Source organism: Sarcophilus harrisii, chromosome 4 (assembly GCF_902635505.1).
Source record: "Sarcophilus harrisii chromosome 4, mSarHar1.11, whole genome shotgun sequence".
Classification (NCBI taxonomy): Eukaryota; Metazoa; Chordata; class Mammalia; order Dasyuromorphia; family Dasyuridae; genus Sarcophilus; species Sarcophilus harrisii.
In genome coordinates, this window is record NC_045429.1 from 394,773,248 (window position 1) to 395,061,605 (window position 288,358).

Sequence of the window (288,358 nt, forward strand, 5' to 3'; positions counted from 1 at the left end):
ATGTGCTGGAGGCTTCTGGGACTTTAAGTTGGCAGTTTCTGCCAGGCTTTTAATGAAAAGGCATTTGCATGACTGCTGTTGCTAACAGGCTTGTTTACTGGTAGGCTTAGGAAGGGGGCCAGAGTTTGCAAATGTGCCTTAGTTCCTAAAGCTAAACTCTAGGAATATAGAAGACATTATTGCAGATGCTGGATAGAAGCATTATTGTGTTTTCCCTGTAAACTTTTTATCTTAGTCATTCTTATGGCAATTCAATTTCTTAAAAAAGAAAGAAAAAGAAAAGAAAGTTTTATTGATATCTTTGTTTTTTATATCAATGATTTCTGGAAATCCTGCCCTCTCAGATCAGACCTTTCTTTAGAACAGGAAAACAATTAAGGAAAAAGGAACACAATTAAGCACAAACATCCCCCACAATGATCTCATCTGATGATGTATGAAACATTTTCACCTCATAGTCTCTTTTCTTTTCTTTATCTCTTCCTGGAAGTAGAATTTCAGGGTTCAATGATTCTGCCAATTTCTCCAGTCTTCATTCTTTTTTCCTTTCTCCTTGTCCCTCCAAACTTCTTACCTCTTTAGACTGATCTTTATAAGAAGAAATTGAAAATTTAAAGCAATTTCTTTCATGCTTGTTTTTGTTATAACTATGTAAAGAACTTTATCCTATTAGTTCATTGATAAGTTTCCTATTGCAAATTTCAGAAAAGAAACTCCACTCATATTATTCATTGTCTAATTTGCTTTCCTTAGCCAGTAGGTTCAAATGGGCTCTTGGTTTTCCTACTTATCTGAAATCTTACTATGAATTTTCTGTTGAAATGTGGATATTTCTAATCAGCTGAAATTTCAAATAATTCCTTTGGCAGAGCTACGGTTGATACTTCTTACTGTTAGTCTGGAATTTAACTCTGCTTTTGTTAAGCTTAGACCCAGACAGAGTGGTCTTTGGGCTTATGGCCAGGAGGTTTATGGATTTTGGGATTTCCCCTTCTATTATCATAAAAACAACTGGATGGTGTGATGAGGCTAAGGGCAGGATTTATGATAGTATTTCCAAATTTTGAAATTCTTTGATACTATTTGGAATCCTCAGAATTTTAGGACTATAGGATAATTTGAGTAGCACATATGGAATCTACTTAGTTGTCATATTAATAAAAATAAGCTACTGTGTGTTAGTATTTATTTCGGAATTTTAATTTTTTATCTAGACTTTATCAATCTATTGTTTAATCTATACTAATCAACCATTGTGGAGGTACCTCAATCTTTGTGAGATATATAATCCTGAATTATATGTAAATAGAATTCATAGAGTAAGTTATATTTTAAATGGGGAGGAATTGATGTTTTATCTGCTTTTTAAAATTATTTATTTAATTATTTCCCAATTACATGTAAAAAAAATTTTAACAATCATTTGAAATTTTTTTGAATTCCAAAATTTCTCCCTTTTTCTTTCAGGCTGCTTGAAGTATTTTTTCTTCTTCTGAGTTTTGATTTTCTCTGTCATCATAGTTGCTTTTTTATGTCAGGTTCTTTTTAAGTTGTTCGCTTATTTCCCCTTCCTATTTCTTAATTTGGAACTTTGTTAATGTTGGCTTCCATTGCGGGGGGGGGGGGGGTAAGGCAGGGGCACTGTATCAGATTTTAAGCTACTTCATATTGCTATTTCACATCTCGTCTCAGGATTTAGAAGTTTTGGGTGTTTCCAACATGGTGTGGTCTGAGCAAGGTGTGATCACTGCTCTATTGGTCTGTTCTCTGGTCCTTACCCAGGAAGGGTCTCTGATCCCTTGGAATTACAATCAGTAATCCTCTTCACCATCCCTCCTTCCCTGGGACTGGAAACTATTATTCCTACAGGTTCCTTTGGAATAGCAGTGATGCTGTCTCTTAGGGCTTCCATTCCTTCTTAACCACACTGTGACTCAGAAGTGGTTATGGGCAATGTAGTTGCCAGATATTTCCCAGGCTTCTGTGGATGTTTAGCACAGAGTCCCCTGAAATCTCTTCCTGACTATTTGCCAGATCCTTTTACTGTTTTGGGCTTAATAGCTCTTGAAGCTACTGCTGCTTTAGTCACCACCATATAGTCCCACCATTACTGTTTCATTCATGAAGTTTCCAGACCAGCCTTCACCTTCTCTCCCACTCCATGTCAGAGATCTCTCTTTCTGACCTTCTGTATTGTCTGGGATAGAAGAATTTCTCTCTGACCTTTTACTAACTCTGCTACTCCAGAATTCAATTTGAGGCATTATTTTAAAAGTTGATTGGAGCTATATGTTGGGAGAGCTCTGTTGAGTGTTTTCTCTGCTTCCCCATCTTGGCTCTGCCCTGGAAATCTGAGGGGAAACTATTGTGAATCCTTTAGTAAAATAAATAATCTGTGAGTCTATATTAACTATATAAGTTCAACTCAGCATTGTAGTTGGAAGATACCAATGCTTTTCCTAGATTTTGACTGATTTACCCATTAGCAGCTGTTGAGCTGGTGGGGGTAGGATTTCTGTAATAATTGTATCTACCTTGTGTATATATCTGTATTTTTACATCTTGCACATATTGGTTTTGTTTAAAGTGAAGTGCAATAATTTGTCCTCCTATATGTACGTATTTTCTTTATATTGTGAGCTCTTTAAGAACAGAGATTATGCATTTACCTTTTGTTATGTCTTTAGAGTTTAGCATAATGCTTGGCATTTGTAAGTGTTTAATAAATGCTTGTTGACTTGACTTTGAGAATATCCAAACATATCAGTATAAGGAATTCAGAGAAGCATGGAAAGACTTATATAAAAAGATACAAAGCAAAGAAAGCAGAACCCAAGACAAAGATCTATAAGGCCTATAATTACAAAAATGAATACCACACTGAAAGTTAGCTGGACTCTATTAGAGAGGGAAGGAGAGAGGAAGGGAGAGAAGAAGAGAAAGAAGAAAGAAGGGAGGAAGGGAGGCAGAGTTTTTCAGCTTCTATTTATTGGGGGAAAAGAGTCTTTGGAATGCTTTCATTCTATAGGTTAGCAATGCTGTACAACAGACTATAATTTCTAAAGTTTAGCTTTTAATATTTTCCAAAATAGTAGTTTAAACATTGAAAGCCACAGAAATTTAATACAAACATTTTATTTGTCACTTGTTTAAAATATATAAAATAAAGCATTTTCAAATAATAGTACTGTTATATTGCCAGTTCCTTAAGCACTGGTGGAAATAGGACTATGTTGCTGAAATTGGAGGTGTAATTCTTGAGGACATTATGGTCAAGTTCTAGTAACATTGTAGAACAGTGGGAAAAAGGTTGGATTTGGAGTCAGAAAGTCTGGACTTAGATACCAGCCTTGCTGTTTACCATTACTTCTATGACCCTGGACAAATCATTTAGCCTTTCTGTGCTTATATTTCCTCATCAATAAAATTAGAGGATTGAATTAGATGACTTCTGAAATACCTTTCTGGTCAAATCCATTGAACTAAGATAAAAAGCTGTAAGCAACTCCTGAATAGCAAGTTCGCTTCCATGTAAATGATGTAACACAATACTTTCCTTCTCAGCCTTTACCTTGGTTTTTACCATAAACATATTTGTAGGACTTTCCCCCCTTTATTAGAGGGCTCAAGAGTTTGCAAGATGAAAATACTACCTAATTACTTTGTAGTGATATATAATTATCTAGAAAATATAGATATAGTACTGGATAATGACTATCCTCAATTATTTAAACTATAAAATTATTTCCTAATTCCAGATTATTTCAGAATTAGTAGAGAGAAAGAGGGAGAGACAGAGACAAGTTTATCAAGGAAGAACTATGATGTAAAACCAAAAAAAGCATCAGTACATTATTTAAAAATCAAAAAGCCATTTTAACACTCCTTTTTTTTTTTTTAACTGAGTGCCACAGATGGAATGTCAATTATAAGTCTACCTTTTAAGATTAAACAAATAAACAAATAGCTTCCAATTTCTGAAAGAGAGTTACAGTCTACACTGTTGATGGAACAGTAAATTAGTTTACCTTTTCCGGAGAGCAACTTGGAATTACACTAAAATATCCAGACCCATTGACTCAAAGATTCTTTTATTAGGCATATATTTAAAGAAGGCTCAAGGACAAAAAAGAAGATAATATATATATTAAATTATCCATAGGAAGGAAATGAGCATTTACTAATTATTTATTATGTTCCAGGTAATATGCAAAATGTTTTACAAATATTACCATATTTGACTTTTATAACAACCCTAGGAGTTAAGTGCCATTATTACCCCCATTTTGCCAATGAGCAAAGTAAGGCAAAGAGATGTATATGATTTGTCCTGTATCACACAGTAAGTGCCTGAGGCTGGATTTAAATTCAGGTCTTCTGGACCTCAGGCCCAGAACTCTACCTACTGTGCTACCATAACAGCATTTTTTGTAAGAGCAAAGGACTAGAAACAAAGTAAATGCCTACTGACTAGGAAATGGTTAAATAAATTTTAATATATTAATATAATGGCTATTTGGGTGCCATAAGAAATGCAGACTGAAAAATTCAGAGGTGCATGGGAAGACATATGCACTGATGCAGAGTGAAGTACCAAGGATCAAGAAAACAATATACACAATGGCTACAATTTTGGAAATGGAAAGAATAATTAAAATGAGAGAGAATGATATATAAGTATAATGACCAAGCTTGTCCCAAAGATGACAAATATACCTTGCTTTCTTCTTTGCAGGGATGAGGACATGTGTATAGAACTAGATAGATAGATAGAATCCAAGGTAGAATTTTGTATTGAGTAACATACATTGTCAGACTGTGTTGATTGGTTTGTTGAGTTTTTTTTTTCTTTTAAAAATTTTGCTCCAATGGATGGCTCATTAGGTAGAAGAGAGAAAAAATATATTTGGAAAAGGAAATGAGGATGATATTGGGAGAGCTCAGTTGAATGTTTTCTCTGCTCCCCTCTCTTGGCTCTGCCCTGGAAATCTGAGGAGAACCTATTGTGAATCCTTTAGTAAAATAATTAATCTGTGAGTCTATATTCACTATATAAGTTCACCTCAGTATTGTAGTTGGAAGATACCAATGCTTTTCCCAGATTTTGATTGATTTATCCCTTAGCAGCTATTGAGTTCGGGGTAGGATTCATTATTATTACCCCCATTTTAAAATGAAAAAAACTTATCCTTTCTTCAAAGTTAAATATACCAGTTATAATTACTGCTAATATCTCCTGAACTAGACTAAGTGTTTGGGAGGAGCACCTTCTTTCAGTTCCCAAACCCTGCCTAAAAAATTAAGGATCTATAGCAGAATGGCCAAAGTTGCTGTCAGCAAAAAGACTTAAACAACAAGGAACTTATGAGGTAATCTAGTCCAAAACCTTCATTTTATGGAAATTTTGGGGGAAATTTTATGGAAAATTGTGGTGAAAGTGTTAAAACTTTAACTTCAAAACTGAAATTTTTAAGTCAACTTGCATGTACCCTGAAACATCAAAGTATCTGGGTTTGTAAAGTTTTTTTTATGTCCTATTTTTCTTTGGAAATTCACTCTTGTCTCAAAGAGTTACCTGGATGGGATTCTCTCATTTGTGGAAAGTGATTGCTCTTACCTGCAGGGTAGGTGAGATTGGGAGAAAAGAGTTCTGAGCTTTTCTGGCTTCTACTTCAAAAGAGTTTTGCTAAAAGCAATATTAACTTCTCTTCAGGTCTCAAAAAAGAGAGACTCTGGGAAGAAGTAGATATGAGAGGAGCTGGAAGTCTCTAACATATTACTATTCACAGCTTGCTACAGTAGAGATTTAGGGAATTTTCCCTTGGGTGACATCTTAGACTCTCTCATGGTTGAGCTGAGTTACCTGGCTTCCAAGGGGAAAACTCCTTTAATCTGTACTGTTTGTTCTATAGTCTCCTTCATATACTTTCTGTGATTCTGTTTGCTATTGGCTTGAATAAATGGGTTTCTTTACAATTTGCTATTTGTGTGTTTCTTTTGGAACTGGCATCTGATGGGAATCTTTGGTTTAGAGCTTGAGGAGAGTTTAATTTCAACCTAAAAAGTTATATATATCCTTAGACTAATAATATTTAAAGGAGCAGACTGACATAATTCTAGTCTAATCTACCCAACCCCATGCTTCCTCTCCCAGCAAGAATCAGGAGATGCTAGAGATGTCTATTCTTGCCTCTCTATGAAACACACACACATATCCCTTGTTATATTAAAAAATGGCCAAAGAGGGGGAAAAAAAAGTATTTCTTAGCCGAATTTTGTTTTGCTTTCAGTTTCTTCTATTTCCGTGCTTGTGGGAATATGTCAAGGTGCCCTGAAATTCAAGGAACTCTGGGCAGCCAAGACTATCTTGAAATACTGCAGATAGGCTTTTATGCAGATAGCATTTATAAATACATGTTAACATAGTGTGTTCTAAGAGACTAATAGGAAGTAAGTAAAATATAACCTCAAATCTAGATGAAGTACGCTTTAATATTTTAACATGTATCAGGGAATTAAATAGGCTTGAGAAGCATGTGAGTATGTGTGAATTCCACTGCAGTTAACTAAAGCTTACAGGAAATTTAAGAAGAACAACTTTTGATTTGCTCTTGAAAAAACTACACCCAAAGGGACTGTGACTTTGATATACAAACCATGAAAAATTAAAAGCATCCTTTTGTAACTTTTAAAAACTTTGCTCCCTGCCCATTCCACATGTATGAATGGTGAGGAGAGCAGATCAGGTATGGTAGCTGAGAGACTCATGTAGAAAGTGACATGGAAAGCAAAAGCAAGGCAAAGAATCAGGAGTACTTTCTGGGTGTGGGGAACAGTCACTGAAAAGGAACCAAAATAAAAGATAGAGTGTGGAGAATGAGGAGCAATAATAAGGCCAAGCTTGGCTGGAGAGGAGTATTCATTAAAGGGAGTAATATAGATTAAAGCTGGAAGGGAAGGTTTGGGCCAGGTTGTGTAAGGCTTTAAAAGTAAATTGAGAAATTTGTATTTGATCCTAGTTAATTGGGAACCATTGAAATAAACTCAGTAGAAAACTTGGGGGAGAATTGGGAGGTCACAAAAATTTTTAACAAGAGGGTCATTGAATTTAAAAAAGTAGACAGAAGAGAAAAAAGATCAATAGGATGAATACAATTTTATTTAATTCAAGTATTTCATTATTATTAAATTAATTTAGGGAATTTTGACAATTAATATTGGCTTCATCACATTTGCTCTTCACAGCTCTTAAAGATCTGTTCTTTTGTTATCTTCCTATCCCATCTTCTTTCTCCTCCCTTCCAAACCCATTTTAAAGATCAGAAAATTAAAACTCAGAGAGCTTCTATGACTTGTTCATGGTTACTCATGCTCATGATTAAAGTCCTCTTGTTTATATGAATCATTTGTGTAACTCTATTAAAAAAGGGGGTTAATTGGGGAAGAGAAACATCCCGATTGTTTTCTGGTGCTCCATCACCCTTTGAGGGTTTTTTTCTCTTAGAGCCATCTTCCAAATTTGAAACTTCCACCTGCATGGCTTCCAAATATTTTTCCAATTGGGTTATTTTCTGACCTTGTTTTTCCACTTCAGCTATGTTCTTTGCTCTATTGCATTAATTCTGTTTTTTGGCCAGGCCCACTGAATTTTTCTAAATTCTCTTCATTATCCATCTTGAGAAGTTTTTCCATGAACTCTTCTAAAAATTCCTTTGTTACATTCTTCCTTTAATTCCTCCTGAGGTTTCTCTACTATATTCAGCTATTTTTTTTGGTAATGGGGGAAGGGATATGTGAATTTTATTTTTATCCTGTTACCCATTTGAGTTCATCTCTATTTATTACTTTGTTCCTCATGCAACTTTTGATGCTATTGTTGAACTTCTGATATTTCCCTCCCTTGTTCCTCTTACTCTGTAATTTTTTAAAAATATCAGTTTTCCTTTAGTTTGGTCATTGTCTTTTGGTAAATTTTAATTTTCTTGTAAGAATTCCTGATAATTTTGCTTTCAGCATTTCTGTTGCTATTTTTAAGGTAGATCATTAGGAATTTGGCTTCTTTGCAACCTCTCTCATTCCATTGTCTTCTTAGATATATCCCAAAAATTTTGCAGGCATTTTAACTCTTCATTATTCCTCAGAGAGGGCCCTAAAAAAAAAGAAACAAAAAATATGAAAATTGTTTGAATATGAGGCAATTTTTCTTTTTCTCTTTTTTCTTTTTAGTATTTAACATGTTTTAATCAGCTAAGATTTGCTTTCTTATCCTTCCAATCCAATTTTCTTCCATCCTAATTGAAAAAAAAAAAACCCAAAACTCATTGTAAACATGTAAATTAAAATAAATTTCTACATTGAAGGTGACAAAAAAATTGTCTCATTTTTGCATTTTCTGAGTCCTTTATTTCTTTATCAGGAAGTAGATGGCATGTTTCATCATTAGTCCAATGGAATCCTGATTGTCATTATGCTAGAAGGAGCTCAGCATAACAATATTCCATCACATTAATATGTTATAACTTAATACCATATTATACCATAATTAATATAATATCATTCCCCAAATTATAGGAACTCCCTCAAATTCCCATTCTCTGCCACCTCCAAATTAGCTATAAGTGTTTTTGTATATCCTAAGAGTTTCTTTTGCTTAGAACAATCCGTCCCTTCATCTACTTTCCCTCCACTTCTTCCCTTTTTCTTCTATTTTCTTGTTCAGTAAAACATATTTTATACCCAGTTCTATGTGTGTATATTTTTCCTTCTTTTGATAATTCACATCAAAGTGAGGTTCAAGTATCAGCTATTCCCCTTGTCCCGTGTTGTTTGTTCAGATGCCTACTTGTGCACCCTGATTAATGACATGATTTTTCTTAACTTTCTTTTTCCTTTCTCTCTCATTCTATTCTTTTCTTTAGATCATCAAGATAAAACAGATCCATTCTCAAGCCTTTTGTAATTGGACTCCTTTTGTGAATCCTGGTGATGATAGGGTTCAGTGGGACACATGCATCATTTCCCCCTATTATAATGTAAGTAGTTTATCTTTGATTAGTCTTTTTATCAGTGTTCATATTTTACCTTTTGCATGTTTCTCTTCACTTGTTTTTGAACTTTAGAATCTCTCTGCAGTCTTTTTATCAGGAATACCTGGAGATCCTTTACTTTACTAAAGGTCCAATTTTCTACTTGTAGTTTTCTACTTAGTTTTGTTGAGTAAATTACTTTGGCTATAAGCCCACGTCCTCTGTCTCTAGAATATCATATTCTAAGTTCTCTCTCCTTTACAATGGTTGCTGCTAAATCATGTGGGATTCTAACTATGGTTCCTCAGTTTTTGAATCATTTCTTTCTGACTGCTTAGAATATTTTTTTCTTTGACCGGAATTTCAAGATTTTTGCTTTCTGGAAGTTTTCAGTGGATGTTTTCTATTTCACTTTGCCTTCTGGTTCTGAGAGATTTGGGCAGTTTTCTTTTTCTTTCCTGAAATTTGTTGAATCTTTTTTTTTTTGGTCATGATGTTCAGATACTCAACTGATTCTTAAATTCTTACTTCTCAATTTGTTTTCCAGGTCAGTTGTATTTTATGACAGACCTTACACTTTGTTCCATTTTTTTTCAGTCTTTTGAATTTGTTTTAATATTTCTTGTTGCCTCATCAGGTCACTGACTTCTGATTCATTCTAATTTTCAGGGAATTTGTTCCTTCGATATTAAACTCCTTCCTATCTTTTACTTTTTCTTCTTCTATACCTCTCATTTCTTTTCTGAATGTTTCTTCAAGCACTTTCATTTCATTTATATATTTTCCAAAAATGTTTCTAAAACTTTGCTTCATCTCTTCCACGAATCTCAGTTTGTGCCTAAATTGAGTTCCCCCTCCGCCCAAGATTTTGCTTTATCATTTCCTAAGCGTCTCTAAATGTTGTGTTTGTGTCTAGAGAATCTTTGTCACCATAACAGCCCATCATGGTGGGGTTCTTTTTTTTGTCTATTCTTTTAACCTCCTTTTTGATTTTGGACTTTGGTGTTAGGGCTAAATTTTGTCATACTTCTGGAGGAAAAGTCTGGATTAGTACTGTTGTTTTCTTGGGGCATTGTTGTGTTACTTTAGGATCTCAGTGACAAGCTAGGAACCTGTAGGCTTGTAGTCTCCCAAAACAGTCTGTTCCAGAACAAAATTTGATTTCTGTCCCCTTGGCCTTAGCTCTACAAGTTCCTGACTTGGGTTTGGGTTTGTGTAAGAGTAGACTGCTGTTGAACTCAACCCCTATCAGCCAACTTGAAAGATCTGTTGTTTTAGTGGTTTGGGATTGCTATTTTTATTGTTATCTTCAGGCTAGACTAAATGCTGGAATGAAATCTTGCCCTGAGTTTAGGGTCTGAGCCAGAATTTCTTTTTTCTTGGAAGAGCCTCCTTGCCCAGGATTGTTATTATCTTGTATAGGTCTGCCCTGGAACTGGGCAATGTGTGATGAAGCTACTAGTTTGTATCAGTCCCCCTGGTTGTGCTCTGCTATGGGCCTGGGACTTGCTCTTGTCCTGACACATGGTCTTTCTGGCTCTGTGCTCTACTGTATGTACAATACTGATCCCACCTGTTCCCATTGTTGGCAGACCTTATCTGTTTCCCTTTGTTGATCTGGGCTGTTCAAAAGACTCACTGTGACTTCTGGGATTTCCCCATCATGATCGGGTCTGGTTTAGAGTTTGTGGATAGCAGCTCACAGCAGTTTCTTTTCACTCTGCCATTGCCACTTCACCTTTTTTTCTTTTGATCTCTAATACAATGACTTTATTTCCCCCTCCCATTCCTCTTTTATCCTTTTACAATGCTACCATTCTTACTCTCTCCTATTTGGTTTATTACAATAGCTTTCTAGTTTCATGCAGCCTCTAGTTTCTTGCCTATTCAATCCCAGTTTAGGAACTGCTGCCATATTGATCTTCCTAATGCAAAGTTCTAAACATGTTGCTCAAGTAATCAAAAACTTTCTATGGTTCACCATTATTTTGAACACCTAAAGTGGAATGCCTTGTACATATATTACCTATTAGTGGTTTAATAAATGTTTGCTGACTTGTTGAATTAAAGCTATGAAATGAACACTAAATTAGAAGAACTGACTTCAAGTCCCAGTGCCCTACTGGTTATCTGATCTTGAGTTTGCTTCCTCCCCTGTAAAGTGGGGATAACTATTGCATTACCTTGAGTTACTATTATGCATGTATCCTAAAGATTGTCTTGATGTTATGACACTAAAAATCAGCATGTTAAATGTATTTCTTGGTGTAACAATAATGGGAAATCCCTTAGTAGGCTCTGAAGAGATCTGTTGGTAACTGTACATAGAAGGTTGCTAAGCTAGTATCAATGATAATTGAGAAAGTAATTCTGGGTGCTTCCTAGGTGCATTTGAAGTATGTCCTGTAACTCTTCTTTTAGTATAGAGCAAACTGAGATCAGTTAAGGACTTTAGCTTAAAAAGGTCAAGGACTTCCACCTCACTTAAATCCAATTCACTTGCATGTTATGGCATTACCTCCCCAATGTCATGGTTGTCTTTGAGAATGAAAAACAAACAATTGTCAGAGATCAATGAGATCTTCTTTACAAAATCCTATATTAGTTATTTTCACAATCTGGCTTCAAACTTCATTATTCAACTGCAAATGTCATTTCTAAATTTAACAGAGTTCTTTTCACTGCAAGATTTAATGGTCTTTTCACAATCTTCCTCTTTTTTGACCTCTAGGAAGCATTTTAAAGGACTATCCATTACCTCCTTCTGCATCATCCTTACTCTTTGGGTTTTTGTAACACTTCTTTCTTGTAGTTAGTTCTCTCACCTGGCTGATTGTTTTCTTCTCAACCTCCTATACTCTAAGTCAAGTCCCCTAATAGTGGATGTCCCCCAAGGCTGTCTTGGATCCTGTTCTCTTCTCTCTCTACATTTTCTTTGATGTTCTTGTCAGCAGCAACCATGGGTTCAATGATAATTTCTGTGCACATGATTTCCAGATCTATATTCTCAGTCTTTAGATTCTCTGCCGATCTCTGGTTGTATTTAAATAGCCCATTATTGTTCAAACTAGTTATCCCATAGATATTGAAAGCTTGTTTCCAAAACAGAACCCACTGGCTTTCTATTCTAACCCCCTCTTTTTTCTGAACTTCCCTATTTCTGTGAAGTTACCATCATCAACTGTGAAGTTAAATCTAATCATTTAGATTCACAACCCTGACATTATCCTTGATTCCTTAATCTTCCTCATTCAATATATTCAATTTTCCAAAATCATATTGTTTCTTATTCCACAAGCCCTCTCACCTCCATTATCTTTTCCACCATCTTATTTAAGTCCTCATCATCATTTGGCTAGATTAGTATGAACACTTCCTAATTGATTTCCTTTGGCCTTTTCCTAGTCTAATCTATTCTGCATACAGGTATCAAAGTCATTTTCTTGAAGTATGTTTTTGTTATTCCCCTTCTTCATAACTCCAATGGCTCCCTACTGCCTTTGTGAATGGTTTTTTTTTTTTTAACATTAAATTTTGTTTTTTTTTCCAATTAACAAAAATCTATTTTCTCTTTTTCACCTGCTTCCACCATTATGTAAAAAAAGAAAGAAAAACAAAACTCTTGGGGACAGCTAGGTGGCACAGTGGATAGAGAACCAGCCCTGAAGTCAGGAGGACCTGAGTTCGACTTTGATCTCAGACATTTAACACTTCCTAGCTGTGTGATCCTGGGCAAGTCACTTAACCCCAATTGCCTTAGCAAAATAAATAAATAAAATAAAGAAAAAGAAAAAAAATTCTTGTGACAAATAAGCATGTAACAACTCCCCACACTTAACCAAGTCCAAAATATTTCTCTTTTTCTGTTTTGAGTCTATTACTTTTCCCTGTTATCTTTGTAATCAAGACATACTATCCTGTATGTTAAAGACGTTTACAATCTGACTAAACTTTCTCTATAGCCTTATTATATATGTTACTGTAATACTCTACAATCTAGTCACTGTAGCCATCTTCCTTTTCATTCAAGGCTATCCTCTGTTTCTGAAATACATTCACTTCTTTACCTCCCTTCTTATGCTACCTTGTTTCCTTCAAACCTCAGCTCAAGGTAAGGACTTTTCTGATTGTTGCAGTTGTCAGAGTGCAGTGTGGTAGGTAAAATACCAAGCCTGGAGTCAGGAAGGCCTGAGTTCTAATCCAGCTTCAGATACTTACTAGTTATGTGACCCTGGGCAAATCATTTAATCCAGTTTGCCTGGATTTCTTCATCTTTAAGAGGAGCTAGAGAAAGAAATGGCAAGAAAACCCTAAATGGGGCCACAAAGAGTCAGACACGATTTTAAAATGACAACACGCGATCTAGATTTATACATTGTGTGTGTGTGTGTGTGTGTGTGTGTATGTATGTGTGTGCATATGTTGTCTCCTCCAATAAAATATAAATTCACTGAGGGCAGGAATTGTTTATTTTTTTGTCTGTGTCTCTATCACATAAGTGCTTAATATATGCTTTTTGTTTGACTGATGATAGCCAGGTATTCAAGCTTCACAATCTGGATGTAATCAACTTGACCTGTTTTATATCATACTACTACTTTCTTTTACTAATCTACAGAAGAGATAAACTAAATTCTTTCTTGTCTATAAACTTATACCACCTTTTCCTCCTTACATGTATTTGCCCAGAATGTATCTTAGTTGCTAGCTTTACCAACAAAAATTCTTTCCCTCATTTCTGGTTCAAGAAAGTGCCATTTCCTTGATAAAGCCTTGATCTCCCAAGTAATAGCAGTCCCTCTTTTAGCTATCTTTAACATTGTGTGCCTTCTCCTATGCACTTTTAATACTTTAAATATTTAAATTATTAATCATAATTAATTTTGAGTGTGTCATCTCCAGATGAACAGATGAACTTCTTGTGGGCAAAGATTATGTGTTTTTTGTTTTTTTTTTTTTTTGTATTGTAAGAACTAGAATTGGATAAGCCTATAACATTCAGATGCTTAGGAGAAACTAGCTGGCTTTAAACAAGGCAGTCACAGAGGGATATTCAATCCCAAAATACATGAAAGCATCACCTGGGTGTTCAGGCTCACATCTAACTTATGAAAAGGTTCCTGATGAAGCTAATAAAAATCAATTAGATTTTTATCCTGAGAATTATGATGCCAAGGTTTAACTTATAATGCTGTGTTTTTTCAGCTGAGTTATAAACTCCATTCTCCCCGCCCCCCCCCCTTTTTTTTAATCCCAATGGGACTCACAAAGGAAGAATGATACAACCTTAGTAAACTAAACATTATATTGAAATTCCTGTTCTTTTGCTGACTACAAGTATAATTAGGCTATCTGTGTTCTGGCAAATTGCTCTTTCTATAGTTGAGTCTTTCATTTCTACCCTCAAAATGGTTTGTTTTATGTCCAAATATGATTTTCAAATGATTAAATTTGATTTATTTTGTATGTCGGCTTTGACCGCTAAGCATATGTCATCACCATTGCTTAATTCATAACAGAATATAAATTGTTTCATGTGCTCCCCTAAATTCTATTAGCTAAAATAAAATGTAGAATTTACTGTTCTCTACAATCCACAAGTGAGTTTATATTGAAGAATACTAAGCAACAATAAACAGTAAACCAAGAGAATAAGGGAAGAAATCAACCCAAGAGAAATTTTTACTAAAAGTGCTTTGAAAGCCATAAACACTGGCTATTCTTAGCTCCCCTTTAGGGAATTCATAACATCTTAGATGTCATCTTTTCAAGATGTCATCCTGCTTTTTTTTTTTTCTTTTAGATTTTCCATCTCTTGGATAAAAGTAGGAAAAAGGAAAGAGATAAGCATGGAAGGGAAGAAAGTCTACTCTTCCACCCACCCTTTATCATTAAAACATTGATTGTGGCTATAAGATTAGAAAATAAATAGGCCCTTTATATGATATCTTGCTAATAGCAACAAGCCAGACTTAGAAATCTAAGTATCAATAGATTTAGGAAGACAAATCTATATGGAACCATATCACTAGCAGCATCACATTACATGGTCACCTTTTTTATTTTTTTAACCACCAGAGAATGTAATCCACTTAAGCTTATACACTTGAGTATGCTCCCCAAATTGCAATTCACATGTAGGAGGGAAGTGACATTCACCCTTAGATAACTACCCTTTAGACTTGAAAACAGTAGCAGGATAAAAACTAAATGAGTGAAAATCTACTCACACTAAATCAGAATTTACCTAATTAACATAAAAAATTACCCTTAAAAGGAAGTTCTTAAAACTTAATACTCATTGGAGTATCCAGCCAATGGAATTGGACCTTTCACTTTGCCCCAGAGAGGAAGTTCTTCAAAGATACACTGCCACTTACCCAAATGACTTTGGGGCGAAGAAACAGAAACCTGCATTGACCCTTCAGAGATTCCTCCACTGGGACTCATGGAACACTAAGAAAAAAGCACTTTTAAGAAATACTCTTGTTTAAAAAAATCGTAACAGACAGTAGGAGTAACAGTGAGGCTTTCCAAGAATATTAATCCTGAACATAAAGGACATGAGGGGAGGGAACCAAAGTAAGTGAGAGAGACAGGAGATTCAATAAAGGGGCCAGGAGGAAAGGGAAACTTACTAAGCCCCAGACCTTAAATCATGCTGTGAGGCAGTCAAGTTACTACCCTAATCATCTTTGCAAATGGGACATTTTCCATTTTTAAAGACATCTGAACTTTTATTATATGTGCTTTGCCAGAAGATATAACAATCAATTCATATTAACTTCCTTTTCTTCTGTTTGTTCTTTGTCTTCTTAAGCCATGTGGAATAACTTTTTTTCCTTTTACCAGACATGCTCACATGTGCACTGATATGTTTTAAATTATGCCCTCTTTTGAGGAAGAAGATCCATTAGTGAGAGTTCCTCTTCCTCTTCACTTGAGTGACCTCCACTCTTGTTCAGGCCCCATCACCTCCTGTTTGACCCTTTACAACAGCTTCCAGTCTTTATCCTTTCTAACCCATTGTCCCCATCACTTCCATAATAATCTTAAGAGGACGTAAATGGCCCTATCATTCTCCTGCTCAGAAGCTTCCATGACTCCATATTGCCTGTAAGATAAAATCCAAATTCCTAAACTTGGAATTTAAAGCCCTGTGAAACCTCTCTCCAGCTTGTCTTTCCAGGTTTTCACAACTTTACTCCCATCACTCTCCCTTCCAATCAAATTGGCTATGGTAGATAGAGCCCTGAACATGAAGTCAGGAAACCGCTCTGTGACCCAGGGCAAGGGTCTACATCTCTTGGAGCCTGTTTTCTTCTCGGTAAAATGAGGTTGGACTTCGTGTCCCTTCTAGCTCTAATCCTACAATCCTATAATTTTGTTTCCCAGATTTTGTATTCTATTTCCTAACCTGACATAAACTGCTCCATGCAGGGAATGCTTTCTCACCTCCACCCAGCAGAAACTCTTAGTTTCATTCAAGACATAATTGCAAGAAGGTTCTCAGAGAAGAAAACAGGTCAGGTGTCAGACTGGCTTGGTGGTCAAGCAGCATAGCACCAAGAATGGGGGAATATGATTAATAGCCTCCTCCTTACTTTGGGTGCTCTTGCTGTCCCAGCATCTCCTCCTTCTGGTTGACTGATTTCTCTCATAGCCCCTTCATTTTAAGGAAAATATTGGGGGCCCTTCAAATCTTCAATCCTCTCCAGGACTCCAGACTTTTTCTGCCCAGTTTCTCCCCTGACTTTCACCCCTCCCAATACTTTCAGCTTTCTTTTATATGTAATCTCCTTCCATTAGAATATAAACTCCCTGGGAGCAAGGAATGGCTATCAAATAGTTTTGGGGTTCCCAAGGTTTAGCACCAGGTTAGACACAAAAGTGCCTGAGAAACACCAGTTGGATTGATTCTGTGTGCCTGCTACCTTTTACCAGAAGTTTTTCCTGAGGTCCCTACTTGGTAAGGGTTCCTCCTTCCTCAAATGATCATGAGTACATGTGTCTGTTTAATTATTATATCCTGCAGTAAAATGTAACCTCTTTAAAGCTGGAAGTGTTCATTTTTTCTTAGTACCTTCAATCCCTAGCACAAAATCTTGCTCATAGTAGATATTTAGTAAAAAAAAGTTTCTTGGATTGGACTGGAGAAGTCTGAAGTGATTACAAACATCAGGCATAATGTGACATTATGGTGCTTAATGGCAAATAAGCTCAACTATCTCTTTCTAGATCTTGTTCTCTGGATCTTCCTTCAGATATGTCAGTTGCTATCAGTAGGGTGAGATTTGGGTAAACATTACAGGCAGTTCCAGTATTGGGGGCTGTCATGTTAGGGAACATCCTACATTGATGAGGTCACAGGCCTAGACCAAACTAATAATAACAATGGCTATATTTATGTGGCACTTTTGAGATTCACGAGGTCTCTCATGAGAGCCTCAAAGTAAGCCATAGGGTGTGTATTATAGTTATTACTATTTTCACTTTATAGATGTGGAAGGATGAGGATACAAGAAGTCTGGTGATTTGCTTATTGTTGCTAAGTATCAGAGGTTGGATCTTGGAAATTCTAGATATTCACTAATCCTTTTAATACAACTTTGTCACTTTGCTAGGAATGGCAATGAAGTACACTGGACTTGAGTTTGCAGATAATTCCTCTAACGTATCCTCAGGTTACAAAAAAGTAAGTCTGTTTTTGCTTTGTGCTACCTTCCCAGATTGTTATCAGTTGCTCCTGAGAGGAAACTATATACAGGTAAGAGGTTCTCTTCCTCCAAAGGTCTGTTCTTTTGTGCTTAAGTTTTTTTTATCAAAAAAGGGAAAGAGAAGATGGAGAGAAAAGGAAGGGAAGAGGGAAAAAAAGGAGAGAGAAAAAGAGAAAGTGGCAGTGGAAGAGGGAGAGAAGTGAGAGATTAAGTTCTCCTTAGCCTCTCAGCAAGGTACCAGTGGGCATGCTACATTCCTTAGGGAGGTGCCTCTCAAGCCAAGCAGCACAGCCAAGAAACAAAAGCTCACATCCTGTATTCTCTTAAGTGGATTAGGGAATGCATGAAACGATTGAGAGACTTCTCTGATCAACCTTCTCACATATATCTTGTGTTGTCTTTTGATACAAAATGAAACTGGCTCTACCATTTCCCTTTTATGTGGTCTTGAGCAAGTCATAATCTGGACTGAAGTTTAATCTACATAATGTTCAGGTGCCATCTCCTTCATGAAGCCTCTCCTAATTCCCTCAGATCTTAGTAACACCTTTCTTAAAATTACTTTGTATTAATTGTGTATATATACATTGATTATAGTGATACAAAGGGAAAGAACAAAATAACTAAAAATGAATATTGGGAAATTAAAAAGAATAAGCTTGTAATCAAAGAAGAGATATGAGAAGTTACCTTGCCCAACTCCTTTGCACAGATTGGAAGGAGGAATTGCATATAACTTGGAACATTGCATGTAATTTAGATTTTTTTTTGAATGTATAAAATGTTTTGCTGAATTTTTTCCTTTTATTTTCTATCCTTTCCCTCTTTTCCCTCTTTCTTTCTTAAAAGAAATTCTTTGTTATAAGGGAGAATTCTCTGGGAGAGGAATACAGGTGAGTTGTTCCTGGTGGTGCATACCTGTAATCCCTGCTCATATTGAGGATAAGGCTGAGGCTGGTGGATTTCTTGAGTTTAGGAGTTCTGAACTATAGTTTCACAAGTCAACAGCAATAATATATTAAGTCCTGTGGAATAGAGGTTGACCATTTTTGATTGCGTAAATAGGACTGAAGTGATCCAGGTAAGGAAAAGAGAATAAAACTCTTGTGCCAATCAGAGGGGGACCAGGCCCATGAGTAGGTTCTGTACTTCCAGCCTAGGCAAAATAAAGAGACCTAGTATTAAGGGAGAAGGAGGGGATACAGGGGCAGTATAGGTCATGTAAAAATAAAAGCCATAACTACAAAAATCTATTAAAATCGTGCATATAGTATGTACACAATAGAAAATAAATTTGTGGGAAGGAACTGTCTTGCTTTTTTCTCTAGACAAAGAAAAAAAGTCTACCCAAGATTCATCCAGACAAGTACTTACCTGTTAAATTTCTATTTTGTTTCTCCTCTCCTTCCAAGCTTATAGTAATTTCTTTTTCCTCTAAACTTTTCTAGTATTTCCTTATAGATATCACTCACAGGCACTTATATGTGACCTGATATTGCTTGTTATCTTGTATTCCAAGTTAACAACTACATCATCAGCTACTTGAGAGCAGGGACTATGTGCCATATTGCTTTGTGCTCCACCATAATGTCTAGTGTTAACAATTCCTAATTCATTTTGGTATAAATCAGGCTACAGCCTGGAACATTCATGGCAAAGACAAAGTGGCAACTATATTACTGGAAACAGATTCAAATATTACACTAATTCTCCCAATATTATTATCCCCATGGAGAAGTATGCATATATATGTGTATATACATATACATATATATGTGTATATACATATACACACATACATATATATATAGAGAGAACTTCCCTTCCTGCTCTGTGGTTATAGGCATTATTTTTATTGAGACTAACTCCTTTCATTCTAGAGATGAGAATGCAGGTCCAGAGATTATGATCTCAGGACTGTAGATTTTGATTTTCAAGTTCCCTAGCTGAACCCCCTCATTTACAGATGAAGAAATAAAGATTGTAAGAAGCTAAGTGACTTGTCTGAGGTTATAAACAAGAAGCAAATTGTAGAGTAGGATTCTTTTGACTCCAAATCTTGCATTCTTGTCACTGAACCATCCTCAAGAATTTTGGCCAGGGCAATAGAACTAGTTAGTAGAATAGTTGGAGCCTACAACTCAGATTTCCAGATTTCTAATCCAATTCCTTCTACTGATTTGTTGGAAACTTCTTCCGTCCTCCTTAGACACACTCACATCCAATGGGTCATGTTAGAATTCTCACAGGACAGCAAATTACTTAGCACTAGCCTTGATCTGGAGACTTTTAAGTCCTCTGATGCTACTACTGGTCACAGATGGCATACAGTGACTACCTTTTACATGTCTTGAATGTTGTTATAATAGTGATTGGTCTCTTCATGTTTTCTTCCCATGCCCTGGCTCACTGAAATATTTTAAAAAGGTTCAATCTTTAAATTGAGCTATAAAATGTAGCTAAATGGGCCACTTGATATAATGTATACACCTTCTATTTCCTAAAGTGTTATAAGACTGTTTTTATAGCTTTTCACAGCTTTTATATGAAAACTACAGTGCAAACTACCTATAATTATACCTGTGTTTCATTCAATGACTTCTGTAAAATGTGTTGTGCTGCTTTTTTTTTTTTTTGTACCTTGGATGCCCTTGGGAGAAAAAAAATCTTGAACATATCAGAAGGAATTTCCTGACTTCAGAATATAAGGGAAATAAACAAAGAAGCACTGATTTTATTGGCTAAAAACTTGCTAAACAGGGTAAGATCTAGTTAATGTCCCTTCCTGATATTCATTGCTCACATTAGAAACTAAAGGTTAGAAGTTCAAGACCAAAAGTGAAAACCTAGGATTAACTTTGTCACACTTTAGTCCCAAATGCTTCTCTTTTGAATCAGCTGTTCATACTGATTTTTCTGGTTGAGTTTTGCTTCCATCAATATCTGCTCACATTTTCAGCTGGCACAAATGATATGCCAAATGGAAAAAAAAACAAACCAAACCATAATTTCCTGACTGGAGACAGTGTTTGCTCAGTGCTCTGTGTATCAACTACACTTTATGGGCATTTGTAGACTTTATAGATTTTAATGATGCATCTGAGTGAACAGAATAATAATATTACCTTCCATTTACTTTGTAGTTCACAAGTACTTTGATCCTCATAAGAACTTTGTGGAATAGGAGTAGTACAAGAAGTATTTCCTTTTTTAGAGATGACAACATGGAGACTTAGAAATGTCTTAGACAAAGATGACAGGAAAAAATAATGATGAATGTTGGAGGGGATGCGGGAAAGCTGGGACACTGATGATTGTTGGTGGAGTTGTGAACAGATCCAACCATTCTGGAGAGCAATCTGGAATTATGCCCCCAAAATTATCAAACTGTGCATACCCTTTGACCCAGCAGTGCTACTATTGGGCTTATACCCCAAAGAGATACTAAAGAAGGGAAAGAGACCTGTATGTGCCAAAATGTTTGTGGCAGCCCTGTTTGTAGTGGCTAGAAACTGGAAACTGAATGGATGCCCGTCAATTGGAGAATGGTTGGGTAAACTGTGTGTGTTATGGAATATTATTGTTCTGTAAGAAATGACCAGCAGGATGAATACAGAGAGGCTTGGAGAGACTTACATGAACTGATACTAAGTGAAATGAGCAGAACCAGGACATTATTATATACTTCAACAACGATACTGTATGAGGATGTATTCTTATGGAAGTGGATTTCTTCGACAAAGAGACCTAATTCAGTTTCAATTGATCAATGATGGACAGAAGCAGTTACACCCAAAGAAAGAACACTTGGAAATGAATGTAAACTGTTTGCATTTTTTTTTTCTTCCCGGGTTATTTATACCTTCTGAATCCAATTCTCCCTGAGCAACAAGAGAACTGTTCGGTTCTGCACACATATATTGTATCTAAGATATACTGTAACCTATTTAACATGTATAGGACTGCTTGCCATCTGGGGGAGGGGATGGAGGGAGGGAGGGGAAAAATCGGAACAGAAGTGAGTGCAAGGGATATAATGTTGTAAAAAATTACCCTGGCATGGGTTCTGTCAATAAAGTTATTAAAAAAAAAAAAGAAAGAAAGAAATGTCTTAGACACATTCAAGGTTACAGAGCTAGTGTTGTTGAATAATTTTTTAGTTGTGTGATCCCATTTGGGGTTTTCTTGACAAAAATACTATAGTGTAAAGTAGGCTTCTCCAGCTTACTTTATAGATAAGGAAACTGAAGCAACAGGGTTAAATGACTTACCGAGAGTCATAGCTAGTTAAATGTCTAAGACTAGATTTAAACTTGTTAAAAGGGGTCTTACCCAGTGCTCTCTCCATTGTGCCACCCAGCTGTCCTACAGGGCTGGTAGCAAGTTGTAAGATGCAGGACCTGAATTCCTGGTCCTTTGAGTTGAAATCCACCATTCCAGAACCTCAGCATTAGAAGAACCATGAGCACTCATGCAGTCCAACCCATATTCTCCAAAGAATCCCCACCGCATTATACCTACTCCATGACCATCAAACCTTTCCCTGAATACCCCTCATAAAGGGGAAGCTACTGTATCCTGAAGTGACACATTCCACTTTGGGATGACTCTGGTTGTTAAGAAGAGATTCCTTGCATCAATCCCAGATTTGCTTCTCTGTGATTTTTACCCACCACTTCTGCTCCTACTCTCTGAGTCTGAAAGAAACAAATTTGATTCCTCTTCCAAAGCCCTTCCAATATTTGAAGGTAATTATCAGAGCTAGAAGGAACTTAAAGGGTCTGATTCTATCCTCTCAATTTATAGAGAGGGAAACTAAAGCCCAGGGATTAAATGATTTGGTCAAAGTCCTAACTCCAAGGAGGTTGGAGGAGCCAAGAATAGCTCCCAAGTTCCTGATTCTCAGCCTAGAGTTCTTTTCATTACACCTCTGCTGTCACCTCTTTTTATCCTCAGTGTGTTGGGCCAGTAATTCATTTCAATTTATATACTATACATTCTCTCCCTACTTGATTAGTGATCTATCAGTCTTTTAATATGAATTAGGGATTGTGTGACCTTGAATTGTGCAGTCGTAGAACTTAAGCCACCTGGATGGGTTTTTTTAAGCTGTTGCTGGAACACCACAAATATTTACAGAACAATGAGAGAAACAGTCTTTAGAGGGACAGAGAATAAGGTGACATTTCATACAAAAAGAATGGCACTGGCAGGCAATGGAGCAAACCTTTTATGTTATGAGAACATATTTGGTTCAGAGGAACCAAATTTGAAATACTGTCTAATTTTATTCCCTAACCAAATATGAAACAGAAGACAATTATTTTTCTTTCCATTCTCATTTTTGTCTTTTCCCTTTATCTTTTTATTATTTTAATAGCAATCTATTCATAACTTGGTCTTTTGATTTCCCTAGGACTTTGTATATGATTTTGATAAAAGATATTTTATATTCTCCCTTTAGGGGCATAAGCAAGCTATCTTGCTACTTTTGCCACTGGACTCATGCTAGCTAGGAGAACAGTGGAACTGGAGATCCTTTTAGACATGCAGTAGGGTTTAAGGGTCAGAAACAGTTTGAAAACTGAGCTTCTAAGATTTGGCTGCCAGACTGGAGCTGAATAAGGGAACATTTTGGATACTTTTTTAGTCCCTCCTGAATCCCTGCCAATTCAGTATATGGTATTTCCATAAAAGTCCTGTTTTTCTTCCCTTTTCTTTGAAGAGTTCTCACTCTCCTTCTCCTTATCCCCAAGCAAAAAAACATATTTTTTTTTTTTGTTTCAATCATGAACTGAAAGGTTTAGAGTGAACACTGTCAATCTATGCCTCTTTCCCCATTTATGGCTGTTTGCTGTTCACGTTAGATTTATTCCAGGTAGATTGATGGTGAAGAAGACATCTATCTATCCTGGGGCTTTAGCCTGGGTCAGAGTAGTATTTAACTCAGTAAGCATTGATTAAGGACATACTGTGTTAAAGCCCTGTACTGGGTACTGCTGGATCAATCAATGACTTTGAATTTTTTTTTTTTATTTTAAGTTAGTATGTGTAAATTCCACAAGAATTCAAATAAAAGCTTCATTTTCTGTCTTCCCAAATTCTCAAATCTGAAATAATAATCACTTCCATAGGATCATGGATTTAGAATTGTGAGAGCCTTCAAAGTTCATCTAATGCAATCCCCTCTCCTTACAGCTGATGAAACTGAGATTCTGGGAGATAAGGTCACTTGCTCAAGGTCACTCAAGAAATCAGTAGTAGAAGTTGGATCTGAAGCCAGGTTGCCTCTGATTGCAGAATTCTTTCCAATATACTCTTCCATCTCATCAAAAGGGAGGCAAGAGATAATTCTAAACTCTGAGGTCCAATTATTTCATAAAATGCCTCCATTTCTTCAACTTTCCTACCAGAAATATTGTTTTTATTTTCACTTGAATAGCTTAACTTATAATTAGGGTTGGATGCTCAGTGACTAACTTTCTTCTTCTACATTCTTGCTGTAAACCATCATATTTGTCACATGATTTTGGTTCAAATGCTGAGTTTTATTAGAATGAAAAAAATTTACTCAATTATACAAGAAAGGAAAAGAGATTAGGAATCAAGTCAAATTATGTACTTACTCATCTGTGTATGGTTAAGTGATTGAAAAGAATCCACAGGTTTTCTGTTTTACTGCTACATGCAGAAAGAAGAGTAAAAAGAAACATACTCCCCTATGCCATGAGGCCAAAATGCATCTCTCTCTTCCCCTCTCCTTAGGAGAGTAGAAATATCTCCCTTTTGTCACATTAAAGAGGGGGGCAAATACTGAGTTTTAGAAATGGGACAAGGCACTGAATGACTACAACATTGGTTCTTTCAGCTCAGTCTTGCAGAAACATGAGGACGAAAGCATTTGTTCAATAATATCATTGGGCAATTTTGTATAGTTACCAGGCTCACTTAATAGATTCTCTTTAAAAAAAAGATAAAGGTATTTGAGTGTTACTTTTGCTAAGTATTGCTTCATTTTTTTCTCCTCCTGATCTGCCAATTCTGCCTATTTTTCTTTGCTCATTCAGCACTCATCTGGAGGCTTTTTGGGTCCAGTACTTTTGTTATTTACGCAGTGCATGTCTGGGAGCTACATATCTATCAAAAAACATTCTCAGGTGTTTTTCTGCACATTATGTCCTCCTTGCTATTGTACATAACTAAAAGATTTGCACCTTACCTCTGAAATAAAGAGGCAATGTAGGATAATGGAAGGATGATAAGATTTGGAATCAGGAGGCACTTGGTTTTGAATTCTGCCTCTGACACTATCTGAATGACCATGTTCAAATTAGTGCATCTCTCCTTACTTCAGTTTCCTCTTCTACAAAATAGAGATAATACATGGATACATGTACAAGGATAAAAATCTATAAATCAATCAAGCATGTATTAAGTTCTTCCTGTATGTCAGGAACGAGACTGAAGATACACACTTGATGGTCTCTAAGGTTCTCTCTGGTTCTAGATCAATGATCCTATTAGGCTTTAGGAATCGATCACATACTTAGTGCTTGCTCTGTGCACAGAACTGTGCTAGATACTGTAAAGGAAATAGAAAAGAAATATTTCTTTTCTATAAGACAAGACTATCAATACTCAAAGAGTATAATCCAGTGGGAAACTAAGCAAGCACCCATGTGCTTGTGAGTATATCAGCACATGATTAATTGCAGAATTATGTGGAGACTATAAATATCATAATAATTCAAAGAAAGGGTAGATCAAAGAAACCTACAACTTTAAGTCTTGAGCGGTCTCATGGATGAGTAAAGGCTTAAATGGGTCTTCAAATGATAGGTTAGATATAGAAAGACGGATGAGAAGACAGAAGGAATTCCTGTTATGAGGAAAAGCATAAACAAAAGCCTGAAAATAGGGAATGAGCATGGTGTGTTTGTTAAATAAATAGGAAACCCGCCTAACTAATCAGACTATTTATGTTTGGAAGCAGTAAGAAATATAGTTAGCTAGGTCAAGTTAGGCCAGACTCTGGAAGGCTCTGCAGTGTGGACAGGGGAGACTATACCTGATGCTGTAGGCAAGAGGAAGCTATGGTTAGTGTTTGAACAGAAGGATGACATGATGGAAGTAACACAGCAACATGAGTCCAGTAGTAGAATGCAGTTTAGGCTGGTAAGAATGAAGGCTGATGTGAATTAGGAAGGTAAATTAGGAAGGAATCTGTTTCAGTGATACAGACCTGAGATAGGACTTAGACTAAGATGGTGGTAGGTGGAATGGAAAAGAAGGAGCCAAAATGCTATATATCATAAAAGAAAGGGATGTCAAAGGAGACTTTAGCAGGCCAAGATTCAGGTAATGTTTTGAAGAAAAAGAAGTGACTGATGATAGACCAATGTACAGAAGAGTATGCAATGAGGAACAAAAAATGATTCCAAAGTTTTGCTTAGGAGACTGGAGAGAGAGTGGAAGCTGGATTTGGAGGGCCACTGTGGAGAAAAGATGAAGGAAACAAAACCATTCCAGGTTTAATCTGAGTTGGCCTATGTTGGAGAAATTGCTTAGCCAGGAAGGAATGAGGCAGGGAAGGTGAGCAGCAACTGAGGAAACTGGCATGTCATTTCCATGTTCATAGTAGGTAAAAATAAATGATTATAAAGAAATAAAATGTCTCAATTATGAATAGTATCTTTAGCAGTCTTAAAAGCAATGCATTTTTAGAATTTTTTTTTAAAGGTTGCTTATATCATCTCCTTAACTGTTAGCTTTTACTATTGTAATTAAATTGTCCAAGATCCTTATTGCTTACTGCTTCACTATTGCCTCCATGACTACACCAAGGTTTCGTATCATGACTCTTGGATGTCTCACTTGAAACAGCTGGACCCTCTAACCTGAAGGGAAGTAAGGACCTTTTAGGTCAGCTGAATCAAAGATAACAATCTTCCAAGGAAATAGGTGTGGACAGGAAATGTGGTTTTGAAGGGCAGGCTTTGCAGACTGATGTAATTAATTTTTTATGAACAGCCTCATACAGTAGAGAAGAAATTGCATTCCAGAGCCCCTTAACAGGAATTTAAAAGTACAAACATGCTATTGATTTTCTTAAGCTCAGGTGGAGATGAAAAGTGAAGGATGTCCTTCTCATTGCTATACTCTATGCAAATGCATTTTTCAAACACACATTAGAAACAACTGTGTCCCTACTGTAATCTAAAAGATTAGCTCTTCTATTCTGATCCAGAGAAAGAGAATTAGCCACAACAATAACACAGAATACAGCACTGTTCTTGTTTACCAAACATTGTGCTGGGGCAGGCAGTCTAACAGCACCAGTCTTAGTCCAGTTTTTCTAAAGAAAATGTATGCATAGAGGCCTTTGTAATTGAGTAAGGCTATCAGTCCCAAATCTTCCAAGAATCCATTATAATAAGCTAGCTACTGTGTAAGTTAAGGCTTACAAAACATCTGGAATATTTTTTTAAATTATGGAATCTTTTCTGCATCTGTTTCTTCATTAACATTGGTCTAAGAAAGCATTAAGAAGAGTGGTACCTGGGGAGGTCCCACCATTCCATTGGTGGAACACAGAAATTCCTTTTGTCCTTCAAATAATGATTTTCTCTCTAAAAAGAAAGTAGAGGCTAGTGTGGTCTTAGTCTTCCATGTAATTACAGTAATCACCTGTTTAATATTCCAGGCCTCTGTGGCCAGTGGAAACAAGACAACTGCTAGAATCTTTAGATTTTTCAAATTGTCACATGATTTGTTACTGCATATAAGTTGTAAAATATTCTCACTCTTTCACTACACTTCCTTCTCTAGCTAAAAAAAAGATATCCACATATGTATGTTCCAAAGACAGATGGGTTTGTATTGCTTTATGCCAGGATAATATTTTGCCAAAAGAATAAGAAAAGTGAAAACAGCCCAGAACGTACTTCTCTCTCTCTCAGATTCATTTTTAAATGGTCATGGGTAAGAAACTACTTTCACTGAAAAATCTATCCATTTCTTACTGATATATATATATATATATATATATATATATATATATATAATACATTTATGAAATGGAACAGTACTAAGTAGAAAGAAGATAGAAACTAAAATTCTGTGAGAAAGAAGTAATTTTCAACTTTTGGCTTTGTTAATGCTCATTTGAATCCTTTCACATGTATGGTTCAGTCTCGGTTTCTTAGAATACCATAGAGACAGCACAACCTTTGTAGTGTAAATTAGTACTTCTCTAATGTTTATTTGAGAACTGAAACTTTGGAATGCAAAATCAAGTTTGATTAGAGATATTAATTTTGGCATCTATGCATTTACATTCAAAAATAAACATTTTAAAGCTATGAAATGTTCATGATGTGAGCCAAGAAAAAAGATATTGGTATAGGCTTTAAAGATTCTGGAAGATTGTAGAAGGCACACTGTCATGAAGCCAACCTACTATAACTGTTTCCTTTATGCTCAAAAGATTCCCTGGGGACTTCACTGCTTACATACAGGAAATAAGGTCTATTCTGATACAACAAGAACTTGTTTTTCACAATGTAGACAACTACAGAATGTTACAGTGCAAGAAATGTTACAAATCATACAAATTCTATATTTAGTTGTAGACAAGTAATATTTCTAAAATAATTTTAAAAATCAGGAGATGATCTAGAATTAATTATAGGGAATCCAGAAAGAAGACCTCATGAATAATTCCATAAAAATTTCATAATGTTTTCACATTTAGTTTCTGGCTTAATTGAAGTCCACTTTGCAAAGAAGGGTTTTCTGTTTACTAATCATATACTTGCTTTACAAAGACTAGTAATTTTGACAATTGAGAAAGTCTGGGGGCGGAGCCAGGATGGCAGAATGAAGGTAGGAAGCTACTAGAGCTTTCCCAGTTTCCCTTGTAATCACATAAAACCAAGCCTTTGAACAGAGTCTGGAAAGACAGAGTCTGGAAAGACAGAGCCTACAAAGAGACAGAATGAAACAATTTCTTAGCTCAAGGCAAGTTGGAAGGACTTTAAGAAAAGTTAATGTCACTGGGGTGAAAGAGGGGTCTGGCCCATGGGAAAGCCAGTGGGAGGATCTCACACCCAGCAATTAGCATTTGAGACCCTCAGTCCTAGCTCAGTAAAACAGTAGCAGAGCAGACGAGAGGGGCAGCCTCCAGTTCCAGCACAGAAGGCAAATTGCCAACCTGGGAAACCAGGCATCAACAGGCAAGACTAGGTCAGGCTAACCTCCCTCTCCCTTTTCCCACCTCCCATGAGCAAGACACCAAACCCAAGAACCCCCTGTGCTCAAAGTCAAGACTCAGAGTTGCCCAAGAAGCTTGGAACAATACCTCCTGTACTCCAGGAGCAGAGCTCAAATTTGAAAGTATGAAATAGGAAAAAAAAAAAAGAAAATGAGCAAGAAACAGAAAGGAACCTTGGACACAGATACCTACTATGGTAACAGGGAAGATCAAAACACTAACTCAAAAGAGGACAAAATGCCCACATGCAAAATCTCAAAGCGGGATATGAATTAGTCTTAAGCTCAAAGAAGCTCTTGGAAGAGCTTATAAAGAATTTTAAAAATCAAATAAGAGAGATAAAAATTGGGGGAAAAATAGAGATATGCAAGAGAGTCAATAACTTGGAAAAGGAAAATAATTCCTTAAAAAATGCAATTGGTCAAATGCAAAAAAATCCATTGAAGAAATCAATTACTTAAAAAATACAATTGGCCAAATGTAAAATAAACCCACTGAAGAAAATAACACTTTTAAAATTAGAATGAATCAAATGGAAAAGGAGATAAAAAAGTTAATTGAAGAAAATAATACATTAAAAACTAGACCTGGGCAAATGGAAGCTAATGACTCTATGAGACATCAAGAATTAGTCAAACTAAAAAGAATGAAAAAAAAATAGAAGCAAATGTAAAATACCTCATTGAAAAAACAACTGATCTGGAAAATAAATCTAGTCGATACAATTTAAAAACCACTAGACTACCTGAAAGCCATGACTAAAAAAGAGCCTGGACAGCATTCAAGAAATCAAGGAAAACTGCCCGGATATGCTAGAACCAGAAGGCAAAATAGTCATTGAATCAATCAATCCATCAATCTCCTGAAAGAGATTCCCAAGGAAAACTCCAAGAAACATTGTTGCAGAACTCCAGAACTATAATCTCAAGATAAAAATACTGAAGGCTGCCAGAAAAAAAAAAAATTTTTTTAAGTATTGAAGAGCCAAAGTCAGAATTACCAAGATTTGGATGCTTTTACAATAAAGGATCAGAGAGCCTGAAATACCATATTCCAAAAGACAAAGAACCTAGGATTACAACCAAAAATCAACTACCCAGTGAGAATGAGCATCATCTTTCAGGGGAAAAGAAAGACCTTCAGTGAAGTAGGGGATTTTCAATCATTTCTATTGAAAAGAACAAAACTAAGCAGAAAATTTGATCTACAAATAGAAGTCAAGAGAAGCATAAAAAGAAGCAAAGAAAAAAACAACCGTTATTTAAAGGATAAATGGTTTATATCCTTACATAGGAAGATGGTACTTGTAATTCTTTAGAACTATATCTTTCATTAGGGCAGATAGAAGGGGCATACATAGACAGAGGATGTGGGTATAAATTGATTCTGATATTTTATTGATGATATATTTTTAAAAAAGACATTGAGGGAATAGAAAAAAGGATTGTACTTGGAAAAGAGGAAAGGAGAAGTAAAATGGGGTAAATTAGATCATTTGAAGAAGCACAAAAGACCTATTAGAGTAGAGGGAAAGAAGGGAGGAAGCTTAATCTCATCAGTTTTGGCTCAAAGAATTACATATACACTCAGTAGGGTATATAAATTTTCCTACCCTAAGTAGGAAGAGAAAGGGGAATGAAAAGAGAAAGGCTGGATTGAAGGGAGGGCAAAAACAAAAGGAGAAAGGTATAAGAGGAGGGAAGAAGGGTGATAAAAGGGAAGCAGATTGAAGAGGTTGGTCAGAAACAAAACACTAAAGAGGAGGGACAGGGTAGAAAGAAAGAAAAAAGTATAAATGGGAAAAATTAGGATAGAGAGAAATACATAGCTGGTAATCATAACTGTAAATATGAATGGGATGAAATCTTCCATAAAACAAAAGCAGATAGCAGAATGGATTAAAAACCAGAATCCTATAATACGTTGTTTACAAGAAGAATATTTGAAACAGAGAATTACACACATTAAGGTAAAAGGCTGGAAAAAAACATACTATGTTTTAGTGAAAGCAAAAACAAAACAAAACAAAAACAAAAACAAAAAAAACAGGTGGCAATTCTGATCTTAGATAAAGCAAAAGCAAAAATATATATAAAAGAGATAAGGAAAGAAGCTACATTTTGTTAAAAGGTACCATAGACAATGAAGTAATATCAGTAATAAACATAAATGCCCCGTAGTATAGCATCCAAATTCTTAGAGAAGTTAAGTCAGTTACAGAAAGAAGACATCAAAACTATATATATATATATATATATATATATATATATATATATATAAATCTATATATATATATATATATATATATATATATATATATATATATATATATGGGGGAACTTCAACCTCACCCTCTCAGAATTAGATATATCTAACCACGAAATAAACAAGGAAAAAATTAGGGAGGTTAATAGAATTTTAGAAAATTTATATATGATAGAACTTTGGAGTTCTCTGGAGTTCCCCAACTTGAATGGGGATAAAAAGCAATATACCTTTTTCTCAGTGGTACATGGTACCTACACAAAAATTGACCATGTATTAGGGCACAAAAACCTCACAATCAAATGCAGAAAGGCAGAAATAATGAATGCATCCTTTTCAAATCATGATGTGATGGAAATTACATTCAATAGGGAGCAGAGAAAATTAGGCTAACAAACCAATTGGAGCTAATCCTAAAGAATGAATGAGTCAAACAACAAATCATAGAAACAATAATTTCATACAAAAGAATGACAATAATGAGACAGCATATCACAATTTAGGGAACGCAGCCAAAGCATTCTTACGTGAAGTTTTGTATCTCTAAATGCTTACATGAATGAAATGGAGAAAGAGGAGATCAATGAATTGAGCTTGCAACTAAAAAATCTAGAAAAAGAACAAATTAAAATCCTCCAATTAAATACCAAGTTAGAAATTCTGAAAATCAAAAGAGAGATTAATAAAACTGAAAGAAAACTACTGAACTAGTAAATAAAACTAAGAGTTGGTTTTATGAAAAAGACAACAAAATAGATAAACCTTTGGCTAATTTGATTAGAAAAAGAAAAGAAAACCAAATTACCAATATCAAAAATGATACCACCAATGAAAAAGAAATTAAAGCAATAATTAGGAGTTATGTCCAACTGTATGCCGAGAAATCTGACAATCTAATTGAAATGGATGGTTATTTACAGAAATATAAATTGCCCACATTAACAGAAGAGGAAATAAAATACTTAATCCCATTTTAGAAAAAGAAATTGAACAAGCCATCAATGAACAAGCCACCAATCCCTAAGAAAAAAAATCTCCAGGCCCAGATGGATTTACAAGTAATTTCTGCCAAACATTTAAAGAACAATTAATTCCAATACTATATAAGCTATTTGGAAAAAATAGGCAAAGAATGAGTCCTGCCAAATTCCTTTTATGACATAAATATGGTGCTGATACTAAACCAGGAAGAGTCAAAACAGAGAAGAAAATATATAGACCAGTCTCCTTAATGAATATTGATTCAAAAATTTAAAATATTAGCAAAGAGATTACAACAACTTATCAGCAGGATCGTACACTATGACCAACTGGGATTTATGCCAGGAATGAAGAGCTGATTTAATATAAATGAAACTATTGACTATGTTAATAACAATTCAAAAAGAAATCATATGGTAATTTCAAGAGATGCAGAAAAAGCTTTTGACAAAATGCAAACCCCATTCCTATTAAAAATACTAAAGAGGAATAAATGAAGCGTGAATATGGATCAAGACATACTGTTTTTACTGTTTTTTTCTCATGGTATTTTCTCTTTTGTTCTTATTTTTCTTAACATGACTCATGTGGAAATATTTATAAAATGAATGTACATGTATAACCTAAAATAAGTAAATAAATAAAAAAAATTTTAAAAAGGAAATCTTTACTGATAATTCTTTTCTTACCCATTATAAAAAATACCATAGTTGACTGTGGAAATCTGAAAACACCATTTGTCCTCTGTCAAACTATTCGCCCAAGGTACACAGATTTGGGATATTTTTCCTTGAGGGCTGGCCACTGAACAAAGAAGTAATCTGAAAAGTGGTAAAGAATCTTTCCGGAAAGGGATAAAGTTTCCACTCTGCAGATACTCTCAACGTAGACAATGATCACTTTCTTTATTGCTAGTATCCCAAGAAGAAGGGCAGATGCACAGATAGGAACACATGTTCCTGGTCCATTACACAACACCTAAAAAAGAAGAGAAAGAGAAAACTTTAAAAGTAAAGTTCAAATGGATAGTATCAAACCAAATATTTGGTAAGTTTAGGTCTTTAATATCAGGAACAGTCAAATATTAGAGAAATTCAGTGGTTAGCCTGACTTTTACATTACATTCTTTGTCATGCATTAGGGCCAATTATACTACAAAATCAACTAAAACCTGTCCTCTTTTTGTATCAAGTAACCCAGGCAATAAGTTTCTGTTTGTTTTTATGACAAAGTAAGTCAAACACTCTCATCTGGTTGCAGGAAAAATATTTTAAATTGGAGTTTAACATACTGGAGAAAGTAATTCTTAAAACAATAAAATCTGTCCATTATTGGTAAAAATACATTTTTTTTAAAGGGGAATTTTGAAAAGATTGTTGGAACCCACCTGGCCTTAATCCAAGATTTCCTTTTCAACAAATTGGGATTGAAAAGGACTACCTAGTTAATGTTATTCAAGCCTTTCTTTAAAAGTGTAGGACTTGCCTATCTCCTGAAAATGGAAAGGTTTTAATGTTTCTTTAAGTTCTATTATCTTTTACAGAAGAGTGTGGATTGATGCAACAATAAATTTTTTGGCTATCTTACCCAGCTGAAGAATAAACATATTCAGATGTATTTAATGGAAATTTCTTTTATAATTCTCTTAAGAAAATGAAAAGTATATTTATTTCATAGGACTGCTGTGAGATAAGATAATTTGATTTTTCTATGGAAAGAAAAGATATTAAGTACTGTGTATTAACTAATTATTAGCTTACATAGTAAAAATGAATGTGTTTGATCACATAAAGCATTTTGTCACATGATGCCTCTATGATACTATCTGTATGTCATGCTACTTGAAACTACAAGTTTCTACTTCTTCTTGTAGGTCAAACTTCAACCCCTATTACCCTGGGGCTCTGACTGGTAAGCATTCTCTTTATTTTTTTCCCCTGGTCTTTGGAAATCACCTGTCATTACAGAAGGTGAGAGTCGAGTTGTGCCTTGAAGGAAGCCAAGAAGAAGAATATTCCAGATATAGGGGCAGCCAGTGAAAAGCCATGGACTAAGGAGAAGGAAAGGAAAAGAAATTCCTAGGAAAGGAATAGAAAATCAACTAATGTAGCTGGAACATGGAGTTTATAAAAGAGAATAAAGTACAAGAAAACTGGAAAAGTAGATAGAGGCCAAGGTCTGAAGAAATTTAAGTGATAAAGTATTGGCTTGGAGTCAGGAAGTTCAAATATGGCTCAGATACTTACTAGCTGGGTGACCCTGGGCAAGTTACTTACCTCTATTTGCCTTAGTTCCCCATCTGTAAAATGAGCTAGAGAAGGAAATGGCAAACCACTACAATATCTTTGCCCACAAAATGCCAAGTGGGGTCACAGGAAGTTGGACAGGACTGAAATGACTAAACAATAACAATAAAACTCACTATTTAGATATTTCCTAATTGATAGGTATCTACTCTGCTTCTAATCAATAAACATTTATTACTGTGCTAAGTGCTGAAGATACATAAAATAGCAAAAAACAATCCCTGTCCTCAAGGAGCTAAGAATCTAATGGGGGAGACAAGATGTTAATAAATATATACAAAACAAGCCATATACAGGATAAACAGGAAAAAACAGAGAAGACACTGGAATTAAAAGCAGTTGAGAAATGCTTCCTGTAGAAGGGTGGGATTTCCAATGAGGTATTTTACATTTTCTTCTATTTTCTTTTTTTTTTTTTTTTGGTTTTGTTGGACTGATTCTTGATGCCTCATTGAGTCATTCACTTTCATTTATCCAATTCTAATCTTTAGCCAATTATTTTCTTCAGTTAGTTTTTTTTAAACATCCTTTTATATTTGGCCAATTGTACTTTTAAAATACTTTTAAATTGTACTTTTGTTTTGTTCACTGATTTTTTTTTCCATTTCACAAACTCTGTTTTTCAAGTAGTGATTTTCTTTTTCTATTTCACTAAACCAAATTTAAGAAGTTGTTTTCTTCAGTATATTTTTTCCCATTTCACCAAATGTATTTTTTAAGAACTGTTTTCTTCAATTTCTTTGTTTCCTTTTCCAAACTCTCCTGCAAAACTCTCATTTCATTTCCCCATTTTTCTTGTGACTCTTTTAAGATTCTTTTTGAATTCTTTCAAGAAAGCCTTTTGAGTTGGAGACCAGTTCATATCTCCTTTTGAGGCTTCATCTGGGCATTTTGTCTTTAGTGTCCTCAAGATTTGGATTCTGTTTCCCTGTTTCCATGGCTGCTATATATGGTCAGAATCTTTTTTGCTTATTTTTAAAGGTTGAGATCTGCTCCTAGGGCACAGAAGAAATCGTGTCAGGCTTCCTTTACAGGGCAACAGAGGTGCTTCTCACTGCACTGGGGCTGGTAGTGCCGCAGGCTTTCTCACTGCACTGGGTGGGCCTGGCCAAGTCCCACTTATTATGTTGGAGTTCAGGAGCTCACCATTTGCCTTCTGTAGTTGTATAGGAAGTCTTACAGCTAGTCTCCTGATCCACTGGCCTGAACGAGGATAGAGTAGCCAGCGATGTCGTATTTAGGCTAGAGCCTCCCATTAGATACCTATGGGAAACAGGGGGATGGGGAAGAGGGGCCTTTCCCCCCTTCCTTCCCCCCTCCCCCCACCTCCTGTACTGGGCTGCATCCTCCCCTGCCCAATTGAAACAGACCTTTTTTGAAGTCTTTCCAAGATAACTTATGCTGGATATTTGTTACACTCCAAATATTTATGGGTTCTCTCACTAAACAAAATCCATTTAGAGGCTTGATCTAACATTGGTTCTGAGGAAAGCCAGGAAGAGCTCAGACAAAATCCTGTCTACTCTCTGCCATTTTGGCTCCCCAGCGCAATTTTAGTTGGTATTTAAAGGAAGACAGGGAGATCATTAGTCAGAGCTGGGTAGGGATTGTGTTCTGGGCATGGAGGATAGCCAGGAAAAATGCTCAGAGTTGGGAAAGAGAGTGACTTGTTTGTGGAACAATCAGGAGGCCAGTGTCACTAATTGAGGAGTAATTAAATATGAAGAGCTTTGAATATCAAAATAATAATTTTGTATTTGATCCTGGAGGAAGGAGGACGCCAAAGGAATTTTTTAACTAGGAGAAGGATTAGATCTCTGCTTTAGGAAAATCACTTTAATGTTTAAATGGAGAATGGATTGGAGTGGAGACAGACTTGAGGTAGGCAGATCCACCAGCACTATTTATAATAGTCTGAACATGAGGTGATAAGGGCCTGTGTCAGGGTGGTGACAGTGGCAGAGAAGAGGAGTAATATTTGAGAGATGTTGCAGAGATGAAATGGCAGACCTTGGCAAGAATATGGCTTTCATGGGGAGTGAGGGTACAAGACCTGTTGAGAGATAGTGAGAAGCTGAGAATGACTTCTAGATTGTGAGCCTGAGGGAGGATGGTATTGCTTTCTATAGTAATGGGGAATAGGGGAAGTAGGGGGAAAGATAATGAAGTAGAATATTTGAGGGAACATCTATGTATGTTGAAGTTCATTAATAAGAAGATGGGAGTTAGGGTAGAGAGGAAGAATGGACCAGGCATTGAATTCACCAAAAAAGGAAGACAAATTTCTTGGAGTTGGTGGATAATAGTCATCAGGACTTGGATTTGTTGACAAATTTGGATAATGTGATCCTCCAAAGAGAAGCTGTTTTAGCAGGAGAGCCTGAAAGTGGCAATGGGGAGAAAGATGTATTTTGACTTTCCCAAATCATCCAATGTGTTTTTGTATACTAAAAGGCTTGTTGATGATTTAATAAAAAAAAAAAATTTTTTAAAAGAAAGAACTAAGTCATTGGCAGAACCTTGAGAAACAATTGTAGTGAAGGGGTGGGAAATGATGAGGTCAGAGAGTAAAGAGGGATAATATAAACATTAATTTATGTAAGTCATGAGATCCACTTGAGGAAAGGATATTAAAAAGGTAGTTGATAATGTCAAATACTGCAGAGAGATGAAAGAAGATAAAGAAAGGATAAAAAAAAAAAGCAGAAAGGATAAAAAAAAAAGCAAGTGGATTTAGCAGCAAGATTATGATTTTTGAATTCAAGAAGTTGAGGGATAAATAGGTGGTGAGGAAGTTGATATCCTTTCTGACTAGATTATAAGCTCCTGGAGTCATAATTTTTCGTGTTTATTAAGTGGGTAGACCCGTGTAGTACCAATGGTTTAATTCAGCAGTTATCTGTCTATAAAAAAGATAACTAATAAGGTGATATAGATAATTAATGAATAGGACAAATATAAGTTCTATTGAAATTCAGAAGAGGAAGATTACTGGAATGACTAGGAAAGCTCAGCCTAAAGAGATGGGATTTAAAGCCAAATGAAGAAAGCACTGGGAAGAATTAGTCAGAGTGAAAAGATGTAGGCTGGGTGAATGCCATAGAAAAGGCATTAAAGGGAAGAATACAAAAGGCACTTTCAGGGACGATAGACAGATTTGGCTAGAATGAGGGTTTGGCTGTGGGAGTTGTGGAAGATAAGATTGGAAAATAGACTGGCACCAGATTATGGAATTTTTGTTCGCTAGAATCTGGGTCCCAATTTCAATCCAGGTACATTGTAATTTACACTCTTTTAATGTCAACTATAAGCTTACAAGGATTTAAGGGCAAAATAGTAAGCTCAGTTTCTTTCCTTGAGAACTGCCAGTTCATATCTTTAGACTATTTATTAATTGAGGAACTTGAACCAGTTTTTTATACCTATTGGAAAAAAGGCCTTTGTCAATGAAACCTGCAAAAATCTCCCTCATCCTACCATTTAGTTGATTTATTTGTAAAAAAAAAATTTTAATTTCATGTCATCAAAGTTATCTATTTTCACTTCTGTGACATTCTTTATTGCTTGATCATGTATTTTTCTCTTTTCTATAAATTTGATAGGTATTTTTCCTCCATGTTTTTCTTGTTTATGATATAACATTTTATATATAAGTCAGGTAATTATTTGGACTTTGTATTATTATTTGGATATATGAGGTATGAGGTGAAGGTCTAACTCCATAGTGCTGTCCAAAGTTACAGCAGCTTTTTTCAAATAATGAGTCTTTATCCCCACAGATGTGGTGCCAGATATTGATATAAGATACTTTTGCTTCTATGTCTTGTATAACTAATCTGTTCCCCTAATGAATTGCTATTTTTTAAAGTGATATCAAATTATTTTGAGAATTATGGTTTTATAGTTTATACTTATTTCCTGTGTGATTATTGATCTTTTTTGCCCCTATAAGAATGTTCTTTTTCTTTGATTGTATATAATATACATATACATATATATATATATAATGTATATAAATGTATAAAATACTATAAAATGGTTCAATTTTGTAGCTCAATTAAGTTTATAGTATTTGACTTTTTAATTTTGGATTTCCTGTTCATTAACAATTAATATTTTCCAATTATTTAGGTCCATATTTCTGTAAACAATGAGTTGTAGTTGTATTTATATAGTTCTTGTATGTATTTTGGTAAAGAAACTACATTTTCTAGTTCATTTTAATGGAATTCCTCTTTCTATCTCTTTGTGCTAGATTTTACTGGTATTATATAGATTTGTTAATGATTTGTGTGAATTATCTTATAAAATTCAAGTTTGTTATGAGAGAAATGATAATTAAAAAACCAATATCCTGGAGAGATCCAGAATGCTCCCATTCTTCAAAGTCTGATTTAACAGTCTCTTGAAGGATATTGCTGATAATGAGATTGGATTTTCTTCCTCAAGATGCTATCCTTGTGGAAGCTATTGTGTTCTGCTCAGTCTTGGGTAGCGGTATACATTTTTCAAATAGATAGTTGTGGGTCATTTGGTATAGAAAAAGTTTCTCTATCCAAAGATGACAAGATGACACTCTCAATCCTTCATTTTAATACAGATCATCATCCAATTGATTGCCACCTCTTAGAAACACCCTATTCTTTGAAAGGTATGTAAACTGTGAACCTGCCACCATGAGTATTTTTGGTCTAAGAGAGATGGTCAAATAACCATCCTATTATTTAAAACATGTTAACCTTATCAGTAAAATGATTAAATTACCCAGAAACATTGAAGTTATTAACTGTTTTAATTATTTTATTGACTAGAGGGTTATCTAGTATCTAGTTATCTAGTATTTTACATTTTATTTACATATCATCTACAAAAAAGTGATTACTTTTTTCTTTACATTTACTTATTTTCTCCTAATTTCTACAACTATCACATCTAGTACTATGTGAAACAGAAGTGATGACAAAGGATATTCTCATTTTACCAGAAAAGATTCTAGTTTTCCTCCATTATGAATAACAGTAGCTCTTAACTTTAGACATGCATTACTTGTTTTTTTAAGGAGAAGATGTTTTATTCTTATATTTTCTAGTGTTTTTAACAGAAATAAACATTATTTTTTTCAACATCTATTTATATAATCACAATTTTGTTATTTATCTAATTAATTAAGCTGACAGTTTTCTTAATAGTAAGCCAATCTGGTACCCCTCATATAAATCCAACCTGGTCATAGCATATAATCCTTGTGGTACATTATTTTACTCTTTTTGCTAATATTTTGTTTAAATTTTTTGTATTAAATCAATTTTAATTTAATAATTCAAATTATTAATTTAATATTAATATAATAAATATTTAATAATATAATAAATAATATATTAATATTATAATAATGATAAATTAATTTCTCAGATATATGTGGCACTTTTACAAAAACCGATCATGTCTTAGGACATAAAAACCTCACAAACAAATGCAGAAAAATAGAAGCATACATGCTTTATTGAACACAATGCAGTAAAACTTATATTAAGTAAAGAGTTGCTGGAGAAAAAAAAAAGTATTAAAAATCACCTGGAAATAAAATAATTATAAAGGGCTGGTGGGCCAAACAACAAAACACAGAAACAATAAATAAGTTTGTAAATTATAATGATCATAATGAGATGACATATCAACATTTTTGGATTGTACCCATAGCAGTCCTTAGGGAAAAATTTATATCCTATTCTCTTTTCAAGTATTTTCTCTCAGAAGTCTCAAAGACTTAGCTTTCATTCTCCATACTTGACTGTATGTAAGGTGTATAAAGATAAATTAAATTTGTATTGAGATTCTGGGGTTGATAAATGGTAAGAGTTCTACATTTGGAATCACTGGACCTAATTTCAAATCCTCATTTTATTCCTTACTGCCTATGTAATCTTATCATGTAACCTCTGTATTTGTTTTCTCTGGAAAACGAGAAGGTTGACTTATATGGTCCTTTCCAGCCTGAAATATATAATTTTATTATTTGGCTGGTAAGGCTACACTCAACCATTCTAAAGATACATAGAAGCTAGAAATTCTCACTGCTTTCCCAATTCCTTGGCAGCGCAAAACTGGCAAATGGATCAGAGTGGTTATTAACACATATACATATTTGCCACTTCTTTCACCTAAATCTATGTCCTTCCTTCTGCTACTTCTGACCTGGTTTCAGATTCCTAACATATCAGATTCCTGTAGAAATGAACCTAGGGTAATTAAAATTGTACTGTCAAGTTAAATTTTATTTGTTCCCCCTTCACTTTGCAGGTTGTTAGTATTTTCAGCTAAGGAAATTGAGTTTTTTGGTTTTCCTGTGCTTTGGATCAGAAGGTCAAGGTGACAACTTCCTGAAAATTTGACCTTTAAAAAATTTTCTATTTGTTTACTTCCACTGTTAAGTTTAATGCTATTGGACATGCATTTGGTGGCTTCAGAGAAAATTAGAAAGTTGAGTTTAAATAAAGGTTGGAAATTATTAATTTTTTTTTTTTTTTAATGATAGGAACTACCTTTAACAAGTCACTTAATTTTAATGGATTAGGAATACTTTTTAGAGAGTTAAGTGGAAAAACAGTTAACATTTTCAAAGGAATAGGGAGTGTCCCTCTTAAACAGGAAGAATTGGTTTCATTTCAAAGAAGTTATATAACTCCTGAATACTGTCAAGGCCCTGTGTTAAATAGGTAAGTGATATTTTCCTCCTGACCTTTATTTTCTTCTTAATGCATGCTATCTTCAAGTAAACACAGGCTGGCAGTTTTTCTTACAGATATTTTTTTGTCCACATTCAAACTTCATCATCAAAAAGGGGCTCAAGAATTTTTATACAGGGTACTTTAATTCTATAATTCTGAGCAACTAGTATCTTCTTCATAGACTTCTGGATTTTGTTTAAGTGTTTTTAAACTTAAAAACACAAAGACTCACAGAAGTATTTTGAGAATTTAAAACAAATAAAAGACTCAAATGGAACCTAAAAACAAACCCCAAACTTGAGGATTATTAGTTTTTTCTGATAATATTGAAATGTTATATATTGGGAATTAGTAACTGATCTATCAATAATGTAGTAGTATGCCTATCTTTTCACAATCCCATAACATTGACTTTTCAAACCTTTTATCATCTTTGCCAATTTTCTAAGTTGTATGTGTCCTTTTTTAAAAAATTCAAGTTAGACTTTTTGGAAGTGACAACCTGCCATTACTAATATGCCTTTCATGAAAAATGTGCTTCATTTTCCCTAGGGAAACTGGAAACACAAGAAACATACTTGGCTCAGAGTATGAACTTATAACTCATGGACAAAAGTACCCAGGTGGCTAAAAAAAAAAAAAAAATCATCCTTTTCTTAAGTCCATGCAGAAAAGTGGATTTGTCTGTCAGTTTTTTTTTACTGTCTTCTAACAGCCTACTAGATGAACAGTAAGATTTACAAAGATGCTTCTCCAGGTAAATATAATACTGAGTCAAGACAAATGGGAAACTAAAGTGTAAAATAAAAATTTATAACCCCCTCCTCCCCCAAATCTAACTTGATTGGTGAGGACTCCGACTATCCACAATGAGCTTTTTTAAAATTTGCTTTCCCAAAACTGACATTGCATGTTAAACTGCACTGTTTTCCTCACCTCTATCACATACCAGAAGGGCCTTCCATGTGGATGAAACCAGAGCCAGAAAAAATTTTTTTTCCCCTTTTTTTAGTTCCTCCACCTTCTAAAGAATGAAATTGTCAGTAAGGCAAATCAAGAAATTTTTAGCTGCTCTGTTTTTTGGCAAAAAGAGGTCTTTATAGATATCTTGCTAACTGATATCTCATCACTATTAAGTCCTATGTAAGGCTTATTATCTGTTCCCTGAACTCATTTCTTTCCTCTTTCTGTCGAGGTGACTTTTAAAATAATCTGATGAGAGAACTGCTTTCCCCCCCAAATTTCTTCACTTAAATACTGTAATGCTTTTCCCCTGGTTCCTGAATTTGTTCATGTGAGTATAATTTTTCATATACAAAACTACTGTGGCCTCTTTAACCTATCTTATAATATATGTCTACTCAAAGTCATCTCCCAGACATGAATCTTATTGCATTAAGTTTAATATGAGGTTAAATGTGTCCCCTTGTGTTAAGATCTCTTGTTCATCTTTCTTGTTGCCTATACTTTATTCAATTGGAACATTTGTGACATTTGAGACCAGGGATTTTCCTATTGTCTCTTTTTTTGGACTTTGTCTCCTATCAATTTATGGGTGTCTCAAGTGTTATTCTTCTTATACTATGGATAGTGTCTATGGAATCTAGCTGGGTGAATATATATATATATATATATATATATATATATATATATATATATATACTTTCTTCTCTTTGTCACTTCCCCTTCCTTTTCAATTTTCATCTGTCAGTTCTTTTAGGATCTAAGGCCAGTTCATCAAAGGCAGTGAGATTCTCTTACTATTTCTATATTTGGACTTCAAGCTACCTTTATTTTGTCCTTTCAAGTAAAAAAAAATTCTTGATAGGGAAAACAAATAAAATAAGGATTGAACAGCTATGTATTCTCTCCACTGTCAGTGGGCCTGTCCTTTTTCTGATGCCCCTTTTTTCTCAGCGCAGATAAGAAAAAATACCATATTTTGTTTTATTATCCTTATCTTTCCTTGGATAGGTTCAGTTCATCCTAAGCTATAGTATTAGTGACACTATTACTATATGACCATCCTATGCCTTTGTATTCTTTTGTTATCTATCAATGCTTTTATATAGTATGTATACATCTTTTAAAAATGAGAAGTTGGTGATGATTTGCCTGTGTATACACATCAGTCTCTTGAGATTGGTAGCTGGTAGTTCAGTGTTTAAATGTGAGTTCAAATATAGGTTATACAGTTCTTCAACTGTAAAATGGAGATATTACCTATCTCCCTAGGTTGTTGTGAGGATCAAGTCAGATAATATATTGTAAAGTGTTTAGTACAGTGCCTGGTACACAGTAGGTACTTAATACATATATCCTTCATTATCTGAAGATTTTTTTTTTTTTTTTATTCTAGAGATTCCTTTATTCCTCTAAGGCTAACTTCTTTAGAACTTGTGGTTCATGGGATCCTACTTATCGTTTTTATGAACCTTCTGCAATCTGTTGTCTTAAAATCTAGGCTGCACAGTAGAAAATTCATGGCTTTCTTTCTATTTATCACAAATTCTATGATGAAATGGTCATTCCCCCCCCCCCCCCAAGGTTCTTATTTCCACCCTCAGAACCACTAATTCCCACTTGCTGATAAGAATCAGATCCAGAATAAAACTGCTTCTTTATGGTGCCTCTTTCTTTCGAAGGATAAATTATCATTAAGGCAATTATTAGTTGCTTTATTTTAATGGAAAGATTTTAGTTAAACTTTACTCCAGCGTTCTCTGCTATGTTTCCTTCTGCTTCCTCCGGCTCTCCCAGAATCACTGAAGATTTTTGGGCAGGGGAATGAAAGAATCAGATTGTGTCATTATGAAAACAGCTCTGGCAGTAGTTTGAAGGACATCTTAGATAGAGGAGATTGGAGGTAGGGAAACTGGTTAGGTGGCTACTTCTAACAGTCTAAATGAGATGTAATGAGGGCCTAAATTAGGGAGTGGCAGTCAGAATAAAAGGGAGGGACAGATGTCACAGATACTCCAGCAAAATTAATGACATGATTTGGCAAATGACTGGATATAGGAAGTATGGGAGAAGAGTAGAAGACAATATGAGTCCCAGGACAACCTGACATGTGTTGCTTAATCACCCTGCATGGCATAGGTTGCAGCTCCCTGGCAGAGCCATGCAAGGGATATGATAACATTCCACTTGGTCAGACAGCTTGGATCATCTGGCAAAACCAGAATGGAAAAACTGGGGACCCGGTTGCAGAACAGTTCAGATGAGATACAGCATTTATTTGAATAAAAAAGCATTAATCTTTTTTTTCAGGTCAGTGATGAGGTTTTAAGTCAGTATTTATCTGTAAAATGCTCTTTCTTTCACTGCCAAAGGTCACCGATTATGAGCCTGATGGGTTGAGAGGTTAATTTCAGATGCAGGGAGCACTGAACCTCCAACTATCCTGCTTTCAACAATGGAACACTGAGTCTCTCTCAGGTCAAAAGCTTGCGCCTCATATATAAGAGCCAGTATCTGCGGCTTTGAGTTTGTAGTGAAAGAAAAGTTACTATGCCTGAATGACTTCACAATGAATGACTAAGGATGAAATTTAGAGCAGAAGAGAAATGAGACTTTTTGTGGTAACTATATTGCCCATTTTATATTTCGAGTAGAACATTAGCCCTTTAAAAACTCCAAACCAAAAAACTAAGCTCTTGCCTTTCTTCCTCCTGCTGAGGCGGTTGCCGTGCCACAGTCCAGGCATCTCGCTACCATGGTGGCTATGTCTTTCAGGCCCTTTTAAGTCCTTCTTTAGAAGAAAGGGGAGGAGGAATAATCATGGAAGAATAAACCTGCTACTTTTTGTCCCATATGCAAAAGGATGCAAGTTATTTATAGGATTTGTAAGTCCAAGATCTGAAATGAAATGCTGTTATAGGAAGTATCTTCCATGCCATGATTTGAAATGAAGTTCCCTTATCCTGAACTAAATCCAACTTCCTAAATATTGATCTGTGCACTACATTGTTACCAAGGAGAGAGCTCCCTGCTGTGTTTCATGCTAACATTTGATTGTTATTAAGGGTTCTACCTCTGCCAACTGTCTGGCCCAATAAGGCTCTCCCTGCCTTTGATTTTTCAAAAAATAAGACAAAAAAAAAACAGGCCTCAGGAAAGAAGTAATCAGTCTCCTTTTATCCCACGAAGTACAAACAAGTGAGTGTCCAGTGGAAGATTCTTCCACGTTGCATGGCATTAAAAGCATTTTAAACATTTGTTAGTTTGGTTGAATGCCTAGGAAATTTTGCTATAGCAACCCTCATTTTTTTCTTTTTATTTATTTTATTCCAAACTTCAGAAATAAAAGCATTTCTATAACATGGTAGAATAGAAAAAAAAGATGATTACATATGAAACTACAAATTTTAAATCTATATTGTCTATTCTGGCAGATAGTTGGCCATTCTGGGATGTCTCATCAATATCTTGGAAGTCAATTCATTCAACAAGTATTTCCTGCATGTATTCAGCTCTGAGACAGACCTCTGAGATAAGAAATATAAATGAAACAGAAAGCCAGAGAATGTTACAACTGGAAGGACCTTAGAGGCCAAAGAACAATAGAATTCAGGGCTAGAAAAGATCTTAAAGGTCATCTAGTCCAATGCCCTCATTTTATGTATTTGAAGTGAGACCTGGAAAGTATAAGTGATATAATCCATAACATATGCAATCCAACTTATACCTGAATAAAATACCTGACTTTTCTATGACATCCCAAACAAATTCACCTGAAAGTCATGGTATCACCTTCCTGATGTCATGATCTTCTTTGAGAATGAAATACAAACTACAATCTCGTGTCCTTCTCTGGGACCCAGTAAAGTGTGTGAATTTTCTTCTTCTAATGTGGTGCTCAGAAATGAATCAGAGTAAAGTGAAAGAGGAAATGATCAAACTAGAGAAAAAGAATTATCATAGGTGGTGGTGCAGTGGATAGAGCACTAGCCCTGAAGTCAAGAGGACCTGAGTTCAAATCCGACCCCAGACACTTAACACTTTCTAGCTGTGTGACCCTGGGCGAGTCATTTAACCCCAAAATGCCTCAGCAAAAAAAAGAATTATCACCTTCTTTGTTCATGATACACATCTTTGTTAATATAGCTTAGAAGCACATTATTGGCATTGATTTTGTTAAAATGTAACACTGCTGACTTATTCTGGACATCATCCGATGAAAACCACAGATATTTTTCATGAACCATCATCTAGCTATATAGCTCTCATTTTGCATTTGTGCAGTTGATTTTTTAAAGAGAAGAATTCTATGACATTACCACTCCACCTAACTAGGCCACATATCTCCATAATCTCTCATGGAACTCCATGCTCCTCTCTGCTGTGACATGTTTCCTCTACATGAAGGCTGAAATTTAAGGGAGTACCTGAAACAGTTTAATCTCATGCCATCCTCAAGGAACTTCTCTTCAATTACTGATATTCTGCCTGGATTCATCACTCAAGAGTAAATATGTCCCAGTGTCCTTACACTCATTCCATTTTTTTCCCCAATTCAACATTTATTGATATTCTATGAAATGACAAAGATAAAAAGAGACAGACCATGAGAAAGAAAAAACAAAAAAAGGGAAAATTTATACTCACTCCATTCCAGGGTTCTTGAACAACTGGGATACAAACCCTATTCTCTATTTTCATAACTTGCCTCTCCCTCCCCCCATCTTATCTTACTCTATCCCTCCCCCCATCCCTAATTCCCTATCCAGCCTCCTCCCCCTGTGTCCTCTGGAATGCTTGCCTCAGAAAGAACAAACTTCCTTTCATGTGAAATTTCTCTCTTTTGTGATCCTTCCATCTTCAGACCCTCACAGAAATATGGATCCCTCTTGTTATCACTGTAGCCATGTTTACCCTTGCTAGGACTGGCTACACTTTTTCACATATCTCCGATTCATTGTTTGTGGTAGGGGAAGTCAAAATAATGCTTGTTTCCCATGGCTACTTCCACCTTAACCATTTTCACTAAGCAGTCTCTCTTCCTTGGATGTTCATAACAATCAAATATATCCCCCAATCCAGAATCTGGGGGCTGTTATCTCTAGCCCCCTAGAATAGTCCCCTTCCTGTCAATCAGTCAACAAGTATGTATTAAGTACTCACAAAGTGCCAGACACTATGCTAAACAATGAAGATACAAATAAAGACAAAATATAATTCCTGCTCTCAAGAAGCTCACATTCTAATGGGGAGGGGTCATGTCAAAAATTGTACCTACCAGATAAATAAAGCACAAAGAAAAGATAATCTCAGGATGGAGGCAGTAGCAGTTGGGTCCATCACAAAAAATCTCTTGAAGGAGGTGGGTTTTGAGCTCTCTTGAAGGAAACCAGAAAGTAAAGGATGAGAAGAACTCATTCTAGCATAAATGATAAGCCAGGAAGAAGACATACAGTCAGGAGATGAAGGATAGATTAAAGACAGTCTGGAGATGAAGGACAGTCAGCAAATGAAGGACAAATAAAGGACAGTCAGGAGAAGAAGGACAGTCTGGAGATGAAAAACAGATGGACAGTCAGAAGATGAAGGACAGATGAAGGACAGTTAGGAGATGACAGACAGATGAAGACCCAGAGCTGCTGAACCACAGAATACCTGGAAGGGAGTAAAGATAAGAAGACTGAAAAGGTAGTAATGGGCTAGGTGGCAAAAGGTTTTAAAAACTAACCAGAGGACTTTATATTTTGATCTTGGAGATAACAGGGAGCCACTGGAGCTTACTGAGGGGAAAAGGGAGTGACACTATCAGTTCTACATTAGGAAAATCACTTTGGCAACTGAGAAGATGATCTGAAGTGGCAAAAGACTTGAAGTGATATCAACAAGGAAGCTACAATAATAATCCAAGTGTGAAGTTATAAGGGCTGTGCCACCATGGAAACTGAATGAGTGAAGAGAAGGGCATGTATAGGAGAGAAAGCGAAAATGGTAAAACACAGCAATAGATTATTGAAGTGGGTTAAGTGCAAGTGAAGAATAGTCCAGGTTGACAGTGTGAGTGGGAGTGATAGGAAGGATGACATTACTCTCAGTAGTAATCAGGAAGTTATGGAAAAAGGGGAAGATATATAGAGAAAAACATAATGAGTTTATTTTAAAGAGGCTGATCTTGAAATGCCTATGGGATATCCAGTTCAAGATGTCCAAATTGAAGGTGGAGAAATGTGCTGACTGCAGCTCACAAGACAGATCCATACACAGATCTGGGAATCATTGGCATAGAGATGAGGAATATGGGAGCTGATGAGATACCAAGTGAATGATCATGACCAGATTGGTATAGCATGATTCATCACCTCTGAAATTGTGATAGATCACTGCATTGATTAGAGTCTTTCAAAGTTGTTTCTTCCTTACTATGTTGTTATTGTATAAATCATTTCAGAAGAAGCAGTGAGAGAGAGAGCTCAGAACCAGGAAATGAATAGAGTAGGAGAAAAAAGGTTATTAGACTTATCAAATAAAAGATTATTGGTAACTTTGGAAAGCACGATCTCAAGGGAATGATGAGGTTGGAAGCTGAAAGAAATGGTTGAACAAATTGTCAAATATGAATATAATGGAATATTATTGTTTCCTAAGACATCATGGTTTGGTTTCAGAGAAACCGTGGAAAACTCTGATGCAAATCCTTCTTTTACCTGACTCCGCTCTACACATACTACAATCTAGCTACACTGGTCTACTAGTAGCACCCCAAAATGCATCACTCCATTTCTCACTGCCGATGTACTGGCTGTCCCTCAAGCCTAGAATATTCTACTCCCTCACCTCTGCCTCTTACGTGTCTCCAGTTCCTTTCAAGAATCAAATATCATCTTCTGTAGCAAGTCTTATTTTTTTTAGATTACCTCTTCCTATATACCTCCCAAATATATCTTGTATCTATCTATTTACATTTTGTCCCCCCTCATTAGACTGAATAAATCCTGAGGACAGGAACTGGGCCTTTTTTTTTTTTTTTTTTTTTGGTCTTTCTTTATATTCCCAGCACTTAGCATAGGATCTGAAAAATAGTAATTGAATAACAAATGTTTGTGGTCAGGTAAATGGTCCTATCCACAAGGACAACAGAAAGACTCTGTAAAATGTCTACTAAAGTATGCTAAGTCTATTTCAATCTTCTGATCTAGAAGAAATTTTATCAAAAAAAAAAAAAAACAAACCAAGGAAATAATATAAGCTCATAATATTTAAGCTCTTTAAGGGTTTGTCAAAATACAACCCAAACCATGTTTCTTCAAGATAGAGACCAAATCTCCACTAGACCACAGAGATGACTGCAGGCTCTAGCTAGATTGAAACTTTTTTATATTAGAAATTGTATTAGAATTAGAACCATACTAGATCTTGTAATCATCTTACTTTACTTTTATCTTTCCTTTAAAAGTTTTAAAAAACAAAACAAATTAAAATGCCTTTTTGTTGTTCTCATCATGTAGCACCAGACTCAATTTATTCTGAGCTTCAGTGTATCTCAGACTATTCTTATAGGCCTGTGCCATGCTCTTGCATTTATTTATTTATTTATCCATTGATCTAGGTAGCTTGTAATTTAGTGATATGATTTGAAATAATTTTGAATGCATATGGGTGGTGATGATAGAGGAAGAATTCTTTCAGAAATGAATGATTCACTAGTCCTAAAAGTTCAAAAGAAATTTCTCAAAATTAACTCAAAATTGTTAACAAACTCTCATTAAGATAAATGATCATTTAAAAAAATGGAATAAAATTTCTTGTAGCTTTTAACAAATTAGAACAAAAAAAAAATTTTAAATACAACAAATAAGACATGTTCTGGTTCTGTATCCAAGACCATCTGATGTTTCTCCATCTTTGGTTTCATTCCCTATCTTTTAAAAATACTACATTGCTGTAGTTGATGTATATAAATGTTTTATTTCTGCTGATCTTGCTTTATATTGCTTTATTGATTTTTTCTACATTTCCTTGTATTCATATTTGTCATTTTTATGATATCATAAATATTATATCATTATACCATGATTTAGTAAGCCATTCCAAATCATCAGACATATAAGTTGTTTCTATAGTCCTACCAATGGAAACACTGGGTTAAAAGGTCTAATTAGTTTTGTGAGTCTTTTTATGTAAGACTGTCAGTCAACAGTTCCATCAACATTGTATTAAACTGCCTGCTTCTCTGTAGCACTGCTAATGGTATCTCTAACACTATCCATAACTCCTTTCACTTTAATGAGGAGATGGTTTCTTCAACTTGCATTTCTATGATAATTCATTCTATGATAATTAAAAATTTTGAATTTTTTCCCTATTTGGTTTATCTCTCCTTCAAAAATTATCTATTTATTATCTTTTCAGATTGTATCACTAAAGATCTTAGATATAAACATATCAGTTTCTATTACATTCTGAATACTGAACCTTTATATTACATGTTCACTGTGAATTATTTTCCCCAGTGCTTCTTTTCTTTTAAATTTTGAGGTTCTGGTTTTTGTTATGCAAAATTATTTTATCTTGTTACAATGAGCATCATTAATAATTTACAATCATTTCTTCTATTTGCTTGTTAAAACATGTTTTCCTAGCTCATATTGATAGATTTATCTTTTCTTCAATCTTCTTACTGGAGGGGAAAAGAGGAGGAAAAATTCATCAAAATCAATCAGCAGAGGAAGAAAGCCTGACATAATGTACAGTGCTTCATACTCATAGTGCCCATTTCCTAACTTTTCTTTGGAGGTAAAAAGGATGTGCTTCCTTTTTTTCTATTCTTTGCTGTTGGCTTTGCCATTACATTCTTGTATCATTAAATTCTTTCTATTTATACTGTTTCAGTCAGTGGATACAATATTCTTTTCTTTTTTCTGTTTACTTCACTTTGTATCAGATTCATCTAAGTTTTCCCAAAGCTTCTCACCAGATTCACACCATTAGTTTCATGTTCCACAACTTGTTTAGCCACTCTGATTAAAGAGCAAATACTTCCATTTCTAATTCTTTGCTACCACAAAAATGTTCCTACAAATATTTGTGCATATGGAGCTTCTTGCTTAAGGGAAAAAAAATACTGAATTCCTTAGGAGTATGCATCTAATTTAGGTTCTCACCTGGTTGTTTTTACTTATTCAAGTCTATTTTATTGCCAAAGTAATTTTCCTTAAACATAGATCTATTACTTTCCCTATATCTTTAATATAAAATATAGACTCTCTTGTTTAGCATTTACAGCCTCACACAGCCTAGCTGTAATCTCTCTTCTAGCTTCATTGGATATTACCACCCTCTCTGCACTTTGCAAATCTGCCAAACTCTGCTTCTCACTATTCTTCACAAATGACACTCCATTTCCTTCCATATTGGAGGCCTGAGGAAAGAAGAGAAGGTTTGGAATAGTTTCTGTGAGGAGTGAAACTGGTGATTTCCCATTTATTAAATATAACTTTTATATTACCTTGACTTCTTCCTTACCCCTTCCCTACTTCAGTCTAGAATCTTGTGGAAATAGTCATCACAACGTCATATCGAGTCATATAACTGAATGTAGGGGTCATGAAAAATTTGGCAACAGTAAAAGAAATCAAATATTCCACCAAGATTTAATTCTTTTTGTAAAAATAATCAAGCAATCCATCTCATTATTATGCAAATTTGCTTTTGTCTTTAATAAATGGTTAAATTATATATATAACAAAATTGTTTTAAAATTTTTTTATGATTTATTATCAATAAATGTTTAATTTATATACCTATTTTCTATATCCAGGGTCATGTAAAAATTTGTAAAATTTCTTGGGCAAAAAGGGACCACAAATGGAAAAAAAGTTTAAGAAGCCCTGATCTAAAATAGTTAGTGACTTAGTACAATATTCAGAGGGTTCTCACATTCAGCTAACAACTGATTTATTTTGATTTCAGAAATGTCCATTTGTAAAAATCCTTATCTTTTCAACTAGGAGTCTTTATTGTTTTTAGTCTTCCTTGAGATATAAATGTGTTTTTGCAAACTCTTCAAAGGCGAAATGCTTGTCCAATGCCCATATTTTGCCTTGAAAGAGTATAGTGGAAAGATAATTATGGATTTGATATCCAAATATAATTCCATATATTTTATATTCCAGTTTCTGACCTTATTCCCTTTTAAAAAATCTCTTTGAAAAAGCCATTTTTGTCTTTTTTTTTTCCTGGTTTGAAAAAGCCATTTTTGTCTTTTTTTTTTTTCCTGGCGACTTAGTGTGTTATTTTCTTATTATTAAAATGTTGGCATTTACTGTACTATAGAAAAGTTGAATCATGGGTTTATTCTTGCCAGGGCCCTGACAATTCCACTTATATACTGTTACTTGTTTTTGCTAATAGTGGAAATTTTTCTTTAATGATTCATCATGGTATAATGGAAGGAACAATAGATTTGGAAACACTACAACTGGGTTCATATTCCATCTTGGATGTTTCCTATCTATATGACTTTGGACCAACTACTAAACCTCCTTGAACCTCAGTTTCCTTACAGCCAAAATGGGGAACTTAAACTAAATGGCCTCCAAGATCTGTTCCAGTTCAGTATCTTCCATGCTATCATTCTACAGGACTCATTTGGCCATTGTCCTGGTGATAGACACCTATTTTTATGCACTTCTGTGAAAAAAAAAGCAGCTATAAATATTTTTGTGTGTGCCAGGCTCTTCTATTTATCATTAACCTTCCTACTGGGATTTAAATTTTTCCCTCCTTGAGCTCTACTTTTATTTGGTTTTATGATTTTTTTAAACTAATAATCCTTGCTTAATTTCTTTAAATAGATCATTTATCCATCTGAAGACATCTCAGGATGCTTTACAGTATAGATATTTCCGAATGTTTGTGGTATATTAGTTGTTTCAATTGTTCTATATTATCATCATCATTATATTGGCACTTTACTCAAAGATTTTAAAAACATTTTCTATTGTGCCTTTTAATTCTTAAGCTAAGAAACACACACACACAAAATTCCACACACAAAGGAGATCAGAAAAAATGGTAAATGTGGACAATCACATTGTTCATACTCTATACAGCTTCCTTTAAAAAAAAAAGAATGTAATAAACTCAATGTGTTAATTTTCAAATTTATCCTTGTATTCTAAGCTTTCTTCTGTTCTTTGATGTATTTTTTTTCTTTTTTTTGCTGAGGTAATTGGGATTAAGTTGTTAGAATCCTTACAAAGTGTTAACTCATTAGAGTTGATAGAGACAGTAATTATCTAATTTAGCATGGTTCAGTATGATTGATCTGCTCCTATGAGGAGATGTTATGGGCCAGAACTTGAAACAAGGTACTAAGTGGAATTGAGGAGACAATGTTTAAATCTAGTTTAGCATTGATTTAATCATACAACAAATAATGGTTTTCCAATGATATAATGATTGGTGTGTACTCAGTGAACAGCATATAAGCAAGAAACTCTCAGGGCCAGATACAAAGCACTCTGGGAGATATAGAAGCCCACAAGCCCATTCTCGGAGGTGGAGTCAGATTGATTCCATCTTCCACCTTTGTGCTGGCTGGAGGCTGAAGAAAGCAGAGGCAAAGGACAAGCTACAAGAGCTCTTGGAATCAAGGAAGGAGTAAATAAACGTTTGGGTTTTATCAGTTGACTGTATTTGAAGTGATTATTACTTTGAACTGAAACTAAGGCTGCCTCCAGAAAACCTCCCCAAGAAACCCACTCTCAGAGAGAACCATTATATAAAAGAAGAGAACACCACATTAAGTGACTTCCCCAGGATCACACAGTTAAGAAGGGTTAAGTGTCTGAGGTCAGATTTGAACTCGGGTTCTTCCTGACTTCAGGGCTGCTACTCTATCCACTGCATCAACTAGCTATCCCCTTTGAGATATATAAATATTTTAAGTTTTCTTTTGCCAGTAAAAGAATATTATTGTTTGATAAGAAACGATAAATAGCCATATGAAAAGATGCTCCAAGTCATTATTAATCAGAGAAATGCAAATTAAGACAACTCTGAGATACCACTACACACCTCTCAGATTGGCTAGAATGACAGGGAAAGATAATGCACAATGTTGGAGGGGATGTGGGAAAACTGGGACACTGATACATTATTGGTGGAATTGTGAATACATCCAGTCATTCTGGAGAGCAATTTGGAACTGTGCTCAAAAAGTTATCAAGCTGTGCATACCCTTTGATCCAGCAGTGTTACTACTGGGCTTATATCCCAAAGAGATACTAAAGAAGGGAAAGGGACCTGTATGTGCCAAAATGTTCGTGGCAGCCCTCTCTGTAGTGACCAGAAACTGGAAACTGAGTGGACGCCCATCAATTGGAGAATGGCTGAATAAATTGTGGTATATGAATGTTATGGAATATTATTGTTCTGTAAGAAATGACCAACAGGATGATTTCAGAAAGGCCTGGAGAGACTTACATGAATTGATGCTGAGTGAAATGAACAGGACCAGGAGATCATTATACACTTCAACAACAATACTATATGATGATCAATTCTGATGGACGTGGCCATCTTCAGCAATGAGATGAACCAAATCATTTCCAAGAGAGCAGTAAGGAACTGAACCAGCTACATCCAGCGAAAGAACTCTGGGAAATGAGTGTGAACCACTACATAGAACTCCCAATCCCTCTATTTGTCTGCTTGCATTTTTGATTTCTTTCACAGGTTAATGTACACTATTTCAAAGTCTAACTCTTTTTGTACAGCAAAATAACTGTATAGACCATATATATATTATATTTAACTTATATTTTAACATATTTAACATGTATTGGTCAACCTGCCATCTGAGGAGGAGGTGGGGGGAAGGAGGGGAAAAATTGGAACAAAAGGTTTTGCAATTGTCAATGCTGAAAAATTACCCATGCATATGTCTTGTAAATAAAAAGCTATATACATATAAAAAGAAACAATAAACAGGCTGATTTTAGAAAAGCCTAGAAAGATTTACATGAACTGATATTGAGTAAAATGAGCCGAACCAGGAGAACATTGTACACAACACCGAGATTGTGTGATGATCAACTATAATAGATTTGGCTCTTCTCAGCAATTCAGTGATCCAAGGCAATTCCAATAAACTTTAAATAGAAGATACCATTTGTATACATATATATAGAGAGAACTATGGAGACGGAATGCAGATGGAAGCATACTATTTTCACCCTTTTTTCTTCTGCTTTTTTTTCTCATGGTTTTTCCTTTTTGTTCTGATTTTCCTCTCCCAACATTACTCATGTGGAAATATATTTTAAAAAATGATTGTACATGTATAACCTAATAAAATAAAATAAGTAAATGTTGAAAACTAAAACTAAATGAAAAAAGTTTTCTTTTTGTAGTCATGATGTTGCTTCTTGTACATGAAGAGTTAACTTTTAACTTTAACTTTATACTCTTTTTGACATCTTGACTATAAATTAATAGGATTTTGAAATTTCTTTGAACTATCAATGGAATTCATTCATTCAGTTTTGTGTAATATCTCAATCAGTATTATCCCCAGCCCCCAATTCCATTAATATAAACAATGACAATCCTTGTCTTTCTCCCCTCCCCCCCAACCTCTCCCCTTCAGACCTTCCAAACTTCCCAGCTGCAATCAAGGGTACCACCCTTATTCTGGTCCTCCATATTCACAATCTAAATGTTATCTTCATCTCCTCTCTCTCTCTCACCTCCCAGATCCAATTTGTTGCCTATTTCACCTTTGCAATATACGCTCTTCTCTTCTCTGAAGCTGCCATCACCCTGATTCAGGTTCTTATTTCTTTATGTTTGGACTATTTTAATTAATAGCCTGATGAATGGTATGTCTGACTCCCAATTCTAGCTCAGTTGCTAAAGCAGGCTTCCTAAAAGTGCAGAGATGACCATGTCACTTCTTATTCAATTAATTCTAGTATCTCCCTAGGATACCCAGCTCTCCAGGATTAATTTTTTTTTTTTTTTAAATTCTCTGTTTTGCCTTAAGTACTTTAAAATATGCTTCCTCTAATCTATCCAATCTTCTCATTGCTTCCTTCCTGCTTCCCCTCCCTCCACAAGACATTCCTACTGATACTTAACTCCAGGCATTGTCACTAACCAGCCCCCCATCTGCAGTATTCTTATGCTTTGTGTCAGCCTCATGGCTTCCTTCAGGTTCCAGATAAAACCTTACTTTGTATGGGAAGCCTTTTCTGATCTCTCTTCATTCTAGTGCCTTCCTTCTGTTTATTCTGCCAATTTTCTCCTGTATACAACTTGTTTGTACAGTTATTTGCATGCTCTCTCCTCCATTAGACTGCGAGCTCTTTTTATATCCCCAGCACTTGGCACAGTGGCTGGCACATACTATGTGCTTAATAAGTTTTACTGATTGACTCTGAGCAAGTCATTTGAATTCCTCATTTATAAAATGGGGACAATAACAATACCTACATCCTAGGTTGTACTAAAGAGAAAGAAGATAATATTTATGAAGGGTTCTGCAAACTTTCAAGTGCTATGTAAATGCTACTTACTTGTCATGAATAGTGACAATCTTATTCTTTACAACTTGGAATAATTATTCTGAATTTGATTTAGACGAAGACACAGCAATAGACTGAATGGACTGTTAGAGAAGAAACATTGGGAACCTTGGAGGGAAGTCACCTCATTATCTTAATATTTATGATAGAAAAGAATCAGAAGTTGGGGATCATCTGACTTACACTCTAAACTTGTGGTGAGCAAATTTCATAAAGGATCTGAGAATTTCACAGGAAAAGCTGGCTTGAAAGAGAAGAGAAGTTATCAGAAATGAGATTTTAATGACATAAACAATTCTGGTGTGCAAGAAAAAAAAAAGGAGCTATCTCAATAGGTCTAAGGAACCAACTTAGATTTTGCTTGTTTTCCTTTGTGTTGGGTCCTTGTTCTTAAAAAATGAGGGTTAATAGCTTTTGTTTTCACATTACCTTCATTTTTTAATAGCTATCCATCCCTGTCCAACTCTTTTAATTAAGAATAAATGAGAAAGGGGAACACTGGTCCTGGAGTCAGGAGGACCTGAATTCAAATCCAGCCTCAGACACTGGACTCTTACTAGCTATATGATCCTGAGCAAGTCACTTAACCCTGATTGCCTTGCAAAAAAAAAAAAAAAAAAGAAAAAAAGCAGTTCCTCAAAATTAACCAACACAGCAATAATGCAATCTGATAGTAGCCTTCTCTCTCTGCAAAAAGCTGAGATGAATGTTCTTATCTTTTTGAAGACAACCTTAGTCATGACAATTGTCGAGGATATTGAGGGGATTCCTGTTCTAATACAGTTTGGGCTAAGTAATCTCTTATGTACCCTCCAAACTTGAAACTTTATGAGCCTGATCTGAGGAGCTAAGGCATTAACTGAAGAATTCAAGTGTAGTTCAGATGCGACTTTGGGCAGCCCTAGAGCATTAGGCTTCTAAAAAGAGCAGACATGTGGGAATAAGGGATACAGAAAGAGAAGTGAGAGGGTACCAAAAACAAACTCTATCTCCTTCACAAATTTGCATACAGAGCATAAGGAAAAGGCCTAGACCTGTAATTTCACTGGTACAGGAAGTCCCTGGTGAAAAAATTTCCGCTACCACTCAGCTTCTTAAACTGTGGCTCATGCCAATATAGGGTCTTATAACTGAATATAGGAGTCATGAAAGTATGATTTATTATCATTAAATGTTTATCAGTTAATAAGTTTATATGTTTCTATGCCCAGAATCACATAAAAAATTTCTTGGGCCAAAGTTTAAGAAGCCCTGATCTAGCAGAGCAAGTTAACACCTTATTTTTAACTTATGAGGATAAATGACATTCCCAATGTTTGCCTCTCTATATAGATCACAAGATGGTGATGATAATGATAGCTAGTATTTATGAAGTGCCTTCTTTGTGCCCAGCACTGTGCTAAGTACCTTCCAAATATGGTCTCATTCGAGCCTTACAAAATCCTTGTAAGGAAAGCTGGGTGCTATGATTATCATTCCCCACATCTACAAATGCGGAAACTGACACAAAGTCACACAGCTGGTGTCTAAAGCTAGATTTGAACTCAGGTCTTCCTGATTCAGAGCCAATGCTCTTTCTGTTGCACTTTCATTTTCCATCTGCTGTTCTATTTAATTTCAACTCCACCAACATCAAGTATACCCCATACTGGCTATATTCCTTTTGTATTGGCTTCCTCCATTAGACTGCCTTGAGAGCATTTTGTTTGTCTCCCAGCTTTTTGCACAATGCTTGCTACATAGTAGGTGCTTAATAAATGCTTACTTACTATGTCATCTAGTTGCCTCAACCCTCAGTTTAGAGCTGGAAAGGACTCTAGAGATAAGCTAATCTAACTCCTTTTATAATCTTATCTGATAGGCTCTCCTACCCATGATCAATACTTATGGCTGCCACAACATATGAACCTATTATCTAATGTGGATATTAACTGTGCTGTAATTATGTACAGGTCTAATACTGCTTTCATTATATTTGTTTTTATAGCTGTAGTCTAAGGCAAGTTCAGACTGAATGAATGCTGATTTTACCTTTTAGAAGTCCAAGGACAAAGAGATGCAGCAGAAGCAATATCTTGGGGGGGGGGGTGTGGGGGTGTGTGGAAGGACTAGGGTGTGTGGGGAGAAGAAAGCAGTAAAGAATGAAATGAAAAAGATGAACAGAAGAGGGAGGGAGTCAGAAATCTATCAAAAGAACTAACACAATCTTAAAATGTTGAGAGGAGGGGAAATGGGGAGGAGAGTAAAAGAAAACATAAGAATTGAAGATAGCTTGGAAGGGAAACAAACATTTCTGAAGAAAGAGAATATAAAATGGAGAAAGAGAAAAGGCATAAATAGTCTGATAGTAGACACAAACTGATTTTCCATTCCTTGTCAACATAATAAAAAGTGACAGCTTATTTGTGTGCCAGTAGCCACCAGGAATTCAGAAGTAAAAACACTGAGCAAAAAAAACACTGGAGACCAGAAGAAACATTTCCCACTGTAGGGAAAAGTGAAATTAACTAATTCTTTTCAATCACTTTAAAGATGGAGAAGGTTGTTTGACTGATTGGGACTGGAACGTAACAGCTTTCTATTCTTATGGCACCAACCAATTTTAAATGAATATGGTAGATTGCTGCTTTATGTGTTCCCAAATCCGACAAGTGATTTCTATATTTTTTATTCTCACTGAAAATAATATACAAGAGTCTGAGTCTTTTTAAATTCCTCTATATTGGCACCCAAAGAATCCTCTGACCCACTGTCAATGAAAGTTGCTGAGTGGGAATGAATGCAATAATGTATAAGAATGACATTTATTAGATGAAAATAATGTAACCAAATTATTAAAGGTCAAGGAGAAAAACCCAATAAGATGGAAAATGGGCAAATTTTTAAAATCTATGAACCAAAGATATACTGTATAATATAGATATGTAAAAAAATACGGTGGTCAAATGTAGGAAAGTAATGGGATTAGAAGGTGAACAAAATTGAAATTTTAAATGTGGAGCTATTTGTTTATCAAATGACGTCAACTGAGATTTATATTAATGACAATATTTTAGTGATTATTATATTTTAATGACAAATTTACTTAACAGTGGACTAGAGATAATCATTGCTCTTCATCATACTAGAATAAACAAGACCACTTTTTTTACACACCTTTAATGATGTGAAGGTATAAGGCAAAATAAACCCCCAAATTTCCAAGCAAAGATTTCTTACAAAGGACTTTTCTTTTTCTTTACAAAGGACTTTTTTTTAGATTCAATCATTTAATATGCCTCTCATAAAATCAGTTGCTTAAAAATAGCTACAAAAGGTAAAATGAAAAAATAAATTCTTTTTTCCTTTTATTGTTGTAAAACATTTTTAAAATGTTAAAATGGACCATAAGTTCCATGTAATTAGCGAATTTGTTTTGAATTTGTAACATTAGCATTTCAGAATAAAAAGACACTGCAGAGACCAAATAAGTCTAAACCCCTTTTAATATTTTTATCTCTATATGTCTCTCATTGAGAACCATGGGACTTGCAGAAGCATGCAAGTTCCCTGATGACAGGGAAAGATCTTGTATAGCTTGTTCTCAATTTTGCATAGTACATTGAACATACTAAATATTTAATGTATCTGTGTGGAATAAATGACAAAAGTATAACAGTGAATGGTTCCTAACATATTATCTGTGGGCAAATTTCATAAAAGGATATTCATTTTCAAACTATTAATGTTGCTGTTTGTTAAATGCTATAATTACACCCCAACACAAAGTCAGAAACTACACATTTATGTCCTCTGTTCAGTTGCCCATTCACTATTATACATCTCTAAGAACTACATGCCGTCTGTTATGTTTCACTGGAAAGTGATATCATGTATTATTGTTCTATAAGAAACAATGAGTAGGATGATTTCAGAAAGGGCTGGAGAAACTTACATGAACTGATGCTAAGTGAAGTGAGTAGAACCAAGAGAACATTATACACAGTAACAACTAGATCATGTGATGAACAACTGTGATGGATTTGGCTCTTTTCAATGAGGTGATTCAGGCCAATTCCAATAATCTTGTGATGGAAAGAACCATCTGCATCCAGAGACTGAGTGTGGATCACAACATAGTATTTTCACCTTTTTTGTTGTTGTTTGCTCACTTTTTGTTTTCTTATTTTTTTCTTTTTTAATATGATTTTTCTTCTGCAGCATAATTGTGGCAATATCTATAGAAGAATTGCACATATTTAGCATATACTAGATTACTTGCTGTCTAAGGGAGAGAGTAGAAAAAATTTGACACGCAAGATTTTGCAAGAGTGAAGTGATTTCATGGAACCGATGAACAATGTTGACTTGGGTTTGTCTAGATGTTGTGAATGCCATTAACTCTGGATTTCTGTGTCCTTATCTAAAAAACAAGGCAATTATGGACCTAAATGATCTCTAAGGTATTTTCTGGTTCTAATATTTTTATAATTTATATTTAATTAGGCCAGTGGTCTCCAAAGTAGAGACCAGGATAAATCTATTGGGCCCATAGCTTAATTCCCAAGAGGTTTAATGAATCAGTGGGAGGATGGAAAATGAGTCACATTCAACCTGCCCCATGATAGCTAGTTATAGATCTTGTCTCCAATACAATGTTTTTTGTTTTCTGGTAGGAAAGAGTGAGTTCCACAGGATGAACAGTCATGAATGGTATGTAATTATATTATCTTTTCTCTCAAATCTGTCTTTCTTCCAAACTTCCCTATTTCTGTTGAGGACATTCAACCAGCCTTGCAACTTAGTCCCTAATTACTCAGCTTCCCTCATCACATCTAATCAATTGGCAAATCTTGTCATTTCTACCTTCAAAATCATCTTTCCTCCACTCACATAGCCACAATTGCACTTTAGTCCCTCAATGCTACCTGATTCCTAATTGGTGTCCTTGTTTCTAATGTATCTTCCATATATATCCCATATATCTTCCATATTATCCCAAAGGGCAGTGTAACCATATCATTCTCTTATTCAGTAAACTTCAGTGGCTCCCTATGGACTCTAGGATCAAATATTATCCTTTATTAATTAATATTTTGTGTAGGTTTTATGATACAAAAATTATAACAGTAGTACATATTTATAAATTACAAAGAAGTAAAAATATACATAAGGGGGTACATGCTCAATTTTTTTTTAATGATGGGGGTACATGATCAGAAAAGTTGAGATCTATGGCTCTCACAAATAAAACTTAACAATTGTCAGTAGTATAGAAGATCTCAATATATTATCTTATTAGTGTGGGGATGTCCTAATGTCCTTGAGGTCCACAGAACCAGTAAATGTCAGAGTGAGAATCCGAACCCAAGTCTTCTGGACTCCTTTTTTTTTTTTTTTTTTTTTTTTTTTTTTAATTATAGTAACTTTTTATTTACAGAATCCATGCCTGGGTAATTTTTTTTTTTTTTTTTTTTTTTACATTATCCTTTGCACTCACTTCTGTTCCGATTTTTCCCTCCCACCCTCCACCCTCCCTAGATGGCAAGCAGTCCTATATATGTTGAATATGTCCTAGTATATCCTAGATACAATGTATATGTGCAGATCCAAACAGTTTTCTTGTTGCACAGGGAGAATTGGATTCAGAAGGTAGAAGTAACCCGGGAAGAAAAACAAAAATGCAAACAGTTTACATTCATTTCCCAGTGTTTTTTTTTTCCCTTTGGGTGTAGCTGCTTCTGTCCATCAGTGATCAATTGAAACTGAATTAGGTCTCTTTGTCAAAGAAATCCGCTTCCATCAAATTACATCTTCATACAGTATCGTTGTTGACGTATATAATGATCTCTTGGTTCTGCTCATTTCACTTAGCATCAGTTCATGTAATTCTCTCCAAGCTTCTCTGTATTCATCTTGCTGGTCATTTCTTACAGAACAATAATATTCCATAACATTCATATACCACAATTTACCCAATCATTCTCCAATTGATGGGCAGCCACTCAGTTTCCAGCTTCTAGCCACTACAAACAGGGCTGCCACAAACATTTTGGCACATACATGTCCCTTTTCCTTCTTTCGTATCTCCTTGGGGTATAAGCCCAGTAGAAACACTGCTGGGTCAAAGGGTATGCACAGTTTGATAACTTTTTGGGCATAATTCCATATTGCTCTTTCTGGACTCCTTTTATGTCCTATGCCATATTTCTTCTCATAATAGGAGAGAGCAATATGATAACTATGCTGACAGGTCAATAAAAAAAAGTTAGTTTTTATCTTTCTCCTCTTCTTTTAAAGGAATATATAACCTGAACACTATCCTCATTTAGGTCATTATAATTCAAACAACTATTACTTCTAAAAAAAAACATCCTATAAATTACAGAGGAACATAAAAGTTCAAACAAAAGTCACACTTTCAATCAAAGCATGTAAAGTATCTCATTATTAATGTTTCTCCATATAATATATTCAAAAAGTCTTACTGAGATGTCCACATCATTCATTTCCATCCCATCATGTTTTCCCTATTAAGAATATTCTAGTCACTGATTCCTTACAAAAAATACTGAGAAAGGGTTTTACTCTACAGAAAGTCTTTTGTTCCTAGGAAATAGCATGAATGGCAAGGCAGCCAAATAGCCTTTGTGAGGCTGGAAAGTACACTTCGAACTCTCACCATAAAACTGAAGTGCAAAATATCAAGAACTGAGAGACTTGAAGGTGGCTATTAAGGAACCATAGGAAGATCATGCTGAAATTAAAAACTCATATATGGAGGAATATTAGTATGACATTTAGTAACTGTTAAAGTGTTTTCTGAGAAATAACCTATAAGGCAAAATGATAAAGTTAAAATCATTTTTACCACTTTGACTGCCATTATATAAATAGATGTTCTTTATATAAAAAATTGGCCACAAGCTATAAAGAAATGACATTTAAGAAAGTGATAATCCTTTCAAATATCACATGTTTAAAGGAACATGATGACATGCTTAGAAAATGTTATTACATTTGAAGAAACAACAATCAAAAATAAGTTAATAAATATTCAAAATGCAAAGTATCAGAAGCTGCTCTTTATGTTCTTAAACAAAAAACATAACATCTCAGAGGCTGTTTTCATTACAGCTGCTGATCAAAGGCAAGGATCACGGTAGAGAAAGACATATTTAGAGTAGTTAAATAGTTAATACCTGGAAAATCCTGGAAGGCAGATGGGAACACCACAGCTATTCTAGGATGTAAAGGAATGCAGTCGTTCCTCCACAAATACCCCCATGGTATTTGTACCAAACTAAAAAGAAATAATAAAAGCCACCTCTACATCCTACCACCTAGAGTAGGGATCCACAGAAGGATCCTTGGAAGATGATCCAGAGTAAACGGAAAGCTGAACAGGCTGGCTATACACTCTTATCCGTGCTGAGCTCAGGGGTTAGACATAGTCCATAGGCAAGGACTAGCCATTGATGATGATAATAACAACAATAATAAACACAATAATACATAGAAGTTATATATCTATTTAATATTTACGAAGTACTGACTGGTAGGTACCAGCTTAATACATTTAAATGATAATGGAAAAATGTGAGGAAGCTCCCCAGTTAAAAAAAAAAACTTGGGGAACAACTCCCACTTAGGGAGTGACAATGGGCTGATTTGAAGACCTCAATAGAAAAGGAAATGAAAACCTAATTGAAAAATAACATTTTAAAATCAGAAGGCCAATCATATCCAAAAATTTTGAAAGTTCTTCAGTTGTAGGGGATTAAGTTAAATCACTTATAGGAATTGGCTGAATTAAAAACAAGGAACTCTAAACTTAGTTTATACAATATCTAAGTGAAGTTTAGGGTGGTGTCATTAGAAAGGAAATAGGAATAAGAACAGTAATACAAACACCAATAGAGTACTTTCTTATTTGCAAAGCACTTAAAGGTATCTCATTTGAACTCTATCAGAATCCTAAGAGTTGTAAGTATTATTATCTGCATTTTGCATCTGAATAAACTGAGGCTGAGACAGTGTAAATGATTTGTCCATGATCTCAGAAAATGACAACGCTCCGAAGTTGGTAAGCCTGTAGTAGTGAGAAAAAGTGTCCTTGACCTTCCCTACCAGGGCCACTATGACAAGCTCAAGCTGAACAGCCAGTTAAGCCTCCTCTCCCTCTTCTGATCATTTCTTTTTTTAACTTTGACAAATTTAAACTGAACATCATTCATACATTTATATAACTTTAACAGTTAGTGTTCTGGCCTTGTTTCTTTCATAGTGGGACAAGCATTCTATAAGCTCCATTACTGTCGTGAATCTAACAAATTTTGATATTCCCTTTTTATGATAAGAATGTGGTATGATTCACAATTATCAGCTTATGCTGAGAAGGCCAGATTCATTTCAGTGTTGCATTAGAGTCTCTACTAGGAAGGTTAGAGAAAATTCAGATTATTATTATTAGGAAGAGCTCAGTACTAAAAATCCAGTGATGGTTGGGAAAGGAAACCAACATGTCTGAAGGTGAAATGATATAGTTTCATGATGACATCAGCACTTCCTTGTTTTGGGGAGTTTTTTTGTGAGTGTGTGGTTATTCATAGTGTTTACTTCTATCAGTCAAAAGGGGATATCCTGGACAATCCTAAACAAGTAGTCTCTGAGTACAATATTTTCTGTCTTGTTACAGAGGAGAAATTGCTGACTCAAATAATTGCAGTTATTTGTTTAAACCTCTATAATAAAGTTTAAAAGTGAAAGAAATTAATCTGGCCCCATCGACATTTAACTTACCTAGGTTTTTCAAGTGTTTTATCTCACTGTCAGTAATGTTAAAATAATTAGAATAAGTCACAGTTGTTCAGCATTTTGAAGTTTACAAAGCTCTTTAAATGCATTCATTTGTTTGTCCTTTCTTCTAGAAGAGGATCAATGACATCATGAGGATGATGTCTTGATTTGCATGTGAATCAGATTACTTTGGTTCAGCCTTGTATAGTAGGTACAATAGGAATTATGACCCCCATTTTACAGATGAAGAGTGGCTAGATAGCTGGCCTTGAATCCAGAAAATCATTTAATAACTCAATGGCATAGGCAACTCTCTAAAAATGCACAGTGCAAGAGGATAAAGTGGTGACTGTAAAGAATGAAAAATTTTTATATTAATTAAATCATGGGAACAGTTTCTTTGTAAATGAGAAAACTGAGGCACAGAGAATGAATTACCTACTGCCACATAGTAAATATGAGAAGTAGGATCTGCACTCAGATCTTCTTCACTGCAAACTTAACACACCATGTACTTTTTTTTAAAAATAAGATGAAATAATAGTCATGTCATCAAATAGTCAGAGTCAACAACTACTGTTTGCATATATTTTCCCCTAACTTTCATCTTCTCCCCTCCCCTTTAAAATATGCCTTATGTTTATGTCTCTTATTCTAATACAATCTAAAATCTGGGAACTCAGTGTTTAAAATGATTTAACAGCAAGTAATTAAAATAATTCACTTTGGCTAAAAAGACAAAGGAAAGGGATCAAACAAATTACTTGAGAGATTTAAAATGTAGTGACTAGCCTAGTACAGACCAGCCTACTGCCAAGCTCAGTTTACTGTTTTTAGGTATCCATGGAGATCAAATGTTTCCTTTAGCTTATAGTTTTAGCCATATGGTTGGTATCATCCTATTAGTAGTGCCTCCAAGTCACTTTCCTGAAAAATAGCATTTTCACTTGAAGGTTCTGTAAATGAAACCAAATACAGTAGTCTGATGTAGTTTACTAAAGCTTTTTTTTTTTTTTTTTTTTTTTTTAAATCACTTGCATTTGGAATCATTCTTAGAGATTCAAATTGGCTGATTACTTAGCAAGTTCTAATTACTCCTAAGAGACTATGGGAGCCTAAGCTTTTAACACTGTTAACCGTCTGGCTGTGAAACAGACTTCCTCTAGATATATGTAGTACTCAATCTGTTACAGATTTAAAAACTGAACTCAAGACCAATTTGTTCTTTGGCACTTTGAAAAAAATTTTTTTAAACTCTTACAATGTTTTGATATTATTCTTTAAAGTATTCTTGAAGCCTCTATGCAGTATGTTTTATGGAGAAGTCATAAAGAGATTGTTACATAAAATTTTCTATATTGTTTAGTACATTTTTAGGATGAAATGATCCCAAGGGATAGGGATTGATGAAGATGGTCAGTAAAAAGTCCTGTTTTTAGAATCTCATTCTCGGGTTTCTGGGAAAAATGGCATTTGAAAGCAATTTCACACCTGTACTTTCTCATTGATTTTTTTTTTTAAAGAAAAAAAAATCTTAGAATTAATCTATGTCTACTAGGAAATTAATTCAGAATTTTCAGTGGAATAGATGGGCAGGAGAAAAAAGGGGCCCAGAAGCTATTCTTATCAATTAATCAAATATTTAAACAACTATACTATATGCCTACCACCATATAAGATGCAACTGGGGATACATACATAGTATAAGACATAGTCCCTTCCCCAAGGGAATTTACAGTCTACCAGGAGGATCAAAACTGATCTATGAAATAAACAGGGAACAATTCAATAGAAATACAATAAGGATTAATAAAATTTAAATTTAGTGTGGGCTGACAGTAGAGGAAGGCTTCTTAAGGGATCTCAGGATTTAAAGTTGGAAAGTAGGATGGTGGAGAACCAGGAATTGTAGGAATGTTTAAGTTCACTGGGACCAGCTAGGGTCCATTGAGAAGCACTGACGGACAAAGCTAAATAATACACTGAAGATGTGGAGTTCTAGATTTAGAGTTTGAGGTGACCTTAGAGGTCATCCAGTCCAGAGGTGTCAGACTCCCAACATGGAGTAAGTACAGTTCATAGCAGATTAAAATGTAAATAAGAGAGGGCCAGCTAGGTGGAGCAGTGGATAGAGCACCAGCCCTGGAGTCAGGAGGACCTGAATTCAAGTCCAGCCTCAGACACTTAACACTTAATAAGCTTAACCCCAATTGCCTCACAAAAGAAAAATAAATAAATAATAAACAAAATAAATAAATAAAATGCGAGGCAGAAGTGTTTCACAAAATAAAAACACACAAAATAGATATAAATCCACAAATTAATAAGTCAGTATAAAGCAGCAGAGATCCATTTCTATTTCAGTTTGACATCTCTGATCTAGTACAGACCCAATATCATCATCATCATCATCATGATAGCTAGCATTTATAGAATTTTTTAAGATATTCAAGTATATACTATATGTGGCTAGAAGAGGAGAATAAAACTAAGTAATGAGAAAGCAACAGCAGGCACAAATTCCTTGAGTTCTAGGTAGATATTCTACCCATGTCTTATCTACAAAATACTATGTTATGTAAATAAATCTTTTAGGGGAAAAAGGCACCTGCATTTATGGAGACAGCTGATCACTGTATGCAACACCTGTCTTCAGAGAAAAGCAACTATTTACTCAATAAGGACAAACTTGCTCTTGCACACTGTGAACTATGTCTATGTTTTAAAAACACTCTTCATTTAAAAGCTTCTACCAATGGATTAAACAGACATTCTGGAAGATAACGTGTTTGCAAGACAGCTTCTGACAAAATGGAATCTGTTGCTCTCTTCAGTGCTAAGATTGATCACATTGCAGAAGTTCATTCTTCATAGCAGAGGATGGAAATTATGATATAATCACACATGAAACTTATGAATCTGGCATTGACATTTCATCAAAAGTATGCTCACAGTGTGTTCTCTCTAGGAGTCAAAAATCCCATCAGCTGCCTCTTTTACTCTGTATTAGCAGTATGTAAAACCAGTTTAAACTGCTTGATTTGCTTCTATCAGATCTTTTATCAACAGTGCTAAAATATTTACTGTAAGCCAAAGCAGCATTTGAAGTGTTCAAAGTGCTCAGAAATGCGTCATAGTAACTTGACATTAGATGCAGTTTTTCTAAATCAGGGGGTGACATTCTTTTGAATTGCTTTTTCTGTAATTTTAGACTTCCTTACTCTAAGAAATAAGTTAGCCTGGCTCCTTAGCCGATGAAGACTTCTTACAGGTTCTGCAAAAGTTAGGAAGCAGCTAGCCAGCTCGGGTCAGTTCTCTAGCAAAAGACATCCTGGGGTAAGTAAAACTTCAAATTTCAAACATACAGAAAAGAGGAAATAAATTTTTCTGTAGGCAAACCCTTAATTACGAAGCATTAAGTCTAAGAAAACGAGTCCACCATCAACTCTCTCTGGACATCTTTCTATACCAGAGAAATGGAAGTTCTATACAACCCAACCCTGCTCCAGGATCAGAACAAAACAACAAAAGTCAACTAACTATTCAGGGCTACCTCCCAAATCAGAAAGGTCTTTACTACATACTGCACTTGATCCCCAGGGGACTAATGACAAGAATCTATGAGTTCACCTCAAAGGCCTCTTTCTTTTAAAAATAATGTGTCCCAGGCTATTTGGCTTCTTTTTTTTTTTTTTTTAAGAGAGGTTCTAAGACTCCTAGGAAATGAGAAATTTTGGTAACTTTTCTCCATTCAATTGTCTTGACAATGATATTCAACACTTCAGAATGGAGTCCAAAAACTGACATGAATTAATCTCAGAAACTAATTCATAATATGCAAGGAAAGCCTTCTATTTCTTTTTACAACTCAAAACTGTAAGTAATCAGGAGGAAGTTTAGTATCCTATGTGTCTTCTTTCTTCAAACAAATCTATAAATTCCAATCTTCATATTTCATGTACAACTGCTACCTCTAAACTATGTCCCTAAAAATAGCCATTTTTCCATAACTCTTGTTTCATTCAGGCTACAATCCTTTACTCTTTTAAAATTATCTATTATATATCCAATCATTTATTAATAGTCTTCACACTTTTTTCTTCTCCATTCCTTTTAGAAAACAGCCAGAAGAGAGGGATCATGTCACATTAATCTAACACCAAAATGTCACCCTATATTGAAATTCTCCACTGATTCATATAATAGTAAAATTATGTATCTATCTACCTAATCTATATATCTATCTACCTATGCCACACACACATACACTTTTTCTTCCTCTTCTGTTCCCCAATCCCCCAAGAATAAGCAGTCTTAAACTAAAATCACTGAAGAGCTCTAGGAATCATTCAAAATCCCAAAGTTCATTTATTTAATCCTACTTCATGACTAATTCTTTATTCCACTCTCCCTTCTCACTTAGCACCAGCTACTTTTTCACTATCTTTAATAAATAACGGAAACACTGCTAGGTCAAGCTCTAAAATTCTGCCAATGTGGAATCTATCTCGTACCGTTCATCAAAAACAACTTTGAAAATATTTCTGTAAAACCACAGCAATGTTTTAAAAATTTCCTTGGTTTCTCTCCCCTTCACTCCCATTTTTGTTTTCCTGATATATTCATGATTCAATTTGAAGCATTGTGGATAACTCTTAGAATGAAAAAGGCCACACCAAATAAAGAAAGGCCTAACATTCTGCTGGAATGCTGACAATTCTAACAGTGATGCAGGCAACAAGGACACAGGGAGCAATGCAGCAGGAGATGTCATGTTGGCTTGCGGAGAAGGGAAAAATGTAGTGTTAGCCAAGTAGAAAAAAGGATCCAATTGGAAAGGAAAGGAAAGTCACTTTCAAGCTTCTAAGATATTTTCAATATAAGTAAAGAAAAAAAAAATCAGTATATAAAAACCCCCAAACACAATAGCTAAAAATATAGAATCAACCCAGTTTTGAATGGAGGAGCTGTTTGGATGAGAGCCACTAGATTTAAGTGTTGAAGAAGAGTTGTAAGGACTAAGCACCTCCTTGTGCTGTATGTGCATTTTGCAACAAGCTGCCAACCAGCCAGTGGGTCACTGGCCCAGTTGTGATTTTAACTTGCAGGTAGGAAAAGTAGCTTGCCAGCAACAGGAAGCCAGATATTGGATGGAGGGCTATGCCCATGAAACCACCGGCCATATGGAACACTAATAATGTCAGATTTTTGGCTTCTCTCTATATCTTTGCGAGTGCAGCCAAATTCATGGTGCAGGGAGAGAAAAGGAAATAAAAGTTGAGGGAAAAGAATAAATGGATTATATCCATGATTTGGGAGAGGATTGGATAATGGAGGAACTAGACAGACCTAGAAAAGAAAACTGAGCTTTAACTATGTCTGATATGATCTGGTTTATGTAAAAACCTTTTCCCCACTTGGTTCCTGTTAGAGATAAGCATCTTGATAGAGTTGACCTTGTCTTTTGCTTAGTTTTCCTTTGAATATGTTTGATGGGTTTTGATGACAAAAAATACAAAACCAGATGAAGGTCATTACATAAACAGAATAAAACCTAACAATAGTTAAGGGAAAAAAATAGTTCCTATAGTGGTGTTTTGGCAAACCAACAAGAACTTAATTGACTCTTCTTAATGTGAAAAACATATGTCAATCAATAGACTCATAAAAACTTTATAGACTATGCAAACAGTGATAATTCAGGCACCACCCAGATTTGTGGCTTACCAGAGAAAATAGCTATTTTTAAAAAATCACAGTATACTAGTTATGAACAAAAATCTATTATCCATCTCAGCAGTTTGCTAAACCATGCTGTGAACTTGGACATTTCACAGTTCTGACTGGGTATGGATCATGGGAAAAGTGACTAAGTGAAATAATGGCCTCCTTTCATATAAAGCATGAGTGGAGATGTAGTAAATATATCTGAATTTGTCATGGTGAATTAAACCAGCTTAAGATTCAGGCACAGAGGCAGATTATTAGTCCAAAATGGTCCATTTCCTAGCAATTTGCAACACGTGGAAGATTCAGACATTTACTTTTTACATGAAAAAAAAATTAAATTTAGGGTTTGTAAATATACATACACACTTGTACGTGTGTGTGTGTGTGTGTATGTGTGTGTGTATTTCTTTGAGGGATTTTTTGGACTTGGTCTGGGATTTCACTAATGTATGAAAAGACCAGCAACTATCTTGCAGTTAAACATCTTAGAGAGATGCGTGGGACATTAGGACATTAAATGCTTTGTCTTGGTTCTCACAGTTAGGATGTGTCAGAGGGTGGCCCTGAACTCAGGTGTACCTGACTCCTAGTCTGGCTAGCAAGGTGCTATTAAATATGATACTTGTAACACACACACATTTGACATAGTTGTCTGCTTAGTTTTGTTGTTTTTTAATTTTTATAGAGATGATTCCATGGGAGGCAGGAAAAAGGAGGACTCACTGGGAAATGTAGGTATATTTACCTTTGAATACCTTTGAAATATCAGGCTTAATTTACCACAACAAATTCAAATAGAGATAATTATAGGTAGATATAAAAATAAAAGATATCAATATCAATTAATTTAAAAATAACTGCACTAAAAATAAACAGCCACTAGAGTACCAACTCTGAAGTCAGGAGGACCTGAGTTTAAATCCAGCCTCAGGTACTTAATATGTGACCTTGGGCAAGTCACTTAACCCCAGCTGCTTCTAAAAGAAAAACAATAAGTGTAGGCTAAAAGATTCCTTCTGGAACTTTTGCTTCCATCCTCTTATTCTGCAGAGAGGGAAAGAAAAATTCATAAAGAGTGACTTGTCACACAATTAGTGACAAAGTAGGAACTAGAACGTGTGTTGGTTGGATTCCAGTATGTTCCTACCATATCACCCTGTCAGGCTCCCCTTTTTTACCTAGTTTTACTTTTTTTGGTCCTTCCTCTTCAGTGTCTATGGCAGTGATCTGAATATTGTATGCATGGTGCTGTCAAACGACTGAGTCAATAGGGCACATTACCAAAAGTTATGAAGACATCTTTTAACTTGAAAAAAAATTAAGCCAATTATAATTTTCAGGTGGACATGTCTTTATAATATTTAGTATATTTGAGGAAATTTAGCACATGCAAAAACCTTAAAGAATTAAAATTGTGCTATCTGACCTTTCCTGAGCTTCAGTCCTCTCCTATCAATTTGTAACTGAATTCACCACAAGGACCTTTTCTCCTTTCCTCATACAATCTTTTCTACTTACAAGTATTCACCCCGCCATCCCCTATTTTCACTACAATCCCCTACTAACCTTCCTCTACTTCTATTATTTTCAACAGATAACCTTCCTTCTTATGTTACTGAGAGTGAGGTCATCTTACAAAAGCAAATTAAATTTCTGTTTTCATCTTTTTTTACAAAATTTGTTTTGGCTGGGTTAAGTGACTTGTCCAGGATCACACAGATAGTGTCCAAGGCCAGATTTGAATTCAGGTCCTTCTGATTTCAGGGCTGGTGCAATATCCATTGTGCCATCTAGCTGCCCCTACATCTTCTGTTCATTCATTCTGTGCCTTCAGTTTTCTGCTGCTTTTTATCTTAGAGAAAGGGAGTTGTTTTCCTTTTCAGGGCTAACCTATATGCTCCTGAACCTAGCTCCTTCCTCATCTTCTAGACTTAGCTTCACAATCCTTCCTTCTCTTCCTTGAATCTTCACTCTTTCTCTCTTCACTGGTTCTTTTACCATGTTCTATTGACATTTTCAGGTCTCCAAACCTCAGTCCTCTGTTTTTTCTATTTGCTGCCTTCCTGAGGTTCTATCTCATCTCTTTTCTATCTTTCATTTGCAATCCAAGAAGTTGGTAATAGGACTATCCTATTTTTCATGAAGATGGTCATGTGAAAGAAAGGTTACAGAGATGTCAGACTCTCCTTTGATTTCTATCAATGATCTAAACAGAATGCAAACGAGAATTCCAACGAAAAACTTCAGTTAAGCTCCTATATCCAGTCCAGGATTGAACAAAAAGATAACCAGAAGTTACAGAGAGTGGGAGAAAACTCATGCCAAAAAAGTCAGCATAAACGCAAGAAAAATGGATACAAAGTCCAAAGCATGGAAGCTGTCCAGGAACTCTCAGGGAAAGCGGTAGATTATGGCAGCACCTTGACCAGACATCATAGCAATGACCAGGAACATCATTTCATTTGTGATCCACAAAGAAGGTTTGAACCAAGGAGGCTAAAGTTCTTGAGAAAGTCACTTATAATGGATGCCTCCATTTCCTCAACTCTTTAGTCTGGCTTACAACCTCTCCATTCAACTGAAACTACACTCTCCAAAATTTCTAATGATCTTATTTACTAAATCTAATGGCTTTTTCTCAAGCATTATCCTTCTTGAACTCTATAAAAAGCTGCAATTGTCCATTACCCTGTTTTCCTGGATACTCTGTCTTCCCTAAGTTTTTGTGACACTTCTTTCTCTTTTGATTCTTCTTCTTCCTGAACTACTACTTCTCAGGCTCTTGCTTGCAGGATCTTTACTCAGGACATACCCACTAACTACCATCCTCCAAGGCACTATCCTAGGCCCTTTTCTCCCATTATACATTCTCTTGGGAGATCTCACTAACACCCATGGATTCAAGAATCATCTCCTTACAAATGATTCTCAGATTTGTTTACACACTCCCTACCATTTCCTGACCTTCAGGCTATCTGGATGTCCTATAGACATCTTAAACTCAACAGGTCCAAAACTGACCTCATTAGCATTTCCCTCAAACCCTTCCCCTTTCCAAACTTCTCTGTCACTGTCAAGGATACAAGGATACCATCATCTTCCCAGTTACCAAAACTCTTAAGCTATGTGTCATCATTGACTCCTCACTCACGTACAAAATGCTACCTTTAGACACAACTTGATTCCTATTCTTCCAGTCTTCTTTACTTCCTTTCATATACTCTTTGATGCAGTAACACTGGTCTTCTTGCCGTTGCTTGTCCCAGCTCTTGACATTTTCACTGGATGTCCTCTTATGCTTGGAATATTCTTCTTCCTCATCTCTGACCCCTCTATTCCCGTGGCTTCTTTTAAAACTCAGATTGAATTTTACCTTCTATAACAGCCCTTTTCTGTTATTTATTCTCCCCACTCCATCCCGTTCCACACCTTCCCTCTGATATTGCTTCCAATTTACACTGTATATATATATATATATATATATATATATATATATATATCTTGTATGTATATGTGTTATTTGTATTCATAAAGGAAACAAGAATAAGGAAAAGGAAGAAAAGGGATAAATATGACAGGTAGAGTCAGGGAGGGAAAGGTTAAGCAAATTAAATCAACTGCAAGGAAAAGTGGATTAGAAAAGAGATATTAGTCTAAGAATTAGTGATTGAAATTTGGGTGATGTGAAGAAAGGAAGGAATGTTTAGGGGAAACTGATCAGTTCAATTAAAGATCATCAATGTTGACTACATTCCTATTCTTACACCAACTTTTTCATCTCTGTACAGAGGACAAGAAGAGATATGAAAGAGGAAAACATATCACTAACAATCATTATTTAAAGCAACTTGGAAGTTCCAGCTCATACCTATCAGATTGTCAAAACTTATAAAAAGGAAAATGACAACTCTTTAAGAGGTTATAAGAAAGCCAATACATTAGTGTATTATTGGTGCATTCTGGAAAACAATTTGGTAGTATACCTTCCAAATCATTAAACTCTGAATATTCTTTAACCCAGTAACACCATTACTGAGCTTATATCCCAAAGAGACTGAAAAAAGAGGAAACGGTGCTACATGTACAAAATATTTAAAGCAACTTTTTTTTTTTTAATGGCAGCAAGAACTGCTAATGAAGGGGATAACCGTAAATGGTGAATTGCTGAAGAAATAATTGTATGTAAATGTAATAGAATACTATTATCAATAAAAAAAATGAGTAAAGGGATAGTTTGAAAGAAACTTGGAAAGACATTAATGATGCAGTGTGAAAGGAACAGAACCAAAAGAACAATATATACAGTAATCTAAAGATAAACAACCTTGAAAAGTTAAGCTATCTGTTAAACACAATGACCACCCATGATTCCAGAGGACCTAGAAAGAAGCATGCTACTCACCTCCTGACAAAGTGAACTTAAAAGTATAGACAGACATATTTTTTGTCCATAGCCAATGTGCAAATTAGTTTTGCTTGAAAATGAATGCTTATACAAGAGATTTCTCCCAATTCCAATGGGGGGATAGGAAGGTGAGAAAATAGGTTTTTATTAAATTTTAAAAATTAAAAAAAAAATTTCCTGTGAATGTGATTAGATTCATCTGTAAAATGAAGAAGGAAGAAGTATCTTAGAAGGTAGAAACAATAATGTGTTTAAAGAAACACATGAAATAAAATTGACTTGGAGTTTTTAAAGTGAGAGACTGAGTAAAATTTATTATGCTTTTGTTATTCAGTCATTTCAATCTTGTCTAACTCTTCATGATCCCATTTGGGGTTTTCTTGGCAGACATATTGGAGTAGTTTGTCATTCCCCTCTCCATATCATCTTAAAGCTGAAATACTAAAACAAACAAGGTAAAATGACTTGCCCAAGGCCAGATTTGAATTCAGGAAGATGAGTTTTCCTGACTCTATCCACTGTGCCATCTATCTGCCCTATTATGCTTCAGATGAACTCAAAAAAGAAGGGGAAACAATAGTGAGCTCTGTTATAGCAACAGTAAAAAACAGACATGTTGAAAAAAGAAAAACAGGAAAATTATATTATTTAAGTATAATATAATATATAATATAAATATAATATAAAAGTACCACTAACAATGATATATCAATGCTTAATATATGTGAAATAAATAGCATTGCTTCTAAGTACTAAAGTGAAATTTAATTGAATTTTAAGAAGAAATAGAAAGTAAAATTATAATAGTTGAAGAGCACAATGCATTCCTTTCAGACCAATATAATGTAAAAAAAGGGATAAGAAAGTAACAGAAGACTTGAATAAAACTTTAGAATTTAGAATTAAAAAAATTAACTATGATAGATAGACCTCTAGTGAATATTAAATGGACTATAAAGGAATATACATATTTCTTAGCTATACATAGTTTTATAAAACTGGCTACCTGCTAGACCTTAAAAGCCTCACAAATAAATACAGAAAACAGAAATATTAAACAGAAATATGCTTAATAAAAGGACTTTGATGAAAGGACTCAAACTTAAATGGAGGCTAAATAATCTAATCCTAAAGAATTGATAGATCAAGGAGAGAGAGAAAGAAAGAGAAACAATGAATAAACTTACCAAAACAAAAAATAGCTCTAAAAAGAATATTTATCTTTAAACATTCATCAACAAAAGACTAAGGAACATAATAAGCTAAGCATGATATATTAAAAAAAACAACAGCCCCCTAGACAGATTTTAAAATTCCAACAAAAAACAAAATAGAAACTTTGAAAAATCAAGAAAGAGATGGACAACAAAATGAAAGAAAAAAGCCCCTGAACTGCTAAAAAAAAAAAAAATAATAATAATAATACTAGGTTGAGGGGAAAAAAATAAGGTAGATAAATGTCAGTTGTTCATATTAAAATAAGGAAAACCAAATGACTAATATCAAAAATGCGAAAGAAGAATTAAAAATAAAATAAAAATGCAAATTATTGAAAACATGTTGCTCAGCCATTTGCCAACAAAACTGATAATAAAAGAAATGAATAGGTATTTACAGAAATATAAAATACTCATTTAAATAGTATTACACAAATCAATCTCAGAAAATGAAATTGGGCAAGTAATAAATGAACTCCCCAAAGAAAAAATACCTATATAAAAGACCCCAACCATTAACCATTCTATATACTGCCAACAAATCTGATCAGGAAGAAAAAGAAGACAAATTTTATTCAAAATAACTAGAGAATATATGATATATTTTAAGAATTCACCTGCCAAGACATACAGAGAAATTATATGACTACAGCTGTAAAATACTTTTTACTGAAATGTAGACAGACCTGAATAGGAAAATGTTAATTTTTCATGATTAGCTCTTATACCAATAAATTAAAATGACAATATTACCTAAATTAATTTGCTTATTCAGTGCTGTACCACTCAATCTACTAAAGAGTTAGTTTTGTAGATTTAGAAAATAATAACAAAATTCATGGGAAGGAACAAAGATCAAATGTCTCAAGGGTAATAATTTTTCAAAAGTTAGAAGGAAGGGTTTGTGGCAGTATCAGATTCCACTATTTGGCAATAGTCAAAACTAGAAAAAGTTGATCAGTGAGACCAATTTGGAGTACAAGCCACAGCTGCAAATGAACATAACAAAAAAGTGTTCAATAGATCTAAAGTTATCAAATACTGAGAGAGACTAGCTGACAAAAAATGGTATAAAACTGGAAAGCAGCCTGGCAGAAACAACCTTATACCATGTACCACAATAAATTCCTGGTGCTTTTTTGATATAATTATTGATACCTTGCTTTCCTTGTTTTTAGAATTACCTGTTTATAGCCTCTGAACATTTATCTGTTTTTCTATTTGGATAAGTTCCCTTGGATCTTGGATAGCAGAGAAAGAAAGGGAAAGATAGAGACACACACAGAGGGAGGTATATATATGTGTATGTATGTATATATACATGTACACATACACAAATGCATACATATATGTACCTGTATACACATATATGCATACATATATATACATGTGTGCATATATGTCTCTGTGTGTATATATATATATATATATATATATATATATATATATATAGTATGGGATTACAATAGAACAGGTAAGAAGTATGTGACTAGGGAAATAAAAATGGAAAGGGAAGAGACTACATTTCTCTTAGTGCCCTAGGGAAATGTATGTATGTGTGTGTGTGTGTGTGTGTGTGTGTACACATATATACACACACACATATACATATATGTATAAATGTGTATATTATATATATATATATATATTAAACTAAACAAATTTTCCTCCTGCTAACTGTTTCTATTTTAATTCTAATTGCCTAGATTTTGTCTGTTAGCCAGCTTTTCAATTTTATGTAATCCAAATCTACCTTTTTACTTGGGTAAAATCTGTTGCTCCTGATTCTATCTTCACCATTTTATTTTCTATAATCTTCTTTACCCCCTTATTTGGTAAAGGACTTATGGACAGCTGTGAAAAAAGTATCTCTCTTTTTAAAAAACTCTCATTTGTTTATGATGCAGAGCAATACATAAACTAGGCAGAAGATGCGGGAGTGAAAATTAGTTAGTATGGGATTAGAATAGTCCATGGGGGAAGTAAGGAGAATGTGAGTAGGGAAATGGAAATGGAAAGGGAGGAGACTCCACTTCTCTCACTGCCCTAGGAAAATTCAGGCTCAGGTAAGGGTGGTGCAACACTGAGGGGAGGAGCCTAATCTGAACTGAGAGGATGAAGAGAGCCATCAAAGAAGGAATCAGGAGCAACAAATTTCATCCAAGAATTCTCATGCAAACAAGAAGTCTGAAGCTCCTACCTAATAGGAATCAATCTCTTAGATAAAAGGTGGCTGTTGTTTGTCCTTTGTCTCCAAAAGGACCATGACATCAGGGAAATGACGCCATGACATGCAAGTGAATTGGGCTTACGTGAAGGAGGGCTGGACAAGGTCACTGATCTCACTTTCTCCTCCAGAGCCAGCTGGGTCCAGGGGTCAGATATAGTTAGAGAACTGTCTACCCTGGGCCCTCTAGTGGCTAAGAGAGGCCAGCACAGTATCCTCTGCATTACCAAAGAAAAACATGACTTAAGCTTTCTGTAACCTTAACAAAATAATAACAATAATAACTTGCTACATTATAATTTACAAAACACTTTCCTAAGAATCTCATTTCAGCCATATAACAACTGATCTAAGCAGAAGGTATATTATTTTTCTTTTACAGATGATCTGATGATAAAACCAGACTATTTGGCAACTTATCTACTTTTAACTATGGTTTTCAGGCTTTGTAAACAGATGAGTTGATATTTTCCATTATTCCTATTTGGGTGCTTTCTTTAATATTACAAGAAAGCCATAATTTCATCATATTTTCTTCACTAATGCAGATCATTAACCCTCCATTCCTTTATATACAGTTTCATGACTTAATGAATGTAGGACCAATTATGTGATTGAAGAATCACATAAATGAAAAAACTTCATTTCTTTCCACATCCCAAAGCCAAACAAAATGACAATTAAAAAAGTCTGTGCATTCTGAAAAACCCTGAGAAAAAAAGGCCACAAAACTCTAAAAGAATTTCAGAGAGCTAAGCTCTTGAGCTGTAGAATAACATATAAAACGGGCCTGTCTGAGAATGTAACAAGGGCCACATGGTATTGAATGATCCGCAAAATGAACTTAGAAGAACTTTCTTGATACTTGTTAATGGTAAGCTAAAAATGTCAAAAGTCAGTATAATTTTTTCCAAATGCAAACAAACTTGAAAGGCAGAGAAAGAGGATCGAGTTGTATCGAAACTAGGAGACTGAGTTGTATCAAATTTTTCAAAGACTAAATTCTAGTACTTGTTCTCCTGAGCTTTTTAAAAAAAACTGCTTGGTGGTCAGGTGATAAGAATATGGAAAGCTATGGCTCACTAATCACACTTTTATTCTAGTAACCATGGAAGCAGTTACTTTATAGGCTAGACTGACTCCATTTTAATCCATACCCCTCTTTCCCTTGATGGATCTTCTACATGCTACAAATTTACAAACTTAAATCTATAGAGACTGTACTAAAGATTCATTCTGATCACTCATCTTGGAGGTGACTTTGGGTCCAAGACTAACCTAGAGTGATTTGGTGTACAGCATACAGTAAAAGTATTTAATAAGTACTCTATCTAGCTATCCACTGACCTAGCCATCTCTGTCTATGTCTGTTTCTTTCTCTCTCTCTCTCTCTCTCTCTCTCTCTCTCTCTCTCTCTCTCTCTCTCTCTCTCTCTCTTAAAATAATGAAGTTACATATCCTTGAAGTAAGTTACAAATATCCTAGCATTCCAGCACTTATACTTCCTTGGAAAATATAGCAATAGGGGCAGCTAGGTGGCATAGAACACCAAACCTGGATCAAGCGATCTGAGTTCAAATGCAGCCTCAAACACTAACTGTCTGACCCTTACTTAACTTCAATTACCTTCAAAAAAAGAAAGAAAGAAAGAAAGAAAGAAAGAAAGAAAGAAAGAAAGAAAAATATTAGGAATGTGATAAAAGAAAAAGAATTTTAGTGGCTTTATTGAAGAAATTATCAATATCAGTAATTGTTTAGGATTTGATTTAGGCATTCAAAAAAGAATTTGTTGTTTTCTACTGCAGAAACACTTTTTAACCTAAGGATATATATATAGTATGTTATATTTCATTCTAAATTCAATTGATAACCTTAAGATTTCCCTCCAAAATTCCTATTGGAGTATATTTGGTTATACTCCTACCAAATTTTTAAAAATTAAAAAAAATTTAAAGACCTTGAAAAAAATAAAATATTTCATATTGCTTTTTATATATCTTAATATCTGTTTCTAATAAATTTCACTTATATTGCTTCTGTGAAGATAAAACTACTCTTATGTATTCTTGCTTTGTCACTTATACTGAAAAGAATCTTTACCTTTAGGTAGTAAACCACTTTCAACCCTAGAGATCAAAAGGGATCCCAGAGGCCATCTAGTCCAATCCCCTTAATTGACAGATAAAGAAAATAAGAGTCAGAAAAGTTAAGTTAAGTTAAGATAAAATATAGCGTTTTGAGCCCAGGTTCTTTGAATCCAAAGTCACTTTCAATGCTGCCTCCCCTATTCTGAAGAGACAATAGGCAGCTCTATTTAATTTGAGTGTAGAACCAATCATTATTATTTACATTCTTCTCAATGTTAAAGTCATTTCTTGGAAGAGGAAAAAGGTCTCTAGGCAGTAACATCAACATTTTTAGACTGCTAGGATATTACTTTATACACACACATATGTATATATATATATATATGTATGTATATAAAAATATATGTATATACATACACAAATATCACAATACATATAAACACACATAGGCATATGCATACATTTTTAATTTTTCCAGTTACATGTAAAACATTTTTTTTACATTTGTTTTTAAAACTTGGGAGTTCCAGATGCTCTCCCTCTTCCTTCTCCTAGCAAGAAAGCACATGTGAAGTTACACAAAACATTTCTATAAAAGTCATGTTGTGAAAGAAAACATAGATCCCCCTGGAAAAAAATACCTTAAGAAAAATAAAGTTTTAAAAAAGTATACTTCAATCTGTATTCAGACATTATCAGTTCTTTCTCTGTGTATGGAAAGCATTTTTGATCATAAGTTCTTTAGAATAGTCTTGGATCATTGTATTGCTGAGAATAGCCAAGTCATTCACAGCTGATCATTAGAGTATTACTTATTGCACTGAAAAAGCCTTGCCTACAATGTACCTTCCAAATGCCCGATGTTAATTTCTATACTAAGAAATCTCCCCAATCATTTCACATTTCTATTTTTTTTTCACTTTTTTTATTATAGCTTTTTATTTACAAAATATATGCATGGGTAATTTTTCAACATTGACCCTTGCAAAAAATTTTGTTCCAACTTTTCCCCTCCTTCCCCCCACCCCTCCCCTAGATTGTCGATAGTCCAATACATGTTAAATATGTTAAAGTATATCACATTTCTATTTTCAAAAAATATATAAAGGCTTGCAGCTATTTGGCACTCACATTGGGAGTGTAAGGTCCACATATATTTTTATATCTATTTTTAAATGAGAAAAAAATATTTGAGTGAATTTCCCAGACTTACCAATTCAGGGGCACACAGCTAAAGACAAATATACAAATGGTGCCCTCCTTGTTTGTGAAATCTAAAGCATACTAGACAATTTAGATCATTTTAGACCCCAAAGTCTTTCTTAAAGTAGAATTTACTTTCCATTCCAAAGAAAAGACATTTTATTCTAAACATGTTTCTCATTCTAAAAAGTAGTAAATTAAATCAGTTTAAACACAGGTCATGAATCATTTTTGTATTTCACTTTAGCTGGGCAGTGATTAAGTGGCTTTGGAAAACCTCAAGTTTCTTCATTTATAAATTAGCCAAGTTAAGAAGAAAGAATTCCCTTTATGACAACCACTTCTTGTCAATGGTAAATGCAATCTTATGGTTTGTTACAGTTATAATGTACATTTCTAATTAATAAAATTTAATGCAGGTTTAGGCAGTCCTTGTTTTATTTCCCTTAATTTTTTAGAAACATCTTAAGAGTTTTAGTTTTCCCTTTTCTCCCTCCAGCTCATACCCCCCCCCCCCACCTCCCCAGTCTTGCACCTTTTTATATACCAATTCACAAGTCTAATAAGTTGTATGGAATGTTTCCACTTTAAATTGTCAGTGCTGGGAACTTTATTTCATTTGTTGCTTGTTCTTTTAGAAGAAGTAATGGAATTTCAGATGTCTAAGATTCTGTCTTGGATCCTCAAAGATGTGATTTGGGGAGTAGGGGGATAAATCCCAACTTCATCAATAAATTAGAGAAATCCAAAAGAGACAGTATAATTCAAAAGTTTTTGCTCAAAAGAGCTGGTAAGACAATTACTGGATGTGTGATGAAAGCCAATGACTCCTGCAAATGACTAAAAGAACATTACGGTTAACTTGTGTAAATATATATTCATCTGACACTGAATGCCCCCAAATTAAGAGGCTAAGAGTTCCCAAGAGGTCATTCCAAAGAAATAGATTCTATAACAAACAGAATAAAAGAGAGGGAATGTGGGATGGTGTATGGAGGCTAACCTGAGGGTCAGGAAGACCTGGATTCAGGTCCTGCCTCTGGCACATACTGGCTGTATAGTCCTGGGCAAATCACTTAACCCTTAAGGTTCTATAGAGGCACTTGTCTAAGACTAAATTGCAGAGAAAGTACCAGTTACAGAGTTTATTAGCTTAACCTTTTTTTTTTAATATACCTTTTTTATCTTCAAAATATATGCAAAGATAGTTTTCATCATTCACCTCTGCAAAACCTTATGTTCCATATTTTTCTCCCCTCTTTGCCCCGTACAGTCCCCAAGACAACAAAGTAATCCAATATACTTTAAACATGTGCAATTCTTCTATACATATTTCCACATTTATTATGCACAAGAAAAATCAGATCAAAAAATGAAAAAAAAATGAAAAAAAACTAGCTTAACTTTTAGTCTTTCTTTTCTATACTGCCTTCTTTTATGAAGAGAAGGTATAAGATTCTATCAGCATATTAAATATTTGATAAACAGAATTTGTCTTCTAAAAGAGACTGTAGTGAAGAGTTAGATCTTTTCTGCCCAATAAGCTCCTTCCTGATATCAGCTCAGGGCTCACAGGTAAATGTATAGAATCCACAAGCTGGCTAACTACATTGAAGAATTACTTTATAGGAAGCCCTGAAAAAAATCAATATGGCAAACGTTAAGTTTATTGATCACTGATTTGGATTTAGAAAGGGACAAAGAGATAATCTAGCCTAACATCTCAATTTTACAGCTTTGGAAACCAAGATGCAGAAAGTTGGAGGCCTTGGCCAAAGCCTCAGACATAATGGGTAGGCAGGTCTAGAATCTGGGTCCAGCTCTTTTCAAGTATACCTTTTTTTTTTTTTTTTTGCTGAGGCAATTGGGGTGAAGTGACTTGCCCAGGGTCACACAGAAAGGACATGTCAAGTGACTGAGGCCCAGATTTGAACTTGGGTCCTCCTGATTTCAGGGGTGGTCCTCTATCCACTGCACCACCTCACTGCCCCACATTCAGCCTCTCTTAAATGATACCACCAATTAAAGCAATTTCCCCTACTTCTTTCTGTTATTGGTGTGGAATTTAGCAGATACTTCATACTTCATTTTTACTCAGTGACCCACTGAATTTTACCTACCAAGTCTGGCTTGAGTCGAAAAGTCAGAGGAAGGGAGTAACACAGAGCATACAGGGTTGTAAACAGCGCAGAGCTCCAAGACTGCTGGACCTCCCGACTCCTTGGAATGAGATGAGTCGTGTACTAGAAGGAAAGGAAAAACCCAACTCTACTGTTATATTGCCATCACAGTGAAATATTACCACTTCCTAGCATCAGTATGAATTACTCTTTTTGCTTAATCTTCTTTTCTTGTCTAAGCATTTCCAAAACACAAAGCTCATTTTATTCACTTAGTTGAGTGGAACATACTTAACTGGCCCATGACTGAAAAATTTAGGATCACAAAATTTTAGAGGTAGAGGTTATCTCAGCAGTCATTGAATCTTATTTTTAAAAGTGTTAAAAATCTAAGTTTCCACATAAAGCAACATTTAAAATTCATAAATAAGCCTGCAAGATTCTTTGGGCTTGAGGAAATCCTAGTTTTCCCCCAATAGTATTTTATTTTTCCAAATACATGCAAATATATTTTCCAACACTCACCTTTGCAAAACCTTGTGTTCCAAATCTTCCTCCTTCTCTTCTTCCCTCCTCCCTCCCCAAGAAAGTAAGCAATCCTATACAGGTTAAACAAGCAATTCATTTAAACACATTTCCATATTCATCTTGCTGTGCAAGAAAAATCAGATCAAAAAGGAAAAAAAAATCCACAAGGAAAAAATCCCAAGCAAACAAACAACGATAAAAGTGAAAATACTATGTTTTAATCATAGTTCTCTCTCTGGATGCAGATGGCATTTTCCAACCCAAATCTATTAGAATCTCCTTAAATCACCTCTTTTTTTGAAAAGATCCACATCTATCACAGTTGATCATCACATAATCTTGTTGTTACTGAGTACAATGTTCTCTTGGTTCTATTCACTTGATTCATCCTCAGTTCATGTAAGTCTCTTCAGGCTTTTCTGAAATCAGCCTGCTCATCAGGAAATCCTAGTCTTTAAAGCACAAACAAGAATTCCTCTCCCACCTTCTTCAAATGCCAGTGTCTTAACACATTTGACCTTACCACACTTCTACAGTCACAGAATCATAGAATTTCAGAGTTGTCCATTTAGTCCAGAATATCCTTGAAAAATAATCCCCTTTAAAACGTACTGGGAGGGCACAGTATATAGAGGGCAGCAGGCCTCTTTCATTTTCCTGAGTTCACATCTGGCCTCAGACACTTAATAGCTAGGCAAGTCACTTAATGCTGTTGCCTCAGTTTCCTCATCTGTAAAATGAACTAGAAAAGAAAACAAAAACTCCCTCCAGAATCTCTGCCAAGAAAACCCCAAATGGGGCCACAAAGAATTACAACTAAATAACAACAACAAAAATCCTGAACAAATGGCCATTTAGCCTTTGCTTCAAGAGCTCCCATGAAGGAGACTTACTACCTCCTAAAAAAGCTCATGTTACTTTTGGATTGCTCTAAGCATTAGTAAGTTTTTCCTTAAATCACCAATCCTAAATTTGACTTGCTGTAATTTCCACCCTTTGGTCCCTAGTTACATCCTCCAAGGATAAGCAGCACAAGTCCATTCCTTCTTCTATGTGAAACTTGTTAAATAACTAAGGTAGCTATAAATGTCACCTGTGGGTCTTCTCTTTATATGTCACCCCCAGTAGGAAACAAACTCCTTCAGAGCTGGGACTGGCTTGCTTTTGTATATATATCCTTAGCTAAATCAGCACAAATTATGATGGCTATACCAATAATATAAAATTATAAACATTTAGTAACAGTAAACTTTTAAAATGTATTTTATTATATATTAAGAGCAGAATGTTTGATATTAATTCAGCAAGGTTATATGTAGTGATGTTTAAAACCAACTATTTAAATTTCTTACTTTTGTCTATTTGAAATTGACATTAAAATTTAGTTACTTTATAAATATAAACTTACTTTTTTATGAGTAGAAAAATTCTTTTTATTTTGAAAATCATTTGACATGTTCAGTGGTTGATTGATAGATTAAGCAAATGTATTAAACTTAATATTATTAAAAAACACAAATAAATCATAGCACAGAACTTTGCACAGAGTAAGTAGTAATAATCTGTAGTTTAAGTGGTACAGTAGGTAGAAAACTGGGTCTGGAATTGGGAAGACGTGAGTTCAAATTTGTCCTCAGACACTGCATGTCCTTGGATAAATCATTTCAATTCTGTTTCAGTTTCCTCATCTGCAAAATGGAGATAATAAATAATATCTATCTTTCAGGGTTATCATGAGCATCATATAAGATAATATTTGTAAAGCATTTAGCACAGGTATCTGACACATATAAATGGTAACTATTACTACTATCATTGCTTCCTTCCTTCATTCTCTTCTCCGGTCTAAGTATTCCCAATTATGGCATTCCATGATGGAATAAGGGAATAAGAGAAAAGACATGAGGCTCAATCTCCTCCAATAGGGAAGCTTCCTGATTACTGGTGGGCTTTTAGCACTCTGCCCTATTCTTACATGTTAAGTTATAACTACCTTTTCTACCTAAATTCAAAAATAGAGAACAGGCATAAAAATTATAAAAACAATTAAAAGTTCATCTTATACCTGAAAAAAAGCATGAAATATGCCTCTAAAAATACACCCAAATGAGTATTTCTTCACACATATGCATTGCTACATATTTAATGCAGTATAGAATAGGTGGTTTGTACAGTCAGAAAGGAGAAATTTTATTTCCTTTCCTTTTATAAGCTTATAGAAATTAAGAGAATAAGGTTTAATATTATTGTCTGTCACTAAAGTACATTTTTTCCCACCTTCCTTTGAAGGACTCAAGGCATTGAATTACTGCACCTGAAATGAACATTCAAATTGTACATAATCAATAGGTGAATAAGCATTCAGGAAGCCTTCCCCCCTCTCCCCCCCACTATATCCCAAGCATTATGCTAAGTGCTTTTTACCAATATTATCTCATTTGATCCTCACACAATTCGGTGAGGTAGGTACTATTGTTATCCTCATTTTATAGTTGAGAAGACTGAGGCAAACAAGTTAAAGGCAAACAAGTTAAAGCAAGGCTGAACTGTGCCATCAGCTAGCTCTGAAAACCAAATATTTTTCAAACCATGAAATGCAAAAATAAGATAGGCGAAATACTTTTAAAGGAATTTTATCTGCATTTATGCAAAGAGATAATTTGCTGGAAATATGATAAATAGAATACTACTGTTATCAAAAATAAAACTCCAGGTCAATGAGTATTCATATTATCACTACTACAATAAATTACTCTGAGATTAGTGTTTATGATTTTTCCCTAATGAACTTTTAACAACTGAGATTATTTTTGTGTTCATAATATTCTATTTGCCTTCTAAATTTTATCTCCATTTGGCTAAAAATGTTTTGTCTATTAGCTCTTTTCAGCAATGCAGTGATTCAGGACAATTCCAATAGACTTGGGGTGGAAAATGCCATCTGTATCTAGAGAAAGAACTATGGAGACCAAATGTGGATCAAATTATAGTATTTTCACTTTTTTTGGTAGTTTGTTTTCTTTTTCTCTCATGGTTTTTTCCTTTTTTGGTCTGATTTTTTTTGTACAACATGACAAATATGGAAATATATTTTGATGGATTGTAGACATTCAGCCTATATCAGATTATCTTGGGGAAGGATGGGAAGGAAGGGAAGGAGAAAAAAAATTGGAATTCAAAATCTTACAAAAATGAATGTTATAAAATTAAATACTATCAAATGGGGAAAAAAAAACATTTCTACCAAAAAAAAAAATAGTTTGTCTAAATTTTTAAAAGCTATGAGCTCATGAGCAGCAAATGAGAAAAATGGAGCATAAATGAACAGTTCATTAATGGCCTATAGCAGTACTTCTTAAAATGTAATCCAGAGAATCATGGGGGGAGGGGGTCTCTGAAACCCTTTTGGAGGGTCTGAAAATTCAAAGTTATTTTTATTTCTAATATAGTAAATACCTATAAATATAATCCCACACACACAAAAACTCTTTGGACATATCTCAATAATGTGTAATAGTATTAAAATAGTGAGAACAAGTTTGAAAACCAGTGGCTTAGGGAAGGCCTTCTAAGGCGGACTAATCTAGATTTCCTTTCCCATCTCAGCTACTAAAATATAAACTCCCTAGACTAATAGGGTCTGTTTAGTGCGGAGCTGATATGGACAAGGATCCTAGTCTTGGCTTTGATAGGCTCCTTCCCTCAGGACTCAATCATGTGAAAAGCAAGGATACTTTGTGAGGCAAAGGGCAATCTTCTGGAGGACAAAGGAAAATGGCTGGAACCCATCCTGGAAAGAAGCAAAGAGGCTGTACAAACTTAAGATTTAAAAAGTTTTTCTGGGGTCAAATCAGTATAAAAGCTGTTCTGAAACTCCACTAAAGCCTCCTTGATATAAAACCCAAAGTAACTGTGGTGGATAAGTTTCCTTGTTTCTTTATCAGGATGGTAGCTGGGCTCTGCTGGTCTTCTAACAATATTATAACCACATCCCATTCTTCCCTCAGTTATACTGCTTGAAATTCTACAGAATTCCATTTGAAATCTTTTAAAATTCAAATGAGGGATTACAAGGTAGTCACAATTTCCCATCAATTAGTTTAACTAAATTTGTTTCTACTACCTAGTTGAGATCCACTTATCTGAAGAAAGGACAGAAGGAGGAGAGGTGATTTTGCAACATGTATTATGGAGTCAAGGCAGGACTGAGGAACAAGTTGTTGGTAGGATGGCAAAAAGACTGAATGGGGGCACATGCTAATTACTGGACAAAGAAGAGGGCATTTGAGGAAAGAAGGGGAACAAAAAAGCAGGTGGGAGGGCATCATAAATTTCTGCTGCTTCTTAATTTTTCCTTTTTACAGATGCCTGATAGGAAAACTTGACTCCAAAACTGGAGGGACCTCAGGGAAACACAAGGGTACTGTGGCTCTTCTCTTTGGGAATACAATTTGCCTATCCCATCATTCTATGGACTCCTACCATGAGATGGAAAGAACATTTAGACATCTTGGGTTCAAATAACCACTCCATCATCTTTACAGCTCATCTGCAATTACATTTCCATTTCCTTAGCTATAAAAGGATGTGCCTGCACTAGATAATATTTAAAATTCCAACCAACTCTAGAATACTATGATTAATTAAAATATAGTATTTTTTAAAAATGAAACTGAGTGGAGTATAAAGGAAAAAAGCCCTACTGTTTTATTTATTCAAGGAATTTGTCATCTAAGTATACAAATACATGACCTTGAATATATCTGAAAACATATTCTTTTAGCCTTGGACAATTGTAACAGGTAGATATAGAAAAGGAGAATGAAGGAATCTAAGACTGAAGAAAGAGGGGAGGTAAGGAAACAGTTGCTCTGTTCAAGACCAAGTCCTCCTTTTTCTTTACCTCATGATTGCAAACTCCCCATGGTAGCACTGGGATGAGTGCTCCTTCCATTGCATGATGCACAAGAAAACAGGGAGAATCAGAGCCCCTCAGTGATGAGATGCACAGATCATGTGCATGCAATGCAGTCAGCTCTAGTTCACCCAGGACTTCAGCAGGTAAGGATAACTCAGAAGGGATGACTAAAAAGACCTTTACTACCTGTGATGGTTTCCAATTTAATTAGTGGGTAATAGTACTGGATACCCTCCTTATATTCTTCCCAATTCCAGATTCATCAGGAAGTGGCAAGCAGACAGCTTCTTCCTCCTCCACCCCCCCTTTGTTTTTTACCACCCCCCAGCCAAGCCCCTTCCAGAGCTGAGCAAACCAAATTCTGCAGGAAGTTTACTGGATGTGAATTGAGTAAATGCCTAAACCCTTTTTGTTGTTGTTTGAAACCTCCATCCTAAAAAGCTGTTCTCCCAATGTGCCCTCCTCTTTGTCTTTGCCAATAACCAGTGGGCAATATTCCTCTAGGGAAGGACTTATAATGAAGGTTTATCTCCCTGTAAGAGAGGGAGTTCTATATCTATTCAGTGTAATATGTGTATGCATATTTATATGTGCATACATATATACACACATTCATATATGGGTATAACATATATGTTTAGAATGACATGACTTGTATTATTATATTCTCATGTGTAACTTCCTCAGTGAGTAGAAGCAACATAGCTTTGCTTAATAACTTCCTCAGAATCTAGCATAGTAACTTGCAACACTCTCACAATAAACATGTTAGTCAGCTAATGTTATATATATATATATGGAGAGAGAGAGAGAGGTGGTGGGGTATGCTAGATGGTATCAGTAGGAAGATTTTCAACTGGAATTAAGTATAGATAAGAATAGTAAAAATTTAATGGGGAACAGAACGTGTCTACAGAATGTGAAGATTTCTTGAACCTTAATGGAATGTTAAATAAAACACTAATTAATAAGCCAGCTAACTGGTGCAGTGAATAATGTGCTGGGCTTGGAATTCTTCCTGAGTTCAAATCTGACTTGAGATATTCACTAGCTAAACTTCACCGTTTGCCTCAGTTTCCTCATCTGTAAAATGAGCTGGAGAAGGAAATAGCAAAGCACTCCAGTATTTTGCAATGAAAACCCCAAATGGGATCATGAAGAATCTGACCATGACTGAAACAACTAACCACACTATATGAACACTAATAATTTAGAGTATGCTTCAAAATGACAATACTGCTAAAAACCACAGAATTCTCTGGAAGTAAATTCATGACATAAATTAAATAGTATATCCTAGTGATTTATATGGAAATTATTTTTACCAAGGAATCCTGATGGCATCAACCACAAAAGTACAATTCGTTGGTCTATGAATCATTCTTTGATCTTACCAATTCCTGCAACTCACTGCAATTAATTTCTTTATGAAGGCAGCATTATTATAGAACTCTGAAAACACTAAGAAATCTTTACTTGATGTAATAACCAAATGAAATGATTAGATAAACTTTATATAATCAAGTGGTTTTTGTTATCTTTTGCAACTGTTTTTTTAAATGGCATCATATGTAATAGATATTCCAAAACAAACTATGTCAGACTGTCTATGATTAAAAGTGATTATCTGAATGATTCATTATTACATCTCATGAGTGGTGTGTTGCAATAGCTGACTTTTATATGGTACTTTAAATATATTATCTCATTTGATTTTCATAAGAACCTTCTAGGGTAGGTATACAAGTATTATTAGCCTCGTTTTACAGATGACAAAACTGAGTCTCAGGTTATTAACGACAATTTTATCAACAAGTCATGAAAAAGATGTTGAAAGACAGACAAGAAAGCTATGCATTCTACAATTGGGAGATGGCATGCATTAATGCAGAAAAGTGGGAAAGACATACTCAATAGGAATGGCTGATAGTCCAGTTTGGCTGGAATGTGAATGATGGAAAATAACATGAAATGAAACTGAAAATATAGAATAGAGCCAGATTGTGAAAGATCTTAAATGACAGAATAAGGAGATCATATTTTATGTTATAGCTCAAAGCTTCTTAAACTGTGGGTCATGACCACATATGGGGTCATGTAGCTGAATGTGGGAGTTGCAAAAAATTTGACAACAGTAAAAGGTTATCAAATATTCTATGATGATTGAATTTTTTGTTTAAAAAAAAAAGCACATCCATCTAATTAGTAGGCAAATTTGCTTTAATCTTTAACAAATGGCAAAATTACATATATACCAAAGAATTGTTTTTAAAATTTTTATGATCCATTATTAGTAAATGTCCAATTTGTATATTAATTTTATAAACCTATATATCTGGAATTGCATAAAAATTTCTTGGGCAAAAAGGGGTCTCTAAAAAAAAAAGTTTAAATAGCCCTGCTATAGCCAATTAGAAGACACTGAGGAATTTTTAGCAGACGAGTAAACTAATTAGACTTGTGCATAAGCAGAATTATTTTGGTGGTTACTTAGAGAATGGACCTGAGGGGATCTGAATGGATCTGGAAGTAAACCAACAAATACAATTACTGCAAGTTTTAGGTGAGGACCTATATCATAGTGGTATCAGATAGGTAAAGAGAGAGGGACAGAGTTGAGAGAGATTGTAAGGCTAGAACTGACAGGATCCAGCAGTTTATTAGAGGAGAGATGAAAGAGCAAGGAGAAGCCAAAGATAATTCCAAGATTTCAAGCCTGAATGACTGGGAAGAAGATGATATCATCATCTTAGACATGCTGGGTTTGAGTACATGCCAGATATCCAGTACAAATGTAAAACAGGCAACTGAAGATACAATGATGAAACCCAGGGAGATGATAAAGCATGTCTATGTGTATGTATGTGTGTGAACACATACATATACACACATATGTAGCATGCATATGTGTACATATACAAATACACATATATAATATATATACACAAATATACAACACTTCTATCTTCACACACTACATACACACACACACACACAAAGCCTCTTTGGAAATCTGCACAGAATTGAAACTGAATTCACCCCTAAAAGAGGGCATAATAGAGTGTTGGGGACATTAGAGTAGGGAAGAAACAAGACTGAGCCAAGAGTAACAGCATCATTAAGGTCAAGATGAAAAGGCAGGACCCAGGAGGGGAGGGTGATCAGTGGTGTCAAATGCTGCAGAGATGGAGGGTAAGTTATCTTGTATATATGGTATGTCCCTTGCATATGGTACACCTTTAATAAGTGTTTGAAAAATTGATCAATTCATGACATTGAATGTACCCTGAGAAAAACCTTTGGATTAGTCATTAAAAAGCTATTTGGGAAAGTAGTTTCAGTAGATTGGTGAGGCCAGAAGCCAGATGACTAGAGATTGAGAAGTGATGCATTTTTAAGCAACATCAAGAGAAAAATAAAATCATAGGCCTATTACACAAGGGAGTCCTGAGTGCAGTTCTGTATGGCACCCATTCTAGGATGGACAGTTATAAAATGGAGAGCATTGAGGAGGTGGTAATCAGAATGGAGATGGAACTTCACAATATCAGAATGAGAACCAATGGGTGGAAGTTGCAGACAGATTTTGGCAAGATGTAGGGGAGCAAACTTCTTTACGGGGAGAACCACTCAAAAGTACCACTGGCTGCCCATGGAGGTAATGGGTTTCTTCTTTCTCATTGGAGGTCTTTAAGATAAAATTGGAGGATCCACTAGAGTGGGCATTCTCAGACAAGTGTGTGTTGAATTGGATGGAAGATAAAATTGGAGGATCCACTAGAGTGGGCATTCTCAGACAAGTGTGTGTTGAACTGGATGGAAGATAAAATTGGAGGATCCACTAGAGTGGGCATTCTCAGACAAGTGTGTGTTGAATTGAATGGAATCTGGAGCTTGCTTTCAACTCTGTGATTCTATTATTCTGTGAAGGAGCAATCAGGAAATGGAGGCAGGAAGGATCCAACTTTAGCAATGAAAGGAAACAGATTTGTTGTTTGAGAAAAGGACAAGGTCAAAGCAATTTTAAAAAATGTTTTTTAAGAATAGGTAAGATGAAGTTTCTCTCTTTGTCCTAGCTACACAAATAGTTTACTAAGCAAATGAATGAAGTGAGGGAAAAAAAAAAAATCTCTGGTTAGAAAATGCCATGCACATCCAGAGAAAGATGGAGACCAAATGTAGATCATTTTTTGTAGATTCACTTTTTGTTGTTGTTTGCTTGGTTTTTTTTCTTTCTTGTAGTTTTTTTCCCTTTTGATCTGATTTATCTTGCACAACACGAGAAATATGGGAATATGTTTAAAAGAATTGTACATATTAACTTATATCAAATTGCTTGCTATCTTGGTGGGATTTAAGGGAGGGAGGGAGAAAAATTTGGAACACAGTTTTATAAAAATGAATGTTGAAAATTATCTTCACATGTATTTGAAAAAATAAAATACTATTTTAAAAAATCTCAGGAGATATATTTAAGCTATTTAAGAGAACAGTTTTGGAAAAGCAACATATACCAAAAAAAAATCAAAATTCCAGAACCTTGATAACAAGAAGTGATTCAGCTTCTTTAAAGACCCATCAGCACTGTTTTTCTTCCGTTATACTTTTGAATAGCTTTAACTACTGGCCAAGTGTTTTTCTTATTTGGAATCTAAACCAAACCTCCATTTAATTTCTGCCTATTGCTTCTGGTTTTGTCTTACTGGGTTAAGTACAACAAACCCATTTCTTCTCACACAATAACGCTTCAGATACTTAAGGACAGTTATCATGGCCCTCATGAGTCTTCTCTTTTCTAGGCTAAATGCCCCCAGTTCCTTCAACCAACTTTCATATAACCAACTCTTAATAAGATTCTTTATGATCCTGGCTGCCCTTTCTTGAATGCTTTCTAACTTATCAATGTCCTTACTAAATAGTTTAACTCAGAAGCAAAGTTCAGATGTAGTCTGACTAGAGCAGAGTTCTATGGAACTAAGATATATTAGTAAATCATTTTATTCAATAAGATAGGCATTCATGAGACTCTCTTGATCAATATCTCATTTTACTAGTTATAAAACAAAAAAACTGCAAAAGCAATTTTTAAAAATCCAGACTTTTCATTATTGCCTTCTACTCAATACAGATCAGGTTAATGACATTTTAATTTATATATCAAATGATTCTTCCTTCAGTTAAATTTCGTTATTACAACAAAGAAAAATCAACTTTTTCAAAGGTAGAGACTAAATATATTACATATACACATCATGGTTAACTTTTACAATATAACTGCTGAAGAATTTTTAAAAATCATGAGCTGCAACTCAGCTTACAGGAGGAAAAGCAGAAGAAACTGATCTATTTTTCATTATCGCTTGAAAATGTTTAAAGTAATATATCCCAGCAAACCTAAGCTCAAAAATAAAAGGGCATAATGTTAAAACAAAGACACACTGGATTTTTGTGTATAGTATGTTGTTAGCGCCCCACCTTGTGGAAAAAATAGGTATTGTTAAATAAAATTCACTTATTGAGTCCATCATTTTGAATCATTCTATTTTTATGGTTAAAAAAAAAAATTTCTGATGGCTCAAAGAAGAAATAACATATATACTCAATAGGGATATAAAATATATCTTACCCTGCAGGAAAATAGGAGAGAAATGGGATATGAGAAAGGGGTGTGTGATAAAAGAAAGGACAAATTGGGGAAGGGAATGGTCAACACCAAAACATTTTTGAGGAGGGACAGGATGAGACAAGAGAGAGAATAAATGGGGGGAAATACAGTCAACAATTGTAAAAAGAATTTCGAAGCAAGTTTCTCTGACAAGGCTTCACTTCTCAAAGATAGAGGGAAATGAGTCAAATTTATGAAAAATAAGTCATGCCCCAATTGATAGATGATCAAAAGATATGATCTGTGTACAAAGGGTTATAAATTCTTATATATATATATCCTTTAACCAGACAACACTACTATTAGGCATGAATGTTAAATGAGATTCAGGAAAAAAAAAAAAGGAAAATGACCTATATGTACAAAAAATATTCATAACAGCTCTTTTCTTAGAGCAAAAACCTTAGAACTTGAGGGGGTGCCCATCAATTTGGGAATGGTTCAATAAACTATGATATGTGTTTGTGAGGGGATAGTATTGTTCTATGGAAAATGATGAGCAGGATACTCTCAGAAAAAAAAAAAACAGACAAACTCTGGAAAGTCCTTCATAAACTCAAGAAAAGTGAAATGTACTGGATACAAAGTAATAGCAATATTCCTGGATGACCAGCTGTAAATGACTTTGCTGTTGTCAGTAGTAAAATCATCCATGACTACTCTGAAGAACATAGGATTAAAAAAAATCCTATCCATATCCAGAGAAGGAACTGATTATGTCTGAATATAGATTGAAGCATTCTCTCTTTCTCTCTATTTTTTTAAACTTAATTTTTCTTGAGGGCTTTTAATTTTCCTTAGGGTAGCAAACCTATGTTTTCTTTCATAACTTGACTTTTATGGAAATGTTTTGCATAACTTAAGTTTCTTAATTGTGGGTGGGAAATAAGGAAAAAACCTAGAACTCAAAAATTTTAAAAACAAATGTAAAAAAAAAAAAGCTTTGTTTTTGAATGTAACTGGGGAAAAATATTAAATAAATAAAATAAAATATTTATAAAAATTTCAGAGGCACTGACAAAAAATAACAAACATTCAAATTCTACACAATGTAGAAACTCATACTAACAGACAGATAAAAGTAGGGCTAGAAAAAAAATCTGTGATAGAAAATCAAAATACATGTTGATAAATAAGAAGCAAATTGTTCTTCTGACCATAAATTGAATTCTTCCAGAGGCACAAATAATTCATTTTATTAGCCTACAAACATTTCGTTATGATAAGTATAGTATTTTTTGGCCCAATAAGTTGTATGTTCCTTTTTAAAGTATTTTTCAACAGCCCATAATTTCTATACAAGAACCAGTTGTGAGGTGAACCCTTAGGTATTCCCCAGCCCCAAAACAATTCTTGTCCAAAATTGCTATGTAGTAGGTTTGTTTGAAATTGAATGAATTTTACTGTCTGAAATAAATACCAGTATACCGTTCTCTATGGTCCCCTGACCCTTTTGCTGAGAAGATTTCAGTCCTTGCTCCCTCATCTCCCTTCCCCAGTTTATCCTATCTTAACACTATTCTATATTTTCACTTAACCTTTCCTTTTCTCCCTCTGGTCTCAGCAAGAAGTGGCCCTTCCTCCTTGCCAAGATTGATATTTTCACTTGTTCCCTTGATTCCATCTCTTCAGAGACCTTTTTTTTTTTTCTTCTCTTCTCATCTCTAATTTCAAGCTTTTTCAACATACTAGGTCTCCCCATCCTTTAAAAAACAAAAAGTAGTGTTGCCTTGCTTCTCTTTCACACTCATTTTTTTCCCTCCAGGGCAAATTGCTCACAACTTTCTTGAAGGAATGTCTTGATCTCACTTTTACTCCTATCATAATTTATCGTATACCCATTTACTTGTGTTCATGCCCCATTGGAATGTGGTGTCTTTCAGAGCAGGGAACTAGGTCATCTACTACAGACTAATGTAGAGGATATCACCACAATATCCTATGTATCCTTCTCTTTCTCTTTAATGGAATGCTGTTGATGAGTCATTTCAGTCATATTCAACTGTTCCTGACTTCATTTAGGATTTTCTTGGTAAGAGATAATGGAGTGGTTTGCCATTTCCTTCTCCAGTTCATTTTACAGATGAGGAAACTAAGGCAATCAGGATTAAGAACTTGCTCAAGGTCATGTAGCCAATAAGTGTCTTAGGTCAGATTTGAAGTCAGAAAGACGAACCTTTCTGACTCCAAAACCCACCTAGCAGCTCCTCACATAAAACAGATACTTAATAAATGTTTGTTGAATTAAATTCGCTACTTAAGTTTTAAAAGGGATAGTCTAAAATCATTAACCCCACTTTGGGGAAACTCTAATTATTCAGAAGCTTTTCCAGACATCAAACTTAAGTCTATTTCTGCAACTTTTACCACTGTTTTTGGTTCTATCCTCTAGGGACAAAACAACAAATCCATTCCTTTTTCCATATGACAACTCTTCAAAGACTTGGCCATTCTTTCTCCTTTTCTCCAAGTTAAACACCTCTCATCTCCTCAGCTCTTCCTAATTTTGTCATATTTTCCTTCCACAGGCACTCCAGAATTCTTACCTGTCCCAACAATTTTCTGATTGGCTGAACTCTGCTACCTACTTATTAAAGAGTATTTTTGTTTTGGCAGCTCAAGTCTACACCAAAACCAATTTCTTCTTTAAAATGAATGCACATGTGCTGAGTGAAATGAGCAGGACCAGGAGATCATTATATACTTCAACAACGATACTGTATAATGATCAATTCTGAGGGACGTGGCCCACCTCAACAATGAGATGAACCAAATCAGTTCCAATAGAGCAGTAATGAATTGAACCAGCTATACCCAGCGAAAGAACTCTGGGAGATGACTATGAACCATTACATAGAATTCCCAATCCCTCTATTTTTGTCCACCTGCATTTCTGATTTCCTTCACAGATTAATAGTACACTATTTCAAAGTACAATTCTTTTTGTACAGCAAAATAACTGTGTGGACATGTAAACATATATTGTATTTAACATATACAACATGTATTGGTCAACCTGCCATCTGGGGGAGGGAGGGAAGGGAAGGAGGAGAAAAATTGGAAAAAAGATTTTGCAATTGTCAATGCTGAAAAATTACCTATGCATATATCTTGTAAATAAAAAGCTATAATAAAACGAAAAAAAAATAAATTTTTTGCATCAATATTTAAAAAAAAAAGATCTTTAGAATCGCTCATTTGTTCCTTCTGATTTTTCTTGTGCAGCAAGGTAATTGTATAAATATGTATATCTATATTTGATTTACATATATATTTACCATGTTTTTTAAAATAAATTTTTAATTAAAGCCTTTTATTTTTCAAAACAAAAAAAAATAAAATGAATGGACATGGATTAAAGTGGTTTTATTATAACAGAAGTGGGGGGGAAGGGGCAAGGAGGTATATCTTTATGAACAAAGGGAGTGGGGAGAAGTAAGTATACCTTTGTATACTGTAACCCAGATATCTAAGCAGCAGTTATTTTTATTTGAGAAGAAAGCTAACATTTTTTGGATCTTCTGTTTCTTTTTTCTTTTTCTTTCTTTTTTTTTTGTTTTTGTTGTTGTTGAGGCAATTGAGTGACTTGCCCAAGGTCACACAACGACCCTCTGTTTCTTATGAAATTATTTATTCTACTACTGAATACTAAATCTGTGTTAAGCCTTACAATCACCAAATGGCACAAAAAAGAACATTGGTCAAGAGACATTGGGTCAAATCACAGCATATAAAATCTCAGTCTTTCAGATGCTGTTACACCTTATTAGGCAGGCTTGTCTTATTTAGCATTCTTCAGGAAGGGGTGGGAGGAAAGAAGGAGAAAAAGTTTACGGCTTGTGCAGTTTCAACAGATTAACTTAAACTGAGTGGCCAAGACTGCTATCTTTCACTGGACTGCTTATCAGGGTCTTTTAAAAAGAAAGATTAAACAAGACTGCCAAGCAAGCCTAAGCCAGTCCTTATGAGTGATAAGCTTGCTTAATGGAGATCCCAGGTGGGGGCTACTCTGCCTAGAGTTGCAGGGGTAGCAGACTCTCCATATCTTCTTTAGTCATCTGGGGATACCCATACTGCTAGAGAGACCACAGTCCCCTGGATGCCAGAGACACCTGACACACGTGCCAGATAAGGTGGGAGACAGAGCTACATGTGCTAGGGGAGGAAGAAAAATAAAAGTAAGTGTGTCTGGGACAGTAAATATCCTAGGAAAAGACCCAGACATCTCCTGACTCTGAATACAGAGTCAGAAATTTGGGGAGATGTTGGAAAGATAATCTATTCTCTATCCCCACTGACTTTGGGACTGTGTATTTTGTATGTGTGTATGGAGGGAAAGGGGAGAGAGGTCCCTTGAAGCTGGGAAGAAAGTTAACAAAAAGTGGAGAGATGCGTCACTTTTGAAAGATTTTAAAAATATGTTCTTATGCCAAAGAATACTATTTTTGGATATTCAAATTTGGATGAAGTTGTGACCTAAAAGTAATTATCTGATTAAGTTTTTAAGATACTTTTAAAAAATGCATTTTTTTCTTTTAGGCATTGCTGAAGCCAAGTCAATCAGTTGGTTAATAAATATTATTTATTAATAATGAATGAATAATAATGAATTATTAACAATGAAATGAATTTATTAATAATGAATCTGAGGCATTGAGCCAGGGATTCAAAGAAAGGTGATAGTTCTTGCCCTTGAGAAGGATATACAATGTACAAATCACATAAAGAATAAATTGGAAATAATCAAGAGAGAATAGGCATTAGAATTAAGAGTAGATTGAGAAATGCTTAAGCAGCAAAATATTATAGAATTCCTATAATGAAGAAATAATTCATGTACTCAATTGAATTAATTACCTGGTATGATTTCCAGAATAAGAAATTTCACATCATGAGAATCAGCAGCATTTTGTAGGAAAAGAATGTACTTTGGTAAGCTTGATATTACTATGAATGATTTACCTTGTTATACTTCACACACTATGACACATCTGTGTGGGTTTCGCACATGTGTTTGACTTCAAAGCACTCCCATATAATGTATTATATGGAAGATCCTCTACTTTGGGGGTTCTAGGACGAGACTAAGTAGCTTTCTAACTAAAGAACTATGAGATTTGCTGAACTTTATAAATTTGGTGTTTGTTGAAGGTTGGGCAGGTGCATTACTCTCAGAAATACAAAGTTCTGCTTTTTCCAGTTTGTTGTAGAGCGTGACATGAAGTAATTGCATGGGATCACCTTTGCACTTTTAGGATGTGTCTAGAACCCACTGCCAAATCTTGCTTTTATTCAGTTCCATGACAGTGCTAATTTCTGCAGTGAAAGAAGTTTTTCTAACATCCTTTTTATGTTCTGATTTGTGAGATATTGTTCAATTAAAAGAAAAAAAAACACTTTAAATATTACATGTAGCAGAGAGAAAACGGGACAGGTACTGGGAAGTGGGGTTTATGTATGCCATATGAGAGGGCTGGGCTGATAGTTCCAATTGGGATCGCCATCTGGTGGCTAATATAGAGAAAGCACTCTCTATTGCTATTCCAGTGTTGTGGGCAGGTGCCAGGACACTGCCCCACATCGGTTCTTCTTCCTCCACTGCCCACAAAAGGGCAGATATTTCTATACAGAGGAACATCAGCAGTACCAGCATTCCTTATATTTAAAAGGAGGATAAAAATGACTGACATTTGTTTCACTAAACTGCTGTAAAGCACTGTAAATATGAACTACGCTCTCCCATCTGGTACAAAGAATTATACCAGACCACTGATCTGGTGCACAAAGAAGGAAAGGGTCAGCAGACAATTCTGCTTGATTAACTCCACTGACTCCCTCTCTCTTTAACTAGCTTTTTGGCTTTCGCTGTTTGGCTTATTGTTCTCGACTTATGACACCTCCTAATTTTATTTTTGCTCAACTAATTTCTTTTCAAAATCAATGTACATACCAAAATCGCTCACATTTCTGTTAGACTCTCAGATTTAGCACCGTGAGATCATTAAGGAGATTGATTGATAAGAGTTCTTTCTGTGTTTAATCTTTCTCTAGTTTATGTAACAGATTATATTTGTCTCATAAAAGGATTGTAGGTGTTTTCTTTCTCAACTTTTGAGAATAAATTAGGAATTATAGGTGCTAACTGTTCTTTAAAAGTCTGACAGAATTCACCAGTGAATCCATCAGATCCAAGAGTTTTTCCTTTGCTACCTTCTTTAACAGCTTTACATTTCCTTTCCGAAAGTGGATTATTTAAGAACTCTATCTGGTTTTCTGGTAATTTGGGTATTTTACATTTTTAAGGTATTCCTCTATTTCTTTTGTGTTCATTGGCATATAACTGTGAATAATGTTATAATTATTCTTTTCATTCCTTCTGGGTTTTGCAATGATTTCACATTGTTCATTTTCTATTTTATCGATGTATTTTTCTGCTTCTTTTTAATCATATTAACTAAGGTTGTATTGATTAGTCTTCAAAAAAAAAAACAGCTTTTAGTGTTTATCATTTCTGTGGGTTTTTTTTTTTTTTTTGCTCCCAGTTTATTGATTCCCTCTCTAATTTTTAATATCTCCTCTTTTGTGCTAGTTTTTGGTTTAGGCAGTTCTCTTTTAATGTTTCCTTCATTATGATGGTAAGGTTTTTTTTTTTGTTCTGTTCTTCTGGGAGACCTATGATCCTGACATTGTCTCTATATGTCCTGTCTTTGAGATTTATATGTTTTACTTGAATAGTGAGAATATTTTCTTTTAATGTTTTTGTCTTTTGCTTCTTTCCTTTTTGGTTCTCCTTTACCTCTATGCATTTACATCCCCAATCTTTTGGACTATCTCTCATTTCTTTGGTGAGGGTTGTCCATGCAGGTTTAAATTTTTCTATTCTGCTTATTATTTTTGAAAGACAAAAATTCTGCTCTCATAATTTTCCTTTCTCTTTTAAATCACTGAGAAACAGCATGTTATGGCTCCATATTCTTTTCAATTCCATAGAGTCCTCTATCTCATCAGGTATTAGAAGATTTTTCTTCATTTTGCAGACTGTGGTTTCTTTGGGTACTAGATCTTGGAATGTCTCAGCCTTCTCTCATCAGGATTCATGATGTACAAGCCTAGATCTCAGTCCCCATTTGTAAAGGGCTGAAACTCTGAAAAGGTATGCTTGAATCAGACAACCGAGCACTTAAGGCTAATTACCTATTGGGCAATGATTCTATTAGTATATGGTTTGGAAAAATGGCCCTTCTCACTGTTCTGTGCTGGCTTGATGTTTGGTGTATACAGATGAGAGTAGGAAGGATTAGGGCAGGAGTCCTCAAACTTTTTAAATAGGGGGCCAGCTCACTGTCCCTCAGACTGTTGGAGGGCCGGACTATAGTAAAAACAAAAACTTTGTTTTGTGGGCCTTTAAATAAAGACACTTCATAGCCCTGGGTGAGAGGGGATAACGTTCTCAGCTGCCACATCTGGCCCATGGGCTGTAGTTTGAGGACCTCTGGATTAGGGGGTGGGGTGAGAGAGGTGAGAGAACTGCACTTGGCCGAAGGATGAGGAGGAGAAAAGTGTGGAGATTCTGGACTCTAGATCCTTGGCAAAACACCTGACAGTTTTGTCTATCTCCTTCACTTCTCCCTCTAAAGACCAAGGACTTTTGCTTATCCTGACTCTGGCTGATCCTGAGGCCTCCAGGGAGCTAGCCTGGACTTTACACCAATTGACTTTTAGGAGATCATAAATAGCCCCAGTCGGAGTGGTGCTCTTTTCCTCAGGCTTGGTTATGTATTGAACAATTCCCCACACATATGATGTTATGTCATGATGACCTGTCCCATTCCCTCTGTTCCTTAGTTCTCTGGTCCAGCACAAGCAAACTTCTGTACCCTAAAACCAGGATATCTATAACACTGGAAAAAGGGAGGTATGAGTTTTTGTGTACTTGGTTCTGCTAATGTGGTTTATTGCCAATAATGCAGAAGATAGAGGCAGGGTGCTCAGTGAGTTCCTAGATTGGATATTTCACTTTGTTTTTTTAACTTTCTTTTGGATTCCAAGTGTCCTAGACCATGGAAATAGCTGAAGTTGTTTTATCTTTGACCGACAATTACTCTTTGAGAAAGGTTGTAGGGAATCAGAGAAAATGTATAGTCTGTGTTATAAGATTAGATCTGATAATCTGGAGGCCTTCATGTTAGGATTCTTACAAGGTGCTAAGTCAGTTATCTAATTTAGCATGGTACTTAACAGTTCTCTAGTTCACTAATGTACTTAGTACTTATTAGAGTTCTACAAGATTCACACCTTTAAGAGAGTATATATATATAAGCTAGGAGCCTCAACCAGGATTAAGTCCAGGAGATTCACAAGTCAGAGAGACAAGCCCACTCTCAGAAGCAGAGACAGATTCATTCCAGCTTCCATCTTTGCGCTGGCTGGAGGCTGAAGCTGACAGAGGCAAAGGATTAGCGGCAGGAGCTCTTGGAACCAAGGAGAGAGATAGGACTCTAAGAAAGCTAATTGAGCCCAAGGAAGGAGACAATAAAGCAATTGTCCTTTTAATTCCTGGCTGCATTTTGGGGTTATTACTTTGAACTGAAACTAAGGCTGCTCCCAGAAGCCCCCCAAGAAACCTGCTCCCAGAGAACATCACATTTTAGAGAACATTACACCTTCATGATGGTGCCCCATTAAGGGAAGCTGTAAGATTATAGAATATATTCAAATATTTTTAAAATATTTTTTTAAATAATATTTTTTAAAGTTTAGTACAGTTGTGCCCGCAAATGATATTTTGTCTATCAATAGCTTACCTTTTCCTATAATAACAAACATTACCCCCTAATAATATTTTAACTTGATAATTGTCTGATATGCAAATTGGTCAACTCCAGGGGGCCAACTAAAATCCAAGTACCAAAAGCCCACTCTCAGAAAGGCACCTTAGAAAACCCCCTTCTTGTTGAATGGACCCATGTCTGTGTTCTTCAATGTATTTGCAGTCCTTATAGGAATTAAACCGTTTATAGTGTATATGCCTGTACTATATATAGTGGGTTGGGTCCCCTTTTCTGTCTTCTTTCCCCTCTCTTTCCAATTGCTTAAATAAAGCTTTGCATCGAACCAAGTCTTACATTGTTTTACATATTATTCTCAAAATCCAAATTCATTAAGGGATTGTTTACCTCAACATCTCTGGCTGGTTCATGGGCCTTCACTTAAGATATAAAGCAGATTCCTGGACAAGGACTTAACCTTTTAACAACTGTATCAATCTAGGAAATTTGATTCAGGGTCCTGGGAACAAAAAGAGGCTAATTGCTAATGTCGTGTTATTTTTAAATAATTTTTTGTTGTAGCAGCCCTTTTTATAGTGGTAAGGAAGTGGAAACAGAGTGGAAACTCATCAGTTGGAGAATGGTTGAATAAATTATGGTATACGAATGTTATTATTTTATAAGAAACAATCAGCAGGATGATGTCAGAGAGGCCTGGAGAGATTTATATGAACTGATGCTAAGTGAAATGAGCAGAACAAAGAGAACATTGTACAAAACAATAACAAGATTATGTGATGATCACCTCTGATGGACATGGCTCTTTTCAACAATGAGGTGATTTAGGCCAATTTCAATGTTCTTGTGATGGAAAGAACCATCTGCACCCAGAGAAAGGATTATGAAGACAGAGTGTGGATCATAACAGAGTATTTTTACTTTTTGTTTGTTTTGCTTACATTTTGTTTTTTCTTTTTTTTTTTTTTTCATGTTTTGATCTGATTTTTCTTGTGCACTATGATAATTGTGGACATATGTATAGAAAAGTTGCACATGGTTAGCATACATTGGATTGGTTACCATCTAGGGGAGGAGATGGGAGAAGAGAGGGAGGAAAAAAAATTGGAACACAAAGTTTTGCAGGGGTAAATGTTGAAAACTATATTTTGAAAATAAAAAGCTTTATAAATTTTTTTTTGCTTTATATCATAAAAATCACAAAAATATATGTATTCCAAAATGCTAGGGTACACATGTTATTTTTTATTCGGCAGATATACTTGTAAAATTTTTGTACAATGAATTTCCTATGTAGTCCATCTATGCTCCAGCTTCTTAAATGGTGGTTTACGACCCAATATGGGGTCTAATAACTGAATGTGGGGGTCATGAAATTATTTAGTTTAAAATTAAACTAAAATATTAGTAATCAACAAGTATTAATCAAACATCTATAATGTGCCAGACATTGTGCTAAAAGATTGTTAAAGAAAAAAAATTTTAAGAATGAAAAAACCTTTGCTTGCTAGAAGTTTACATTCTAATGAGGGAGAAAACGAACACATATATAACATATACAGTCAGTCAGCCAGTCAACTAAATGCAAGCACTATGCTTAAGCACTAAAGAGACAAAGAAAGGTAAAAGACAATTCCTGACCTCAAAAAGCTCACAATCTAATAAAGGAGACAAAATGCAAATAATTATGAACAAACAAGATATATACAAGATAAACAGGCAATAATCAAGAGAAGGAAGGTTGGGAAAGTTATCCTGAAAAGAAGGTCAGATTTTAGCTGAGACTTAAAAGAAATCACAGAAACCAAGAGGCAGCAATGAGAGCAAGAGCATCCCTACCATGGAGGACATCCAGTGAAAATGCTCTTGGTCCGGAGATGGAGTGTCTTGTTCAAAAAACAACAAGGAAGCCAGTATCACTGGATTGAAGAGTATACCTTGGGGTATGGGGTATATGGTATAAGGAGACTAGAAAGGTAAGAGAGGGGGGCAGGTTGTGAAGGACTTTGAATAACAGAGAATTTTATATTTGATTCTGAAGCCATAAGAAGCCACTGGAGTTTAATGAACAGAGGGATAACACAGTCAGTCTTGCACTGAAGGAAGACTTTGGTAGCTGAGTGGACAATGGATTATAATTATAAAGAGGATATAATTATAGGATATAAGGATATAATTATAAAGAGATCTGTGGCCCACAGGCCCAATGGCAGACTATTGCAATAATGTGAAGCCATGAGTGCCTGTGACAGTGTCACAGGAGAAAAGGGGGCGTATTTGAGGGAAGTTACAAGGGTAAAATCAACAGGTCTTGGCAGCAGATGGATCTGGGAGGGTAAGAGTAAGTAAGGAATCAAGGATGACATTTAGTTTGAGAACCTGGGGGAGTGGGAAGATGGTTGTGTCCTCCATAGTAACAGAAAAGTTTTGAAAGAACAGAAAATTTGACGGGAAAGGGGAAAATAAATATATATTTGGAAATATAAAATCTAGTTAGAGATGAGAGACTGGAGGTCAGGAGAGAGGTTAGTGTGGATAAGTAGATTTGAGAATCGTCAGTTTAGAGATGATGAGTGAATCCAGAACTGAAGAAACCAACTTTTTTTTTCCAGTATAAAGAGGGAGAAAAGAAGACAGCCCAGAATCGAGCTTGGGACACTCCTGGCCAGCAAGCATGATCTGGATAAGATCCAGCAAAAGTGATTGAGGAGGTGAAGTCAAATATAATCACAAAAACTTAAGAGAAATAAAAGCATTAAGGAAAAGAGGGTGATCAATAGTGTTAAAAGCTGCAGAAAGATAAAAATAAAGACCCAAAAAAGTTCACTCATTTATTTTGAAAATCATATTTATCATTCTTTCATTCATTTAGTAGGTTGCTTTTTTGGGGGGGTGGGGAGAGAAAATCAGGGTTGAGCCACTTGCTCAGGATCACACAACTAATAAGATTCAAGAGTCAATAAGAGTCAAGTCTGAATTTGAAACTCCTGACACCAAAACTGGTGCTCCATCCATTGCACCACCTATAGTCACCACTTATCCCTTATCTATAATTGCTAAATGTTGCCTCTGACGATTAAGAAATCATTTGTAACTTTAGTTACTATATTAGTAAAAATTAGTACATAGCATACAAGTAGGTTGGAAAGGAAGACAATTAGCAGTTGTGGGAACCAGGAAAGGCTTCATGGAAGAGACAGGAGGAAGAAGACCATGTGACAAAGGTAAAAAAAGAATTAATTTAGAGTTTCTGGAGCTAGTACAAAGTCACGGAGTTGGAGTGTCCTGTGTGAGGTACAGAGAGAAGCCAGTTTGGCTGGACTGCAGAGTAGTAAAGGGTTATTGTTTGAATGAACACATTCATTATAAACTCATTTCTTTGCATACTTTGCAAGTATGGACTTTCTTCCTGAGTCTTATCCAGAAAGCCATCACAACCTTTAGTGAACAGAGACTTACTTTCATGCTTCATTTTCTTTCACATAATGCAGTTTCGTTTAGCACTTACATTGGAATCTCTATGCGGATCCCACATTCTTGGTGGAAAATTTTACTTTGGCTACTATTTACAACTAATCCCACTGGAAATTGTTTTTGTTTTCTTTAGATGGCATTTCAAATTATTTTCTTCACATATGTAATTTTACAGTTAACTCATTCTTCCTATTTCTGTGGAGATTCCTTTTTCTTGTCTAGGCTCAACTGCAATTAGATTACCTAAATTTAATCTTCAGAGAAAGATAGCAAAAATGTCAAAGAACCTATTTCTTTTAAAGCAACCATAATCATTTCTCTTTTATCTTTCTCACTTTATGAAATCATATAAAATCAAAAATCCTAGGGAAAACAAATAAATCATTGGATCTATACTTGGCTAAATCATTCTTGTTAACCTAGTGCAATAAACGTTATCAGTCTCAACTTATTTCAAGGTAAAGCATTTTCAGGATCTAATTAAAAACAGTTAATTAAATTTATAAAATGATATTACTAATATGAAATTTAGCTAAAAAGCCTAATATGCATTTAAATCTGATATAGGTTGGTAGAACACAGCATTATTAAATTAGTTTTATTAAAAAAAAAAAAAAAACCCTAACCACCAAAGCAACTTGAAATCTCTAGATTGAGCTTCCAAATTTAGTTACGAGTTAAATTATAGAAAGCATTCCTTTGCACTGGTGTAATTCAAATTAATGATTAATGGCTGACAATTTCTTTCTTAAGGTTTCTGTGAAAATTTTGCTCTGTGTGTGTATTTAAAAAAAAAAAAAAAAAGGTTTGCTGAAAATGTTTCTCTTGGCTTCTCACCAAGGAAGGCATTATAAGAAGTAATGTAAAAATGTTTCTGACGTGAGATACTTAAGTGAAAAGCATCATAAAAACACAAATCATCATTATTGTTAATGGTTCAGGAAGGAGCAAATTTTCTGATTCATTTATAATATCTTAAATAGACATGAGCCCCATATTACCCCTAGTAACATGATATATTATTAGGAAGTTATATTTGGCTCAGTTGTCATTTCAAAAAATCATGAAGGAGATTTTTTTTTTTTTTTTTGGTAATTTAGAACCATTTTATGGTCCAGAAGTGACAGAAAACATGTTAAGTTTAAAATCAAATGGAGGAGAAAAAGAATGAGTTAAAATTAATTTCTGAATATCTACAAAGACGAAGTAATAGCCAGTTATTGTACATGTCATTCAAACATAGAATTTCAAACATAATTTGACAGTATACAATATACTCAATTGGGTCAGATAGGTATTTTCTCCATACCTGCTGGAGACATCTTACAGGATTTTTTTAAAGGATCCAATGAAAATGTCAGGGGCTTTCCTTGAGTTCTCCTGATATTCTGGAATTACTAACTCAGCAATCAGGAAATCAATTGGTTTTCCTTTGCCTTTGTCACATGATCAATCCATCTCTTTTTCAACCACATATTTCTTTCATGACATTTTTTACAATTCTTCTTAATAACTTATAGCCTAGTGACACCCATCAAACACCTTTCCATTACTATTTGTTAATCTACAATGTCACTTCTTCAAAGATTGTAGCACTCCATTATTTAACAGCTCTTGTTGTCTGTCCTTTGTTCTTCACTCTCAAAAAATGAGTAACATGACATTAGGAAAGCGATGCCATGATATACATACAAGTGAATTGGATTTAAGTGAGGGAAGGCTATGCAAAGTCACCAGTCTTACTTTCTCCTATAGTTCCATAACATCAACGAAAGAATACACGTATTAAAAATAGGAGCTTTTAGTTCGGGAAGAAACTGGAGATCATTAATTTTCCCAATGACAATCCTTTGGCCCTCCTGGCCTTTCCTTTTTCAACTCTTATTTCTATTTACAGCACTAATCCAAGATGTATATATGACTTGGTGTTTCCTATGTGAATAATTAGGCCAAACTCTTTTAAATGATTAGAAATCTCATTTAGGGGTTGGGTAATGTTCCAGAGCTTGATGCAAACAAGATAATGTTAAGAACCAACAGAAACATTGGGTGATTTTCACCATCCATAGAGAATCCTTCTTTGTCATGAATCCTGGGCTGCATCTCCTCCAAGATACTGTTGAACACTTTCAGCAAGCATAAGTTTCCTGTTTTATGTTTTGCTTAGTTTTCAAACGAGTGAATAAACTTATTGCAGTTGTCACTTTTCAAGTAATCTGACATAATGCATATATATATAATATATATATATTTATCTACACACATATATACATGTACATATAAAAAAAGATAATGGTCTACTATAGTATGTCATTTGTGAAAGCCTGATTTGACTCTGTGGAGTACAGAGAATGCTAGAAAATTATGAGTAATATTGTTCCAAAATACAATGACGATTAGTAAAGATTAAGAAGTTTAAAGAAAGCTTGGCAAAAGACCTTACTAAGTAATACCATGCCAAGAACATTTAAGAATGAAAACAAGAGCAAATGAAAGATGGAAAGGATATACTAAGATTTTTTATAACTAAGTCTTTTCACCATTAAGAAGAAAAGAACAACCATATTTGAACCCTACTACACACATTCTGGATGTGCTTATAGAGGAAGATAAAAATTGCCTAAAGGAGGTTAAGTATGGGAAAAGCAATTCGATTGAACTTAGTATTTGAAGAGAGAGATCTGTGCTGGAAAAGACACGATTTTAAGGGCACTGAAGAAAACATACCAAAGAAATAGAAAAAAAAAACCCTCAAACCCTATTATGGATAAATGAATGAAAAGGCATTTATTAAGTGTTTACTACAGGCTGGGCATTGTGCTGGGTATATAAAATTCCTGCTTACATGTTCAATTGGAGGGAAAGCACATAAAAGAGAAATGTGGGAAAGGAATCTCTGGGTGTTATAGCAATCCTGGTGAGTTGGTTTATAGGACATTCAGTTGACACTCCCTTTTCAGAAAAAATGGGAGTATGATAATATTGACTACTGAAGGGCAGGTTGCTAGACAGCTGATGGTAAAATGATTGGATTAAAGTAAACAACTAGAGAGGGTGTGTAAAACAGTGTGGCAGTCTGGAGCTGGCTAAATATAATGGATCGGTTGAGTTTTCGCTTTTCTTTCACTAATCAATCAGAGTGGAAGTTCCAAAGCTGAAATGAATTAGTTCCCCCAGGGAAAGGGGGCATTGGTTTTGTTGTATTTTTCTGTTACTCATATCCAGAGACGTCATTCCAGTTCAAGGGAAAGGAAGTAGGCTATTACTACCAAAAAACTTAATAGTTCAATAATTTTTTTTTTTTAAAGAAAAACCAGATCAGGCTCAATAGCTCTCAAATTAAAATGACACATACAAAGTGTGCTAAATTGAACATATTGTAATCTGTCTCAAAGTGGCATTCATTTAGTTATTATATTGGGAAGTTGGGACTTCTGAAGGCTTTATCCTTTGCAAAGAAATAACTACAAATTAAAAAAAGAAATTAATAAAGTCCAAAATCTTGGTAGTATGTCTGCTATCCATGATATAATGGTTGAGAATAGGAATGCAAAATCAACACCAGGCAAGAGATAGCATTCTCACTTATTTCTTTGTTCTCGCTCAAATCTTGCTTCTCCTTTATATATCTGCATATTACTGGCATATTAGAGATTTTCCCCTAAATTGGCAAAGGGATTAATAACTATGAACCTCACATTAATAATCAAACATTAGTGGCTGGGGTTCATTTTACCGTTTTTGAGTTTTGTTAAAGAATATATTATATTTGGCTAGGTAAATCAGTCAGGTGGCTCCGTAGAGGGATAGAGCTATAATTCTAATCTATAAACTGTAAACAGCCCACATTCCTTTCTTGTATCATAAGAAGCCAAGGTCTAATATCTCAATTTGTAATTAGCAGCAAACAGTATAGTCACAGAATGTTAGAGGTGGAAAGGGCTGTGGAGTACAATTTCCACATGTTACAAATAAAGTTTTCACTGTGACCACTTAGGATTCAGTTTGATTACAACAATGATTAAACTGTTTTAAACAACAACAAAAACATCCTTTTTCCCTCTAGTGGTCCAGAGTGATAAAGTCACCAAATTTTCCATGATTCAATAAAAGTTCTTCATTAGAGTGAATTTGAATGGATTAGGTGGGAGGAATCCCTTCTCTGGAGAATAAAAAAAAATACAGTTTTTTTAATAAGCAGTGAAAACACACATATTTTAATAGTGAATTTCTCAGTAATCACTGATACTAAACATTATCCTTTTTCCCTCCCTCCTGCCAAACTTGAGGTAACTGGGGTTAAGTGATTTGCCCAGGGTCACACAGATAGGAAGTGTTAAATGTCTGAGTCCAAATTTGAACTCAGCTCCTCCTGATTCCAGGGCTGGTGCTCTATCCACTGAGCCATAACTGCCCCATTACCATTATTCTTTAACATTATTTGACATCTTCATTATGAAAGAAGAAGTGATATCACAAATGATAAGCCACAGAAAACTTGATATTGAAAAAGTCATTCTTTACCCAAAGCCTATCTGGTTCTGGGAAAAAAAGGCAGTCACTTTTAACTTCTGCATTTGCTTTGCAACCACATAGTCTATGTTTGGCTTTATGCACTAGACTGCATTTTTGTTTCTATTTCATAAAGAAATTAACATAGAGTTGAATAACATTTAATCCTCTTAGACTCTGTCCCAGAACTCTTATATATATCAATTTCCTTTTCTGTTGATATGCTATGAAAACTTCAATTCTGATGATGGCAGATGCTAAAAGTTTTAAAGTTTAAGAACTGTATAAAAGTTTTTTATTTTTCCTACATGAAAAAAAAAGGTTCTATAAGTATACTGAACTCAACAGAATCAGCCATCTTTCAAATCTTCCTCTTGGATACAAAAGGACATCTCTAATTTCTGTATAAGTATGTCTCAGGAGTGTACTAGTCCATCATCTCTCTGTCATGATGAGGTAAGCAACATTTTTTACTGATCTTCTGGAATAATGGTTGACTATTACCTTGGTCAGAGTTTATAAGCCTTTCAAAAGTGCTCCTTTTAAAAACATTAATGTCAATTGTTCTTATGACTCTGCTCACTTTACTCTGTCATTTCATACCAATCTTTCTAAATTTCTTTGAAGCTATTTCTTTCTTCATTTCTTATAAGACAAAAATATTTCATTATATGTCACAATTTGTCTAGCCATTTACCAATTGGTGGGCATTCCCTTAGCTTCCAATTCTTTGCTACCAAAAAAAAGCTACTTTAAATATTTTTAGATATAAAGTGCCTTTTTCTCTTTGGAGTAGATTTTTAATTTGCATTTCTTTTGTTATTAGTTATTTGGAGTTTTTTTTTTTTTTTTAAATTAGGCTATGGATAGCTTATTCCCTTGAGAAGTGACTGTTCATTTCTTTTACCCATTTACTAACTGGGGAATGGCTGTTATTCTTAAAAATTTGAATCACTTCAAATCATTCATTTTGGAAATGAGACTTTTATCAGAAAAACTTGCTTCAAAGATGTTTTCCCAGGGACCTGTATGTGCAAGAATGTTTGTGGCAGCCCTCTTTTTAGTGGCCAGAAACTGGAAACTGAATGGATGCCTCTCAATTGGAGAATGGCTGAATAAATTGTGGTATATGAATGTTATGGAATATTATTGTTCTGTAAGAAATGACCAGCAAGATGATTTCAGAAAGGTCTGGAGAGACTTATACAAACTGATGCTGAGTGAAATGTGCAGGACCAGGAGATCATTATATACTTCAACAACAATATTATATGATGATTATTCAACAATGAGATGAAATAAATCAGTTCCAAAAGAACAGTAATGAATTGAACCAGCTACACCCAGTGAAAGAACTCAGGGGAAATAAGTGTGAGCCACTACATAGAATTCCCAATCCCTCTATTTTTGTCTGCCTGCATTTTTTATTTCCTTCACAGGTTAATGGTACACTATTTCAAAATCTGATTCTTCTTGCGCAGCAAAATAACTGTATGGACATGTATACATATATTGTATTTAACATATACTTTAACATATTTAACATGTATTGGTCTACCTGCCATCTGGAGGAGGGGGTTGGGGGAAAGGGAAAGGTTGGAACAAAAGGTTTTGCAACTGTCAAAGCTGAAAAATTATTCATGCATATATCTTGTAAATAAAAAGCTATAATAAAGATGCTTTCCCAATTACCTTTTCATATTAATCTTAGCTGTATTAGAATAATGCAAAAAATTTTAATTTTATGTAATAAATTATCTATTTCATCTTGTATGTTCTTCTTTATCCACCATTTGATCATGAACTCTTCCCCTACCCATATATCTGAAAGATAATTTCTTTCCTATTCCTCTAATTTGTATATGTGACATTTTATATGTAGGTCACATATTCATTTGGAGTTTATTTTGATGTGTGGTATGAAGTGTTAGTCTAAATCTAATTTCAACCAGACTGCTGTCCAGTTTTCCTAACAATTGTTATCAATTTGTGTCCTTACCACAGTAGTTGGGGTCTTTGGATTTATCCAACACTAGACTGATGGGTTGGTTTGCTTCAGTATGGAATAGGCCTAAGCTATTCAACTGAATGAACTCTTTATTTTTTAATCAGAATCAGATTGTTTTTGATTATTACTCTGTAGTAAAGTTTGAGATCTGATATTTAGGCTTCCTTCTTTCTACTGTTTTTCATTATTTTTCTTGATGCTTGACCTTTTGTTCCTCCAGACAAATTTTATCATTTTTTTCTAGTTCTACAAAGTATTCCTTTAAATATTTGATTATGGCACTAAGTAAATTAATTAAAGTTGTTTTTGCCTTTTATTTATTTGTTTGGTTTACCTATGAGCAATTAATATTTCTCCAATTATTTAGATCTATTTTTATTTCCATAAAATATTTTGTAGTCGTATTCATGTGACATCTCTATGTCTTATTCTGTAGTTTTTTTGAATGGAATTTTCCTCTCTATTTCTTCCTGCTGGGTTTCATTACTAGTAAACAAAAATGTTGATGATTTGTGTGGATTTTATGTTCTAGAACTTTATTGAAGTTATAAGTTTTTTTCAAACAATTTTTTGTTAGTTTTCAGATTTTAAAAGAATACCATCACATCGTCTGCCTGAAGTGTTAATTTTGTTTACCTATGCTTATTTTTTCAATTTCTTTTTCTTATCTTATTACTATAGAATTTTCATTCAAATACAAGTGACGACAATGACTATCTTTGTTTCACCCCTGATTTTACTAGAAAGGACTCTAGTTTGTCCCTATTACATAAAATGCCAGCTCTTAGTTTTAAATAAATGCTATTTAAATATCTAATTTACATTTAAATTAATATTAATAATGATATAATACATAATAATTACAACCATAATTCAATTTATATTTAAATATATTCTATTAACATGTTAAATAAAGTTTCATTTAAATTATGTTTCTCATGTTTTAAAGGCAACAAAGTAGTGCAATGGATAGAGTTCTGGACCAAAAAGTAAGACACTTACTAGCTATGTGACTTTAGGAGAATCACCTAAACTTGTTTCCATATCCTCAGCAGTTAAATGAGGAAAATAAGATCTACTTTTCAGAGTTGTTGTGAGGATAAAATGAGGTAATATTGATAAAATACTTAGCAAAACTGAAAAGGTTATAGAAATGCTAGTTACTATTATTATAAATTAGTGTTGCATTTTATCAAAAGCCCTTTTCAGTGTATAGTGACAATCACATTATTTTTGCTATTCTACGTATTTCCATATTAATTAGTTTTCCTAATAACAAACCAACCCTGCATTTCTGGTATAGATCCAAACTGGTTATAGTCAAGAAAGATTTATAAAAATTATGTAATCTCTGTGATATATTGGTTTAACTTCTTTGCTAATATTTTATTTTAAATTGTAGTTTTGCTAATATTTTATTTAAAATTGTAGCATTCCTGGTTCAGGTATTTGGATCATCAAAGGAATTTGGTAGGATGCCTTCTTTTCCTATCTTAGTAAACAGTTTATGGAATTTTGGAATTAATTCTTCTTTGAATGCTGAAAAAAATTCACTGGGAATGCATTTATTCTTGGGTTTTGTTTTGTTTTGGGAGTTAATTTACAGTTTATTTGATTTCTTTTTTCTGAGACTGGGTTGTTTTAATTCTCTATTTATCCTATGAAATTGAACATTTTATATATTTTAATGAATACCCATCCATTTCTTTTAGTTATTGATCCTGTTGGCACATAGTTAGATAAGCTAGTTCCTAATCCTATATTTCTTCTTCATTTGATGTGAATTCGTTCTTCACTTTTGAAAGTGGTAATTTGATATTCCCCTTCTTTTTAATCAAAGCTAACAGTTTGCCTATTTTATTCCTCCTTGAAATGAAACCTATTCTTTATTCCCTCTCCTAAAGTAGAGCAATATAGAGCTTTGAGTCCTTGTACGTGATCAAGTCTTAAGTCTCAGTTCTTGCACTTGGAATGAAGTGAACATCCCGACTCCCACCCTTTTGTATGGGTACTAAGTTTCACATCTGCTTTATATTATGAGAGCAACCTTACTGAGGCCATGATCTTAACTTCTCCAATCTCTGAGATTGGGGACTGAGTCACTTGCTGGTTAGGGTGATATAGGTGTCAGTGGAAATGGGCTACAATGGTTCTTCTAATTTTGCCATCTTGGTCAATAATTTCTGTTGAAATGGATCTGTTCTTTTGGAAGCACCTCCCACTCATGGAAACCTTTATCATACAACCATGGCCTAATTCTTTGGCCTATTCTACTTAATGGTATACCCAATCAGAGCCTCAAATCATGATCTTTAGAGACAGAATAAGGAGTAAATTCTTGAGGTGAAGATCTTCACTGGGTTCTTGAATACATCATTCTGTTCACCAGACAAAAACAATGGGTACAGTCAATTGGGCTATAACAATGTGAGGAGGGAGGAAGGGAAAGCTATTTCAGTTCTTTTAGGAAGGTTTTTTTTTTTTCCTCAAAAAAGGCAAAAATATTTGTTTGATTTTTATTTTTAACTGAAGCAGTCTGGCTTACATACAACAGGGAAAGAATTTTAACCCTCATCATCCCCAAAGGAAAAAATAGCTATGAATTATTGTTAGTAAAAGGATAACAGATTTATTTATAGATTTGTTTTGGCATGTACTTTCCATGAATACATCAAAAAGGAATTGTGTGCTGCCTCATTACAACAATAATTCTTTAAACTTCATTTATAAGAGTTACAAAATACCTTCTTATATAAGTTTGGTCATACAAATATTATTATCTCCATATTTCAGATGTGTAAATTGGAGATTAAATGTTTTGCCCATGGTCATGTAATTTGTAAATGTCAGAGCAAGGCTCTTTCTAATATATCATGTTTCATATTTTTCCTAATCCATCATACATTGCCAGATTATGTTGTAAAGAGATAGCAGAATAGCTTACATAACATTCAATGGAGAAACGTTATAAGCATTTCAACTAAAATTAGATCCAAGGCAAAGTATATTCTTTCCTATAGATTTCATCTGGTATATTATTAGAAATGCAAGCAACAAAAGAGACTAAAAGGGGGTTAATGCTAGGAATGAAAAAATTCAAAATATCAGTATATATATATATATGACATGGGACTCTTTCTAAAAAATCTGATCTTCTCAACCAAAGTGTTACCAGAGACAATGAATGAGTGGAAAATTACTGTAATGTGAAAAACAAAATTATTCTTTTTAAAACTCTTACTAAGTAGTTATCATAAAAATTATCTAAGGCAGGGAAAAAAAATAGAGAAGCAGATAAATAAAATAAAACAGTCCAGACATCTAGTGCAATGTGAATAAAAGATAACTGTTTAAGAAAGCTTTAGGAAAAAAATTCTTAAACTGCAGAAAGGATTTATTATTTACCAGAAACAACAACTACAATGGAATAAAATGTTTCTCCCCATTATGGAAGGGAGAGTTTCCAATTCAACAAACAGAAGGAATTATTGAAGACAAAACAAAATGTTTACATTAATTTTTTAATTGCACAACAAAAAAAAAAATCAAAAGAAAAATAACATACTGAGAAAACAGTTCGGCAAAACTTTATTCCATTTAGTCAACTTTTTGTAATGCTTTAGAGTCTAGAAATATAAGACCCTCTTCATGCTTCAGCTGCTTCTCTCTTGGCAAATTAATACTCTTGTCTGCTTGCTCTTCCCTATAAATGTCATTTGGATTTTGTATTATTCTATACAGAAAGCCCCTTATATTGATTTCATTAATATGGGGAACTTCAAGATGATAACAATACAGCTCAGCAGTACCTTCTCTGCAATTTGTAATCTTAAAGAATTACCTAGAAAACACTAAGGAATTAAGTGACTTTCTCTATTCAATAGTCAGTGCTATGTTAGAAAGTAGACTTGAACCCAGTTCTCTCTAACTTTGAAGTCAGCTATCTATTCACAATGTCAACCTACCTCTTAGATGGTAAATATGACACAAACTAGCCCCTAAAATATAAAAGGAACTATCAGAAAGTCACATTGGTAAGTCCTAACCTACACTGGATAAATGATCTAGGAATATAAAGAACCAATTTTAAAAAGAGATTATTATTTACTTGAAAAACTATTAATTTCCACAATGATTAAATTAATAAAAGTGGTAAAAAGCAACAAAATTCAGTGGTTTTGATATGGAGATATGCATACTCATTCATTCCTCATGGAACTGCAAACTTGTAAAGTACTTTGGAGGAGCAATCTGCCAATATATAATCAACAATAAAGGGACAATCATATCACTATTAGAGTGGGCCCTAGCAGGGCTTCTATTTGTAGTTAAAAACAGGGGAAGAAAAACAAGTTATTGTTGTTCACCAGAACAGGTGAAGAGGGGTTGGAGTGTGGTAAACAGGACACAGCTAACCATACACCTAAGTGCAAGGAGCTGGGGTGATAGTTGGGTTGGGTCCTGCTACATGTTTCCTGTTAAAAGGGGGTTAATGCTAGGATTGAAAAATACAAAATATCAGTATATACATATGACATGGGACTCTTTCTAAAAAATCTGATCTTCTCAACCAAAGTGTTACCAGAGACAATGAATGAGTGGAAAATTACTGTAATGTGAAAAGCAAAATTATTCTTTTTAAAACTCTTACTAAGTAGTTATCATAAAAACTATCTAAGTCAGGGAAAAGAAAACCTACCTAGTTTTTCTCAAAAGTTGACCAACAGTTAAGAAGTAAACATCTCCTGGAGAGAATCTAATTAGTAAACTCCTACCCCTACTTTTTCCTTATAAAATACTCATCCTGAAGTACTCCCTTAGATCAACCAGTCCCCTGATGCTGCCATGTCTTCTGCTTTATACAACAATAAAGCCTTTTCTTTTGAGAAACCAGTTTAGTGTCCAGGTATTTCCTACCTATCAAACCTGCTCTCCCACGGCACTATGACCCAATATTTCTGTTGTTGGGAATACAGCCTAGCAATGCTATGAAAGACCAGGGAAAAAAAAGTCTATTTGTTCAAAGATTTTCATAGTAACATTTTGAAAATTGAAAATAAAATAAGAGTGGGGAGGGGAATGGGGAGGAGAAAGCACATATCCTAATTGTATAATTCTAAAAGAAAAGTAAAAGTTTAAAAAAAAATCAGATGCAGAAGGATAAATGCCATGCTAAAGAAAGTCGGATGAAGAAGATGGAAAGAACACAAATATATTAAGAATCTCAATGAAAATTTGAAGGGAGAGGCTGGAAAGATAATCACTTATTTTGGAGGAGGCCTGTGATTTCATTGGTCTAGGGAAGCATACGGACCTTCTAAGCCATTGGGAGTCTAGAGAATTGTCCAGACTCCTGAGCAGAGCAGGGAAGTGATCCATGTTCCCACAGCTAAGATGCCACTTAATTCCCACTGCCTTTCATAATAACTGATCATTATTGCATGATGGCACTAACATAATAAAATGATTTATTAATCTTAAATGTAATTACTAAGTAAATTCTGCAGCTTGTACTGACATTCAATATGAAGGTTTGAGGAGGCAGCTCTGGAGTGAGATCTGAATTCTTACACTGATTCTGCCACTGTACCCTGTATGACTTTGGCCAAGATACTCACGACCTCCAGGACTCACTTTCTGAAGCTGTAAAAAGGTGTTACATTATTTCTACGTTCCTTTTCAGCTCTAAATCTTATTATCCTACAAAATCATTTATTTTAAAAAGTGGTAGTATAATATACATGACATATACAAATCAATATACATTCATATGAATTTTGGGGCAGATAAAAATATAATTTGGAACATAATAGAAGAATTAGTTGGGACAATTAATTACAATAAATGAACAAAAGAATTTTAATGAAGAGATAAGTAAACTCATTCACACATTCTCATGATCATGATTATGTCAACATAAACCCCAGGGTCAGAGCTTACATAAATGAAACAACTTGATTTAAAATAGGTGAATAATTTCCAGACATTAGGTAGAAAATTTTTTTCATTTAAAGTTTCCTGTATTTGTAGCAATGAAATATTTACAAGACTAAAAAAAGTACTATCATGAACTTCATTCTGGAGTTATAATTTTTCTAAATTTCTTTTCTAAGGTTAAGAGGTCAAAATTAAATTTCAACAACAATAATAATTATACTTATCTTGGTATTCAATAACTTCATTTAAACTGAGAATTCATGGCATACAAATTAATATACATACACAAATGAATTTCAGGACAGATAAAAATATAATTTGGAACATAACAAAAGAATCAGTTGGAAAACAATAGTTTAGAAAGGTGACTAACTTACCAGGGATTCAGAGTCTAACTCGGCTCTCTTCTCTTCAAATAAACGTATTTTAACAGCACTCATCTTATCAGTATCAGCAAGAACATAATGTCTTGGATTATAGCCTTTGGATAAGCTACCAAGCAGTCTCAGAATTTCTGTGGTGTGCCCACCTGAAAATAATATTGAAGATCATATATATTAAAAAGTATTCAATGTAAATCAACAACTGACAAACAGCAGGCCTATCTGCCATCTGATTTTACAATATATATTTAAATAGAGGACTATGGTTCCTTTCTAACAAACAAGTAAAGAATGAAGAGACTAATCTCTGCCTTTGTGCACCATCCAATCGGAGTGGCAATGGAACATCCTGAGGCAGAATCAATTGGTGGCTTATGATAGGAAGCAAAAAAATGACTATCCCCTTTGGAGTCTAATGGAGACAGCTCAGAGGACTTTAAACCCAAGAGCCTCCTAAATCATGGACTCCACTGACCTCCACAGCTGTCATTAAAAGAAGCATTCACTGTGGATAAGAGACCCACCTTCTTTGCCTTCACCAACAACCGAATAGGCAAAAAGGTCCAAGAGCCCTGAGGGCAGCAGTATCTCCCAAACCTTTGGTATTCCTACTTCCCACACAGCTTCCTCATCCTGATCCAAGGAACCAACCCCCCTGCAAAGATAATGGGGCCTAACAACTATTCCTGCAGACCAACTACCACTGTTCCCAGAGACCTAGGAAAGAGAGTTTTTTGCAACAAAATCCTTGGTGCTGTCAAATTGTTCAATACCAAAAGCTGATATGATTTTAACAGAAAAAAAATGATATTTTAAAAGACATATTACCATTTGTTTTGCCAATACAGCCTAAGGACTATGGGGTCTTTCTATGTGACTTATAGATGAAACTTTCCATGTATGCTTAACCTTACATAGGGTGCATATATACTTAATAAGAATATATAATTATTTTATTAACAGAAGCTCCTATATAAGACATCTCCTGATTCCTTCCTTCCTACCTTCAGAAGCTTGTGTTTCATCCCCAAGATTACTGAGGACGTTATCTTGGGTACTGGGTATTTATTACTGGAGACTGATCTGTGTGCATGTAGTCTCATAGAATGAAAGTTCCTTAAAGACAGGAACTATTTGATTTTATTCCCTTTTTGCATCTTCCCAATCCCTCCAGCTCAGCATAGTACCTGTCAGCCTGCCATACAGGACCCATTCAGTCAATAGGTCAGCAAATTTTCATTAAGTGATTACTCATTTCCACTCACCGTACTAAGTGTTTGGTTCATATTTATTGAATATCATGTTTTTAAATTTTTTTAAATTATGGTTCTTACTATATTTATACATGTTTTATTTATATGTTTATAAATAAATTTATAATACATTTACATAGCATATTTATATATACATTTACCTATGTTGGGAAAAGTATTAAATGAAAACCATACCATATTGCCTCCCCTGTTAAAAAGACAAAGAAATGTATTTTATTTAAAAGGGTAACAGATTAATTTCTGTCAGATCACAGAATTAGAACAGGAGTTCTTAACTTGTCACAAATCCCTTTGTTGATTTGGTGAAGCCTATGGACCTCTTGTTAGAATAGGGTTTTAAATAACTAAAGGAAATGTTAACTTTGAGGTAGAGATGAGTAAAAATAAAGATGCAACTTTCCCACTCCTTTTCACTTCAATTCATTTATGGACACTGAAGTCTACTCACTAATCCCAGCTTAAGAACTCCTGATTTAGAAGGACCTTAGGGGTACACTCTCTCTTTCTCTTTCCCTGTCCCTTTTGTTTCTCTCTGTCTCCTTCTCTCTCTCTTTCTCTGTGTCTCTCGGTCTGTCTGTCTGTCTTTATGTGTCTCTCTCTTTCTATAAAAACAGATGAAGACCCCGAGGCCATGAAAAAAAGATATGTGATTGTCCAAAGTCACATACTCAGTAAGCTGCAAAAACACTGCTATCAAGAAAGACTACTCATCTTCTCTTTAGTTAGGGTCCTACAATTCCTTTTTACCTCTATAAGTGCTGCTGGTGGTGCAGTGGATAGGGCACAAGGCCTGGAGTCAGGAAAAGTGCAAATTCAAGGTCAGATACACTCTAGTTTTGTGAACCATGGCCTATCACTTAATTTCTGTTTGCCTCAGTTTTCTCAAATGAAAAATGGCAATAGTACCCAGTATCTGGGATTACTGTGAAGATCAAATGACATGACATGTTAAGTGTTTTGTGGTGCTTAAATAAATGCTTATTCCCTTTCTTCCTATAGAGTCTCAGTAACATCACTGTTTTATGACTGAATTTCAAAGCATTTAATTAATCATTTACATTTTCAAGATTTAGTAGCCACAATTTTATTGCCATGTAGAAAGCATTGTTTACATAGCCTCCTTATCTTGAGAGGTCAATCTTCCAAAACTTTATCAGCACATGTAAAGAAAACCTTAAATGGAAAGATCCTAATTAATGTGAATAAATGATGAAATTTCATAAAGTAGTTGCATTATTCAAATTTATACTAAATGTTTCTACTGGACTAGAAACAATGACTATATTATATACAGTTATAACTTCAAGAAGTGTGAATAAATACATGTGACCACTTGAGAGTTTATTATTTGTATTAATCAAGGCCCAGATGTATAATTTTATTTTCATTCCTCTAACCCCAGATTTTGTAGACCCAAGTCTTACAGCCAACTATCTCTGTTCATCCATTAGTCTCTCAGTTTTTCAAGAAGACTATCTACTTACATTGGACTCTCCATGTAAGAGTAGAAAAGACTTGTGTGTTTCATTAATCTACTTGTTTTTTAAATGATGTATTAATATCTTTTTTATGGGTGAAAAAACTTCCCAATATCTTTCCCTAGCATCCATTAAAGTTAAGTGACCAACAAAATGGCTAGGCATAATAATGTATATAATTTCCTGTATTTATCAAGTCAAAACAATCTTTTATTAAGCATGATATATATATTGGGCATTGTGCTATATGCCGGAGATTCAAAGGCAAAAAACAATTCCTGCTCTTAAGGACTGTCTACTGAGAGAAACAATATGCTAACAACTATATATAAAAAAAGCTGTTTGGAGGATTATTGGGGTAGTATCAGAGGGAAGCACTAAGATTAAGGAGGACTGAGAAAAGGTTCTCACAGAAGGCAAGACTTTAGTTGAGACCTGAAGTGGGGCCAGGAGGCAGAGATGATGTAGCAGGGAATTCCAGGGATAGGAGACAGTGAAAATGCCCAGGAGTTAAAGATGGAGCATCCTGGGTAAGGAACAGCAAAAGGTCATTGTCATTGTATCAACTGTTACTGAAGAAGAAGAGAAGAAAGGTAGGAAAGGTCCAGGTTGTAAAAACTCAAGATTTTATGTTGGATACTGGAAGCTATAGGGGCCACTGGAATAGAATGAATAGGACAGTACACAGGACAGAACTGAGCTTCAAGATGATTTGACAACTGACTGAAAGAGAGCTTGGAGAAGTTACAAGAATCATGGAAACAACCAGCAGCATGAGATATATATCCAAATGCATTTGGGATTTTCTTGGCAGAGACAGGATGATTTGCCATTAAATTCTCCAGCTCATTTTACAGATGAGGAATTTAGGTAAACAGGATTAAGCTAGGAGGTATCTAAGGCCAGAATTGAACTCACAAGTATAGATATAAATAAATAAATGTATAGGACAAAAACATAAATAGAAATGTATAAGGATACAAATAAATACAAATGTATAGAGATATAAATATAAATCAATACATATGCTTCGGAATAGAAATAAACATACATATTCAGAATTAAATTCAAATATTAAGGATAGAAACCTAAATAAATAAAAATGTATAGGTGTTGGGGTACAGGGATTTGGGGCATTCCCCCCAAATATATTGGGATTCTAGATACGTGTCCCAAAAGAATTTAGAAGCTTAGATATTTTCTAAATAAAGAGGTAAAATTTTACTATAAATTCCATAAATTCCAAAATTCCAAAAGAGAAGAGAGCTAACAGGTAAATTTACAAGGAAAACTGTTAGAAGTGGAGTTGAGGTGAATAGAACAAAGAACAGAGCAGGGTAAATGACAAGATGGGACTGGGGCTCACAAGACTGATGGGAAGTTTGGTGATAGGGGCTATTTGACAATAGGGGTTAACAAGGCACCGTTTTTTTAAACAAAAAAGTTCTCATTATCTAGTGTGAGACTGTTGGAATCCTTACAACGTGTTAAGTCATTTGAGTTGATAGAGACAATAATTATCTAATTTAGCCTGGTTCAGTATGATTGATCTGATCTTACAAGGAGATGTTATGGGCCAGAAGAAACAAGGTACTAAGTAGAACTGATAGACAATAATGCTTGTGTTCACACCTTTAGAGAGCTCATATAAGCAAAAAGTATTTAAATACTCATTGGAGTTCACAAGTATGGGAGATTCACAAAAGTCAACTTTGTAACTTTGTGAATTCACACCTCTCTCAATCCCTCCCTCAGAGGGGAGGAGTCAATCTTTGGGAGATCATATATAAGAAGTCGAGAGAGGCTCAGTCGGGAGTTCAGCTGAAAAGAGGGGAGCCTCAGTTCAGTTGAGGAGAAGCCCTCTCTCGGAGGCTCAACCAGATTCAGCACTCTGGGAGATTGAGAGTCAGAAGCCCTCTCTCCGAGGCAAGAGAGATTCATTCCATATTCCACCTTAGTGCTGGCTAGAGACTGAAGAAAGCAGAGGCAAAGAACAACTGCAAGAGCTCTTGGAATCAAGCAGAGAGATAGGCCTCTAAGAAAAACTAACCAGGCTATTTTGGAGGAAGCAATAAAAGATCTGAACTTTTAACACTGCATTTGGCTGCATTTGGGTGATTATTACTTTTAACTGAAACTAAGGCTGCCTCCAGAAAACCTTCCCAAGAGACCTGCTCCCAGAGAGACCCATTATTTTATTTTAAAGAAGAAAAACACCACAAGACAGCAGCCCAGATTTTGATATTACCAGATATTTCGAAAGGATAGCTTAGTGGAATAAGCTTTCTTTCACACACATTCTCCAAGGTTTCATTCACATCACTCCCAAGAGCTACATCATTTTCAAGGCTTGCTTGCCCCGGATTTCTTGAAAAATATTGGGATCTCTACTACTACTGAGGTTCCCAGGTAGCCTGGGAGTTATTACTACAACATTCCTAAGAGCTGCACCACAGATTTGAACTCACAAATATAAATATAAATAAATATAAATGCATATACATATAAATAAATGCATAAGGATACAGATAAATAAAAATATATATTCTAAAAATATAAATAAACATGTATAGGGATACAGAAAATACAAATGTATAGGGACAGAAACATTTAATGTATAGGCATAGGAATATATAAACGTATAGGAATATTAATATAATGTAGAGGGAGATAAACATAAATGCATTGTATATAAATACATAATTTTATGGGTAATGTTTTATATATACATTATATATACATTATTTATGTATACATTATATATATACACATTATATACAAAAATGTAAATACAAATGCACTTAAATTAATGCATTTAAATTTTGTAAATTTAAATGTGTACATTTAATTTAAATATGTAAAAATGTATATAAGATACATACAAATAACACGTATACATAAAACTATAGCTGTGAGACCCTGGTCAGTTCATTTAATGTCTGTCTCAACTTCTTCATCTGTAAAAAAGAGCATGTGGACCTCAATTTCCTAGCTTTAAAATCGATTAGCTTATTCATTCGGACCATCAAAAAAGGCACAGCCCAAAGTCTACATTTAAACGTGGATTTAACCTGCAACAGTTTCACAAAAACCACATAGACCAGCATGCAACGCTTCAAGGAAAGCCAAAAAGGGGAGGGGGGGAGGGGGGGCGGAGAGGGATAAACGAGAAACTACAATGCCGCGTTGTCTCTTGGGGCTTGTAGTCCTGAGCGAAACCAGAGCGGAGGCAATGTCATGTGACCCGCGAGGCTGCGACCGGTCTACTTACCGGACCCGGCTACCACCAGTACTCTGACAGACACAGCAGGTTGCCCCTTTTTTCGGAAACAGACTACCAGCCACAGCCGTAGCAATATGAGAGCAGCAATACCCCCCCCAACGATGAGGCAGAGGAAGAAATTCATATTGGCCGAGAGGACGAAGTGAGAACGCCACAATCAGGAAACAAAGTCCACCGTAGAAATTCGAAAAGTACGGGAGCCGACAAGGCTCGACTATCTCAGCGCCGTAGCTTTCCGTCGCGTTCTCGGCTGCCTGGACAACCGATTCGCTCGAGAGGGGGCGCTCGGGTCTAAGCAGGGCGGGGGATGGTGGGAAGTCGTGGTTATCCTGTCATTTACGGCGCAGCAGTAGGCCCGGGGGCGGGACTTCCGACTGCAGGAAGTACGAAAACGCGGGCTCGGGTAGTACCTGCGGTGTCTCCGCCTCCAGGGATTCTTCCCTTTAGAGCCGGGTGTTAACTCCGTCCCCTAGCTCTGGCCCCCGTCAGTGTTAACTCCATCCTCTAGCTCTCGCCCCCGTCAGGCGCCGCGCCCTGCCCCTCGGTGCTGCGTTACGGCCGCTAGGGCTCCGGGTACCCTTTCTTTGCTTTCCCGCCCGAGTCATTGGTCCCAGCGCTACTAAAGCCAGACCGCGGCTCCTAACTCCCCAGGGTCCGTGGCGGGCCGTGGTCCTCAGCTCCGGCAGGAGTGAGCCGGCCCCGCTTCTGAGCCCAGTCCTCCGGGCTCTTGCCCCTTGATGCCGCGCACACGTCCCGCCTGCCTTTCTTCCAAACTCACCTGCGTGTTCAGGTGATGGAAGAGGGTGGCTCTCTCCGAAAGATACGAACTGGTCATTGGAAGGGAAAAAACCTACCCATAGTCACAGGGAAAACTGCTCTCAACCTAATAATTAGAGAAATGCAAATTAAAACAACCACATCCCAGCCACCCAAGTGGCTTACGTGCCGGAAATAGAGAATGGCGGGCTGGAGGAGATGGGAGAAAACTGGGACCCGTTACCCCTAGTATTGCCTTGTGGGTAGAGTTGTGAACTCATCCAACCTCTGGAGAAGCATTTGGAACTGAAAGGGCTCTGAACCTGAGCATATACTCTGACCCAGCAATACCACTCCTGGTTCTGCGTCCCAAGGGATCAAAGGAAGAGACTCATCTGTATAAAAATATTTATATTAGTTCTTTTTGTGGTAGCAAAGGATTGGAGACAACTTTAGCAGCCGTGCTTGTTAATTGGGGGATGTTTAATTTGATTATGATGGGATGTTCGATAAGGAAGAAAAGCTGAACAGACTTAATATGAGCTGATACAAAGTGAAGTAGGATCAGGAGAATATTGTGTAGAGTAACTATTTTAATGATGTACCTCTTTCAAAGGCTTGACTACTTTGATCAAAGGACAGACCCAAAGCAATTCCAAAGAATCCTGAAGAAAAATGTCATTTTTCTTTAGAAAGATGAATTCTGAATCCAGATTGAAACATGTTTTTCCTTTATTTTTCTTGCTTATCTTCTCCTCCACAAAGTGGTTAATGTGGAAATGTTTTGCATGATTTTATATACATACCTACATACATAATATATATATATAAAGAAAGCAAGAAATTATATATATTAATAATATATAATATATTATATAATATATATTAATAATATGATATATAATATAATACACATATTATATATTATATAATATATTATATTATCTATATATTATTATATAATATATAATACACATATATATTATATAATATATATTATATTATTAATATATATTATAATATATATTATTATATATAATATAATATAGAGTACAATATATTATTATATATATAATATATATTATATAATATATTATATATTATATAATATATTATATATTATATAATATATAATAATATAATAAAATATATATGTATTTCTTGCTTTCTTGAAAAAGGAACAGAATCTGAAACTAAAAATAAAAAATAAGATAATATGAAAGATGGATTGTTTCCAGATTTAAAAAAAACACACACACACATACAATCACAGCAGCTCAAAGAAAATCCTAACTAAAACAGCTCTGAGATACCATTTTAATAGATATGGTCAAATTAATAGATATTAAAATGACAAAAGCAATTTTAAAATCTTCTGTTGGGGAGGGAGGATTTGCTGTGTGGAAACATATCACAAATAATTGCAAATGGATTCAATTCAACAAAACTTTTCAACCATCTCTAAAAACAATAGATTTAATAAATGAGTTTAGCAAAGATTAGTCCATAAAAGACTACATTCTTATTTGCTAGTAATAAAGATATTTTAAAAAAAGATTTTGAAAAAGGAAACTCCATTAATAGTATCAAGGAAACCTAAATTAACTATCACAATAAGAGAAGACCTAAATAACTAACTGGTGGGTCAGTGTAGGGGTGAAAATCCTATTGAACTTAATGATAGCTGGTTGTCCAAAAAAACGAATTTAAGTTCAACTTTAAATTTAATCCAAGTACTAACAAACACAATTTAAATTTAAATACTACTCAAAAGAGGGACAACTCTTTTGACATGGAGACAAACTTACCTAGAGGATAATGAAACACATACAAAACATTGTAGGCCTAAAAGCAGCCATCAATTAAGAAAGCATTAAAGGCCAAACTTACCTGTCATTTAATACCAACAACTAATCAAAATCCCTGCACCCTATATTGGACAATTCTGTTAACATTTAGAAGATCCAATGCTAATATGAGTAACCTGAATATATTCTCCTTGCACAAACATAGATACAGATCGGAACAACCGCTTACACTTAACCAAACAAATAATTATACCCACACACTAGCACCCTATTATGCATTGTTAACCCAACCCAGGCGTGCATAAAAGAAAAGATTTGGTAGGTTTAATAGAATAAAAACTATATTCCCCAAATGAACTTTTATATTTTCTGCACTAACAATCAAAATATGGAGTCTAGCTTCCTCTTAAAACTACTGAACTATTATCAAATTTATGTGGACAAAAAAGAGGGCAAAGATATTAAGGTCATATTGAAGAGAACAACTGATTATTTCATTTTTGTCTTTAAATCTCTATAGCCTAATGCAGTGTTTGCTACTTAGGCACTTCTTAACCACTGAATTTCATAGGATTATAGACTTAGAACTGGAAAGAACCTTAAAGATTATCTAGCTCAACCCTCTCATTTTATAGATTAGGAAATTGAAAGTGGTTAAGTGACTTTCCCAAATTACATAGTCAGTGTCTGAATTAGGATTTAAATTTAAAGTTAGGCTTTTAAAGAAATCTTCCCAGCATTCTTACTATAGCATAGAAGTTTTTTCTTGCTGGTTGCATTTTAAATCTTTCCAGGTAACAAAATCTAGCTCACCGAACAAACATGATACAGACATTCTGCACAGAGATACAGACACAGGCAAAAATGACATGAAAGAGGTCTGTCCCATCTTTGCCAAAAGCCATCTTATAGCACTTCATCTGTCCTGGCGTCCCAGAGAAGGTGAAAAGGTGGCAAAGATTCTCTAGGAACTTTGATGAAAGTTGCAAAAATTTCCAAGTCTGAGCATCCCCAGTCAAGGAAAACTTGCTCAGCGTGGAGCTCACAGTGACCCAGACAAGTCTTCTCCCAGTGGTTTGGGTTGTCCCAGCAATAGACTGAGGGAGAAAAAAATGGGGGTTTACTTTGACAAGGAAGGAATCAAGCCAGGGGAGTTTGATTCTCAACTCAGTGGTCTTTCTAATGTACTATGCTTCTGAACAGTTCTATCAATTCAGGAGATCTCAAAAGCACAGACAAGATATTTTGTAAAAGCTGTGTTGACAGATTGCTCCTTTCTAGCTTATGAATTATTTGTCCCTAATCTCACTTTGTATCTTGGGAATTGTTTATACAGCTGAAGCATTTCAGTAGAAGACAACTTTAGCAATAAAATTCCAAAGATAAAAAGTTCTGAAGGAAAAAAATCAATTTGAATGAATAGAAAAAGGGAAAATCTGTAGTCAAGTAAGGCCCAGGCTTACAATTCGATTGTAGTGGAAGCCTGGGGATCTTTACAATCAACTTACATTTGAAAAATACTTGTAAAATAAGCAAGCAACAAAAACACTTATCCAGTGCAAATTCCAGAACATAAATTACTGAGGATGTGAGCAATCCAAGAAAAATTGTTGGGAAAACTAAAAAGCACTTTGTGTGTGTGTGTGTGTGTGTGTGTGTGCACGCGTGTGTGCATATATATAATTTAATATTTTCTCCAGTTACATTTAAAACAATTTTTTATACTTTTTCTTAAAAACTTCTGAGTTCCAGATTCTCTTATCCCTACTCCCAGCCTCCAATAAGAAAGCAATATGAAATTATGTAAAACATTTCCATAAAAGTCATGTTGTGAAAGAAAACATAGATCTCCCCTACCCTAAAAAAATACTCTCAAGAAAAGTAGAATCTGATTCAATCTATATTTAGACTGGTCTGGATCAGCTCATCTGGCCTCTTATTGTTAGTATTCTGACCTCTGAGACAGTCTAGATTAGCATATCATTGGGATAACCTAATTCTCCCTGGATCCTGTCCTCTCCCATCTGGCCTCTGAGACTTTAAAAGTTGTCTCTTTCTCTCTCTCTCTCCCCTCTCCTCCTCCAAGTTATTTAATCAGTATGACTCTGCTTTGCTAAGCCATATTTGGTTAGGTCTCTGAGCTATTTCACATAATAAATGGCAGATCTTTGTAATCTGTGATAAATGTTTGACTTGACTGTTTCTTCTCACTAATTGTTATGCTCTCCCAAATCTATTTCATATTTCTATCTCACAATATCACTCACTACTATAATTCCTTCATTAACTCTTTTTAGGGCCCTAAATCCATTTTAAGGTTAGTCTCCAAGTCAATGTCATAATCCCCTTCCCCTGCTCATTACTTTTTGGGTTTAGAACTCTTGCTAAACTTCACAGTAGTTAACTTCTTTTGGAATTTAGCCCATCAGTCAATGGTATAATCTCCCACTTGCCACACCTTAATGAAATTCTCTATAATGGGGTCTTCCTCCAGGTTAACTCTGAGTCCCTGTGAAAATTGGATCAGGGTTTAGCTCACACAAAGTTACATAAAAACAAAAAAACAAAAAAGTCCTAAGAAATGAAACCTAAAAGTTAGGTTGATGTGGAACGAAAAAAATGAAATGTATAGAGAGAAGCCATAAATTAGAATAAGAAACAAACAATTGGTAGATGCAGAAGAGGTAGATATACACTCAAATAAGGGTAAAAGAAAATAAGGGTTATGGGTGCCAAAATGTGATGAATGGGAGTTGTAATTAGGGGAGGGACTACCAGTATAGTCACTTACAGGGAACTATGACCAAATAAGGTGAATACAATGGGAGATGTAATCTGCATTGTACATGGCAATATCAATATTATACAATAATCAGTTCTGATAAACGGGACTCTCTCCAACAGTGAGATGATTGATGACAGTTCTAAAGCTCTTGTGACAAAGAGAGCCATCTACATCCAAAGAAAGGATTGTGGGAACTGAGTATGGATCACAACATAACATTCTCACTCCTTTTGTTGTTTGCTTGCATTTTGTTTTTGTACTCATTTTCTTTTTTGATCTGATTTTTCTTGTGCAACAAGACAATTGTATAAATATGTTTATACATATTGGATTTAACCTATTTTAACATGTATAACATATATTGGATTGCTTGCCATTTAGGGGTGGGAATGGGGGAAGGAAGGGAAAATCTGAAACAAGGCTATGCAAGGATCAATTTTGAAAAATTTTCTGTGCATATATGTTGTGATATGGGAGCCACTTGCCAGTGCTGGAGGTCTAACTCAGACTTGTAGAATAAATCTCTTCATGTGAAAGAATGATGATGATACAGGAGACTGAGAGGCAGTTGCATTGTTTGACCTTTCTCCTCTTCCCTCTTGCCTCCAATTTATTTCATTCCTAATCCACAAGGAACATCTGCATCAAAGACTGCTTTGTAACACCTTCAAGTGTTATGATTCACAGCTTTGGAGGCTCTCAAGAATTGACCTGCCCCTTCCCTTAATGATCCTTAATACATATGTTTTGAAAATAAAAAGCTTTAAAAAATTAATTAACTAATTAAAAAAAAAAAACAGAGATGTAATCAGGCATTCTAAATAGGCTGTAACCTCTCTAATTCCCAGCCAGGAGGGAATCAGGAGGAACTTGCATTTCAGGACAAGAATGTGAAAAACTTATTCTTTAGTCTCAAATATTTACCTCTTTGGAATACCTATTCTTGCAAAATTATTAATAAAAAAATCTTTTTCTGGCTTCATCAGCAAGTTTGTAGAGTTCTTAATAAGACATTTGTCTCTTATAGTTCCCATAGGGAATTTAACTCTTGTCTTTTCCTTGTTAATTACCAAAAACCCTTTCCTTAATAGAAACCCTTATAGAGTTTAGTCCACTCCTATTCCCTTGATTTGGAGGTCAAAGCCTACAAATTCTTTTGAGATAACCAAGGATACTAGCTTATAATCGCAATATACTTTTGAGGTATTATCCTGTATCTCATCATTTTGGTGAGTAACCATATCATTTTGGTGGCCCAGTATAGGGAGAATTTGATTGTACCCTGTAAATTTAATCAATACTGCTTAAAAAGTATAAAAGATCAGTGACCAATCTGGCTAGCAGTAGAATTTTTTAACAAAATGGATAGAGGGAATGATAAAAGATAAAATAGGCAATTTAGACTACATAAAATTTAAAAGCTTGTGTAAATTAAACCACTAAAATATAATTAGAAGAGAAATGGTAAGAGTAGGTTGAATGTCCATAAAAGTTTAATATACAAAATAATTATCACAAGTATGACACCAACAGTCACAAAATACCATTTTTCAGTAAATCACTGGTCAAAGGATATGAACAATTTTCAAATGAGTAAATATATTACTAACTATAAATGACCACACGAAAGCATACTTATATCCAAGTGTGAAAGGAATACAAATTAAAACAATGATGAAATCTTTTTTTTTTAAATCTTAGATCATGAAAATTGAGCACAATGACAAAAGATAAAGAGTCAGTGTTGAAGAAGCTATGGGAAAACAGGCACACTGACAAAGATGAAATTTAAGGAGCTATTGTACTCATAGATTTTACCACCAAAACTATAAAATATTGGTTGAATGACTGAGTTCAAAAAGTATTAACAGATCAATACCAGTTTGGCAGGATATCTCCAGTGGAGTGTTTCAGAGATTTGGACTTGACCCTATACCATTTAACTTTTTAGTCCAAAATAGAATGCTTATCCAATTTTCAAATGACACAAAGCTGGGAGGAATAACTAACATATTGCATGACAGAATCAGGATCCCAAAACATCTCAGTACCTGAAACACAATAAATACTTAATAAATGTTTGTTGATTGATTGATCAAACTTGATAGACTATGATGTAGAGGGCCACAGATAGTGGGGGAACTCTGGGTGAGGTATAAGACCCTTCTGCCCAAAAGGGACCTGCTGACAATGTCTGGTTAGGCTCCCCATCTCCCCTAAGGGCTCTTGCCTTCCTGAGAAATCAGGGAATGGTGACAACCTGTGTTATAATTGAAGCAGAGTGATATCAAGTGGCAAAGGGTCATCTACACAAAATAGCATGTTGTTTATGTGGTCCCGCATGCACAGAATATAGTTAGTGCAGGCAGTGTTGCTTTGGTTATATAAAGGTATTAGGGTATATAAGGGTGAGAGAATTTGGAATAAACAGACTCCATATTTTAACCATCCATATGAGTCTCTCCTCATCATTTCTTCACTAAGACCAAGGACTCGGACTGGTCCTGAGGTCCTCCAGACAGCTAGTCCAGATGGTATATTTTGGCACCCCAGTGTGGGGACTCTAGAAAGCATAATATATTTTGGCACCCCAACTTGGGGGCTCTATAAAGCGCACACTATAATATAGGCAAGCAGGATTTAATGAAATAAAATTTAATATAAATCAATGTAAAATCTTATATCTGGGTTCAAAAATCAACTTCCAAAGTATAAGATGAGGGAAGCATGGTGAGAAGGTAATTTATCTGAAAACATATCAGTATCTTCCAGTGGATTCTAAGCACAATATCAATAAACAGTGTGATCTGGCAGCCAAGAAAGCAGATACAATCTTAGACTGTACTGAGAGGTAACGTAATAAATAGTCCCACTAGACTCTGTCTTCATGGGACCAGATCTAGGAACTATATTTTAGGAAAGATAGTAGTAATTAGGAGACCATCTGAAAGAGGGGAGCCAGGACAGTTAAGGACTCTAAATCAATTGAAGGAACATAATATATTTAGCCTCAAAAATCAGAAGACTTAGGTAGAGAAAAAGTGGCCTTAATAGCTGTCATCAAGAATGGGAAAGGCTGTGTGACCTGAAAGAAGCATGAGATTTGTTTTCTTCAACCCTAAAGAGAAGAACTGGGACTAATAAGGAGAACTTGGAAAGAGACAAATTTAGATAGCTATCAGGGAAAAAAAACACCTTCCTAACAATTAGAAATATTCAAAATTGAAAGTGGGCTGCCTTTGGGAATTATGGATTTTCCCTCCCTGGAAGTCTTAAGAAAAGACCGATTTTTCAGGTATAATTCAGTCAAAATGGCTACTAAAATTCCTTCTAGTGTTGACATTCTGCAATTCTGTGAAAGAATCATTTCCAGGAACTCCTCTTTTTTTCACTCCTCCTTTCTAGTTTTCAGATCTTCTTAGTCCTGATTTCTTTCTCTCTCTCTCTCTTTTTTTTAATAGCCTTTTATTTACAGGTTATATGCATGGGTAACTTTACAGCATTAACAATTGCCAAACCTCTTGTTCCAATTTTTCACCTCTTACCCCCCACCCCCTCCCCTAGATGGCAGGATGACCAGTAGATGTTAAATACATTAAAATATAAATTAGATACACAATAAGTATACATGACCAAAACGTTATTTTGCTGTACAAAAAGAATCAGACTCTGAAATATTGTACAACTAGCTTGTGAAGGAAATCAAAACTGCAGGTGGGCATAAATATAGGGATTGGGAATTCAATGTAATGTTTTTTAGTCATTTCCCAGAGTTCTTTCTCTGGGCGTAGCTAGTTCAGTTCATTACTGCTCCATTGGAAATGATTTGGTTGATCTTCCTACCTATTCTAGAATGCAAATATTTCTCTTAGTTTTCTGTCAATCTCCAATGGAACAAAGTTTTTCAGCCATGATTTGCTTTCATTCTGGCTTTGGTAGCCTTTCTCTAAAATTTTTTTTTTTAATTTATGGAATAAACCCACCATTTTAATAATATGATACATAAAAAGATAATTATACATGAAACTGTAAATCTATTGTGCACAATTTGTTATTTCTTTCAAAAATACAAAATTATCATATAAATTTCTTTTTTTTCTTCCCTTCCCCCACTCTAGAGATGGCTACTATTAGACACAAATAGGTTTATATATATATAAAACTATTTTATATATACTTCTTTTTTATTATAGCTTTTAATTTACAAAATATATACATAGGTAATTTTTTAACATTGACCCTTGCAAAACCTTCTGTTTCAATTTTTCCCTCCTTCTCCCCCCCCCCTCCCATAGATGGCACGTAGTGCAATACATGTTAAATCTATATATCCTTCTACTTATCAGTTCTTTCTCTGGATGCAGAAAGCATTTTTCTTCATATGTACTTTGTAATTATAATTTGGGTATTTATAATAGACAAAATAATTTATTGGACTTATCTATAGAAGGGAGGCTGAGTGATTGATCAAGTCTATATTGCTATATTGTCACTATTATTATCATTATTCATTGTCTAATATGATTGGAAGTGCTAGCTCTATCTTGGGAAACACCTATCCTTAGTAGAAGAAATGGTTGTATTATGTCCAGTTTATTATAATTCTTTCTGCTTGCATGTTGATTTAATAGTTTTCTTTGAAGTACAGCTATGAAAAGCAAAGCATGAACTTTAAAGCCTCATAAATTTGCTTATCAAAAGTATAATAGTTTTTTGGTACTTTTTCTTTTAACTTCTGTAAAAGCTTTTCCTCTTTCCTCTAAGACCACAATAGTTACTGTCGAACTTATTTTCAGATTATTAGTGTAACTAAGCAGACTGTTCTTTCTAAAATAATCACTACCTTGCTGTGTCATTAACCATAAGTCATCCTTAGGTTAATTTTAGGAGCCAGTCCCTAGACAGCAGGTGCTTTTATATATAAGAGTCAGAAACCAGACACAAGTACAAAAGGACTGTCCAAGAGCTAGCTCATTTGCTCTGGCCAATTAGCACACAGAAAAGGCTTTTTATGAGCTTTTTAAGGCATAAAGGCATGTGCCACCTGGAAAATTAGTTCTTATAAATCTTTAAGAACACTTGAAAAGCAAAAGGACTCCCTGATAGGGGTTAACATCAAAGGCAGAACTTTCCCACTACTTAAACAGGAGCAATTCTGCCTTGAACCATATTCTTTGCTTAAAGACATTATGTTACCCTCATGTGGATACAATCTTAGACTGTACTGAGAGGCATAGCATAATGATCCCACTAGACTCTGTCTTCATGGGACCAGATCTGGGAACTATATTTTAGGCAAGATAGTAGTAATTAGGAGACCATCTGAAAGAGAGGAGCCAGGACAGTTAAGGGGACAGTTAACTTCCAAGGCAAGCTCTTGGAATAGCATGGAAAATGCTGGCACAGGAATAGAAGAAATCTTACAGTCCTCAAGGGTTATGTCTTTCATCAGGAAATATCTGAGGGAGGTGAAAGCAGCATTCAGACTGAACTGGATTGAACTGTTTATTTCATGTTACGGTCTCAGTTACATATATTACACCTAGACTTCAGCGTAACATAGTTGCACGTGTCAAGAGAATATTTATTCTTATTTTCTTCCTTTCAACTCTGTAAGAGTTGTAAGAGAAAATAGCAATGATGGATCCCTAGTAGATTGTAAACTTCTTGCTGGCAAGAGCCATTTTCTTTTTTCTTTCTTCTTCTTTCTTCTCCTCGTCCTCCTCTTCTTCCTCCTCTTCCTCTTCTTCTTCTTCCTCTTTCTCCTCCTTCCTCTTCTTCCTGCTTCCCCTTCTCCTCCAGAGATAGGAACTGGGTCTGTAAGTTCATTGACATAAAGAACTCCCAGGTGAAGAAACTCCTTCTACCAATACAAGTTGACACTTTCTTTGTAACTTCATAGTAGGGATCAGAAACCTTTTTTCTGCCAAGGGCCATTTGAATATTTATAAAATCATTCAGAGGCCATACAAAATCATCAACTTAAAGAATTCAAACAGTGGGAGGTTGTTGTAGACTGTGGTTACCTTGGCAGTGCCAGATTAAATGATTTTGGGGCCTTATACAATCTGAGGACCAGATGTTCCCCACCCTTGCTTTATACTCTTAGAGAGTTGGCTAAAGCATTGAGAAACTCACAAAGTTAGGATGTGTACAAAATGGGACTTGCCATCTTCCTGGTTTCACTGTAACACTACTACCTCCACATGAACCTCTTCATAATAGATATTTAATAAATGTTCACTGAATTGTCTGAAAAAGTTTAAGCTTTTCAGATGTCAGTGGGACTTCATGTTTTCCATTGTAACTTTTCTCTGTTTCACGGTAGAAAAAGGCCAGACAGTAGTTAATCTAGTCCATAGCAGACACTTTTCTATCTTATGATTAAAGATGTGGAGGAAGTAAGTTTGTATAGATTTCTTGGATCAATAGTCCCCTGATTATCATTTGGTACTCTTGGAGGATCTATTATTTCATAAGGTCTGTACTTAGATCAACAAAGAAGTAATTTCTTTATGCCTTCTTATGTTATACAATTCATACCTGCTTTTTATCTATAAATCCTTCACAGAGGATCTCTCCAATGTAATAGGCATACTCATGTTTTGGGGAATCTCTGGAATACCAATTTACCATTTGGATTTGCAATCTGTTCTCTATCATTTTTACCAGCTTACTGAATTTTCTAATTGTACTCTTCCCTCACACAAATTGTTATTGGTAATACAGCATGCATTCAAATTTGCATTATTCAAAGTTACAATTTACAAAATATGGTAATTGGTTTCAGTCCTATGAAAAAAGGCAGGGTAAATACGAATAATATGACTACTATACCCTTTTCATTATTTGCACTAACTAAGATCTGGTTGTATGCTATATATAGCTTGAGTGTGTCTATTATTCATCTTTCTATTGACTTATAGTTTATTTATAAATTTAGATTTTTTTCTGAGGTACAATTCACAGCTAAGTATCATTACTAAAGAATACTGTTGTAATTATTTTTCAGTAGCCAGAAGGTTGGAATCATGGATATTACTTAAGTTTTCCAAATGTAATCCATGTCAAATTCTTTCTCAGTTCCAAGCCCAGTATATTATCTATTTCCAATGCTTATCCAAAGTGCACATATTGATAGGCAGATTGATAAACTACTTATGCAGCTAGATATAATAATATGAGAAATATGCATCTTTCATCTAAATGTTTTTTTCAGGGTAGATGGTTAAATTAATCTCTTACATTATGAATTTCACTGAAAGATTTGAAAGTTCTAGAGCTTGATGGAATTAGTATAATATACTCTATGAATTGCAGCATTCATTAATAAGAAATATTTCTCTCATCTGGACACTAGTGCAGGAGAGTGAGGCTGGTGACTAATAACTTTTCCTCATTTAAATCCAGTTCACTTTTAAGTTGTGGTATCATCTTCCTAATGTCATGGTCCCTGCCCCTCCCCTCTACTCTCCTTTTCTCTTGAAAGATATTTTGGGATTCATTGGCTAGATTTCTTTCTTAAGGACCGTGCCTTAAACCTAAATCACTCTGCTTCTCATTGATTGATCAACTCTAGGTCCCAAATCTAAACACATTTGGTTATTGCTTAGGCCCTGAAAAATGAATGTAAGTTATTTTTGCCCAGTTTTGCCCAGTTGTTTTTTTTTTTTTTTTTTTTTTTTTTTTTTTTGCCCAGAAGCTCTGAAGGTCTTCCCTTCCTAAAATGATTTTTTTTTTAATAAGTGTAGTTATTGTTTCCTCATTTCTTACCTAGTCTTAGTCTCTGATTGGGTGTTGCCTCAGTCAAACTGAAATCTGTAAAAGACCAGCTTAAAAAAGCCAAGGTATCCCACTGCATCAGGGGCCATCTCCAGTCGTCCTGATCTATATCTTGCCATTGGATCCAGATGGCTCTGGAAGAGAAAGGTTGGTGACTTTGCATAATCCTCCCTTACTTAAATCCAATTCACTTACATATTATGACATCACCTTCCTGAAGTCTTGGTCCTCTTTAAGAAACAAGGACAAACAACAACAACAACAATTTCGTGGTATAATAGGGAAAGTGCTAGGTCTTAAGTTAGGAGAGATCTGAATTACTTTCTTCATCTGAAAATAAAATAATATTTATCTTAAAAATATTGTTATGAAAGTCAAATGAAATAATGTATAGAAAATCTTTGTAAAATTAAAAGTATTATATAAATGTGTTATGTATATACATGTATATATACACATACAATATATGTACATGTGTATGTATATACATATATGTGTGTGGGTACAAATATGCATCAACAGGTGATTTCATTGATATGGAAAATTCCCAGATGAGATAATTCTCTTCATCAATGCAGACCAGCACTTTTTCTTGCAATTTATATTCTAAGAGAGTTGTCTAAAGCACTGACAGATTAAGTTACTTGCCCATAGCAACCCCAACCATTATGTCAGGGTTGGGACTTGAACTCAAAAGATTAGCTCCCTATCATATGGCATATTGCCTTCTTTCATACATATATACATGTGAATATTTATGTATGTATGGGTACACACACATACATATATACATACAACATATACACATATCATCTCACCCAAATCTCATAAGTTCATAAACATTCTAAAGTTAATATAACATGAAAAATGTATTTAAGAAGAAAATTTCTAAGCTATTCTGGGAAATATCAATACAAACCATTTTATACTGCTCATTTATTCATGAGAAAAGCCCTGGCAGCATCTACTTTCATTGTCCCAGTTACTAAACTTGCAGTTCTAGAGTTCACAGAAAAAGTAAGAGCATATCATGTTTCTTGTCCTTGGATTCATTGCTTGAATTCTCTCCCATTTGAATACTTTTTCTCTCCAGTTTTGGAATAACCAAGCCCAGGTTCAGCTTCCTTCCTTTCTTTTTTTCTTTCTCTGTTTCTCTGAATCTTTTCCCTTTTCTCCCCTCAGTTCTTTTAGCAGCTGAAAGTAGTGAATTTTATATACATATATACACACTCACAAACACAAGGGGTACCGTAGTCCTTCCCTCTCAATTCTATGTTCTACCCTCTATTTGCATGAAGAGGAGCAACCAATATGAAATGTTATAGTTATGGGACAAGAACATTGGGCTTGAAATCAAGACATGAGTTCAAAATCTCAACTCTGATATTTAATAGCTCTCTGACTTTGGCCTCCTTCAACTTCAGTCTCCTGATCTTGGAAATGAAAACAAAAACAAAAACAACTTATGATTTATATTGAGGAAAAAGCTTTACAAATCTTATCCAAATACTCAAATAGAGCTGTGAACTCATCAATTTGAGAGTTCCCTTCAAGAATGCTGATAGCAAAGGTGAATGTTGAAAACTATCTTTGCATGTATGTAGGAAAAATAAAATTATATATATAAGAATGCTGATTATAACTCTGCAGGCAGTCCTTCATATGAAGGACAGGTGTCCATCTTGTGCAGCTATTATTTATGCCCTCCCAGGTAGTCATCAAAAGAGGTCTATATTACATGTTTGAAGGTTTCTCCTTTTTCTTCTAACATTCCGAATGCATCAGTGGAACATTCTAGACGTCCATGTGTAATCCTTAACATTACCAAATTATCAGTCCATCTTTTTTTTTTTCCCAATCATGTAATTCTTTTGTGATATCCTTTACTTCTGTTCCTGGGACTTCCTTATTAGTTATCTGTTACATCTTCATTAGTGCGAATAACTATTGTTCATGAAGCAGTATGAAAGTGGTTTTGTCTATTAAAATATGAATGTAAAATGGCCTTCTAATAGTTTGTAATGTATTTCTTTACTTAGGAAAGGCAGATAATACTGAACCTATATTTTGCCTGTTAAAATCAAAGCAACTAAATTTGTGGTCTTGATTTAATAATCAAGGAGCTCCTCTGCTTAACTAATACTTTGCCTATAGATCTTTTGTGTGAACCAATCCCTTCTTGCTTGCCATCCCCACAGCTGAGACCTGATCCAGTCATTCTTGAATCTACTGATCTCATTCAGTTTGAGGAACATCCCCAAGCTCCTTATGAAATTATGATTTTAACAGAACAACAACAAAATAAAATGACAGTAAGCAAAGAAAAACTGACTTCTGGCCCTGGGGTGTCTGATGCCTTGGAAAATATCTCAGTGCTCATTTTTCAAAACATGGAGGGACCAATGAAAGAAAGATTCTTGACAAAGTTTTCACTTGTTTTTATGTGTGGAAAGAATAGGAAGTTTAGGGGGAAGTAATATACAATTTGACTTAAGATAGAAAAGAGAAACAACATACATAGATTGGCATATATCCTATATATATGAAAAGCAGAATTCAAAGGATTAAAAGAAATGATAAGTAGGATACTGCTGACCTAAAATTCTAAAGGAAAGCAAACTAAGGAGAGAAGGGTAGCTTCCATAAGTCAAATTCTGAATATATAAAAAGAAACAATTTGAATAAAAAATAAAAGAGGGTATTTTTTAAAAGAGATCAATGTGAATGGGCAGGAAACACCAACAAATTTCGATTTTCAAAAGATATATACAGACAGAAAAGGGAGCAGATATTGGATAAGTAAAAAAGCATGTTGCAGTTCTCTAAGAATAATGTCATGTATGCTAAAACTAGAATAAGCTGAGGTTAGCAAAGAAAGCTAAGGATAAAAAAAGATTTCATAAAACCACATTGGAGGAAAGAGAAGGATCAGAAAAGGGATAGAACTACTTGGGAGTAGATGAGATAATGCAACAGATGAAAGAGTGAACTTGGAGATGCTTCCATGGAGAAAAATCTTTGAAGTAGAAGAAAGAACAGAACAAAAAGAGTTGGGACTATTAGGGATAGGGAGTTGAGACCTAAGTAAGGAGTTAGTAAGAGCTTGAAGTCACTAAATCCAAATGTAATATATTTGAGGGTTATAAAAGAATGATATGATTAATGAACTACTGTCAGTGATTTTTGAAAGGAAGATATGTCTGTCACAGGATTGTCAGTTTGTAATTGTGGCTTCTTGTCCTGAATGAATGAATAGGGTTAATGGAAGAAGGCTAGTAAAGAAGGCTAGTTTGACTGTGTTTTCACATAATAGTGGGAAATTGCTGGTTTCGTGCGGGAGAAGTATATTGTAGATTAGGGGGAAAGTAAATATAATGATGGCCAGAAGTAGAGAAGAATTTAATAACTAGTTAATTACTTTTATTTGGAATTGCACCAAAATTTTTGGTTCTTAAGACCAATGGATGACTATTATCCCTTAAAAGTGAGAAAGCCATGGGGTTTAACCATGGGATCAAGAATTAGCAGTTCTTGTAACTTTCTCGGGCATATAAGGAGACAAACTCCTAATTTTAGATTCACAATCTAATGTTTTTGTTAAATTATATTTGCAATATGTAATGCCAAGAATGAATTTGGGGCAAATGGAAATAATAAGTAGGGGAAGGAGGCTATTAACAAATGCTCAGATTTTCCAAAAAAAAAAAAAAAAAAAAAAAAAAAAAAGTATGGAGTTTGCAAACTATAAGCTAAGAAGCTTACTTCAATTCTTAGCAAAATTTCAGGATTATTAAAAGATTATTGATAAACATCTAGATAAGGAAGGAGAGATTGCAGAGTGCTGACATTGCTACATCAATAATTGGTTCTACTGTTTCACCTTCATTTCTTATTTAGACAGTGTTAACAGACAAATAAATATTTTTTTACATAGTTTGCTTAGATATTTAGCAAAACATTTAACAAAGTCTCTCATGCCATTCTTGTGGAGGGGGAAAGATAAAAATATGTGGAACAAATAAGAAATAATACTATTAGATGGATTTGAAACTGGTTGAATGGAGCTATACCTGGAGAATAGCCATTGATAGATGTCTAAAAAGTTAATATTGTTCCCTGCATTTTGGGCACAAGTCTGTTAGAAATAATTTTGTTAACATCATTTCAAATTCAAGCTTTTCTAATATAAAGAGAAATGTCCAAACTAACACAAAATTCTCTATTTCAACTCCCACCCAATGTAGTCAGAAATCTCTGTATCACAAGACAATTTGAGCTAACATTTAAAGCAATCATGAACAAGGAAAAGGTTAAAAAACATGTTAAAATAAAGCTTTGGATTAATATTCTACACCATCAAATTAAAGATTAATAACTTAATAACTATTTAATTCCTTCCTTGATCACTACCCTCAAGAATTAAATAGGTCATAGTATCAATAATTTCAGAGGATGATTAAGGCAATGCTCTTTTATAAAAAAAAAATAAAATTTTTATTGATGTCTTTGTTTTATATATTATCATAATTTCCCCTAGCATCCCTCTCCCTTCTAGAGAGCCATAATAAATAGTATTTTCTAAAAATATAAAAATAAAGATAAACAAGTTAAAAAAATCAATACAACTGATCTGTAAATTGAAAAAAGTATGAAAACATGCTCTGAACAAAGCATTGTAACACTGATGGGGAGGGGAGAAATCTACTAATGTTGCAATGTGCAGTTCCATTAAGGAATAGGTTGTGAGCATCTTCTCGTATCTCTTATGTCAAGTTGTGCTTGTTCTTTATAATTTTGCAACATTTATTTTGATTTATTTTATGTGTGTAGTTCCATTTCCATTGTTATAGTTACTATGTGTATTGTTTTCGTGGCTGTTTATTCACTCTTTATCATCTTTCCATGTTTTTCTCTATTCATCACATTTTTTCATTTCTTAAAGCACAGCAATATTCCATTACATTCAGGTACCACAATTTAATTTAATTTTGATTTGTTTAGCCATGATCTAATCAATGGACATCTACTTTGTTTCAAATTCTTTGCTATCACAAAAATTGCAAGTATAAATACTTCGATGTATATGGGGGCTTTCTTCCTATCAATGATTTCTCTGGGACATAAGAGGAAGGAAATAAACATTGATATAGCACTTAATATTACTAGGCACTGTGCTAAACATTTTTTTTTCTTTTTACAAATATGATCTCATTTGATATGATGTACTGGGGATAACCCCAATAACTGAATCTTTCGGTCAAACTAAATCTCTTAATTGCCAAATCCAAGGGCCTTTTTTCAATTCTTCTTTACCTCTCTTTGCCTCCATTGTTAGTGCTGATCACTTATTGTTAATCACTTTCTTCTCCTTCACCTCATATCTTCTCTCTAGGTTCCTTTCCTCTATTCTCTTCTGATTTTTCTCCTTTCTCTTTGATGGCTTCTCCCCAGGCTCATTTGCTGAAACTTCATTCCAGTCACACATGCTAATCATGGGTATTCATCCCACAGGGCTGTGTCCTGGGCTTTCTTTTCTCACAATGTTTCTATTTCACTTGTTCTCAATGGCACAGCATACTAGATTTGGAGTAGGTCAATCTGTGTTTGAATTTTTTCTTGCCTCTTACTAGCTGGGTGGCCATAAAGTAAGTCATCACATTATTTGGACTAACTTTTGTTTCCTCATTTGTAAAAGAGGTAGATATGATCCCTATGATGCCTTCCTCATTAGGTTGTTATGGAGCTGAAGAGAAATAATAGCAAGAAAATGCTTCTCAAGCTTTAAAGGGAGAAGTAAATGTAAATTATTATGATTAATGATTGATTCTCAATCAGGACAGGTCTGGACTAGAAGTATTTTCCAACTCAGATTGTGTTGTTTCCTGTAAAACTTATAATAGCATATTGACTACTACTTTCATAATATTTCTTGAATATGGCCCCTTCTTTTCTCAGATCCTTCTACCATTCAAGTTCAGGATCTTATCACCTCCTCTATGTACTATTACCAAAGCCTTCCTCATCAAAGCATCACTCTAAAGTGATTTTCCTAAAATATAGGTTCAATCATATCAACCCCTACCCGTTAACCTCTAATGTTACTTTTAGGATTAAATATAACATCTGTTTGGACATTTAAGTCCTCCACAATCTGAGGATTTCCTTTCCTTTCCTTTTCAAGCCTTCCTTCCTTTTCAATCTTCTTGAATTTTATTCCCCTCCTCTATGACTATGAGCAACAATGGCCTACTAGCTGTTTATTTAATGCCACATTGTCTTCCAGCTGTGCCTTTTTCCTTTTTCCTTACTATCCTCCTATGTTTGTCCCTTCCTTGGGTTTCTTCAAGACTAAACTTAAAACCCATTGTCTATAAGAGGCTATTCCTGGTACCTCTCTTTTCCCAACTCTTGCCTCTGAAATCACTTCGAATTTACCCTGTATATATCTTGCATATTTGTAATCCTTTGCATAGTGTCTCCCATTAGACTGTGAGCTTCTCAGGAACAGAGACTCTTTTTGGTTCTTTGCTTAGCACACTGCTTACTATAAAATAAGCCTTGACAAATGCTTGTAGACTTGACATCTCTGAGGCATATAACAGGAAAATGCTGTTTTCTCCTTCCCAAATGTCACTATAAATTATTTAATATCCTGTTCAGCTCTTATCACTATGAAAACTCGTATTCATGGTGAGTCTTTATTCAATTTGTAACAGGTTCATTAATTTGGGTATTAGTATATATTTTTATATAAATCTCAGTCTTAGATAGCTTTAGAAACCAGATTCTTTTCTACACCATGGAGGGAACCCCTGAAGGACCTTTGCTTTTTGTATTTGACTTTGGATCATACATGAACAAATAGAAAAACTGAAATCGTTTTAACATTCTATAATATTCAACTAGTGCTTGCCTGGAAGTTTGGAAATTATTTTGCTTTAATGAAAAACTGTGGATAAAGACCAAATATTCTTTCCCATAGATATGGTATAAAATTCAATAAAATATTAAAGGTATTGAACTTCGAGCCACAAAAGTGATATAGATTCCAAGCTATATCACTACCTTCTTCAACCTTCCCTGTATTCAGTTTCTTCTTTTCAATTCCCTAAACATAGGCCTGCATTTTGTCCTAATTTCTCCAGCATAGAATGACTTCAAACTAAACTTCTTTAATAATTAAATTGTCTTCCTCTGAAATAGATGGTAAGTTTCTTGAGGGCAGACATTATTTCAGTTGTTTTGTCTTTGTATCTTTACTATCCAATGCAGTGGTCATTTAATAATGCTTGTTGAATTAATATCATTCCTCCTAGGGTAGTTGTGAAAATATATAGATTTATTTCAAGAAATTTGTTCCTTTATTCAGGCTTGATCATAAGGACCTAATGATAATAAGAATTTGTATTCTTTCTAGTACAGATCATATTGTAAATCTGATTATTCATGCTTTTACTAGTGTTCTGCTGTTTACCAATGATGGTACAAACAAAAACTTTATGATGTGCAGCAGTAGCATGTTTCCTATAGTCCTATATCCAGTGCTTCTAGCAAACAGGTATTCAAGAAACATATTATCTCTTTTCTATTCTTTAGGACTCAGATCAGAAAGCTCTTTTTTGGGGAAATCTTTTCTGATCTCCCAGATGGAAATAATTCCCCCTTTTTGCCCAAAACTTTGTACTTCTATTTTGCATTATTTTTGGAGTACATATAAAATTACTCCCTTCTAAGTTGTAAGTTCCATGAGGGGAAGAACTATGTTTTATATCTTCATTAACACCTACAACAGTATCCTATATATAATGAGAATTTAATGAATGATTGTTGAAGTAATGTTTGAAATACAGTCTTATTTCGAAATTAAATCACAATGAACTTCAAGGGCATTTCCAAGTATCTTTCCCTCTCTAAAGACAAACTAGGTTAATGTAATTGGGGGGAAATGGTAGATTTGGAGTCAGAAGATCTGGATTCAAGTAAATCTTGACTCACTTTTTTGAAATGGTAAAATAGATATCAGGAATGGTTTCGGAGCACAATAAATTTGGGAGAGCATAGTTGTAAAAGAATATTATATAAAAGTTTTTGACATGGAGCAAACATGACAAGACATCCATCACAGATTACTGAGATTTTGCTATTTTATTATGTGAATAGCTTACAGGAGTTAGCAAGGAAAGAGTTTTAATAACAAGAGGGAAGACTAGTTTCCTAGTGGAACTCATAATTAACCAGGAAGAAAAAGCCATTGAAGGGAGGATGCCAAGAAGCTGGGGTATGTTATGGACTGGCAGGCTAAATGCATTAGAGAAGTTTAGCAGGGGTTAGTGGGAGAAGGGGATTACATCATTGACTAACAGCTAACCCTAAAAAGGATTTAGCATTGTAAAAGAATTAGTTATCACAAGGAAAAAGATGCTGTGAAGTGGGAGTATCCCAATGTGGGTCACAATAAATCAGGAGGAAGATGCCATTAAAAGAAAGATACTATGAAGTGGGAGAGAGTACCTCATAGCAGGCTTAGTCCTGAAAAGGCATTAAGGAAGATCTAGATCTTTTATAAGAGAAATAAGACCTCAGGGATATGACATTAAATTTTGGCTTTCTGGTTGAACAAGTAAATGTAGGGTTTCCAGAGATCCCATCAGTTATGGGACTGTAATTGAAAGTCCACTGGAACAAAAAACTTAAGAACCGAAAGGCTCACTTAATGATGAAAAGTTTACATCAGTACCCTTCCCAGCTTGCTTCAGAATAATATAATCCTATTCATGCTTCAAACTCTCTCTGCTAAAGCCCACCAATCTGCCCCAGACTTCATCATTTTGATTTATAAAATGGAGAAAATATTTGCATTACCAGCTCTTACGGGTTGTAAAATAAAGTTGTTGCAAAGTACTATAGAAAACACAAGTTGTTATTTTAATAATATTCATTAAATTTTGGAGGTTAGTTTCAATAAAATTAGTTATTGAATGTGCTCAAATATATTTTACATATCTAAGTGATGAAGTCTTCAATGTTAGGTGTGGTTAGCAGAGGAATTGGTAAAAACTGATCTCTGAGATAAGCAGGCAGAAGGTTCTGATAAAGATCAATTTAGCTCCATGATCTCACCTTTTATGGAGGTGGACCAGTCTGAAATCAAAGTTAGGTCAAACTCCTGAAACCCACCCTCAGTAGAAATCCCAGTCATGTCCCTGAGGTTAAATTTTCCCTGTAAAAACAATTGTAAAACTGTGGCTTCTATCTTCCTTTGGGTCAGCCCACCACAGCACTCTGTCTTGTGGTGTCTTTCTTTCCCTCTCCCCTTTTCCTTCCCCCATGCCATGTGGTTTCTCTCCTAACTCCACTATGCTTCCTAACTCCACTTCTCTTCCTTACAGGTAACTAACTTTTTTAGGATGCTAAGTCCCTTTCAGAGCTTAGCCTGCCAGCTAAGGACATGCTCCAACCTTATGGGGTATTCCCTTTCTACTGGGTAATTGTGAGTTCCACTGAGGAACTTGTCTTTCATATGCTCTCTCAACTCTATTTCATATTTACCATTACCGGTGTTTATTGTATCCCTCATTTTGTCTGTACCTTATTCCTTAAATAAATCTATCTTTTGCCAAAGAGAATTATTGTGAATTCTTCACATGACCAAACCCCAACTTTTGGTGCCTGTTATCATTTGGTGACAAACCCCACATCATAGATCCCATCACAAGTTTTATTAATTTCTTCTTATAACAAAGAATTTTTACAGCAACAAAGCTGTGTTTTCTTTAGTGTATTTTTTTTTTTTTTTGAGCCAGATTACCACTAATGATTACATAGGTCAAATTTGGTCAGTGAATTAGCTCTTGATATTTTTATATTGACTTCACTTGAAGAATTTAAAATGCTAACAGAATTAATGTTCTCTGTCGAAATAGTAATTGTAGACCACAGATGGCTTAAAAAAAAACTCAATAAAATGCAGACTTACATTATTTATGTACTTAATGGTGGCTATGACTTTTATAACAAATAGTAGTTCTGTGCTGTTTTTAAAAATCAGAACAATAAAAGTACGTTTGAGTGATCCTGTTTTTGCTTTTTCTTCTTTTATTTTTTTGTTGAGTACCATGAGATTTCTTAGTTCCAATGATTTTGTTAATTTAACTTTAGTTCTATGTGCACTTGTGCATTCCTTGTTGAAATTCTAGTAATTTGGCCTGAGTTTGAGTGAACTGAGTTCCCTTCATCTCTTAAAATAGTGCACTAGGGGGACTACTTTCTCTTTCTGTAACAGTAGAATATCCCTGTCATAAAGCTGAGTTAAGCCAAACAGTTAGACTTTTATATAAGCTGTTACAATATTCCCTATGCAAAGTAGAGGGCAGTGTCTCCATAAGCACTCTCACCAGGAAGAGATCAGTTCTGTGAATCACTTCAAAGGGTTTATCTTTTTAAAAATTATTAGCTTTGTGTAATTGCTCATGCTCGAACAATAGGAAAGAACAATTCATTTCATAAGAATTGTTCATTCTCAATTTTCTGGCTCTTACATGGTTTTAATTTTCTCTTTCCTCTTTAATTGCAATTTCTCAGTAGGATTCCCTCTAGAACTCAGGATTTCCTGTGTGCTCTATGGCTCCTGAGTGGCAAATTAGGGTGGGGAGTGATCTCTGATATTTGAGGAGAACGAGATGCTTTGATCAAATCACATGAAATTGAAATCTATTCAAGAATATTTATGGCGAATCTACTATTTTTAAGGTACAGGGCTAAGCATTGAGAAAGATTATCTTAATATTCTTATATATGTGTTTACTGTCTCCCTCGATAGTATATCATTATGGGCTACTTGGGTTTTTTTTTTGGGGGGGATGGGGGTTCTTTCTCTAGTGACTAGCACTTGGTAGATGGCTAATAAATGCTTGTTTTTTGATGTGGGCTAAACACTTAAGGAAATCACAAATGAGTTATAATGATGAGATTGCATTTTTAGGGTCAAAAGAGAGCTTAGAGGCCTTCCAGCAAATGAGAAAATCACTCAGAGAGATGAAATTACTTTTGTGTGGGGGACTCAATTGGAATAAAATGATTGCCCAGAGTAATACAGTTAATACAAATACTGAGGCTGGGTTCTAATTCAGGTTCTTTGATTTCAGGGCTGGTGCTCTATCCACTGTATCACCTAGCTGTACCTGAATCCCTGTCCTTTGATTCTATAATTATGCTTTTTTTCTATTGTACTGACAATAGAGCAGAGATGTGAGATTCAGGTAATTTTTTTTTAACCAATATTATACCTTAAAAATTCAATTTCATAAAATGTTCAGCTTTGAATTCTCTCCCTCCTATTTGCCCCTTCCAAAATTGAGAAAGCAAGAAAAACAAAACTCCTTACAAACATGTATAACTAAAGAAAAGAAATTGCAAAATTAATTATGTCTGTCCCACCCCCACTTCCATCATTCTGAATCTGTACTCAGAATCCATCACCTGTGCTTTTGGCATTTACTATCAAGATTGCCAGTCTATTGGTGATCCTGGGTTCTAATACTCAAGACATTTAACCAAGAAAGTTAGAATCTGTGCTCAAGTCGGAGAAAAATGGGAAACACAGAAGGAACAAATGCCCTAGAGAGGAAATAACTAGGAGAATAGTATCATTTGAAATTTCTAGAGGATCCAAGTTAGTGAAAAAGCTAACATCTGGCTACAAATGTAAAATTAAGCATTATTCCTAAAATTAACATAAATTACTTCTATACTTAATTTGTGAGAGTTATCTAGTATTATGGATGAACCATTCCCCATCCTTATTTCCTCCTTCTCCCTCCCCCCAACTAAAAGCTAGTATATTAAATGTACTCTTAGATTTTGTGGTTACTGTAATGAAAGGAAAGACTTCTACTAAAAAGTATTTCCTTGGGCTAAGAACTATCCAAAATGAAAAAAAAGTATTATTTAAAGAGCGGGGAGGAAAGCAGTATTAAGATCGTCAGAAAATTTGTTCTATGTCTAACACCTGTGGACCTCCTGTCTCCACACAGGGACAGTTGGGTTTATCCTTTTATATTTCTTCATTCAATTTACGTTTGTTCTTTATAATTTTGTTACATTCACTTTTGATTTTTATTTGTCATTGTTCTTTTCATTTACATTATGATAGTTTTATGTATTTTTGTTCTGATTACTTTATTCTGCAAAAGTTCATGTAAATCTTTCTATGCTTGTATTCATTATATATATATTTTCTTACAAGACAGTAATAATAACTCATTACACTCAGATAATTTGTTCAGTCATTTCTTTAATCATTCCTCAATCAATGAGAATCTATATTGCTTCTGATTCTTTGTTATCATAAAAAGTGCTACCATAAATATTTTGGCATATATGGAATTTTTTTTTTTTAACAATGACTTTCTTGGCATTTAAATCTAGCAACAGGGTCACTAATTCAGAGAGTATGAACATTTTAGTCACTTTATTAGCATAATACCAAGTTATTTTCCAAAATGATTGCACCATTTCATAGCTACTACAACAACATATTAGTGTGCTTATCATTCTGCAAATGCTTCATTATAGACTAATATCATTTTTTGCCAATTTTCAAGATATGAGGTGAAAACTGTAGTTATTTTCATTTGTTTTATTATTAGTGATTTGGATTTTTCATATGGTTGTAAATACTTTATGATTCTTTTAAGAACTTTTGTTCATATCCTATGACCACTTAACTATTAGGGAATAATTTTTAATCTATATAAATGTCTATGTAAATATAGACATTTATTTTATATTTTTATATAAATATAAATCTATATGTGACAAATGTCAAACATTTATATATCTTATATGTCAAACTCTTGAAAAATTTGATACAAAGATTTTTTTCCTTATTTGACTACTTTTGTTCTTATCCTAGCTGCATTGATTTTGTCCATGCAGCATTTCAATTTCCTGAAATTGAAATTCTTTAATTTCATTTAAAGTGATACACTTCATCCTTTGCAGTTGTCTCTGTCTTTTGTTTGGTTAAAAATATATCTGCTTTCCAAATTAACTATTTGGACATGTATACATATATTGTATTTAATTTATACTTTAACATATTTAACATGTATTGGTCAACCTGCCATCTGGGGGAAGGGGTGGGGGAAGGAGGGAAAAAGTTGAAACAAAAGGATTTGCAACTGTCAATGCTGAAAAATTACCTATGCATATATCTTGTAAATAAAAAGCTATAATTAAAAAAATAAAATAAGAAAAATAAAAAAATAAATTTTTTATATTGAAAAAAAATACATCTGCTGTCCATAGCAGGTATATGGTCTGCTTCTCTTTTAATTTTTTTTTAATAGTGTCATCTTTAATAATAAGGTTACATATCTATTTAGAATGCATTATGGAATATAGTACAAGGTATAAGTCTCTTTTCTGTCAGATTGATTTCTACTTTTCCCAGCAGTTTTTATTAAATAAAGAGGTCTTTTTCCTGATAGAGCAAATTTTAATGTATAAAAAACTACTACAATCAGTATCTTGACAAGAACTTAGAATCTGATTTTTTCCTCAAGTTAGAGTGACTCCTTTTAGAAAGGTAGGGCTTACTCAGAGAGGAAGGCCCTCAGATCTTTTGAGATCTGTAGGGCAAGCCCTGGGAACAGTGAGTACCTAGTTGCCACCAACGGCATGCTTTCTCCTTTAATTTTTTTAAACTATATTCCCAAATCATTTTATATTGTCTACTAAAAAGTGTATTAGCACCAAAGTGTCTCCAAGCTTTTTCATTCCACATTATATTTGTCAGTCCTTGGAGAATAGTAAATGTAACAAAGTATTTGAAAATGACATGTTTTCTGACCTTGCAGTTTGCTATAATAATAATCTTGTCAAGAGAATTTCTAAAAATCGAGAGTAGACTGTTCATTATTTTTTTCATCAAATGATAAATAAAGGAATCTTTCAAAATCTTTCTCTCTTACAAAAGAGATTCTCTCTTTAAAAAACAAACAATTTTTTTTAATGAGAAGCTACAAATGGCTCTATGTATTACTAAGTTTGTAAAGGAGTTACATTAATTAGCTTTGATCTAGGGACAAAGATTTTATGAGGTAGCTCTGAATGCAATGTATACATTTAGCATATAAATAATAATAGATGTTTTTGTCATTCTTTTATTATTTTTTTTTATTTCTAATTGTATGTAACAAGAGCGTTCTATGGTTCAGTGCCTACATCAGAGACCTGAAGTTACTGTTGAGAGAAATTCAGAACAGAAGTATGTTTAAAAGAATTACACATGTTTAACCTGTATCCTTAAACCTTAAACATGTTTAACCAGATTGCTTGCTGTCTTGGGAAGGGGAAGCAGAAAAGGGAGGGAAAAAATCTGGAACACAAAGTTTTGCAAAGGTGAACACTGAAAATTATCTTTGCATGTATTTGGAAAAACAAAATACTATTAAGACTTTTTTTTAAAAGAAAGTAATTCATATAGATGGATCTGCTTGATGGGACACTAGTCATTTCAGTGGTGCTGATGGAATCAAGAGAAATGTTATTTTGATGATGATGACATTTAAAAGATTCCAATATTGCTTGAGTATATACTTTTTGTAAGTCCTATCTTTGCAGAATTTCAGTCTCTTTTTTGTTTTTAGGCATTATTGTGAGATTTCTATATACATGCATTTGCTTCTGTGCCTTGGGAGTTAAAATGGAAACAATCAGGACTGAACATATTTCTGTATATGAAGAAAGAAATTATGTTATAGAAAATATTTCCAAAATTTAGATACAAGTTTTAAGGGAATGGATAATTCAAAGGCCTAGCTCATCTTCAAAATAAAAATTTAATTTGTGTGGGGAACATAGTGGTAATAATTTTTACCAAATTGACCTCCGTATCCTTAATGTTTACAAACAGCAAATGTAGGTTATAAAAATTAACAACTACCTGTGCATCATCCAGCAAATTATTTAACTTCCCTGGGCTGCTGTTACTTTAGTTATAAGGAATTCATTCATTCATTGAACAAGCTGGACTTGTTGAATGATCTAGTTGGACTAGATCTCTGGGGTCTCTTCTAAGAGATAAAATTCTGTGATTGTATATTGTATAAGTAATGCTATTATACCATCTAATCAGTCTGTATTTGGCAAGTGAAGAAGACACCAAAAGCATGAGCTCATTTTCTGCTCAGAGTAAAAGAAGCCATAATCCTTAGGCCACAGGTCAAAGAGAGACTCTGAAAAATCAAGCTTGACTTTTCAGGAACATCTGATATATCTTTTTCCAACTTAATGCAAACAAATTGAACATCAGAAGAAGGAGGATGTTATACAGACTCTTGAGATTTTAACATCAAGACATTTGGGCTAGACATAATTCAAAAGCAAAGTGAACAAAATTATCTCAAAAGTCAGAGTTCAAAACATACATTTACTTTAGACATTGAGATATTTCAGAGGAAATTAGCCTTTTAGTTTTTTCCACATAACTACCGTTGTTTTTCACTTTGCTGGACATAAGATTAAGGCTATGTCTTGCTGATATTTGAAGTTAATGGGGAAAACTCTGGAAGGAGAAATTTTCTTAAACAGTTTGTCTTATTCACTTTATAAATGAAAAACAGCCTGAGAGAGGTTCCTGTTATAAAGAATACTCCTGGAAGCATCTTTGAAAAGATAATCATTGTAAAAAACTAAGAAGAATATAGGTTTTTATTTGGGGAGTAAAATTGAAATTTTAAACAAGGCTCTCAAGAAAGTTGGGTTATTTTCTTCTTACTTTCTCTAATATTATTCTAATCTAATCTACAGATTTAAAAAAATAAGATCCTTAATTTCACCAGATTAGGAAGATACCAGTGTGGAACTTTTTCTACTATACTAGACTGATACCTTTTCTGCAACTTGGAGTCTTAGAGAGTTGCTTGGGGTGCTTGTAGGTTAAACAAACTTGTTGAGAGTCATATACCTACTGTGTTAAGAAGAAGAATTTGAACCCAAGTTTTTCTGACTCTGAAGCCAGTTCCCTATCTATCTGTACTATTGTGATTTTTCTAAACGGTAATGTAAAAAGAATAAAAAAAATGACTCATTTAAAGAAATGGTTTTTTAAGCCTCTATTGGAAACATACTATATATGTTGGAGGATGGGATTTCCTAAATGCTCTTTCCCTTTGACCAGATATTTCTAATAAATCTTTCAAATTTTGATAGAACTTGGAACACTGAATTGCTGGGAAGAAGCAAGTCTATCATAGTTGATCATCACACAATCTGTTACTGTGTACAATGTTTTCCTGGTTCTGCTTGCTTCACTCAGTATCAGTTCATGTAAATCTTTCTAGGTGTTAGTAAAATTATCTTGTTCATAAATTTTTATAGAATAATAATATTCCATTACTTTCATATACTATAACTAATTCAGCCATTCCTCAATTGATGGGCAAATACTCATTTTCCAATTCTTTGCCACTACAAAAAAGCTGCTACAAACATTTTTGTACAAGTGGGCCCTTTTCCCTCTTTTATGATTTCTTTGGGATACAGATTTAATAGTGGCACTGCTGGATCAAAGGTATACATCAGTCACTTTTAAAAACTTTTTTTATACACATTTTTTTTTCTGAGGTAATTGGGGTTAAGTAACTTGCCCAGGGTCACCCAGCTAAGAAGTGTTAAGACCAGACACATTTCTTTAATCTGACTCCAGCTATTCTTTAGAATGTTCATCTTTAATCACTTCCTTTATTTGAGGACCCACAAATATTACTTTGGTTTTAACCTCACAGATTCTTGGAAATTGATATTTTAAATTAAAAAAAATTACCATTGCAATTCATTCCTTTCACAAACATTTTCAGCAAACCAAATTTAATGCATAATTGTGGAAAGAAACTGTTTTTTTTTCAATCATTGGTTGGTTTACCATATTTTCCTTTCATGGAGTCAGTTCTTGCCTTTGATGTCAGATTCTCGTGTATTTTTTTCTTTCTCTGTTTTCACAAAGAAAGTAGTTGTACCTTTGTTATACCAAATTGTAATCTTGATAAAAGGAGCAATCATTTTTACATCCCCATTCATGTACCAAGAAAACTTTTTCATATTTAAAGTTTATTAATGCCTAATGTTTATCAAGATTTTGAATATATTTTGGTGCCCTATTATACATAGCTTCTTTATTTCTGGCCAAGGCAACACCATCCTTCCTTGAACTTAATTGTTCCCTTTTAATATTTCCCACATCAGCTCTATGTCCTGCCTAGTATCCCTCCATATATCTCTTGCATCTGTTCTCTTTCTCCCTATTCACACAGCTACTATCTTAGTTCAGCCCCTCATCAACTCATACTTTGTAATTATAATACTCTTTTCATTGATCTTCCCCCTTTCAGTCTCTCCCTTCTCCAATTTATTCTCCAAACACCTGCCCAATTCATATGCTTAAGTTCAGGTCTGACACTCATCTTTTTGATGAACTTCATAGGCTCCCTATTGCCTCAAGTATTTCTGGGTTATTTACAAGTCTTTCTAGTCTAATTCCAACCATATTTCCAAATTGATTTCACATTACTGAGTCTTATATATTCATACACCAGATAAATTAAAATAATTGCTATTTCCTTTACATAATACTCCACCTCTCATCTCTTTCCCCCTTTCCCAGAAAGTTCTTGCTTCTCATGTTGACCTTCTGGAATAATCCATAACTGCCCTGACAGTGCCATGTCCTTCAGGAGACCTCTTCTGATTCCCTCCAATTATTAGTGCTCTCCTTTCTCTCAAAATTTATTTGCATTTACTCTATGTGTTTGTATGTGTATGTGTGTGTATTATGTGCTTATCTGTACATATATTGTTTCTTGCCTCTTAAGACTTCACTCAGCATACCAAAATCTAAAGAGCAGTTTTATTTTTGTCTCTGTATCCCCAGTGCCAAGAATGATGTCTAGTAAGTGCTTAATATACGCTTGTTGAATTGAATAAAATTGAATTGATTCCATATTTTTTTTTGTACAAAAGCTAAAAGTTCAGTTCACTCTTTGGATGTTAAGGTCATGAACAAATTCATTTAAATCTGCTTGAATTATGATTTCTGAAGAGGGAATAGTATGTTCTGTGGATGAGTGACCCCTTACTCTTCCCCTTCTTTATCATTCTTTGCCTTATCAAAGCCTTCTGAATCATTAGGATCACTTTTAACTAGATGTAGAGGTTCTGTTGGTTTCAGTACAACCAGTTTATTTATTTTACTTTTTTTGTAAACAACAATGTTAATAATCACAAACATTTAAATTTACAAAGAAGAACAAGAAAGGAGACTGTATAAGAAAATGTGACCTTTGACATTTCTTAAAAAGTAATATATATTGATTGGGAAGCTATGTGGTGCAGTGGATAGAATACCAGCTCTAGTGTTTAGAAGAACCTGAGTTCAAATGTGGCCTCAGACACTTGACACTTTAGCTGTGTGACCTTGAACAAGTCATTTAACCTCAACTGCCTCATCAAAAACTTAATATATATTTAAAAATTTTAGTAAAGTTGTAACAAAATCAATTGTATTTTGTAAAGGGCTAAAACTCTTGAGTCAATGCACTGAGGTCAGTTTGAGCACTTAAGGCTAATTACCGATTGGACAATACTCTATAAGCATATGCTTGGAAATGACCCTTCCCACTCTCCTGTGCTGGCTCAATAACTGGTGTATACAGAGAATTGTAGGAAGGACTAGGGGGTGGAGTAAGACTAGCCAGGGTCACTTCTGGGTGGGAGATGAAGAAGGAAGGTCGCAGAGATTCTGCTTCCATCCAATTCAATTCTACCTATAAAGACCAAGAATAAAGACCAAGGACTTTTGCTTATCTGACTCCGGCTGATTCTAAGGTATCTAGGGTGCTAATATGGTCATCACATTTGGTGTCCAACATGTGGACCAAGGACCCTAATTTCATTGAAGAAGTCTCCAGTGATCAGGAAATAGGGTATGTATTTTAATAGACAGAGAACTTTGTTAAGGGACAAACTAGTAACCTTTTCTACCTGAAATGGGGCAAATATTAAGAAAAGATTCTCCCCCAGCCCCAGCCCCAACCTCACATCCACCCTTGCCCCTAGGGGGAACCATAGAAAGAATACTTAAGTTCATCAAGGGACAAGACTTAATTGTAACTTGGTTGCAGATCGCTAGACTCTTGGGTACATTAGAACGCACGTTCCCTTAGTTCTTAAAGGAAGAAGAGATAGGGCTAGATAATTGGAAGCTGCTAGGAGATCAACTATGTGAATACTACAATGATAAAGGTCCTCATTCAATTTCCAAGGAAACATTCTATACATACAACATAATACAATTGGGCTTAAAGAATCCTGCAAATTATAGAAAAAAGAAAAATTCTAAGAACAGCCAGATGAGGAAATATGAGGAAAAAGAGGAAGACAATGAACAGACTAATGGCTATATCACCAGAGGCATGGGTTGTTAAGTGAGGATGAAGGGCGTGGTGAAGGGTGTGATGAAGGGCGTGGTGATTCTCCTTCTCACAAAGCAGCTTCAACCCAGTCTAAACCGGGAACTGATTCTTAAAACACCCCATCAACTCCACCTTCTGGGATGGAGGGAGGAAGAATAGTGGGAGGGATAGTGACACCACCAGCACCTCCCCCCCACAATCACCCTCCTCCTATGACTGGATTGCAAAAGTCAGTACTTAAAGTCACAGAGAAAGGGAAGGATATAGCTGATTTGAAACTAAAAATGTATCCTATGATTCAACAGTTTAACTCTTCAGGTCAAGAAAGTAGAAGATACACTCCTTTTGATATAGAAATCCTCAAAGACCTGAAAAAGGCTTGTACTCTTTATGGGGCTACATTAGCTTATGTTAAGATATTATTATAGAATTTGGCTTATGAAGTCTTAACCCTTAGGGACTGGAAATCTATAGCAAGGACATGCTTAGAACCTGGACAAAACTTGTTGTGACTTTCTGAGTATAGTGAGCTCTGTAGGATACAAGCCCAACAAAATAGGCAACCTGGAGTTAATATGCCAGTCCCCTATGACCAACTAACAGGGATAGGTTCTTATGCAGAAATTTCAGTACAGATTAATTACCCCATAGCAGCATATGAGCAAATTGCTGCTGCTGCTATCAAAGCATGAGCTTCTCTCCTCAATAAAAACGACAAGAGTGAAGCCTCCACAAGGGCCAAATGAACCCTTTGCTGATTTTGTGGGACATTTGCAGACAGCTGCTGTACGAACTAATGGTGAAAATGTAGTAACAGACATTATGATAAAGCAACTTACTAAAGAAAATGCTAATGAGGTTTGTAGAAGAATTATACTAGGACTACACAAGGATGCTCCTTTAGAGGAGATCATAAGACACTGTGCCACAGTGGGCACAAATGCCTTTTATAGCTAGGCTACAATGCAGACTTCCCAAGATCCGAACATGGGAAGACAGGGTCCCTTTTGGCAAGGGACTTCCAGAGACACTCATCAATGCTTTCAATGTGGTAAAGTAGGGCATCTGAAAGCTCAGTGTTGGCATAGAGACAGAGTGAGAAAACAGGGTGGGAGAACAAGACCCAATACCCTACGTCCAAAATGCAACAGAGGCTTCCATTGGGCCTCAGAATGTAGATTGATTCAGGGAAATGGGATGAGGGGCCCAGCCCTAGGGCCCCAGGCAAAAAAAAAATACTTGGGGCATGATGGCAGCCAATGCTACACCCAGAGAGTGCCTAGAAGTTCAGTACCCAGACATGACCAATCAGCCAGGAAGCCATATGATGGGAGAAAGGGATTACAATTGGGGAGAATAGAATTGTATGCAGCTGGGACAACTGAGCTACCCCTGGAGAGATGAAATCTATTCCTCTCTAGCCTATGGATCCTTTGCCTCCAGGCACAGTAACCTTGACCATTTCACTTCCTGAGAGTACGTACAAAACAGTGTCCATCCATACACTGATGTGGGAAACTGGGGAATGTGAAGAATATTATTTTCACTGGATAATATTCCAGTCACTAATACAGGTAGACAATGTGTGACTTATCAATCAGGAGAAATAGTAGCATCAGGTTTACTGATACCGATGCTTAATAAGCAATCTGGTGATAGTCGCCCAGATTCTGACTCCAAGCAACAAAATCCAGGAATATACTGGACAGCTGCTGTGACAGCTGACCGACCTATGCTCACTATCTACATAAATGACATACCGTTAGAAGGATTGGTAGACACTGGTGCAGATCGTACAGTCATTAGAGGTGCCAATTGGCCCAGTCACTGGCCAAAGATAAAGGCAGACACCTACATGTCTGGAGTAGGAGGATCAATAACAGCTGAAGTTAGTGCTACCCCTTTGACATGGATATTTGAAGGTGAAACAGGAGTTTTTACTCCTTTTATAGTTGAAAAAAATCCCCATCAATCTGTGGGGAAGAGACGTTTTACAACAATTAGGATTACAGATGAGTACTTCTGTTTTTTAGGCAGGGCTGCTGTTGAAGGCCTGCCAACACTTTTACCTGTTACTATCCAAGGGAAAACTGATACACCAGTGTGGATAGAACAGTGGCCCTTAGGTAGGGATAAAATTTAGGCCTTATTAGATATAGTACAGGAGCAACTTGACCAAGGACACTTACAAGATTCTCTAAGTCCTTGGAATTCCCCAGTATTTGTTGTAAGAAAGAAATCTGGAAAATGGAGGATGTTGACTGATTTAAGAAAGGTAAATGAACAGATGGAAACTATGGGAACTCTTCAGCCTGGATGTCCATCTCCTACTCAATTGCCCAGAGAATGATCTCTTTGGGTTATAGACATTAAGGATTGTTTCTATTCTATCCCTCTAGATAAGGAGGATATGAAAAGATTTGCCTTTTCAGTGCCCCATGTTAATTTAGCTGAGCCTTATAAAAGATATGAATGGACAGTTTTGCCACAGAGAATGTCTACAAAAAACCATAGAAACACTAACGAACTACAAATTGCATATAGCTCCAGAAAAAATTCAGACATGCTCCTTTTCAATATTTAGGATATGAAGTATACCCTAAGGTGCTTACAGTACAAAAACTTTCCTTAAGAACAGAGAAGCTAAACACCTTAAATGACTTTCAGAAATTGATAGGAGATAGTCAATGGATGTGTCCAATGTTAGGCTTGACTACCTATCAATTGCAACCATTATATGACATTTTAAGGAGAGACAATGCTTTAAACTCACCACGCCAGCTTACAAAACAAACTCAAGAGACTTTGAGAGAAGTTGAACAGGCTTGATCCAATGTGGTTGAAAGAGTCACTCAAAAACCCTTAGCAATATCAGTTTTTGCTACACAAGAGGCACCCACAGCAGTCCTTCATCAAGGAAACAGTGTGACAGAGTGGGTGAACCTCCCGGCACAACCAGAACAAAGCCTTACTCCTTACTCAGTGCTTGTGGCTAGAATTTTATTAAAGACCATTAAGTGAGCAGTACAATTATCTGGGACAAGACCTGACAAGATATACACGTTTTATACTAATATACAAATTAATGTGTGCTGTGAGACCATCCCAGAGTGGCAAATTTTATTAGCCATGGCTCCAAATCTTACACACGGGTCTCCATTAAAGATAACCAGACTATTACATAATTGGCGATGGATTCTTGAAGAAAAGGTTTCTAAAGTTCCTCTTAAAGGACCAACTATCTTTACAGATGCATCCAAACGTAATATTTGCACTGTATACTCTCGTGACTTAACTATAAAGAGAGTAGTCAGAACTCCTTTTCAATCCACTCAGCAGAATGAATTGTATGCAATCATTCTAGCTCTTATTATCCAGGAGATATAAATATAATATCTGATTAAACCTATTCAGTAGGTGTGGTATAAAGAATTGCCACAGCCCAAATAAAATTTGTAGTCTCTAATATATATCAGCTCTTTAAGGAATTTCAGGACAAGTGAGAAAGCATCCAGGTAAGATTTATATCTTGCATGTCCACTCTCATAATGAACTTCTAGGTCCTATTTTTGATGGTAATTCAAAGGTAGATAGCCTTTTAACTATGTTGGCCAATACTCCTTTATTTCAAGAAGCCCAAGAATCTCATTTTAAATATCATCAGGCTGCTCAAGCTTCACGGTTACAATTTGAAATAACAAGAGAGGAAGTTAGGAGCATAGTAAAAGCCTGTACAGCTTGCCTTCCTTTCCACACTCCTACACTACCTCCAGGGAAGAACCCTCATGATTTGAGACCCAGTGAAATTTGGCAAATGAATGTGAACCACTATAAATCTTTTGGTCTTCTATCTTTTATCCATGCTGTGGTAGACATCTTTTTAGGATTCACTTTTGCAATACCAGCAGCAAAAGAGACAGCCCAAGTGGTCACACATACCAAGCATTTGCAATTATGGGTGTGCCACAAGCAATAAAAACAGATAATGATCCTGCATATACTTCTAAATATTTTTCACACTTTTGTGTACGGTATAAGATTTTACACACCACTGGCATACCCTTTAATCCTCAAGGACAGGTAATAGTAGAGAGGAGAAACAGAGACATTAAGATGCTCCTCCAAAAACAAAAGAAAGGGAGAGCCACAGGTAAGCCTAGAGAACTTGTAAATTTAGCCCTTTATACAATTAACATCTTGATTTTTGACAAAGATGCACTGGCTCCGGCTGACAGGTATTATAATCCACCGGAAGGGCAGTGTCTAGTGTGAGCCGCTCCACTATCTTTAGATAATCACCAGGTGATATGAAGAGACCCAGAAAGTGGTGAATGGAAAGGACTAGATAGGTTAACTGCTTGGGGGAGAGGGTTTGCTTGTATCTCTACAGATGGAGAAGGGATCAGATGGGTGCCAACGAAACGTATTCGCCTTGTCCATCAGAGAGAGACAGAGCAGACTCTTGAAACAAAGGAGAAGACCCAAAGAACATCGGATAGTTCTATTGCAGTGGTGTGCCCACCACTGAATGAGCATGGCAGTTATGGTGTTTGACTCATGGACATCGAAAACTGTTGGACTTCAAAACCCTCAGGAATCATTGGATTCTCTGAGACATGATAAGATTGTTGTAGGACTTCAAAACCCTCAGGAATCATTGGATTCTCTGAGAAGTGATAAGACTGTTGTAGGACTTCAAAATGTGCAGGAATCATTAGATTCCCTAACATATAAAAAGAATGTTGCAGGACTTCAAAAACTTGTGGGGATCATTGAATTCTCTGACACATGAAGCAATGGCTGCTGCTGCTGAAGAAGGGGTATGTGTGACTGTTGTTTACATACCCTCCTTCTAGGATTTCTGGAAATCTTTTACAATACCATGTTGATTTATATTGTTTGTTATATCACTACTTGCATGTACAATTCATGTTTGTTACACCATATTGAGCCTACACAGACTGTGGGGAGAGTCCCCACTAATAGCATGTGCATTATTGCTATGTGCTTGTGTAATACCTCCCATGCTGATGGGATTATGCATCCCTGTTTCTAATAAGACCCTTCAGCCCAGAAACCCGCTAGCAATCCCCACTTCCCTTTGGTGCTTTTCATCTCACTTCCTGAGATGTCAGGGAGGGAGTGATCATCTCCTTTTTAGTGCTTTCACCTCCTTTCCTGAGAAGTTGGAGGGGGGTGATCACCTCCTTTTTGGGGTTCTCACCACCCTGAGAAGTCAGGGATGGAGTGACCACTTGTGTTCTAAAACAAAAAACAAAAAAACAAAACAAAACAAAACAAAAAAAAAGCAGGAGATGTAAAAGGCTGAAACTCTTGAGTCAATGCACTGAGGTTCGTTTGAGCACTTAAGGCTAATTACCAATTGGATAATACTCTATAAGCATATGCTTGGAAAATGGTCCTTCCCACTATCATGTGCTGGCTCAATAATTGATGTATACAGAAAATTGTAGGAGGGACTAGGGGATGGAGTAAAACTAGCCAGGGTCACTTCTGGGCGGGAGAAGAAGGAAGGTCACGGAGATTCTGCTTCCATCCAATTCAATCCTACCTTTAAAGACCAACAATAAAGACCAAGGACTTTTGCTTATCCTGACTTTGGCTGATTCTAAGGTATCCAGGGTGCTAACATGGTCATCACAGTATTTATCTTCCGATCTTTAAATTCTTCTTCTTTAAATAAAAGGTTTTTCATTTTAAAAGTTTTATTCATTTTTTCACATCTCCCACTACTCACTAACCTATTTCTTCCCACAAGCCTTCCTTTGTACTAAATATATATGTAGTCAAGCAAAGCAAATCATCGCATTGCCCATGTCTAAGAATGCAAATCTCATTCTGTATTTTTAGCCCTTTCCCTCCTAGCCAAGAGGTGGGAGGTATGTTCCATTATCAGTCTTTTGAAGTTAGAGTTATTCATCCCTTTGATCAGAGTTTGCAATTACTTTATTATGTAAAACAAGTCTTGGAGCTAATGGGTGTTACAGGATGTTTAGACTTGAAGGTAATTTCTGGTATTGAACGAAAATAGCAATATCTATTGAATGATCTTTTTTGTTCTCTCCAAATCATAAGAACCATAAACAGCTTATGACAAGCTCCATGTATTCAGCCAGTTACAAATCTAACATGTGATATAGCAATGTGAAAGGCCTAAGCCCCTGCAAAGTTTCATCTCAGAGATTTAAAATTTACCATTATAATCATAACAAAAAATAATCATATGATTGACACACTTGTAGGATTTAGAGCTGTTTACTTTAGAGGTCATAAGGACTAACCCCATACAGAGAATTTTAGTAATGTACACCAATATCGACAAAATACAAAATACTTGAGAAAATAGGATTAGAAACAATAGTTATATTTACCAAATGATCCCTAGAACACAATTAACAGAACAATCTATTACATGTTGAGAGTTTTACTTTAATAACTAAATTCTTGGTCTGAAGATTCCTAAGCAAGGACTTCATATATTATATATAGAAAAAAATTCTTCTTGTGACTTCTCACTACCCTACCTCACCTGCCTCTCAATCAAATTAGATTTTATTATGACCTTGTATCACAGCCTTTGACACTAGCCTTTGACTCCTTGATACTCTCTTCTTTCTAAAATTTTGTGCCACTGTATCCTGGTCCTCTTTTTACCTTCTTGACCTCTCCTTCTCTATCTCCAAAAGCTGAATCTTCATACACACACACACACACACACACACACACACACATATATATCATACTTTGGATATCTGTCCTCGATTTTCTTTTCTTATTGGTTTATACTATTTCACTTGAAGTTTTACTTGTCATTTTTCATGTTTTAAATTATCATGACGTTGATGACCCTTGGAACTATTTGTCCAAACCTAAGCTTTTTTCTTGATTCCAGTCTCAAGCTGTTTGTTGGATATCTCAAACTGGATATCCATGAATGTAATTCAGGCTTGTATGGGTATGCCCAGTTTTAACATGAAGTTAGAGGCCCTTGAGAGACCTTTTGAACATTTCTCACCACATAGGTGGGAGAATTCTTCTTTGATTGATAGCCCACATTTTTAAAACTGCTGAGACTAAGCTGGTACTTCTTTTTTATTTCATTCTTTCACTTTTTGGCCATCTTTTGGCTGGGTGAATAGAAGACAATAATTGAATATGTGAGAATATGTGAGAGAGTCCTTCCTCTGATCACTCTCTTTTACTCATGACTGAGAGATGGTCTGGGGGATGAGGCTGGTTTTGTTTCTCTTCTATGTTTCTCTTTAGTTTCAGGTATTGGAGGTGATCCTCAAGAGAATCATGGCAAACTTGAAGCTGGGACTACAGATGGGATAGTGAAACCAGTAATCCCTGCATGGAAATTCTGAGAAATCAGAATTCCTGGATTTTGAGTCTGAGAGGCATTTTGGACTTGAAACTGGGACTATGCTCTATTAGAACCAAGCTAAGCTATGAATCTAATTCCTAAGTGGTTCAAGAGAGAAGGGATATATGCCTTCTATGAATTTGGGGAATAAATTTGTTTATTTGTGATTATAAGTAAATATTTTTGTGTAAAAGATAATCCAATTTTCATAGCTATTGGGAACCTTATATTTGGTGGGAAGGAATATTATCGGTCAGGATTAGAGCCAATGAGAGGGAGTCCAGATATCCTCCTGCCCCCTGAGGAGTACCAGAGAACTTTGAGGGAAGAGAGAAATCTAAGACACTTGACCTTCAAATGTTGGGGGCCAGGGTTGGTTAGTGCACATGAGGTGCACTCATTCCCTGCCACCTCTCTATCCCTCTTCCCAACTTTTCTATTACTGTGTAGGGTATTACCATTCTCCCAGTCACCCACGTTGGCAACTTAGGTGTTCTTACTGTTTCATGTCCTACATCCAACCAATTGCAAAGTCTTATCATTTCTAACTTTGTAAACCCTGGAATTTTGCAATAGTTTGCTTGTTGGTCTTCCCGATTCAGTCTCTGCTCCACTCATCTTTCAGATTGATATTCCTAAAACATGTCTAATCATGTCCCTTGCCCCACTTCCCATTCAATCAAATTCTGGTGATTTCCAATTGTTTCCAGGATCACATATGAAATCCTTTCTTTAGTTTATGACACCTTTTAGAACTTGGCCCCTTCCTGTCTTTCCAATCTTCATCTATCTTATGCCTTCTATGTACTCTCTGATTGAGCATTTTCTATGGTTGTCTTTCATTCCTTCATATTTCCTTCCTCATCTTTGACTCCTGGCTTCCCTGACTTCCTTCTAGTCTGAGCTAAAGTTGCACCTTCGTAGGAAACCTTTCCTTATTTTCCTTAATATTCCAGCTTTTTCTTTGCTGATTTTCTAATTTATCTTGTCTTTATCTTTTTTGTATATTGTTGTTTCCATGCTGTCTCCCCCACTTAAGTATGGGATCCTTAAGAGCAGGGGTTGTTTTTTTGCTTCTTTTTGTATCCCCAATGTCTGGCATATAGTAGGCACCTAATAAGTGCTTGTTGACTGACTATTTTGTCACTTAATAATGGTATATCATAGAGATATTCTGTTTGCACTGTGTAATTCTGCATAAAAAGAATTTAAAACACCAAGAAGTTTACAGGTGAAAAAAAATGTGCAGAAACAATGTTGTCCTTTCCTCTTGCCATGATCATCTCATCTCTTTTTTTAGCTAAAAATTTTTGATAACTTTTGTACCAATTTTGGCATGCAATTCATGAATTGTAACATAATAACAATAATGGACATTTATATAGATTATTGCACTTGAATGCTTACAACATTCTTACAAGACAGATACAACATTTTGTTGACAAAGAAACTGCGGTATACAGAGGCGATTTGCTCATAATCTCAAGTAAAATTTAAGGCAGTTTGCTCAAGTCTGTTACTCTTTCCTACTATGCCACACTGCCTTTCATATATATATATGATGCTGTCTAGGCCCACCATACATACTTCCATTGTCTTTTGGGTAATGTGTAGTTTTGCTTATTTAGAAATGATTCATATTCATTTAGCATCACTGGATGTTTATTGGTGTTTAAAAGATGGGTCTTTAGGGAGAAGCGTAGGTTCTTTAACAATTTATCATTTCCCAAAGGCAATTTAACTTATTATTCTACTTTTCTTCAATTCTGGTCTGTCCAGATATATGTGCTGATGGACCATTTTTGTAAATGTGCATCCAACTGTGTATTCTTCAATGATTAACCAACTCATGTGGATTTTCAGGCAAAACTCTAATATGTTTGTGTGTCTTGTTTAGGAAGCTCTTCTTGTTCTAAGCCTTGATATACTAACAGATTACTAACAGAAATATAGGGGGGATCTTATTAGGGAGGCAGTATGGTACAATGAGAGAACATTACCTCTGGAGACGGAAGACCTGGGTTAAAATATTATCTCTAATGGTGTCTTTTCATCAATAAAGTGAAGAAATTAGATGAGATGGCCTTTGAGTTTTTTTCTAGCTCTAGCTCTAAAAAAGAATCTCTCTAGATCTGGATCCTTCATCAGAATTTCCCAGACAGCAATATCTTTGACTCAGATTATGCTTTGCTTTATAATAGGAATGAGGAAGTCAGAAGGTGAAGCTAAAATGGTGGAATACAGGCAACAAACCTGCTGAACTTCTCAATGTTCCCCTCTAAACAACTTTAAAATAATTCCTCAAGTCAAATTCTGGAGTAGCAAAACTAACAAGAGGTTAGCGAGGTATTTCTGATATTCTGATATTTCTGAGTGAGATGTTTTTTCAACCTAACACAACTTAGAAGATCAGCAGGAGAGGTCTTTGACACTAGGGGTGGGGCCAGACCTGAGATCAGTAGCAGCACCACTTGTAGGTCTTGGAAGCAGGTGCAACCATGGAAGTAGCAGGAGTAGTAGAGCAGCAGTTTTGGAATCTCTCAGCCCAGAGATGGTAAGGAAAGGATCAGAAAATTGGTTATCAAAGGATTATGGGGGACCCTTTGCTGGCAGTGAGTACAGAGATAGGCACTGATTTGGCAACTCTATTGCCCATAAACAGAGCCAATGAGAAGGAGTCCAAATATCCTCCAGCCTTCTTAGGGGTACCAGAGAATCTTGAGGAAAGAAATAAATTTAAGACACCTGGCTGTCAAGTGGTAGGGGCTACAGTTGATGATGTGCAATGTTGCATGTACAAAAAACTCATTCCCCATCCCGTTTTGGGTCACAATTCTCATTCTTCACAAGGGATCATGGGCCTTAACCACAGTTCCAAGACCAAGAGTAGTATTAGCACTTGTTGTGGGAGAGTAGGTGATCTGGTTCCAGAGGAACACTATTACTTGAAGGGGAGAAGGGAATCCTCTTGGGTAAAGATCAGAGAGCAGATCAGGAGAGCAGTGACCACATCTGTCTCAGGATTACATCTCCTTGGAAAAAACAAAAATTTACAATTCCCCCAAAACAAGCTCTGAAAACAAGCACAAAAAAGTTAGAGCTGGGACTGTATCTCCCCATCCCCATGTGACCTTAAAGTTTAAAGTGAAGAAATAAACTGGAAAAGTGAGAAAATCACAAAAAACAAATAAAACCCTTCACCATAAAAAAACCCCACTGTTGTGGCAGGAAAAACCAAAATATAAACTCAAAAGAAAGCAATACTATAAAAATTTCTGCAGGCAAAGCCTCAAAGAAAAATGATCATTGGACCTATGTAGATTCAACAAGAATTCCTGGAAGAGTTAAAGAGATAGGGTTGGTAAAGAAAAAGTTGGGAAAAGAAATCAGAGTAATGTAAGATCTATGAAAAAAAAATTAACATCTTGGTAAAAGGGGCACACAAATACTGAAGAAAATAACACCTTAAAAATAGAATAGTAGCTAGGTAGTGCAGTGGATAGAGCACCAGCCCTGAAGTCAAGAGGACCTAAATGCAAATCTGGTCTCAGGCACTTAAAATGTCCTAGCTGTATGACCCTGGGCAAGTCACTTAACCCCAATTGCCTCAGAAAACAAAACAAAACAAAACAAACCAGAATAGGCCAAAGGTAAAAGGAGGTACAAAAATTCTCTGAAGGAAAAAAGGCTCCTTAAAAATTAGAATTGAGAAAATGGGCGCTAAATACTCCATGAGACACCAAGAAACAATAAAACAAAGTCAAAAGAAATTGAAATATCTCATCAGAAAAATAGCTGACCTGAAAAAAAGCTAGGAGAGAGAATTTAAGAACGGGCAGTTTTCAGAAGAAGAAATAGAAGTTATCTATAGTCATGAAAAAAATGCTCTAAACAGTATTAGTTAGAAAAGTGCAAATTAAAATAACTCTGTGGTAGCACTTCATACTTATTAGAAATGACAAATGCTGGAGGGGATAAGAGAAAACATACATTAAGAAACTGTGGGTGGAGTTATGAATTGGTCCAACCATTCTGGAGAACAATTTGGAACTATGCCCAAATGGGTATCAAACTGCACAACCTTTAATCTAACAATATCAATATCAGATCTATACTATAAAAAGATCAAAGGGGAAAAAAGGACCTATATGTTCAAAAATATTTATAGCATCTCTTTTTATGATAACAAAAAATTGGAAATTAAGGGGATGCTCATCAAGTGGGGAATGACTGAGTAAGGTATGTCATATGATTGTTATAAAACACTATTGCATTGTAAGAAATGAGGAGGAGGATTGGTTTTAGAAAAAAAGAATATGTCAGGACCTAAATGTGAGAAGAATTGGGAGCTCATTTTGCACAGCGATACTATAATGATGATCAACCGAGAAAGTCTCAGCTACTCTAATCAATTCCAAGACCCAACATAATTCCAATCATCTCCCTCCATCATTTCATAATGAAAAAACACTATCCATCTTCAGAGAAAACTGATGAACTCTGAGTGCAGTGTGTGTGTGTGTGTGTGTGTGTGTGTGTGTGTGAGAAAGAGAGAGACACACACACACACAGAGACAGAGAAAGAGACACACACAGAGACAGAGAGACAGACACAGAGAGAAAGACAGAGACACACACGCACACACACACAGAGAGAGAGAGAGAGAGAGAGAGAGAGAGAGAGAGAGAGAGCAATGGCTAATATGGAAATGTTTTGCATGATTTCATATGTATAATTATATCATCTGCTTGCTTTCTTGGTGGTAAGGGAACCAAAGGAAGGAGAAAGAGAATTTAGAATGCAAAATTCAAAAAGAATATTAAAAATAAATAATGTATTTGGTTTTTAAAAACAAATTATGAGGTCTTTGAACACAGATCTTGATTGTGTTTTTCAAGAAACCTTATATAATTATAAAATAACAATGGGACACTGTTGTCCTTTAAGTCTATAACTTTATAGAACATGTCTTATAATTCACACTTATTCATCTTCTTTTTGAAAAATGAATAGGTATCTATTAAGCTGCTAGTTTGTCTACCAGACATACATAAGATACAAAGATACAAGATATAAGGATAAAATGACACTGACCCTGATTTCCTGGAAGTAACATTTACCTTTGGGAAAATAAGTTAACAAATAAGAACTACGTATGAGTGATTTTTCCAGGAAATTCTGAATTGAAAGAAAACTTTCAGCTGTTGGGAGGATAGATTTAATTAAGGGTTTAAGAAAGTGGTGACACCTGAGATGAGTCTTGAAGAAAGATAAGATCTCTAAAAGATAAGAGAATGAAGAAGTGCATACCATATAAGTTAGTTTTCTTTTTTAAAGCAGAAAGTAAATTTACTTAGGCAGAGACTTGATTTCTTACTATGTTGTATTTGTATGTGCCCACATGTAAGTCAGCAATGTGAAAATACTTGCCAAATATCTGAAGTATTTAGACTGACTGTTAAAGAAGGGGTAAACACTTTTATTATATGTGATTACCTCATCAAGGCCAGGGAGACTAAGGAAGGCTTGCTTTCTTACAAATCCTTTACACAGGAATGGGAATCTAGGGAATAACATAAATAATTACATGTATATAAAGTATTCTATACTTAATATATGGAATAGATATTCTTACATATGTTTTTATACACAAGTAATTATGGAAGGATACGTGTACATACATACATGCATATGTATATAAGCATATCTACATACATATGCATATGCATGTACATGCACCTACAATCTATAACATATAAATATGTATGACAATCTATATGTGTATATATACATGTGTATATGTAGACAACCATACATGCACACATGTACTCAAAACATCTATACGTATACACACATGTATACACTACACATTCATACAGTCTATGTGTAAATATAGGTTTAATTAGATGTATTTGCATATGTGTATATATGTATAAATATATGTGCATATATAACATGTGTGTAAACACTTATATGTGTGGGCACCTTGGTGGCAATGGATGGAGTTCTGAATCTGAAGATTGATCTTTGAGTTCACATCTGGCTTCCAGCATGTAGTCCTCAGTTCCTCATCTGTAAAAACGAACTGGAGAACTGGCAAATCTTTGCCAAGAAAATCCCAAATGAAGTCAGGAAGAGTCAGATACGAATGAAATGACTGAACAAAAACAACCACAAAATATATACGTATATAAAGTAAATATATGGGTGTATATAAAATACATGCATGCATACATATGCACATATGTGCAGACATTTGTAGAGAGGACAGATGGGCTAATAGATAATATATGAATATGTAATGTGTAGAAATGTAGATATATGTGTACTGTGCAAACACGTGTATACACACATACATCAATTCCCTCCCCATCTAGCACGCTATGATAATGCACCTTGGGGCATCCCACCTCCCAAACTCGGTTACAGAGCATCCTCGCCCATGAACCCTACAAACCAGTTTTCAGGCCTCCACGTGTCCCAGAGTCAGGGCGGTCCCGGGCTCGCCACGTGGCCTGGAGCGTGCCGCCCCTGCCCTGGCCCAGGCCGGCCCAGGCTGGGCAGTGGGGGGTGCCGGTCCCGCCCCGCCCCGCCCCGCCCCGCCCCGGCTGGTCGGCCGCACGCCTCAGAGGGCCACACTGTGCGGGGCCCCCAAGGGAGGGGAGCTGGCCTGGGGCTAGGGAGCGGCGGGGGTGGGGGGGGAGGGCGGCCCCTTTAAGGAATCGCTCTGCGGTAACCCGAGCCCGCAGTCGTGGCGCAGCGGCCACAGCGCTTTGGGCTCCTCCCGGTGGTGGCGGCGGCTCGGAGTTCGGCGCTCGGAGCTCGCTCGCTTGTTCTCGCACGGAGGCAGAGGGGAGGCGCGGGCCCAGGAATAGACAGCTCTACAGACCGCGGGGACCCTGGCCCAGGTGACGCGGGCGCGGCTCTGCCGAGGGGTAGGGGACGAGGGTGGGCACGGCAAGTCATGGCCCGGCTGGGTAGGGCTGGGCGCGCCCCGCCGCAGGTGGGCTGCCTGCGCGGACGCGCTCAGCCCCGGCCCGCCGGGCCCCTTCACGCGCGGAAGGGTGCCACGCTATTCGGGGACGTCTCTCCACCCTGGCTCTTTGGCACGGTCCACAGCCTTTGGGTTGCAGCCTCTTCGGGCCACGGCCGAGACCCTGAGCTCCGCGCATCGGTGGGCACGGTCCGAAGATTGGCCAGGGGAACGTCCAGCGTCCGAAGGCTTCCCGCAGGTGGCCTGTGCGAGTCCGTGTGGGTATTTACCGCTGTCCTCCCGGGGGCTGCTGCCCAGCAGCGAGAAGAGCCCGTGGCACACTCCCTGTAGTTTGTCGGGCCGGCCCCTCATTTGCCATGTGCCCTTGTTTACCCAGTTTTGAGGCAGGAAGGGATTGGCGAAGAAGAATGCTTGCTTCTTCACTACCTTCAAAGGAGAACTTTTAGTTTAGAATGATGTGACAATAAATAAGGCAATCTTTGAAAGTGTTACTCCTTCCCCTCTCTCCCCTCCCCCCAATGCGTTATGATGGACGCCCTTGTTTCCATAATCAATGACTTGGTCTGTTGCTATTCTTGGTGGGGAGATAATAGAGTGCTAATGCTGTACCTTAATGAATATATTGATGAGACATTTTATGAGAACATCCTCACATTTTGGACTTGTTTTCACAGGTTATGACCATTCTAAGTTGGTAAAGAAATGACAGCGTTGTTAATGAATGTGTAGAGGCCATCTGCCAACTTTTAGTAATGTTTTATTCTTTCATAGATTGAGTTGGATGGAATTAGCTTTTGAATTGTTTCTTAGTGAAGTACTGTATATGTGTGAATATGATAAATCAAACATTCATCTCTATCCCATTAAGGTAATTAAAGCAGAGAATGTGTCTTTAAATGTTTATCAAATAGAGGATTTTTCTGAGATTTTTCCCCCCCTCTCAGTTTTGTATGACAGTAGATACAGCAAAGCATATAAACAGGTCTCAAACTATTCTTTTAAAAATTATTGCTGCTGTCTCAATCGGGAGAAGCCACTCACTCTCCTTTACACAAAACAAGTCTTATGGATAGTTTTTTTTTTTTTTTTTTAAATTGCTCTCATTTGCTTTGGCATTTTTCCAGTCCTCTCTATATACCAAGAGAGATAGAAAAGCACATCAATCAATCAAGATTTAGTAAACATGCCTACTGTGTGCCAAGCACTGTGAACATATCATTCTGGGAATACTTCAACTCTTCTGTCTTTCCAGCTTTTACTTACAGGCCATGATATCCATCCTTTTTCTCCTTTCCTTTTAGGAGTTTATGGAATCTGAGATACTTTCAGGCTAGGTCTCTGCTTATTACTTTGTGGAAATTAGGGGGAGGATCTGCTGAAGATGTGCTGGAGGTGGCAAGGGGGAAGAGAAAGGTTGTTTCAGTAGAATCCCTCTACACTTCATTTTTCTGTAGCTTTGCCCTCATTTAAACCATGGAGGAGTCGTCATGGAAGTGAAATAGGGGGATTTTCTGTTCTTTAGGAGGGGAAGGGTCTGAAAATACTCTTCTGATATCTACAGCTGAAACATTAAATACTTTTTTCCCCCACGGAAACATTGTTGCTTATGATGTTTTTGGTTTCCTTAGACTGTGCCTTGAACCAAAACCATTCTGACTCTCATTGATTGGCCAAACTTGGGTCCTGGGCCAATCCCCAAGTAATCTTTGGGTCCTGATTGACTCAGAGTGAATGCAAATAGCAGTCAATTTTGTTTTGGATAGGGATCCTGCCCCTCCCAGATTTATATATTTAGATTTTTTTTTTTTTTGGACTAGATGGAAGAGGCCATTCTTTATCTCAATTTTTACTTAATTTTAATCATTGAGTCTGGTTGAAGCTTAGCTTTAAAAGGTAAAGGCATCCTGGGAGGCAGGTGATTTTGCACAGACTTCCCTCATTTAAATCCAATTCACTTGCATGTCATGGCATCATCTCCTGATGTCATGGTCCTCTTCAAGAACGAAGGACAAACAACTGTAGAACAATACATTTTTTACATTATAAATTATTAACGTTTTTGGGTTGACCTGAGAGTTTAACCATGATTTATATTGTTTACCTCCATGTAAAATTGTACCTTACTGTTTCAAACAACTAATTTAGATCATGATAACTATCATTAAAGTTGATAGGGATAGAGATTGGACCTCTGATTTCATCTTTATGGATGCAAAAACTCCCTCTACTGAGGTTGAGGAATCCTCCAGGTGAAATTCAGCTAGAAGGTTGACAGTTTAAATAGCTTTTCCTGGGTCACACAGCTAGAAGGTGTCAACTGTGGGACTTGTGATTAAGATTTTCTTGGCTTTGAGAACAGCTCTGCTCTTATGTTGTCTTTGAAAACATTATTTGATGAATAGACTTAGAATTTGTTTACCATTTAACCACCTCCTGGTCTTTGGGATCACTCTGTCTAGTATAGCTATTTGAATTGTAGTTTTGTACTGATCATAATCTATAATCTCTTTTTAAATCTTATCACCTTCATCATCTGTGTTCATAATGCCTCAGTCTTGATCTGGTCCTTTATAAAACCACATAAAAAAGTCCTTTACCCTCCTATCTGGTTAAATGAGAGCTGAATAGAAATGGGACTGGCTTAGAACTTAAAGTTATTCTGGAACCATTAGAAAAAGAATAGAGTGTTCACTTGTATTTTCCTCATTGGATTTACTCAGCTATTGTCTATTTTTTGTTTAGGAATAATGAGTCTGTATATCTGTATGAAAAATATTCCATCGAATTTTTTTTCTAAACTTTTAAGGAAGGGAAACCTGAGCCTGTGTTCAGGAAAGCAAATTTAGTAATGTAATCATAACAAAACTGGAAACAAAAGTTATTTTGATGTGTTTCATTTGTTGTATGATTGTTGTGCTGCATTGTAATTAAGGTTAAATTGCAAACAATTCATGTAAAGTGATGTAATTAGTAATCCTTGGTCATAGTTTCCTTATCCTTAAAATAAGGGAGTTGGGAAGCTCCTTTCTAATCAAAGATCCTTCAATTTCTTTATTTTATCTGATGAAAGGTGGGAATTGGGTGAATTAGTTCAAATCTTCTGAAGATCCTGTATCCTCTACTTTCCCCAGGGATTTCTTTCTTTTCTCTCTCTCTCTCTCTCTCTCTCTCTCTCTCTCTCTCTCTCTCTCTCTCTCTCTCTCTCTCTCTTTTTAAATAAAGCACACCACCTACTCATCTCTCCTGTAAGACTATGCGCCAATGTAGTAGAAAAAGAAATTAAATCCTTAAGTGCTTTGTTTCCAGCAAAGGAAAGGGTAAGAAAAGGGAAAATAAATAAGGGAAAGGGCATTTCCCTTTGTACTATTCTGATGTTTAATTTGCATTATGTATAGTCCTAATTGCAATACAAAGTAATACAAAAACCTCAATCTTGAACTTTTACTTTGAAATCTCATCTTGAAAGAGATTTAGATTGAAAATAATATTCCTGAGAGGACTAAGTAGTGTCATAATGAAGGAATGGTAGTTTTGAAGTTTGGAGGTGAGAAGAGAAGAGAATTATTTTGTTGTAGAGTAAGAAAGAAAAGAGTTGGGTCTGATGTAATAGAATATTTTGCACAGCCTGTGAGTCACTATAAGGACTCAGGTGCTAGAGAAAAAAGGGAATATAGTCAATTGCAACTGTCATCTTATTCTTTTCAGATTTTTGTCTTTCTTGCTCCACTTCCCATGATCATACTATGAGGGGGAGAAGAGAAAGATTGACTTTTCTCAGATCAAGAGTAATATTTTTTCTTTCTTTTTTCTCATTTCCTCACCAAACCAGTGATAGATCCATGTTGCTGTGTGCTGGTTCCATGGTAAAATAATCCTGAATGGTGAAACCTGGCAAGAAGGATAAGCCAAGTATTGTCAATCAATTAACAAATATCTAGTATGCTCTGCTAGTCACTAGGGATACAATCAAATGAAAAAAAAAAAATGACTTCCTTCAAGGAATTTTCAATCTAGCCTGGAAAGACTGGTACATATCTAGATCTGTATATACAAAAGAGTTACAAAGTACTTTTTGAAAGGGAGACATTAGCCCCTGAGGAGCTTTGGAAAGCCCTCTTGTGGAAAGTGGTACTTGAGTTGAGCTAAAGTAAACTACATATTCTAAAAGGTGGAGGTGAGGAGTGTGAATTCTAGCCAAAGGGGACAGCTGATGAAAGGATGACAGATAAATGGATTAGAAACAGCAGAAATAACAGTTTGATTAGACTACAGGGTTCTGCGAGAGGAGTGATATCACCTAAGGCTGTAATAATTGGTTGGAACTAGGTTGTAAAGGGACTTTAAATGCCAAATAAGATCATTATATTTGATTCTAGATATGATTGGGAGTCACTGAAGTGATATCAATACATATTTATTGTATTGTGATATCAATACATATTTATTGTCTGTGATAACAGATACTTTATTGTAGGGAAACAAAAAAGCATAGTTACACTTTAGGAAAATTGGTTTCAGTTGTAAGAAGGATGCATTGGGAGGGGAAAGATTTGAAGTAGAGAAACAATTGTGAAACTATTATAATTGTCTTGGCAAGAGGTGATAAATGTTTGAGTTTCTTGGTAACTTTGGGAGTAGCAGGAAAATGTTGAATTCAAGAGATATCTTGAAGATAGAAATGATAAAATTTGAAAACTGAGTGGACTGGAGAAGTCAAAGATGATAACTCTTGTCATATGTCTAAAATGACTGGAATGATGGTGGTGCTACTTATAGAAATAGGGAAGTTGAGAAGAATGTTGAGTTTTGTAGAAATGATAGCTAGTATATTGGATTTTAAGATTTTCACAATATTTTATTTTATTTTTACTTATTTATTTTTTGCTGAGGCAATTGGGGTTAAGAGACTTGCTCAGGGTCACACAGCTAGAAAGTGTTTCCGAGGTCAAATTTGAACTCAGGTCCTCTTGACTTCAGGGCTAGTGCTCTATCCACTGCACCACCTAGCTGCCCCTTCACAATATTTTAGAAATGTTTTTTCATTTTTTCATTTGATGCTCAGTTACCCTGTGATATTCTTACTATCACTATCTCCATTTTACAGATGAGGAAAGTGAGATTGAAAGGTTAAATGATTTATGTAAATTCACATAGCTTATCTGTGTTTGAGGCAAGATTCAAATCAGTTTTCCCAGTTTCAACTCTGACACTTTCTCCACAGCATCTCTTAGAAGAATAATGAATTATATTGCAGACATAAAGAATTTGAGGTGTTTATGAGACATCCACTTCTAAAGGATCTGAGACTCAGGAGAAAGAGTAAGTCTGTGAGATTCTGGCTTGGTGATAACTGAGCCCATGAAAACAAATGAGGTCACTAGAAGAGAAAAGAAGTCCCAGGGCAGTCTTGAGATCCACTCAAAGTTAGGGGATGTGGTACAAGGGGAAAACCAAGAGAAAACACCCAGCATGTCAGCTGCTATGAAAATCAAAAAGGCTAAGGAGTGAGAAAAGGCCATCAAATATGGCAATTAAGAAATAATGGGTAACTTTGGAAAAAGTAGTTTTAAGTGAATGACATCAGAAACCAGATTGTAGAGTGTAGAGAAGTGAGAGCAGAGAAAGTAGAGACAAATGAGCATAAATAGCTTCTTTGAGGAATTTGGCTGAGAAGGAAAGATAAAGATCATAGGGTGACCAAGTCTAGTGAGGGTTGTTGTTTTTTTCAGGTGGCGGGGACTTGTGCATGTTTGTAAGTAATCTGGGAAAAAAACCACTAGATAGGGAGACTGACGTTTAGAGGGAGGGAGGCATGATACAGTAATCTGCTGGAGAAGACAGGAGAAAATGGGGTCTATAGTACATATAAGAGAGTTGACTTTAGTGAGAAGAACCTCATTTCAGCCAGTTCATCAGAGACTGGAATAAAGGAGGAGATAGTGGAGAACGAATGGAAAGGTTTTGAGGAGAAGAGAGATCATGGCTAATGATAGTAAGTTTCCTCAGCAAAGTAGGAGGCAAAGTCTTTAGCTGTGAATGGAAAGAAGGAGGTGCTCAAGACTCATAGAGAAAGGAAGTCATGAGAAAGCCACTTTGGGAAGGGAGATAAGGAATCAATTAGGATAAAATGATTGCCTTGCTATAATGAAAGTCCAGTTAATAATAGATAACAAATTTAGAATAAATGCTGTTCATCACTATTTGTGTAAATTTTTCTAGCTTTATTTAACAGCAATAAAAAAAGGAAAAAACAAATAGAAAGAGTAGTCCAGAGTTTGAGTTTGGCAGTGCTTGAATGGCAATGGAATTAAGGACTAAAGTTACAAAGAGTAGAATTTACTGTAGAATTGAACTGGGCAGCTAAAAGGTTTAGACTAGAAAGAAAGGAAAACAATGCTAGAACTAATTATGACCTGGGAAAGGACTAAAGAATGGAACAAATAGAGATCATGGTCAATATGAAAATAGGTTTTGAAAGAGACTAAGATGTAGGGCAAGATAAAATGTTGGGAGATAATGATCTATAAAGAAATTTCAGAGTTCTTGATCACAGAGGTAGAACATTTATTCATAATAGTGTAATCAAGACTAAGACCCTTGTCCTTCCATCACTGAAGTGGAGAGGAGGAATAGGTTATAAAAGTTGAATAGATTGAAGAACTGGGAGGTAAAAATGTTTGAGAGAATATTAACATATATACTAAAGTTCTTAATAGAAGGCCAGTAGTTGATATAATGAGGAAAACCATTAGCCAGATGAACTGCTTAGGAACAAAGGAATTTCTTAGAGGTTGATAGATAACAGCTCCCCTGATAAGGATCTGGTGATAAGTCAGAATACCATGAACATCAGAAAAAAAGAAGTTACTGAGTGATGGTGATAGAAGGAGGATCTGAAAATGGCTGTGGGTAGCAAGATGTATTCTGCCTTTCTTTTTAGGACCATTGTGTTGGGGGATGGGAGAGAATATGAAAGAAAGCTCAAGGAGTTCTGGAAAGAATGACCAGGGATGCCAATGTCATGGGGATAATGGAGGTAGGGAGAGCAAGTCAGTTCTGTGTGAGAACCAGAAGATGGAAGAAATACAAGAAAAAGAAGTCTCTATATAAAGGGGATTTTTGTTAAATATGGAATGGGAATTAAGGGGTAGGCAGAAATGGGGTGTGTTATTGAAAATGAAGGGTTGAGGTAGATGGAGAAATGGCAAAGCAGGTTGGCGTGGGGAAAAATGATCTCTTTGGTGATTGGAGAGAGAGTGTGTGTGTGTGTGTGTGTGTGTGTGTATGTGTCCGTAATTGATAATATTAGTATATTAGACACATGAATTAGAAAATATAGATTAGTTATAGTTGCTGCTCAACACCCTATACATTTGGAACTTTGGGTAGTTTAAACATTATCTGTGGACAGAGATAAAGTAACAACCTTTGGAATTAAGGATGAAGGTAAATGGGATATCATGGAGAAAAATTTTCAGATCAAATAGGAATATAGAGACAACCCATGTAATAGAGATATTGGTTTTTAACGGTGAGGAACCAGACATCAGTTAAGTCGTAAGAGCTTACCTTAGATATCCAGTAGAGAATGCCTAGTTACTGAATTGAGAAAATAGAAAATAACTATGAGAGATTAGGTTTGATTGTGTTTAGGAATTAGTAAAGCTTCTTTAATGACTTTATACTTATGGAATCTAAGGCCCATATTTTAAATACCAACATTCTACTAGTGCTTTCAAATGGCTTTCAGACTTGAGCCATAACAATTGCCAAAGAACTGAAAATATATATGCTGAGGCCCATAGAGAAGTCCCTTCTCAGTGTGGGCAGGTTATAATAGAATAGGTAAGGAACTTTGGAGAATGGGAACAAAGATTTTATGGGCTGGTCATGTGGTGGCAAGGATAAGGGATGACAGGTGGCTAACGGAGTGCTTTACTGGTATTGCCCTGAGATATGGGACAAAATGAAATCCAGTTGGCATTTTAAGCAGAATTCCTGTGGCAAAGTTTAGGGAACCCTGGTTGGAAGTTATTCAGAATAGACAAGGAATGTCCATCTTCATTGGAGAGAATACAGTCATCATTGGTATCACAGATCCATTTTAGATTCTTCATACTTGTCTATATTAAATTAGTTGTAAATACTGTTATGGATTTTGTGTTTGTTCACAGTTAAACTTAAATCTCTTTGGATGACTTTCTCAGCTGTTTATCTGTAGAAGAATCTTTGAAGTTGTTAAAGGAACATGCTATTCTCTGGACTCCTGTTGGCTTTTAAGTGCAAATGTCCTTTCTCATGTAATGGGAACACACTGCTCTTTCAACCTCTTTGGCTCCTGTCCCTTACTCTTCAACCAGCCCTTCTTGACTTCTAATTCTGGGGTCCATGAACTTTTAAAAATATTTTTTAGTACTGTATGCCAATACAGTTGTTTTCTTTTGTAATGTTATGTGATTTATTTTATGTATTTAGAAACATTATTCTGAGAAAGGAGTTTATTGACTTCACCAAATGAGTTCAGGTCACAGAAAAGATTCAAGAACACACGTTATATATAGGTAGATCTTTGGTCTCCTGTGTTTTTCCTGGTCTTTTTCTCAGACATATTCTTATATCAATTTCTTTAATTAGCCAGATTCACTTGGACTCTGGTCAATAGTTTTTTCATGTTTTGCATTAACTGCACACCTATTATTTCAGGTTAACTGATATTACTAACCCAAGAACATTATCAGAAGTGAAGATTCAGGTGAGGATATAATAGCTATTTTTGAAAGGCTTGAAGAGTTGCTATATATTTGAATGATTTCACTTACTCTGCTTGGTTCTAGAAAATACAGTTAAGATCAGTAGATAGAAGCTGAAAAAAAGGTAGATTGAGGATTGATCTAAGCAAAACCTTGCTAACAATGAGAATTCTCTGAAAGTGGAATAGGTTGCCCCTTTCTGGAAGCTCTGTCAGTTTACAAGTGTAGGTCATCATATTGTAGACATTATTCCTGCTCAGGTAATTGTTGGTCTCTCTCAACTTTCAGTTTACTTGATATACTTAAGAACCACTACATGACATCGGTTGTCTGAGTAGTAAAGGAGCTCATAGATTTAAAGCTGGTAGGCTCATCCACAGAAGGACATTGGAGTTGGAAGCAGGGGACCTAGGTTCAAATTCTATCACTTTGATTTACAATCTGCTTGATCTTGTACAAGTCACTTCTTCATTTTAAACCTCAGTTGTTAATGGAGATGTTTTCTCTGGTCCCATCCAGCTTTATATTTATGATTCTTTGAACCCCCTCTACAATCCTGTAACTAAAAATCCCCAATCTCTTCATAGCCACTCTCACATAGATTAGGAAAATGAATGACCGGACCATATTTCTGGAAGTGTTAACTTAGTTGCAACTCCATTGCTATTTTTTTTGGATGGTTATAGTGAGAAGATGGAACCTAATTGGATTCATGGCAATTAAATTTTTTTTTTCTTTCATTTATCTACTACTTTACAAACATATCTCATTTGAATCTCCTAGCATCCCTGCAAGTGTTATTAAAATCATTTTACAAATGAGAAAACAGAGAGAGAAATTGACATGGCTGTAGTTACATAGTTATAGGTTAGAAATATATTATTCCTAGGAATCCCAGACTTCCCTGACTTAAAGGCTTTCCACTCTGGGCTGCCTTCCAGGCAGAAAGAAGAAAGTTCTTGGGCACAAGGAAATGATTTATTTTTTTCCCTCTGTATCTACATTTTGTTACATAAAGTAAAATATTGGTGGGATCCAAAACCAAATAAACAAAATATCTCTGGTAGATCATGGAAATACACCTGTGACCCTGAGAATCCAAAAGTCATTAAAACTCAAGTAAACTGATCTCTGTGGAGACAACTACCCATGTTTTCAGGACAGTATAGGATGTCAGCATAGAGATCAGAGTATATAAATTTCCGGCAAAATGTAGGTCAGCATTCTTGAGTCAAGTGCCTTTAATTCCAGCCTCGAGGAAGTAATTGGAAGTATTATGTTAAAGCTGGAGCCAGAGCTGCTCAGTACTGGTTAATCCTCTAGTGCAGACCATCCACATAGTTCTTAGAGAGCTAGAGCATATGAAAGTATCACTGGAGGGTGGGGTGGGGTTCATTAGCTACAGATTGGAACCAGGTGACCAGGATACCTTAGAGTCACTCTTCCTTTTTCTCTTAGTTTCTTTAGATTCAGTTACAGGACAGTTTAGTCCTGGGAGATTAGAACTTTTTGGGAAAGGAATCTACTCATCTTTTGTCTGTCTCTGTGGATTGTAGGAGTAAACTAGAAATATAATAATTCCCACATTGGGAAGCAGTGGGCCCCATGATTTAGCACATTTAAGGGAAGCCTTCCTGGCTTGAGTGGAGGAATCCTGGGAGCATAGAGGAGGGAAGGACAATAAGGAAAGGGGTCTAGGTCTGCTGATTACCTTCCCCCTCCCCCAACTGATTCCATAATTGACAATTTCAAATCAGGACAGGCACAGCAATAAGGGAAGGGCATTAGAGAAACACAACTCTTCCTTGTACATCTTCCTTCTCCCTTCTTTCCACAGAGACTTGGACCAACCTCCTAAAGCAAGACCAAGAAGGGTAGGCCTACAACCAAGGGTTTCAATAGGGAGCATTCATTGGTCATGATGGTTTCAGGCCATGGCAAGAGAAAGAAATCCCTATGGTGTGGAGAGGCTGCCAGGTCTTGCTACATCATTATATTAAGCTCTCATTGAAATTCTTGGGTTCATTTTTGCTCTATGCATTAGGATAGCTCAGGGTTTTTTTTGTTTGTTTTTTTGTTTTTTAATAATAAGCAGGAGTGGAATCCTGCTTGGTGAGTCTTACCGGTTTCCCATCTCAGAAGTTTAAGGCAGTATTGTGCCTATCAGCTAGGAGACTTCTAGGATGAAGATTCCAGGTATAAAAGATTATAGGTGTGGTGAAGTTCTAGAAAGGAGAAAGTATGGGATAAAGACAGGATAAAGGAACGTGACTGACATAGAAGCCTTTTGGATAGATAAATGGTAGATATTGAAAAAAAACTTCTGTTCCCCTCCCCCCCCCCCCCCCCGCCCCCAACAGTCACTGTAGTAATATAATGACAGTTTTAGTAGGACAAGTGGTTGAGTGAATGGCTGGTGTGGAAGGCAGCCCCTTCTAATTTAATTCAAGACATTCTTATTAAGCAGCTACTATATGCAGAACTCTTCATTACTGGGTATGCAAATATAAATAAAACATATGCTTTGCCTTCCTGGAGCTTACCATCTAATAGAATGCACACATACAGAAATAACCACTTTGTAGAAAGGAACTGGATTAAATGCTTTAATGTTTGTATTTGTATTTGTAGACTGAGGAGAGGAAAATGGGACACAGTTTAGGAAGGATTGATGAAAGTGGTTATCATTTAAGTTGTTTCTTGAAACTATTTTAATAGACAAAGATACTTACACTTTTAAAAGCATGGCAGCATGAAAGAGTTAAGCAAGAGGGTATGGAATGTGTAGGCTGGTAGAAAATAATAAAGGGAATAAAGAAATGGAAAGATAGTATAGACTGGAAAGGGCCTTGGATTCTGGACTAAGAAATTTGAACTCTATTCAGTACTCAGCAGAGATTTATTGAGGGGATTTTAGATGTGATATGATCAGCTCTTTGCGTAAGGAAGATTTACCAGAGGCAGGATGAAAAATAGGTTGGGATAAGCATGCCTATGAAGAAAACATTTCTTGGAATAGTGTAGGTAGGACATTATGTTATGTTATGTTAGAGTAATGATATGATGAATGAAGAAGAGCAATGATGTGAGAGAGGGAGTAAAATCAACAGGATTTGGCAACTAATTGGATATAGGAGGTAAAGGATAGGGAATAATCCAAGGCCATCAACCTTTTTGCCTCTTCAAGACAACTGAATAGAGGAAAGAGTAATTGTAGAGAATGAAGGAGAAGATTTAAACTCAGGAAGAGAGCTTTGGAGGAGATGGAGACGTGACCACATTTACCCCAAATGAAAAATTAATGAAATTTTGGTCTGTTTTGGAAAGGCTATATCATAGATTTATACTAACTAGATGGATTTTTTTTTAACCTTGCCTACTTTTGAGATTCACAGTTGTAGTACTTTCCCTAAAACAACACTGATGTTTATGCTTAACTTGCAGAGTAGATCTCTAGTAGAAGTTCATAATCACCTTCCTGAGAAATAATGATCTTCTTACCTTTAATTCTGAATAATTGAAAAGTAAAGAGAAACATAACTGGTGTAAGAGATAAATAAAAATTGTAGAAGTCATTGGATTCATCAGGATCTTGACACTGGGGTAGTTAATAAACAGTTATGCTTTTGTGACATAATATTAATGTATGTTAGATTGGTGGTGGGGTTTTTTTTTTTTGAGTTTTTAAAAATTGGGGTAAGGAAACACTAAACTAAAAAAAGGTGAATTTAGCGTTATAATTAGTTATTATTTTTAAAAATAAAAGATATGATGTTTAATGGTTTGCACAGTAACAATGCTGCATTGTAAATAAGTGTTATAAAAGTATCATTATATAGGGATTGGAGAGGGATACTCTACCATCTCAGATCCCAACCCTTCTTTAACTTAGTAAATTATCTTCAAGAATTCATCAGCCAGCCTGCTGGTGATTCTCTCCAAACTTAAGCTGTCAAACTCAGACAATAGATATGTGCAATCTGTTGCTGGATTCCTCTTTAAAACAGTCTTATCATGGTAATATTTTGTTAAATAAAATTTTATTTTATTTTCAATTCTGAACTCTCTTCCCCTGTCTTTCCTCTTCTCCAACCATTGAGAAGACAGGAACATTAGCATTGTCCAAAAAAAAAAAAAGAAAGAAAAAGAAGAAAATATGCTTTAGTTTGCACTTTGGACTCCATAAGCTTTGTATCTGGAGTTTTTTGGAATTGTGATTGGTCATTGTTTTGATTAATTACTAATTCTTTCAAAGTTGATTATTTTTTACAATACTGCTGTTACTATATGAATTGTTCTTCTGCTCACTTTGCTTTGCTTCAACTCATACAAGTTTTCCCAGTTTTTCTGAAATCATTCTCTTCTTCATTTTTTATGGTATTCCATTACATTCACAGACCAGGTTTTGTTTAGCCATTTCTCTTTTTAAATGTATATTTTAAAACTAAAGAAAAAGAAAAGAAACAAAGAAAAAATAAATAGAAAAAAAAACAGAGAAAGGAAAATCAAAACAAAACAAAAAATTGTTTGTGCCCAACAGAACATGAGTGAAGATTCACAATATGTAATGACAAATTCCCATTTCAAGAAAACATATATAATAGAAAAAATTATATATTCTTGACTCTGCTTCCTTGTAGTTTATTCTTTTGTTTTCTGCTGTGCACTTTTTATTTTATTCTTTTTTCCTTTTTATATCTCATTTCCCTCCCCCGCACATCGCTCAAGTAGTTTACAGTTAAGAATGGGTATATTTATATATATCCACACACACACATATACATATACCTACATGTATACACACATACACACACACACACACACACACACACACACACACATTGAATTCTTTGTTCTTTTCCTGCCTTTTTTAGAATTTATTAGTGTAACCACCTCTGACCTTAGGATGGGGGGTGGGAGATGGTGCTTCTGATTTCACATCAGCTCTCTTCTGACCTGGAATCCCAAACTCTACCCTCCACTCAAGTTCCACAGCCAGCAGCATTCCTGTCCCACTTTTTCTGAACTCACTTGGCTTGCTAGTTTCTTCTTGCCCCAGGGCAAGAATTTTCTATGGGTATTCTCAGGTTGTCCAAGGAGGGCCCCTATTCTACCCCAAATCTTTGTTTTTTACCTATGTTCCCCTTGAGGCACAATTTTGTTCTGTTGGTAGGGGAAATCTGGAAAGCTTGGAATTTTCTGACCATTTTCTTTTCAGTTACTTCCCCAATAACTTGGTATCTCCTCACTTTCCTGTTCCAATTTTTTGCCACCATTGGATATAAAAAAAAAATGTCAAAAACCTATTGGTTGGTATGTCTGCTTCTAGGCTCTTTCCCTTCCAATCAATTGCCAAATTGATTTTCCTAATGTTCCAGAATGACCATATTCTATCGTCACTCAGTAAGCTCCAGGTCATTCTCTTATCTCTAGGATCACACACAAAATTTGTTTCAGATCCCTTCATCACCTAGCTATTTGATACTCTTTGATACAGTGAAGAAATTCTGCCTCTCAATACTGATAATTTTTCCTGGCTATCTCCCATGTTTCTTCCCTTCATCTTTTCCTTTTGACTTCCCTGCCTTCAAATCTTGATTAAGATCTCATCTTCTACAGGAAGCCTTTCAAAATCCCTCCAAATTCTCTTGCTTTTCTTTTAATTATTTTCTAATTATTCCGTATATAGCTTGTTTGTAATACACATTTTTTTATGAATCCTGTTGGGAGAGAAAAATCAGAACAAAAGAGAAAACCCATGAGAAAAAAATGTGCTAATTTACATTCAATTTCTATAGTGCTCTTTCTGGATGCAGATGATGTTTTCTATCCAGTTTATTGGGATTGCCTTGGATTGTTCTTGCATATTTCTTTGTTTATTCCTCTTCCCCATTATGTTGTGAGCTCTTTGAGGGTAGGGACTGGTTTTTTTTGCGGGGAGGGGTTTGCTTCTGTTTGCATTTCCAACATTTAGTAGGGTACTTGAAAGGAACAGGATATCTACTTGTGCAGGTTTAGAGAGATTAGAATTGTCAGTAAATACACATTTATTAAGAGCCTACTAGGACCCAGGCATTGTGCTAAATGCTGGTGGATTTTTAAAAACTTAAAAAAAATAATGTCTAAAAATCTTTTAGACACTAAAAATGAATGAGTTGTGAATGTGAAAATGTTTAATTTGTTTAATTTGATCTGGATGGAAAATCAAGGAGCATGGACCCAGGCTGGTTGTTTGTCATGTGAGATTATTTTGACCTAGTTAAGTCCAAAAAAGACTCTTTACGAGAGGATTGACAGGAGATGATGAATTGGCCATAGAAGCTTATGAAAAGAAACTACAAAGGTTTAGGAAAGTCTTAAACATCATTGGTGGAAGGAATACACACATATTATATATTAGTTTTCCCACAAAATTGGTTACTTTGGATTTTTAAATTTAAAACTATAGTTTTTCAGGCAATCTATTCATACAATATCATTATTTATTCAGATAATAATTAAAAGTTTTGTAATGTGTAATGTACTGTAAGTTTCTTGAGGACAAAAACTGTTTCTACTTTTTATTTGTGTTCCTTGCTTTTAGTAAAGTGTGTGGCACAAACATTTGCTTAGTAAATGCTCGTTGATTTTATTTTATTTTTTTATTGTTGTAAACAGAATCTATAGGAATTGAACTTTCTTTTTAGACCTTTGACATTATAATGTCAAGTTACATGTTTAGATGCCCCCTAAAATTCTGCTACCTCAACTGCTGTGAAGCTGATTTAGGGTTCTTAGAGAACTTTCTTCATGAGGATAGCCTTATCTGGAAATCTAATAGAAGGAGTAGCCTAGCTGAGTTTCAAGAAGGTTTTCACCAGAAATTGGCCTGTAGGTGATATTATTTTATTGGGGAGAGGGAAAGGATAGCAGTGGAGCAAAAGAAATATTGAAGAAGATATTAACATCTGCCAAAGGGATTATAATTCTTGAAGGGAGTACACATACTAGTGAAATCATGGATTGTTAGAGAATGAATATCAAACAGAAATGGAACAAGCAACCATCAATACAGAATTGTATTTCTTAGAACTGAAAGGAACTTTGGAGATTATCTAGTCCAATTTCTTTTAACAGATGAGGCAACTGAGACCCAAAGAAGTTAGTTAAGTGACATACAAGGTACAAATACTAAGTAAGTCATAGAACTAAAAGACTCAGACAGGTCTTGAATCCAGATGTATTTGCTTCTACATTAAAATAAAACCCCCAAAAGTTATGTTTTTTGGACTACAGAAGATGTCATTTTCTGAACACAAATATACATGTTCAATTTTGTTTTCTGATACTTTGATCTCCTTTCTCCCACTTTGGTGGCTTGATTCTTAAAAAATCTTTATGGATTTGTGAAAAGTGGCATTTTTGACCATCTTGGGACAAGCACCTCTATCCATTAATTTTGTGGTCTTCGATTAGGAACATGAAACAGATATGTTCCTTCATGTACTATAGAAAATAAAGAAATTTTTATCTGGTAATCAGTGATAGCAGTGAGAGATTTATAAAACCCTTGTCATCCTAGAGGAAGGATAGTGCAGTGGAATCCCAGCCTGCTTTCCTTTTCCAAACATCTGAATGTATTCTAGATTCCGTAATTCTGTAACATTTGAATGTACTCTCCAAATCAGGTCATAATTCAGTCTTTGTTTTGCAGTCTAGTCAAATACAATAGCTATGATGTTATCACTTGTATTTCTGGCACAAAATCTTAAACTCAAGGTATTAGATCATCATGAACTGACAGAATTCTTACCAGTTCTTAATAGTCTTTCACTTTGCTTTTTCTTTCACTAAACATGAAATGCTTATTAGGCCCTGTACATGCTGAAGTGAGGGATGATACAAAGACAAATGGGAAACAGTGGTCATAAGGAACTTGTTTTATTTTAGATTTTTTTTTTTTTTGGTTATTTGAGTCTCAGATAAATGAGCTTTGATGCATTGATTTCTAAAGAATTTGGCTTCATGTGTTTAAGGGTATTCTTTGAAATAGAAAACATCCCTAAATACAGAGTTCCTTTTACTTTAGGATATTCTATTACTAAAGGATACTTCTTTATTTTCTCATGAACCCAAAGCTAATTGAAACAGTCATTTCCTACGCCATTAACTTTTATTAGAGAATTTCATTGTCAGCCTTTGATTTTTCTTTTTATAAACTTAATTCAATTGACTTAATTTAATTTAAATTAAATTTTTTAATGCACATAGCTAAAATATGAATAACTTTTGTTTTATAACTTAGTTTCTTTGTAAATCTTCTGGAAAGGGTCCCACCTCATTAAATTATTAAGAAATGAAATTTACTTCATACATTCTATTTTTCCCATTGATTTTTTATATTGTTCTTACATCACATAATACCCAACATTGGATTACTCCCCTTATCTCTCTCTTTAGTTCTTATTGCAATGCTGTGAATTAAGCTAGAGAAGATGTTTCTTTTATCACAAATGTTCTATCACAAATTTATGTTATATAGTCTCAATTGGGCTCTCACTACAGGAAGGCAATTCTTTTACAATTTCCTAGTTGATTGAATATCATATTTGTCCTACCAGCTCTTTTCTCATTTCTCTTCTGTTCCCAAATAATTCTCATTTTATTTGACCATTCCTATCAGTCATCTAGTTTACATGCTCTTCTCCCTACTTAACATAAACAGTACCCATTGGTTCAGGCCTTCATCCTCTCATACCTATACTATTGCAACAGTTGCTGGTGGATGTTTCTACCTCAAGCCTATTTCCACTCTAGTCAGTCACTAAATGTTCATCTGAAAATGCAAATTTGACCGTCTTATACCTTCCCCTTTCCCCTACCCAGTAAACTCCAGTGGTTCCCCATTATCTTCAGGATCAAATATAAATTCCTTTGTTTGGAATTTCTATACTGTTCACAGTTGGGTGTTCTCTATCTTTCCCCATTTCTTGAAGTTTATTCCCTACTAATAAATTCTGTGGTCCAGCCATAATGGCCTAATTATTATTGCTTATGTGTGACACTCCATTGTTGGCATCTTTGCCTGTCTTCCATCTGTGAAGTCCACACCTTTTTATCTTTGTCTCAGAATCTTGAGTTCCTTTTAAGATTCAGCTCAAGCACCACTTAATACAAAAGACTTTTCCCAGTCCCTTATGCTCTCAACCCCAAATGATCTGGGATTACTTTCCATTTATACTATATAAATCTTGCATATTTATAATTATTTCCCAGGGTTTCCCCTATTTACATGGGATAGCTTTGAGATCAGGAACAATGTTTGTGCCTTTGTAGCTGTTATGCTCAGCACAATGTCTGGCACATAGTAAGTGGTTAATAAAAACTTGTTGACATTAATATCTGAATATACCACTCCCTTCTCCCCCACCCATCAAGCCTTCTCCTGTAACAAAGATTTGTAAAAATGAGAAAAGAAAGTTCAACAAAACCAACCAACATTGTGGATTTCAATTAACATGCAATATTCCACATTTTTGATTCTCTGCCTTTGCAAAGAAGGTAGGGAAGGAAGCATGTTTTCTCAAATCTTTTACAAGAGTGAGCTTAATCATAATTATATGATGAAATTTTTATTTTAAAAAATCAATAGAAAATTTAACTTCCAATTCAAATGCACATTGCTCATTTTTCTCAAATTATGAATATTTGGAGTAGGTGAATTTATAGATGTAGATTTGTTATGAACTTTACAATTAAGTTATTCATAAATCATTTGACTAGAAAGTAATTAATTATTTTTTGAGAAATATCTTAAATAAAAGCACACAAAGTATATGACAGTATTTTTTAAAAAATTGTTGATAAATTGGCTTAGCATGTCACAAACACTTTCATCATTCTTTACATTAAATATCCTCTACAATATAGGAACTTTAAAAAGAATCAAGTGAAAGAACATAAATGAGCAATTATTACTAATAAAATGCACAATCCTTATACTTTGGTAGTTTTTTGTTTTATAAAAGAAAGAACAGATATATTCTTTATATGTTACTACCAAATATGTCCAGTATTTAAGTTTTATTACTTATTATAGCTATACCAATATTTTTCAGTAATTTTAACTAATGTATTAAATATAGATTAAGCAATACACACACACACACACACACACACACACACACACACACACATACATAATTGCTTTATTGTAAATTTCAGCAAATAAAATATTTTAAACTCCCTGTCTTTGGTAAAGCTTAAGATAAACTTACTAGGGTATGTCTTTTTTTCTGTTTCAAAGCATCTATAAAAAAGATAGTTGAGGTGTTTTTTTTCACAAAATTAATTTCCTTTTCTCCACATATTTATCTATTTGATATCTCCTGAACATTATTAAACTTCATCAATCTTGACTTGCTTGCATGACATTTTTCTGTCTGTGTTTTGACTAAGGCTTGCTCATAGAATTTATGCTTGGGAGTTGGTATGATGTTTATTATAGAGAAGATATTTTTTGTGTATGTTGGAAACATTATCCACGTATCTGTTTGATGATATAAATGACATATGGAAATGCTTATTTAATTTAACATATTCAAATCATAAGTTTTCTCTCTGAATAAACTATTTCCATTCTTAGTTGACTTTATCTTTTTGCTAAGATGGACTGAGTTAAGTATTTGGAAAAACTATAAAGCATAGTAGCTTGCTTGAAGTAAACAAGGCTAGGGTTAGATATATAGTTCTTTGAGTCCTAGTAGATTGAAAAACATTGAAGATTTGAGAGGGGAATGGTTGTGGGGCACTGGGGTGGCTTTGGAATCAAGGACAGATGCAAAGGGATTTGGTATTGGCAAAAAAAAAAAACTAGAAGAAAAATAAAAGGAGTATTTATGTAAGGATTTGGGGATATAGGGTAGCTTAAAGGCAAATGGCCTTAACTTTCAGTAAAGTGAGAATCATCATTCTAAACTGAGGGAGTGGTGGGAAAGGAAGTGGAAGTTTGAGGGGGAAAAAGGGGTTTGCAAAGTTTCTGTCACAGTGAAACAGGGAATTAGCTAGGAAGGAATAAGAGGATTGCCCAAGAAACTGGCTGAAGTTGTATAGCATATATTTTTAGTTAGCAAGTTTTTGAGACTTCATCATCTTTAGCAGCAGGAGAGGTTTGGAGAAAGCACTTGATGGGAGTGATCTAGGATTTTTTTGGGCAGCCAATTGAGTAGCAGTAGGACAAGATGGTGAAGGATTCAATAGTAGAGAACTGTGTAGGGTTAAATTGGCTAATAGTCATATTGAGACTGGAAAGGGAGCACAATGAAGTCCAGCAAGTAATGACCTGAAAAAGTACTGAGGATTTGGAAGTTTTGGAGGTTATGACGAGGATGATTGTAGGTTTAGGAGTAGTGAGGGATATGGAGTGATAGAATGATGAAAAGTCATGATTATATATAAGGAAATTCCACAGTTTTTGAATAAGGAAATGGAATATTTGGGGGAAATAGAATGGAAGAATAGGTACTGGGATTTGAGGAGGTTGAGGAACTGGGAATTTAGGGTGGTTGAGGACAGATTAGCATTGATGTTGAAGACCATCAAGTTAAGAGTTTTTGGAGGAGAGCTATTGAATTCCTTAAGAGAGGAATCAGAAGGGCCTGGAGGTTGGTTGATAAGGTCCAACATGTTTTGTATAGGATACAAAATATTAACAAAATAAAGCAAGAGAGGTTGTTGAGAGATGGAAAAAAATTGGGAATTATAGAAATATGTATGAAGCTTTCCAACTCTTTCTTTAGGATTAAGATGTTGCGGGGTGTGAGGAAAAGGAGAGCCAAGGCGCAAGAGAGGATGGTTAAGAATGTAGTGAGAGCAGAGAGGAACAGGTTTGTAATGAAGAGAAATTTGTCCATTATGAAACATGAATTAGTGCAGATATAGTGTAAGGGACAGAAAGATAGAAAGCAGGACATAGGGTTAGATAGATTTAGAGAAGATGGAGATGAGACAATGAGACATGTGGGAGAAGAAAAATTTGCTTCCTGATAATTGGTGATTTATATAAGGATAGGGATAGTAGCAGGTATTAAAATGTTTTGACCATGGGGAAAGTAAGTGGGTGGTAGTAGGTAGCAGGTAAAGGTGAAAAACTGGGTTTTTAGAGCATGGTGTGGGTGGCAGGTGAATGGGAACACTGTAGATCTTCACAGAAGGGTGTTGTGGAACAAGGTCAATAAATATTTTTCATGTGCCTACTATATGCCTTGCACTGTGCTAAGTGCTGGAATCTATACAAAAAGAATCCCTGCTCTGATAGAGGAGGGATGTAATGGGAAGAACAACATACGGAGAACTATATACAAACAAGATATATATGGAGGAAAAATATAAGTGTTTGTAGAACAAATTGGGTAAATCACAAAAGGGAGGCTCTAGCATTAATGGGGATTTGGATCAGCTCCTTGTGAAGGTGAACTTTTAATTGGGACTTGAAAGAAACCAGGAGACAGAGCTGGAGATGATGAAGGAAAGCATTGTAGGCATGGGAAACTGCCAATGAAAATGCCCAGCGTTGAAATAGGGACTGTTATTTAAGGAATCACAGATAAAGAGACCAGTGTCACTGCCTCACATAGTGCTTTGGTGGAGTACGGTGTAGGACAGAAAAGGTCTGAAAGGGCCAGGTTATAAAGGATTTCCAAAGTCAAACAGCATTTTGATCCTGGATACAACAGGAAACTAGTAGAAATCATTGAGTTGGTGAGAGTGGTGAGAGGGCCACTCCAGCCCTCAGGAAGATACCTTTGACAGCTAAGTAGATTGAAGTAGGAAAATGAAGCAGAAGGTTATTGCCCTGCATGATACCTTCTGATTGGGTAGAGGCAGGATGGGTGATTACTGGAGTAGACTAATAGACCAAGAGTTGGAAAGAACTTCAAAGGCATCTAGTTCATCATCTTCTTTTAAAGTTGAGGAAATTGAGGCCCAGGAATGTTGAGTTAACTTGCTCATGGTCGCAAGGCCAGGGAAAGGATGTGAAATCTTCAGAGCCAGTATTCTTTGATCATTCAGAGTTAAAATGTTTTCCATGAAGAATTTTTGATCTTTAATTTGGTAAATCTTTTATTTATGATAATTTTTCCACTATAGCAGGTATTTTTGTATATATGTACACATTTAAAAGACAAGAAAGGAGAGTATACTATTAATAATAATTGTTTTATATATTTCTCAGGTTTGCAAAGCACCTCATAAATGTTTATTCCATTTTATTCTCCCAATATTTTTTTGAGAAAGATTCTTGAGGAATTTAATCTCACGTTACATATGAGAAAATTGAAATTGAGAGAGGTTAAAGGATTTAGTTTTAATTTCAGAGGTAGAGTTTAAATTGCTATCTCTTCTGTCTCTAAATCTAGCATATATTGCTTAGTTGAAGAATCCAAGCTTTTTTAATTTAAATTTTACAAATCTCTCGGTTAAACAATTAGCAACATGATACCTAAGTACCTATGTAAAAACCCAAATTAACAAAATAAACTCAGGGGAAAATTGTATGTTTAATATATTGTCTTTAAGAGGGGATTCTTAGTCTTTTTTGAGTTGTTAATACATTTTGTATTCTGGTAAAACCTATCAAATTCTTCTTAGAATAATGTTTTTAAATGTATAAAATGAATACTATCTACATTACAAAGGAAACAATTATGTTGAAATACCATTATCAATTTATTTTTTAAAGAATTTAATAGACTCTAGGATAAGGACCCCTGTTTTAAAGAGATTCATAATAGGTTTCATACAGGATTTTATTGATGTTTAGATCTCTCCTTAGTTACATTCAGCAAACTTTTATTCAACATCATGCTATGTGGAAAGTATTGTGCTTACATACTAGGTATGCAAAAACAAAAGACAAAATTAATTTTTCTCCTTTTAAGAAGAATATGGCTTTTCCATTCATTTCTCAAGTTAGGGCATACTAAATTTAAAAGAGAAATCCACTTCATTGGCATCTCTTGAAGTTTTAATCTTTGTTGGAGGATAAAGAGAAACAGTATGAGTGTTAGGGTCCTTGACAGTACAATAATCAATTGGAAATTCAGTTTGATTCAGCAAACTTTTTGGAGGCATTTACTACATCCAAAACACTGTACTGGAAGTTGTGGAAATTACAGTGATGAAGACAATTCCCTGTTTTTGTGATAGGGGATATAGCAGGTATACAGACAGATTGCAAAATAGAATATGACAGGTGCTTATGAAATACAAGGTGCTATAAAATTTCAGAGAAATGAAATAATTTTTAGAAGAGGAAGATTTTGTAGAACTTCCTAATTTCTGTCTGTTTCCTAAAGTCCCTTCTCCAATCTATTTTTCAATCTTCCTAAAATATAGGTATTAACGGATTTTGTTTCCTGCTCAAAATAGCACTGAGCTACTTCTTATTATCTAAAAATTCAAGTACAAACCCTTTAACTTAACCTACCAGTGTCTCCACCAGATGACTCCAGCTTAATTTTTTAAATTATTTTTGTCTACTCTGTTGTAGTCTATTAGCCATTCACCACTATTGCCTTGCATTCTCTTACCTCTGAGCATTTTTGTGGATTCTCTTGTGGTATATTGTCTCCACATTTCTTCTGACTGTTGAAGGTCTAGATTATGTCCTACTTCCTTCATGAGACATTCCTTGATCCATCCAAAAGTAGTTCTCCTTCCTTAAAATTCCCTAGTACTTTCTCTTTATTCTTATTCTATTCTGCCTTTGTGTGTGTGTGTGTGTGTGTGTGTGTGTGTGTGTGTGTGTGTTTAAATGATACTCTCCTTCAAGTAACTTATATTTTAATAGGGAAAATATATCATATATGCACATGTATGCATGCATGTATATTATATACGTAGATACATGTATATGTGTGTTTTTATGTGTATGTGTGAATATGTGTGTTTCTGTGTGTGCATATACATATATACATACACATATGTATGTTGTATTTTCCCTATTAAATAAGTTCCTTGAAGGAGAGCGTCTTTTTTTTTTTTTAATTTCTGTACCCAAAGGTAGAAGGTATTCCTTGCCTGGAACTTAAATCCATGAAATTAGAAAGCTTAAGATATAGTCAAGGAATAGTAGTGATCAGCAGGCTCTCTTTTATAGTTTAAAATGTGCACTGTTCTTTCCTATACATTTGAAAGCAGTAGAATGGATGGGTCCAGAATTATAGAATCTAAGTAGGAAGGAATCTGTCATTTAGTCCAGTTGTTGAATAGTATTTTTTCTTTACAACATTCTTGATAAGTGATCATCTAATCTTTACTTAAAGACTCCCATTGTTGGAGAACCCATGGATCCTGAGGTATTCCATTTCACTTTGGGACAATTTGACTCCTTTCCTTACATTGAACTTAAATTTGCTTCACTTCAACTTATGTAAACTATTCCTATTTCTACTCTCTTGGGTTAAGGAGGACAATTCAATTAATTTTAACAAGCAGTTATTAAATATCCACCAAGGACAAGGCACTAGATAATGTCACTGAAGACAAACAAAAATGAGACAGCTCCTGCCCAAAATGAATATACATTCTTTTTGTATACTAAGTCAACAGGAACACTAATAATGGGGAGGGAAGCTGGAAAAGCCTCTGGAATAATCCTGATGAGACCTGAGCCTTGAAGGGTTCAAGGACTTAAGAGATCTGAGAGATAGAGATAAATATGTATTGCGTTTCAGGAAAAAGATGCAATACCACATGTGAAGAATAGCAAGCAAGGCCATTTGACATGTAATGTGTAAGTTAGTAGAATCACATGGATTGTACATATCTCTATGTATGTACAAAGGAAATCAATTCAGAATAAATACTTTAGGGGATCTGGAGAGAAATTAGGTGGGATGTGATGTTTGAACTGTATGTAAGAGGACTAGAGGAATTCTATGAGAAAGGGAGAAGGGAATAAATCCCAAGCATTGGAGAAGGCTGTTGAACAGATACAAAGAGGAAAGATGAAGTATTATGTATGAGGAATAGGAAGGAAGCCACTTTGACTAAACCATATAGTTCAGGGAAGAAGAATTATGCAGGACTGGGTCTAAGTAGTGAAGATGTAGCTTCTACTGGAAATGAGATAGAGAATCAATTAGGAAGAATAACAGGATTGCCTTGCTGTAGTAAGGGCATGATTAACATAAAGTATCATAAATTTTCTCTGTATTCATTACTTGTGTGACTTTTTCCAGCTCTGTCCAATAACACTTCAAGAAGTGTGGAGGAAGAGGATAGTGGGAATGCAGGATTGAGGTTTGGTGAGGAGTTAATGGTGATAGGATAAGGAAATAATGGATTTTTGAAAGGAGAGAATTGTGTAGAGTTGAATTAGTTAACTACAGGATTGAGACTGGAAAGGAAGCTATTGAAAACAAATTATGAATAATGTCCTGAAAAGTACTGAGATATGGAAAGAATTGGAGGCCATGATGAGAGCCAGGATAGGCTTAGGGAGGGGTATGGCAAGGATAAAGGTGAAACTGTGTGCAAGTGTAATCACTAAGACTTCAGCAACTGATTGGATATATGGGATGAGGAAAATTGTTGTAGTGATATTTACAGAGCATTATAACTCCTTCTCTAGAACCAGGGTTTTGGGAGGTACGAGGGAAAGGAGAGCTTGAGCAAGAGGATATGTAGAAATACAGTGAGAGGAGATATGTAGGAATATGAAAGGAAAAGTTTGAAATGAAGAGAAATTTTCTCATTATGAAATAGGCATTACAATAGACATAGTAGAAGGACTAGAATGATGTAAAGCAGGACATAGGTGAGATAGATTTAAGGAAGATGGGGATGAGACTCACAAAAGATTCGGAGTTGTGAGGCAAGAATAATCTACTTCTTCATAGCTGGTGATAAATATAGGGACAGAGAGAATAACTGGTGTTAAAGAGTGTTCTTACCATAGTGGTTGTAGATGAGTGGCTAATAAATGGGGACACTCTGGATTTTTACAGCATGGTGTTGTGGGAGATAAGTGAATTGGGACACTCTGGGTCTTCATACAAAAGTGTTATGGGTCAAAGTAAGTATTTTTCATGTGCCTACTACTGTGCTATGCCATGCACTATGCTAAGTGCTAAGGATTGGTTTGGAAAAAATCCCTGCTCTCATAGAACTTAGTGTAATGGGGGAAACAACATACAGAGAACTATGTGCAAATCATATCTTTTGACCATTTATCAACTGGAAAATTACTTGTATTCTTATAAATTGGACTCCTTAGTTTTCTGCTTTACTTCTAATGTTGGCTACATTGATTTTATTTGTTCAAAAGCTTTTTAATTTTTTAAATCAAAGTTATCCATTTTACATCCTGCAATGCTCTCTGTCTCTTCTTTGATCATAAATTCTCCATCCATAGATCTGATGATAAACTATTACATGCTTTTCTAATTTGCTTATGGCATCACCCTTCAAGTCTAAATCATTTAATTCATTTGCTGTCTCTTCCATATTATGGAGGAATTCATCCCATTCACATTCACAGTTATGATTATTAACTCTGAATTTGCTTCCACCCTACTCCCCTACCCCCATTTGTTCTCTCTCTCTCTCTCTCTCTCTCTCTCTCTCTCTCTCTCTCTTCCCCCTTTCATCCTTTCCCTCTTCAAAAGTTTTTGCTTTTGACTACTACCTCCTATAATTCGCCTTTCTTTCTAGTAGCCAATCTTTCTCTTATCCTTTTTTTTTTCTTACTATCTGTTTGTAGGGTAAAATAGATTTCTATACCCACCTGAGTATGTGCTCTTCCCTCTTTGAGCTAATTCCAGTGAGAGTTAAGATTCAAGCATTGCCTGTGATTCTTCTCAAAAAGAGCTATAAAAACTCTTTTATGAGAGATAATTTACTTCATTCTACCTTCTCCCTCTCCATTTTCCCAGTGAATCCCTCTTTCTCACCACTTAATTTTATCTTTTTTGTATATCATTCCATCATAGTTCACACCTATTTCCTCTGTCTATATATATTCTGTCTAACCATCCTAATGATTGATTTTTATGAATTACAAGTATCATCTTCCCAGGTAGGAATGTAAACAGTTCAATCTTATTGAATTCCTTATGATTTCTCTTTTTTGTTTAACTTTTTATGCTTTTCTTAAGTCTTGATTTGAAATTCAGCTTTTCTATTCAGCTCTGATCTTTTCATCAGGAATGTTTGAAAGTCTTCTATTTAATTAAATGTTCATTCTCTTCCCATTGGCTCCTTCCAGGGGGATTATATTGTGTTTTTCTGGGTAAGTTATTCTTGGTTATATTCCTAGTTTCTTTGCCCTTCAGAATTTCTTTAATATTGAAGCAGCTAAATCTTGTGTTATCCTGACTGTGGCTCCACAGTATTTGAATTATTTCTTTATGGATGCTTGTAGTAGTTTCTCCTTGACTTTGGAATTTTGCCTTACTATTCCTGGTGGTTTTAATATTTGCATTTCTTTCAGGAGGTGATCAGTAGATTCTTTCAAATTCTATTTTATTTTTGGTTCTAGGATACAAAAGCATTTTTCCTTGAGAATTTCTTGAAAGATGATTTCTAGGCCTCTTGTTTTGATCAAGACTTTCATGGTATTCCATTAATTCTTAAGTTATCTCTCCTTAATCCTTAATCTACTTTGCAAGTAGATTTCCAAGTCAATTTTTTCCACTGACATATTTCACATAGAAGAAAATTTTCTTCTATTTTAAAAATTCTTTTAGTTTTATTTGATTGTTTCTTAATGTTTTATGAAGTCGTTAACTTCTACTCACCCAGTTCTAAGTTTTAAGAAATTATTTTCTGAAGTGAGCTTTTGTATATATGTTTCCATTTGACCAATTTTACTTTTTAGGGAGTTCTTTTCTTCAGTGAATTTTTATGACTCTTATGTCATTTGGCCTATTCTGTTTTTTATGTATTATTTTCTTCAGCATTTTTTCGGGGGGCCTTCTTTACCCAACTATTAACTCTTTTAAAAATTTTTTCTTATATCACTGTCAATTTTCCCCCAAATTTTTCCTCTACCTCTGATTTTTTAAACCCTTTTTTGAGCTTTCTAAGGATTCTTTTTTTTTTTTAATACACTTTATTTTTTATTTATTTATTAAATAACTTTTTATTGACAGAACCCATGCCAGGGTAATTTTTTACAACATTATCCCTTGCACTCACTTCTGTTTCGATTTTTCCCCTCCCTCCCTCCACTCTCTCCCCAAGATGGCAAGCAGTCCTATACATGTTAAATAGATTACAATAGATCTTGGATACAATATATGTGTGCAGAACTGAACAGTTTTCTTGTTGCTCAGGGAGAATTGGATTTAGAAGGTATAAATAACCCGGGAAGAAGAACAAAAATGCAAGCAGTTTACATTCATTTCCTAGTGTTCTTTCTTTGGGTGTAGCTGCTTCTGTCCATCCTTGATCAATTGAAACTAAGTTAGATTTTGTCTTTGTTGAAGAAATCCACTTCCTTCAGAATGCATCCTCATACAGTATCGTTGTTGAGGTATATAATGATTTCCTGGTTCTGCTCATTTCGCTCAGCATCAGTTCATGTAAGTCTCGCCAATCCTCTCTGTATTCGTCCTGCTGGTCATTTCTTACAGAACAATAATATTCCATAACATTCATATACCACAATTTACTCAACCATTCTCCAATTGATGGGCATCCATTCATTTTCCAGCTTCTGGCCACTGCAAACAGGGCTGCCACAAACATTTTGGCACATACAAGTCCCTTTCCCTTTTTTAGTATCTCTTTGGGGTATAAGCCCAGTAGAGACACTGCTGGACTAAAGGGTATGCACAGTTTGATAACTTTTGGGGCATAGTTCCAAATTGCTCTCCAGAATGGCTGGATGTATTCACAATTCCACCAACAATGTATCAGTGTCCCTGTTTTCCCACATCCCCTCCAACATTCTGCATTATCTTTCCCTGTCATTCTGGCCAATCTGACAGGCGTATAGTGGTATCTCAGAGTTGTCTTAATTTGATTTTCGATCAATAGTGATTTGGAACACTCTTTCATATGAGTAGTAATAGTTTTAATTTTATCATCTGAAAATTGTCTGTTCATATCCTTTGACCATTTATCAATTGGAGAATGGCTTGATTTCTTATAAATTAGAGTCAATTCTCTATATATTTTGGAAATGAGTCCTTTATCAGAACCTTTCACTGTAAAAATGTTTCCCCCGTTTATTGTTCCCTTCTAATCTTGCCTGCATTAGTTTTGTTTGTACAAAAACTTTTCAATTTGATATAATCAAAATTTTCAATTTTGTAGTCAATAGTGATCTCTAGTTCTTCTTTGGTCATAAATTCCTTCCTCTTCCACAGGTCTGAGAGGTAAACTATCCTATGCTCTTCCAATTTATTTATGATCCCATTCTTTATGCCTAGATCATGAACCCATTTTCATCTTATCTTGGTGTACGCTGTTAAGTGTGGGTCAATGCCTAGTTTCTGCCATGCTAATTTCCAATTTTCCCAGCAATTTTTCTCAAATAATGCATTCTTATCCCCAAAACTGGGTTCTTTGGGTTTGTCAAACACTAGATAATTAAAGTTATTGGCTGTTTTGTCCTTTGAATCTAACCTATTCCATTGATCAACTAGTCTATTTCTTAGCCAATACCAGATAGTTTTAGTAACTGCTGCCTTATAATATAATTTTAGATCTGGTACAGCTAGGCTGCCTTCATTTGATTTTTTTTTCATTAATTCCCTTGAAATTCTTGACTTTTTGTTTTTCCATATGAACTTTGCTGTTATTTTTTCTAGGTCATCAAAATAGTTTTTGGGAAGTCTGATTGGTATAGCGCTAAATAAATAGATTAGTTTAGGTAGTATTGTCATCTTTATTATATTTGTTCGCCCAATCCAAGAGCATTTAATATTTTTCCAGTTAGTTAGATCAGACAATTTGTGTGGAAAGTGTTTTGTAGTTTTGCTCATAAAGTTTCTGATTTTCCCTTGGCAGATAGATTCCTAAATATTTTATACTATCAGTAGTTACTTTAAATGGGATTTTTCTTTGTAACTCTGACTGTTGGATTTTGTTAGTGATATATAAGAATGCTGATGACTTATGTGGGTTTATTTTATAATCAGCAACTTTGCTAAAATTGTGGATTATTTCTAATAACTTTTTAGTAGAATCTCTGCGGTTCTCTATGTATACCATCATATCATCAGCAAAGAGTGATAATTTGGTTTCCTCATTGCCTATTCTTATTCCTTTAATATTTTCTCAGTTCTTATTGCCAAAGATAGCATTTCTAATACAATATTAAATAGTAACGGTGATAGTAGGCAACCTTGTTTCACTCCTGATCTTATTGTTTCCCAAGGATTCTTAAAGAGTTTTTTTTGGGGGGAGGGGGGGAATGGAAGATGGGGCTGAGATTAATATTCACATTTTTCTTTGAGGCTTTGGATGTAGCTGTTTTGACATTTTTTTTAATGCATTTGTGTTTTGATTTTCCCTGTTATCATAATAACTTTCTTTGGTCAGATTCTTTTGTGTGTGTGTGTGTATGTGTGTTTGCTTTGTTTTGCCTGTTTCTTGGCTTAATTTTGTATTGACGTTGGACTCTGCTCTGGCATTCAGGGTGTACTGCCCCAGCTTCTGGTTTTTTTTGTTTTTTGTTTTTGTTTTTGTACTGTTTACAGGGCTAGTTTTGGGAGTCTGTAATTTTTAATTTTTTTCCAAGGTACTATGGCTTAAGGGGAAATATCACTGCTCTTCTGGCTTGTGCTCTGCTATTTGGGCAGCCATAGATATTCTTCTATCCTGGAACTGCATCCAGTGTTCCTTCTTCTAGTGCTTTTCCTTGCTCAGAACTGCTTATGAGGAATGCAGTACAGTGCTATTAAAGAGTCCCCTGTTATCTTCTGACCAGTTGTTTGACCGCTTTATCATTTTGAGATGAAAGTTCCTGAAGCTGCCAGTTCAGTTGTTCCTAAAGTCTTCTTGCTAACTTGTTGGGGTGTCGCCTGTGCTGGATTGAGCTCCACTTTTACCTTTCCTGAGGTCTTTTAGAGTTCTAGACAGCTTCTAGACAGCTGTTTCACCCCATCCTTTTGTTGATTGCTCTACTTTAGAATTCATTTTGAGGCATTATTTTAACTTTAATTGGAGGTAAATTTAGGAGAGCTCAGGTTATTCTCTGCCTTTACTCTGTCATCCTGGTTCTGTCCTCTAGTCACTTTTTAAGAACCATAATTGCAAATAGTTTTTCTGAATGGTTGGATTTATTCTTAGTTTCACCAACAGTATATTTTTGTGTCTATTGTCTTACTTCCTTCATTTAGTTTTTCAATTTTTTGTCATCTTTGCCAGTCTTAATTACCTTCACAGTATTTCAGACTTTTCATAGGGTCAGACCTTGAACAAATGGAATTCTTATTCATATTAATAACATTCTCTAGAGGAGATTTAAGTAGAATTGCCACACATAGTTTTAAAAAATTATTAATTGTATGTAAGTCTTTTATAGGTATGAAATATGCCACCTAAGGAAAGGAGAGAAAAAGTTCTTAATGTTAGATACTTGTTTTCTGTTAGAATAGCTTAATTAAAAGTTTCTATAATAGACAATGTTATAAGACATCTGCTTTAAAATATCTCCTAATATGTTTTTCAAAAGCAAACTGATATGAAACATAATAATGACAGTATACATTAAATTTTAGTAAAAATAAGTGAGTAATAACTTAATGGATGCTCACTGCAAAGGATTTTAATATCATTTTAAAGAAACAAAGTACAAAAAATGAATAAAAAGAATTCATTACAGATACAGGAAAACAATTGTATGGAAAGCAAATTTTCATTATGGTATTGTAATGGAAGAGGATAAAATTATATGTTATTGCTGCCATATTCTGTGACTTATCTTTCCTGGAGAATTGCCTTCAAGAAATGATTCTAACTTTTTTTTTTAATAACTTTTTACAGACAGAACCCATGCCAGGATAATTTTTTATAACATTATCCCTTGCACTCACTTCTGTTCCGATTTTTCCCCGCCCTCCCTCTATTCCCCCCCGCCCCCCCAGATGGAAGCAGTCCTATACATGTTAAATAGGTTACAGTAGATCTTAGATACAATATATGTGTGCAGAACCGAACAGCTCTCATGTTGCTCAGGGAGAATTGGATTTAGAAGGTAAAAATAACCTGGGAGGAAGAACAAAAATGCAAGCAGTTTACATTCATTTCCTAGTGTTCTTTCTTTGGGTGTAGCTGCTTCTGTCCATCCTTGATCAATTGAAACTAAGTTAGATTTTGTCTTTGTTGAAGAAATCCACTTCCTTCAGAATACATCCTCATTCAGTATCGTTGTTGAGGTATATAATGATCTCCTGGTTCTGCTCATTTCACTCAGCATCAGTTCATGTAAGTCTCTCCAATCCTCTCTGTATTCATCCTGCTTGTTGTTTCTTACAGAACAATAATATTCCGTAACTTTCATATACTACAATTTATTCAACCATTCTCCAGTTGATGGACATCCATTCATTTTCCAGCTTCTGGCCACTACAAACAGGGCTGCCACAAACATTTTGCCACATACAGGTCCCTTTCCCTTCTTTAGTAGAAATGATTCTAACTTTAAGTTTTCTCATTAGGCAGTGGGAAATTTATATTCATTAATAATCTTTTCATCTGCATTCAGCTTTATCAAAGAAGAGCCCTAAAACTACTGTTTTCTGCTAAGTATAAAAAATGTGCTTTATTCCATTTTTTTATTCTGAGTGTTTTATTAAAGTTTTTAGGAGTGAAATGAATTTAATTTCATATAGAAAAATATTAAATTGTATGGGTTTATATGTAATGTTTCTTTATCTTCTAATCTAATTTTTAGCATCTGAAATAATTTTTACCATTTTTGAGAGAAGATTACATGGAAAAACTTTTAATTATAGCATTCATATTAATTTTTAAAATTAATGTATTACTTTAAGCAGTATTGGTAATTTTAATGTTAAAATAATTTTTATATTGATTTCTTGGGTATTTAGTATGCATTTTATTTTATATTTAATACATTTTATTCTTAAACTTTTTTTGCTTAATCTTTCTCCCTTTTTTTTTTTTTAGTTTGCAGCTGTAGGTGAAGGTTAATTTCTAATCCAATGTGGGAGTTTGAGTTGAGAAATCAAAAAAGTGCTCAAAGGGTCATTGTAGTTGTGCTGGGTGAGTTTTTATAATAGTAGCAATTGTAAAAATGAAATTAGATAATTTTTAATTTGGCTATGTTAAAATTGAAAATGAAAATAGGCTATTCCTAATATTTTAATTAATATTAAGAAAATCCCTATTTAAATATTGTTCCACAGATAATTTAAAAAAATTTACTAGTATAATTGTAAAACAACATAGTAGAGATTAAGAAAAACAGTCAAATCCCTTAAATATCCAGTGACTTCTCTATGTTTTATTCTTGTGCTAACTTACTTAAAATTATTTCTCAACATAAAGCCATGCATTTTACTTTAAATATTTAAAGTCTTCATTCTAGAAACAGTTCATATGAGTCATCATTCACTGTTTTTCTCAACAGGTTGAAGAAACATGGATTCTTACAGCATTATTGGCATCATTTTTGCTAGTTTTCTCATGTTTCAACTTCTTTTCCATGTTGTAAGTTCTTGGTTTTCGGCACAAGTAACCTCAGGTTTTAACAAACTAAGCACCCAAAAGAAGATTGAATGGAATTCAAGGTAAAGTTTTTAAAACTAAGTAATATAGTAAAATATTAAAAATCACAACATATTATCACTTAAAACCAAAATATTTTGAATTATTATTTTCTTTAGATTTTTATTGTTTTAAATTAAACTCAATCATTTTTGATCAGATTATCTTAAACATATTCCACAGAAACAAAAAAGAATCATTTAATATTGATTAAAAGGAAGGAGAAAAGTGAATTGTAGAAATAATCTGAAAGTTTTATAAGAAAAAAATTAAAATATTCTTTAGTGAATTTTGACTTTATCTCATTTTTCATATAAAATATTATAGCTCTAAAGCATCCCAATTTGGTACAGTGCTTTGTATACAGTAGATGCTTAATAACTAGCTTTTCAAACATTAATTTTTTTGTACTTTCAATTATTAGCATGCTATAACTACAAGAATATTACATGTTTTGCATTATTTAGGTGAAAGTAATACTTAGGATAAAAATCATTTTAAAAATTCTTTTTGGGGGAGTGGGAAAGAGGGCAGTAAAAAAATAAACATTTCATTTTAAGTTTGAAGGATGCTTGCTAAATGTCGGTGTTCTTTTTAGAGAACAGTTAAATCTTTGAGCTGTAGCTTTGATCTTTATTCTGATCAGAGATTAAGAATTTCTATTCTGTATTCATTATTCTCATGCTTTGGTTCATGCTATGGGGAAAAAACTACCTTTATAAAAGGGTTAGAGTTGATCTAGCTAGACATTTCATACATGCTGTATATATGGAGAAAGCATTTTTTCTGTGTATTATGATAGGACAGAAATTAAAGGCAGAATTTTTTTCTTTCTGAATGGTAAGGTAGATTTAAAAATTTTTTTTTATGCACAGCATTATAGAATGGGAATATTGCTTTTTTTTTACCTTCTCTCTTAAAATTGACTAGTGAGCAATGGTGACATTTTTGAAAGATGTTTTAATAAAAATATCAGATCAAATAATGCCTAAATATATATATAAGAATTTCAAATGTAAATGAGGAATGGTGTTGGGTGTGTTAACATAAGCAATCAAAGACTGATTTATTCATAGAGCTATTTCACTAGAAATGAAGAACATCAAAGAACCAAAGAAATTGAAACTTTGTTGCAAAGAATAAATATCTGAACTTTTTCTCGTGAAAGCATGGTTATGTTGAACAAACTTTCTTTTTTATATCTATCTTTTGCCGTTATGTTTCTGTTTTTCATTCTTAATAAAGTGACAGATAGTGTTATTTTGGCTAGATAACTTAATTTTTCTGAGTCTTTTCTGTGTTTATATAGCATGTTAGTAATATCACATGAACCATCTACCTTATAGGTAATGAAGAGGAAAAAAAACCATCTTAAATGCACCTACTCTGTGACAGGCTGTGCTAAGTGCTGGATTAAATGTATTAATGTTATTGTTCAACATATATTTATTAAGCTTACTCTGTCTCTTATAACATGTGAGCTTTTGGGGAAAAGAAAGACATGAATTTTAAGTAAGACAGATTCTTGTCTTTGTGCCTGGAATGCATTTCCTTCTCACAACATTCTCCTAAAGTTTCCCTCAAAGCTAAATTCAAATACAAATTTCTACAAGGCATTTCCTGATTCTGTCTTCCTTGGTCCCCAGCTGCTAGTGCCTATCCCTTATACAGTCCCCAAGTATATTTTCATGTACTCTTTTTTGGGGGAAAGGTTGGGAGAGCAAATAGAGTTAAATGATTTGCCCAAAGTCACACGACTAGGAAGTATCTGAGGTCAGATTTGAATTCAGATCCTTTTGACTCCAGTTATCCACTGAGTCGTCTACCTGCCCTGATATATTATTATATATGCACAAATTGTCTTTCCTTCTCTTCCCCATAGAACGTATTCTTTTTGAGGACATCAAATGTTTTGTTTAATTTCTTTGTCCTTGCATATTGAGTTGCCAGCACAGTTAATGCCTGGCAAATATATCTAATAAAATTTTGAAGAGTTATTGATCTTACAGTATAGTAAGAGGTAGATGCTAGTAAACATGTATAAATAATATATAATATTAAGTATATCAGAAAGAAGTATAAAACTCTCAGTATTTTAGATAACTAAGACTACAAGTTAAGGACCAGGCTGTTTCATTGGAAGAACTTGAAGCTCCCTATATTTTTGAAATCACATACATGAGTCACTGAATTGCTGAGAAGAACCAAGTCTTTCATAGTTGATCACTGCACAATCTTATTGTTACTGTGTACAATGTATTCTTGGTTCCGCTTGTTTCTCTCAGCTTCAATTCATGTAAATCTTCCCAGACCTTTCTAAAATCATCATTTTTTTAATAGAACATTTAATATTCCATTATCTTCATATACCACAACTTGTTCAGCCATTCCTCAATTGATGAGCATCTACTCATTTTCCAATTCTTTGCTACCACAAAAAGAGCTGCTACAAACATTTTTGTGCTTGTGGGTCCTTTTCCCTCCTTTATGATTTTCTTGCTATATAGACCCAGTATTTGGCACTGTTGAAGCAATGGTGTATGCACAGTTTTATAGTCCTTTGGACATAATTCCAAATTGCTTTCCAGAATGGTTGAATCATTTCACAACTTCACCAACAATACATTAGTGACTTAGATTCCCCATATCGTCTCCAACATTGTCATTATCTTTTCCTGTGATTATAGTCAATCTGAGAAGTGTGAGGTGTTGTCTTAATTTGCATTTCTCTAATCAATAGTGACTTAGAGCATTTTTTCATATGACTATAGATAGCTTTAATTTCATCATCTGAAAATTGTTCATATCCTTTGACCGTTTGTCAATTGGAAAATGATTAGGAATGGTTCTTGTATGAATGGATGGATATGGTAGATGGAGCATGGAGTGTAACAAAACATTATTCCAACATGGAAGACTATCAAGTTCAAAAGGAGAAGTAATCAGAAATATAGTTATTGATAGATAGCTTGGAGCTAGAATGTAAAAGGCGTTGAAAATCGGATTGATGAAATTACATTTATTCTGGAAACATGGAGGAAGACACTAAAACTTGTTGAACTTAGATATGTTTTTCTGGTTCTGTTTCACCTGCATCAGTTCATGCAGTTCTTCCCAAATTTTTCTGAATTCTTCATAGTTGTAATCATGCCATATGGCATGATAAATTTAATTTCATTCCAGAGTTAATGGGTACCCACTTTCCTTCTATTTTTTTGCTTCTACAAAATGGGTTACTGCATTTTTGTGTCTGTGGGAACTCTGGTTTGATTTATTTAGAGTAAGTGCCTAGATGTGGTACCATTACAATTATTATTTAGTGACTTTTAAAATTTATTCCAAATTGTTTCCCAGAATAATAGGTTTATTTCACAGCCCCACAAAGAGTGTTCAACTCTTTCTCTCTATTTTAAGTCGTTGTCACCTTAGCTAATCTGATGCATAAGAGGGGAAATTTCAGAGATATTTTAATTAAAAAAATTTTTTTAATTTAAAACTAAATACAAAATAATAAAAAAACACAGTAGACAAAGAAAAACAGAAAAAAAAAACAAAAAAAAATCATTGCCATGTGCCCAGCAGAATATTAAGGATTCAAAAGATGCAACGATAAATTCCCATTTCAAGAAAACATATAATAATAAAAGAGATTATATATTCTTGACTGTCGATCTTTTCTTAGTTTCCTTATAGATTATTTTTTGGTCCTCTGTTGTGTATTTTTTATTATTTTTTTCCCTCTTTCCTTTATTCCCTTCTCCCCCACATTCCCAAGCAGGCTACAGTTAAGCATGGTTATATTTCTATATACATATATCTATATCTCTATTAATACCCATACCCACAATACATATATACATGCATACATATACAAATACATATGCATTTATACATATGTAGATGTGCATCTAAAACAACATTAATATGATTGACATATAATGTAGATTTCTCTCTTAATTAAATCTTTTTTTTAATAATACCTTTTTATTTTCAGGTATTATTAAAAAAAAGATTTTTATTTTCAAAATACATGCAAAGGTAGTTGCACCAAACTTGTAAAATTTTGTGTTCCAAATTTTTTGCCCTCACTTTCCCCCACACCCTCCCCTAGACAAAAATAATCCAATATATGTTAAACATGTGCAATTCTCTTATATATATTTCTACATTTATCATGGTGCACAAGAAAAATCAGATCAGAAAGGAAAAAAGATGAGAAAGAAAAAAATGCAAGCAAATCACAACAAAAAATGTGAAAATATTATGTTGTGATTCACACTCAGTCCCCACAGTCTTCTCTCTGGGTGTAGATGGCTTTCTCCATCACAAGTCTATTAGAAATGGCCTGAATCACCACATTGTTGAAAAGAGCCACATCCATCAGAATTGATCATCACAATCTTCTTGTGGCTGTGTACAATAGTCTCTTGCTTGTATTCATTTCACTCAGCATCAGTTCATGCAAATCTCTCTATACCTTTCTGAAATCATCCTACTCATCGTTTCTTACAGAACAATAATATTCCATTACATTCATATACCGTAACTTATTCAACCATTCCCTAATTGATGGGCATTCACTCAGTTTCCAATTACTTACCACTACAAAAAAACTGCTGCAAAGATTTTTGTATATGTGGGTCCTTTAACCTTTTTTATGATCTCTTTGGGATATAGACCCAGTAGAGCTACTGCTGGATCAAAGGTATGCACAGTTTGATAGCCCTTTGGCACAGTTCCAAATTGCACTCCAGAATAGTTTGATCATTTCACAACTCTATCAACAATGTAATAGTGTACCAATTTTCCCACATCTCCTACATTTGTCATTATTTTTTCCTGCCTTGATTAAATCTTTAAGTTTGATTTTGACTGAAACCAATAATTCCTAACCCTACTTCTTTTTTTTTCCTAATAAATTCTTCTCCTGCTCCTTGTTATAGTATTTGTATGTATCTCTTATTTCCTATCCTGCTAACTCTTCCACTCTAATTCTAGTTCTTAATTTGCCTTAGTATTACTTAATCCATCTATGGATTTTTCCCTTATCTTCTCTTCCCTCTACCTTTCCCTCCCTCTTGATCTCTTTCCCATTAATCTACCCATCTTGTCCCACCAACATAAATTTACACACCCATCTATATTACATGTTGTCCTCTTCTCTCCTGCCTTTTTTCTTAAAATAGATTTCAGAGGGTGCTATACCCTTCATGGTATATATAAATATAGATATACATATATAGATATATATTGTTCCCTATTTAACCCATTCCTGATGGGAGTGGGTTTTCAGAAGTACTAGCTCTACTCCCTCCCTCTGGTGCCTCTGTGTCTTTCTTTGTCTGCATCTCGTTTATATAGCATAATTACTATTTTTATCTTTTCCTAGACAGTTTTGCTTGTTAAAGTCAGAACATTTTCGGCTCTGTTCCAATCTTTCTTTTGAACTAACCAATTACTGATTTCAGTCTTAAACATGTGGTATACATTTCTATGTAAAAAACAAACAATATGACCTTATTGGGTCCCTTGAAATTAATCTTTAATGTTAACTGTTAAATTTTCTATTAAGTTCAGGTTTGGTTGAGATACAGTCCTAAAAAATCTACAAATTCTTTAATGCCAATTTTTTCATTTAGTATTTTTATGGTTAGTTTTGCTGGATATATTATTTTTGGTCACAGATTAGTTCTTTTGATTGTTGATATATATTATTTCGGGACCTGTGGTCTTTTATAATAGCTGCTACTATATCCTGTACAATTCAAATTTTAGCTCCATCATATTTAAATTGTGTGGTGGTGTTCTTTTTTTGGGGGGGTGGTTGTTTCTTGTAAAATTTTCTCTTTGATGTGGGGTTTTTGAAATTTAGCAATAATATTCCTATGTGTTTTCCATGTAGTATCTCTTTGAAGTGGTTATTGATGGGTTTTTCTATTTCTACTTTTCCTTACTGGTTTGTCACTCCAGAGCAATCTTCTTTGATTTTTTCTTGCATTAGTGTATCAAGGTTCTTTTTTGGTCACAGCTTTTAGGTAGCCTAATTATTCTTTTATTTTCTCTTTTTGATCTGTTATCCAGATCTGTTGTTTTTCTTATAAGATGTTTCACATTATGTTTTACTTTTTCATTCTTTATGTTTCGTTTTGTTTTGTTATCTTTTTATTTTGTTATGAAACTTCACTGGCTTCCCCTTGCCCAGTTCTAATTTTCAAAGAATTATTTTCTTTTTTTAAGACCCTGTATCTCTTTTTCTAGTTGATTAACTTTTTCCCCCCATAATCTTGTTTTTTTGTTGGATGGTTCTTTTTTCTTTTTTAAGTTTTTCCTCAATCTCTTATTATTCAATTTTTGAAGTCTTTTTGAGTTTTTCTATAATTTTTTTCTCAGCAGGTAGTCATTTAACATTACTCTTTGGGGTAGGAGAGCCTTTTTTTTTTTTTTTTTACTTCACTGTCTTCCTCTAAAAATGAACCTCAGTCTTCCCTATTCTTACAGTCAGTTTCTGTGGTTAGTTCTACCTGTTCTTTTCCTTTTTTTAAAGTGAGAACTATTAGTGTAAGCATTTCCATTCATGGGATGGGGGAATGGTGCCTCTAGCTTCACTTTGGCTCTCCCCTGTGACCTGGATCCCCCTAACCAAAAGCTTCACCATCCTGCAAGTACCTGCAACTAGCAGTTTCTGCCCAACTGCTTCTGCACTCACCTGCTGTGTTGGTTCCTTCTTATCTAGAGTAACATCTGAGCAACACAGCTGAGCATAGTCTTCTTCCTCAAGCTGTCCAGGAGGTGAATGTTCTTCTGGCTGAGGATAGAGGAACCCTTCTAACCCTGGGCTCCTTGCTGGGTCTTTTTGTGGAGCTGTTCTGGAGATGTTTACACTTCACATTGGATCTGTTTACACTTCAGCTGGTTAAACCTTGTCTTCTGATCTTCTCTTTGTCTCCAGGACCCCTGTTCTGTTCCAAGTCTTATTTATTTTTGTCTAGTCCATGTTTGCTCTGAAATGAACATTTGTTTTGTTTGTGGGGGAAATCTGGAGAGCTTGGAATTTTCTGACGTACTCCACTATCTTTCCAAAGATGTTTTAATTTGTATTTTTCTTATTGCTAATGATTTTGAGTGTTCTTTCATATGCTTATCAATAAGCTCACATTTCTTTGCTGTTTTTTTTTTTTTGAGAGGCAGTTGGGGTTAAGTGACTTGCCCAAGGTCACACAGATAGTAAGTGTTAAGTGTCTGAGATCATATTTGAACTCAGATTCTTCTGCTTCCAGAGGTGATGTTCTAACTGTGCCCACATTTATGCTTTTGAAAGGACTGTTTATATCTGTGACACCTCACCTCTAGTTCTCTTCTTTTTCCCAGAGGCAAAATTAATAATACTTGTTGATATTTATTAACACTTCGCTACATGTATCCTTTTTACATACATTATCATCTATTGCTCACATCCTATACTACAGATATTATAATCCCCATTTTATGATGAAGAAAATAAGGTCTTAGAGATGTTAAGTAACTTGTTCAAAGTCAAACAATAGTTTCAAAGCCAATTTCTTGACTCACTTTTAGGCCAGAATTCTTTTTTTTTACTAGAAATGGAGTTTTTGTAGTGACAAAATGAAGAATTGAGGAAAAATAGAAAAATATTTGGGATGGAAGGTAGAAAGTAGAATCACATTCTTATAGCCCATGAATCGACAGATTTAATGATTTCTGGACATTCTGTGTATTAGTAACTAATGTTACATAACTTAAAATGAAACAAAAGCAGCAGTCACTGACCAGTCACCAATCTCCTAAAATAGAACTTCTTAAGCTTTTTCCATTCGTGACCCCTTTTCATCTGAGAAATTTTTAAGCAATGCTAGGTTATAGATATATAAAATAGGTAAACAATCAAAACATTTGCTGAATAATTTTGTGAGCCACATATTCAATTACATGATCCTATATTGGGTCACAATCCACCATTTAAGCACCTTTGTCCTAAAGTACAGGAAATTAACTCTCAAATAAGGTGCCATGATGAATAAAAAATACTTTATGAATTCAAGGTATTCCTTTAACAAAGATAGACCATGCCCTTCTTTGAAATAAGTAGATGGTCTTTGAGAGTTGCAATGGCCAAGATATATATCACCCTGCAAAGAAAGATTGATTCTCAGAACCCAGATATAGTTAGCCCCTTAGGCCTGTGTAAATAAAAAACAGGTCTATCAAAAGTTATTTCCAAGTTGGGGGTGATTACTACTTTCTGAGATCTATAGGTTTGGTCATTTCTCTTTTGTAGCAGTTTTGGTACTAATTTGGAGAGAATAAATTAACGTAACACATGTACCTGCTTCTTCATAATCAGCCAGTGCTAAAAAATGTCTCTGAACCCTAGATGATTTTAGTTACTTGGGAAGGCATGGAAAAATCTCCACCAGAAAACATTAATTTGAGTGGTTATAGTTCCAAGTGAGTCATTAAGTTTAATTGTTGCTCTTACATAAAAGATAAGAATTATAGGTATTATTTGCCATAGTATTGTAATTTATTTCTTCTTCTTTTATTCACTTAGTTCCAGCATTAGCCAGATGGACACTTAGCATGAAGAATCCTGCTGTGCTGAATTATTCAGGATTTATTTTTTTTTAATTTACTGATTTATTAATTAAGCTACTGCATTTGCCTTGTTTTTAGATTATGTAATTTTAGTAGTTAATAAATGGACTGCCTAAAAATTATTAAATTTCTAACTTCTTAACTGCTATTCTAATATGAAAAAATTAAACATTTATGATGCTAATGTTGAAAAGTGAAAAACATATTTCATTTTAGTATATGGTTTACCATTCCATCTAAACAAAATGGTATTTCAATTATCTGTGTGCCAAGAATTAATTTTGCTTATAAAGTGACCTGTTGCACTTCACAAAGACATTTTTGAAGGTATCTGAAATGATAAATCACAGAATTACATTTTAGGATATTCTTTGTAATATAATATAATCTATACAGTAAACAACATTTGCTCCTTTTGTTCACTGGGATATGGTATTTGTTATTGACAAATGGAGAAATAAAGATCAATTTGGAAATTATGATATGATTAACTGGTTGGTATAATTTGATTAGGCACACATGGATTGTTTTGTTTTACATTCATAAGCCATAGCTCATATTCTCCTAATTAATTTTCTCCTTTTTTTTGGTTACCATTTCACAATATGTAAAAGTTACTTTGCATTCTTTTTTTTTTTTTTTTGTCTTATTTTGGGGTATTTACATCTCTACTCAATTTAAGATAAATCTGTACCCACCATAGTAGAATTAGTGATTGAGAGTATTGCTTTATCAAATCAATAAGGTACATACAGGTAGTTTCCTAAAAAATTTTGCTGTCTTTAAAAATTATATATATAGGCAATAGATCATCAATTAGCAGGATTTATGAAGTCCCATATTTTGTGTTAAGTAATGAACAAAGAAAGGCAGACACAGTTTCATTCCTCACATTTAAATTGAGGAAACAACATGCTAATGACCATTTATATACAAACTACCTTTCATTTACAGGATAAATAATCTCTGAGGGAAGGTAACATAGTAGAATTTTGATCAATGTCACTCTGATATGATACTTTCAGATTTATCTTTACTGTTATATATAAGTCATGGACAAATATTTAAACTCCAGATTAGACAGATAAGAAATAGTAGATAAAACCCAAAAGCCATTCCGTCAATAGATAAGAGTGGCCAAAATATAATAACAAAAATTACAAAAGAATATGATCATATGTTGAGCAGAATGAGAGCGCATATAAATGGTTGGCAATCTGCATCTATGGAATACCCATATTGATGAAATCATGGCCCTATTGAAGGATTTGAGCAAAACTACCATGAAGAATGATTGTGACTGATTGTACATATTATATACCTTGTGAGCAAGTATATTTCAGTTCTTTAAGGGAATTAAAGGAAATTAAATCGTGCTTTATATTGATAGTGTTTAAAAAATATTGATAATTTAAAAGTTGTAGTTCTATACTATAATCTTCAGAATGATAATAGTAAACATTTATATAGCATTCTGAAGTTTAGAAAATGTTTAAATGACATTATATGGCATTCCTTACAACAGCCCTGTGAATAACAAGTGTTATCTTCCTTTTGCTAGCAAATATCATCTTCCTTTTGCAGATGAAGAAAATGTTTCTCACAGAGATTAACTGATTTGCCTATGGTCTCAGGTAGGGTCAGATCTCTACCGATTCCAATTAAAGGGCCATTACCATCCCATTCACTTCTTATATTTCTTGTACTAATTACTTTAGAATATATCATGTGCTTAAAGGAGGTAAGAATGCATTTGAGTTTGAGATAATATTGAATTTTTTTTTTCTTGTTTCAGGGTAGTATCCACATTCCATTCCTTGCTGGTTGGTTCTTTTTGCCTGTATATTTTATTTTTTGATGAGCCTTCTATAGCTGATCCCCTTTGGTAAGATATTTCTTTAAATGGTTTGATTTTATTTATGCTTGAAAAGAATGTTTATTTGTAAGATAATCTCATTTACCTTGAAAATATAAAAGGGTTTTTGTTAATACCTGTTTATTGTTCATATACATGTGCCTATTATAGTGTTTATGGCAGTTTATTCTCTTTCATAAAGATGAAGTCATTGATTTGAAAGTAAATAATAGTCAGCTTTTGTTTATTAAGCCCAAATAAGAAAGGTATGGAAAGTATGCACTTATAATACTAAGATCTTTCTCTTCCACACACACACACACACACACACACACACACACACACACACACACACTGAGCAAAACTTGGTTCTATCTAGAACAAGAAAATCTTGTTGTTGTTCTCATTTCAGTCATGTCCAGCTCTTTGTGATGCTCGTTAGGGTTTTCTCAGCAAAGATACTGGATTTTCTTCTAAAGCTTGTTTTACAGATCAGGAAACTGAGGCAAAGAGGGCATGTGACTTGTTCAGGGTCACACAGCTATTAAGTTTCTAAGGGTACATTTGAACTTAGATCTTCCTGTTTTCAGGCCCCAACTCAGTCCACTGAGCCATCTCTACTTTGATTCAATAACTAATTTAAGATATGTCTTATTGTTTGATGGGGACAACAATACTTTAATATGCAGTAGGGACTATCTATGATTTCATTGATATAGGAGACTCCCTTTTAAAATGTAATTTATCTTCTTGGCATGAATGGTTTTTCAGTACTGCCTGAAAGTACTTAGAGGTTAAGTGTTTTGCTCAGGATCACTTAGCTGGTGAGTATTAGAGACTTGAACTCAGGCATTCATTCTTGATTGTAAGATTTCATGTTCTAACCCCTATTCAGAAATTTGAGCTTGAATAAAATTCTAAGTGTAATATGATCAAGGATAGCAAGATTCCATTGAGTTATTATTTTTCAAACTAGTAAATAATATTCTAGTAATGAGTGTACTCTAGTACTCTAGTAATTCAGTGGTTAGAGTGATGTTTGTCCTTGGGTTCATATCTTGCCTTTGACACATTACTTTTTTTTAATTTGAAAAAAACAGTAAGAAAAACAGAGAAGGAATACAAAGCAAAATAAAGCAAAAACGAAACAAAAGAGAACATTGTTATATGCTCAGCAGAACATCAGGGAGGATTCATTATATATAACAAGTTATCAAATCAAGAAATTATATATATTTTAGTAGAAGAAATTACATTCACTAATGTCCTTTTTTTCTTTATTTCCTGTGCATCTTATTTACTTTATTTTTCACCCTTTTCATTCCCCTATCACCCCCAAGCAAGCTACAGTTAAGAAAGATATATTTATTTATAAAAATGTAGATATGTATATACTCACAGTCAACCTTCCCTACCCCCTCACATACACATATATATCTTTCCTATCACTGCTGAGTAATTAAACTCTGCTCCTTTACTTGCCTTGCTATTAATTAACCTCTCTCCACCCAAGGATCGCTTCCTTGTGTTCTTCCCTCCCCTTTTGCTTCCCCATCTACCCATTACTCCCCACTTCTTTATAAACTTTGAAGGAACTTTGGGGGATGCTATTCTCTTCGTGGCATATATGTAGTGTTGCCTATTGAACCCATTCCTGATATGAGTAGGTTTCAGAACTATAAGCCCTCCTCCACCCTCTACTGCCTCTGAATCTGTTCTTCTTCTGTACCTCATTTGTATAACATGATTATTATTTTTACCTTTACTCTGCCAATCTTTTTTTTTTTTTAGCTACTCTATTGTTGATGTGAATCTTAAAGTGCAGTATACATTTCCCATGTAAAAATAACACAAACACTTTGTCCATGTTTAAGTAGTTTATCCATGTTGAGTTCCTTAAAATTGATCTTTGTTATTGACTCTTATAATATTAAATTTCCTGTTAATTGAAGATTTGATTGATAGAAAGGCCTGAAAATCTCTAAAGGTTCATTTTTTTGTCATTCAAAATTATAGATAATTTTGCTGGATAGGATATTTTTGGCCACAGATCTAGTTCCTTTGAATGTTGGTAGACATGATTCCAGGACCTACAGTCTTTTATTGTGGCTGCTGCTAAGTCCTGTACAATTTTAATTGTAGCTCCAGTGTATTTGAATTGTTTTTTTTTTTTTTTTCTTGTTTCTTGCAAAATTTTCTTTTTGATCTGGGGGTTTTGAAATGTGGCAGTAATATTCCTATGTCTCTTTGAGGTAGTGATTGATGGATTTTTTCATTTCTACTTTCTCTTCTTTTTCTGTCATTCCACAACAATTTTCTTGGATTATTTCCTGCATTATTGTTGACACTAATTGTTAAGCAACTCTCTGTGCCTCAGGCAGTTTTTTAGAACTTATCTCCCAAGGTGTAGGTGTCAGCATGGTGGTGAGGGTTCTTACTCTATGACTTTCCAACATGACCAAAAATCACTGATCATTCACTACAGTAGTAAACATAAGTTGAAATTTTGTTTTTATTTGTGAATTATTTGACTTAAATCAGTAAGACTGAGAGGCATGTGTTAGCATAAGAGCATTACATTTAAGAAGCAAGACACCTGGGTTCTAGTCCTCATTCCAATATTTTCAGCTGTGTGGTCATAAAATTCCTTAGCTAAAAACACTTTATCCACCTCAAAGCAAGGGTACTAGATTGTTTCTTCTAGTTCTGGAGTTTTGATTATTAGATTTTTTTTTTTTTTTAGCACAAACAGAATTTGTATTTCAGAAATTCAGTTAGAGTTTTTATAACTCTACAGCAGTTAGACAGCTTGATTTAATAGTACAGTGATGAATAGTAGGGTTCTATGTGACTTCTGTAGAAAGACATTATCTATTGATAAAACAAGGGCCATCTAGGTACAGGAGATAATGTTAAGCCCAGAGTTAGGAAGACCCATCTTCCTGAGTTCAGATATGACCTCAGATGCTTAATAGATGTGTGGCCCTGGGGAAGTCACTTAATCCTTAGTTTCCTTATCTGTAAAATGAGCTGGAGAAGAAAGTGGCATATTACTCCAGTATCTTTGCCAAGAAAAGCCCAAATGGGGTCACAAAGAGTTGGACATGACTGAAAGTCCAGAACAACAAGATTAGCTTAGCTAAAAGTTACATTTTTGGTTAATTGTCAGATTGCATTATATTACTTAGTCCTGTGTTTTACATACTTATATAGACACTTAATGGTATTCATTTGATATAATTAATTGAGGGAACTAATATTCCCTATAATTTTATAAAAAGCATTTGTTATACTGGGCTCCTAGCTATCTTTTGGAGCTCAGAATAATCACCATTCTCACTTAATCTCTGCTAATGTAGCTGTTCCAGGGATTTGGGTTTGGGTCCAGGGTCTTACAACTTTCCTATGTTGCGTCTGTTTTGAGAGGGGATGAGAAAGGAGAGCTATATTCCCAATTTAGACGATGGTACAATACCTAGAATTTTGGCCCTGGAATCAAGAAGACATTCAGTTTAGAACCTTAATAGCTATATGAACCTGGACAAGTAACTTAACCTTTCCCTCAGTTTCCTTATTTAAAAATGAAGATAATAATAGCATCTCCCTTTCAGGGTTACTGAGAAGAAAAAGAGATAATATTTGTAAAGTGCAAATATACTACATATAGGTGCTAATCATCATTATCATTCATCACCATCAACTTAGTCTAAACCTCTCAGAGCTGATTATTTGTGCTAAAGGAAACTTTGGGCACTTGGCTTAGGCCTACAAGAGACTTCTTATCGAAAAAGTGACCTAAAGCATATTTCTATCACATTTCATTCTTTTGGGCTAATTTGAAGGAATTCTCAAAGTTGTCAAAAGGGGTTGTATTTGAGACTTCCTATGAACAATGCATTCCTTTTAGAGTTCATACTTTGGCTGGAATATTTAAAAATCTTTTAAATGACATTTCAGGCACTGTGTCATGGTAAAATATTAAAATACCAATATGAAAACAGTACATAGAAAACTGATTTTCCATATGATTTCAAATTTCAAAATATTTAAACCATGGAAACACAAGTAAATGTGCTGAATGATCTCTTACAAGACCTGCACCAAAAAAAATCCCCAACTTGGATGGTAAACACTAAAACTTTATTTTCATGTTTGTTCACCAGGGGTGATGCTTCACTTGTTCAAGTGAATCTTGCCATTGCTTCAGGCTACCTCCTCTCTGGTAATTATGTATTATAGTTAAATCATGATTATGAGCAATAAATACAATCTTGATTTATATTTCTGTAACTGTGTTATAAAGAAATAGAGCCATATTTTGGTTCCTTTATGTTAGCCATGCATTTTAAGAAATGTGACAAAAAATTTATTCTTTGATTATGTGATATGAAACCTTTCTCTTTTTGCCTCAAAGCAAAAGTCTCAATCAGCATGTACCTGGTCTCTTTCACTTTTGGTACTGACAAAATCCTTTTTGTGGGTTTTCATTCTGGCTAATCATTTTTTTTCTGCATTTGCAGATTTAATATGCTTTTTGTGATTATATTAATTACTTTAAAATAAAAATATCACAAATAATTTCCCCCTATTTTAAAAAACAGAATATTGAAAATTATTAAGTTTCTTAACCTAAATCCTTTATGTCCGAAAATGTTCACAGAGGAATTTTAGGGTATTTTGAGGTCTTCACTGTATTTCTATTTTATAATTAAATCTTTTGATAACTATTAAACTTGAAAAAATAGTCTAGATGCTCTTTTCATAACGTTTTTCTTTGATGACTTTAGATCACAAATTCAAATCTAAATGAAAGATCAAATATTAAAAAGCTTTTCCCACTTAATTACATATCTCTAAGTCAGATGGATTGTATTTTCCCACCTGGAATAGGGTAGCAACCCCTAGTAGCCATTTGTTTTAACTTGCTTCTAGAAAGTAATAAACTTGGACTCATTGTAGCAAAAAATCATTTGCCTTCTCTGATTATGTCTAATTCTGTATTCTATGTATTCTTTATGCATCTCCCAGCATTTAATAATCTCTGTCATTTTGATTTGACATGTCCTGCTGATCAAGCACAGGTAACAAGTCATTTTGAGCAAGTCTGAAGTGGTGCAAGTTTTTATGTATCCAATCCCTCACTTTGGTCATTTTTTTCTTTTTTACAGATATGTTTCTTATCATTTTATATTGGAAAGTCATAGGTGATAAATTTTTTATCATTCACCATTCAGCAGCTTTATATGCATACTACTTTGTACTGGTGAGTACCATATATTACAATAGTCTAACAATCAGACAAGATTGGGAATCGTGACTAAGGGTGGATATTGATCTAAACATGTAACTTTAAAATTTACAAAAAAAAAAAAGGAATATTCTAAGAACACTGAAATTATCGTAATGAAACTTCCACAATGTTGATAAATTTGAATTTTAGTATTATGTACATAACAGGATTTATGAATTTATGAGTATATCTATTTCAGTATATGCATGTCCCTGTCTATCTATCTGTCTGTCTGAGTTTCTGAGTATTGTATATGTCTAAATAAAGTCTGAAAAAAATTGGTGTATATATTTCCCTGAAATTTTATTCAGAAAACTTTAAGATTTTTTAGAGACCTATGTGCTATGTGCTATTGTTGGTAGTTCTGATAATTTACGATTATTTATGATGACATAGCTCCAAGCATTTGCAGATTCTTATAAAATAATTCAAATCATCATTCCCACTTAATAACATACTTATGATAGATATCTTAATTCTGGAATTTTTTTGATTCCAGAGCTTCATATTCCTAGAGCATTCTTCTAGGATTGAATGAGCAAATTAAGGTTACTTTTATCAAAAGGAACTAAAGTAAAATAAGAAATCTTATTTTTATTTCATATGAAAATTATTCTTCCAAATATAAATGACATTAATAACATCTCTATGCCTGTTCCCACATGGGATATACTAATAAGTGCAAAATAAATTTAGAAACAATGAATATTTCTAAGATTTCTACAAAACCAACATGGCAAGATATGATCTCTGTTTATACTTTTAAAGCTTAAATGTGAATACTGCCTTTTTAGCCCTGTTTCCTTCCCTCCCCCCTTGTTTTGTGAGTAAATGTTCATTCTGTATCATAACGGATTTTTCCTTTTTTAGATTTTATTTTCTACTATAGAATTTCATAAAACTTTAAATGAAGGAATGTTAGCAGCTGTTAAGATGGGTTTTGGTGTGTTTTTTTTTTTTTTTAATGTAACAGAAATGCATAGTAGAAAAGTTCTTGGTATTTTTATTTCTAGCTATCACTAACATAAGATACCATATTGACTTAAATTTCTGCTACAGCAGAAAGCTCTTCACTCTTTTGGTAATAGGTCAGAGTGAGAATGTCATTTTGTTATTTTATATGTAGTGTTATTTTTTTTTTCAGTACCTAATAATGAATTCAATTTTATAATTTCTGTAGTATTGCACATGATAGGAATTCTACTGATAGAATACCCCTCAAAAATCAAATCATATTATTATAGTAATTTTCTTTCTTTTGACCTTAGTTATTTGATATATTGCTACTTTATACTGATAAGCACTGATTGATAAAATCCATGTGGAACAAAATCTATTATTGTTATTAATCTCCATTTCAGTATAACTAAGAAAAAGATAGGCACGTTCTTCAGAACGACTGAATGTTTATGTGTAATAACTTAAGGAAAATATTTTCTGAACACAAGTCAATAATAACATATGCTATGGAAACAACATGACCCAATGAAAAATATATATTTTTGAGTATAAATTCATATTAATATTTTATGAATCTGTTTTTCACTCATGATCACTCTTACGATTAAATCACAGGTTTGACAAATGATGACTATGCATGAACTTGCATGTTAAACATTATGTTTATGGAAAGGCAATTGATTCTTTTTGTACCTTATTCTTTGCCTTTTTTGTTAAACAAAAATAAGTGGATGTTAGAGTCTAATTTTCAATTACCTTCTTTATAATATTGATGAATAAAACTTAGATTTAATTTTAGTGGTCATTTAGAGTGTTGATATATTAAGGTTCTATTTCATTGATTTAATGTAGCATATACTAATAAAAGTGAATCTGTTATGAAATCTAAAAGAAAAGTTTAGAAATATTAAAATTTCAAATATTTGATAACTCTCAAACTTTAAAAATAGCAAAAAATAAAAATACTACTTGTCAAAATTTACGTGGGAAAGATGGAATGATTATTTTGTAACTTTTGTGTTGATATTTCTGAATCCTAGGCCTCAGAAAGATGGTGTTTTCATATCATCATTTCTTCTTAATATTGATCTAATTTCCATTTTGAGAAAAGAATCAATTTGATAACTTGTGTTTATGATAAAGGTTTTTATATTAAGTTTTCTTTCTGAAATAAAGTTTATTTTTGAGCTCATTTAGAATTTCATCTTCAAAAAAGCAAAGACTAGGTAGCTGTTGACCTTAATTTGCTTTCAATAAAGATTTTTTCCCCTCCATGAGACAACTTCAAGGGAAAGCAAAGTTTTCCAAGAAATGCCTATTTAAACATTCCTACATAAAAATAGAATCTATATAGTGTTTTTGAGCTATCCTTTAGTTTGTGGGAGGTAGGAAACTTTATTTTCAAAGTGTTGCTTTAATATCTTGAATAAAGTCTTGAGAATTCAGAAAGGGATTTTTTCTCCTTCCATAAAATTTACTGGATTAAACAGTAGCAACAACAACTAATTATTGGCCTGAATATAAGTATAGTGGTTTGAAACTTCTTTTTTGTGGTTAAAAGGATTTTTCTCTGTCCTCAAATAGCAAAATGCTACAATTCTCTGATGATTCAATAACTTCTCTTTTGATAATTTACTAAAGTAAAACTTTGTAGGGTAATCTGTTGCCTAAGAGGGAAATGACTCCATTTATCTTAGGTATTGTTTTTAAAAGAGTATATCCAATGTTGTGGATAGACTGCAAACTTTTGATACAGTTTCTCGAGTAGGAGTAGAACTCAGATGTCTTCGGTAGCTTTTTAATATTCTTTTATGGGGATAATAATAGTAATAGTAATTATAATTGTTATTGTTAATGTTTATGTAGCATATTACAGTTTACAAAGTACTTTGCTTTATCTCATTTGATCCTCACAAAAACCTCATGAGGTAGGCACTACAAGTATTTTATTTCTTCCTGTTTTGCGCATGAGGAAACTCAGATTCTTCAGATGTCATGTCCATGTTTATGCAGCTAATGCTGGACATAAGAAGAAGTGGAATCTTCCTGCTTCCTATTCTGATAGTCTGCTCAATGATGCTGGCTTGTTGGTGTTACTTCCCTGCTGCTTTGCTTTACTTTCCCATGAGGTGTAATTCCTGCCACATCTGTAGTTGTAGTATGTTTTGTTAGCTTTCATGTTTCAGGATTGAATTGAATAACAGTGAGGATTCTACCTTCTTCCTACTCCCCCAGACAATGTTATCATGACTCATCCTCTAGCAGAGTGGATTTTGTCTTCTCTCTTCCTCATAAAATTGCCTTGGTCTATGTCATCATTGATCTGGTCTGCTTGATCATCCCATATAAATAATACCTTAAATGAAAAGTGGAGCTCCTAGGTTGTTCCTGCTGTAATTTAGCACTTTAAACTCATATATCTGAAAAATAAGGTGCCACTAGTGTAATAATTGCTGTTTATATGTAGCATTTATAATAGTTTTCTTATGAGGAAATTTGTTTAGCATTCTCAACTGAGAAGCTCAGAACCATACCTTAGTCCCCCATCTCTCGCCCTGAAATGCTAAGCAGTCAAATTATATCCCCACATGGGGAATGTTTGTTTCTGCAGCAGGATTTGAAGTGAGGCATGGCTCATAGACTGGGAAGATAGTGAAGTTCTCTTAGCAAGGCTAAGAAATCTGAGGAGGAAGTGTTTGGGAGGAAATGAGGGAGATTGATTTCTCTTGGCTCTTCCACTTATTTATCCATTTGCTCTCTTCCCCCATAACTGATGACCATCTTTCAGCAGTATCTCTTTTTTTGTCTTTTCCTAGTACTTCTCTTGGCCATGAAAATGTAAGAGCCTTGGGAATAGAGTAGCAAGATAGTATATTTATTTGCAGAAAGAAGGGAAGAAGGATTTTCAGACTCTAAAATGATTTTGCTTGCTTGCTTAATTGTTTCCTTCTCTCTCCCTCCATCCCCCTTCTTCATTTCTTTCTTTATTTCCAGGGAAACCAGGTTGAGAGAGAATATTCTTTTGGTAGCCCAGATTAGATAATTATAGGAGATAAGGGTATGTAAGGGCTATAAACTCACCAGTCCAAACATTAGGGACTGTCCATAGTTCCTTTAGAGTGTTCTCTAGAATAAAAATTAAGAAAATCCAAATAATTTCATCATTGCATCAGAGTACATCCAGTACTAATCCATTTTTTTGTTCTTTCCAATAAGTTTCTTTATTTCTGTTACCTTTATTTCTGCTTCAAAACCTGAGTTACTGCTTTCCTATCCCTAATACTATCTTACACCAGTGAAAGTTTTTTAATACTATATTTATGTACACTTGAAAATAATATATTTGTTTACTCATGAGATGCCTGGTTTCTTTTTTGTTAGCAGCCTATTTGCATGAGCTTCTTAAATCTGTTAATTCTGTGTATTTGTAATGTATGTAGTTGTGTATATAGTGAACTGTATGTTCTGAATGAGTGTTTCATTTTCCTGGTGCTTTATTTGCTGAGAAAAATATCTCAATAATCCTTTCAGGTTTCTTATAGCTCTAGAAGAACAGCTCTAAAAGAACTCTATATTTTGTCTTATAACCCACCTTAATTATGACACTAGTTACAAAGTGGAATTTTGTGTCTGTCTTGGATGTTGTCTGAAGAGATTTACCTACTCTTAGACTATAACTATTTTTTGGTTGAAACAACAAAATGAAGCTATGGTGTGAAAGAGTGATTTATAAAGAGAGTCTAAATAACCAACTTGTCCATAGTAAGTGTATGATGTGGGATTTGGACCCAGATATTACTTTCTCCAAGGTCAATATTTTCTATCCATTATCTCTAGTATTAGGTTACAACATTTAGTGCTCCTTGGAACTTTAAGGATGCCATTACCTATTTAGAGTAGGGGTATGATTGAGGAGAAGGGGAGAATTTGGGAGTAGCCTTTGAATTGAACTTTACAAGATGGACAGAAGATAAGGCAGAGTTGGTGAAGGAAGTCACTAGATGTAGGGAGCTGTAAGAGACAGCAGCTAGAAGGAGAGAGTAGTATGGCCTTGTTAGAGTGAATTCACCCAATTCAACAACTAAGAAATTACTATGTGTAAGGCATACATATATGTGTAAGGCAATATGCTAGATGTGGGAAATACAGACACAATTTTTAAAAATTCTTTTATTCTCGTTCTTACATTCTCTTTATTGGATACAACATAGAAACGTAATATCATCATTTGAATAGAAAGGAGATGATACCTGAGCTGAAACTTGGAGATGAGGGGAGGGAGGATTGTATTTCAGGTTTGGAAAGCAGCCTATGTAAAAAGAACACAGAGATGGAAGTACAGTTCTAAGTTCATGGATTAGCAAATAGACCTGTTTAGCTAGAACAACAATTGGTCTGTTGTGCAACAAAAGTAGCAAAGGTATCCTGAAGCCAGATGGAGAAAGACTTTAAATGTCATACTAATGAATTGTTTTTTGCTCTAAAGGCAAAAGTAGGAAGAGCCATTAAAGTTTCTTCAGTAGGGGAAGTGCCATGGTCAGACCTGTGCTTTAAGGAAGATTACTTTGGCCTCTATAAAGGGGACAGTTTGTTAAGGGGAAGAGTACTAGAGATGGAGACTTATTAGGAGGTCATTATAATAGTCCAGGCAAGAGATGATTGAGGGTTCTGAAATGTGGTGGTGACTGAGTGATTAGAGAGAAGGGGCAAGATGCAGGAGATCTTCTGGTGGTAAAATTGACAAGACTTAGCAATTGATTGAATATGGGAATGAGAGCAAGAGATGAATGCAGGATGGTTCACAGGTTTGAACCTTGGTGATTAGAAGGATGGTGATATCTGAATGTATATATAGGAGAAAGGGGGAGTGTGCATGGATGGGGTGAAGTTCTTTTTTGATGTTTGTTGATCCTGTGATTAAAGGATATCAAAGTGATGTCCGTTGTTGAGGTAGGACTAGTTTCTTCTAGGCATTAGGACTGGATTTATCGATCTGGGAGCCATCTAAATAAAGGGTAATTGAATCACACTGGAAGAAAAATTATAGAAAGAGAAAAGAAAAGGAACCAGGACAAAATCTTAGGAGATACCCACTATTAGAGGGAGGGGCAAGCATTATGATCCAACAAAAGAGACTGAGCAGGACCAGGTAAGGAGGAGAACAAAGAGAAAGCATAAACATCTAGGGAAGAGAAATCCAGGAGGAGAGAATAGTCAACAATTAGATGCTGCAGAGAGATTTTTAAAAAAGACTGGGAATAATCCATCGGATCTAGCTATAAAGAGATCAGTGACAATCTTGAAGAAAAATTTCACTGGAGTAGTAGAATCAATAGTGTCTGGGACAGGTGGTATGCAAGACCCCCTTTCTCAATTAACTAATCAGAGACATCATCAGGTACAAAGAGAAAGCCTTTATTTAATCCCTTCAGGGAGAGGCCCAGACACCTGGGAACAATCCCAACTTGGCCATGTGCTCCTGGAACCTGGCCAGCTTCCAGCTTTTCCAGGGTTAAAAGCAAAAAATCCTGAGCCTTTTCATTGCATAGACTAAAAGGACCTAACCATCCTTGACCAATTGTCACCAATGTTGGCTGCCTCCCACAAGTAACGTCACTTCATGCAACTTCCTGTATCCCAAGGTTCAAAGTTCATCCCTCCAGAAATCATATAACCCCCTTCCCTCCTCTCCCGGCCCCCCCAGGGTCCCAGATCTGGGAACAGGGATCATGTGATTCAATACTGAGAAATACTTCATCCAATCAGTCCCATTCAGTAGTTGTATTTAATCTTTGTCAACATCAGAAACAAAACCCATTTTCTCAAGACAAAATAAAGTGGATAAGTACAGGAATCAAATAAAAAATGGAATTAGGGAAAATAAATGAGAAGAGAGTGAGGATCCTAGGAAAAGATGAAGCTCAGGAGTTTAGAAATATTTATAGGGAATATAAATACATCCCAGAAGCACCGCTGTAGAATTATTTTACTGGAAGATATTAGTGGAAGGAACATTAGCAATAGAAAAACTAAACCTAGAAAATATCTCCCTTTTCTCTTTCCATTCTCTCTTCTTTCCTTCCTCCTTCTTTTCCCTTTTCTTCCTGGAGAGAGGAAGAAATGAAGAGCCAGCATTGGAGATAGATTATTTAGAGACAGGAGGAAAAAGTTTGGAAGCAGTGGAGATAAAAGTGAGATATTTGGAAGACAAATCAAGAAGGAACAATTATGGACTTATTGAAAACTGTGAAGAATGAAAGAATCTGACAATATATATCAATAAATCATACAAGAATATTCATTTCTCAGAAACAATGGAAATGAGGGAGAGAGTCGTTAGAATTTACAAATGTTAAAATGAAAACATTCAAGATTCAGTTCAGGCACAATGTTGTAAACTTTTAAGATTTCATTGACCAGAAGATAATGCTATAAGCAAAGTGGGTGAGAGTCTTAGGATCTTGTATATAGAGTTAGAAAAGGACCTTACGGGCTATCTAATCTAAAACCCTCATTTTACTTCCCCATCCTAAAATACTTATTAACATTCAAATGAGAATAATAGAAGCTAAAGAATGATGGTTTAAAGAAAGTTAAGAAACAAAACTTAATCCCTAAATCAATTTCCTAGAAAGCTAAGCATTATCTTCTAAAATAAAGGATGAATATTTAAAAATCAAGATAACTTTGAGTAACAATTTATGGAAAAAAAGACCTTAGCTTAGTTCTGTTTTGCTTTGAAAACACAACAAAAATATTAAGACTCTTTGAATTACTTAACAGTTTAAAAGAACAAATTAAAAGATTCTCTGGGACAAACTCAGATTACTTAGTCTTTTGATCAATAAATATTTATAACTCTGACTAGATTCAGATTTCAGTGCATAATGGACTGAATATATAACAATGAAATTGATTTGATAAGTACTAAGTGATGAAAGATGAAAAAAAAAGGAAAACGAAGACTGAATTCTCTTTAAATATCATGTGAAAAATGGATATTACAGAGAGTGACAGGGAGAAAGCCGGAAGAAGAAGGATTGAAAAAAGGTATAAACTCTAGTCTTAATCCAGAAGAAGATAAGCTGGGAGAAATCACTATTATGCTATATATATATTTTAGAGCTGAGTATTAAAATAGGGTTTTATTAAATATGGGGAAAGAGTCATATTAATGAAATAAGAAAATTATTAAATTATTAATTCTGGTAGAAAGTAATAAAGAATTGTAGAGAAGTCAAATTTATCATTTGTAATTGAATGTGAATGGGTAATCTCCCAATAAAAAGGAAAAAAGCTGATTAGATAATAATATAGGAAAGTTTACTATGAAAGGATGTATATGAGTATAAAATTATAAAGCAGGATAAATTCATCATATTACAGCTAACTTAAGAAAGCCTAGAATTATAGTGGGGTAAATTCACATTAAAGAGAAAAAAAATCCATCCTCTGATGACTACTACCTATTTGTATGACTTTGAACAAGTTGCTTAAACTCTGAACCTTTATTTCCTTATTTCCTCACTAAAATCACTGGTCAAACTAGATAACCTCTGTCCATTTCAATGCTGGATCTTTTATCTTATGATCATATGTTATACTTAAAGTTACCTTAAGTAATAGAATATTCCTTATATTGAACATATGTAAACCTAATTATATATAGAAAGCAAATTTATAAAGGCAAAATTTATTGATTTATAAAGAAGTTTTGGGAATTTCAACATTACATAGTTGAGAAATGTTAACATTACAATAATGGAATAGGTTTATTAAAATAATAAACATATATTCTCGAAGACTATTTTAAAAACTGGACTTGATATATAGCATGAAAAATAAATGGGAGAGTTGGATAATATACTTTGTCAAATGCATGTAATATACACAAAATAGATTGTTTTAGGTTGCAACAAAGTTTATAGATAAATCCATAAAGGTAGTACTTATATTTAGGAATCATAACATAATATATGTGATAAATACATATACAAACCTATATGAAAACCAAAAAAAATGACTTGGTAAATAATGTTTAGATTAAAAGAAAAAATTAAAAACAATAGTAAGTTGTTTTAAAAGTAACAAAAATAGAAATATATACAAATTTATGGAATGAAGCTAAAGTTTTCAATTGTAGGCAAAGCACAGTACAAACTGGAATTTTACCACAACCTAAATCAGTGAGATTTTCAATATAAAATTGATATAAAATGATAAAAGTCTAGTCTATGAGAAGTCATCTTAATTTTCCCTTTAAAACAGTAAACATACCTTGGAGTTAACTAGTTCTCTGTCCCACTTAACTGAATTAGTAATTCTCAGGATTGTTTTAGAAGATAGAGACTAGAGAATATGTCTTTGAGATCAAGAAATACTTTAAATTCACTGTTTTAGATAACAGGTTCTGCACTGAATAATTTTTTCTTACCTTTTTTCTTGACAAAGAATGTTAGCCTTTCAGTGTTTTTAGTACCAGTCTCCTCTAGCCCGGTAGGTATTAGAAAGTGTTTATGTTTTAAGCATAGTATATTTCTCCTCTGTGAGAATTTGGGTGATTTAGAATGGGAAATTTTTTTTTGGAAGTCTGATAGTGTTTTGAATCTAGCAGTTACATTTACTTTTTAGTCATAGTCTACTTTGTTTTCCTGTGCAGAGCTATATAGAGAAGACTATGATTAATGTATGATCTCAAGTAGGCTTACTTGACCTGATTTTATTGGCATCCATAGATTGGGCTAGATTATGGGCTAAAAAAATGCTAGTATAACCAGTGTAGCTCAGATTACTTGTAAATGTTGGAATATATTGTATATATTGCATAAAACTTTAGAATATATCATATATTATATAAAAGTTGTAATGATATATAATTATCCCCAGATTCTGAGGCTTAGAGAAGTCAAGTGAGTTGTCCATGCTGACACAACTAGTAACTGCTAGAGGCAGGATTTGAACCCAGATTTTATACTAATCCATATGTGTATATGTATACACACAAATAAAAATATTTTTAAAAACATGAAAATAAAATCAGTACAGTTCCATTATGTTCTCAGGTGTTATATGTATTGGTTAAACATTGTATCTACTACAATGCTGAGATAGACACAGACAGACAGACAGACACAGAGACGGACAGACATAGAGACAGAGACACTGGTGGGTGGGGGGAGGAGGGAAAGAGGGAAACAAAATGATAAAATTGTAGAAGGGATTTGATCATCATATAAGGATGAGATTACATGATTTGTAAGATCCTTACCAACACAATGATTCTAGTTTTATGAATAATCTTTATCCTACATTTTTTTAAAGGATGGCATGCCTGTATATAATGATAACACACACACACACACACACACACACACACCCCTCTTTGTATATGATCCTCTTTATCAACTTCAACCAAATATGATAGAAAAAACCCAAGAGGCTAAAATTAATTTTTGCTTGGGCTGGCTCAGTGTCAGAATATGGACTGTATTTGCCATAAAGTGCTTGGACAGTGGGAACATTAGCCACTTGATAATTGGGCATTTGAATGCCTCTGAGAATAATAATGTGAGAGCCTTAGTATTTTTCTGCTCAGTAGTCTAATTAGTGCCTGACATGAGAGAGTGAAGGAATCCTGTTAATTTTGTGTGATTGTTTTGGAAAAAATAGAAAAGAGAAATTTTATCTGTGGAATATTCATTTTGACAAATTCACTGCTTTACTTGGTCTTGCTGGAAAATACAGAATGGGCATCCTGTTTTATTCTGAACAATGACTATTATTACTCCATGCTCAATTTGGAGTCATAGGGTTTGTTTCCCAGCTCTTTGTACATGGGATAATTTAGCCTCTCTGGGCTTCTATTTCCCCTTGTATAAAGTGAGAGAGTTGGAACAGATGGTCTTCACCTCTAATTCAATGATCCTAAAAATAAAATGAAAGTTTTCAATATGGAGAGACCCAAATAATCATTGTTATATACTGGTAAAATAGTTCATATTTATTCACTTGGGAAAGATTGAAAAAATACTTTAAATGTTTGTATCACTTTTTAATTCAATTTAATTCAATCTTCTATTTCCCAAGTGAATTTCCAGTCTTCTGTATGCAAAAGTACTTTAAATGTTTTTATTAAAAAGTAAGCTTAAATTTTGAATCTATCCTTGGTTTCAGTTTTTTTTTTTTTTTTGGGGAATGCTTAACAAAAGCATATTTTGTAAAACTTCCTTATTCCTTTTCAAATCACTTGTTGACCTTTCCCAGAAATTAAACCTTTACCTTTTTTTTTTTTATGATTCTACCTTCTAATTTTTAAAATCTACATGTCATTTCTCCCAATTTTCATACTAAAGTAACTTGAAAGCAATTAATTTGTAAGTTTTTGTAAGTCTGTAATATTTAAAATATATTGAAAATTCTTACATTTCATAGCATATAATAAGCTTTATAAAGAAATATCAATTATTTGTGATTTACTCAAAAATATATATGTATATATGTATACACACAAATATAAATATTTTTCAAAACATGAAAATGAAATCAGTACAGTTCCATTGTGTTTTCAGGACTTACATGTATCAGTTAGACATTTACTTTCTCCCCAGATTTTACATGTTTAGATTGAAAAAAGATATTAGACTCCTGCTATAGGACAAAATCTTAAAACCATGTTCTAAAAGTAGAATAATAATTTATTTTATGAAAGTATTTTTTCTCAAAAGTGTCAGTTACTTCAAGCCCTTGGGGAAAATGTTGAAGTTATAAATTGAAACTAGAACTGAACTGTTAAAGCAAAAATATAATAAAAAAATTAAAATGTTAAGCAGACCAAAGCTGAAAGAGAGGGGAAAAGGCAAGTGTAATATATGTCAAGTTGCAAAAAAAGAAAGGAAGAAGAATGAAAAAAAGATAATGTTATTGAAATTGTGAGAAGTGATAAGAAGTGACAGTAAAAGTTAAAATGTGGTCCATGAAATCATAGTATCAAAGTAAAAATGAATGCAATAAAAATTTCAAGCCATTATGAAAAACTTTTGAAAAAGATAATTTTCATAATAAAATTTTAAATTAGTTTTATTAGGTCATGAATTTTAATTTTATGTAAAGTAGAAGTAATCTTTAAAAAAGTAAAATCAAGAGATTATAAACATTTTACAACTCTTCTCTGTTTTATAGTTGAGAAATTATTTAAATATTTGAGTTTACTAGATGATCATTAGATTTTTAATCACTTCATGTAGATTACAGGCAAAATATTGATAATAACAGCTGGCGTATATCTTTAAAAAGTTTTCCAAAATGTTTTACATTTGTGATCTTATTTTAGCGTCACAATAGTCTTGTAGGCTATTATTATTATCATCAACATGATTATTATCTTCTATTAAGTGTGTGAAGAGCCTGAGATCTAGAAAGGTTATATAGCTTGTATATTAAATATTAAAAGCAGGATCTTAGGCTGGTCCTTCCTGTCTTTAGCTTTCTTCACTGTTCCATACTATTGCCTTCCATTCTAAGTCTCATCAGAATATATGTTCATTTCAGCAAAGGTTTTTAAAATTACTACATCCACAGTACTGTGCTTGATGCTAGAGTTAATACATGGTTGAATATTGTGTAAAGTAGGGTGTGATGAGGGTAGAGGAGGGATGCTGAGAGTGCTCTAGAAAAAATTAAGGCAGGAGAACAGTTTCATCTGTATTGATGGAGCTCCATTTTGAAGGAAGAAAACCTCTTAATTTATAAATATGGGCAATAAGAATCACATTCAGTATTATCTAAGATACCATATGTAAATGATCTGGCTTTCTCAGAGAATGGCATTTTGAGAAGAATAGTTGAAGAAATAGAATATCCCTGCATTTATCACCTCCTGTATGCATGGGACTGTGCTAGAAATTGATTGAATGTATAATTCAGAAATTGAACCTGCTTTCATACAACTTGTGTACTAGAAGGTGGGATACAATGCATTCAGTAATAAACACTTTGACAAATGTAGAATAACTTGTGAAATAAATACATTATTAATAATAGGTATGCAGAATACTAATGGGACTTTAGAGAAAGGAAAAGATAGTCTACAACTGGGAGAATTGGTATTAGGATTTGTCAGGTAAATGACATGAGCCGGGTAAAGCTTCAGAAGCAGAGATGAAAGTTGTTAGTAAAGAACTCTGTACTAAAGATAATTTCATAATAAAATTTTTAATTAGTTTTACTAGGCGATCGATTTTTAATTTTGTGTAAAGCAGAAGTGATCTTTAAAAGATCAAAACCACAAGAGTAGAAACATTTTGCAACTGCTTTACAGTTGAGAAATTATTTAAATATTTGAGAGGGCTTTTACTTTTCTCAAATTTGCATAGTAATGAACATACCTTTGCCATAGTTAGCAGATAGCAAGTATAGATTGGGCACAGTGCAAAAGAAATAAACCTAGGATATCCTCATGAGTAAGTTAAACATAACAATAGGTCAAAATAAGTGGTCACATAATTTCGTATTTTTTCTTTTTCATTTTTTCCTATGCATTTATTCAGCAAGCATTCCATATCTATTTTATTTAGGATATTGCTCCTTCCCTTTTAAATCTTACACTAGCTGGACAATTTGCTGTGATTATAAATTTTATGAATTACATTGTTTTATTTTTAAGTTAAATGAGTAGATTATTTTAAATTAAAAAGACACTGATGAACTCATACTTCATTAAGTATATGTTTCACATAGCTAATGATAATGTCTTCTAGTTATTCATGCTTGAAAAAGTCTAATAACTTATTAGACCTGTGCTGCTATCATAACTATGCCCTACCATTTACCTTGAGATGAGGGATCATACCCAAGGAGGAAATAACATCTTTTACCATTGCCCTGAAAGTTTAGCTCCTTAGTGTGACAGCAGGAAGTAAATACCTAATTTGGAGAAATACTTCTCTTTTTAATTAACTCTCTGACGTCTCTGTATAGAAAAGTATTGCAAAGGAAAAAGAAAAATTTCTAGAACAGAATGATGCATTTTACTGTTTAAATTAACTTGCCATTTTTAGCTTAATCATAAGCTGTCCTGCAGCATATATCTAACTTGCTCGTTTGTACTTTACTCACCCTATTGTTAATAATGTTAGTTACACTCAAAAATTTACCTTAATTTTTTTTCCTAAATATTTTGACTGTTAACTGCTTTTTATATCAAGACCTCATTTTTTTCTCCCCAATTTACTTTCTCTTTTACTTATATATTCTTTGGTCTTGAGACACCTCCAGATTAGAAAATAGGTTTAAATTTTTGAAGTCTTTCAAAATTTTACATTTTTTTCTAGTTTTTTAAAAAATTCATAATTCCTTCACTATGATTTTAACTTCTGTTACCTAATCAACTTCTTCACCACATTAAAATCAAAATACTTTTATTTGCCTTTAAGGGAAGAGTTTAGGCAGAAGGAAAAGGATTCTGATGGACTTGTAACAATATTCAACTTTGGGAGAATTTTCCAATTATTGCAAAGGAAATATTCTTTGCAGCATGTCTGTCTGTGATCAAATATGACAAACCAGCATAGAGTGGTATGTAGGTCATTGGACTTACAGTCAGGAGAACCTGGATTCAAATCCCTCATGAGGAACTATCTATATGAGGCTATACAAGATTTTTAACCTTTTTGGGATTCACTTTTTTCATCCCCCAAATTAATAAGGAAGGAGATAGACTTGATGGCTCTTAGTCTCTCTCTTGTCCCTCCAAATCTATAATCCTACGAAAGTTAGGTTGTATTCTAATATGAATTTTACCTCTTGATCAAAAAAAAAAAAATTGGAGCAGGAGTGGGGGAGGAGACAAAACTTGTTATTGTATCATTACATATAATACAGATAAACAAATCATCATGATTTATAATCGGAATTACTTGAATTGATAAAAGGTTATGTGACTTGTCTGTGGTCATAATATATATCAGAGGCTGAACTAAATTCTTTCTACTAACTAAAACCAGCTCTATATCCATAAGGCCACACTGCCACTTTAATAAAAAATTATTTTAATTTATTGGAGAAATTTTGAATGATTTGTAAATGGTACCTGGAAAGAAATGTTACATTTATTTTTGGTTTTTGTGAATTAGAAGATGACAAGTATGTCCTTTTATAGAACCAGAGATTCTCACAGTTTGAAGGAAATTTGGAGGTCACTTTATATCTTTTGGGGATTTATGATGTCCCTAACCCAGCAGTCATCTGTCTTCTCCTTGAAGACTTCCTGTAATGAGCAATTCAGCAATTCCCAGGTTAACCCATTTCATTTTTGTATTGCTTTAATTATTAAGAAGGAGAGTGTTAAATTTGAAATCAGTGGGCTGATTTAAAATCCTCTTTCCAAAAACTACCCTCAAAAGCAATATATACAATATACTAGCTATGTGGCTTTGAGTAGTTTCTTACCCTTTTGGTGCCGTAGGGTTCTCTCTCTCATCTAAAAATCAGGGTGTTGTACTCTTTGTCCTCAGAAATCCCTTTCAGCCCAAAGTCAGTAATCTTATGTTTGGTCCTATATTGAGCCTCTGAATCTTCTCCCCATTGCTTCTCTTTTTTTAATTTGTGTCTAGAAAAACTAATTCTAATGCTGCTTCTTTCTACATGATAGCATTTTTAATACCAAAGATAGCTATCATGTCAGCAAACAAAATAACAGATAATTATTAAGTATCTATTATGTGCAGTGCATTGTATGAGATGATGGGGAAGGTATAAGGTTTAGGTGAGACATTAAGGACTCATCTTGAAGAAACTAGTGCAGGAGGTAGCTATAGCATGCCAGCATAGATATAAGATATGGCATTCCAGGATATAATAAGGGTATCAGACAGTTATAAAACAAAAGGCTTTGTCTCATCCAAGACTTTATCTTCTCCAGACTGAACATCCCTAATATCTTCAATCAGGCATTTGATGTAACTTTGATTTCCCTTTCATGACTACTTTGAACATGATTTGTCAGTACCTCTGAAATAGAACCCAATATTTCAACTGGGGGGAAGGGGGCTGAGCATGTCAAATTTCGCAGGGATACAAAAATGTTCTCTTCCCCCTTTTGCATACTCTTATTAATGTAGCTTAAGATTGTTATCTCTTTTGGCTGTTGTATCATGCTGTTGAGTTTAATTCATTTAATTCAATTTAGTCCACTAAAATTCTTGAGTCTTCACAGGAATTGTTATCTAGGCAGCAGTATCTTCCATGCTGTGCTTGTGCAATTGACTTTTTAAAAAATGTTTCTTTTGAACTACTAGACAAACACGTTTCCCTCTACAAAGAGCAGGAAAAAGATATTTACATTTTCTTGGTCTCAATTTTAAAAGTGACTAAAAGATCATTTCTATACATGTAGCAAAATCCCAAAAGCAGACTCTATGTGATACTATGAGTCTCTATTTAATACTGCTTTTAAAAAACAATAACATAGGATTTTAAATTCTATCCTTTGAAAAATGTCCTGCTTGTTTGTACTTCCTTCTGCTCATTTAAAAAAAATTCAGTGTCTTCTTTGGCAACACTATTGCTAAAATTCAGTGTCTTCTTTGGCAACACTATTGCTAATCTCTCCCTCCTGATCAACTGTATTCTCCCTCCATTAAGAAAAGAGAAAAGGGGAGAAAGAGTGGAAAACACTTGTAACAGTCCATACAGAAAGCAGGACCAGTATGCACCTTGAGTCTTGTTACCTCTGTTAGTTTAACAGTCTTAATATTGTTTCTTTGGAGGGATGGTTGGTTATTGCTTTGTTCAGAGTTCTTAAATTTTTCCATGTTATTTTTCTTTGCAATGTTACTGTCCTGTTGAAATTGTTTTCCTAGTTCTATTTACTTCATTTTGTATCAGTTCATACTTTTCTGGATTCACTGAAATAATCTCTTTCATTTCATATGGAACATAAAATGCCATTATAGCTCACAACTTGTTCAGCCATTCCCAAATTGTCTAAGAAGCAATTTAAGATATCTTCTGAGATATCCTGAGTATATCATCATTAGAGATATCATGAGAGGCATTTTCACATGCCTTGACAAAATTCAACAAGCACCTCCTCTGAAAATGTGTCATGCTTGGGAATGGGCATTTTGTTGTAGTTGTTTCATTCGTGTCCAACTCTTTGTGACTCCCTTTAGTGTTGTCCTGGCAAAGATATTAGAGTGGTTTGCCATTTTCTTTTCTAACTCATTTGACAGATGAAGAAACTGAGGCAAACAGGGATTAAATGATCTACTTAGAGTCACAGGAGGTGTCTGAGACTAACTTTAAACTCCAGAAGACTTCCTGACTCCAGGCTCAGCACTCTATGCACTATAGTGCCACTTAGCTGCCCTGGTATTGGCAATACGAAGATGTAAAATGGCACAGTTCATGCCCCCAAGCTGATAGTACAGATATTCTCTTTAACATTCTTTTGATCCATCAGGATATACTTCAGTAGACTCATCATCTTTCATCAGTGTTGATACTTCAGTTGTTAGTGCAGTTAATAACCCATCTATGCTTCTTCATCCCAAGTGCTTCTTGTCCATGCTGTCCCAGAGATACTTCATAGAGCAACTCCTTTAAATGATAGATTTCTTTCCACTAGTTTTCTTCCTTCTTCTCCCACTTAAATACATGCACACTTTTATCCCTCATCTTCCTTCTGAGTTTCCTCATCAATAAATTGAGGTTGTTGAATTAAATGGATTCCAAGATCCCTTGTGATTCTAAATCTGATTCTGTAATATTTTAAATGGGTTGTCTTTAAGAATCATGTTCTAGACCACTTGTGCTTGACATGCATCTCTAGGTTGCCCTTTGGAGCACTTACAATTTTGGTTCATAAAGATTGTAGCAGCTGTATAAAGGGGAAATGTAGAAAGCAAAGACTACAAATTGAGAGTTTAATTAGCTGACTCTTGCAAAAATTTGTGTGATTTGTCAAGATTCTTTGATAAACACAACTATAAGAATAACTGTTTAATGACCCTCTATTGGTTAATATTTAATAGGAGAAATATCCTTGCCAGAAGTTTTATCCACTATTATGCAGGATGACTTGCTCATGGTCAAGTAGAAGAGAGCTTCTTTTTAGATGAAATCTTCCAGATATTCCTTTCTATGGATAAAACTGTGCTTATTACTTTAAACTCCAGAGAATTGCAAAGCTTTTTCAGTGAAATCCATAATTACTCAGAGGAAATTAATCTAATAATTTGTACAAGGAAAAAAAATGGAAATTATCTAATTTATGACATGATTGAATGGATAATCTATTCTGTTAACATTAATGCAGTCTATATACCTGGACAGTAAGGAAAAATTATTTTGAAAAATCTGTTATGTGCTTTCAGGAATCTTAGGCTATTCCCTGATACCTAGCTCCCCACTCCCCCTTTTTTTTGGAGAGGTAGTTGGGGTTCAGTGACTTTACTAGGGTCATACAACTAGTAAGTGTCAATTGTCTGAGGCTGGATTTGAACTCAGATCCTCCTGACTTCAGGGCTGATACTCTAACACTGTACTACCTATCTGCTCTTAAACCTTTTTTTTTTTTTTGAATACCATTTTCATCTAATGATATAATAAGTCTTGAAAATTTTATATCCTCCCAATGGGATAATTCCTTGAGGGAAGGCACTGTTTCATTTTCTTTTACACATTTCCTGAATATAGTACAGTGCCAATTTGGTGGGCTCTCCCACAGGCCTGAACGGGGCCTCCTTTTCTAATTTCTCTCCCCTTCTTTGATTCTCTCATTAGTTCCTGTGGCTTTAGATATCACATTATAGAAATGACTCCATCCTCTGCCCTGAGGTTTATTTCCTCACCAACTATTGCTTATTAGCTATTTCAAGTTGGCTGTTGTATTTGCTATATCAAATTTATCATATCCAAAACCTACTCATATGTCTTTGCTTCCAAACTCCCCTTTTTCAAGCTTTATTACTATTGAGTGCATCACTATCCTTTCAGTTCCCTAGTCATACAACCTCAGCTCCATCCTCAACTCTTTACTCTCACTCTCTACATTTCCATTAATTTCTCAATCATCACTATTTTTTACTTCTATAACACATTTTTCACTATGTCTTTTTCTCTTAACTCACATAGCTACCCACTGAATTAGCTAATTATAGCAGCAGTGGTGGTGCTTGTAGTGATGGTAGTGGTAGCAGTAGTGTTGAAAGTGATAGTGGTGGTAGGGATGAGGATGGTAGTGATAGCAGGAGTAGAAATCTTACTATTAATAGCAGTACTGGTGGCAGTAGTGATAATGGTAGTGATAGTAACGAGGTAGTGGTAGTGATTGCTGTAATAATAGTAATGAAAATGATAATGTTGATGTTCATAGGATATAAGGTTTTTGTACACTGGCTTATGTTGTGGAGTCTTCTTTTATCCATTTCTCTTGAGATTCAAACTTTCTTTTTTCATGCAGGGAAATGGGAAGAATCAGTAGCTAAAGTGAAGCTAGATCATTATGTAGGGGTTTTGGATAAGAGCCAGCAGTTACTGCATTGGGCCCAAAGAGAAACTGGAACAACCAGGACTGTGGGAGGTGGCAGCTCTCAAACCATTTGGGTAAAGGAGCCTGAGATTCTAGAGTAAAGGTAGGGACTGGAATCTGCTTCCTGGTAGACAACACAAACGTCTCAAGATCTTCTTGGAAAAAAAAAGTTCAGACACACTGCCTTTCTTAACAGATGATTATTGCTTGCATTCATCTTATTGGTTTGAAAATTCAGTGTGAATTAGCCAGGTTGTATAATGTGATTACAGGAAAATGATAGTGTTAAGCACATTGCCTGAGCCAGGCACTATGCTAAGCACTGGGAATACAAATATAAGCAGAAAGAAAGAAAGTTTCTACCTTCAAGGAACTTACATCCTAATGTGAGAAGAGAACATGTAAAAAGAAATGGGAAGAAGGGTATATCCTCACATGGGGGCATAGTGATAGGGAGTCTGGAGAGTGAAGGATAGCTAGTCTATGCTCTTCCTCAAAATGTAGTTTGAGAAGAACTCAAAAATGAGAGGAGTCCATATACAAAAAGAAAAAAGGCAGCTGAGGCATTGCAGCAGTCTGGAGAATAGATGCTACAGCGAGAAAGGGCTGTGAATCAAAAGACGTTTTTAAGTGTCTACTCAATGTTTAGTCACTATGCTGAGCACTGTGGCTAGAAAGACAAAGATTAATCAATCAACAGGCATTTATTAAATGCCAATTATGTACCAGGTACTGAAGATTCAAATACAAGAAACAAAATAATCCCTTATTCTCAAAAAGTATACATGTAATGCTTTAAGTTTAGCAAAACTTTTTATATTATCTAATTGGGTTCTCATAGCAATCTTGTGAAGTAGGTCCTATTACTATCCTCCTTTTATAGGTGGGAATACTAAAGCAGGTAACTTACTCAGGTCTATTTACTCAAGTGTCTGAGGCAGAATTGAAATTCAGGTTTTACTGGTTGCGAGTACAGCATTCTATCCACTGTGTCAATTAGTTGTCCTTGTGGTATTGGGTGTGTCTTTTTGTGCCACTTTTCCTCCCCAAATCATCATCTCTTTTTGGTCCAGAAGAAAATTATAACTTGACTTTAAGAGGGCATATGTGACATGAGACTATTTTGCACAAATGGTTGGTTGTTCATTAGCTCCCCAAGAAAAACTTTGCATTACCTCAACCAGTCATTGTAATATTCCTTTATGCTTTCCATAGTTGATATAGCTTAGATCCTGGGTTCATTGTGCCTCTTGCTGTTGACTTTTGGGCTAAGAGAGTAAACTGCCGTTGCTTTTCACTCTTCCAGGCCTCCTTCCCACAGAGGATATTTCCTATCCGTGTTATTGTTAGAAACTGCTTACCCAGGTAGTTTTTCTATAATTAGCAGATTTTTGGCAGTACCTTGTTGCAAACAAGAATCTTCCTAAGCTTTTATTCTGGAAATTGTCTCCTGAAGAAATTGAACTTCAACCAGTTCTTTTTTCTTCATTCCTCTAAATAGTAGGCATTCAAGTTTTGTTCTCTCTAGGCTAATATCTCCTTTTAAACTGAGTCAAGATTAAAGCCATATGCTTGAATCATTTTATTCTTCTCTATATAGATCATTTAAAAATATTCTTACTCTTAAATATCTCAGAGACCATTATGGGCTGGTGATGAGAAATTCCATCCACTTCTTCATGAGAAGTATCGGATTAAATATGCAGAAAGAATGAGATATGTGGCAAATATAAGAATTGTGTGTGAATGTGTGTGGGGAGGAGGCAGTTGGGATTAAGTGACTTGCCCAGGGTCACACGGTTAGGAAGTGTTAAGTATCTGAGGCCAGATTTGAACTCAGGTCCTCCTGACTTCAGGGCCAGTGCTCTATCCATTGTGCCATCTCTCTGCCCTGAAAATTTGTTTGGTTTGATTACTCATATTTGTTTAAAAATTCATGACACAAGTTTAAGAAAGTTGCATCTTATTTACTTTTGTTAAAAAATACATGTGAATCTACTTGGAGGATTTATTTAATATTATCTACTACAAAAGACATAGTAGAATTCATCTGAGATTGTATCTCCATTCAAGAATGTGGTCTACAAATTTTAAAGGGCCAATCAGCTTTTGTTTTCAGTGCCAAATTGGCTTTTGGTTTAACCAAATTGGTTTTAGTTCCCGAGATTTGTATCTGTTAGTAATTCTATATTCAGAGCTAGCTCTGGGGCAAGAACAAAAGAGAATTGATAAAGGAGCAAAGAATGTGGTGGACAGCAGTGGTTATGAATGAAATTTGTGAGTGCTGTCCTTGTTTTTAGCCAGAAGTTTGGGGCTACTGGGAAAAACAAACAAGCAAAGAAATAAAAACCCCAAACAAGAAGGCTGTTATTTTAATGACTAAAAAAGATGTTTGGAAATTAGGTCTATTATGTCTCTGGCATTAAGTTGTTTTAAGCTTAGTAGACATTTTGAAAAATCATGTATTTTGGTGAATTGATTATGTTTTTAGTTAAATACTTTGAGCCCTTTGACTAGAAGCAGTTAAATGGGAACATGAGATGTGCTAATCTCGTTTCTAGGGTTATCCCTTTTTTTTCTCATTATCCATTCCAACTTCACTGAGGACAGTGACCTTGAGATGATAAAAACAAATTTTAATTGACTTCTAAATTTCTAAATTCTACATTTAAGGAGTTCCAGAATTTACATACGAGAATTCTGCAGGTCCTTAAAGAATTTAGAAACAATTATATTTCTCCATTTTTATAACATTCCCATTGAGATGGGAACAACTAATTTTAAAAAAGGATATGAAATTTAATATATTTTTTATTCTAGGGAACAACTGTTTCCTGTGACACAAAATTAAAAATCTTGGGTACTCTACCAGTTGTTCAATATCAATTTTATTCAAAATTGAACATAATAATTTTTTTTCACAAACCTGCTTTGTTTTGGTAATTATTTCCTTTAGCAGCATCACCATCCAACTAGTCTCCCCTTCTTGAAATATTGATTTTGATGTTTTCTTCTCCATTTTTGTAATCAAGGTTTCTAGGTTTGGCCCAAGTTTGGCAGGAAACTTAGGTTACACATTTGAAGATTTTATCTCCACTGGTGCCTTCCATTTTTCTTCTTTACTTCCACCCACTGCCATTATTGTAAATCGTAACTATTTGCCTTGGACTATTGGAGTACTGCCTTTTCAGGTCTTTCTGATTTCATTTTCTCCTCTCTCTAACCTGTCTTTCTCATACTACTACAAAATAAATCTTCCTTATGCAGATTAAGTTCTTCCCCAGTCAAACTTTCAATCAGGAATCAATTATAAAGCATTTATAATTAGCAGCACTGTGCTAAGTGCTAAAGAGATAAATAAAGGCAAAACCAGGAAAAAAAAAACAGTCTCTTCCTTTAAGAATCTTACATAGTAATGGTGGAGATAACTGGTCGGTAAATGTTTGTTTGAAGTACATACTATATATATCAGACACTATACTAAGTACTTAATAAATATTAATCTCATTTACAACAATTCTAGGAAGTAACTGCTATGGTTATTCACATTTTGTAGTTGAGGAAAGTGAGGCAAACAAAGATAAAGTGACTTGGCTGGAATCACATACCTAGTAAATACTGTAAGAAATCAGAATTCAAATACAGCACTTACTAATTGTATGATCCTAGGCAAATCACTTGATTTCTGTCTGCCTCAGTCTCTTCAACTGTAGAATGGGAATAATAATTTTCTTCCAAGGTTGTTGTGAGGTTCAAATGAGATTATAATTGTAAAGAGCTTATCATTGTGCCTGACACATAGTAAATACTATATAAATGTTAGATTATTATTGTTATTAAGTAAAGTGTGGGAAGATTGAAAGGGTAGGAAGAAGCCAGGTTCTGAAGAGTCTAACACATTTTAAAATGAAATTTATATTTAGAATTCCATTGAGACTCGGTTTAAATTTTACCTTCTACATGAGACACCTCCTAATCAATCCCCCCTCAGCTTCAAGCACCTTGTTTTTTCCTGAAATCATCTTGTCAATTTTTAAAAAATATACTTAGAAAAAAAAAGTATCCTCTCTCCATATTTTATCTCTTCCCATATCCTCTTTTGAACATTATTAACTCCAGAGCAGGATTTGTTTTCGGTATAACTAGTACTTAATCCAGTGAAATCCCAATTTCAGTGAACCAGTACTTTGTATAACCAGTGCTTAATCCCATGGCTGCTCATAGTAGGCATTTAATGGATACTTTTGTAATTGATTGATGTCTGGAATGTTTTGCTTTCCTTTCTTTACCAATTGAATTTCTTCATGTTTATCAAAATCCAAGGCTCAGATGCAACTGCCTCTTTGAAGCTTTCCTTTATTTCTTTAGTAAATCATAACATCTATCAATTGTCCCATTAGTAAGACATTGTACTTTGTGCCTTTCTAATGTTTTCATTGTTTTGTATTAGTTGATTGGATATGTGGCATATGCCTCAACAACACTATAAATTTCTTGCATCCAGGGATCCTGTCTAATCTAATTTAGCATAATTCTTTGCATATAATAAACAGTTGAATTTTTTTTTTTATTGAGTTGAAACAATTATCTCCAGTTTATCAGCACAAATTTGGTAGATTAAGCTAATTTGGTATATATGTTTGGGCTAAAAATCTTCAGTTTGCTTTCAGATTTTTTTTATTGGTAGCTGATTGGTTACTGATTTAAGATTTTTCTTTTTTTCTAATAGTTCAGTAGTATTCCATCACAATCCATGTGCTACAACTTGTTCAACCATTCCCCAATTGATGGATATCCCCCGCAATTTCGTTTTTTATCACCACAAAGAGAGCTGCTATAACTATTTTAGAACATAGAGGTTTTCTTTTTTTCCTTTTTCCCTAAACATCTTGAGAAGGAAAGGGTACAGGCAATTTTATAACTCTTTTGGCATAATTCCAAATTGTTCTCCAGAATGATTGGATCAATTTACAGTTCCACAAACAGTGAATTAGTGTCCCAGATTTTCCATATTCCATATTTGCCTCTTTTTTCTTATATCATTTTAATCGAATTAATAGGTGTAAATTATATATCAAAGTTGTTTTAATTTGCATTTCTCTAATCTAATATAGAACATTTTTTCATATAATTGTAAATTGTTTTGATTTCTTCAATAGAAAATAGCCTGTTCATATCTTTTGACCATTTATTAACTGGGGGATGACTCATTCTTATAGATTTACTAAGTTTTTAAAAAATATATTTGAGATATGAGACCCTTATCTGAGAAATATTTTATATTTATTTATGTCTAGAACATTTTTTCCTCCAATTTTCTGGTTTCCTTCTGATCTTGACGACCCTGACTTAAGAATGTATTAAAATAGAATATAAAATTCAAGTTAAATGCCTGGTATAAACATGCCAGCTTTTTAACTCCAGAGCCATTTAAGAATGTAGTCCTTAATTATTACTGTTTTCAGAACCTATTAAATTTGGGGGCCCTATTTAACATTTTTTTCTCAAAAACAGAAATGGTAGCATATGTAATGATTTCCCCTCTACTCTTAAAAATAACAAAGCCTCAAATTCCTAATGTTTTTCTATAGAATTAATAAAACTATAATGGTAAAAGTCTGATAATATTCATCTTTGAACATTTTAATATTAAAATTCTGTTATGAAGAAAAGAAAAAAAATGAAAATGTATATAATTTGTATGTTTTCTTAAATAGCTGGAAATTTTGGTAAAAGTTGATATACCTGACTTTATGTATTTCATATTTATAATCTAGATGAGAGGAGTGCTGGCATATTTTGGTAACTTTCGTCTGATTGCAGAATTTTCAAATCCTTTTGTGAATCAGCGGTAGGTTGTTGATATTGTTAATGATTTTTAAAGTTGGTTATTGTACGCTATTTTTTAAAGTAGAAAATGATGTTCCATTGCCCTGATACCTCCATCTCTAAAATTATTATTTACAATACTAACCTAACATAGGGGCTTGTTATAATGTCACTTAAAACACAGGATGAAATTCTATATCTATCAGATAGATAGATAGATAAATAATCTTGATTATATATCATGGGCTCTATTTTGAAGACTTCTAAGTGATTTAGTTACTGTAAATAACAATCATTTCACAAATATTAGAATTGTTTTCATTTATTACTTAGCATAGTACCTTGCTCATTAAGCAAGACTCAGTGAATCTCTATTGAATGAATGATCTCATTTGGTAGTATAGTAGAACATTTTATACACTGGGCAAAAGAATCTGAGTATCATGATTTTGGAGTAAAATGATCTTTGCCAAAACTCAGAAGATTCCACAGAAGAATAACTCAGCACCATACATACATTTTATAAGACACTATATTTTAGATGCATGATACATCCATAATTGGGACAACTAGGTGGATAGAGTATAGTAGATAGAGTGCTGATTCTGAAGTCAGGAAGACATCTCCTTGAGTTCAAATCTGGCTTCAGACACTTAACTAGATTGTGTGGGCAAATCAGTTAACCCTGTTTTCCTCAGTTTCCTTGTTTGTAAAATGAACTGAAGAAAGAATAGCAACAATTCCATTATCTTTGCCAAGTAAACCCCCAGTGGGGTAATGAAGAGTCATACATGACTGAAAAATGACTGACCAACAGTGACAAAGTGGGAAAACTGAAATTTAGAGAGACTACATGACTTATTAGTTTTTGAAATAGGATTGTAGCCCAGAATTTCTGACCACAAATGGGAATATTTTGCTAAAACTTTTGTCTATTTTCCTTCTAAGTCAAGTCAGCAATCGTTTATTAAGCATCTACTATATGCTAGGCACTGTGCTAAGTACTTGGGAAACAAAGAAAAGCAGAAAAAAAAAAACAGGACCTACTTCTGAGGAGGTGAATTTTAAGGGTGAATTAGTATGCTATTAACTATGTATAAAAAGACTCACAAGAAATTGGAGATAATTTGGATGCATGGGATTGAGATAGGTATCTTGCAAAAGTTGGTATTTTCAGTTGAGATTTGAAGAAAGTTGGGAGGCAAAGGTAAGGAAAAAGAGAATTCGAGACATAGGGGACAGTCACTGAAAATGCCTTGGGGAGATAGTGCTTTGTTTAAGTAACAGTAGGGAAACTAGTGCCAGATTATGTGATACGGAGTGGGGGTGGGATGAAATAAGGGGAGGGAAAAGCAGGAGGAGTAACGTATTAAAAAATTGGAAAGGTAGAAGAGGCCAGATGGTGGAGGGCTTTAAAAATTAAAAAGAGATTTGCATATTGATCATGGAGGTAACTGGGAACCACTGAAGTTGATTGAATTTAAATAGTTGCTCTTGATCACATTTCCTCCCCCCTTTTCATGGCTTTTAGATCCTTACTTTGAATTTTCCAGTTTAGTGTGGATGCTTGTAATGTGTCCATTATATTTAATATTGATATCATACACACACATTTTATATTCTTTAAAAAAAAACAAGTTATCAAAATTACTGTGTGCATCCATATGTCATATAGAATGGAACCTATTGCATTCTGAAAGCAAAAGTAAAAAATGTTCACCTTCACTTCATATTACCCATGACATATGGATTTAGTTTAATTGATGGTTTTTTTTTTTTTTTTTCCAGGTGGTTCCTTGAAGTGCTAGGATATCCCAAGTCTTCTAAAGCTAACATCATCAATGGTGTACTAATGACAGTAGTATTCTTTATTGTAAGAATTGCAGTTATACCTCCTTTTTATAGTCATATTTATGCTCTATTTGGAACAGAACCTTTCAACAGACTAGGATTTAGTGCCCAAAGTGCCTGGATTGGTTGCAGTAGTGTTTTAGATGTAATGAATGTGATGTGGATGATCAAAATTTCAAAGGGATGTCTCAGAGTCATCTCTCTTATAAGAAAGGAGAAAACCAACAAGAGTCATCAAAATGGAAAACTTGACTAAAAATGGCATATTGAAAAACACCTTCATTACAACTTAACATTTGTGCTGATATGTGCTGATATGACATTTCTTGGCATGGTCTCTGCTTCTTTGTTAATATTTGCTATTCAAGATTTCCATGACAACATTTGTTTTTAACTTTAGGAAAGAAAAACTAAGAGTTGCTTTTATTCCAAGACACCTTTTCAGCTTTCCAGCTGCCTTATAAGCATGAATACAACTTTAGGAGTTTAAAGAACAATTAATGAATTCAATGAAGATCTTCAGAAATGTATTACCTGCACTAGCATTTTTCACCATGAAAAGATGGCTGTGTTCATGTGTGTGGTGCACTTCATTTTATCTGGGTAATTCTGTCAACAGAATTTAAATGACCTTTAGCTCTCTTTTCTATCAGTGTTTCTTGGCAACCAACACTTGTATGGGCCTTGGCTTCTAAATGGTCAATATTAATCAAGGAACTTTGAGACATGAAATGATGACTCTGGCACAGCTTATCCATTTAAATATCTGGATGAAGTGTTTTTGCCTCATTATATGTATCTAATTAGCTCAGTCATGGAAAATGTTTCCTGTATTGTGTGATTTTTTTTTCCTTTTAGGTAGATAGGGATTTTGTATATATGCTCTTTATATATTTTTTCCCTTGTTTATCATGTCAGAACACGTAAAATTTTGGTTATTTTATAACCAACTTTTGGGGTTAGCTGAAAAAAGAAACCAATCTTAATTTCAGAGGTATTTTAACAACTTGGAATTTCTTAATTCCCAGTTTAAGACTGGTTCAAATTCTGTTCTTCCTGATGGAAGAAATTTCATGTAATTAGCAAACTTATTTCCCCCTCTCTTCTTAATAATTTTCTCTAGAACTGAGCACATCCTTCCTTGATATGTGTTGATGAAAGAAGAGATTCAAGAGTGGGAGTGGGGAGGGAGAGAACAATCAATATTTGACAGCAGTAGGCATCTCAGAAGGATATTCCAAATGTGCCTACTCTAGTGTTCTAGTTTTATCTTATTTTATTAATCCCTCCAAAACTTCTCAATATTTGTTAACATCCTTGTGATTAAATATATTGATATTTGTCTCCTTTCTTATTTGGATCTGAAATAATCAGAAGGTAAAATCTTTTACTATATATGATCAGTTATTAATGAAAGCTATTAAACAGGCTGTATTTTTTTTTTTTTAAATTTCTGTCTTTAGCATTTTATCAAGTTAATACTGTGGTCTATTTTTATATAACAGTAAGAACTGACATAGATCTAATTAAAAATTTCCACAAGAGACGAATGATTTCTCTAAAAATGTTAGTAGGTGATTATATGGTTAGAATAAAAGGATGAATTGTGAAGAAAAGTGCGATGATTTTGCTGCCTTGTCTCCCTCTCCACCTACCTTGTAGAAGATAAATTATTCTCTTGTGATTTGCAAAATCTTCTTTGCATTTAAAGCCCAGTAATCATCAGTACCAAAGATCATCTCCTACAGTATGATATCTATCAAATTCTTGAGGTAGGCCATTTATCTTCCTAAAAATACCCTAAAAATATTGCAGGGTTTTTGGGGGTATATGGGTATGTTTTTAATAGAGTTAAGACCCAGTGATATGTAGATAGAACTTTTCACGTTTTGGTGGTGGTGGTTGTTTTTTTTTTTTTTTTTTTTTTTTAATTTTATTTAAAAGACAAAGGATGATGATGTAATTATGTACATGTGGTGATTATTAGCATTATCACATGTATATAAAAGAGAGCAGTTCATTTGCTGAAAGACTGGTGATTAAACTCTGTTTTGTTCTACCTATGAAAGGAAAATACTCTTTTTTATCTGACCAAGGATGGACATCAGGGATTAAAAGAATCTTAATAATAATAATAATAAAGATTTGTGTCAGGTACATTTCTAATTATTTTCACTGGAATGGAACTTTCACTCTTAATAATCTGATGAAAGTTCCACTTTGGATTGTAAATGGCCTGATATAGTCAGAAATGATTTACTAAATCAAACCAGAGTTGTTTTTTCTTATTTGAATTGTTTGTCCAGTCTGCAAGTCATAAAAACATTTGGAAAAAAAATTATACTTAAACCACTTAAACAATTGGCATTTATTTTTTAAATCATTAATACTTTTAAATCCTTAATTAATGGCACACTATCAGCACCTTGCACTTAAATAGTCAATAAATATTTATTGACTTCATTACTTAGATGAAAGAATAGGAAAAATATTTCTCTCACCCCAGCCTTTTTGGCAAACACATATGCACAATACTGTTTTAGAAATACATAGCTATAGAATGAAATAAATTTGAAATAGAGAGCTTAGTTATTAAGATATCTTTTTAGTTCTGAACATAGATTAAAAAGCTGCTTGAGATAAAGACTGTGTAAATTTAATATTCTGAAACCTCAACACAGTATTTCTAGCTAAAACTATTTGTTATATCTGTCACAAACAATACCTTTCATTAGCATAAGTACCTCAAATATAAATATATTGGAAGTGTCATTTTAGATTAAGCTATTTTTGCTTATGTTAATCAAATATATAGTATTTGTTTATGTATTTGCTGTATATTATTTACTATAAAATCCTTAATTTTAAAATCTAAACAGTCCAGTTTCACTGCTGATATAAAATACATGAAATGAAAGATAGGTAATTTAATAACTTGAAATTCACATCGTTCACAGAAAATTTATTTCTCCAAATTTAGTTGTACTGTGATTATGACATTTTGAGATGTAGATGGTTTAATGATTTCGGAATACCTCTGGTTAAGAGATGAGAAAATTTAGATACTAAATATTCTGAGTGGATAGATCTTAGATAAATTTTTAGGGGCTCTTATTTGAGATTCAGATGTTTTTCAAAATAGATAAAACTGATGTAAAGGTATTTTCTAACAACTTTTTTTGTAGGAAATTAATTATATTATTGGTAACTTGATATTACCAAAACTAAAACCTTCATACCGTGACTTTAAAATTCAGCAGAAAATTTTGTTACATAAGTTGAGTTAATTACCCATGTGATTGTTCATGCAAAATCAGAGTTAAGTATTAGCTGTGGAACTAATTAACACAATTAAGTATTTTCTTTGGGCAATTTAAAAGAATTAGGACTTGAGTTTGTTCTTATGTATAAAATCCTCTTAATGAAGAATGCCTGCAATTGTTTAAAATCCAGAGAGATAGGTTAACAGGATGTTTATGTTAGATAGGGAAAGTTCTTTATTATAGATTTTTCAGTCCAGTTGCTTAAAATATGTAATATTTATGGAAAAGCCCTGCATTGAAAGAGATATAATAGTTACATGCCTTGATCAACTTTAAATAACTTTAAATTAACCTTTCATTTAATATTTAAATAACTTTAAATGTACTGTGCAGAATTCAGTATAGTGTTAAAGGTCTAGTTAAAAATTTACATAAAGTTTACAATAAACATTTAAATAAAATTCTTTTCTAAAATTTAAAAAGAAATTTGACTCGAATTACATTTTTACTAATGTAGGTTTTATTAAAAAAAATTTAGGCTTAAAATTTGTATAATTTCTTTGAATTTTGGTGGTATAGTCACCAAATTTGACCCTCATTTTTGAGAAAAGTTGACTTCATTATCATTTGCAAGATTAGTTTTTGGTGCTTGTAGCACAATGGTTGTCCAACAAAGGGCATGTACTGGTAGGTATTGTGGTTTCAAATGTGTTCTCCTTTAGTACTCCAGAGGAAATTTGCTTTGTCCAAAAGGTGTTTGTATTATGGGGGATATTTAAATTGTCACTTTAAATGTTTTTATTGCAATTGCCTCAAACCAAAAGTTTGGCAGAAATGGTTCTAAGCTAGCTAATCTAAATTGGTAGTATCAGTTGTTCACAGTGATTCAGCACAGAACATAAAATTGCAGATTTCAGATTTTATTAAGAAGTAAATGAAAAACATGGCATCACGAGTGATGTGGCGTAAGTGGTGCCCCAAAGCATGTGCATTCACATGGACTCACACCCCAGAACTAAACTAGAATTCAAGATCTGAACAGAGCAGCGTAAAATCAGTGGGGCCTGATAATGGACTAAGGTTATCGGGAAGGAGCTCTTTTACCTAAATGTAAAGAGTGCTCTGGGCCCTCTAACCCAGACCAGTTCAGTATGTTTTCACTGGTGGTTAAGAGAAGCATCCACTCTGGTTCCTCTAAGCCTGCCTATCATTCTTCTATAGCATTTGACTGCTATATGCCTTCCACTAATGCTCCCCTCCACTAGCCTCTCGGTCCTTGGGTGTGTTGGGCAAATTTAGAAATTTATAAGTTCACTGTAGCACATGCTTCCTGTACAAACACACTTAACACCACCTGAAAGAATTATAGGAAGATATGAATGAAGACCATGTTTTATTAGATAATTATGAGTTGTTTGGTATGACAAGAAATGATTCTCTAGTATTTAAAAATCTTAATATCTGTTTATTATGTGCAGGAAAGCTAAAGATGTTATGGTTTCACTGGAAAATATCTGCAACTTGTGATGAGAAAGTGGTTGGATAATAGATACTTTATGAGCTATTTAGGGACTTTAATACTTGATCTTGATATTATCTATTCAGTAGTTCCACCAGCAAATAAATGAATTGTTTAAGATATTTTGCAAAAGCATAACACCAATGATCTTTGCTTTTCCAAATTTCTTTGATAATAACAAGAGTGTGTAAGTGGAGAGAGCATTATGGAGATGAGTGAAAAATCAAAGGCAGCTATAATAAAAGAATGATTTGCAATGAAAATGTTTACATTTCACTTTGAGCAATGGACATATCCTGATATAAGGCCCTAAGATTAGGACCAAGGGCAATGAAAAAGACTATTTCCATATTGAAAAATAAATTTCTTTGCATAAAGGAATACCTCTGGCTGAAAACTCGTTAACCATTGGCTGTGTAATGTTTCCTTTGTACCTCTGTGTAATCTTATAATTAAATGAGGTGAAGGTTATTTGTTACTTCCTGGTAAATGAAACCTAAAACATAAGCAAATAAAATATTGTGTGTATTTTTTTTCCCTCTCTTGCCTGATTGTTGAAATATTGTATAATTATGTCTATATTTTAAGGGCTTTTATGTAAGCATAGAAGACACTAGATTTTTAGTGATTGCTACCAATAAATATATGAGAATGTTTTAAAATTTTTTAATCAAAAGTTTTTAATATAAAAGGCATTAAAATTATGGATTTTATTTGAAAAAATATATGCATACTGCAATAAATTCAAATATTTAGATATTTTAGATGTAGATGAACTACATATGTAATGCTTGCACACAAATTTTATGTAAAAGAATAAACAGCATATGCTATTTAAAATGTCATGGTTCTATGCATAACTTTATTCCTTATTCTATTTATTCTTAAACTATTTGCTTTAAAATGTAGCTAATGATATAATTTTAAATAAATGCCATAGAGTGCTTAGATTGTTGGTATATAATGTATGTAAAACAAGGTTTTTTAATGCTATTCTGTCTTCATTGATCAATTGGATGACAAAACATGAAATTAAATCAGTAATTTAATATTCTTAGTAGTGTATGTTTTACCTTTCTTATCTGGTCTTTGGATGTTCTTTGAAAAGAGCATTTAATATTTATTTAGAATTTTTCACTAAAACTATAAATATTTGAATTAACTACAACATTTATATAGTTTTGCAATGTGTGATGGTATCTGAGCAATAATTCTTGTGTTGTCTGCATGATTGGGTTTATGATAAAGAGAATGCAGTTTTATCCTGTAAAATTACATTTATTTAAAAAGAATAAGTAAATTTTTTAAAAAAAAATCTTGTGTTCTTTTATTCAAGACTTTTGATATACTAGAATAAAGTTTTGCATTTTGTGAGAGAGAAATATGAAAGAAAAAATGTTGTCATAGTTTGAGAAAAAAAGTTTGATCTTAAAAATCCTATCTTTCAAATCCTAATTAATAAACTGACATGGTTATCTTCCCTCAACTCTAAATGCCTTCTTCCCCTTAAGAAAAGGGAAATGTTTAGAAATCACTGTATTATTGCAGAGTTTGCTTTCCTCTCAACTTCTGGCCTTCTAGCAAGAATAAATAAGTTTGAGGAAGAGTAGATAGTAGCCAGAGTTGGTAGCAAAAGGAACTATGGCACTTGACACTATGTCAAACAGTTATCAAGGTTTTTGAGATTAGATTAAGAGAAAAAAAGGCATTTGTATTTCACATTTTCTTGTCTCTGTTGCTATTCCTCCACATTCTCATTTCCTCCCTCAAGTTTTGAGCCAGCTGTTTTGGGCATGATTCCCGGCTTCTCATGTTGTATATGGTTTGATCCCAGTTCAGTCTTGGGATAGATCAGGAAGCAGGACCCTAGCTAGAGCAATGCAGTAGAGGACTGGCAGTTGGAGAATATAATGAGTCATGCTTCTAAACATGACTATCGTGTTGGAAAAGTCTGTCAAAGGAACAGCTGAATTTCAAAATTAAAATAGTTGCAGCTGTCAGTTGAAGGATAAAACTTGGGTAAAATTACAAATAGGTCAGAATAAATTTGGTTCTATCATTTATGTCATTAACAGTAAAATCCTGTACAAATGGACCTTTTGTGTTTCATATAATACATTCTCCCTTCTAGATCCCCTTTATTTATCTTTGGTGTCTCAGATCTACTTCTGTCATTCTTTCAGTCTTGCTTTTGATTTTTAGCATGTGCCAGGAAGGTTTTGGGCAAAGTTAGAGGGTTTAAATATATATATATATATATATTGTCTCCTTCCTACCAACAGATATAAAATGTTGGCTTTGAAGGTGATTTTTTAAAATAAATTGAATCTACCTAATGTCTGTATGTAAACCTTTTGATTCACTGAATAACTATCAGGTAATTTTATGAACTATGATTGTGTTCCCAAACTTTTACCACCTTGCAAATAGTCCTTCCTCTCCCTTATTCTATAAAGATGTTGGTATTGAAGATAGATGGGCTTTGGGTGATACTACCAGTTTAGGATCATTAAAAACATAGTTGAATTTCTCAAATGTTATCCAACTTCATCTTGTCTTCCTACTTAATTCTAGGTCAAGCTTGCTGCTCCATCTGCAATGTTCTTCTGAAATATATATGCTAATGGTCTTTGGTTTTTGTACTCTAGAATAGAATGCCTTAATGAAATCCAGATATTTTATTGATCGTTGAATGAAATTATTTGCATAGCAATATCCTTCTGTCTTATATATTTTAATATATGATTCGTGGGACATTGAATGTATGTAATGAGATGGTATCTCCTGCCTCCACAAATTTCTGAAAGCTGTTCTTTACCTTGCTTGGAATGGACCGTATGAATCTCTCTCTTGCCCCATCACACTGTAACTTATATTCTATTTCTCTGTGTTTATGAATTCTCCCCCACCTTATCCTCTTTCCCACCCCTGCCCCAAATAGAATTTAAGTTTTGTAAGAGGAAGGACTGTTATTCACATAGTAAATGCTAACAAATGTTTGTCAAATTTGAATTTGACACAAAATGCTTGTATTTCAGCAAGTTATTTTGTAAGGTTTTATACTTGTGTACAAAAGAGACAGGCTAATCCAAATCAAATGTATGATAATATAGTTAATTGGACTCAGGATTGATTAAATGACGAAGTTCAAAATGTATTTGATTCCCACCTAGAACAAAATTCCCTAGCATATCTGGCACTGACTGTGCTGGTCAGCATTTCTGTCCATGATTTAGATGAAGATATATAGATGACATATTTATAAAATTTGTAAATGATGGGAAGCTGGGAGAGAAAACTAGGATATTGGTGACACATTGAAATATATACATATATAATGTGTGTGTGTGTGTGTGTGTGTATATAATCTTAATATAATAGAACTGCCCCATCTAATAAAATGAAACTTAATAGAGCTAAGTGTGAAGTCCTCCATTTGTGTAGAGGGTTGAAACTCTAAAAAAGGTATGCTTGAATCACATAAGAAAACACTTAAGGCTATTTACCTATCCATGTGAGATAATGGCTCTATAATACATATTTAGATGAGATGGTGATGTGATGGCTCTCCTCACCATTGGTGGTTGCTGAATGTTTGGGTAGTGAGATAATTGTAAGCAAGGATTGAAGGGGTTGGGGAGAGAAGTTAGAGTGGACTTGGCAGCAGGATGAGGAGGAGAGACGCTGGAGACTCCAGAGTCCAGGATTCATCTTTGGCAAGCGGCATGGCAGCTTGCCTGCCTCCTTCACTTCTCCCCCTAAAGACCAAGGACTTTGGTTTATCCTGACTGGCTGATCCTGAGGTCCTGCAGGGACATTATACATTTGACTTCAAGAAACCAAGTATACACATTCAAATTGGATAGAGATATGGCTATAGACCAGATAAAGACCTATGAGTAGATATCATACTGGAAGTATGACTAACAAAGCTAACAATCCTTGACTGTATGAAAGGCATAATGAATAAAATCAGGAAAGTTAAAGTCTCACTTTATTCTACCCCTGAGTAGATCACATCTGATGTTTTGTGTTGAATTTAAAGTGTCACATTTTAGAAAATATTTCAGCAAACGATGCTGCATTCAGAGAAGATCAATTATGATAGTAAGGGGAGTGGATGCTATTTTGCAAAGGCATCTCTTGAAAGAATTAGGAATATTTAACCTGGGAGAAAAAAAAAGAAACCTTCTTAGGGATGGAATGGGACTGGGTAGAGATAAGATATCTTTGAGAATTTTAATATCTATCACATTGAAGAGGAATTTGAATTGTCTTTTTGCTATGAAAGGTCAGTATTAGGAGCAATGAATGGAAGTTGCAGAGTTAGATGTAGGCAAAATTAAGGGAATGCCAACTGTCAGATAGGAAAGGATCGTGGACTTAAAGATTTTGTTAAATTTAAATCAAGAAAAGAAGCCAGGAAGGAGGGGCTGAGAGAAGTATGGAACTTTGGCCAAGCTATTTTAATTTTTCAGGTTCTCAGTATTCTCATTTGTAAAACAAAAGGACTAAACTAGATGAATTGTAGGTTTTCTCATATTAACAAAATTCTGTAATTTTATAAATAATATCTTTGATTTGAAATAAGGTATAGAATTACCTCTAGATTATTCCCAGTTTTACTCTTTCACTAATGGTTTGAGATCTCCAGAGGATAACTACTATTTATTTTCAGGGTTTCTAGTGTTCATAGTTCTCACAAGCCCTTTGTCAGTGTGTTTTTCATTAATTATCAGCTAATAGATTAATAAGATTTTTAGCAAAGATATTTGTTTAGATTACATGGTAAGAAAAAGTATAACAAAATATCCTCTCCAAAAGTTTGGGTCACACTCCCCCATAAACACATTAATTCCAAATAAAGAGTGAGATCAAGCTTGGGAGTACACTAGTAATGAGGTACACCAAAAATATACATATATAATGAAGAGAGAACTCCTAGCACTTTGTGGGCTGGATTCTTAGTATCTATAGCTAGCATTTTTCTCTGGTACAAAGGGTCATGGTCCTTGAAGCTGCCTTTTTCTTTAAGTGAATGTATTTTCACATCCATTTACCCTTTATGTTGAGTGAAATTTAATTTCTGGTTGGGTCTCTAATAACATGATTGATGAGGGTGGGGAGAAGGAAAGGAGAAAGGAAAAGAGAGATAGAGATATAAATGATTATCCCTTCCTCCCTCCAGGGTAATTCCCTCTCAGAGGTCTGGTTCCACTTCTGGAATCCTCAACTCCTGAATTTGCAATTCTCTTCTATTAAATAAATTAACAACTGCTGTTAGCTGCTTTTTTTATACAAAGATCTAGATCTATGTCTCATTCTGGCTAATCACAAGATGAGTGTGGAGTCATCTGCCTTCATCCAATAGCCAGAACTCTCCCATCCTTTCAAATAGATTGATGAGGCCATACATTATTATTAGGAGAATCCTTTAACAGGTAGTTAAAGCTTTGAAGTCAATTTAGGTGACTGGCCCTTCTATAATTACATTAATTGAGATGGGGATAGAACCTTAACCCTTATACTGACAACTAGGGGAAGGAATCCAGTGGAGGGTTAGTAATGTGATCAGGCTTCATGATGGGGAAAGACAACTGTATTTGAATCCTAGCTATGCTATTTATTCCACATGTGATCCTGGGCAAGTCACAACCTCTTTGGGCCACAGTTTAAAGTGAGGGGGCTGAAATAGTCTTCTAAGCTCTATTTCTGTGAACCTATGACATTTGAAGAAACTATTCAGTGATATGCCAGTTGCTGAGGAAGTGAAACGGGCATAAAGAAGGAGCTAAGATAGGAGAGATCGATGAAGAAGTTATAAACCTAAAATGGCTAAAGCTAATCTTTCTTCCGCTTGACAAACATTCTGTACCTGCTGTGTTCAGAGCTCTATTCTAGTTAGGTGTTTAGAAGGAAGATAAAGGTTAGATTAGACACATCTTTTATCCTCATAGCTTGGAATCTATAAGGCATGAGAAAAATTAATTATAATACATAATATTACATGATAAGCACATTAAAGAGTTGAAGCTAAATAGAAGGATCATTCACAGAGGCTTTGTGTGGAATAGAATTTGCTATGCATTCAAAAGAAACAATAAATCTTCTAGATCACTTTTGCTATATGGCTAATATGGAAATGTGTTTTGCATGACTGCACATGTGTATATCAAAATGCTTACCTTCTTAAGGAGGGGGAGGAAATTATAACTCAAGTATAAAAAATTAATGTTAAAATTGTTCTACATGTAATTAAGAAAAATAAAAAAAAAATTGTTATACCTCAAAGTTTTCACATTGACATGGATGATCAAAAGGGGAAATGATATGTTGGAAAGACTTAGAAAATCAATACACCAATGCACTGTTGGTAGGAGGGAGGAAGGAAGGGAGAAAGAAAGGGGATGGGACAGAAGAGGAAGGAAGAAAGGCATGAAAGAAGGAAAGGAGAGAATAAGGGAGGGAGAGAGAAATGAAAAGAGAATGAAGAAAAGGAAGAATGAAGGAAGGGAGGGAGGAAGGAAAGAAGGAAGGAAGGAAGGAAGGAAGTGCCCATTACACGCCAAGACATTGAGGCAGACAGAAGTCAAATGATTTGTCCAGGGTTACATATCTAGTTCAGTGTCTAAGGTTCAGATCTTCCCGATTCCATATCCAGTGCTTTGTCTATTGCATCACATAGATGCTTCTGACCTGTTTGAGTGTAGTGAAATACTATGGTATGATAAATGACAAAAGGAATTGTTTTGGGGAAAACTGAAACAATCTGTATGAACTGATATAGAGTAAAGGGAATAGAAGCAGAAGAATGAGTTCTACAATAACATTTTGAAGAAAAACAGCTTTGAAAGACTTTTGAACTCTTATCAATGCTATAACAAACCATGATTCCAGAGGACCAAAGATGAAGCATGTTACTCAATTCCTGGTAAGAGACATGGTGGACTGAAAATACAAAATAAAACATACATTTTTTGGATATGAACAATGAGGGAATTTGCTTTGCTTGATTATGAATATTTATTATAAGGATCATATTTTTCTTTTTTTGTTGTTTATTTAATGAGGTTGGGGAAAGGAAGTGGGAGGGGAAATGAATAAATACTTGTTAATTAACAAAGAAAAAAATGGTTATTAAAAAAAAGACCACATACTGGCTAGTATGCTTAGGTTGACATAAAAATGAACAAATCCATTCACTGTTCTTGTGTTCGCTCTATTATTCTAAAGGTTAATTGTTGATTTAATTAAGACCTCCTGCCATCCTCAGTACACTTATGGGCTTCCAACTGTTAAAGGCAAAATCTATGAAATTCAAATTCACTTTCATTTTCTAAGAGCTAAAACCAAGCTATAAACTTTGCTATAAAAAATAGGTTGAAGAATAGAAAAATAATCGAAGTCCAAGAATCTCTTCTAATATGCATTTTGATTTAGCTATAGCATATCAGTCAAAGTCAACAAGTTTTACAGTGTTTACTATGTTCCAGGTACTATGGTATGCAATAAGGATGGGGAAGACATCATGAAATAACTTTGTACATACCAGACATGGACAGAATAGTTGTAATCTCTCAGGGAAAGCACTTCAGGAGCTGGGGGGATTGGGAAGGGAGGTAAGGAGTTGTGATTCAGTAACAGGAAAATTTTACTGTAGAAGGTGGAATTTCAGTTAACTTTTTTTTTTTTTTTTTTTTTTTTTTTTGGCTGAGGCAGTTGGGGTTAGCCACTTGCCCAGAGTCACACATCTAGAAAGTGTTAAGTGTCTGAGGTCAGATATGAATTCAGGTCCTGCTGATTTCAGGGCTGGTGCTCTATCCATTGTACCAACTAACTACTCCTGAGTTAACTCTTAAAGGAAGACATGAAAACAAAAATAATAGAGAACATTTGGGCATGAGGGACAGCCATTTAAAAATCAAGAGTCAATTGACAAGTGTTATATTTGAAGAATTGAAGAGTCCAGGATAATGAAAGCCTGGATGGTTGGAAGAATAGGCTGGCATTTGACAATAATAGGAAAGTTGAGAAGAATGAATATAAAAGTAAAGAGTTTTGTTTTGAACCTGAGAGTTTAAGATGACAATAATACACAGCCAGTGCTGGGTCTGTGCCAAGGGCTGGGGTTATAGTAACTGTAGATATGGGAGTCATTTGTATAGACCTGATAATTGAATAGTTTTTAAAAATTATTATATAATTATATAAGTAATTATTACAATTATCTTATCTCTTGTACATTTTGTAGAGTCTTTATCTCTTCTGTCACAGACAATTCAAACATATACTTCCAAACTCCTTATGACAGTCACTGGTAGTCTCAACTTCCCACCAGTTTCATATTACCTATCACATCAAAATAAAAAAGGATGTGATGGAATTTATAAGTTTATGTCAGGCATTATGAATATGGGTTGTAGATTTTCTGAAGTTGGGTATTTTCTATGAATTCTATAAGCCACCTTACTTTCTCTGGAGCATACTTATGAAATATGAGTTTCTTCAAGGGCAATTTCTCTTAAAATATTTGTACAAGTTTAATGATGTGTGTTTTAATTCTGATCTTTCATCCACCTACAACTATTTTGTAGGTCCAATTAGCATAAGAACATACCCATGATCTTTTCCAAATCTCCACAATTCTTTGCAATTTTAAGTAACTTTATAGGTTTTTCATTATTGTTCTTTCTATGTATAGTTTGCTTTTATTGCTGTGTTATTCAGCAGATTCAGTCATGTCTGATTCTTTGTGACTTCATTTGGGGTTTTCTTGGCAAAGATACCAAAGTGGTTTGCCATTTCTTTCTCCAGCTCATTTTACAGATGAGGAAACTGAGGCAAGAATAGTTAAGTGACTTGCCCAGGATCACAAAGCTAGTAAAAGTCTGAGGCCAGATTTGAACTCAGGAGGATAAGTCTTCCTGACTCCAGGTACCATGTAGCTGCCCCTTATTTAATTTGTTTATGTAGAGTTTGATAGTCATATAATTTTTACTTTTTGATTGAACTTATATACCTTTTTGAATTTGTTTATTCATTTCATAGTGATTTTTGCAGCTAATTGCTTTGTGATCAGTGGTTGAAAGGCAAAATTATATTACAACCTTAGGCGATGAGGAAATAGTACTGGTTTGCATAATGATATACTGTCAAATGATAAAAAGATTATCTACCCAATGATCTGCTACCTCTTTTGGTAAAGCCTCTTACTTATTTTACCTTTGAAATAGACAAAGATCAGAAAGGCATTGGACTAACTGCAGTTTTATCTTTTGTATCAATTTTTAGTGATTATGTAGTGTTAAAGAAACATAGATAAACTTTGAAAAGGAAACTTGCTATCCTGGGTGGGAGATGGAAAATTGGAATGTCACACATTTTCATTATTAGCAAATAGTCATCCTGTACTGGTTGCTGCTGATCCTACATTGATCAGTTATATATTCATCTCTTTTTGTTTCATCCATATTCAGAGTAATGGCAGAGAAATAGAGGCACTGGTGCTGAAACCTTTTATGATAATCAAGTATGATAGGTGAGAGACACTCTTCTCAACAATAATACAATAATGAAAAACAATTCCAAAAGACTCACAATGAAAAATGCTATTCACATCTTGAGAAAGAACCTTGGAGTCTGAACACAGATCAAAGTATGCTATTTTCATTTTTGGGGTTTTTTTTTCTTTTTCATCTTCTTTCACAATGTGACAAATGTGGGAATATATTTAATATGATTGTACATGTATAACCTATATCAGGATTGCTTTCTGTCTTAGGAAGAGAGGAGGGGAAGGATGGCATGGTAGGAGAAGAATTTGGAACTCAAAATCTTACAAAAATGAATGTTGAAAACTATCTTTACATGTAATTGGAAAACAAATAAAATATTATAAAGTAGAAAAAATAAAAAACTATGATTTTTATGAATAAAAAAAGCCTTTATTTGGCAATTACTGAAATGAAGTAGAAATAAAATTCCTGAATTATTATCTGAAAAAGCTCTCCTAAACAACAACAAAATCACGTGGAAAAAAACCAAAACTGTGGGATCAGCATCAGCTCCCTGTGTTTCCACACAGGCCATGATCTCTTCCTGTCACAGTTGCCATAAGCTCGGAGGGCTCCTTACAACCCCTTCCTAGCACAACATTTTAGCTGTAATCACTTCTTCCACTCACCCTTATGGAGAGCAGGTCTCTGTGGCTCAAGCAGATGAACTGTGCTGAAGCTCCATTGCATAAGCAATCATTAGGATTACAAAGCATCCATTAAAGTTACAAATCAAGAACACAGTGTTTTCCTATTAAAAAGGGGAAACAAGCCAAAGATAACATTTTGTGATGTAAGATCATGACAATCAGTAACACAGCTTCAAGGACTTTATGATGAGATAAAGGAATTGCAAATTACAAAGATTCAAATATTAATTAATTTTGAGAACAATCCCAACTATCTCTGGTTACAAGTAAAAATCATTCTTATCTTCTGGTACCTTATGGCATATGGAATACATTTATTCTATTTTACTAAAAAAAAGAAAAGGCAAAAAAGATGAGAAATGGACAAAAGTTAGAAACATTTAGACTCAAGGTAAGATGGCAACTTTTCAGGTATATTTTAAGCAGAATTCTTCTCTATGATTCAAAGACTGTCATAATCTATCCCCCCCCCCCCCCCCCCCCCCGCTTCTATTTTTCCAGTCTTCTTATCTACTACTTATTCCCTATCTGATTCAGTGATACTGGTTTCTTGGCTGTTTCATGAACAAGACACTTCATCTTGGTTCTGGGTACATTCTCTGGAGCATGGGGCCCTGGAGGACTTGAGTTCAAATCCAGCCTCAGACACTTGACACTTATTAATTAATGTGACCCTGAATGCCTCAAAAAACAAACAAAAACCATGTTCTCTGGTTATCATTTAGGCTTGGAAAACTCTTCCTGTTCTCTCTCAACTCTCCCTACTAATTCTTCTTGCCTTCCTTTAAGTTTGCAACTTAGATCCTCTTTTTTATAGAAAATCTTTCCAAAGGAACTTTGGGAAATTTAATTCAAGTGCTTTCTCTTTATTAATTATTTCCTATTTATCCTGTTATGTAGTTTGCTTTATATATATATTTGTTTGCATTTTGTCTCCCTCCTCCCTCTCCCCCCGCTTATGTTGTAAGTTCTTTGAAGGTAAAGATTGTTTTTTTTGTTTTTTGTTTTTTGTCTTTCTTTATGTCCTCAGAGATTAGCACATAGTGTCTAGCACGTAGTGGGCACACTTAATAAGTGATTATTGATTGCTGATTGGTTGCATATGTGTGTGTGTGTGTGTGTGTGTGTGTGTGTGTATCAGACAGCTAAGTAGTGCAGTGGATAGAGTGCTTGTCCTGGAGTCATGTTTTTTTTTTTTTTTCTGAGTTTAAATCTGGCTTCAGATGCTTATTAGTTGTGTACTTCTGGGCAAGTCATACAACCCTGATTGCCTCAATTCCTCATCTGTAAAAATGATTTGAAGAAGAAAATAGCTTCATTATCTCTGCCCAGAAAACCCTAAATGGAGTCATGAAAAGTAGAACATGACCAAAATGACTCAATAACAATAAAATACACACACACACACACACACACACACACACGTGTGTGTGTGTGTATTTTTTTTTTCTCTGAAGTCAAGCTGAGAAACACTTATTGAGCTTTCTTACTATATGCCAGGTATTGTGGTAAGTGCTGGGAATACATTGGAAGGCAAAAATAATCTCTAATTTCAGAGAGCTCAGAATCAAAAGGAAAGTTCAGAGTCTGCAATTATATATGAAATCTAAAGGATGATATTTTAATCTAAAGTGAGAATTTGAGCCTGAGTGAGGCTGTATCCTTATGACTCAGGTTTCCTCTTTTGCAATCAATGTACCTTGATAAAAAGGCTTAATAAAATATTTGCTGAGTCCTTCAATACACTCAGGATTAAGAGCCCTTATACTTTTTTTAAACTAATGTTATTATTTTACTAAGAGACAAACCCAATGTTCTTTCTTCTTGGTATTGACATTTTGCAAATGTTTACATCATTATTATAATGAGCATATTCTTTTTTATTAAAGTTTTTTATTTTCAAAACATATGCAAGGATAACTTTTCAACATTAACCCTAGCAAAACCTTATGTTCCAATTTCTCCCCTTACCCTCACCCTCTCTCCTAGATGACAAATAATCCAATATGTGTTAAACATGGTAGAAATATATGTTAAATTCAATATATGCATACATATTTATGCAATTATCTTACTGCACAAGAAAAATCAAATCAAATAGGAAAAAATGAAAAAGAAAATAAAATGCAAGCAAACAACAACAAAAAGACTGAAAATGCTATGTTGTAAACTGCAGTCAGTTCCCACAGTCCTCTCTTTGGGTGTAGATGGATCTATTCATCACAAGATCATTGGGACTGGTCTGAGTCATCTCATTATTGAAGAGAGCCATGTCTATCAGAATTGATTACCGTATCACCTTCTTGTTGCTGTGTATAATGATCTTCTGGTTCTGTAATGAGCATATTCTTAAATATCACCGTTTTCTTTGTCAAGTCCCCAGAATTAAATGCAGTGCTGAAGAAAATAGATGACATAGATACAAGTGGAAATAATATTATTCATAGGAACTCTCTGGTGTTTCTGAGAGGACAGGCTATCATTGGTGGTAAGGAGTTGAATATCTCTGTGTGATCTGGTTAATTGCTGGAAATGGGTCCTATAATGTCTCCCAGAGTTATAAATGGCTTTTGTTTTGGTTCAACTCATTCTGACTCCAGATCTGCTTTTCTACTGAGGAGATGAGTGGAAAGAACAGTGTGCTCTAAGATGGATTAAGATAGGAGAACATGCTGATGTGTCCTTGCAGATCCTTCTGGTGACAGGCTTCCCATAGGATGGAGGTTATGGTAGGACTTCACAGCATGTACTATGCTCAGCAGGTTCTTTAAGAACTTGCTAATCTAATGATGTTTGTGGAAGTCCCAACTCATCCCTTTATCTGTAGCAGGAATGACTAAATGCTTTAGAAATAGATTACCAGTAGGTTGCTTCTAGTAGAAGAGACTCATTTGCCCATTACAAAGGGCAGGTACTAGAAGAACCAGGAACTAAGTATCATCATCTCCACATGTTCAGAAGTCGGTGTACTGACAATGAGTCTTGCTGTGTAGTCTGATTATTGAAAGACCTTAGAGATGCTATCCCACTGACTATGGACAACCTCATAGCCCTTCTTGCCTTGTTTATATGAGTTTTATATACCTTGTCCAGGATCAGGTACCTTAGTTATTGGAACAGGATAAAGGTGTCTTATCACCCATGTTTTTAGAAGAGTAGGACCCTATTAATTATGCTTTCAGGCACTAGTGGCTTTTGAAGGACCGGACAGCCATGAATGTTCTCAATCATCCTGCTGCAACAAAATGAATGATATTTAATGATCACTTATGGCAATAAAGAGTTAAAAAGCAAAATTTAAAACTACAATAAAATAAGATGAAAATAATGTTTGTAAATTATGAGTATCATTTTAACGAACCATATGGGAGAGATGTAAAGTATTCAAAATTGACTTATTTTGTTTAGGGAAGTGTTAGCATCATCCTTGTAACAAATGTTCAACCTGGGGTCCTAATACAAAGATAATTCTCATTATCTTTGAGGATTTTTAAAAAGTCCCCAAAATCTCAATATATGGCTGCAAGATTCAGTAAAACAAATTCCCTCATTCACCATGTCCAAAAATGTGTAATTTTCTGCATTTTAAGTTTATCATCTCTCTGTCAGGAGTAAGTACATGTTTCTTCTTTATTTATCTTTTTAAACTGTGTGTATTCCTCTTATGATTTTCTGAATTACTTTATCCACATTTTTACATAGATTAAAATTCCTTAGTATGAAAAAATAAGTCCTCATTTCTCCAATACTTATTAGCTGGATAATGATACTTTGTTTATCTGATATCAGTAAACAGAAGTTCCAGTCTAGTAACTAGTGATTAAATATGCTAACACATCAGATACTTCAAGATACCAATTTTTCATTAGTTTAAGTATTCCACCAACTGAAATATATTGAAACTCCTTTATCTTCATAGCTGCTATTTTTGAATTTTGGTGACTGAAATAAATCCATTATCTAATGGTTGACTGTCAGGTGATCAGTTTATCCAGACATGGCTAAGTCTGATTTTCAGGCAACATTCATACAGAGCCAAATTCTAAATTTTTCCTGAATATTATAACTTTCTAGATTTTATATTCTATGGACATAACTTTCAAGAGCCTAGGCTCATCTACATAAACCATCAGAATAGGATTTTGGAAGAGATTATAGGATATATTTTCAATTTTATTTATTTACTTTCTTGCTTAGTACCTGATTTCTTAAAAACTAGTCAAATTTCTATAAGGGCCTTGATATCAGAGCCCATCAAAATTGGCTAAGTTAACTTAGTCTAGATTCCTTATAGTGAAATTGGACATTACCTAGCTAAAGGTTGACATTTATCAATTTCATTTAGGGTAAGACACTTTTATACTTGTTTGATGTCATTTAAAATCCTTTACAACCTGACTTTAATGTACCTTATCAGGCTCACTGAACATTGTTCCCCTTCCTATGTTCTACAGATTTTTTTTAGAAAATAATATTCAAAAAAAAAAAAAAAAAACCTGAGCACTTTGAGAATGAAAATAAATAAATGGACATTCTAGGTACATTGAATAGTTTCCTATGAAGATCAGATAAACACATTATACTTTATTTGCATCCTCCTGTTGATATGTGTTTGACATAACAACAGTTCAGCCAAATTAGCTTTCATGCTTTTTCTCACACAAGACATTTTATCCCCTATCTTATTGCATTACCTTCATTCCTAAAGTGGGACTCTACTCACTGGTCCTTCTTAGAATTCTTAGTCTTTTTCAAAGTGCAGCTCCAGGAGAATATGATATCCTCAATGAGATAAGGCCTTTTATTCCCCCATCTGCTAGATGCTTCTCCCATTCTATTTTATTGCATTTATTTTGCATATCTTTTTTTAAATATCATTTTATTTTTCTAAATACATGCAAAGATGGTTTTCAACATTCACCTTTCCAACATCTTACGTTTCAAATTTTTCTTCCTTTGCTCCCTCCTCCCCAAGATAGCTGGCAATCTGATACAGGCTAAACATGTGCAATTCTAAAATATTTCCATATTCATCATGCTGCACAAAAATATCAGATGAAAATGGAAAAAAAAAACACAAGAAAGGGGGGAAAAACAAGCAAACACAACCAACAAAAAAGGATGAAAATACGATGCTTTGATCCACTTTCACTCTCCATAGTTCTTTTTCTGGATGAAGATGGCTCTCTCCATCACAAGTCTATTGGAATTGGCCTGAATCACCTCATTGTTGAAAAGAGCCAAGTTCATCAGAGTCAGTCATTATATAATCTTGTTATTACTTTGCACACTGTTTTGGTTTCTGCTTTCTGAAATCATCCTGTTGGTAATTTCTTACAGAACAATAATATTTCATTGCATTCATATATCATCATTTATTTAGCCATTCCCCAACTGAGGAGCATGCACTCAATTTCCACTTTTTTGCCACTACAAAAAGGGCTGCTACAAACATTCTTGCACAGTGGGTCCCTTTCCCTCCTTTATGATCTCTTTGGGATATAGACCCAGTAGAGACACTTCAGGATCAAAGGATATGCACAGTTTGGTATCTTTTTGGCATAGTTCCAGATTGCTCACCACAAAGGTTGGATCATTCACAACTCCATCAACAATGCATTAGTGTCCCACATCCCCTCTAAAATTCATCATTCACTTTTCCTAATCATTTTAGCCACTCTGAGAGTTGTGAAGTGGTATCTCAGAGTTGTCTTTATTTGAATTTTTCTGATCAATAGTGATTTAGAGCATTTTTTTCATATGACTAGAAATGGCTTTAATTTTTTCTTCTGAAAACTGTCTGTTCACATCCTCTAACCTATCAATTGGGCGATTCTTTTGGCTTGTACAATTGGCTTGTATTCTTATAAATTTGAGTCAATTCTTTATATATTTTAGAAATAAGGCCTTTATCAGAAACACTGGCTATAAAATTTTTTCTCCAGCTTTCTGCTTCCCTTCTAATCTTGGCTGTATTGGTTTTGTTTTCCTTTGCATATTTTTTGTATACACTTATATTTGTGTGTGTTGTTTTTCCTTAACATAGTATAAACTATGGGAAAATTTCATAAAAAAGCAATTAAACTTATATTGTATGTTAGGGTGCTAGGTGTTAGAAATAGAAATAAAAACGTAGAACAGTGCTTTCCTTAAGGAGTTTACATTCTAATGAGGAAGTTAACACAAAATGAAGAGTGGTGGCTGGGAAAGGATATTTTAGTCCGGAGAGTCAGGGGATGATGAGTTGATCTATAGAGTGGTCAATTGCTATGCCCTTTCCCTAAAGTAATAACAGTATTTATTTTATTATGTCTAGAGCAAGAAGTCAGCCATGTGGCATCAGGCAAAATGGCCCAGATGAACAATTGTTGGATGTGAAATATTAAAGATTAGATATAGTGGGTTAGGTAAGCTTTATCTCTATCTGTGTATCCTCAGTGTTTACACAATACTTAGTCCATAGTAGAGGCTTCCTTAATAAAGATTTATTGATTGATCATCAGTTTAAGTTATTGAAACTAATGTTCCATGACTTGTAGCCAAATCTCATTATCAGAAGAAAAATAATTATATCTTTAGAAGTAATTGTATGGAGTGAACAATCACACAAATAAATACAACTCCAAAGTTTCCCACATCATATTAGGAACTATTATTCTACAGCTCCTCTCATTTAATTCAGTTATCCAGAAGGATTCCATTTAAACAAATGTTAGTCATTTTAGCTTCAATATTAGTCATTAAGACTACTATTAATTTAAAGATTTCATATTATCCATGGAGAAATGACTTAAAAAATCAGTCGTTAATTGTTTTTTGAAAAAGTATCATCTTACCTCTAGTAACGTCACTCCTCAGGGAATTTTCTGAAAGAGTTTCAGCTAAAGTAAAGGAAGAAGGAAATATTCTTGCTTTTGGAATTAACACAGGAAAAAGTGAAGATAACAAAGAAAATTCATGCAACAAGTATCTTGATAAGCTATTGAAATTCAGAGTTAATAAATGACTTTCTAACACTCCTTTTTAAAACAGCATTAAGTTGACCAACCTGTGATTTCATACCTTGTTTAGTAAGATTAAAATTTCAGGAGCTTCAAGATAAATTTCAGCCAGATGGTTGAAAGCTAACTTCATTTTTTATGGTATAGCTTAACAAACGATGACAGTAGGTTTTGAAAATTGATGGTGTTCAAGAAAAACAGTTTCACAAAATTATAGCCTTCTAAAAGTCCTATTAACATGTTGTCTATGGTATTTAAACCAAGAAAATGGATATTTTATGGAAACTCCTTGCAAAAGTATGATTTAACACAAGAAAGTACAGCTGAGGTAATAGCTAAGCATTTTGATTTGTCACTTTGCTTTTGCTGACTTTTTTCAGATTAGCAGTTCAGATTTAAAATCCTGAAGTTAGAGTTCACTTAGAAATGACCTCCTAACCTCTTAAAGCATGCAATCTTTTATTTGCAGAATTATGCTTTCTTAGTAATAAATATGTCATCTTTCCTATGGTTGTCAAAAATGATACCACAGATTTGAGTTATTTTCCAGCAGTGGTGATAAGATATAAGGAGCCATAGAATTGCTCAGTATAAACTTCTGAGGTCATCTAGTACAACTTATAAATCTGATTCGTGATCATCCAACTTTTGCTTAGAAACTTCCAATAAAGAGGAGTTTATTATGTTCCCACATATATGGTGGTGGCTGGTGGTGAATAGGGCACTGTACTTATAGTCAAGAAGACCTGGGTTCAAATCCTGTCTTACATATTCACTAGCTGTGTAACCCTGAGCAAGTCAATTAACTTTTGTTTACCTCAGTTTCTTCAATTGTAAAATGGAGATAATGATAGTACCTATTTCCCAGGGTGGTTGTGAGGATCAAATGAGATAATATATGTAAAAAAGAGCCCCTGGAACTATTACTGTTATAAAAAAGGTGTTATAGAAATGCCTTTCCCCATTCCTCTGGATTATTCACCCTTTTCATTCTTTTCAGAATTGTTTCCATCTATCCAATCAGAATTTTATTCTTGAAACTTTTCATTTCCTTTTTGACCAGTTTGCCCTGTAGAATTTTAAGCATGGATCTTTAGGTATATTTTCTCTGAACTCTTTGAAATCTCTTCTCTCAAAATCAAAGGTAAATTCTGTAGAGCAATTTGGAACTGTGCCCAAAAGACTTTGAAACCATGAATACTCTTTGACCTATCAATACTAAAAAAGAAAAAGCATCTAGATGTACAAAATTACTTATAGTGGCTCTTTTCTTGGGGCAAAACCCTGAAGTTGAGGGGATGCCCATCAACTGGGGAATGGCTGAATAAATTGTCTATGTGATAATGATGGAATACTACTGCTATAAGAAATGATGAGCAGGACACTCTCAGAAAAACCTGAAAAGACTTTCATGACCTCATGCAAAGTGAAAAATACTGTATACAATGTTAACAGCAATAATACAAGTTGATCATCTATGAATGACTTTGCTATTCTCAGAAAAAGAATGATCCAAGGCAACTCTGAAGGACTCATGATTAAAAATGCTTTCCATACCCAGAGAAAGAACTGAATGTGTCTGAATACAGATTGAAGCATATTTAAAAAGAAAACGACTTTATTTTTCTTTAGGTTTTTTTTTTTTTTTTTGGTGGGGGAGATATATGTTTTCTTTCACAACATGACATATAGAAATGTTTTGCATAACTTCCCATGTTCCTTCTCAATGAGGGGGAAGGGAAAGAAGAAAAGGAGAGAATCTTTAAAATGTTTAAAAAATTGTTTCAAGTGTAACTGGAGGAGAATAAAAAAGTAAATTTTTTAAAAAGAAGAAAAAATCAAAGTTAAGTGTTACTTTCACTTTATGTTAGAATAGACCAGATTTTTTTTATTTGACTGAAGTTAAATTAGCAGAGGTTGATAGGAAGAATTCTGGGAAGATAGCAGAATAGGTCAGAAAATTTAAAGTTCAACAGATTTCCCCCACAAACAAAACAAAATTGCATCTCAGGGCAAACATAGACTGGTGAAACAGTCCTCCTGGGAAAAGTCCAGGAGTCCTCCTGGGAAAACACTGGAAGAAAGACTCCAGGACCCAGGGCTGAAGTATGTGAAGTGCAAATACCTTCAAGCTAGCTCTGAAGAAACAGTCAGCAGAAGCCCTGGGTTATTTGAGGTCAGAGGGAGCCTCAACTGCAACCACAGGAACTTTCACCTCTCAGATAGTGTGGGGAATTGGGGGTCTGAGTATGGGAAAACTGAGGGAACTTCTGCTGATCAGGAACCAGACCCAGCTGTGCGGAAGAAATGCAGCCCTGAGTGAGAAGGAGCCAGCACCCAATGAGTTGCAAAAGCCATGGGGGGCAGGGATGCTGCTGGCTGAAGGTACTTGCAGGAGGGTGGAGCTCTTGGTTTAGGGTTCCTGGTCAGAAGAGAGCTAATATGAAGCCAAAGGCACCATCCCTCCTTTACCTACCCCAGGACCAGGGGTGGTTACACTAAAAATTCTCATTAAAAAAACAAATAGCAGGCAAAGGAGAAAGAATCCAATCGTAGAAACTTACTGAGAAAATAAGGAAGACTGGGGTTCATCTTCAGAAAGAACACTTAATTTAAAAAAAAAAAAGCCTCTCCTATCCCAAAGACCAATGTTAAATGGCTACCTGCCTAGAAAGAGTTTATAGACAAACTCAAAAAAAGACTTCAAAAATCACATGAAAGATTGAGGAAAAACTAAAAACAAAAAATAAGAACCATCCAAGAAAAACAAGAAGTTTATGAAAACAAAGTTAACCAACTACAAAAGGAGAGTCAGAGTCTTAAAGAAGAAAATAATTCTTTGAAAATTATAATTGGACAAGGAGAAGCCACTAAAGATATGGTACCAAGAAATAACAAAATAAAATATAAAGAACTAAAAAATATGAAATTAGAAAACCCAGAATTAGAGGTACTTACACTAATACTTCTCATGAAAAAAAAATGAACTGGCAAAGAAGAAAGAACCCAACCATAGAAAATTACTATGGGAATAGGGAAGATGGGGGTTCCTCTTCAGAGGAGGACAGTGAGTGAAAAAACTTCTACCCCAAACAGTAATATTAAATGGCTCCCTACCCAGAGAGGATTTATATAAGAACTCAAAAAGACTTCAGAAATCAAATGAGACGGATTGAGGAAAAACTTCAAAAAAAGAACCCTCCAAGAAAAACAAGATCATGAAAAACTAGAACTAGAAAAAGAGATACAGAGTCTTAAAAAAGTAAATAATTTTTTGTGTAAGAAACAAAAATGTCTTACCAAGAACTTTACTGTCTCATTGATGAATCTAAATTCCTAGAATTTTATTAACATTTTTCCCATAAAATCAATTAATTATATATTACATTTTAATGTTTTATTATTTATTAATAAAGTTAAATTTTTAATTGATATTTTATTAATGAAGTTTTATTCTGCCATTTTGGTAATAGGAACATTTTTAGAATGTAAAGGCAGTCTTTTATTTCCTATCCTGAAGCAAAAGTCCTTTTGTTTTCCCATTGACTGTGTTACAGAAATTTCAGATTGTGAAAATCTATCACTGATTACATCATTACATCTGTCCCCTCCATTCTCCACCCCAAAATTACATCAGCAGGTTTCCAGAGTGCTTACCTAATGGTTACCCCATGAGTAAGGTAGTGCAAACAATACTCCTTATTTGAAAGATGAGAAAGCAGTCTCAAAGAAGCTAGATTACTCTATAGTCAGAGGTCTAGTAAATATTGAATTTGAAAATTAAACCTAAATCTTCCAACTCTAGGAATATCTCTAATATATCCCACTCAATATGGGAAAATTCACTAGTCAGTGCTATGTTGCTTAACATATGTGTGCAAATAAAATTTTTTTCCCTAAATTATTTTTGCAGTGCATATTTTTGCTTCAAAGGAAGATACACAAATTACCTTTAAACTATATATAAATTGTGCAAAGCTAAATGTAAATAAATATTTTTGTTGGGCGATGTGAAAATTTGATTTCTAAATTCTGGACTCCAGGGAAACCTAAGGAGGCAATCAGAAAAGTGATATCATAAGGCATTTAATAAGGTTTATTTTCCTACATAGGAAGATAATACTTATAATCCATCAAAACTGTCTGATTATTATGGCAGTTTGAAAGAATGCATATAAACAGAGGACACAGGTTTGAGTTGAAAATGAAGGGATAATATTTTTTTTTAAATGATGAAATTAAGGGGTGAGATAAGAATGATCTGGGAGAAAGGTAAAGGATAAAAATGGAATGGTGTAAATTATCTGCCATAAAAAAGAGGCAAAAAAGAGCTTTTACAGTGGAGTGGAAGACGAGGAAATGAATGAACCTTATTCTCATCAATATAAGACACTAATGCATAGGATCGAAAAAGAAACTGATATAAAGATTAAGTTCCAGGTATGGTGCCAAAAAACTTTTGGCCGAGGAATGACAAAGACATTAAGATTAGAAAATGTACTTTGTGTTTCTATTCTAATCTCAGAATAATGACATTTATTTTTTGTAGCTGAAATAAATCTTTAGGGTCATATACTATGAAAGGAATTAAAATGCTTTTGTCTTTCCTTCTAAAATCAATAGATTTCAGTTTTTAGTATACTAATATAACATGTTGTTTTATTCTTCAGGATGGGAAGGAAAAAATAAAAATTACATTATTAAGTGATGAGTAATTGCAAAAAAGGACATTTTTGTGTATCTTAAGCTCAATAAATGGATACCTTTTAAAATATAAATCAGGAACTAAAATTTAAAAAAATGTTGATGTGGGTGGGAAAATACAATGAATAGGGCAGAATAATGTAATATAAATAAATATAAAATTTATAAGGTTAAAATTATAAGGTATGAATTTAATATGTATTCTAATGGATAATTCCTCAACAAAATTAAGGAAAATATTTAAATATGTAAAAATTAACAGGCCCATCTTACTTATAAGTCCACACAATCCAACCACCACCTTTTAGTTTGTGAGTCAGAATGTTTTTCAAATCACAGATCAGGGATCTCCAAAAGTGTGTTTAATTTTATTAATCATCCAGAGAAAACAGTTTGGAACAAAGGTATTTAATAAAATAGTATGGCAATATGATAGCAATAAAGAATCCTCCCCATAAACCTGGAACTCATCTCCCCTCAAATGCATCTACTCCTTGGATGTCCATCAGTTGGGAAATGGCTTGATATGTTATGGTACATGACTTTAATGGAATATTCTTGTCCTATAAGAAATGATGGGCAGGCTGATTTCAGAAAAGCTTGGAAAGACTTAAGTGAATTGATGCTGAGGGAAATGAGCAGAACCAAGAAAACACTGTCCACAGTAAGTTTATGTGATGATCAACTGAATAGACTTGGATCTTCTCAACAAAGTGGTGATTTAAGGCAATTGCAATAGATTTAGGGTGGGAAATGCCATTCTTATCCAGAGAGGGAATTGTGGATTCTGAATGTAGTTTGAATCTTAGCATTTTCAGCTTTTTTTGTTTCTTTCTTTCTCATGTTTTTTTCCTTTTGATCTGATTTTTCTTGTACAACATAACAGCTATGAAAATATGTTTTAAAGAATTTTACATATTTAATCTCTATCAGATTGCTTGCTGTGTTGGGGAGGGAGGTGGTAAGAAAAGGCGGGAGAAAAATCTGTAACACAAAGTCTTAACGAAAGTGAATGTTGATAACTATCTTTACAATGTATTTGGAAAATAAAATACTATTGAAAATACAAAGTTTTTTTTAAAAGTTGAGACATACAAAAAAGAATAAAAAATTTTATCCATTTCTTTAGTGGGAAGACTAGGCATGCAGAGTAATCATTTATGGAACATACATACATGGGGAACATGTATAACCAGGGCACTCACATAGAAGGAAAAGGAGGGTAAATATACATGGCCAAGACCCATATGTTGAGAGGCAACTCATGCTTCTATGATTTCAGAGACATTTTTAACTCTATCAACAAATCTATATAGACAAAACCAGCTATTATATGGATGTATCAAAAGATTAATGATTTCATTGATTATATCCACATAGTAATTTACCCAATAATCTGCCCCTCCTCCTGAAACAGTAATCAGGAGGGAGCTCTGATGCTCCTATTCTGATACCCTGTCTTAGACAATTTGAGTTTCTTGCTTGTGGGAATAGGGGGTGGTTCTGGAGGAGGCACTAAGTACAGGCAGTAGACTGCCCTGTGCCCAGTCTCTCTTTTCACATCACTCTTCTTTTTGGATTGGACCTGTTTGTTTCAAGCACTCTCATTCCAAATATTTCTGCTGCTTTCTCCCTCATCTTACAGCAGCCCTTAGAGCACTCTCATGGCAGTTGATGCCTCTGGCTCTATGCTGCTAAACTCAGAGCACCCAGGCTGACTCTTGAGAGGCACTGCAACATATACCAGACCTGAACTGCCTTCCTGGTAGTCTAAAATATCCTATCAGAGTAGTCTAAAATATCTTATCAGAGTTTTAAATTCACATGCTGCTCACATATTGGCAGGAGAAGGGGAGGGACAGTCAGTGAATCTTTCCCTGTCAGCCCTTGTGCTATTCTAGTAACTAGGAGTCTATGATCTATTGAGGGAAGACAACACACACACACACACACACACACAAAACTGATTAGAATTATACATAGAAAGTAGAAAGTTAATTGGAGGGTCCATGTAAACCCCCTGATTAAGGAAAGTTTTGGGAAGTTTAGTGCCCTACTTATAGATTTTTAATTGAGGGGAGAGTAAGTAGGCTGAGAGAATTGGGAAGGTCTTGAGTGCCCAAAGTTAAATTAAACAGATTGATGAGGAGATGTCAACTTATTTGGGAGGGAATATTTATCATTTTTGGTGGACATCTTTGCCACTTTTATGGGTGTGAATTGGAATATTAGAATTTCAATGTTAGTTTACTTTTTAAATTAGTAGTGATTTTTGTTCAGATATTTTGATCATGTACAACTTTTTACGACTTCCTTTGAGGTTTTCTTAGCAAAAATATTATACTGGTTTACCATTTCCTTCTCTAGCTCACTTTACAGATGAGGAAACTGAGGCAAGAATGGTAAAGTCATTTGCCCAGATTCATACAACTAGTGCCTGACTCCAGGGTTGGACTCAGGTCTTCTTATGTTTGTATTTACTGTACAAATACATGCTCTCTTGGATTATCAGAAAGCTGGCTGCTTCTTTCCCCTCAACTATATGCCCTTTTTATGGGTGGTACACTGCTTCTCACCTTAAAATTGAATAAAAGTACAAAGTTCTCATCTGAATTAGAGTTAAGTATGCTTCCTATATATTTTCATAGACATAAAAGTACATTAATTCTGAGATCCTGTGTGAACTTTTCTAGTATAAGACACAATCAACATGTTGAGACACTAGAAAAAATTTCTATCCCTTAAATTCATGTTTTAAATTTTAAAGTAAAAACAAGCAACTTTTCATATAGTGAAATATTTTAGTTATGACAAAACTTTACCTTTACAAATTATTTATAGATTAAAAAATTATTATAAAAATCACATAGTAAACAGAAAACTCTAGTCACAATTCCAGGATGGAGTGTGGTATATTTACAGTCAAAATAGATTAGGTAACAGAGTTTCTTCTTTCAACTTGGGATATAAATACTCTGTGTCTACTACTTGTGTTTTGGCTTCTTCTCAGCAATGTGAAAACTTCATCCATTTCATTTCACACTCACAGATGAGGATTACTTTAAAATCCATTCTAACTTTTACATTATGCCGTTAATTAAGAGTGACAATTCTAAATGATATATCTGTTTAAAGGCAAAAATCACTATTAAAAATGATAGTGCTACCTTTTCTACATTAATCTGAATCTGGGATGTCTTATTGGAAATGATATATGAGTTAGACTGCCCATTCATGTTTCCTCCCTTACAAAGAATGAGTTCTAACTAAGGACATTGAAGTCTTGATAGTACATACCCCAACAGAGCAGTATGACTTATCTAAGTAAAGAAAAAGTGGAGACTAGAAATAAACAGAAAGGGAGAAAGTAAGTGGGAGGAATCTCAGCACACTTACATTGTATTTAGTGATATCATTTTATCCCCATTCTCTTCCTGCTCCCATCACTATCTCACAATATCTACTAAAGAACAGACTATAAAGTCATGAGGAAAGATTACATGGCAGTGCTGGTGTAGAGATGTGAATCCTGGAGCCTTAGCACTGAAAACATGATTGGCATTCTGGTAAGCTTAGAGTAATCCTCTAGTGAATAAAAATACTAATGGATAATAATCAGGCATGGGCAATTAGGTGACACAGTAAATAGAGCGCCAGCCCTGGAGTCAAGACAATTTATCTTTCTGAATTCAAATCTGGCATCAGATACTTACTATCAGTGTAACCTTAGGCAAATCACTTACACTGTTTGTCTCAGTTTCCTCATCTATAAAATGAGCTGGAAAACGAAATGACAAACCACTCCCGTATCTCTGCAAAACAAAACAAAACTCCCACTCCAGTATCTTTGCAAAAAACAAAACAAAACAAAACAAAACTCCATGGACAACAATTCTTTTTGTACAGCAAAATAACTGTATGGACATGTATACATATATTGTATTTAACTTACACTTTAACATATTTTACATGTATTGGTCAACCTGCCATCTGGGGGAGGGGGTGGGGAGAAGGAGGGGAAAAATTGGAACAAAAGGTTTTGCAATTATCAATGCTGAAAAATTACCCATGCATATATCTTGTAAATAAAAAGCTATATATATATGTGTGTGTGTGTGTGTGTGTGTGTGTGTGTGTGTGTGTGTGTATCTCCATGGACAAACTAAAATGCCTGAACAATATATGTAGCCATAAACAGGTTCAATGTACCTTGCTGAAATCCCATGTGGATGACAACATGAACCCACTGCAGTTGGGTATAGTAACTTCTCTTTGAAGTCAGGAAAGGGCCTCTTTGTGGGCCTTCTGATCTGTAAAACAAGGGATTAAATAACATCTAAGATGTCTTTTAAAATTTTTTTAATAACTTGAAATAATGATAACAAATTAGATGTAAGATTATGACAGAAACAGGGATGCTAATAATACCAATTATTACACATTTATTTATTTTTCTATCATACACCTATATGTCTGTCTGTCTATAATGTCCTCAAAGTTTACAGGGCACTTTCCTCCAACAACCCTGTGGAGACAACACTATATGGTAGAGAAAGCACTGGATTGGCAATCAGGAAGAAGTTAAATGACTTGCCATGCACACAAAGCTAGTAGGTATCTCAGAGTATATTTGAACTCAGATTTTGATTCTAAACCCAGAATTTTATCCACTGCACCACTTACCTAGCTGCAACACAGGGTTGTTGAGAAGATCATTTGACACAATGTATATGAAGGATTTTGCAAACCTTAAAGCGCTACATAAATGTGAGTTATTATTATTAGGTGGGTGCTACAAGTACTATTATTATAATTCTTATTTTACAGAAGAGGAAAATTACATGGAAGTTAATAACCTGACATTGATCACATAGCTAGTAACTGTCAAAGCAGGTATATATGTTATAGATGATGTATTCTAGTCTAGATAGGTAAAATAGAATTTTTAGATTTATTTTTAGTCTTCCTAAGAGGAGAAAAAGTAAATTCCTTCTGGTCAGCAAAATGAAAAAAAAAAATCTTACAACACAAACCTGTCACTATCTTATTGTTTTTTCTTTTTCTTCTGGTTCTTCTTGTTCTTGTTCTCTTTCTCCTTCTCCATTTCTTCCTCATACTTTTCATCCTTCTCTTTCTCTTCCTCCTCTTTCTCCTTCCTTTTTCCTCCTCCTTTTCCTTCTTCTCCTTCTTGTTTTTGTTCTTCTCCTTCTCCTCTTCCTCCTTCTTCTTTTCTTCCTCCTTCTCTTCTTCTTCCTTTTCATCTTTTTGCATCCTTGCCAAGAAAACGCCAAATGGAGTTATGAAGAGTCAAACATAACGCAAGAACAACAAAAAAGTATTATTATTATGATTAGATGGAGCTAGATTCTCTTAGGACAATGCGATTTCTTTTCTTTATTATTATTATTATTATAGCTTTTAATTAACAAAACATATGGATGGGTAATTTTCCAACAATGACCTTTGCAAAAACTTCTGTTCCTATTTGTCCCCTCCTTCCCTCCACCACTTCCCCTAGATGGCAGGTAGTGCCATTCATGTTAAATATGTTAAAGTATATGTTAAACACAATATATATATATATATATGTATATATATAGATATATATACATATTTATACAGTTGTCTTGCTACACAAGAAAACTTGGATTTAGAAATAAGGTAAAAATAACCTGGGAAGGAAAACAAAATTATAAGCAAACCATAACAGAAAGAGTAGAAATGCTATGTTGTGATCCACACTCATTTCCCAGTGTTCTTTCGCTAGGTGTAGCTGGTTCTGTTCATTACTGATCAATTGGAACTGATTTGGATCCTCTCATTATTGAAGACAGCCACTTCCATCAGAATTGATCCTCATATAGTATTGTTGTTGAAGTGTATAAAACTCCTGGTTCTGCTCATTTCACTTAGCATCAGTTCATGTAAATTTCTCCAAGCCTCTCTGTATTCATCCTGCTGGTCATTTCTTATAGAGCAATAATATTCCCTAACATTTATATACCACAATTTACTCAGTCATTCTTCAATTGATGGGCATCCATTCAATTTCCAGTTTCTAGTTACTACAAAAAGGGCTGTCACAAACAGACAATGCAATTTCTTATAACCCAAGGAAAGAAGATGAAGATTCACATGTGCTAATAGGAAAAAAAAGACTATTCTCTACTGATCAGGAAGAATAATGTTTGGCAGATCCCTGCTGAAGAATTGGCCCTACACAGTCATATTTTGACCTGATATGAACTAGAGAGACATATCTAAGGCAGGATGGAAATCGGTTAAACTTGGTGATTCTAGCTCACTTCTGATTATTTACATAGCTCAGAATTATAAAGTTCTGGGTCCTTCAACTGACCCATGACTTCATCAGTGTGGCTAATTTCTCCAGTGATAGAGACCTTTTCAGCATGAATACTTTGTGTCTATGTCCTTCCACAAATTCCATGAAAGTTCCATGCTAGTCACTTTCTTTTAGGTTCTTTAGCATTTCATGGGTTTCAGTGCTATTCTTCTAGGTCCAGTGACAAAATACAGAACAGGATAACTAGAGTTCACCTTTTCTTTATTCTTAAAGAAAGGAAGGACTTTGATAGATGGTTTGCTATTTCAATAGGCCACTAATTCGTCCCCTGCCCTCTGTTTCAATTCATACTGAATAACATTGCTAGGCAATCTTGCTAAAAACCTACTTTTAAAAAATCATTCCTGTGTTAGCTCTTCTGTTCTGTGTCATTAAATAGCTTCCTATTTCCCACAGAAGAGGCCAAATACCTTAATTTGATATCCAAGTCTTGACATAAACTGAGCTCATACTTTTCCTATTCTCTATCTATAGCAATGCTCCATGAACTTGGATGGGGAAAAATACATCTTTATTTTAATATAATTCACATCCTTTATAATTCTATGTATTTTATTTTATGCATTTAAAACCAATTCTGAGAAGGGTTCCATAGGAATTCATTAAGAGTGCTTAAGATTGATACCACCAAAAAAAAGGTTAAAAACTCTAGCTTCTGATGCAGTTAAATGGCATAGTGGATAAAATAGTTGTCCTCGAGTAAGGAGTACCTGAGTTCAAAATTTGACCTTAGACACTTAACACTTTCTAGCTGTGTGACCCTGAGCAAATCACTTAATCCTAGTTGTCTTGAAAAAAAAAAAAGTAAGAAAAAGAAAAAGGAAAGAAAGAAAAAAAGAAAGGAAAATGAACTCCAGTTTTCAGCCCTAGTTTAAGAACCTGCCACACAAGAAAAAACTTCTCTCCTGCTAAGTGAAAATGAATTTGCCCTCCTCAGCTTTTCAAATTGCTTTGCCAGGACATCTCCTTTGGGGTTTTCTCATTGTTTTATGATTATCTCACTTTTGATTTGAAGGACCCTGAAAGCTTCACTTGCTCTCAAGTATCTCCTGTCTCAGCAGTAAAGGTCAGCAATGTCTCTAGAGCTAATGGGTTTAGAAATTTGTTTGGAACACTGAAATATTGATAAATAATTTGCCCATGTTTAGCTAGCATGTCAGAAGCAGAACTTGAATCCAGACCTTTCAGACTCTTGACTGGTCTTCTCTTCACCATCCCAAGCTGTATTATAAATGCAAATGTGATGATAATAGCTTTAATTTTATGTAATAAAGATTATTATAGGTTATAATTTTCAGGTAACACACACATTAATTAAATATATTGGAAGAATACTTTCCCAAACAATTATATGCATGTGAATATTTCTTTTTTATTTTAGAGAAGCAAGAAAGTATGGTGGAAAGATTAAAAAGACCCTGAGATAAGAGACTGAAAAGTTTAGGTTCTAGACTTTGTTGTGCCATTGTTGTGGGTCATCTTGGATCCTAGTTTTCTCTTCTATAAAGTGAAGGGTTGAATTAGATGGAATTCTAAAATTCTCTGATTCTCCCCTAAGCCATCCAACATTAAATGTAAATGCTGATATAGCCACTAAGGAATATTAACATATAGCAAGAAAGACAATAACATGTGACCCCCTTCAACTTCTTCTGTCTTTCTAATCATCAGCAGGAATGATAAAGAAGAGAAATCTGGGTAGACTAAACAGAGAATGATTGTTAGTTAGGATTAGGAATCAGAACTGGAAGAAAGACAGGAAATATAAAGAAAATTAGGTACCTATAATATGGGAAGAAACCAGTGAGTTAGAAACCATTTCCATTCAGTTGTAAAGGGTTTGGGTTTTAGTTTTAGTTTTTTAATGTCAGTAAAAAATGGGGAAGACATAATATCTTTGAGAAGCATTTAGGTTTTGGTTGAATCAGGTTGTAAAAGATGTACATTCTAATGCAAAAACTGAATTTTCCTATTTGGTGGCAGTACTAGCTTTAGGAGGAACTCTGGTATGAAAAAAGAAACATCCATGGGGACTATAACATAATAACTAATAATTTTCCCATTATGTTTTTCTCTGTTTACCAAGCTCTTAAGAGTTAAGAGTTTAGCACTCAGGAGATCAGATATAGAATAAGGGGATAACATTACCAATACGGAACTGATTAAAGACTGAATAAAAAGCTATGAGAGCTTTTAACTTAAGTTGTTCTGAAAACTTGAGCCAAAATAAGTTGAAGTGGGTGGAACAAGCACATAACATTTAAATCTCTGGAATCTGAGTAAAAGATGAATAGTTTTGCATAGATAGAAGTGAAAAAAAAGTTATTTGACTTGCCTAAATTCACATATTGAGCAGGTGATTGAGATAGGATTGAAAGCCAACTCTTTCCGCTCTTTTGATTGTGTTTTTGCTGTGACCTTATGTTGACATTTTTCCTTGGTTGGGTAACTTGGGTAATTGGGCACTGGATGACAAGCCCCATCCTTTTGAATATGCTTATTGTTCTTCTGATGCAATCTCTATGTAGACTTTGGAGCAGATATAGACATTTTGTAAGCAAGTCCACTTAATCTAGTGAGAGGAAAGAAACAGTGCTGCTGAGGAAGGCTGACATTTGGTCTTAGGTTTTTTTTTTTTTTTTGGGCCTCAGCTGTGTTTTTGATTTTAAGTGAAGGAGATTGGAGGCCAGATGAGTTTCAAAAGATCAGGAAAGACCAGCTATCCAGAGGTGTGAGAGTAGAGTCTATACCAGACTTTTTTCAGACAGCTGGCTCAGCTTTGAAGCCCTGAGAAGTGACCTTCCTTTAGGACACAAGGCCAATGGTAGCTGAGTTAAAGATTCAGTAACAATGCAACATTTGCATGTGATGAGACAAATGCCATGTAGAATAAGACTGAATTCATTCTCTTTAAAGAAAGGAATGTTAAGAGGAAAGTGTGGCCCTGAAATGTTGGGGAGAGGGAGGAGGTTTATAATCTTGTTCTGATATTTTAAAAATAGACATATTTTATTCAAAAGCTAAACTTATATATAAGCCAATTGATGTTCATTGGTAAAATGAAACTGGAGCACTAATAAAGGGCAGTTAATAGTGGGAGGATCACACACTAGAATATGGGCACAAAGTGATAGCATCAGAGAAAGACATACACAACTTTCCAAAGTTATCCCTAGAACTAACTCTGCCTGGGATATATAGCTGAGACATCTGTGACAGTGATGCCAGAGTAATGGTTACAATAACACTATTGTTTAAATCACCCCCTTCCCTCTGAAACAAAGGGCCATCTTTTTAGGACCAATACTCTTAAGACTACCTTGTATGGTTGAGAGTCATGGAACACTGTAGCCTCCAAAGGAAACAATGGAAAAGGACATAATGAAATGAAAGGTTTGCAATAAATTACAAGTAAGCTATTACAATAGAAGCTGTTACCACTGTAGATACCCTTTGACACCATTGTAATAAAGATGATATAACTGTGATAAAAATTTTATCACTATGTATAATCTTTGACCCAGCTATTGAAAAGGATGTTATCGCTGAGCATAATCTTTAATCCAATGCACCTTAATGGTATGTAGAAATGACCTTTTCATTCTTCATTGTTGTTGAATTTCCCATAATTTTTTTTTTAGAAACTTGAACACTTTTCTTTATTCTTATGATCATATTACTATAATATTCTAGGAACTGGATAAGCAGTTATAATTTCCAAATCCTCCAAAGTGTATATGCCTTTTCCACTATAGATTTTATTTTATTGACAAATAATCTTTTATTTTTTCCTATTACATGTAAAGATTATTTTCAACATTCATTTTTAATAAGACTTTGACTTCCAAATTTTTCTTCCTTTTTCCCTTTCTTCATCCTTCCCCAAGACAATAAGCAATCAGATATAGATTATACTTATGCAATCATGAAAACATTTCCACATTAGTCATGTTGTGAAAGAAGAAACAGGACAAAAGAGAAAAGCCACAAAAAAGAAAAAAAAGTGAAAATAGTATTTGATCTGCATTTCAGATTCTGTAATTTTTCCTCGGAACGTGGATGGCATTTTCCATCATGAATCTTTTGAAATTGTCTTGGGTATTTCTGAGAAGAGCTAAATCAATCATCTATTATAAATTTTATGAGAAACCATCTATAGGTATTTACCTGGTCAGGTAATTCTTGTACAATATTTAAATGATCCCAAACTTCATTTATTTATTTTATTTTAGTACCAATACTCTTCAGATGATTTTGTATGGCTGAGAATCAAGGAACATTGTAGTCTACGAAAAATTGAAGTTAGAGATGACCCAAAAGCAATGGGAAGGCACACAATAGGCTGAAAGGGTTGCAACACATTACAAACAAGGATGTTATCACTGTGAATACCTTTTAACACAGCCATACCAATACTAGGCCTCTACTCCAAAAAGATTAAAGAAAAAAGAAAAAGACCTATATGTAGAAAAATATTTATATCAGTTCCTTTTGTAGTAGCAAGGAACTAGAAATTACACGGAGCATTCATATGCAGTAAAATAACAAAATTGTGGAATACAAATGTGAAATATTATTGAGCTGTGAAAAATGAAGGGAAGACCTAGGAAGATCTGTATGAATTGATACAGAGTACAGGGAAAAGAACTAGGAAAACAACTTATATAACAAAAACATTGTAAAGGAAAAACAACTTTGAAAGATTTGAGATATCTGATTAATGCAATGGCCAATCATAATTCAAGAAAACCAATGATAAAACGTGTTACCCATCTCTTGACAAAGATATATTAGACTCAATAAATAGAATAAAATATACATTTTTTGCATACCCAATGTGGGAATTTGATTTGCATGACTATATATATTTATTACAGGAAGCTTATTTTATTTTTTTCATATGGAATGGGAGTGTATGGGGGGAGATGATGGGTGGATGGGGTAGCACCAACAAAAAGAGACCAAGATAAAAAGATCCTTAAAAGTTCTTCTTCCTTTTTTTAAGTGAATAGAATAAAAAGGAGGCCAGAAAGAATATGAGACAAACAGGACAACTTTG

At 34.5% G+C, this 288,358-nt stretch overlaps 2 protein-coding genes and 1 long non-coding RNA gene across 4 annotated transcripts; 2 read left to right on the plus strand and 1 right to left on the minus strand.

Annotated features, from left to right (window-relative positions):
- Nucleotides 1-7,161: 7,161 nt before the first annotated feature.
- On the minus strand, nucleotides 7,162-127,257 carry ALG14 (ALG14 UDP-N-acetylglucosaminyltransferase subunit). Of its 2 annotated transcripts, XR_004233985.1 has the most exons (5): nucleotides 126,845-127,257; nucleotides 120,816-120,967; nucleotides 84,611-84,733; nucleotides 32,951-33,239; nucleotides 7,162-8,149 (listed from the first exon to the last, which is right to left on the minus strand). XR_004233985.1 is itself a non-coding variant. In XM_031967115.1 (4 exons), the coding sequence occupies exons 1-4, from the start codon at nucleotides 126,978-126,980 to the stop codon at nucleotides 33,009-33,011; spliced, it is 642 nt and encodes a 213-aa protein (XP_031822975.1). In that variant the 5' UTR covers nucleotides 126,981-127,257; the 3' UTR covers nucleotides 32,909-33,008. The 2 variants fall into 2 exon arrangements, 1 of the variants encoding a protein (XP_031822975.1); XM_031967115.1 differs by lacking the exon at nucleotides 7,162-8,149 and having other exon boundaries at nucleotides 32,909-33,239.
- On the plus strand, nucleotides 40,845-98,424 carry LOC116423388. Its single transcript, XR_004233986.1, has 3 exons — nucleotides 40,845-41,283; nucleotides 61,499-61,535; nucleotides 98,250-98,424. It is a non-coding gene; the product is annotated as an uncharacterized LOC116423388 (long non-coding RNA).
- A 46,172-nt stretch (nucleotides 127,258-173,429) lies between the features above and the next one.
- LOC100931063 (TLC domain-containing protein 4) lies at nucleotides 173,430-255,871 on the plus strand. Its single transcript, XM_003769675.4, has 8 exons — nucleotides 173,430-173,755; nucleotides 206,718-206,813; nucleotides 207,181-207,340; nucleotides 217,726-217,815; nucleotides 221,949-222,007; nucleotides 222,954-223,048; nucleotides 248,342-248,415; nucleotides 250,182-255,871. Exons 3-8 carry the CDS (start codon nucleotides 207,192-207,194, stop codon nucleotides 250,498-250,500), a joined length of 786 nt encoding a protein of 261 aa, XP_003769723.1. The 5' UTR covers nucleotides 173,430-173,755; nucleotides 206,718-206,813; nucleotides 207,181-207,191; the 3' UTR covers nucleotides 250,501-255,871.
- The last annotated feature ends 32,487 nt before the right edge of the window (nucleotides 255,872-288,358 follow it).

Excerpts from the sequence above, each read along its gene's own strand:
- ALG14 (XM_031967115.1), bottom strand. The coding sequence starts at position 126,980 with ATGAATTTCTTCCTCTGCCTCATCGTTGGGGGGGGTATTGCTGCTCTC. Across the intron at positions 120,968-126,844 it reads ACTGGTGGTAGCCGGGTCCG|GTGGGCACACCACAGAAATT; the intron begins GTAAGTAGACCG and ends TATTATTTTCAG. Across the intron at positions 33,240-84,610 it reads TTCGACTCAAGCCAGACTTG|GTGTTGTGTAATGGACCAGG; the intron begins GTAGGTAAAATT and ends CTTCTTTTTTAG.
- LOC100931063 (XM_003769675.4), top strand. The coding sequence starts at position 207,192 with ATGGATTCTTACAGCATTATTGGCATCATTTTTGCTAGTTTTCTCATG. Across the intron at positions 207,341-217,725 it reads AAGATTGAATGGAATTCAAG|GGTAGTATCCACATTCCATT; the intron begins GTAAAGTTTTTA and ends TTCTTGTTTCAG. Across the intron at positions 248,416-250,181 it reads AATCCTTTTGTGAATCAGCG|GTGGTTCCTTGAAGTGCTAG; the intron begins GTAGGTTGTTGA and ends TTTTTTTTCCAG.